Source organism: Myotis daubentonii, chromosome 2, assembly GCF_963259705.1.
Source record: "Myotis daubentonii chromosome 2, mMyoDau2.1, whole genome shotgun sequence".
Lineage (NCBI taxonomy): Eukaryota > Metazoa > Chordata > Mammalia > Chiroptera > Vespertilionidae > Myotis > Myotis daubentonii.
In genome coordinates, this window is record NC_081841.1 from 200,168,831 (window position 1) to 200,457,188 (window position 288,358).

Genomic DNA, 288,358 nt, shown 5'->3' on the forward strand with positions numbered 1-288,358 from the left:
CCTGGGCAGAAAATCTTTAGGAATTTATATCCAGCCACTTTTATCTGTGCGTGTCCCTGCCAAAGGCCTGCATTAGGGCCTGGCACTTTTTCAAAGTAGGATGCACGTGTTTTGAGTATTATTTTTTTTTCAGAAGAGGGAGGAGGCAAAGAGAATGAGACCACAAACTGATGGTGTTCACAGGTGAAGATAAGGCTTGGATCTTTTTCCTGGGCAGTCAGCAGAGAATCTCAAAGCCTTATAAACCCCAGGCTCAATGTCAACCATTCAACTCTTAGAGATTGCCTACATGTTGGTCACAATGCTGGGGGTTTCAGGTGCTCACATTAGCTGGAGGAGAAAGGTTATACTCAAATAACTAGAGTATGCAGATAGCATATACAAAGTAAGGTCTCATCAAAGTCATGTATAGGGTAGGGCAAAAGTCTACAGTTGTTTCTATGAAAAATAATACAATTCTATATAATAAAAGGCTAATATGCAAATCGACCAAACGGTGGAACAACCGATCGCTAGGATGTGCACTGACCACCAGAGGGCAGACGCTCAACACTGGAGTTGCCCCCTGGTGGTCAGTGTACTCCCAGATGGGAAGCATTGCTCAGTCAGAAGCCCTGAGCCAGGCTTACGGCTGGTGAGCGCAGTGGTGGTGGTGGGAACCCCTCCTGCCTCCGTGGCAGCTCTAAGAATGTCTGCCTGATGGCTTAGGCCCTAAGCCATCAGTTGGACACCCCCGAGGGCTCCCGGACTGCAAGAGGGTGCAGGCTGGGCTGAGGAACCTCCCCCGCCCCACCCCGAATGCACAAATTTTGTGCATCAGGCCTCTAGTAATTAATAACAATACAAAAAATAAACTCTGTTGATGTACTCACAACTATAAACCTAAGTTTGCTCCACTCTATATATGTAGCCATTAGTAAGTGTATGTTCTGGAGTGGGAAACATGTAAAATAAACAGAAAAACAAGTCCCCAGTGATAAAGTAAGGCACCTCACCTAACAGAGAATGTGGTTGTCCCTCTTGATCAGTGGCTGGAAGTCTCTGCCTTGGCATCCCTGGAAGCCCCACGAATGGAAGAGGTCATGATGAGGAGGCTCTGGAGAGATGACAAGGAAAGTGGGAGTTCCCAGGTAACTGATTTCATGGGTCTGTGGGAGAGGGGAAGCTGGTTATGATTATCTCACAGTTAGCATTCTACCTTCCCAGGGAAACTTGAGTCAAATTTCCCAGATAGGTCATAGGCCAGCAATTCCAATGAGGGTGTAGATGATATGTCAGAAGTAAGGAAAAAATCAGATTTCAGCAATTTGGAGCAATGAAGTATGGTCTCTGCTAATCCCCAAAAAGGCATCTTGACCAGGTCAGGGCACAGTTATACCCGGATCCCTTGAACAATAGCATCTGGTTTTTGTTATGTGCCAAGATGTCCTGGAACACTAGAAGAACTCCTCTGAAGGAAGCCTAGTCAGTAGGTTAAAGGTGCTGACTTACAGTGTTCCCACCTTCACGGCTTGATGTCATTATTATTTGCCAATCCTACTGTCTATTGCCCACTCCATCATTAATACTCATAGTCTCTTGCTTTTCCCTCTTTCCTTTTATTCCTGTTTTGTACATTTGCTCAGAGCAGTAATTCTCAAGTATGGTTCCCAGACCAGCGGCAGCAGCATCACCTAGGAACTTATTAAAATGTGAATTATCTGGACCCTCTATAGAATGATTGAATAAGAAATACTGGGGCAGGCTCTCAACAATCTGTGATATAATAAGTCCTCCAGGTGACTCCGATGCCTGCTAAAGTTTGAAAACCACTGGTTAGAGTTGGAGTTGTCCTAGGTAGAAGCAGATGGTAGCTCTCAGGAAAGGTAGTAAACCTGAAGGAGAGGTCAGTGAATATTTTTCAATAAAGTCTTCCTGATGCTCCCTGTGGTGGAGATAGCCTGTCACCTTACAAATATTTCTTTTAATTAGACCTTTAACTAGGCACTTTGTCCCCTGACTAAAGACTACATTTCCTGTAGCTACGTGGCAAGCAAGGCTATGTATCTCAATTTTAACCAATGGACTGCAAGTGGATTGGTCATGTGGAAGAGGTTATGCTCTTCTAACGATCTCTGTCCATCCTGCAACTGGGAAATAAATGTGGTGGCCAGAATTATTGCAATTCTCTTGGACCAAGTGGACAAAGACCATATCAAGTTTTATTTCATCTAGATAACTTTGGAATCATTATAGGAGTCTTGGATTTATCTACCTCCAACTCATGTGATAGAGAAATAAACTTCTACGTTATTTGAATTACTCTTTTCCCTCTTACTTACAGACAAATCTAATTCTAAATAATGTCATTTTTAGTGAATTCTTGTATTTCTACATCCTGAATCCTTAAGAAGAGGAGGTGATTGCATATCACTTGGCTAGTTGTTTCATAGGAATTCAGAGCATTTGGCAGAAAATTGCCTAATTCATCCATAGTTTAGATTGAGCTTATTGACTGCTAAATGAAGCAGTGTATAAAAGGTAAAAAATAATTTTCTCATAGGTTACTTTTTATTCTGCAATGCAGCACAAGCTGTCTTGATACTATGGGAATATTTAGTCTCAAAAAAGAGGTGAGAGCACTGGCCTATTTTCCTCAGTGGTTGGAGCACTGGCCCATGAACCTAAGGGTCTTGGGTTTGATTCCTAGTCAAGAGCATTACATTGGTTGCAGGTTCTATCCCCAGTGGGAGGTAATCAGTTGATGTGTCTCTCTCACATTGATGCTTCTCTCTCTCTCTCTCTCTCTCTCTCTCTCTCTCTCTCTCTCTCTCTCTCTCTCTCTTTCCCCTCCCCCCTCTCTCTAAAGATCAATGGAAAAATATCCTCAGGTGAGAATAAAAAAAGAGAGAGATTAAAATTGTTCTATTTTATAAACAAATTGAGCCTTAGGACAGTGAAGTCACTTTCTTTAGATCATGTAATTATACTGTGGGTTCCTTGGGGGTAAGGATTGTGTTTTATGCCTTATATGCCTATAAAAATTGCTTGAGATATAGTAAATCTTCAATAAGTTTTCTTAGATGAGTTAATTAAATGAGATATACCTAAGACCAAATTTAGCTGCCCAGTCCCTCAATGGATCTATTTTAATGAGATAAATCAAGTAGAGATTTTCTGTGATTTGTTTTCTGGACTGAGTTTTAGACTTAATTTAATTTCAATTTGGAGTAAAGGGGAAGGGGAGAAAGGAGTAATAGTGAAGGTAGAATTGCTAAGAGGGAGACATAGTAATTTTCTCATCATGAGAACATAAAGAGTTCTTTACAGCTTTAGTTTTGCCCATAGTAAAGCTCTGGTAATTGAGGTGATTCAAGAAAATTTGGTCTAAATTTTATTTTTTTCAGACAGACTCTACTCTTTGTTTGTTTACTGTGGATCATGTCAAGAAAAAGCATATTTATGTTATTCGTCTCATGTTTAACCCCAAACCTCCCCCATTGTAAAGCTCTGTCATTGGCTTATTCCTTCCACCACCCCTCTCAAAGGTGAATTTTTCTTCACTTATAGACACCATCATGGATATGACACCTTGCCAAGCTTGTGAGCCCAAGTCTTTAGTTCTAATTGTCTTTGGACGGGGCATTTAATCTCCCTAGATTTCATCCTTCTCATCTTTAATGTGTGAATAACACATTCAGAGGGTTGGTAGAAATACAAAATGAAAAATATATTTTTAATTACCAATGGAGAATTTTTAGTTTCCTTAATGTCAGAAAACCCGGAGTTTTCATGTTTAACAAATGTGTGCCCTTCTTCTTAAGGATTCGTCACTAATTTCTACTCCCACTACTACTGCTCACTTTAAATAATGCTTAAGTCTAAACTTATAGGCTGAAACATTTTCAAATAATAAAAAAGAAGAGTTGAGAAAATAAGCATAAAGAGTAAAATGCAATAAACTTGTCCATATATTTTTAGTGATCACTAGCTGGTAGGCATTGTAACGTGTTGGCTGTTGAACCACATGGATATGTAAGTCTTTGCTTTTATGGAGCTTACAGTCTGAGTGTCTCCTTAAACTCATTTCCAACTTGTCCTTTGTGGGAGAGATCATCTTTCCCTTACTTTCTAGAAACAAAATAAAAGTAGAGACTTAAGAGAATAAGGGCCAGGGAAAAGAAATGTTCTTTTAAGTAGTTTCAGACTGGTTTGAGTCTACTTTCCAAAATGTACCTCTTTCATAGATAGTTGGCATTAGGAAAGTCTACTCACTTCATAGAGAGACTCCAGCCTCAACCAAAGGGTTCTGAGCCATTCCCCACTACCTCACCAGCCAATCAGGAGAGCAAATTAACCCAACAAAGATGGCGGTTAATTTGCATATGTAGTGGCGAAGTGGTGGAGCGAAGACTGAAGGCTCTGGACAGAGCGAAGGCCTGGATCCCGGGTGCTGGAGGAAAACCAGTGCCGGCAGCCAGGGGAAGGGAAGGCCTATTGCACGAATTTCTTCATGCAACGGACTTCTAGTATATATATATTTTTATTTTTTTTTACAGAGAGGAAGGGAGAGGGATAGAGAGTTAGAAACATTGGATGAGAGAGAAACATTGATCAGCTGCCTCCTGCACACCCCATACTGGGGATTGAGCCTGCAACCAAAGTACATGCCCTTGACCGGAATCGAACCTGGGACCCTTCAGTCCACAGGCTGGCTCTCTATCCACTGAGCCAAACTGGTCAGGATTCCCCACATTTATAATTGTCATGTCAGAACTTGGCCAAAAGTAGAACTATAGGTTATTTCTATTATATCTTGTCCTGAGCTCACCACATAAATCAGTGTAATGAATTTCAGTACTCTCACTCATAACAGAATGGAATCCATTTCTACTTTGCTGCTTCTTCTCTAGTTTACAACATGGAACTGGGAAAAAATTAATTTACCACATAGCAGTAGGTATTCTATATTCTCATCGAGTATCATGAGTGAGGAAACAAATAAGAATTCAGAGACTTCTCCATCTAATCTTGGAAGGACAAGGTTAATATCTAGGTATTCCACAGAATCCCTGAAAGTCCTCAGTTTATCATGGGGCTTTCATTTAGATTCTAGGAATTTAGGGAGTTTCCATGAAATTAACCTCTTGTGAGGAAAACCAGGATATATAGACTCTGCCCATACTCAACTGTTCCCCAAATCTTAAACTCCTATGTAGTGATACTAGTCCTTGAGAAATGAAGGACTAGTATCATTCCTTGTATTCTTGATCCCTTCAGGTTTTTCCTTCTCCAAAAGCATTATTTTCCCCCACATGATTCTAGGGTACATAATGACTAATATTAAGTGAGTGGGCTGTGAAGGCTCAGAGGGGCTGGATGGGTCCTTAATAGAGATGACTATGGAAGGATATAGCAGAGCTGAAGATGGAAGCCAGGGGATGAGTGGGATCATGGGAGAAAGGAAGCAGAAGTCAAACTCCTCACAAGATGCTGAGCTGTAACACTGGGAAGAATACATGACTTTGCTTAAGCCTTCTTATCATCATTGGGTATTAGACCCAAAGCTCTAATTCTTTGAATATGTGTATTATGACTTCTATTTCCCGTCCCTGTAATGACAGATCTGTCAGCTGCTGTGGATGTTGGCAGGCGGGGTATGCAAGGTGAAGAGACCTTTCATCAGGAGGGTACACCCCTGGGATTCTTACACTCACTTCCCCAAGCATAAAACTTTTCCCATCAGCACACTTGCTTCTCTTCCCCACCTTGTTTACCACGCCCCTCTCCTGTCCAATGGCTCACTTCCACCACCCTGAATGAATGCTTCTTTTCAGCACGGGGATTTTTCCACCTGGTTGACTTGATGAAAGTTTTATGAGTTGACATTATGTGAAAAAGAACAAAGTGAGGTCAGTGTGTGTGTGTGTGTGTGTGTGTGTGTGTGTGTGTGTGTGTTTACAGGGGCAGAGGTTGCAGCAGCTAAAAAGAGCTGCTGAAAACTTTATTACAAACTAAGAGACGTTAGAAGCAATAAATCACTCATGTGTCTGTCATGAGGCAACAGAAAACAGGCTGGCTTTCAGGAAGAATTGGACACACATGCACCTCCTCTGCTAACACTCAAGCTTGGACATTGTTGTGGACCTTTTCCTTTTGCTCTTTCTCTCTTTCCTTAACCCAAACAATAAATAAAATCACTAAAAATGTGTGGGATAAAAGAAAAAGCCACTAGTTGCGTGGGAGGTGGGGCTTTTAGTTTTCCCCTGCCTGCTGTGAGAAGGTTAAGAAATTAGGCATCTGACCCAAGCTTCCTGAATCAATGTATGTTTTTCCATTTGTGTGTGTGCATGCCTGCATGTGTGTGCACACGTGAGCTTGTTGTTCTTGAGTCTTCTTCATTTTTTTCTTAATGGGAAAGTTGAAGATACTTTGCCCTTACATCATTGCAGGTCCCTTCCAAAGAACACCAGGCTTCCTCATCACCTTCACCCAGATCTTGAAACTATCCATAACAATTATAAAGAGAGTACCACACAATTTTTTTATACTCTCTTTCTCACTCCTTGTCACAATCTCATCTATTTGCTTCAGTCTTCAGGAGAAATCAATCCCAAGAAAGATTTACTCAGCTGTCTCACCATAAGGACCATCAGTTATGTTCAACATTCCTCTGTTCTTCATTCTCCACAAAACTTCTAAGCCTTCAAGGGTATTTCTTGGCACCAAGACTCTCATCCCATAGAGCTTTGTACATAGCTAACCCACCTGTTTAACTAAATAAGGAGGACATTAGTCTGAGATGGTGCTAATACTTTAGCAGCCTATGTAAGAAAACCAAAACCTAAGCCTGAAATTCCTCAGGGTTAAGAAATCAAACCCTAAGGACAACCAATCACAAACAGCCAACTAGGCTTTTTCAAATAAGGTAAATGCTTAAGCTAGAGCCAATCAAATAACTTCCTTTCTTTGCTTCCACATCTTCCTTTTGACGTCTTTCCCCTGTAGTGCCTGTCTGTGGAGCACTCTGAACCACTTCTGGTCTGGCGCTGCTCGATTCAAATAGATTTTTGCTTAAATAAATTAAAATTTTTAAATGCTTCAATTTATCTTTTAACACACATTGGGCTTTTTACCCTTCTCAATCCCTTCAAATACTTCCCTAGTGCTGTTCATCTTCCTCAAAACGGTATATGTTCAGATTCTGATTTCTTCATTTTCCTGTTCTAGGTGCAGCCTGCTGCCCACAGGATGCTGACCTCCTGCTGTGCTCCTCTCCAGCGGGGCTTTCTCTCTCAGCACAGCCTTGGGGCAAGTACTGCCACCTTCCCCATCTTCCAAGCCTCCAGGCTTTTGTTTCACTCCTCTTGGAAGCACACACCATCCTCCAGCCAGTTTCAACCTGTGCTTCTGGGGTTCTCATTTTCAATCAGTAAAGACTGAGCACCGTTTCCTCCCTTCCTTTCCCCTACTGTGGCAGGCTCTCCCCTCTCCCAGCCTTTCTTTGTTTTCACCCTTGGTGATCTCAACATTAAGGTAAGAAAATCCTTCGAATCCCCTGGACTCCGAGTTTCTTACCCTTCTTCTCAGTTCATAATGCACTTCTTCATTTCAGCCACGCATTCCTTTGGTCAGAGCATGTCTTTACCATTACCAGTAATAATAGTACCACCCCCCAAATCTTGATTTCTAGCATTGATCACCACTTCCTAACATTTCTGCTCATTTCTTCTAAGCAACTTAACTCCAACAAATCTTTGGGATAACAAGGATTGCCAATTTACCAATGCTAGTTAAGTTTTCGCTATTTTTTACACCACCCACACTAACCTCATTGTATTCTTTACCCAGCTTAGATTCTTTACCAAATCTCCATCACTCTAATTACTTTTTTGCCTACACCTCGAACACCCTGGCCTTCTCTCCCTTCATAATATTAACCTGGCAAAACCCCAGTCCCGAGTCAGTCCCACTTTCTACCTACACTCAGTACTTATAATTATGTAGGTACTGGGTTTTGTTTGTTTGTTTTGACATGAAATAAGCCTCATATTCTTTGGTTAATTATCTGTAAAAGAAGGGGAAATATGAAGCTGTTACAGGTTTAGGAAGCAAAGAGTGGCCTTCTTAATTGGCTTCTCCCAGATATCTTTAAAGGCCTGGACACCTCAGGAAAAGTTCCTCCTTTGATTTAAAGGGCCACTGAAGCTTATTAGTAAAAAAAAAAAAAAAGACATAATTATAATTGAGAGATGAGACTATACTGGGACAAAATGCTGGGCTAATTCAATAATTTTTAGGAACAATTTTAATCTTTTTTATGATTTAAAAGAAAAATGCATGCTTATTAAGGAAAACAGAAAATAAAAAAGAGAGAAAATGCCAAAAATCATCCATAATTTCATCACCCAGAGATACCCATAGTGTTTCTACAATATGTCTTTATATATGAGCATAACACTTATAAATACAATATTTTATACATAAGCTACAAGTGGACCTATTCTGTGGCAGCCTCATGAAGACTGACCAGTTTGTTTCACCCACTTTCTGATGCCCTCCGGAGACATTACAAAAGGTAAATCACTCCTTGGTGGCCCAGGGTGAGTGAGTCCTCGCTGGGCAATTTTACAGGCTGCAGCAGGGTTTGGTTCAGAACTCCGAAGCTTAACAATGCCATTTGAGCTATCATGACCAGCACATATTGACCCAGCCAAATCCATGGAGAGAGCACTTCAAGGAGAAAATCCTTCAGAGTCAGGAATAAAGCTGAAGTTTCTAGAAAATGGTTCCCTTTCCTTTCGAAATCTGATTATTCTTATTACTAATTACCAACCCCAAACTCACCCTGTAATTATTATTACAATTACAAAATGTCTACACTCTTTAAAGTTAGGGGAAGTGTGACTTAAAGAGGGCTGGTTACAAGGTCTGATTGAGTGCCAAGTGCAAAGATCTTGACCAGTTCTTTTGTCTACAGAGCCAGTGCTGCTTCTGCGATAGCCCTGTCTCACTGGCTTATCATATGGAAACTTCCAACTCCCATCTTCCGTTTTATCTCATTTAATTCTTACAGAAGTCTTTTAAATTATGCATTACTTAGCCTGTGTTCTGTCTGATAAACTTGTCTGAGAAGACATGCTTTGCAGGTGTAAGGGTAAGTCAATGACCTTCCATTTCTTAACAAGGAAAGCCTCTCCCTTCCAATATTATACAAAAAAAAATGTGCACAGGAAATGTGCATTACCTCCTAAAATTAGGTAGGTAAGGAAGTTAGTGTGCTCCCTTCAATGTCTATCCTTGGCTCTCTGCCAACTCTTCCATCCTCCAACACAGCCATTTAGAGAGAAACCCCTGGAACAGCTCTCATAACCAAAATCTCCACCATCATTTCACTCCCTGGCCCTGTAATTATCAGCACTGCCAAATTGCAAATCAAAGCTTTTTACAATCCACAAACAGGCCCCTCTCCCCTCCTCTACCTGGTCCGGGTGCTGTGTTCCTCATTAGCTGCGCCTGCATTCGCTCTGTTCCTGGTCTCTGGGGTGCTGCTCTCTGGGATGCATTTTGCAACATAAGCTATTCTCCTGCTCTGCGAAGCAAAGCAAAGAATTAAAGACAAGCCTGAAATTAAAGCTACCACAGCACTGGGGTTCAGAGAATCATAAAATCATAGAATTATTTTAGTTGGAAGGGACCATAAAGATTACTTCAACCTGCTGATTTTACATGATGGGGAAATGGATGGGGGTTGGAAGAAGGAGAGTATGGAGGGGAGCTTAGAACCAGAGATGCCCAGTACTGCCGGTGATGCTAAGTTGAAGACCATGGAGTAGGTGACCGCTGGTAGGAAGAATAAGGATCAACGTACTACATTTTAGGGTTTTCTAGCTAAAGTCTGGGTCAATAATTGTTACTGAAGGTTCTGTAACTGTAAGAGCCAAACATTTTAGAACCAGAACCTAGGCCACTCCCTTCCTTGCCCATCTGAATTTTTGGGGAGGTGGGAGTCACAATTCAGTCCATAACATTTCTTACTTCCTTTTTTCATTATATAGAGGGGAAAACTGAGCCTTGGAAAGGTTCAAGAATTGATGCTGAACATATGGCAAATTCCCATACCTGTCCTCAAAGCTCCTGTGTTTTAAGAGATCACAGTCTAATAAGGGATGATTGATGTATTAACAAACTACTAGTGCTTATGCAAAATGCAATCGTGTGTGTAATGCTGAAATGGGTAATGCCTTCCTACACAGGGACGAGGAGGCTAGAGTAACCATTTCTGCCTAAGAAGGCCACATGTCCAAGGTGCTCCTAAAAGTCATAGCCACTGTGTTCCCTTGCTCCATAGAAAGGCAGTATGTAGTGATGGACAGAAAACTGAACTAGAAAACTAAATATCCATGTCCTGGGTCAAAACAGGCCTATGACAGCACTTTCTAGGGATGGGCTGTTCAAGGTGAGAATGGACATAGTGGCCAAGAGGAAACAAGTGGCCCTCAGTCACCAGCTGCAGGTGGTGCATTCGTACCCGGGCTTGCTGACAGGCCCCTGATTCCACAGGAGCCTGGTTTCAGGAACTTGTTCTCAGCTTTCGCTTTCCTTGTGGTAATGAGCTTCAGCATGGCACTTGCTAACACTAACAAATGAGGCCAATTGCAGCTCCACTGTGGTTCACCTCTCAATAGTGAGTTGACAAGGAGAACAATGCATTTGTTTGGGGCTGTAGAGTCTTCAGGGAGGATCTGTCATCATTGCGGTGAGTGTCAAAGGTGTTTCAGGCTTCCTGTGACTGGCAGAACAGAGGAGAGGAGAAAAGCAAGTTTAAACCTGAAGGCTCTTTGAGCTTCAACAGGAGCAAACTTTGTTCTAGTTAAAGAGGCTTTTCATTTTAACAGTTGCACACTGCCAATTAGTGGTTTTTTTCCTGAAGGGTAGTTACACTATACAACACTATACATTCCTGACGATGAGTTGGAGGAAGGATATCTGCCTTCTATGTATAGAAGTCTGCATTTACTCTAAAATAGAGCAATTGTTCTATTTGCTCTAGAGGTGGCCTTGTGGCTCTTGGAAGATCATTTCGGCTCGCTACAAGGCAATAAGCAGAACATGCTGACTGCCAAGCCTTTGGTGAACCTGCTCTTCTAATAGCGGGTGACCAGGTGGGAGGGCTGGCAGGGGTCTCAATAATTAGGAAATTTACCCAGAAGCCCTGAAAGGAACCCACTGACATTAACAGTTCTCTCCGTTTCTCAAAGGACAGGCTCTTGATGGCATAGGCAGAGCTGTAGAAATCCCCGAGGCAGAGACTTATTCAGGTGAAATTTCAACCTCCAATAGTTTACCTATTGGCCACCCCAGAGGGAGACACAAGGTCCTCTTCTGACAGCGAGCCTTTTGCTCAGAGGCCTCAGTTTCCCGGTGATTCTCTGAGGGGATTGTGATATTATGCATGAGTCCGGTATTATGTCACGGTTCTTGCTTTCAGACACCATTTCTGCCAGGTTCCAATATGACCTACTTTTTTGCAAGGCCATTAATTTGAGTGTCTCACAATTTCTATCCAGTTGGATGTGACGGCGCCTGCTTATAACTCAGGGATGCACTTTTTAAAGGATGAAATTTAGAGAAAACAAAAAGATCCTTTGAAGTCATTTAAATTAACTCCACACTTTTCCTTCCATCTCCTTTATGAGGTCACCATCCAAAATGAGTTTTACTTTTCTTCCAAATTTGTTGGAAAGAAACATCAATATCTAGAGATTCTGCACTATGGAAAAGAGAAAAAAGAAACTCAGTGAAGATCTATGAGAGAGAATGTCTAAAAACTAAAGAGGAAAAAAGTCATGTCTATGATCCAGCTCCTGCATTTGACACAGGATTTTCTTGGGTGACACTTGACCTGCATTGGCTAATTCAATCCAGCGATTATTTATCTGAGAAGCCCTAAAAACGAAGGCTGTTGTGGTTGCATTAGTCCAGGAAAGAGATTGTTTGGCCACATTTTATCTCTTCTGATAAAAGAGCAGATTAAAAGTCCCTCTCATTTTCCTCCGTCCACCTCACCAAAGATCAGGCTACCCAAGAAGCATTTTATGTTTTGAAAACTATAAACCATGAATCTTCCTTCCTCAAGCTATTGAGACACTGGCTAAAGTGTCTTTGTCTACCCCTTACTTTTTTGAGAGTGTTTAATTAGGATGTCAAGAAACTGGCTCTGCCACCAACTATCATGGAGGCATTAAATAACTCTGTTTTTTAAGAACTTTCACCACAAAAATTCCATTAATGCCCTTCTCTGACTAGTGCAATCCAACTCCTCTTTTTTGCTTAATTCCAATTCCACCTCTTCCATGAAGTTGTCCAGGGGCTGTGCTCCCAAAGCCCCTTTGTTTTGTTTGTTCCTTCTCTTTGATGTCTCCTGTCTTTCCCCTGGATTATTTTCTATTATTTTTTAAATTATTTATTTTTTGTTAGTCCTCATCTGAAGATATTTTTCCATTGATTTTTAGGGAGAGTGGAAGAGAGAGGGAAAGACAGAGAGAAATATCAATGTGAGAGAAACATATCGATTGATTGCCTCCTGCATGAGCTCTCATCAGAACTCGGGCCAGGGAGGAACTTGCAACCAAGGTACATGCCCTTGACCAGAATCGAACCCAGGACCCTCTGGTCCTCAGGCCAATGCTCTATCTATCCACCGAGCCAAACTGGCTAGGGCTCCCCTTCATTATTTATGAATGCATGTGTGCACCTGTCCCAAGGGATAATAAGCCCATTGATCACTGGCACCTAATGGCTCTGCAGAACATGTCTAGGACTGAAGGACTTCATGGTTGATCCTATGAGATATGGGTCTGAGGCTCCCAGGCCCGTGTCACTGCAGCTTTTTATCTTTATTCGTTCTGTCTGCCAAACAACAGCACATCATTCTCCATCGCTGCATCACCCCGTTGGCTCTCACTTATAACAATTGATTGGAAAATGACTTTGTAAGCAATCTATGACTCAGAAGGATGTGTATCTTGGACACAACCAAGTTTGAAGGGGGAAGGAAATTCCATAGAACCTTGCAAAAAAGTCCAAGCATAAGAATGAGGCAGGAATTCATGATAACTCAGAGGTGGACACAAGAAGTAGTTATCTGGGCTCTCACTTATCTCAATAAATGAAGGTGAAATGTTGGGGCATCATCTATAAGGGATTCCCAATCAATAGCCTGGGAGACTTCTGGAAAAATAAGGCATTTGCATTGCTTTTGGAACAGCTGCCTTCTCATGTGTCTGAATGGCCATGTGGTCCTCAACTTCAGTGACCTTTTATGGACCCTGGAACTTGCTGCTCTCAGGGTTGGGTGGTCTCCCTGGGAACAGTGGACACATTGACTTCTGTGCTGTGACTCTACAATGAGGCAATATTCTTCTATAGAAACCCATAACGGTATTTGGCTAAATTGTGACTTATGTAAAGTCCTATAAAACAGGGGTTGGCAAACTTTTTCTGTAAATGTCTAGATAATAAATAGCTTAGGCTTATGGGCCTCAGTCTCAATCATAACTACTCAACTCTGCTGGTGGTGCACAAAAGCAACCACAGGTTATATAAAAACAAATGAGTGTGGAAAAGCTTATTTATGAACATTGGCAGATAAACTTCATAAAATTACCATGTGTCATAACATATTCTTCTTTTGAGTTTTTTAAAGCATTTAAAAAAAGAAAAAACATTCTTTGCTAGTTGGCCAGACAAAAAATTAGGCAGCTGACCAGGGTTAGCCACAGGCTATAGTTGGCCGTCTCCTGCTATAGAAGAAAACTATTTACTGTGGAACTCTGTCCTCCAAGCACTGGGTGCCTATAGGAGCACTCACCCTGACAGCCAAATTAGGGAGTCTTTTCAAATCAGTGGGACTAAATGAATGAGGGCAGGCCCCTCTTACTGTCTAGAATGCAGTGTGTGGACACTGGTGTTGTTTCAGGTACCAGCTTCCTGCACGGAAAACACTGTCCTGCCATTAATAATCTCGAAGGAACGGACACCTTGAAACTTGACTTGTGGAGGGCACATTGCAAATGGGCTCTAATGGCTTTTATTTCTCATTCTTGTCACCTCAGATTTAATCAGCTCTTTTGTCATTTTTAATTCCTATTTGGCAGGATCCTCCAACTTCCCTAGCCTTTTAGATAAAGGCTCAGAGGAGAACTAGGCGCGGAGGCTTTTAGGGCTGGGGCGTGGGTCAGTGAGATGAGAACTGAGTAGATCATGACCTGCAATGTTGGCTAATTCAGGAAAACCAGGAAGGGCTCTTAATCCCTGAAGGACCCCCCTTCCCCCCAACCCCTGTCACACACACACACACACACACACTCCCACCCTCCACCTCTCTTCTGGGCTTCACTGATGTCCTGAAATTGCTTTCTCTGGGGGAAGATCTTTCACTCCTCTATTAGGAATGAGGTTCAAAATGTGTATCATTCTGTGTTGTCCAGGAAAGAAGGTGAAGGTCTGAAAGGCCTCTCAAATGTGCAGCTATTTCTTATGTAGAGCAACTGAGCTCTGGTCTAGCTCTCCAAACACGGACCCTGAGCAACTAAAGGGCCACTTTTGGCTATGACTCTACCTTTCTCAGCAGGCAGTAAGGAATTGTAAATAATAAAAAAGAATTCATTCAATAAAAATAGAATTATAATTAAACACACAATAATTAAAAATAGTAAAAACTAAGAAAACTAAGTATTTTTTTGTGTGTGTGCACGATGCTGAACATCATACCTATATTAGCACACTTGATATTTACTATAACTCATGAATATTATCATTTTTGTCTTGTAAGTCAGAAAAGGAAGCTCTGAAGGCAAGTAGTTTAACATAGTTCACTGGTAAGGAAAGAGCAGTTTATAAGTGAAAGATGTCTTGCTCTCAGAATCTGAACTACTCATTAAATGGCTGTGCATCTTGGCCAAATTATTTTACCTTTCTGGGTCTCTCAGCTCTGAAATGAAGTTTAAGATTAAAAATCTATAAGCTCACTTCAATATCAAATTCTGATTCAACTTTTTTCACCCCTCCCTTTACAGGAAGGGGAAAATATAAACACATAAGTATGTATAGTAACTAAGGTAAAAAAATTTCCAGGGAACATCTTTGAGTCAGTATTTATTTAGTACAATCTATTATACGTCCTTTGTTATAAACCTATGATACGATCAAGAAATAATAAATTATTAGTGCTCATATTCTGCTAGACTTGGTAAAGAAACATTCTGAGGATCTGCTCTGATCTTTGCTTTCAAAATACTCCTAAACTATCTTGAAGGCAGATATAAATCAGAGCAAAAAGCTTCGCAATCAAAAATTCAAGATTCTGAATTATTTAAAAAAGCATTCTGCTTATTACATTGTATTAATTAAGACAGAAAAATAGTTGTTAGCAAGATTTTTCAGCAGCAGTTTAGAGCTCTGGGCAGTTTGGAGTTTAGTAGGAACTTGTTTGATTCATCTTTGAAATGAGGGGTATATCTGTCTAATTCTGAAAACTAGAGGAGCCAATTAACTAAAGCTCCCATTCCGGGAGTAGTCCAATATTGAGTGTCAGACAGAGGACAGGACAGGGCTGGGATGATAAAATCCAAAGCCCTTCCCTGAACACTTCCTGTATAAGAGATCAGAGCGATTTCTTTCCAGCCAATTAAACCCTGAAATCTAGGATCTCTCCCAGCAGGAACATGGAGGATATGAGGAAGGTGAGATCTCTAAATCAAACCCAGTGACACTAGCCAATCAGCTCCCAGGGAGGACCCACCACCAATCCTCCCACAGGACAGAAGCTGTAGAATTAAAAACAAAGTCCAGAGGATCTGGCAGAACTTAGATTTCCTTTCCTGTCTTACAGGCTCTAGTAGTGACCTGCTCTCAACTTCATTTATATGCCTCATTTGGGTCTTTCAAATATTGAATTTTTAAAATATTCGTTGGAAGGAAGCCGCTTGGGGACTTTTAAGTTGGGGTTCACAAATGATCCATGCCCAGATGCCTTTATTGCAGGATGGAAATATAGACTTTTTCCCGCTCCTGGTTTCCCTCCACCTAAGTATCTCTTTATTCATTACTTTAATTACCGAATCGTAAATTTCTTTAGGGGGTTACTTAGAAAGAAAATTAGCATCAAAGCTTGGCAGTAAATTCAGGGGCTTTTAGAGACAGTCCAAGCTGTTTCACCTGTGATTAATTAGATGATTTTTCCCCCCTTTAAGTGCCAGAAGGCTGTTGAGGTCTTTAAGCAGTTACATGACTGCTGGCAGTGCTGCGATTATGATTGATGCTTGCGTCTGGAGTCTGAGGCTGCAGACTGGCTTTTGTTGGTGTGTGTGTGTGTGTGTGTGTGTGTGTGTGTGTGAGACAGAGAGAGAGAGAGAGAGAGAGAGAGAGAGAGAGAGAGAGAGAGAGAGAGAGAGAGAGACCTGGTAAGCACACACTTGGAAAAATGCCAAGGGTTTCAGAAACATAATGTGGTGCTTCTTTAATATTCTTGAGAGTAAAAGTCTAGGATCTCCTATCAAAATATCTCGACATTTCAGAAATGTTGGTTCAGCAGGCCTCTTCTTCCCCATTAGTCACTGCAGTCCTTTGTGGAGTCTTTGCCTAAGCTCTTTATGGCATGCACGAAGGAATGCATATTTCAACAATCCTCTTGCCATATGTAAAGCAGAGCATTCACACCTGTTTTACCATTCTGCTCTGGTGAAAATCAGGAGGAAGAGAATGCAGTCTCTTTAGGTGACTCACTGGGTATAAAATTATCCCCAAACTCTGGCATAAAGTCAAACCTCTTGGTATATTTGGAAAAAAGTTAGTACTTCCAGTCACAATAAATATGCTATCAAGGGTGAAACACAGAAATGTGGTGATTGTTTTATTGTGACTGCCAGGTTATCATTGTTTCTTTTTTTGTTTTTTGTTTTTTATGGAGGGTCATAAAAAATTCATTTAAAATGTTATTAGAACTAATCCTATATAATAAAAGCCTAATATGTTAAGTGTTCGGTCATCCGGTCATCTGTTCAACCAATCAAAGCGTAAAATGCTAATGATATGCTAAGGATGCTCAACTGCTCACTATGATGTGCACTGACCACCAGGGGCAGACACTCCAACTGGTAGGTTAGCTTGCTGCTGGGGTCCGGCCAATTGGGACTGAGCGAGATGGGCTGGACACGCCCTGGAGCCCTCCTGTGGTCCTTCCTTGGTTGGCCAACCTCCCGCATCCCTCCCCAGCTCCGATAGTGCACTGGTGGGGTCCCTCAGCTTGGCCTGCGCCCTCCTGCAATCTGGGCTGAGGGACCCCTGCCCCCAAGTGCACGAGTTTTGTGCACCAGGCCTCCAGTCTATATATATAAAAGCCTAGCAACAATCTGACCATTTGACCATCTGACTGGTAGCTATGATGTGCACTGACCACCAGGGGGCAGATGCTCAACACAGGAGCTGCTGAGTGACAGCAACTTTGCAGAGTGCCCTCTCGTACTCTGGGACACCTGGGGGATGTTGAACTGCTGGTTTTGGCCTGATCCCCGCAGTCTAAGGGACCCCACCTGCTGGAGGGATCCCACTCACTCTGCAGATGCCCTTGGGGCCCCAGTGCTGCCCCAGGTGCGGCCAGCTGGGGAGGTACTGCAGGAGCTTGGCTCCAGGGCGTGTCCAGCCCATCTCACCCAGTCCTGTCCCACCGGCCACCTTCTAATTAATTTCCTTTCAATGTGCACGAATCCATGCACAGGGCCTCTAGTATAATATAATTGTAGAAATAATTCTTATTTTACTTTAAAATAGTATAATCCCATATTTATTTTTAATTGAATTTATTAGGGTGCCATCTGTGAATAAAATTATACAGGTTTTAAGTATACAATTCCATAATACCTCATCTGTATATTGTATTGTGTCTTTACCACCCCAAGTCAAGTCTCCTTCCATCACCATTTATCTCCTCTTTCTCTTCTACCTTCCCCTACCCACCTTTTCTCAGACAATCACCATTACCATTGTTTCTTTATTAACCATGAGAATGAGGAAGGGAAGGGATCCTTCAAACCAGTTGACTCAGTCAAGGTGGCAGAGTGTTCAAGGTTTTTGTCAACTTTTTCTAGAGCCTGTATAAACTTAGACATTCCTAACCCTAGAATTGAGATCACTATTATGGAACATATATTGCTCCATCTTTCCACAAGATCCATGATAACATTTAAACAGCAAATTAAAGATCTGGTACTAACCTGCCCTCTGAGGCCTAACAAATGTTAGTCGCATGGGTTCGTTACTGAGATTTCTGTGTAGAGCAGGAGTTGGCCAACTCTCTGCAAAGAGCTGGAGGGTAATAATTTAGGCTTACAGACCATAAGATCTCCATTGCAACTACTCAACCCTGCTATCATAATGTGAAAGCAGAATAATCAAGAGGCAAATGAATGGACACACTGTTCTCATAAAATGTGTTTGCTTAACCCTGGCCTGGAGGGCTGCTTCTCAGACTTTAATGGGCAAGTGGGACACCTGGGGATCTTGGCCAAACGCTAATTTTGATGTAGTGATTCAGAGGTGGGCCTGAGATCTGCATTCCTAACACCATACCAGATGGTGATGGTGCTGCTGGTCCGAGGAGCTCACTTTGAGCAGCAGCCCTACAGTGTCTCCTTGAAATATGTCCTTCCTTTCTATGTCCCAGGAATTCCAAAAACATCAAATCTCAGAGAGCAGGCCCTTAGTTCATTAGAAATTTTGCTGTAGGGCTAGTATTAAGTGTATATCCTTCAAATCTAAAACCTTCAAACATTTCTCCAATGTTTCAGCTCTTGGAAGAGCCCAGATTTCTCTCTCCTGAACATTAGCTTCCTTTTGTCACCTTTAAGATCGGTTCTTTAAGGTCTCACATTCATAAATGGACAGATGGCTTCGGCTGTGGTGCAGCTGCACACACAGTTCATTGCAGTCATTCATACCAGGTCCACTGCCTAACTGCCAGCACCTTCCTGGTCCCAGCGTGGGTGGCTCTAATGGCCAAGCAAAGGGCCCTCTGGCCCCTGCCTAATTGTCTGCAGTGCAAGAGCGAATGTAGGTTGAGAGACCAATTAACTGAGCTTGTTTCTACTAACACTGCATCTGAACATCAATTATGCTAAACAACATGTATTAAGACATTTCCCTGCCACTATCATTTGCTATGGGACACCTCAGAGCAAGGCGGGGAGGAGCTGTCTTTCATTGTCTGCCTGAAGGGTTTCTCTCTGTCTATCAGTACAGAGGACTGGAAATTGGGAGCACAATTTTAGAGGAATGATAATGCAGGGATGCATCTGACACTAACTGGTTACCTGCACTGGATCTTGGTCTTCAGAAAACGGAGGTTACAGTCCAAGAAGCCAGAGAGTAGGCTAGGTGAGGGATACTGGAAATCCTTGTGTATGACATGTCCATTCCAGAAAAAAAAATGGAAAATATTGGGCACTGAGATGATCAAGGGATACTTTGCTTAAAACTGGGGGAGAAATTAATAACTAGAAGCTATTGGAAGGAGGAAGATAGCTGTATTTTCTTATACAAGTTTAGTTAGTTTTGAATTCCATTTCTCCATTACTTCATCACAAGCTTCTTTCTTGAAATCTACTTCTTGATTTTTATGTCAACACTTTGGTCTTAAAGTGACCCAGTTCATTTTATTTTATTTTGATTGTGCAGCTCCTATGCACTGAAAATGCTGAGTAATACAATCAAATGTAAGATACAGTAGAGTTTATAGTTTAGCTGGGAAGATTGGATGAATTAGGGCATCTACTCATTTACTCAATCATTTCCAGCCAAAAATGATTTGGTTATCACTCACTCTACTTTAGACACACTGCTAGGCTAGAAGCTCTCTTCCTACCTTATCTGGGTTTATTGCTAGATGAAAAGAAAGGTAATCAAATGAGCAATAGTAATGCATTGTGAGATGTGCTATTATATCTGTGACTAGAGGCCCGGTGCACAAAATTTATGCACAGAGGGCAGGGGTGTCCCTCAGCCTGGCCTGCACCCTCTCACAATCCGGGACCGCTGGCTCCTAACTGCTCGCCTGCCTGCCTGATCGCCCCTAACCACTCTGCCTGCCTGCTTGATGCCCCTAACCACCTCTGCCTCAGTCCCCACACCAAGAACCTGGGCTTCCCTCCCTCTGGCTGGCAGCAGGCACCCAGGACCTGGGCTGGCTTCACCCAGGCTGGCCACAGGCACCCAGGACCCGGGCCAGCTTCGCCTAGGCCAGCTTTGTCAGGAAGGATGTACAGAATGACATCCAGAAGACATCCTGTCTATCCGGTTAATTAGCATATTACCCTTTTATTAGTATAGATAAGTACAGATAGATGCTAAGGGAAAGGGCATAAAATATTTAAAAAATAACAATAAAATTATGCCTGTGTATAAAAGCATTAAAATTGGTAATGTTGGTTTATAATGGAGTGTTATGCACTCTTCCATTCCCCATGGTTCTTATTTCAAACTTCTAACACTATCCTCAACATTTTGGACCTTCAAGAAAAAAAATCTGAGAACATGAGGTTTAAGCTCTCTCAATTTCTAGCTACTAAAAATCTATTTATATTTGCAGTTGTTCCTACCTCCATCCTTCATATCTTGTAGAAAGAACTATTATTTCTGTTCTTAAGGTCATTCCTTTCACTTGTGCTCTTGACTGACCCTCCTGTCTCACCTAAGACTTGATTGCATCTGTGATTCTCTTTCCCAAATTGGCAACTTCATCTTGATTGGTTCCTTCTGCATAGAATAAAATTTGATCAAGTCTGTTGTCCATTTCATAAATAGAGTCCTCCTTTAACCCTGCATCTCCTTGTGCCTTTTCTTGCTTTCCAAGCTTGGAATTCGTGTTTCTGCAGTTGTTTTCTGTTACTTCCATCTTCTACCCACTTGTCTTCAAATACCTGCAGCCTGGCCCCTTCTTTCCCTGAACTCCCAGAAACTGATCCGGCAAAAGGCCCTAACAACTCTCAGCTAAACATAATGCATACTTTCTTTGATTTCCCCTTTCTTGATCTTGACCTAATATTTCACATTAAAGACTATCCAATCCTCTAACTCTTCTGTTTAACTCTTCTGTTTCTTTGATTCTCTCTTGCTTCTCCACTACTTAACTGACCAACCTTCTCCTGTCCTCTGTGGACTCTTACTTGTTTGCATGTGCCTTAAATATTGTTTTTCATGCCTGTTTATTCCCCAGTCCACTTTTCACTTTATACCACCCCTAAGTAATCCCTTCTTGTCACCTGCTGTCACTTACTGCCATCTGCTGACTTTCAAAATGCATTTTAGTCAACTCTGCTCCTGTGACCTTCAGCCCCATTTACCTGCCTCTCAAACATCTCAGCTTGCTCTAAACATAAATTGTAAAAGTTCCTCCTGAATCTGATAATCCTTCTGTTTTGGTGAAACTTGTATGTTATCACCTAGTATTTTTTTTCACCCTGACACCCAATCAATCAGTAACTCCTGTGATCTGTATTTCTTTAACATGTATCATAACTGTTTTCTCCATTCCCACAGCTCTGAGTGCAGGCCTCATAATTTTTTATTTGGACAAGGGCAATTAGATTACCATCTGATTTCTTCGCCTCTGGTTTTATCTCTTATTTTATACCCTTTAAGTCTATCCAACACATTGTGGGCAGGGTTACCTTTCTAAAACATAAATCTGATTAAAAATAAAAGCACACACAAATCTCTGTGGCTGGCTATGGCCTGCAGTGGCTGCCAACTACAGAGAAGAGGTTCAGCTAAGCCATCTAAGCAGCATCAGGGAAGAGGGTAATTGAGGTCTTTGAGTTTCATATCCCTTCTTTCTTCCCCCCTGCACCTCACCCATATTGTGCTGGTAAATGTTTAACAAAAAGGTCTTAAAAATGAAAAGAAAACAAAAACAAAAACATTATTTGTAGACTTTGCTGGTTTCCATGGTGCAAATATTCCCACTATAGCCAATTTCAAGCTAGCAACATCACTGGAATTTGGAAGAAATATTCATAGTTGACTCTCACAAGACCAGAGCTATTGTCCTCTTTCTTTATACTGGATATTTCTATGGTGGGGGACAGGTGAAAAATGTCTCCTTGGCCATCTCTGGTGCATTGTCAGGAAGGCTTCTGACAAGCCTGACCTGGAATCAGCAGAGCCCCGAATGAGCACGGGCCTTGCTGTAGACTGCGCTGGACTTCAGGGAGAGGCAACGGCAATCATAAGCTGGATACAAATTGATGAGATGCTTTGATCTGTAAAGAAGGTTGAGGTGGAATTGATGCTGATAGCAGCCCTATGGGATTGTGCGTGCAAATACCCACTTTTCCACTCAGAGGCCAGGGAGGCTCAATAAAGGGCTGCCCTTGCTCCTGAGTGACCCACCACCACACTGATACCATTCATCTGGCCTGCCTGGAGGCCACGCTCCCAGATGACACTACTTTGTTCTCCAAAGCAACAGACATAAACCTTTTTCTTAGCTGTGACCAAATAGATTACTCCTTTCTGCACAAGAATGTATGTCATTGTCAACATCAAAAAACATTCCTGCTCAGCTCTGGCAGCACCTGCCTTATTGATCGGGTGCCTTCTGAATATTTCGCCCACACAAAGCATTTAAACTTGTCTGATTTCAAACGTAAGGTAAGCAGAGCCACTGAGCAATACAGCACACACCTAATATGAAGATTTCTCGTCTTCTTGGTAATAACAGAATTATGCAAAAGCAGCCTTGACCCAGTAAGGATTTTCTCTTCAGAATCGAATCTCTGCTCTCTGGAACGCACAGCTCCTCACCCTCAGCCCCACCCCCTGGCTTTCTAGTCTCATTCAGTCCTGCCATACTCCTCTGTGTACCATCTCTCAAATCCAAGAGTTTCTTACCTGTAAAGTATGGCAAACTAATGAAAAATGTGACCAGACTCACCTAGTAGGTAAATGACTAAGGATAAATCACCCATCTTCATCTATTAATTCATTCTGAAATGTTTATTGATTATCTCCAATGTGACTGCAGTCAGCTGAGGTAACTACATTTAATTGAATGAGTGAGACATTACACCTGTCCCAGGATTCTCCCATTTCTCATTGTCCCCAAGTTGTTTGAATCCTGGGAAGAGTTGGGCCCTGCCACTGGCTCTCGTCATAGTAATCAGTAATGGTTGATGGATAGAGACCAAAATGGAGCCCTGGGTGTGAAAGTCCAGAACAAAACAACTTTCCAAAACCAGTATTCTGTCTTGGCGATATGAAATTTCACATATTATCAAAAATATTGGTGATGAGGTTAGTAAACACAGGGGAGATGTAAGGGCTGAAGATAACAATTTTAAAGTCATCAACATATAGAAGATACTTGAAGTTATAAACCTGAATGAAATCAGCAAGGAAGATAATAAACAGAGGGGTTGCTGATCAAGGGCTCTGCTCCCACAGACAGCTTCTGATTTGATTTTTGATGTCTGCAATTTACATGTATTTTAGATAGCACTGCTACTCTGATCTATGATTTCAAATGCCAGTAGTAGTCAACTCAGTGCTGATAATTTTGTAGAGAGACAAGTCTATTTCAGTGTGTGTTAATTTGTGGACTTCCACTGAAGGAGACTTCTATTTCAAACCCTTAACTATAAGGCTCCATAAGGATCAGAGTTACTTCTCCTGTTCTGATCAAACCTCTGGTCCCCTCAGCAAAAGCCCAAGGCTTATTGAGTATGTGTTTTCTAGATTTACTATCAAAGTAAAACTTATTTTAAGGCTATTTGAGGAGCCAGGACAACAGAAACTCTGTCAGCTGAGACTGTAGCTGTCTGCTTTGTATTTTATGAGAATAAAGGTGACTCTCAGGCACCGCAAAGCAACTATTGCCATCTCGCAAATATCTGTGCATTTGTATTCCCGTTTGTCAGGTAGGAGCAGATTTTAATCATTACTTTGTGCACCACTGTGCTAGCTGGATTTCGTTCCTCATCATCTGACACTGAATCAGCTTGTTTGTAGGCTCTCTCCTTAGAGCAGATTCAAACACCGAAAACACAGGTAAAACCCATGTGTAAAATTAACTGACCACTCAGGAGAACTGTTGAACTATTAAGGTGATTGGCCTTTGCTGTTGAAAAATAATGGCCCAGTTCCTGCTGTGATGGAAGGCAGACAGACACAGGGTGACACATGAGCTTAGCCTTTTCCTGGTTGCAATGGCTCTAGTTTAATTCTCCATTCCCAGTCCCACTGAGGTCACTGTGGAGAGCCCCACAACCTGGGAAGACCCTGAGGAGATCTATGTAGTAGGAACAGGAAGTCTAATTTCTTTGGTTCTATAATAGATTATGTTAAGTCGCCTTTTAAGAAAGGTAAAAGAAAGGATACAAGAATGGGAGAGTTATATACATACAGGTCTCTCAAAGCAAATAAACAATGTTATGGGATAGACTGTATGTGCTCCTTCTACACAATGATAGCATCCAATCTGATTTGTTAAGCCACCATGCCACTATCTCTGCCAAAGAAGCTTCCATAAGAATGCCAGTGTACACGCCAAGAGCTCTTTTTCCTTCCTAATTCCCCCAACCTGTCACTCCTCAAAATGCCAGATGGTTTTGAAGTTCAAGAATAATCGAGTTCATTGGCATCCACCTCCACCATCTCTATGACATACTTCCATCTGACCCCTGCGTAGCATTGCTTTTGGCCAGAGTTTATCAAAGTTAGTCATGAAAACATCTCATTTGCTTTCTAGCCAAAATAAGCTAGAACTTTTGTTTCTGCCATTATAGTTGACAGGTGTTCTGGGAGGGCCCTTTCACTGAAAGAAAAATACACCCTGCATTGGAAATGTGTTTTGAGTCACTGCTGGCTACACAAAAAGTGGAGGAATTCTCTATGGATTATACCTGAAAACAGAGAAACAAACAAACAAAAGTCCATATACTATGGCCAGCGACACAGCAGGTTGCCAGGCCCCAGCAGTGGACTGCTTGCAGGGATGCAGTTGACTTAGGGGCTGATGCCTATTATAAAGTTATTACTAGGATGCATTTAATAAATGATTCCACAGACTAAGATCAACAATATGCTTTAAATAAAATATCAGCAAGCCTAGAGCATGCAGGTAATGATAAAAGTCAGCAGAAACAAAACACATAAAAATTAGATTTCTAAGAACAGAAATATTGAAATTGTCAGGCATTTTAGGCATAAAATGCTAACAAAAATGAAAGGACCACAAAGATACCCATTCAAAAAGATGCCCACTCTCACCACTTCTATTCAGCATAGTATTGGAAGTTGTAGGCAGAGCAACTAGGCAAGTAAAAGAAAGAAAAGTCATCCAAGTTAGAAAGGGAGAATAAGGTTATCTTTGTTTGCAGATGACATGATCTTATACATACAAAAGTTTGTTAGAACTAATAGACGAAATTAGTAAAGTTGCAGGATATAAAATCAACATGCAAAAGTCAGATGCATTTCTATATACTGACAATGAATAATCCAAAAACAAAATTGAGAAAACAGTCCCATTTACAATAGCACCAAAAACAATAAAATATTCAGGAATAAATCTAACCAAAGAGGTGAAAGACTTGAAGGCTGAAAATTATAAAACAATGTAAATTTTTGAAAGCTTTTTCTCTAATATCAGGAACAAGACAAGGATGCTCACTCTTTATTCTTATTGAACATAGTATTGGATGTCCAAGCCAGAGCATTTAGATAAGTAAACAAAAGTAGAAGGCATCCAAATAGGAAAAAAAGAGTAAAACTGTTTATGTATGCCAATGACATGATCTTATATGTAGAAATCCCTAAAGACTCCACTGAAAAAACAATTAAAACTAATAACCAAATTCAGTAAATGTATCCATCTTGTCACCCAATTTTTCTTTCTCTAATTTTCATTTCTCTGCAAGAGTTTAGGCTCTTTTATTAAGCATCTGGGTTTCAGAAGCCTTTACACCATGCAGAAATTAGTGAGGAGCAAAACATGAATGAAGACAGAGCCTCTGTCTCCTCCACACACCTTTTAACCACCATGATTACCAATCAACCATGAGGCATTTGACATTAGCATCCTGCCTCACAAAGGATGTGGACAATAAGAATGAGAAAGCCTGAAGAATCACAGCCAGTAGAGTAATTGTCAGTCAAGGATCCGTGTGCTCGGGCACCTCACAAACAACATGCTTAGCCCTTCAAGAGACAGACTCTGGGAACTGAAACATCTAATGTAAACCCTTGAGAGTCACTTTTGCTTTGATATATTTCCGAAGGTTGAGATAAGTGCAGAAAAATGTACACAAAGCTAATAACTAATACGCTACTTGAGAAGCTTTGCCATGTTCAGATTCAGAACTGATTTCCTTGGAGATGGGCACATCATTTGGATTTGCCTGCATCGGACCCTGGTCCAGGCTCAATGATGGTTTGCTTTGTGTTCCAGCTGGCGTTGCCTGGCATGGCCAGCAGCAGGCTGACATGGTCATCCCTAATGTCTGGGGATTTGCTGACCAGAGTCAAGACTTCCAAGTAGGGCACAGAAGGGTCCTTAGTTTAATAACTTCTGAAATGGTGATGATTTTGTCACCGTACCAGTCTGTATCTTTGCCAAATCCAGAAGCCAGCTTCTGGAACAGGGAGAAGGTGCTCAGCCTTCCTGACCCTCTCTCAGCACCGTCCTTCTGTTCCTTTGGAACATAGAATGAGATGTGCTTCTGCATGAGAACCCGCGGGTACTCCACCGCCATTCGCCATCATCCTCTTTTTGTATGGTATTTTGATTTTGGCAAAATCATTGAAATATTCTTCTATGGTGACACAGATAATGTCTATAGCATTTGAGCCTAACAGCCACTTCTTTGGCTTTTGCTCATTGAGATGTTGCTTCAGATCCAAGAGCTCCTCCAGCAGGCTGCTGCAGCCCTCCTTTGCAATGGTGTCTCAAATACCATCCATGTGTGGTTGCTCAGAGATACACCTTCTTGCATTTCATTTTTAATTACTTCCTTTTTTAACTGACTGGATTCTGGCAGTTGCTGATGATTACTTTTATATCCTGTCAGTTTCTCAGGTGTTCTTCTTTACACAACTGAACTTCATCTTTGTATTTTTTAGCTGAAGACACAAACTAGTACCCTTGTTTTCAAATCTTCACATATTTGAGCTGCAACTTGAAGAATCTGTTCAAACATCTGGAGAATGATGACTGTTGAGTGGTGATACTCACGTTGGTCAGCTCCAGGCTCAGTTTCTTCTACCTGGTCTTTCCTGTCTGTTTCTAGTGCCTTCCACAGCCAGGCAATGATGTTTGAAGTGAGAGTTGACATATACATGTGGAGCAGCTCAGAGACCATGTTTGGAGAAAGCAAAATCTCCAGGGCATTCATGTCCACTTCCAGACCCAGCTCCACATTTCCTACCGTTTCTGTGCTCAGTAGGCATTTAAGACCCACAAAAACAGGCTCATAATCTCATTTGCTTCGAGGTCTTCCAACTGGAGTTCCTGTATCCGTGTACTCAGGGCCTTGTGGTACATGTTCAGGTAGTTTCTGAAAACTTCATAATAGGGAGAAAAACACTTAACCATCAGGTTTTTGGCAAAGATGAGATCATCCAGGATGTTCTTACTTATGATTTCCAGGTGGCAGACAAACCACATCTTGTCAGACTCCATGGTGTCTGACTGTGTGTCCTCAATTCTAGTCAAGGTTCTGTCCAAAATGGCGAACATTTTCTCCTTCCAATTCTTGGACCTACTGGAAGTAACAAAGCTAGTTTGCTCTTTTTGGTCAGGTATACTCCTGTCAATCCTCTCCACCCCCTTTTGGTGATCCTAGACCCGTGGTCGGCAAACTGCGGCTCGCAAGTCACATTCGGCTCTTTGGCCCCTTGAGTGTGGCTCTTCCTAAGCCTTAGCAGTACCCTAATTAAGTTAATAACAATGTACCTACCTATATAGTTTAAGTTTAAAAAATTTGGCTCTCAAAAGAAATTTCAATCGTTGTACTGTTGATATTTGGCTCTGTTGACCAATGAGTTTGCCGACCACTGTCTAGACGAGCAAAGTGGAGTCATGGGGGATGGTGACCAGTAACTTCTGCAGCACTACCCACAGCTGCTTGGCCAGCTCATCTGAGAGTCCCTTATGATTCTGAAGAGCCATGGATGAGGTTAAAGTTGTACATGTTCCCACTTCCCATGTAGTTCTTTTTATGTTAGCCCATCTCTGGAGCACTCCAGGTCCACTAACTTCTGGTGAACCTGTAGGAGAGCCCCTTGTTTAATAAGCTCCCAATCTGGACACTGACATATTCTTGAGAATCTCCACAGTTTTACAAGATGGCTGAGCTGTACAACACAAGGCATCCTTCACATGCTTGAGGCTCTCAATGGTATTAATGCTCTGGCTCCAGACTTTGTTGATATCAGTGGACGTCTTTGACATCATTCAGTGCATTGTGGGGCTTTCTCAGGCCCATGTACACCCCATACAACTGGACGGGGGCCTTCAATCTGGCCTCTCTCCTGTGACTCTGCTCTACTTTTTGTAGATGTTTCAGGTGCTGACACATCCTAGCAATCCTTTGTACCACTATAGCAACAGCCTCCTGGTCTGTCTCCTTCATGGTTAAAAAAAAAGGCAGAATCTCTATTGAGCTCATTGAGATGTTGCTCCAGATCCAAGAACTGCTCCAGCAGTATAACCCTAGTTATACTAGGGTGATACCTCCACACTGACACTCCACACCTGCCTGCAAGTGTTTCCAATTTCTTGAGCATGCTAATAATCACAGTTACTTCAAAGTCTTTGCGTTATATCTAGATCATATGTGGGCTATCTCAGTCTTCTAGATGCTTCGTTTTTGTAATTTGAGTCTCTCCGCTGTTATTCATGGTGATTGTTTACTTATTTCTTAAAGAAAAAACTGAGTAAAGGAGACTATCAACATTGCCATATCTCAGAAATTTGAAGAAAACAAGGCTTGCTGGCCTATCTGAAGGCTAATTTAGGTTGCTAGAGAAAAGCATAACTTAAGACAGAGATAAGACTGACTCCAACCATTTTTATTGAATGCTGGATGATGTGTAGGAAAAGTATAGCAATTCTGAATAATACTAATTTCTGGCAGAGAGAATTAATTTTTTACTTATAAGGAATTACAATAGGAATTGATCACCTTGATTAAATCAGAAAATGGGAACATTAAAGTTGATTTCAGGCTTAGTGAGAACTGTTCTAGTTCTAGTTTGAAGTAATCCTAAAGCAGGACCTTTCCCAAAACACTCACTGAACACAAAGCTTGCTTACCTGAGCCCACTCCCCTTGCCAGTGGGGGTGAATGCCAATTTCCACCTCCCTCACACTTGGAGTTTGGCAAAAGCTCTGCTTAGCTTTCTAGCTCCATAGTGAATCCTTTCTCCTTAGCTTCTCAGCCTCTCATGTTGAGAGTATGAGGAATAAACAATTCCCTCAGGGTAAAAAGCAGCACAGAAAGTTATACTCACAGTTTTCAAATTCTCTTTCCTCTGAAACGTAGTCCCCTAGATTCCAAGATGCCTTGATAACCTTCAACTCCATTCCCCTCCTCCCAGCCCCATGAGACTGCTGAAAGCTCTTAGCCTTAAAATCCGACTTGATCTCTTGTTTAGTACCACTTACTACAGTAATTGGCAAATGCCTTGAGGGAAAAACTGTGTAGAATGGTGGACTCACCTCAGTGTTTTTCTTTTCTCTTGGATCATAGCCTTTCAGTTCTTGCCGACTGTGTTGTTCTATGATGACTTCCAACAGGTATTAAAACATTTTTTTTAACACAGTTACAGTTTTTTTTTCCTTGCCACAAGGCTTAGTCTGCTACAACTACTCCATTGTTGCTCTAAACAAAAATGTAAAAGCATAATATTTTTATGTAAAAATCAGAATTTTTAATTTATCTGAAAATTAAAAACAAACAAACATGGCAACACTGGGCCCACATTCTTACATGCACATAATGGCTGGAGGGAAGTAGCCTCTGGCCTTTTAATTTCAGGGAGATGTTCTCCCGTGTTCTTTTGGTATCTGGATCACTCAGGGATCCCCCGACCAAAAATCAAAAAAAAAGAAGGTCCCTAATCAAGCTTTGGGTAATGCTGACAACTAACTGTGCTGTATCAAAGGAGAGCTAAAAGGAACGTGAGAATGCATAGTTGGAAAAGTAACAGGAAGACAAGAGAGTGTTATTTCCTGGAAGTCAAGGAAAGAAGTTGTTTCAGGGTGGAGCTCAACTGGGCTGAATCCTACGGAAATCTCTAGTCAGGCTCTACTGTGTGGCTTCAATGTACCCGTGACCAGAGAAAGAGTATTTTTAGCAGAAATGAGGGCTACAGCCAGGTTGGGATGGCTTAAGTAGTGCATCAGAGATGTGGAAATAAGGCAGTGAATGTAGACAACTAGTTAAAAAGTCTGACTGTGGCAGGAAGGCGGGGGAAGGGATGGTGTCAGGGAAAGAGTGGTTTTGAGTGATAAGTTTAAGATACCTCCTTCTTCTCAGTGCATCCGCTGGCCTTTCCTGGCATACTTGCACGATGAAATACTGCAAAGATATTTTCTTGAGGACAAGAAAGAGTGAAAGACAGCCAGCATTTTCGTATCTCTGAAAAGAAAGTGGCAAGTCCTGCTGGGCTATCTAGAGGCTAATTTGAGTTGCTGGAGAAAAGAGTAAATGAAGGCAGAGAAAGGGCTGACTTCAACCATTCACTGGAGCTGAGGAGTCACCACGTTGCCTGAAGTTCTCCAACAGTCAGAGACAGCAGCACAAACTCTGCCTTATTTTTTCTCTTCAAAAACAAAAGGGATGCTGGGATACCCCCCTCCCCCAACCCTAGCTACAGGGATCTGTTAATTGGCTCCCCAGTAAAATTACAGAAGCAGCCTCCCTGATGATAATTGTAAATGACTGAGACGATCAGGCTTACCTTGTGGCGTCCCCGGGGAACAGCAGTTAGTTTAGTCTGAATTTAGCTTCAGCTGCCCAGGTTCCTTTCTTCTCCTCACGCAGGGGCTGGACTCATTCTATATTCTTTCAAACCCAATTAGTGTGAGGGCCTTTTCCCTCCTTTCTCCCTCCCATCCCCTGCAGCCCTCACAACTCTCCCTGGCTCCCCTCCACCTCACTTTCCAGCACTCCCTGAGCTTGCCAATCCAGATCTGAAGTCAGAATCCAGAGCTGAAGTCAGGTGGCTTTTAAAGGTTGGGCTCTTTTGTTTTCTTGGCCTGGAAGAATCAACTCCTGGCTTCGAGCTGTAAGTTACTGCTCCTCCAGGAAACTCTGCACCTTCACTGAACTCAGGCTCCCTTAACTCCTTTACAGCTTGAAGGTACTTATCCTGATGATTTGATAGTTAATTAGACATGTTCCCATGTATAGGAGGTCTTAAATAGAAGTTAACAGGCCAAAGAGTTAAATGGAGAAGGTTAAAACCAAACCTCTGGCTTTCATTTTCCAGAGCCAGTATGTCGGTGTATATTTATATATGTATGCATATGAATGTATGTATGTATGCTATGTATGTAAATGTGTAATATAATGGTTATATATTATATATATTTCGTGTATACCTAAACAAGCTATCTGATAGAGGGTATTTTTGCTATTTCTCAAAATAACAAAATGGTTAGCTATTGAGTAGAGCTGACTCTGGATTTGTGTTCTGGTTTCCTGTTTCAGATGAGTGCACTGGGATATTTACATTAGTTTACTCTATTACCATTATTTCTTAAATTTGCTAACTTGATTTTTTTAATTAATTTTTATCTATGTCCACATATGCATATCAAGTTTATAAATTAATTACTTTGTACTGATTTTATGTATAGTTCATTTTTTTATTGTGGTCAAAACATAACAAAATTTACTATCTTAATCATTTAGAAGTGTATCATATTATAGTTGTGTTAACTATATGCACATTGTTGTATAACAGATCTCAGGTCTCTAGAATTTTTTTCATCTTGTAACATTGAACAACTTGTAATTTTCATCTTGTAATATTGAACAACTCCCTTTTCCCTCTCCCAGCCCCTGGCAATCACCCTCTCCTTTTTGTTTGTAAGAGTTTGACACTGGAGATATGACTACCTCATCTAAGCGGAATCTCCAGTACGTGTATTTTTGTGCCTGGCTTGTTTCAGTTAGCACAGTGATTTTCAACCAGTTTGCCATAAGAATTTCTAAAACGTGCAATACCTGACTCTAGTCAGGGGCACTGACCTCTTTTCCCTTAGATCAGTGGTTCTCAACTTTCCTAATGCCGCAACCCTTTAATACAGCTCCTCATGTTGTGGCGACCCCCAATTTCATTGTTACAAATTGAACATAATTAAAGCATAGTGATTAATCACAAAACAATATGTAATTATGTATGTGTTTTACGATGGTCTTAGGCGACCCCTGTGAAAGTGTCGTTCGACCCCCAAAGGGGTCGCGACCCACAGGTTGAGAACCACTGCCTTAGATTGTCATAAAAAAATGGCATTTCTAAAAAAAAAAGGCAGTAGCCAACACAACAATAGCCGTCTAGTGTGAATGAATCAAAATTATAGCTATTTTTTGTCAGATTGACAAAAAAAATTCATTTTTTTTGTTGTGCCACAAAATTTTAGCAATTGTTTTATGTGTGCCATGAGATGAAAAAGATTGAAATTGCTGAATTAGCATTATGTCCTTTAGGTTCATCCATGCTGTATCATATAAAAGGATTTCCTTATTTTTTAAGGCTGAATAATAATTCATTGGATGTATATATTTTGATTTTGACTTATATTTTCTTGATGATTGGTGATACTATCTTTTCTTATGCTTTTTAGCCATTTGTAAATTCAAGATCATTTTCTAATTGGATTGTTTGGGTTTCTTTGTTGTTGAGTCATAGAAGTTCCTTATATAACTTCTCCCATTCAGTAGGTTGTCTTTTCACTCTGTTGATTGTTTCCTTTGCTGTGAAGATTTTAAGTTTGATGTAGTCCCACTTACATATTTTTGTTTTTGTTGTCTGTGCTTTTGGTGACATATCCAAGAAATCATTGCCAAATCAAATGCCATGAAATTTTCCCCCTATGTTTTTTCCTAGGAGTTTTATATTTTTAAGACCTACATTTAGGTCTTTAATCTATTTTGAGTTAATTTTTGTATATGATATAAGGTAAAGGTCCCCTTTCATTTTTTGAATGTGTATGTCCAATGTCTTCACCACCAGTTGTTGAAGAAGTATGCCACAAATTTTAATATATATAACCTTTTCATTATCATTTAGATCTCAAAAGTTTGTAATACCCATTTGAAGTTTTAAATTTGACCATGATTGATTAAGGTTTTTTTGTTGTTGTTGCTTTATTTCCAAATGGGTTGGTAAATTTTACTTGTTGAGGTCTGAGTATTTGTTACAAATGTTGACATGTATTGCAATGTGCTTGGTAGCACATCATTGGTTCATAGAGAATGGCCTTGTTGATGACTTCATGGATATTAAAAATGTGTGTGTGCGCTGATAAAGAATGTCCACTTGCTGCCTGTTAGATTATTTACTACCATCTATTTATTAATCTCTATTAGATCAAATTAGTTAAAACTATATGTCCATACTAGACTACATAAGTACCAATGCTTTCTTCTTGATTTTCAGTTTTTTAGAAAAGTATATTGAAATTCTTCCCTATATTGCGGATTTACCAATTTCTTTTTGTAATTTTGTCAGTTTAATTTTATACATTTTAAGGCCTTGTAATAGACATAAAATTTCAGAACTGTTATATTGTTTGCTAGCTAAAGATTAGTGCTATGGTTATAAAATGAAATTATTTTCCTCAGTAATGATTTCTGCTCTAAGGTATACTTTATTAGATACTAATAGTGCCAGTACTTTTGGTCTCTTTTTTTCTGGTATATCTTATTTTCTTTCGATTTCACATTTTCTGAATTAGTATCATTTATGATATAAACAGCACGTGATTGTTTTTAAATATATTCTGAAAATCTTTATTCTTTACTCAACAAAATTGATCCATTTACATGTATTTAATATCTTATATACTTGTACTTATTATTAACTTTTGCTTTCTTTCTATATGCAATTCTTTTAATTTTCTTTTCTAAAAATAATGCTGACTTTTCATAAATTGAGTCATCATTTTTTTAATTTCATTTTTTTGTCCTTTTTGCTATTTAGTTTTTATCAACTGATTTAAAAGTCATGTATTCTTCCTTTTCTCTTTAGAATTTATTCTTCAAAAATTTTTATATGCTACAGTTATCTCTGCTTTTCTCCTGAATACTGCTTTGATTTTACAATAATTTTATTTAATCACACCTCTTTCATAATCCTTATATTTTTTTACCAGTTAGTCCTAACATAGTATTAACCCTTTTAAAATTACTATTACTACTATTATTGCAAATGACACCTATTTATATTTACCTCAATAATCGCCAATTACTTTTTATTTTATTTATTGTCTAAAGTTTTACATATGTTTCATTTTCCCTGCTTGATTCCTACACCCCATCCCCCTGCCCCGCCATTCCCACCCCGGGCAAGCCCCCACTGCCCCAGTGTCTGTGTCCATTGGTTAGCATTATGCTAAGCAAAATAAGCCAGTTGGAGAAAGGTAAATATCACATGATTTCACTCATATGTGGGATATAGTGATCAACATAATCTGATGTACAAGAATAGATCCAGAGACAAATGGCAGGGGAGGGAGGGGGGGAGTTAGAGAGCAACCAAAGGACAGCAATTAGCCAATTACTTTTTATTGCTCCTTATATATTTGTCCATCTTTTGGGGTTCATTCTCTTCTCATTGAAGTATGCCTTTTCTAATTCTTTCAGTAAAAGTCTCTAAGTGTTCTTAGTCAAAACAGCTTTGAATGGTCATTTAGGTAGTACAATACTCATATTTTTACATCTGTTATTTTTCCCTCAGAATTTTTATGTTATTGGTCCATTATCTTCTCCCCCCCCCCACCCCTACACAGTTTCTCAATGGCAATTCCTTTGTAGGAAACCTACTTTTCTGTCTAAGTATGGATATGCCTGCATGTAGATTTAATTTTCCTGATCACAAATCACTGGACTTCTTATATCTCATGATTCTTGTATTTTACCAATTCTAAAAATCTTAAGACTTTTTTTTGGGGGGGGGGGTATCTTCTTATCTCCCCACCTGAAAATAGTTATTATGTATTTGTTGGACTTTTTATTTATTTCTTCCATGTCTCTTAACATCTCTTTTATATTTTCCATGTGTTTATCTCTCCATTTTACATTTTAAGTAAGTTCTGTAGATTTATCTATACCTGATTTACTGTTCAACTTCTACATTACATATAATTTAATAAACCATTTCTAGAAGTGATTCTTTTTCAACTCTGCCTGCTAATTTTTTTTAAAATATATTTTATTGATTTTTTACAGAGAGGAAGGGAGAGAGATAGAGAGTTAGAAACATCAATGAGAGAGAAACATTGATCAGCCGCCTCCTGCACATCTCCTACTGGGGATGTGCCCGCAACCCAGGTACATGCCCTTGACCGGAATCGAACCTGGGACCCTTCAGTCCGCAAGCCGATGCTCCATCCACTGAGCCAAACCGGTTTTGGCAGCCTGCTAATTTTTAACAGTATCCTTTACAGTGGGGCCTTGACTTACGAGTCTCCTGACTAACGAGTTTTTTGAGATACCAGCTGTCTTGCGGCTGATTTTTTGCATTAAGTTGATAGAGTAATTTGAGTTAACAAGCTCCTTAATGAGCTCCTTAGCGAGCTCGGTCTCGGAACGAATTAAACTCGTAAGTCAAGGCCCCACTGTACTTTCATTTTGCCTTCTAATCATATTTTTGAAACTTTTTAACCATTAACCATTTTTTTAATGTATAAATTTTATGGTCTTTTCCAGATTGTTCTACTATCCAAAATCTAGGGTCATGCTAACCCTCTTGTCCAATTTGTCTGCTGCATCTCACTTAAAAAGATAATTTCCTCATTTCATTTCTAAGTTTTTATGGGCTTATTGTCAGTTCTTAAAAAGTATTAAATTCACTGCCTCCCACCCCAGGGAGTCCTCTTTGTCCTAACTGTAGAATTCTTTCCTGCTCTATATTATTAATTTCTTTCCACCAGTTACCTCAAGGGGGTTATTGGTCTGGAACCAGATATTTCTCAGTTTTAAATTTCTGCATGTAGGATATGAATTTGGATATTATAACTGCATATTTATATTAGCTTAGAGCTCATGATAGGTTTTTTTTTTGTTTGTTTGTTTGTTTACATCTGTATCCCTAAGATAAATTTTCGTATTCTTTTCTTGGATCAGTAGGGGGAGTATGTTTATTACCTCTTATAGAGATGGGCTGAACCTTCCCAGGTGATGGTTAAATTGGGTCTCAGTTCTCATCTATATGTCCTGGCTCCACATGGCATTATAATCTCAGCCAATTACTAAATAGTTCTCTATATGAATACTATAGCTCTCACAAATACACTTTTTGAATATGACCTCTCTCTTGCTGCTGGCTGAAAGTTTCCATTTCAAATCCGTTCGAATTCACCTTGTCATCCTGCTGAAATCCTAAGAGCCAGAGTGACCTTTGAAAGTATTAATGACAACACATCATTCCATTGTTTAAAACTATTAGAGAGTTTCTCATTGTGCTTGGAATAAAATGTAATCTGTTTCTCTTGGTCTATAGAATCTTTCTTAATCAGGTCATGACTATGTTTCTACCATTGTCACATGTAACTCTTCCTCTGGCTTATTCACTATGCTGTAACCACATTGGCTTGCTTTCTTTTCTTGAACATTTCAAGTTCCCTTTCCTAAAAGTTTTTTCACAGGATCCCACCGTTCAGTGGTCCCTGACCACCACATTCTCTATCACATCATGTTCATTGTCTTCATAGTACTTGACACAATCTGTTCTTATTTTGTTAATTTATTCATTTATTTTATGCCTCCTCCAAATAGAATGCATGCTCCATGAGGAAAGCTTCATCTTGGTAATTTCTCTATACTCAGCATCTAACACAGTGGCTGATACACAGTATGTAGTGAATACATAAATATATGTTCAATGAGGATGGAAGTAATGTTAAAATCTTCTAGTTCAACTTCTTGCATTTATAACATGTAAAATGAGCTAGTAAAAGAGCTGAGAAAGATTTGAGAATAAGTCCATGATCACAAATGTTTAAAGTGATACCTAAGCCCTAACCGATTTGGCTCAGTGGATAGAGCATCAGCCTGTGGACTGAAGGATCCCAGGTTCGATTCCGGTCAAGGGCATGTACCTTGGTTGTGGGCACATCCCCAGTAGGGGGTGTGCAAGAGGCAGCTGATGGATGTTTCTCTCTCATTGATGTTTCTAACTCTCTATCCCTCTCCCTTCCTCTCTGTAAACAATCAATAAAATATATTAAAAAAACAAAAAAATAAAAAAAATAAAGTGATACCTAAACCAAGTACTCAGGTCTCCCGATTCTCCACTGGGGCTCATATTAGGAATTTGGGGAGACAATGGAGAATACAGGGTGATCCATGACCTCCATCACACTTAAATGATAAATTTTGTGGAATGTACACATATTAATTTTTCTGGAAAGAAATACTATAGCTTTTATCCACTTTTCAAAAGGGTCAAAGGACCAAAAACATCTTAAAAACTGCTGACCCACATATTGTTCACAAACTGCAAGTTGCTTGCATGTTTTCTCTTGTCTTCATATCATTTATTCTATTCATAAGAATTGAACAATTGATATGAATTAAGTATCCACTATATTGTCAAAGGATCTAGTTTTATGACTTGTATCAAAATGTTGCCGACTATAGCTAAAGTATTAGGTTCTGAAGCTATAAAATCATTTGGCACATAATTCTGGGCGTACTCTGCCAATTTTATTTATCCATACTGGCAGTATGAGAGCCCATACATTGGCTATGGTTGCATATACCTCAGTATTTCTTTAGCTATATCTCTAGTACCCATTCCAATACATACTGAAGAATAAATACTTTCTCATTCTAATTACTTTGCTGTGTTGGAAATGAGATCATTTGTAGGATAAAATTTTACTCTGGAGAACTGAGCTGGGATGCTGAACAGATTGGTCAATATGTGTACAGAAGTAGATTTTTGGATTTTGAATACACACAGGGCTCCTCCATACTTTTTAAGAAATATTTTGTTTCTATTAAACCAGCTATGTGTATAAAATGGCCCAGGGAATGGGGAGAAAGAATATTGTCTATGCAGTAGATGTCAGTAGCATATCTTCCCAGGCCATGAACCATCCCTCCTTCCTTTCCTGAAGACAATCCCTCCACTCAGAGGCACCTCACTCCTCAGCCACTGAGAGTGGGAGAGAGTGGCCAAAGCTGAGCCCAGTAAGCACTTTCTTTTAGAAATCAGGATTTGAGGTTCAGAGATAGGACCATTTAATTTCTCAGACACCTATAACTCTACCTATAAATTTGAAAATGCAGAAACATGTATTTTACCATTTCTATGTAAAAAGAGAAAGATGAAGACAGGTAAGCTTAAAAAATAAAAAATAAAAATGTTTCCTTGGTTTCTGACAACTTTCCTTACAATTACTCTTTTCCCCCCACATAGATTAGGCTGATTTCATTATATAATTTTGAAATATAATTTTATATTTTTATAAATATATATTTTTTACTTTTATAAAAAAATAAAAGCTAAATATAATTTTTTATTTCCAGTGAATGATTTTTTGTTTTTGTTTTGTTTCTTTTATTTGTATGCTTGGAGGCATAATGTGTATAAGTGCTGGAGTCAAATAAACCAGTTTTGCATGCTGATTCGATCACTTACCAGTTAATTGCAATAATTTAGAAATACTCATACTAATGTATTGTTTATTTGAAATGCAAATTTAAAAGGGTATACTTTATCTGGCAACTTTATTTGTGACATAGTTTCTTTCTTTGTAAATTCTATAATAATAAAAGTGCAATATGCTAATTAGACTGGACATCCTTTTGGATGTCTTTCTGGACAACCTTCTGGATAAAGCTGGGACTGTGAGGGCCGAGGCAGCCGCTGCGGCTGCAAGACCTGAAGGCAGCCACTGTGGCTGTGAGGACTGAGCCCCTTTCATGAATTTCGTGCATTGGACCTCTAGTCTATATATACAGAAGGCTAATATGCAAAGTATCCCCTTGGGAATTCTACGGAGAGACTGGGAGTTTGATCACTCACTATGACATTCTCTGACCACCTGAGGGGGTGGGGGCGGAACAAAGGAAGGCCCAGCTGGCAGCCAGAAAGCCCCAATTGGCCCTGATCACCAGTCAGGCCTAGGGACCCTACCCATGCACAAATTTTGTGCACTGGGCCTCTAGTAGAGGTAATAATACCTAATCAGCAAAGACTTGTTAAAAAAATGTCAATGATATAATAAACATTAAGTAAAACAATTTATGAGAAACATGGTTTATTTTTTTCTTTCCTCTTCCCTCCCATCCATCTGGTATCTATGGTGCAAGCAGGCATTGCTTACGAAGCTCATCATTACAAGACCACCGATTGGGAGTAAATACTTTCTGGATGTGCTGAACTTTTCTTTCCTATGTTAAATACCTGGATGAAATGACTTAAGTTAAGATGAGCTTTATAGAGCAGTGGATTGATTTCTTTTGGAATGTGTTTGTTATATGTCTTTATTCTTGATTTAGAAAATTTGGAAAGTTATATATTTCATTTTACTTGACCTCACCCAGCCACTCCATCCCAATATATTTTAATATTCATTCTTGTGCTAGGCATATACTAAGGTCTTGGCTTTACACAAATTGGTTTCTAATTCAAAGGAGCATCTCTCCATCTGGTTTTTCTGACCTCCTATAGCAATGAAGAATGAAAAAGTATGAGAAAAAAAGAGAGACGAAAATAAAATACTATTTTACTGTTTGCCAGTTTGAGGAGAAAGAATGTAAGATTTTTTATTTGGGGGCTCTTTATTTCTTGTCTTCTGTGTTTACATCCTTCTCATTTTTATTTTGATTGCTTATATTCTCTGACTGGGGGAACCCAGATGTGCCTGAGGACTTCTTTAACAATGCTCAACCTAACACATTTTCTTCTCAAGGGACACAGAGCAATGAACTTCCTTACAGAGGCATTTTTAAATCATATATATTTTTTTATTTATTGCACCAGATCCAGCAGGATTGGATCAGCCTTTTGCTTCTTCCCAAATAGTGTGGGCTTGCTGGTCAACCATGAAGCAATGGGCATGACAATGGCATGCTTCTATTCTTATTTTTCTTGTTCAAAGTCACCATTTCCAGAGATGCTAGTAGCTTGTGGAGAATATCAGCAGGTCAAGTTTGAATAGGCACAGGTAGCCCCTCAGGGGGTTCCTTCATGGTTTCCTTTCCCAGATGTGCCTGGGGTGAGAGTTCACCACTCTGAGTAAAAATGGATTGCTTAGAATTACCAAGGGGGGTAGTTTTTGGCTCCCATAAATGGACTGGTGTGTTCGATAGCTGTGTTGTCGTCTGGCCAACTGGGTTGGCTGTGGGAGGGTTATTTATGTCTGCAGATGCCTTTGAGGCCTGTGGTACTATATTTATATTTTCACGAGAACCTGGATGTGAAGATTTATCCTTTTCATCACAAGAAATGTTGAAAGGGATGGCACAAAACACAAGATCCGAGGGCAGCAGATTAAACTCATTGTCTGGCCGGGTAATCACAAACCTGTAAGAAAAGTCAAAGATGAGTCAGAGCCTCCACAGATGGAACAGGGTGGCAACAGGCAATGGCCAAAGTGCAACAGTCATCTTGATGGGCCCAAAGAGGGAATGGTGCTGTTTCACTTTACTTCATTGTTGTTTTTTTTTTTTTTTTTTTTTTTTTTTTTGTGTGTGTGTGTGTGTGTGTGTGATTAGTGTGTCTGTACTGGGAGACTAGTGTAGTCAGAGTGGTCCTTGACTAGAAACTGGGAGATTAGTTTTTATCCCCACCTCTGACACTAACCACTCTTATACACACCATTTCCATTCTCTGGGCCTTGCTTTTCTCATTATTTTAACGGGAGAGGGATATGGCTGTGGTTTGGGCTGATAGAGCTCTAAAGACCTTTCTGACTCCAGGCTTCTTTGCTTTCAATATCCACTACACTAAGGACTTCAGCTGGCACAATACTGTGCTTAATCAAAAGTGGACGATTATGTGCACTCCCAATATTTCCATCCTGACTTGGGCCTACCCTAATGCTTATGCCACCAACTTTCACATAGAATGTAGTTTGATCAGTGCGGAAAAGAAACAAAAATTAAAGTTGTATTTGAAACCTTGACTGGTATGTAACTGGTGAGTGTTGATGAGCCTTAAAGAACACCCAGAGCCTGGACCTGCATGGAAAGAATGCAAGGAGGCAGGATGCCTTACACAGTATCAGGCACAGAGCAAATCCTCAATGCAAGTGAGTTACATTAACTAATACACCAGTGCTCATGTCAGAATGCTGAGCCAGGATAACCTTTCATGACTTTCATCCTGTGTGTCTTCATTGTCACCCCAGGTGATCACCTCTCCTTTCCCAAACACCAATCTCAATTCAAGGTTGACTTTCTTTTACTGAATAATCTTCCCACTTTTATCTTTTCCGCTGAATCCCCTGTAACCTCTATAATATCCTAAACAAGGTCAACTATAATCACATACTCCCTATAAAACAGAAATCTCATTTCCTTCCCTGAGGTTCTCTCAGGTATGGATAGCATATTCTCCCAATTACCATGTGCCACAGGTTTGCCAGAGGTGTCAGGGGAGGGGATGGAGTTCAGGCAGAAAGAGGGAGGGCTGGAAGGGAGAGAGAGAGAGAGAGAGAGAGATCCACATTATTCATTCTCCCCAGTGCTGCTTCCAGAACATCACTGCCCCCTCATCATCTTTGTGGTTAGGGCTCTACAGTCCTATCACCCTTCCTCTTGATTCACCGGTGTCATCTATAGCCTTACATGTTTATTTAGGCCTTTGGCACTTGGGACACCTCAAGCTCTAGTGCCTCCATCATCTCACACACCTCTAGTGTCTATGCGGTTTACAAATCCAACATACAGTCATATTTCTTTGACTTCCACTACACAGTGATCTTTATCTCCAAAGCACACTTTCCTGGACACACATTGGATATTATAATATCCTGACATGTCTCACCTCTAAAATCTTATGCTTCAATATATTACTGTCTGACAGTAACTTCCTATCACTCTTTCACTCTCATTCTCATGCTGAGTACATCTACTCTTTAACTTCATCAAGACTTCTAATCCTTTGTCCTTTCACATTACAGTCTACAATTGCTTCTACAGATCCACAGTAAACCTCTCCTACCATTCCTCTCATAGTTAATCTAAACTCTTACCTATTTCTCCACTCCCGGTAATACTTCCTCCTCTATCTTTCCTCTCAGCAATGGCTATCCCTGTACTTTACTGAGAAACCCTAGTGTTACATTAAAAATTCCCTTAAGCACACCCCATCATCTATAGCTAAATTTGCTTGGCATCCATTCTTTTCCTTCTTTTCTCCTATGAACAGAGAGATGATCTTTCCTTCAATACCACTCCATTTTGAGTAATTTGGCTGCTTTCCCCTTCTTCCTGAACGAGTTTCTATCAATCTATTTCCACTCTAATATTTTTAATTTTTCTTCGTCTATGAACTCCTATCCATTCCCACTGTGTGAATCTTAGATCTGACCTACATTACTGTGTTGTTGTATACTGTTGTATACTCTCTTTTCTCCTCCTGTCCTCTATGTACATTTCCTGTATCTTCCCCATTGTTGTCAGATTGATCTTTCCTTAACTTTAAATTTGAATATATAATGTCCATAATTAATATGTACGAAGCACAGTGGCTGGAAATGAGGCACTCAGTAAATATTTACCTAAGGAATCCAGCATAAAATAAGTAAATCTTTCCAATGTGAATAGTGGCATTTAGCTTTAAAAAATTACATAGTCAAGGATGGGTTAAGTTACAAAACAAAACAAAACAAAACAAAACAAAACAAAAACACAGAAAAAATAACTGGATTCAAAATCTGGGTCTACATTTCAGTTTTCACTAGGGACAGAGATGCCATTGTTACATGGCTTATATTAGATCATAATTACCAGGATTTATTCATGTCATTTACATGCATTCTTCCTTATTCCTACACCATCATAATCTACTTCCTTGCACCCTTCTTTGCAACTGTGGTATTCTGAGTTCTGGACCTCTCTTTCATATAGAATAAAGCAGCTTTGGCATTTATGCTTGGATGCGTAGCTAGCACTTTCCAAACTAGCATACTCCCCTTTTGTGCTCCGGATTGTGCTCCCGGTCATCTATCAGGCGGTACAGGCCAAGGCATAGGATTCCAAAACTATTCAACAAGCCACAGAAAACGTGCCCAAAGGTCTTTTTTGGCTGGGGAAAGAAGAGAAAAACATGTCTATTGGCACTTTAATGCAGCAATGACAAGCCCTACTGGAGTGTCATTTGCCTTTACTTGTAGGGTTTGGAAGACCTGGACATCATCTCCTAACATCTATATGGTGGCAGCATCAAGTGGCTTGGAAGTGAGGCTTATGATTAGTTTTGAGCATCTAATCCCAGTGATTGTGTTTATCATTCTGGTCTTTCAAGAGTGTCTGGTGTGATGTGGCAAGTCCTTATGCTCCTCTTTAGTACCACTGTGATTTTGGTAACCGTTAGGAAGTAACAATGAACAACAGGTTGGAACATTCCGTTTTCAGGGCACATAAATAGGGTGTCAAGTGACCTCCAGGGAGTGATCTTCTTATCCCACTCTACAACAGATTATAGCTCCAAGCACTGCTCTTGACACTGCTCTCAGGGTACAGCCAACAAAGGCTCTGCAAGTGCACAGCAGGTTCAAAAGCAGCAGCTAATGGGTTCAGTGAAGTAAAAAGAGAGCAGTCTTTCAGTTCTCCCCAGAGCAAAGGACAAGGTGAGGGCAAGACCTAAGTGGAGAAAGAAAGACATGTGTTGACCAGGCCACTGTCATCTCTGATACTGACGAAACTGCCAGTGCCTGTTGTCCTAGGCATATAATCACTCACAAGCCAACCTTTGGTGAGGAACCCAGGACCACAAGAGGACAAAGGACAGGACTCTATTGAAGGAACTCTGGAATGTTGTTTGCACCTGGAAGTGAGACGCACAGAGCCCATATCTGTTGAGACATACCAGGCACAGAGGCTTGGAAGAGACTGCCTCTTGTGAAGGGGGAAGGGGGTTCTGCTGATGTCCTCTGAACCAACAAAAGATGTTTCTTTATGAAGGCCTGCCCCTACAGTTACATGGCAGAGCTGAATTCAGTGTCAATGCAAACTAAATCCAAAAGCACCGCACTGATCAATAGGTTACTCACTCCCAGGCTGCACTCGACTCTGACCCCCAAATGCCAGGTGTTCCACTGGAGTCTGCCAGAACGGTTATCTGCTCCCAGCCTACTGTTCACCAGGCCAGTGGGCTAACAAAACTCAAGCCTTTCCTGCTGGCTAGCCCAATCAGTTTCCTGATTTCCGCTGACCTGATCAGATTTCTTTAGTGTTTCAGGTACTGGGAGAGGGGGAAGAGCTGGGTCAGGTTGCCTAGAGGCACCCCTGCTTGTCACTGGTAGACAATGTGGTCTCAGGTGAGCATTTGTTCCCCTGGCCCTTAGCTTTTTGATCTATGCAGTTGGACTAGTAACAATGTTTACCATGCAAATCCTCAGACAGATTAAGTTGGGGGGCAAAAGCAGCAGACACAGGAGGAATGCTTAGTAAATATTAGCTGTTACAATTATTATTGATACCCTTGTCAAAATACAAGTTATTGGACCTCTCTGATGCTTCCTGAAGACGTGGATTTTTTTATCTGGGAGATGGGGATAGTAACAACTGCTTTACCCACCTCCCGGTATTGTTGAAACAAATATGACACGGGTGAAAATGCACTGAAAATTGTACAATACTCTTTGAATATGAGTTGTATTAATTTGTTGTTGTTATTGTTATTATTTCTGTGCTATAAGCTATCTACGGACCCAAATAGCCTAGACAACTTTCGTAAATTCAGAGAAAAAAGAAGCAGGAAACTCACTGTAATATCCGACAAAATGGTTTGGTTTAAGGACAGAAGCCCCAGCTTACAGCGCTTCCTTCTGGACAACAATGAAGAGCAGCTGTTAGAAGGCCCGCATACCATTTCCTTATCCAAATGTTGTTCCATCTGGGAGCTTATCCCTCCTGTCACCAGCATGTGAAGGAGCTCCAAGACATGATAATTGTAGAAGGCCTGGAAAGCAAGGACAGGCCATGTGTTAGGTCAGAAGAGCCAGCTCTTAAACAGTGGATTTGTATAGTCTTGAAGAAATGGATCCGATGGTGCAAAGCAGTGCCTCTCATTATCATTATTAAAATTAACTAAAAGCTGGCAGTGTGGATAGGGTGCTGGGTTAGGCAACGTGCAGAGAAAATAACACTGACCTAGTTCCTGCTCTCTTGGGGGTTACACTATAATGAAGAAAGAAATGGATAATTATACTGACACCAAGTATATCTCCTCTCCCAAAAATGGGAGTATGCCAGGCCACAGATACCCTAATAAACATCTACATATATTTAAAACTAGAGGCCCGGTACACGAAATTTGTGCACTGGGGAGTGGGGGGTTCCCTCAGCCTGGCCTGTGCCCTCTCACAGTCTGGGAACCATTGGGGGATGTCCAACTGCCAGCTTAGGCCCACTCCCCAAGCTGTCAGTCAGATATCCTTAGCACTGCCGTGGAGGCAGGAGAAGCTTCTGCCACCACTTCTGCGTTTGTCAGCCACGAGCCCAGCTTCTGGCTGAGCAGTGCTCCCCCTGTGGGAGCGCACTGACCACCAAGGGGAAGCTCCTGTGTTGAGCATCTGTCCCCTGGTGGTCAGTGCACATCAACTGATTGGTTGTTTGCTGTCAGGCTGAAACCAGCTCTCAGACATCCCCTAAGGGGTCCTGGATCATGAGAGGATGCAGGCCAGGCCAAGGGACCCCACCGGTGCACAATCGGGGCTGGGGAGGGATGCCGGAAGTTGACCAGCCAGGTAGGGACCCCGGGAGGACTCCAGGGCGTGTACAGCCCATCTCACTCCGGCCTAATAAGCCAGACCCCAGCAGTAAGCTAACCTACGGGTTGGAGCATCTGCCCTCCTGGTGGTCAGTCCATGGTATAGAGCAGCCGTGGGCAAACTACGGCCCGCGGGCCAAATCCGGCCCGTTTGAAATGAATAAAACTAAAAATATAGACCGTATCCTTTTATGTAATGATGTTTACTTTGAATTTATATGAGTTCACACAAACACTACATCCATGCTTTTGTTCCGGCCCTCCGGTCTAGTTTAAGAACCCATTGTGGCCCTCGAGTCAAAAAGTTTGCCTACCCCTGGTATAGAGACTGGTGGACTGGTTGACTCTTTGGCCCCTGGTGGTCAGTGCATACCATAGTGACTGGTCAACCCGTCGACTGTCTGCCCCCTGGTGGTCAGTGTTTGTCATAGCAAGCAGTTGAGCGGCCTTAGCATATCAGTAGCATATTACACTTTGGTTGAATGGCTGGGGGATGACTGGACACTTAGCATATTAGGCTTTTATTTATAAGATATTTAATAGGCCTTCTATAGATTTTTCTTTAGGGGACTACTGATATTATCATCCATACCTAAATCCTTTGGCTGTGAATTTACTTATATTCCTTTTGATTGTGACCTACTTGAGTATAGGTCTTATCACTATTTAGATCTCCCACAGCTGCCATGGAATACTGTGCAGATTGTAACTACTGAATAAATGAATGGAATTTGAAAATCTTTTGCATCGAAATGAAACCAAAGGAAGACATGTGTGCCAACTTCTTATTCTGAAAGTACCTTGAGGCTGAATAACCCTACCCATTTTCTGAAACTTCTTTTTCAAAGGATTCTTACCTAATTCAGTGTAGATCAGGCATTACCATAAATACAAATAGCAGTATAATATATTACCCATTAGGTTTATAGGTCTATTGAATATACAACATTTTAAATTATCTACCATTTTTTTTTTATCAGAAATGAGAATTTGCATGCTTATATATTACCTATATAAAGTTCAATAATTTTGTTTTTATTATAAATTCTAGGGATGACATCAATTGTTATTATTCTAGAAATTTTACTATTCACTTTATCTACTCCCAAACTCAGGGACTTATCTCCTAAAGCCTGGGTTATAATATAGACCACTTTATTGATTTTCCTTGTTTTTCTTCTCATTTGAAATCTACTGTGCAAAAAGCTTCCAGACAGAGAGGTTTTCTAGAAATAAATCAGATCATGCTATTCATCTCCTCTAAACTTCAGAGTCAGTTCCCTGCTGCAAAATCAAGCTCATCTCCATCACAGACCCTCCAGGGCCAACATCTGAAGGAGCTCCAGGACATGATAATTGTCCATTTGTAGTTGCGCATGCTGTACTTTTACTCCATCATGCTTCTGCTTTGGAACAGCTGGTTCACTTCTCATCAGCTTGGCAGACCCCATGCTGGCCTCCTGACCAGAATGAAGTTACCCTTCCTTTGTGGTCCCATGGCCACTGGCTTTCATTCTATTTCATTCTTCTTTATTTTATATTAGTAGTTTGTCTGAAACACACCTGAGTTTGAATCTTGCACTGGCACGTCCTAGCTGAATACCTTCAGACAATTCATGTGTTCTTTCTCAGCAACAGTCAGATAATCTTTAAAGCTGATAAAATAATACCCACCTTTGAGCACTGTCTGCAGGATTAAATGAGCTATACAGCACACGTTACTAAATCCTGTTGTCTTCAACACTGGTTCTCATGTATCTGGATCAACTGGAGGGATATTCATGAGTGCAGATTTCTGGGATCCCAGCTCTACTGGGTCAGAGTTTATGGACAAGATATGGGAATCAGAATTAAAGGGCACATTTGGTGGTTCTGACACTGGTGGTCCTCCGATACTGGGCAACACTTTCCTAAATTATGTGCCCTTGTAGAGAATGGACTGTATCTCCTTAACATTCACACCCTTAGGAATGCATTGAACCAGACATTGTCCAAAAACTGTAAGAATACTGACTGCAATTGGCAGTTGAATTTTAACAAATATACAAGTATTTTTAGTAAAAATGAAGAGGCTATTGGGACAAGGTGACCTAGGAAATAAAACCTATATAAATTCATCAAGAAAAAACCACTTCATAGTATTTTTCAGATTAAAAGATGACTTTAAATGCCTCCTCCACCCTAACATCCAGACTAAAGGCATCCCTGGAGTGATGGTCTCCTCCTCACATTTCTCCTCTGTTCCATCTGGCTCACACCCAGAAGTCTGCTTGTTAACTGGCTACCTGAGATCCAGAAGGGAGCAGAGGATGTAAATCCAGGTTGAGCCACAATCCGTTTAAGAACAAGTGACCATAGTGTAGAGTAATCAAATAATGCTGTTAGAATAATTCCCCACTGATTAAAGAAAGGAGTAAATTCCAGGGTTATCCTGGTGTCACAGGCTCTAGGACAGTGATGGCGAACCTTTTGAGCTCGGCGCGTCAGCATTTTGAAAAACCCTAACTTAACTCTGGTGCTGTGTCACATATAGAAATTTTTTGATATTTGCAACCATAGTAAAACAAAGACTTATATTTTTGATATTTATTTTATATATTTAAATGCCATTTAACAAAGAAAAATCAACCAAAAAAATGAGTTTGCGTGTCACCACAGACCACCAGTTGGCGACTGCTATGCTAGAGGGAATGATAGACTTTGGTGCCTTAATTGTCATCCTCACTTAAGGGGAGATCCAGATCTTTGCCTTTCTCCCACACTTCTCCGCAAGGAGATGCTCTGATATCTATGGAGAACAAAATGGGGTGTTGGAGAATATATTCTGGAGCTACCACAGTGACCCCAACTGTTTCTAATGCAAGAGCATAAATTTTCTGTTCCTCTTTGAGGCTACCAAGCAGGTATAAAGTCAGGAGTCTGACCAAGATCAAAAGGTCCTCAGAAGAGTAGATATGATGCAATTGGAGGCACAGGCCTGACCTTTGGGTTCTTTCTTTCTATGTGGCTGAATGACAGGAAGTCATCTTAGAAGGCCAAGTTAAGCCAGCAGTACCAGGTCCAGGGGGAAGGAAGGCAAGTATGGACAGGGTTCTCTGAATATTTTCAAAGGTCTAGTTCAGCTCATCATGGCCAGAGACTTGGGGCTGGAGCTCTAAATAGTATTGTGTGCTTGCCTTGCTGAGCCATACTTCATTAAGGATTTATGAGCTCCACACCGGAAGAGACTCTGGCGTGTTTAATTACTGCTGGTCCCCAGAACCTAGAGTAGTGCCCTGCACAGAGTAGCTGTTCAATATGTATTTGCACAATAGAGTCATTCTACTATGGAAATCCTGGAATAGGTGCAACAGATCTGCTCAGTGGCTAAAGAGGTGCTGAGAGCTGAAGAGCAACCATGTAGTCCAAAATCCACTCCAAGGGAAGGATAGTGGAGAGGGAGATCTGACTTAGCTCTGAACAAGACTAACACCACCAAAGGCCAAAGCTTCACCTTGAACTCCGAACCCCTTTATGGATGGTTTCCACATGAGCTTTGGGGATATTTTAAAGAGAAGAGAAAACAGCATCTCTTAAGCTCTGACACCAAAAGGCCGAGGCACTGGAAGCTGAAAGGTAGACGCACTGCAGACCCGCTTGTTCCCCCTGGTATTAAGTGTTCCCGCTCTTACGTTTTTAATCTTGAAAATGTAAAGATTTTGCTGTCTTTGCCACGTAGTTGTGAGAAAAGATGAAATACTGTATGTGAACAAGCATTTTTGAAAAGTCAAAGAGACTTTAGAATTGTGAGACATTATCATCATCTACCCAGGCCCTAAGCATCCACTCTCTCCTGGGCCAGGGACTTGGCCCTGGGGGCTCTTCAGCTTAGCTGCACTTACCGTGGCCAGGAGGGAATCCAAGAAGCTGCCAGAAAAGACTGAGCCCGTGGAAAAGGAGGTGCTGAGATGCAGGCTTGTTCCTGGGAGGTGCCCTTCCATTCCACCAAGCTGTTCAATAAAGTGGATGTTGGAAGGATTTTCTGTAAGGCAAAAGAGGCAAATAGGAAAAGACAGGCAGACAAGTTTAAGAATACAGGGATTGCCTTAAGAATATATGCAGACCAAGGTGTGACCATTTGATGAAAGGGTCTGATGCCTGCTTTGGCATCAATGTGGGACCTGCCCCTACTTCAGGACATGTTTTCTTTCCAAGCATCTTCTTCATCCCTTAAAGATATGAATCCCTCTTGGGCACCTTCATCATCAAGGGTATATCCTTGTACCTCAGGCTCATTTTCTCCAGGCAAGTATCCAGACTGTCACCCTCATATAATTTATCTTTCAAACTAGGACACTTTAGAAGTAAAAGGGGGCAGCCTCACTAGGAATAACTAGGAGCATATGGTCACTCCAGTTGTAGTCCTTGTCATAATTCTATGCCGCAGGTGGCTTGGTGTTTACTTGGGTTCCTAGATTATCTGGGTCCAGAATGAGTTAAAGCAGTACCTGTCAAAATTTAATGCACGTATTAATCACCTGGGGATCTTGTTGCAATACAGATTCTGATTCAGTGGTTCCAGGATGGGGCCTGAGAGTCTACATGTCCAACAAGCTTCTAAATGCTACTGCTGCTATTCCTGCTGATCCATGGATTACACTTTGAGTAGCAAGGGCTCAGAAAAATTATCCTAATTGAGGCTAGTGCAGCAGTAGCCATGTTACCCATTAGCATGTCTTTACTGGCCCGGGGCTGGGACTCAGACCCCAGTGAGCAGCCTCTGAATAGAACGGGTCCTTGCCAGAGTGCCAGCAGAGGCACCGAAGGCCTTTGTTCTAAGTCTACTGCTTTAAAAATATTTGCGCTGAGAATAGTATTGAAAGACAGAGATGAGGTCTCCCACCAGAGTAAAGAGAAGGCATGCTCACTCTCCATTATGAAAGAGTTCACTTCCTCTTTTATAAAGGTGGTACAGGTATCACTTGGCCCTTTTCATGTCACCTGGTGAGAATGGATAACCAGCACAAAATTGTTGAGACTACTGCTGTCATTCTGAGTAACTATTTTGTGTCTCTGACTCAGTGGTTTTGTGTCTTCTGCCAGCATCTATGAAACTGTGGCAGGTTAACTTGTTAGTTTGAAAGTAGCTTAAACTCTCTTAGACCTTTCCCAGCTCTCATCAGTGATAAACAGATCAACAGAAATCTACTGGGCATACCACTCAAAATACATTCCTGAGACTGGATTGTTCCCTAATTCTTTAAGTTACTCCTTAGTAAGTTTGGGAGAAGTGATATACTGCTAATATTAGTGAATCATTTTCTTTGAAGAACGATATCCTATCTAATAAAAGAGAAACGTGGTAATTAGTGTACGACCGCTACCCTTCCCATTGGCTAACCAGGGCGATATGCAAATTAACTGCCAGCCAAGATGGCCGCCGGCAGCCAGGCAGCTTGAAACTAACATGAGGCTTGCTTACTTCAGTGACGGAGGACTCCAACGTTCCCCCCCTGCCTTGCCGGCCTCTGAGCTTGCAGTTTAAGAAACATTGTAACAAATATAGAAGCTAAACAAAACCCCAGAAACCTGCTTTCAGCGAGCCCGGGATCTCAGAGCTGGAGTTATACATTGTTTCGGTTATAGAACACAAACAAACCAGATACCTGTTTTCAGCAGCAGAGGCCTCAGAGCTGGAGCCAGAGCTAAAGCTGGCCCAGAATAAAAATAAAAAAAAAATAAAAAAAGGAGCAGTTGGGAGCTTCAGTCACCCGCCAGCCTGAAAACAGCCCCTCACCCAGACTGGCCAGGCACCCCAGTGGGGACCCCCACCCTGAAGGGTGTGTGACCAGCTGCAAACAGCCATCATCCCTTCACCCAGGCTGGCCAAGCACCCCAGTGGGGACCCCCACCCTGAAGGGTGTGTGACCAGCTGCAAACAGCCATCATCCCCTCACCCAGGCTGGCCAGGCACCCCAATGGGTACCCCCACTCTGATCCAGGACACCCTTCAGGGCAAACCAGCCAGCCCCACCCATGTACCAGGCCTCTATCCTATATAGTAAAAGAGTAATATGCCTCCCAGCACCGGGATCAGCGGAGCCGCGAGGCCTCCTGGCACCGGGATCAGCGTGACAGGGGGCAGCGCCCAAACCCCCTGATCACCCTGCGGCTCTGTGTGTGACAGGGGGCGGGGCCACAACCTCCCTATCCGCCCTGCTCTGTGCCTGATAGGGGGAGCTCCCCAATCCCCTGATCGCCCTGCGGCTCTGTGTGTGACAGGGTGCGGTGCCCCAACCCCGCCCCCCCACGGGCCCTGCTCTGTGTGTGATGGGGTAGAGCCATAACCTCCCCATCGGCCCTGCCCTGAGTGTGACAGTGGCGGCGCCCCAACCCCCTTATAGGCCCTGCTCTGTGGGTGATAGAGGGTGGCGCCCCAACCCCCTGATCTGCCCTGCCCTGAGTGTGACAGGGGGCGGTGCCCCAACTCCCCTATCGGCCCTACTCTGTGAGTGACAGGGGGGAGCTCCTCAACCCCCTGATCGGCCCTGCTCTGTGCATGACAAGGGGTAGCTCCCCAACCCCCTGATTGGCCCTGCTCTGTGCATGACAGGGTACGGAGCCCCAACCCCCCTAATGGGCCCTGCTCTGTGCGTGACAGGGGGTGGTGCCGCAACCTCCCCATCGACCCTGCCTTGAGTGTGACAGGGGGCAGTGCCCCAACACCCCAATCGGCCCTACCCTGAGCGTGACTGAGGGTGGCATCGCAACCTCCCAATCTGCCCTGCTCTGTGCATGACAGGGGAAGGCGCCCCAACTCCCCAATTGGCCCTGCTCTGAGCCTGACCAGGGGCTGCACCTAGGGATTGGGCCTGCCCTCTGCCACCCTGGAGCAGGACTAAGCCACCAGGTCGTTATCTCCCGAGGGGTCCCAGACTGCGAGAGGGCACAGGCCAGGCTGAGGGACCCCCCTTCCCCCCCGAGTGCACAAATTTTTGTGCACCAGGCCTCTAGTAGTTTTATAAAAGAGCAAGGTCTGACTAGTGCCAACCCACAATTCCTAATCCCTCACAATTTCCTCTTCTTGCATTGCCAACCTTCAACACACACATACACACACACACACACACACACACACACACACACACACACACACACACCACATCCCAGGAGCCCTTGTCCAAATCCTGCTGTGTCATGCTAAACCCAGGGCCTCAGCTTTCCCAGGCATTTTCCTGCAGGCCACTGTACATTCTGTATCTAAGTGCTGGCAGTCAGATCTGTGGCTCCCATGTCACTGTGACCCTCTCCAGACGGCCAAAGAACAAAAAACAGTGAGCTGGCAGGTGATTTGTTAAGCTAATCTGACAAGGGCCGCCTGGTGCCAGAAAGTCTTCAGTTGAACTAAGCTGTAAGTCCCTCGGGAGTGACCAGATGCACTTCTGGGCCAGTGAGCACCTGTCGGGTTCCCTCCCAGCCACTCTAATTTACATTGTAGTCTTCTAATCAGAGTCCTTAGTGTGGCTGCACCTCAGGGTTAGAGATGGTTCAAAAGGGAAGAAAAATAAAATTAAGCCCTAGCTGGTTTGGCTCAGTGGATAGAATGTCAGCCTGTAGGTTTGATTCTGGTCAAGGGCACATACCTGAGTTGCAGGCTGGATTCCCAGGCTAAGTTAAGCCCATGCAGGAGGCAACCAATTGATGTATCTCTTTCATGTCAGTGTTTCTCTCTCTCCCTCTGTCCCTGCCTTTCATTCTCTAAAAGTCAATGGAAAAATATCCTTACGTGAGGATTTAAAAAATAAAAATAAAATAAAATAAAAACCTGGAGCTAACAGCTTACCAGTGGTCAGCAAACTGCGGCTCACGAGCCACATGCTGCTCTTTGGCCCTTTGAGTGTGGCTCTTCCACAAAATACCGACTTCTGCACATGGGCCACAAAGTTTCAATCACACTGTACATGAGCACCTGCACGTGGTATTTTGTGGAAGAGCCACACTCAAGGGGCCTAAGAGCCGCATGTGGCTTGAGTGCCTCAGTTTGCTGACCACTGGCTTAAACAAATAGGCTGACTGGTACCAGTCAGGCTCAAGAAAGTTGAGAGCCTGCCTGGCTGGTGTTGCTCAGTGGTTGAGCATAATCCCATGGACCAAGAGGTTCCTGGTTTGATTCCTACTCAGGCACATATCTGGGCTGTAGGCTCAACTCCCAGCAGGTGGCATACAGTAGGCAAGCAATGGATGTTGATCTTTCCCTCTCCTTACCTCTCCCTAAAATCGACAAAAATATAGATTTTTAAAAAGCGAGAGAGCTGAGATCCTCAGAGCTGAATTTGAAGAGCTGCTGCTCCAGGATTCACTGTGATCAGACTATTTTCCTCCTGCTGCACTGTCACTCCCAGGTCACATGGTGGTGTCGCCTATGATTCCTCTCTATGTCCCCTGCTTCCTTCCTGGGACCAAGAGGTTTGTTTATCCAGTTTGGTGTAAGTCTCACTCAGCTTACTCAAAGTCATAAAATGCCCATTAAGGATGTTGCTATACAATAGAATCCAGTCAAATTGCATGCCCAGGACCAGCTAATGGATTGTCTTTGAGTTGGTCTAATATGTGTGGAAGACACTGTTCTCCTCTTTGGCATCTTACCCTTCTCTCATCAGTTATTACCAGTATTAATCCCCTAGTGCAGTGGTTCTCACCCTGTGGGTCATGACCCCTTTGGCAGTCAAACAACCCTTTCACAGGGGTTGCTTAAGACCATCCTGCATATCAGATATTTACATTACGATTCATAACAGTAGCAACATTACAGTTATGAAGTAGCAGCAAAAATAATTTTATGGTTGGGTCACAACATGAGGAACTGTATTTAAAGGGCCAGAAGGTTGAGAACCACTGCCCTAGTGCCTCCCATCCCCTCCTGCCCCAAAGTACAAGGGCACCTTCCCTACCCTGCTTTCTGCTTCCAGGGGTCCTCACATCCAGGAACATTTCCTAATGTGCATTTTCCATAAGGTGTTGGTGAGAGATAACAGCTTATTCTTATATTTCTGCACCTAGTATTCCCTTTTTAGAAGACCACCACTCAGGACTGAAGTTAAGATGACACAAGGGACACAAAATTGAAGGACTCTGAGAGTGAGCGTCACCTTTTAGTCTGCACCTTGGTACCTCCTAGTGCTGGCCCTGGTATCACTATAGTAAAGGAAGGTGACTGACTTAAAGTCCCAGGCAGGTAGATAGGTTGGTATAGAAAGATCCCTTTTGTCAGTCTTCAAGTTCATGTCCCTCCCATGGGAGATTCCCTCTGAATAAGAGTGAGCCAGCTGCTGGTCTCCATCTCCTGGGAACTGGGAATGGGGAACGCAGATGGTATTCCTGCACCCTGATACCCAAATGCAGCAGGCTCTGCTGGGTCATGTCACCAATCCAGTAAAAAAATAAAAATAAAAATAAAAATAAATAAAAGCCAGTGTAATGTCCTATCAAGCACTTAATACTCTTGGGCCCCATTCTGCTTCTTTAGTCCTTGGACTGTGGATTTTAAAAAGAACCCTGGGACATCAATTCTGGATCAAATAGGTTTCTCCCTTGTATTTTCCTTGAAACAGGACTTACTCAATTCAGTGAGGATGGGGATTCTTCGGCACCATGACTTTCCAGATTCACCGAGGCAGTGTGAAACTTCATCTGTAGACACAGAGGACAGAAAACAAAAGAGATTGATAAATGCAAAAAACGAGACAAGGATGGAGAAAGATACTCTGCAACTGAGTGCTTTGCAAAGTCCACTCAGGCCCAAATCCCAAATCCCAAATCCTTTTCTATGTTTAGAGAAATAAAATATTTGGGCATCCTTGGCATTTAGTTTGGGGACACTGTGTGTGTGTGTGTGTGTGTGTGTGTGTGTGTGTGTGTGTGTGTAAGTAAAGCTTCACCAGTATTTGCTTATTGATAACATAAGTAAAATATGATTGTTCTCCACAGTGTGGGTAATGGCTCAGACAGGCTGTACCTTTAACCACATCCATTTGCTTGTAGGACTGCTAGGAAAGTATGAATAAGCAGGCAGTGCTGCTCTGTGCGTGCGCTTGGTAACACTGCAAGTGGTTTTGGCTGCTGGTGCTATCTGCCTCTTTGAGAGCTTCTCTGGGTCCAGACACTATTCACATCTTCTTTCTTTCTTCAGCAGAACTGGCTGCCTCCTGTCTCTGGTTGGCCTCTTGCAGCCTAGAATGCCTTGGGAGTTCCTTAAAGACTGGGGTTGGGTTGCCACTTGTCATCTTTGCCCTTTGTGTTCATGTTCAGTTTACAGACAGATTTCCCTCCTGGATGAGGAGGTGAGTCCCTTCGTTTTCCTCTGTGAGCCCTGACTCTGAAAGAGCTGATGCACAGCACTGGCCCCAAACAGCCTTATCAGGCAGTGGACTATGAAGAGTTTCAACACTAGAGTTTTGGTCCCCAACTTAAACTAAAAAAACAAAAAAAAAGTAAAGAAAGAAAAAGGAAGCTGGGGACCAGTTTAAAAAACAAGCACACAATTATCTCATCAGAAGTGATGTTTTAAAACTGTTGGCTACCTTTTGTAACTTTTCTGAGAATGCAAAAATACTGTGAAAGTTAAAACTCTGATTTTAATTAAAATCCCCTGCTTCCTAGGAAGAAGGTGAAATATTTGGAGGTCCTCTGTTTACTGAGCCAGGGAAGTGACAGGTGGGGAGAGTAAGATGTGAAATGAAGTGAGCGGGTTAGGCAAGACAGCCTGAGGGACAGATAAAAGGAGGGTGGTGGGACAGGGGAGAAGAGAAAACCCAAGGGGAGATTTCTGTCAGAAAAAAAAGCTATATTTTGCAGCATTTACCACCTGTTCTATCTCCCCCAGGAAATACTCAGTAAAATGGCCACTTCTTGTTAATGGAAAGTAGAGGTGAACATGTTTCTAATAGCCACTGAAATTCCGAGTCATGCTTCCAGGAGGATTTGGGGTAAAAACTGAAGCTGCACAGGAAGAGCCCAACACACTTGGGTACAGTCAGCACTGGTGGTGACCTTGGGAATGCAGGTGAGGAAATGGAAGCCCTGAGGGCTAACATGGTTCACACAGCTTTTTAGGAGGAAGGTTGGACCTGGGGATATTTTGCTAAGTGAAATAAGTCAGATGGAAAAGGACACAAATCATATGATTCTACTCATATATAGAATCTAAAACAGAAAAATCTAAAAACAACAACAATGGAGAAACAAATGGACAAATAAAACCAAAATAAACTCTCAGACACAGACAACAGATTGGTGGTCACCAGTAGGGGAAGTGTGAGATGGGTAAAAGGGGTAAAATAGATGGTGAGAAACAGAAACAGACTTGTGGTGGTGAGCATGGATATCAAATGATGTTGTACACCTGAAACTTATGTTATAAAGCTCAAAAAAAAGCAAGGTTAACATCGATAGCTAGAGCTCAGATGTTCTAATTCACCAGTGAATCTTAGTTGTGATGAATCTGAACATCATAAACTGTTTTTCTTAAAAAAATACCTCTAGGATTTCCATGATACAGGAAGTCCTGGGGGAACTGGGATTCTGCCTTATCCTCAGACTGTGCAGATGCATTATTTGCTGGGTGCCCCTTACCCTCCTTTCCATTCTTCCTTCTACAGATTTTAAGAGTATCTATTGCACCTAGGACTGTGGAATCCCTGCCCCAGTTACATGCCACGCGTTGCAAATACAAAATATGTATTTTCAAGTAGTGATACATACTGTGAAAACAAAAACAAAACACAACTGTAGGGGCTAGTGATTGAGTGGCAAAGATGATTTTAGATAGGGTTTGAAGGGAGGCTTCTCTGACTTGGAATGGAGTCCTGAGAGGTGAGAAAAAGCCATTCAGGAAGAGGTAATGGGAAAAGGGACATAAGGCAGGAAAGAGCCAGTACAAACAGAATGAAGTGGAAGAAAATTCAAACTCCCTTTGGGCCTGCAAGACCCTATTTTCCTATAATTGCCATGGGTTATCACTATGGGGTTTTAAGCAGGGAACTGACATGATCTGATAAATACTTGTAAAAGGTCCCTCTGGCTGCTGTGAGCAGTACAAGCTATAAGGAGATAAGAATTATACCAGGCTCACAACAAATCTGTGAATCAATATAGTTAGATCGCATTTGAAGAAACCGACTCAGGGTTTACATAGCTTGCCCAAGGTTAAATGGCCTGTAAATGATGGATGGTTTTTCATACCCCAATCGGCACCAACTTCAAAGCCTAGGCCCTTTTAAGGGCCACTTTGTAGCCCTAATAAAATATTCAGGGTTTGGCTGACACGTCCAGTAAAATATTGAGGCCAGTTTCCCTCAAAGGGGCAGTCTTCCTTTGAACCCCACTTTCTGATTCCAGTTCCCTCTAGAAAAGGGTTTGGATCATCTTGACTTTCGAAGTTAAATGTCCTTATTGGATACAGATGTGTTCATATTGGGTTGGCTGGGTGTCTGCTTTTGACACCATCTGAAGGACAGCAACCACCTTAGCTCCATTTCCTCTTGTGGAGCAATGGTTAATTGGAATATGTGTCAGATCATAGCCTGGGTGCATTGTACCAATGTCAATATTTCCGGGAGCTCATAATACACAGCATTATACCTGAAATCTTCCTGGCTGGCAGGCTACTATTACAAAAGAGTGCTTAATTGTAGATTACTACAGTACATTTAAATTTCAGTAGCATATTAAGTTGTCAGACTTAATTACCGTTATATGTTTAGATTATGCCACAGATTATTTAGTTCAGTACCTAGGTTTGCCAACCTGTTCTTCTTGTGATGTGACAGGGCAGCAATTAGAGCATCACTGGAAAACCTACAGCTTTCCATGGAGATGGCCAGGAGGCCCGGTATTCTTACCCTCCCAAGATTCTGCCCTCTGCTGTCCCCACACCCTCAACGTCCCCGGGAGAATCACTGCATGAAGTAGCACTGTGGTCCTAGATGGGCTTCATGTAAAAGTCTATCATGATTGTGAAGATGGAGAAAGGACCACTGATCCCAGAAAAGGCTCATCAGATATACTAGGGTGAGATTTCTGATCTCATTACTATTGAGATTTTGAGCCAAAAAGGTATTTGTCATGTAGGGTCGTCATGTGCATTGTAGGATGTTTAGCAGCATCTCTGACCTCAACCCACTAGATGCCAATAGCATTCCTCCAAGTTGTGACAAAACAAAACTGTCTATAGACATTGTCAGATGACTGCTGGGGTGCAAAACTGCCCCTTGTTGAGAACCACAGTCCTAGAGAAAGAGAAAGAAAACTGCCCATCAACTCGTCTTATGTTGATGATCAGCTCAGGAGACGTTTTCTGCCTCCTTACAGAATTTCAAAATCCTTTACACCAGTGGTTCTCAACCTTCCTAATGCCATGACCCTTTAATAGTGTTCCACATGTTGTGGTGACCCCCAATTTCACTGTTACAAATTGAACATAATTAAAGCATAGTGATTAATCCAAAAACAATATGTAATTATATATGTGTTTTCTGATGGTCTTAGGCGACCCAAGTGAAAGGGTTGTTCGACCCCCAAAAGGGTAGCAACCCACAGGTTGAGAACCGCTGCTTTACACTGTTGACTCTCAGAGAGGTGGGTGGTCCCATTTCTACCTCTTACGGTGCAAGCAGATATTACCAGGCTTCTCTGTGGATTGGGGATGCCTATATATAAACTTCAGGTAGATTCCTATAATGCTAGAGTAATTGGTGAGGTTTCTGAGTACTGGTCCTTTACTATTTACACATGCTCAGAATGTGACTTGGCTGATGCTATAGCACCAGATAAGCAGATTAGATGACTTCTGTTAGTTAGCCCAGTAGAGCTGCCTGCAGTTATATTTCCCCATCATACAAGTGTGTATGACACCCATTAAAGAAATGGTACTAGGCCTACAGAATAATTTTTCTCTAAACTTTCCCTTTTATCTTTAGGGAAGAACCTATCCATGTTTCATGATGGCACAAGTAAGGGGTAGGCAAAAGTAGGTTGATACTTGTTATACAATGAATACAATAAGTAATAAATAATAATACAGAGACAAACTGTGTTCTGCATACTCACAATTGTAAATCTACTGTTGCCCACCCTTGTGCGTGATGTTCCTTTATTTTCTCTTCCTCCTTTCCAGTCCCTTTTCCCTCTCCTCAACCTCCTTCTACCAATCCAACAAGTTGCTGCTTCAAGGGCAACCTTCTAGACTGTACTAGGTTAGACACATCATACAGAATCAAAATATTTTTGTTGGATGAGTGAGAGGATGAAAAATCACTAGATAAAAAGGAAATCCGACTTGAAATTATAGGCTTATATCTTTCTAGCTTATATAGGATATAAAATTAAAAAAATAATAAGAAGGAAGACAAGTCACCCAGATGATTAATTAGGTGGCTTATGATGTTCAGTTTATCCCATGCTTTCATTGAGTGGGCAGTTTCATTTGTATATTGATGATACTGCCCTTAAAATGAACACTTCTCTGCCCAGTTATATAAAGTTGCAAGATGATGCACACAGGCACCCACACATGCATATACTCACACTTCCTACACATTCACCCTCCACAGCCCTCCCCACACCATACTCACGCCCATACCACACACAAATATTGGGTAAATCTAAGTGACCCTAATGGCTGAGCTAAGGATTTATGGATCACATTTATGGATCACAGCAGCATTTTATGGATCTTCAGATTTGCTCAGCAGAGGTATGGCTCACACTTCCTTAGTCCTGATTTTCAGTGTACTTTGACATTATGAAGTGCTTTGCTTTTCGTTCTTCTTTGCAAAAGAACCCAAAACCCTGAGACCTGAGTGGAGTTTGGTTACTTAGTGAGGGTGTGTCACATAACTAACTTAGTTCACCTACAGAAGATTAGACTAGATTACTTGTTTAGTCCTTTGCCCTAAGTATGGTATATTTTCCCACCTAGCAACAGTGCCTAGGAGTCAGTCAGAGTTCTTTTGGTTTCCCAGTTTGACTCATGAAGATTTTTATTCACATCCGTAATTATGAAAGCCTCATGATGCTTTAGATGTCTGACCTCTCCAAGTTCCATGCAAAGTGGAAGAGCTATAGTTGGCAGCTATGAGTCCAGAGGACGAGTACCCAACCTTGACACAGAGGGTCGACACCCCTAAGGGAAATGCTGGATCCAGAGAACTTCAATCATGATTTACTTGAATTGAAAATCTGCTTTAGATACAGAAAATTTTTCAGTAAGAGGGCTTTCATATTAGGTTCAGTGGCAGTAGTCAATTTTTAGAAGTAGACTAATATATAAGCTTTTTCTGGGGGTAGGGAGGGGGGAACAGGGAGGAAAACCACAATTTTGCAGTGGGAACTTAGGTCAAGCGTATCTTGGGCACAAAAAATGTGTGTAAACTACTCAAGAGTCCAGTTCACTGGCTCATTTGCTTCAATTCAATAAGTGTGTTAAGCATCTCCTAAGTGACCACAACTGTGCTAGGTACTGAGAGGAACACAAAGGAGGAAAAGACCTAATTCCCATCCTGGAGAGATCTCTTCTCACCATCTCATTCCACTTTGAAGTTGGATTGTGACATTTTTATTCTACAGAATTTGGAAGAGATCTCACCTTAGAGATAATATTCTAAAATTCATGTATTGAAAGCATCTCAAAGAGCAAAAGAAAATTATACTTCATTCTCTCCACCGTGAAACTAAAAATAATAACTAGAACATCTACAAGATCCAATGAGAATTTCATTGATGATAATAATTCTTGTTATTCATTGTAATAATATGCCAAGTTCTATCTTCTATGATATTTGATTAGTAATAATGTTAGTACTTGCAATTCTGTGATCTTACTTAAAATGGGAAAAGTGCTACATGCATTCCATGTAGAAGATGGATATCATTTTTCAGTTGACTTAAGATTCCCAAGGACTAAATTGTCCACTCCTCCTCCCCACGGTTAAAGTACTTCAGAGAGAAGTTAATGCTCTTTCCATATTCCATTCTCCCTAACCTCTTCTTGTCAGGGCGTTGTTCTTACCTGCCTCTGAGGGTGTCGGGGCAGAGCAGCTTATCCGCAGTGATCCTATGTTGAGGGTGGCCATGATGATCTGTGAGTCTACTAAAGTCTTGGAAGATGCCATGGGTGGGGAGGATAAGACAGCACACATGGAACATTCCTCTATGTTGACTGCATGGAGGTCTGCAGTATAGAGTGCAGAGCCCTAATGAGAGAAATGGGGCAGAGGAGGAACCGCTCAGATGGACAGATTTTATATCATGGCTCACAGTTGTGGATCTTTCTGGGTGATAAGTTTTGAGCCAACAACTCTTCAGCTTCCAACAACTTGGTTTTAAGACAAGTATCTGATACATTACCTGATATCTGACACATTTAGCCTTACCAATCATTAATATCTTAATAGGGATGAGACAAAGGAGGGTAGAGAGTGGGGAGCCTGAATCCTTTTAAATGACTCAATTGGGAGAAATGAAGAAGGGAAACACTAGTCAAGGGGTTGGGGGGGCGTGGACAGAAAAAGGAGAAGTTATGGATCTAAAGGCAAATTTTCTATCATCACAATTTCACTTGTAGCTGACCCCACTTGCCAGTTCCAGATTAACTAGCAAAGTGGTGGTTGCTTTTTTTCATTGATGAAAAAAATAGGAATAGATCTGACCCCACCTTCAGGTACCTTGGACTCAAATATTGGTAATTTCTAATATTAGTTGGATTGGAAGAATTCTGATCATTGTCCTTTTTCCCCCTTTTTTTGAACTAATCTAAGGGGGTGGTGAGGAGAAACTTATGGTGTCTTTAAAAAAAAAACAAATGAAATTCTTGGGAGAACAATTTTTGACGTTTGAAAAATATTCCTTAAACATCACCAGCATTCTTGCATAAAAATCAAATACTTTGGTGCATTTCATGCAACATATAATGTGTTTTCTTTAAATCCAAAGAAATGGTTGCATATAATAGGATACAGACCTATGAGGGTTTAGAGTAAATACAATTATAACCATAATACCACATGCATAACTGACCTATTTCTCAGAAATGTAAACCTAATTCCTCCTTTTCATATATCTATCAGGGACCATGTGGCATTACATGTTCTAGAAAAGATGTGTCTCCAGAAAGGATGAGAAAGTTAGAGCATAAAGACTGGCCACTATCAGCTTGGATTTAGCCATTAACTCAGAATCAGGCTCAGAAATGCAGAGAAACTCTTATTTATATAAAGACTATAAAACATGGTCATCAACATTAAGCATGGTGGCTCCTGAGCATAATGTCTGAATTTAAATCCTAGTCCTAACACTTGGACAGGTTACTTACTTTCTCCATGTCTAAAGCTCAACATCTTTAAAAAAATCTATCTCAGAGAGATATTTTGAGGGTTAAATGAATTAACATATGTAAAATGCATAGAACAGTTTCTGGTACCACCATATGACTGCAAGCTAGCAGTAGTAGTAGTAGTAGTACTAGTAGTAGTACTATTTATTACCATTCTAAATATTTACTAGCCCTTATATGATACTTACAGGCAAAATGTAAATCTGGGGAAAATTCCGGAGAAATCGCCATTCTCTCTGCAGGTATTCCAGAGACCCGATGAACACAATGTCCTTCAGCTCCTGCCGAGGATAGTTGCTAGCTCTCAAGGGCATGACAAAATTCTGAAGCCCCATCAGTGTTGAGTGGGCATCTCCAAAGATACAAGCCACAATGTGGTTCCGAAACTCAAGTTTTGACTTGTCAGTTCGTTTCTAAGCATAAGCATGTCAGAATGTAGTCATTTTTAGAAACAACAAAGAGGGTTCCATCCCCTCACCCAAAGTCTTTGAGGTCCATCCACAGGAGTAGCTCATAAGAATAACAGAATTTTGCAAACAGCTCATAAAAAATGGTACTTATTCACGGTGGGACAAGTATTCTTTGATCTTTTTGTGGCGTTCCATCTTATTTCCCCCTTTTAAGTTTTCTATTAGCCTAAAGTGCATCAATTAAACTGAGAGCAGCATCATTCCTCAGTTCAATGTGAAATCACTGAACCAAATGGGGAAAATATCTTATTTTCATTATATGTGTTTAGCCTTGTATGTGCTATGATAAGATTCAATGATAAACTAAAACATTCCAAATTCCTTTGCTAAACTTATGTCTTCCACTGAGCCCTGAAAATTACATCAAGTTGCCCAACATCTTTCAGTTTTCAGTGGATTTTCATACATATAAAAATACATATTAGTTGGAACCGTATGAAATTCCCTTTTTATGGGTCAAGAATGGTTGAATATCAGCAATTTTACATGGTTCAACCTAGTATTTAAATGTAATAACAATTTTTCTTAGATTAGAATAAGACTATTGCTAACATGGTGGGTTTCAGCAATCCTAATAGTTTCTAGTTGATGTAGCAGCTCTGACAATCTTGTGCTTTTGATGAAATGATTGATCATGTTTTTATAAAAGTTGAGCTGATTCAATAGACTCTTTGCAGAGTTGAGAAAATTACTCATGGGAAGTGCACAAGAAATTAGGAACTATAAAAATTCCATTTGATCCCAAACATTTGAATATGTCTCATACCATTATTGGCATTAATAGCTCCTATTAATATCTCTCCTATAGCTCTAATTTGAAAATAAAGTAATATACATGATGAAGACTTAGATAAGAGTTTCCTCCCATCCATAGAGACTTTAAAAAGTAATAAGTATAACTTTTTAAAAAAGGAATGGCATTCCTGAAGGAAATTTATTTCAAGCTTTTCTGTGATATCTTTCAGGAAATGAGTCACGGTCTATTCTCACGGAGGTGGGATGAAGTTGAGCATGCCCTGGATCTGGTTTGGTATTTTGGTTTTGCCATTAGTGGTATGAGTATGAACAGAGTACTTAATCTCTCTGACTTTAAGTTTAAGTGGTTTAAAAATAAATAGAAGTTAATCCTGCTGTAGAAACTAAATTATATATTGAAAGTACAGTGTTCGACTCATTAACTGTTGTTCAATAATTATTGATCAAATGTGAATCGTGGGGAATTCCTAGATTTTCAGAGGAAGACTTTTGGAAGATGATGGACAACAAGTTAAATGTATTTAAAAGCATGTCATGTGTTAGTGTGTTTTACATGCCTGAGCACTTGAAGACTCGGAATATTTCAAATAGCTATACCATTCTCCCTCACGCCAGTCCATAGCTGGGTTAAATGACAAGCTTCTATGAAACAGGTGCTGATGAAATCTAACAGGATAAATAAGTAACAACTGACATCTCAACAATTAGAATCTGTCAAATTAGCACACAATAAGACATACTCTCTTTCCAAAAGTAATCCCCCTATGAGGGGAAATCAAGCTACTAGTCTGGAAAGTCTTCCTAAAGAGTGATATCAATCTTAACCAAATCTATTAAATAATCATCTCTAGCTAAACCAATTAGTTTTAACTTGAATAATGAAGCCTCTAACAGTATTTAACGCAACATGTCTACAGTTCAACCATTGCTCTTCTAAGTCAAACTAAACAATTAGAAACAAGATACATGGCAGAGTGCATTAATAGGCACAGCTAGAGAGGCAATTTCCCCAAGAAACTGTGGCACAAAACTGTCTTCTGGTTAAGAAAGTTGGTGGCTTTTGGGGGAAGGAGAGCATGCACTATTTGTTCAAAGTAACTTAAAGCAACCACTTCCACTTGACCCTTCTGTAAACTAAACCTAGCTCAAAGACTCCCTGGATTTTTCAATCTGGACATTTCTCCTATAGGGTTACAAGTTTCAAAACCCTTACAAATTCTTAAAGTAGAAGCCCTTCTATATTTACCAAAGACTCAAGTTGGTGTTCTGACCTATATTCCACACCAAGTGTCACAAAGAAGATAGCTATCATAGAAATAAATCTGTTTGCATGCTTCATAAGTATGTTCTGGTAAAACATCTTCTATTTCCGTTTCTAGGTCTCTTGGATACCTCCATCTGCAAGCAACTTCCCAACCTTTCCAAAAATTTCCCTCCCACTAAAAACATGTTCGGCTGCCTGCTCAAAAGGTGTTTATTTTGTTGGGTTTAGAATAAGACCTAATTGCTAAAATAGTGAGTTTTAGTAACCCTAATAATCTTCTTGCTGATATGACAGCTCTAACAATTTTGTGCTTCTGATCAAATGACTGATCATGCTTTTACAAAAATTGAGATATATTATATCAGGACACTAGGACAAGGAGTGTGTGTGTGTGTGTGTGTGTGTGTGTGTGTGTGTGTGTGTGTAATAGAAAAAAAGCAAACTGAACTACTTTTGGAAAGCAAAAAAATGCATAAATGTCAATTAGTCATAGTTGAAAATATGATATAGGGTTCATACAACATGCAAGCAAATCCCTTTTATTAGTTAAATTTACCAACTACTGAAATTATACTTGAGTTTCTAATTCTGAAAAATGAGAATAGATGGAGATCCAGGAAGCAGGTTTCAGAGCCTGCACTAGGATACAAGGCTTTTTACATTTTAGTTGTTGGCATTTCAGTGAGCAGAGTTCATTAACTGGAGAGGACAGAGACAGGATTCTAATATCTATAAGGATTCACCCAAGTTGTAGGGGGCAGGTACTAGGAGATGCATGCTTGGCTTATGTGTTACATATAAATATAGCCAGCTTTAAGAAAAACTACTATAGAAAATTCAAACTTTAAAACCAATGGATTAGGAAAATGTTTATCCTACATAATAAAAGGCTAATATGCAAACCGACTGAACAGCAAAACGACTGGTTGCTATGACATGCACTGACCACCAAGGGGCATATGCTCAATGCAGGAGCTGCTACCTGGTGGTCAGTGTGTTCCCACAGGGGAGCGCTGCTCAGCCAGAAGCTGGGCTCTTGGCTGGCGAGCACAGCGGCAGTGGCGGGAGCCTCTCCTGCCTCCGTGGCAGCAATAAGGATGTCCGACTGATGGCTTAGGCCCGTGGGTGGGGGCAGCAGGCCTAAGCCATCAGTCGGACATCCCCTGAGGGCTCCCAGACTGCGAGAGGGTGCAGCCTGGGCTGAGGGACCACCCCCCGAGTGCACAAATTTTGTGCACCAGACCTCTAGTTACTTTATAAAAAGGAAAGACTGCAGAGTTCTTGTAAATAAGGAGTTTCCTTGCGCATTTAAATTAATTAGATTTACTAGCAAAACAGTAAAGTTTCAGGAGAACATTATTCTGAATAACTGACTCAGTTAAACTGTTAAAGGGGAGAAGAAGTAGCTGAAGAATCTAATTGTTTTAAATCCGAGGTTTTTTACACATAGTGTTTGTCAAATATCACATCTGTAGCCCTGCAAACCATTCATCTGGCTGGTAAAGTATGTGTTTTTCCTCCAAAATTCATAGTTTACAAAGAGAAAAGGCAGGTACTGATAACTAGTGGAAGGGTATCATTTACCCTAAGAGAAACTATATTTTATTTGAGAATTGGTGCAAGATCACCTACCAGAATCACCTTTTCCAAATGGGTTGCTTTGCACCAGTAAAACATGCCGCTGCTATCAAGATAGTCAGAATCTTCGTTGAGAAGACTCCTAAATAAGAAGAATGGAGAGTTAGCCTGAGGCTACATGGGGCTCTGGTGAAACACGGCCAAGATGTGAAATTAATTAGAACCTTGAGCCCAAAGTGAAGGATAACCTCTGGTCTCTGACACTCCAGAACAGAACACCAGGAGCTGAATGTCCAGACTACATCATAGCTCAAGACCTACTATATACTTTTGGCAAAAGTCACAAGGATTTTGTGGTGTGTGCATGTGTGTGTGCGCGCATCTCTGTGTGTTTAACAGACATATCAGTCCTTTTACCTTAGTTTATATATGCTTTGAAGGTAGTTATTTCTACTCTTAATTTTCCCCTAAGCAATCTACACTAATAAAAGAGAAAAATGGTAATTGGCGTACAACGATACACTTTTCATTGGCTAATCAGGGCTATATGCAAATTAACTGCCAACTAAGATTGGCAGTTAACTGCCAACAAGATGGCGGTTAATTTGCATATGTAGGCACAATGCAGGGAGGCGAAAGGGAAAGCAGGAAGAAGCCCCCTGCCACTGACAGTGATCTGAAACCCAGGGGGGAGCTAAGAGCTGGGGGGCAGGGCAAAGGCGGCCCCGGGGCTGCCTTTGCCCTGCCCTCCAGCCATGATCGGAGAACCAGGCGCCTTTGCAGCCCTGGCCAGTGATAGCAGGAAGTAGGGGTGGAGCCAGCAATGGGAGCTGGACACGGTCGAAGCTGGCAGTCCCGGGAGCTAGGGGTCCCTTGCCTGGGCCTAAAGTGAAGCCCACGATCGCGGGGCCGCTGCCACTGCAGGTCCCCGCTGCCTGGGCCAGACGCCTCAGCCAGAGGCGTTAGGCCTGGGCAGGGGCGGAGCCTGCAACCGTGGGGAGCTGGGGGTCCCCTGCCGAGGCCTGACACCTCTGCCAGAGGCCTCAGGCCTGGTCAAGGGGCCGATCTGGTGATTGGTGATCGGAGGGTGATGAGGGTCAACTCCTCTGGCTGAGGCATCAGGCCTGGGCAGGGGGCGGAGCCGGGGGTTGGGGGGATATGATGGTCCCCTTGCCCAGGCCTGAAGCCTGGGTCAGAGGCGTCAGGCTTGGGCGGGGGGTGGAACAAGCGATCAGAGGGAGATGGGGGTCCCCTGCCCAGGCATGATTCCTGGGCCAGAGGCCTCAGGCCTGGGCAGGGGCCAGAGCCAGTGATCGGGGGGAGATGGGGGTCCCCTGTCCAAGCCTGACACCTCTGGCGGAGGCGTCAGGCCTGGGCAAGGGGCCGATCAGGCGATCAGAGGGTGATGGGGGTCTACGCCTCTGGCCGAGGTGTCAGCCCTGGGCAAGGGGCAGAGCCAGCAATCGGAGGGGTCTAGGGGTCAATGCCTGAGGGCTCCCAGTATGTGAGAAGGGGCAGGCTGGGCTGAGGGACACTCCCCGCCCCCCCCCCACACCCAGTGCACGAATTTCGTGCACCGGGCCCCTAGTCTACATAATAAAAGGCCAATGGCCGTAACAACCAAAATGACCAAACGGTCACCAGGAAGTGCATGGAGCACCTCTTGGTCCCGCCCCTGTGGCCCACAGGCTCCTATCACAGCAAGACTGGCAGCTGGCAGGCAGGCGGGTGGCGGGGGGAGTGGGTGGGGGGACAGGTGAGGGAGGTCGTTATGCCTCCAGCCTGGGGCCCGGCCACAGGTGTAACAACCTCACTGCCGCCAAGGCGGCTGTGGATCAGATCTGGAGAGAGGCCTAGAGAGAGAGGTGGGGCCTGATCCACAGCCACCATGGCTGCTGGCTAGGCCTAGAGAGAGAGAGAGAGGCAGGGCCTGATCTGCAGCCTCAGTGGCGGCTTTGGATCAGGCCCAGAGAGAGAGTCAGGGCCTGATTAGCAGCTTCCATGGAGGTTGCGGATCAGGCCCGAAGATAGGCCTGGAGATAGGCCCAGAGATGCTGACTGGCATAGAAACCGACCAATCAGAACCAAATCTGAGTTACCTGCAAGGAACCAATGGCTGCCTAGGAGGAGCAGCTTTTGACACTGACTGGCATAGAAACCAACCAATCAGAACCTAATCTGGGTGAACTGCAAAGGCAGAACCTAAGGTGGGGACTGAGGAGGGGTTTTAAGGGCAACAGCTGTTTAGTGTAAGATGTAAGAAAGTGGTTCAATTTTTTAATAACTGGTTTGGCAGTATAGTGCATATGGCTGGCTATCAGTCCAGATATAGGGGTTATGTATTTTTGGCTGCCAAGAGCATCTTCTCCTGCTAAAAAAGGCTCCCCACCTCCCCACATTTAAGCAATCCTATGCTATGTAATCTATCTATACTAATAAAAGGGTAATGTGCTAATTAGACCGGGTTGACCGGCCATCTTCCGGATGTCTGACTTCCTATTGGACAAAGCCATGGTGGTGGGGGCCAAGGCAGAGGCAGTTAGGAGCGATCAGGCCAGCAGGGGAGGGCTGTTGGGGGCGACCAGGCCTGCAGGAGAGGGCCATTGGGGGCAACTAGTCGGCAGGGGAGGGCCGTTGGGGGCAAGATCAGGCCAGCAGAGAGGGTCGTTGGGGGCAACCAGGTTGGCAGGGGAGGGCAGTTGGGGGTGATCAGGCTGGCAGGGAGGTCAGTTGGGGGCAATCAGTCCAATAGGGGAGGGCAGTTGCGGGCAATCAGGCCAGCAGGAAAAAGCAGTTGGGGACAAGCAAGCAGGCAGGCAGGGGAGCATTTAGGGGTGATCAGGCAGTCAGGCAGAGATGGTTAGGGGCAATCAGGCAGGCAGGAAGAAGCAGTTAGGGGCAGTCAGGCAGTCAGGCAGAGAGGTTAGGGGTGATCAGGCAGGCAGGAAGAAGGGTTAGGAGCCAGTGATCCCGGATTGTGAGAGGGATGTCCCCCCAAGGGATCCCAGATTGGAGAGGGTGCAGGCTGGGCTGAGGGACACCCTCCCATGCATGAATTTTGTGCACTGGGCCTCTAGTAGTACCATAATGATACTATTCCTTAGGGGAAATCATGAGAGGTGTTTTGGGAACTTGAACATAAAATTGTGAAGTCTGTGAGATCAAGGCATAGGTAGCATCTCTCTCCTTAGTCAGTTTTCAACCCCTCTCCTTTTGACGCCTTTCTTATGGGTCTCTGTTGAGACCTTTCTGATTAAATGCATTTTGCATTATTTACAGCTTCCATCACTACCTGCATTTGACTAGACTCTGCTCTAATCTTGATCTAGATCTTGGCAAAGCCCTCCACGTGATCACCCCATACTGCCATTAGGCACAATGTTTATCATATAAAATATTCAATCACTAAAAAGGGTTAGACAATCTTTTGAAAAATTTCACTCACATCCTAAGGAATGAATAGTTGCTTGTTAGAGAATAAAAGAAACTCTCAAAATCACAGAAAATTTAGTATTCAAAAGAACCCATTTAAGTCAAGAGAATCTAGGAATAGTATGCAGAAACGACATCAAAACACCAGGGGCTTAACACAACACTGGTTATTTCCTACCTATAGTAACTCAGTTGAACAGATGGGTCTGCTCCCCACAACCATTCAGAGTCTTAAGGGGACAGAGGCTCTATCTACCATCTTAAGGCGACACACTTGGCACATATATCCTCCTCAGTCATTAAAGCAAGGGAAGAGAAAGGAACTAGAGAATCAAGCCCAGGTATTTACGCTGTGGCCCAAAGCGGCATACATCACTGCTGCTCATATTTCATTGGCCAGAACTAGTCACATGGCTCCTGCTAACTTTAAGGGGGTTTAGGAATGTGGAAAGCAATTGAAATATTTGATGAGCATTTCCGTCTCTGCCAGAGATTTTAAAGAACACCCTTTATTTTATGGATAAAAGACACAGAGCTAATGAATTATAAAGCTAGCGTTTGAATATAATGCTGAGGTTGAGATTACTGGGGCTCACAATATCCAATTCTTTCCTTCCTTAGGATATAGGCCTTGGGAAGGGGCCACCTGACCTTTTTTGGCCAGTGAAATGTGAGAAGTGATGGCCGACAAAGTGAAAGCCCCCATGCTATTCTCATGCTCTCCCTAACCTGCCATAGAGATGACCAGCCTGAGTACATGAGTGACTATGTGGAAGAGAGTGCCTGGCCGGCTTGACCTGTGTTGGACATGCAACATGAACAAGAAATACACACTTGTTGTGCTAAGCCACTGGGATTTCATTAATTGCTACCACAGCATCATAAGTCCATCCTATCTTAACACAAATGCCTTTTCTAAAAAACATGTTCTGTGGAATATCAGTAACAGGAGAAGCTCTAAGGAACTGTGTTCTGTAGTCCAATAAATTTTGAGTAAAGTATCGCCTCTTTGAGATCCACACTACACTTTAGCGTATGAAGGTTCTGAAAAGCTTTACAAAAGTAAAATCCTTTAAAGTTTGTATAAAAACAGTGTTTCACACACTTATTTCACCAAAAAGAAACTTTTACAGTTACTTATGTACTCACTTATTTCATTATATTTAAAAATATCTTTTACTATCCCTTAAAACCCCTTTTGAGATACACTATACTGTCTTATGCTATAGGTTCTGCCCTGGCAATCAATAGCTTATGACAGAATTCTCCTGTGAGGTTTTACTGTACATCCTGGGAACAATACAACCGATTTCTCTCTGTGCTGAAGGGTTAGGGGTTCTCCCTGTGAATTAATATAGCTTATAATTCAACACCTGGCCCAAAGTCTCAGACTCCAACATAATGACAAGTCATTTATTTTCTCTTTTTACCAGGTTAGTTTCTAAATTGCTATCTTAAGTCATATTTCTTTCAGACAAAATAACTCAGGTAAACTGAGATTGAGGCATCAGACCTAAAGTGATTGGACAGAGAGACGACCCAGATGGAGAAGCTGGAGTGGGAGGATTGGGGCATTGCCAAAGGGTTTGGAAAAGTATAGAGGCTAATTGTTAATGAGACCAGCCAAGGCCTAGGTTCAATTCATATTTTCCCCTCCACTTAAGACCTACTTATAACCTTCTAGTCATTTACTTAGCCAGAAGATGTTGTGATGTAAACCTCAAAGTCAGCTTGACCAGAATGGGTTACCTTGTTTATTTGAATTAACATACCTTTTGATGGGTTTAAATATCCCTAAGTCATGAGCCCCAACCCAGAATCCTAAGAGCCACACAGGCATTCTCTCTCTCTCTCTCTCTCTCTCTCTCTCTCTCTCTCTCTCTCTCTCTCGTTGAAAGTATTACATATGTCCCCCTTTTCTCCCCATTGACCCCCTCCACCTACCCCCTCCCCTCCCCAGGCTTCCCCACACAGGTTCTCTTAATGGTACGAGACAGAACCGTGGTGATGGCTTTATGCCAAGGTTGTTAAAGGCAACACAGCTAGAGCCCAAGTCTGGTTTTGATGCTTATCAGAATTTGGAGAACTGACTATGTTACTACTCATTCATAGAACCTTATTTTCTCTCCATGTGTAGTTTCCTAAACACCTTCCCTCGGATGCTGAAATAATGTACCAAGTTCCCTTTAGGGAGGTGGCTTCCCACACACTGCCCTCAGCACTCAAGTCTAAAACAACTGCCACTACTTTCCTTCTGGTCACTTTCTTCAGCTTTTCCACACTTCTCCTCCTCAAACCTCCCACCCCCCATCCCACCCATAATGAATGAAGAGTCTTTAATCTGAAAATTAAATGCCCTTTTGGCAAATGGAAGATATTCTTCTCCCAAGCATATTTTAACTTGACTCGGAATAGCAAATCATTCACTATACACTTTCCTATCATAATAAAAGCAAGATCCATGTACACAAGCTGTCACAGACAGCTTTCTTCATTCTTCATTCATTTCTTTTTTCCTTCTGATGTTATGGAAAACAGATATGCCTCAGAGGAAACACCTGTTGGAGACCTTCGTAAAAGAAAAGGCTGGAGGAGACCCACTTCATCATAAAGGCATCCATCTGGTGTCCTTGCCAAAGCAAAACCTGATGTAATTTAGTTCACCATGCCTTAACTAAAGCTCCCTTCTGCCATATGTCTTGCAAATGACATGATCCTTGCAGAAATATACCTTCCTAAAGAGACTAATAAATCATCTATGAGAATGTGCAGTATTAGCAGTCTTAGAACTTGGAAACGGATTATAACATAAAGGCTGGCGCTATGGGAGGAAAAGGTAGCCACACAGCACCATTCAGGTCATTCAGAACAAAAGAGAAAAGCCACATCCTGGCCACAGGTAGAAGCTTCCCAGGTGAGGGGGCTTTCCACGTCAGATAGCCCAGCAAGGAACACAGTGGGAACTATCTGAGAAGGCCCTCAGTAGAACATCTGTGGGAGAAAGGTGGGTTGGTTTACTGATTACAAGATAGACTTCTTATTGTAGAAGCAATGCATGGTACTTCCATCTGGCATCGTCCAAGAGGCTTTGAACCTTGCAACTATCCTTAGTCATGTCTCTGACATCCACCTCTGAAAGCTGATAGGTCACGTGTGGTGGGAGAGAACAGCTCCTATAGCCAGGACGCTTGTGGATGTGCAGAGCAGCATGTGAATGAAGCCTGCAGCTGTCTTTGAGGATGACTGCCTTTCTTCAGGGGACCTTCCTGCAGGAAGCCAATGTGCTATGAGCACACATTTGAACACGTCCGAGCAGAGGATGGAAGGCTCTTTCCTTTAAGCTTTGTGGAACTATTTTGAAGAGAATTATTCTGCCATGTCCATAGTAACTTACCTTGTATCAATTCTACCATTTAAAGGGGAATATAAATGAAGGACAATGTGCCTTTGGTTTACAATTGTGGCTTATTCTCTTTCTGATGGGAAAGAGAATAAACCATGCAGAAAAGCCTCTATTAAGAAGGTGGGTAGGTTTCAGTACTGGGTCATTGTTTCCTCCAACTTACAGACTTGACTCTGATTATTCTTGAAAATGATCAGCCAATGGGTGAGATCCTCCACTGCCCACAATTCCTATTAGAAAGTTCAAAAGTTACCTATGTTTTTTATTTTATTTATTTTTTTATTTTACAGGCCTCATTTTTGGATGTGATTGCAAATCCTGGCTTGTGACCATTCCATTTGAAACCTTAAAACCCCATTGGCTGCTTGTAAATTCTTAGCAGAGAGTTTTCTGGCCTGGACACAAAAATATGTATCTTTTGCTCAAGACTTGAGTTAAATAAAATTAACAAGTTTCTCAAAGTCTTAGCATAGAGAAAATGACAAGTCCCTTGGCTGAGGGTTGGGGGGACAGGAGGAATGTGTCCCTGTGCCCAGGAGTTTCTATGGCCTCCTTGGTTCAATCTTTGGGAAAAATCCTTAGACTCAGGATGTCTTTGATGCTACTGAGGATTTTGTATCTTGAAGGCTGCAACTGTACTCTCTCCAATGACTTCGTATTTAGTGACAAGGTTATTCAGTTTGTTCTCAACATGAAAATATTCATTTATCTCAATTCTGGCCACCACCTTTTGTGAATCGAGAAAAAAGAAATCACCTAAAATCTGGAAGTGTGAGGGCAAGTTGTATAATTAGTGCTTCCTACTCCATCCTGATCATTTTCTCTCTTTCCCTCCTGCCCCCTCTCTCTAAATCTTACACACATATACATGTATCCCTACACACATACACACATGCTATAGTCAGATTTCAGAATCTGAACTTTTATGGCCACATTCCTATTTTATATTTCTGGTTTCACCTGGCTGCCATTTACTCATTACACGGCATTATTTTTACCTTGGAGAGAAACTTATGGTTTTAAAAAAGTATAATATTTTATAGTCCATTCCCCCAGGAACCTGTGTATGAGCAAGTGAAAAGGGCTCGTGGGAGCTCTGAGAAACTTTCAGGACCACAGAGAATCTCCGGAAGGCAGAGAGCACGGCCCACCTTCCCCGTTAGCAAGGCCTCTGTGGTCTCTTCCTTTCTCCATTAGAAAGGGAAACTATGCACCAGGCTCAGTGCCTCTCTCCAGCTTGACCAGATATCCATGCTGAGACTCCTTTGCTGGGTAAAATGAGAGATAACCTGCCTTGAAATCTCACGGGACATGACCTACACTGAGGGCAGTGTGGCTGTCTCTATAGCACCATGCCCTTTTGGTTGCCATGTGGGAAAATCTCAGGACGGGGGGTGGGGGATAGGACAACCTTGTGGGGCAGCTGGGGTGACTGACTCTTCTGGTTTGCTCAGGACAGGAGGCTTTCGGTACTCAACTGGCCACTCCACTGCCGGAATGGGGACACTTTTCCCTGCTCATACAAAAAGCTCCTAGGGAAGGAGGAAGAAAGGGGAAGGAAGATTAAAACTTGAAACTCTATGCCCTGAAAACTTTTTATGGTGCTCTCAGAAACCTGTGCACATCTCTATGTATGTAGATGAGTTTGGCTGGTATTCACTGGAAGAAAAAACAGTTGGGTGGCCAGAGCCTGTATATTGTAAGAGAAGCAGGTCCCAGTGAATTATATCTTCCACCCTCCTTCTGGTTCCTCTCTCCTGATTCTTTGCATATGCAAAGACTTTTGAAGAGCCATGATGGAATCACAAACTTCAATAGGAAAGATGGTAGGTGTGATTTTTTAAAAATTATGTTATTTTTAAGATACCAAAATTCAAGGTATCTTTGTATTCAGTGTGATATTATGAATGTCTACACAGGAGAATGTAAACTGTGTTCTCGGGGAAACCAAATCAGCTATGAAGAGTGTTCTGTTTGCCTTTCAGTGCTGCTTTACAGATGGAGTCTATCAAAGCCATGGCCTCTGTTTTCAATGTTTACAATTTAAAATCCCTGCAAAGAATTTTTTCCACTCCTTTGCTTGGAAGTTAGACCCAAGGTCAGAGTGGCTCTAGCCCAGGTAAAGGCAAAAATAGGGTGGTGTTTCTAAGAGATTACATCTGAGCTCCCATTTGAGCATCTCTGCTAAGTTTTGCTTTATTTCTGATGAGTATAAACTGACAATTTTTTTTTGCAGAGTATATTCTGTGAAAACATGCATAGAGGCATCTCTGAACTTAAATTGTTACCAGATGGGAGATCAATGAGAAAGATCACACACACACACACACACACACACACACACACACACACACACACACACACACACAAACTTCCCTCTTCCTCATCCATTCCCCAGATGGATCCTCATTTAAAGCCTTTATATTTTATGGATATTGCATTTTGGATTTCCTACAATGTGAGGACAAATGAGGCATGACCTCAAGCAGCAGGTGCCTTTCATAAAGGCTGGAGTTTGTGCCCTGAGCAGAAGATCCTAGGCCCTAGGGCATAGGGCAAGCCTCACATCTAATTGGGAACAATTCCCTCAGCCAATCTTTACAGCATGAGGTTGCATTTATAGATGCTCTTTCCCACCCACAACTTCTAAATACCAAATGACATAGTGAACATAGAGGTTACTCTATGGACTGGGATCTGAACAATGACATAAGTTACTCTCACACTTTTACCCTAAAAGCACACTCTGGAAACAAATGCAAACTTCAAACAAAAGATTTTCTTTTACTTTTTTTGGTGGAATATGGAGGTGGGAAGCAGAAATTTGAAATATCTGAAAACTAGCTCATATTTTTATTATACTGATATAGTCTCTAAGGTTTTATGGGATTAAGCCTGGGTCAGAGATTAGCATGACAAAAATGCTTTCCTTATGCAGTGGGGTGAAAGGGTTGGCCAGGGCAATTACCAGAAATAGCTCACCAAAAGAAATTAGGACCTGGAAAAACTAGCACCCATCAAAATGTCACTGGTGTGAGTGTGCACATGTGTGTGTCTGCATGTGTGTCAGATAAAGGGAGGGGTGTCAAATGGGAAGGGAATAAATTGTGCAGAGGAAATAAAAATAATTCCAGGGTCCCTGAATATTATTAGATCCTCCCCGCTGTAAAAATAGAAAGTTATTTGTAAAGTTTTCTTAATCACCTTCTTTAATTCTCTGAAATACCTGTGGTTGAATGTCAAAATGGAGACAAATTGTTAGTGTGCTGGTGATTACAGATTTTTCGAAACATTGGAAGGACCTAATGATGTGTTGAGGGCCACAGACTTTTAAAATTTCCTCACATCTGGAAGCCATCACTGGAAGGAAGCCTGTTGAATAAAGGCATCCTGAGTATTATAACATTTTACTTAGCACCAGTGACCTGTCAAGAAGCAATGGAGATAATGGAGATGGAAGCCACTTGGGATCACTCATGACATGGAGCCCTCCTTCTGCTCCATGTGTTACATGATGGCTATTTTTAAAAAGTGGTGTGCCTTAATTAAAGGTGAAAAGTTAGAGTTAAGGGTCTCTGGTGGGAGGGAAAAGATTGTGGTTAGCGTTCTTTAACAAGAAGAAGTGATTAAAATAAGGCTGTTATTAGGGATGAAAGGTAAGAGTCAGGATTTTTAGTGGGAGATAAGAGTCCCAGGGTGAGACAGCCTTAATAAGGCAGGAAGGTCACAAGCACTCTTACTTAGATGTTTCCTGCACCTTAGCTCTTTAAATTAAAGATGAATCAGAACAAAAGAAAATAAGTAGAATGTTCATACTATTCTGGTCACCTCTAATTTGGCATTAACTTTCTGCTGAACATCAAGTCCTTGACTTGTCTTATGTGGGACTATAGAGGTGACATGAATATCTGAATTTCTTGAAGCTGAAGCTGTTCCCATCAAGAAACCATCTAGCCCTAGCTGGTTTGGCTCACTGGATAGAGCATTGGCCTGGGGACTGAAGGGTCCAGGTTCGATTCAGGTCAGGGGCATGTGCCTTGGTTGCGGGCACATCCCCAGTACGGGGTGTGCAGGAGGCAGCTGATCGATGCTTCTCTCTCATAAATGTTTCTAACTCTCTATCCCTCTCCCTTCCTTTCTGTAAAAAATCAATAAAATTTAAAAAAAGTAACCATTGAAATGACTCATCTCTTACCCCGACTAATTCAGCTCCAGAAGGAATTTTCAGAAGTCACTTATTGCCTTTCTAATATTGTTTACTTAGTTTTAGTCATTTGTTGGAGAGAAGGAAAGGGAGAGGGAGAGGGAGAGGGAGAGGGAGAGACAGAGGGAGGGGGAGGGGAGGGGGAAGGGAGAGGGAGAGGAGAGGGGAGGGGTGGGGGAGAGGGAGAGGAGAGGAGAGGAGAGGAGAGGAGAGGAGAGGAGAGGAGAGGAGAGGAGAGGAGAGGAGAGGAGAGGAGAGAGAAGAGAGAGAATATAAGGATATGAGAATATAAATAAGATTCTCCAAACTTTCTGGGGACATTCCAATAATTTGAAAATCACCACCAGCTCTAGCCAGGTGACTTACTAGTAGTTGGTTGGACTGCCATCCTGTACACCAAAAGGTTGCAGGTTTGATTCTTGGTCTGGGCACATACCTAGATTGGGAGTTCAGTCCAGGTCAGGTCAGGGTGTGTATAGGAGGTAACTGATCAGTGTTTCTCACTCTCTCTCTGCCCCTTCCTCTCTCTCTAAAAATAAATAAAAACATATCTTCAGGTGATATTTAAAAAATAAAATAAAAATCACCAACACACACACACACACACACACACACACACACACTCCTTTTGGCAATAAAATTCCTCTGTCATCTAAATATATCCTGTACCATGAACCATTGTGCAGGCTGACAGATTAGTGTTGAGTTTGACCTTTCTTGCTTTGTCTCACACCAGGGACAATATCACCACAAGGTCTACCACTAGTCATCCAGGGGGTAGAAGTTCATGCATCTACCTCTTTACTGCCCTTGTAGATCAAAAGGAAGACAGTGCATTGTCAAGGTTTTCAGTTAAGGTCAGAATACACTGGCATCTGTATGCAATTATACAGATACTTAATACAAATATAAATAATACTTTTCCTTTCTGGTGAGAAGTTTCTTGGCTATTCTGCAAGAATGCAAATGCTTTCCTACCATCTCTTTCTCATCAATATCAAAATCTCCATGGAAACAAATTCCAAGTTCTGTCTCAGCTCTCATCACTCCATGAAAAAGTAAAGAAAGTACATGTTCTGTGAAATCTTCTCCCAGCCTCTTCCATTTGACCACCTGACAGGAACCCATTCTCTTTCACTCAGAATTGTAGGACAAAAGTCTAACAGTAACCACACCAAATTTCAGGTGTTTTAATGATTATTTTATTCTTCTCTTTGATTCCATTGTCACATATACTTTTTTGGTTTCAGTGGAAAATTGAGATTATGTAATTGAAGAATCAATTGCTCTTTCTGTGGGTACTCTATTCACCTTTACTTATCCAAGTTCTTTAAGACCCTTTTAAGCTAAACTCAAAACTTCTCGTAATAGTTTGAATGAGGATTATCACTTTTACAAAATTATCTAAAAATAATCTTTACCTATTTTTATCCATTATTTCCAGACATCTGATGTGATATGGGTCAACATTAACTATATAAAACAGAACTGACAATTTTTTTCTTTGAGGTCTAGATTATAAAAATGTATTAAGCTTTGTAGGCTAAGAGGCAAAACTATTATTATGTAGGTCATTCTATAACTAGAGAGAATACATTTTCACAATTTTTCATTTAGGATACTCAAAATGTATTAATAATAAGTATAATTTTTGTATTACAGAACTACTAATGAAAAGGAAGGAATTTTAAAAGGAATTTTGCTTAATTTGCATTTAAATTTAGTGTTCTCTATCATGAAAATCAATTGCAAAGGTTCATATGTTAATGCTGACCTTAATGTGATTTAACATATATCATCTTTGAAAATGTCTTTTCACACAGATAGGTACTTCCAAATATTGATAATACTCCATGAGCATATGATTGTAATTTAGCTTATTCATCACATAGAAGGCATTTCTAGAATCCTGTTAGACTCTTCTCTTGATAGTTGCTTTCAGCATGTCATTATACAGCAGATTGATCACTTGCAATGTAAGGTGGACAACCCTCGATTGCAGTTATATGAACTTAAAAATATAGAAATTTCCTTTGCACTTGCATCAAGGTCCAAAAACACACACAACGCTGTTGGAACTGAAATCAGAAAATATATCCACTATAAATTTGTGTGGAAATAATGATCTCACTTTAACTTTTGACATAATGGGAAGTGTATAAAAAAACTTGCCATTGCCCTGCCAGTGTGGCTCAGTGGTTGAGTTCCACCTAGGAACTAGGAGGTCACAGTTCGATTCAGGTCAGGGTTGTGGGTTTAATCCCCAGTATGGGGCATACCGATCAATGATTCTCTCTCATCATTGATGTTTCTATCTCTCTCCCTCTCCCTTCCGCTCTGAAATCAATAAAATATATATTTTAAAAAAGGCTTGGCATTACTTGTGATTGAAGAAGAGTAAGTAATTGTCATTCTAGTGACTTTATCATAGAATAAGTTCCACATATAAGCTCTGTTTTGTCTTTCAATTTTGTGTTGATTTCATTAAGAGAAGTTATGAAACCTGCAGTGAATGCTGTTTTGAAGCCATTTAGTATTCAATAATAGTGACTGATAGAAGTTTTCATTCAGAAAAATTTCAGTCTTGTCTCAGAATCCAAAAGATCACAATAAATCTTAACCACTGCTAAAGTCTTAAACTGCTTTGTGGTAGGGCAAGTCAGGATATGCATCTTCTACTTATGACTAAAATTCATAGAACTGACAATGGTGACGTCCACGAGAGCAAATGAAGTTTACCACTGACACTATTAGCTGAATAATTTATGATAAATTTAGTTATTTTCTACAAAAAAATCTGCTAATGAATAATACAATAAATAACCAGTCTTTGCACACCTCACACCTTGCAAGTTTTATAAATTTGTCTAAGTAGACATTATTTTTACTCTGCATGTATTTTACCACTATCATTTGTAATACATCTTAGCAGATTCCACTTCAGATTGTGCTAAATTAGTGTTTTCCCAACTTTTTTGAATATATTTTTACAGGTAGTTGTGTCATGTAGAGTATTCAGGAGGGTAATTTTTCAGTTGCTTCAAACTCAGTACAGGTTCATTTAATAAACAACTAACTAGACATTATCAATTACATTTGTTGTCTCATAAGAAGCCAAGGGAACTACTCAAAATAATTTGTCCTATCTTTTATTGTTAAATTTTAAAGTTAAGCTCTAACCGGTTTGGCTCAGTGGCTAGCGCGTCGGCCTGCGGACTGAAAGGTCCCAGGTTCGATTCCAGCCAAGGGCATGTACCTTGGTTGCGGGCACATCCCCAGTAGGAGGTGTGCAAGAGGCAGCTGATCGATGTTTCTCTCCCATCGATGTTTCTAACTCTCTATCCCTCTCCCTTCCTCTCTGTAAAAAATCAATAAAATATATTTTTTAAAAAAATTTTAAGTTAACATGTTTTATTGATTTCAGAGAGGAAGGGAGAGGGAGTGATAAAAACATCAATGATGACAGAAAATCACTGATCTGCTGTATCCTGCATGTCCCCTACTGGGGATGGAGCCTGCAACTCAGGCATATGCCTTGACTTGGAATTGAGTTCTGACCTCCTGCCCATCTGGCATGGCTCAGTGGTTGAGTGTCAATCTGTGAACTAGGAGGTCTCAGTTCGATTCTCAGTCAAGGCATATGCCCAGGTGGTAGGCTTGATTCCAGTAAGAGTCATGCAAGAGGCAGCCAATCAATGATTCTCTCTCATCATTGATGTTTCTATCTCTCTCTCTCCCTTTCCCTTCCTCTCTGGAATCAATAAAAATATATTTAATTCTGACCTCCTGATTCATGGGCCAATGCTCAACTACTGAGTCACACTGGCAGGCTGTCCTATTTTTAACTGACTATTGATATTGCTTCCAATGTCAACTCTTCAAACAACTGATGTTGCTGAATGGTTAATATTAAACTATATTATTTTCTCTGAACACACTTCTTGGCTGTTGAAATAAAATGCAATTTCATTGACTCACCATTAATAAATGATTTCCTTTTTTGGCTACCAAATGAGCCACTCTTAAGCAAACGTTGGTTGCAAATTCTGCTGTAATTAAATAGACTTTATAATTTTTAAACCAGTGCTTTACTGTGAACTCAGGTAAGTGTCTAATCTGATAATGTGGATGTATATTGCATTCTTTTAGCACAACTATATTGTCATTGTTAATTAAACATATGGTTTTTCCAGTGCAACCAATAAACTCACAAGTGTTGAGCCAGATTTGACCTTCAGGCCATAATTTTCTGAACCCTGATCTACACCAGCCCCTGACATCATTTTAAAATAACATTTGCATAGACAAAGATATCATGTAGTCCTGTGGCATTCATTCATGGTAAATTTCTACATGCATTATCTATAATTATAGCATTTTTTTATTTTCACATTGAAAGTGGCAGTTTATAGTTGAAGAGACCAGTTGAGACAAAGAGATAGATTCATATCAGCATAAGTTATCATTGAAATTTTAATAGATAGAAGAAAAGTTAGAAAAAGCAGTTCCAGATGGGAGTACGGACCTCCAAAAACTCACTCTTTCCTAAAATCAATGAGAATGCTAACAAAAAAGCTCAAAATCAACTTTTTCACAACTGTGAAGTGCTTCTTGGTGAGCCTGGCTAGAGGTTCATCAATCTTGTTTACCCTTTCAAAGAACCAGCTCTTGGTTTTATTGATGTTCTGTATTGTTTTGTTTTTTGTTTGTTTGTTTTTGGGTTTTTTGGTCTCTATGTCATTTATATTTGCTCTGATCTGTATTTCCATCCTTCTGCTCACTCTGGGCTTTTTTTGTTGCTCTCTTACTAATTCTTTAAGTTGTAGAGTTAGATAATTTATTACAAGTTTTTCTTATTTTTTGAGGTAGGCTTGTAATGTCATGAACTTTCCTCTCAGGACTGCTTTCACTGTGTCCCATAGTTTTTTGATTGTTGTGTTTTCATTGTCATTTGTTTCCAGGATTTTTTTATTTCTTCGTTGTTCACTTTGGTAACCCAATCATTGTTTAACAACATGCTATTTAGTCTCCATGTGTTGAGTGTTTTTGAGTGTTTTACCATAGTTGATTTCTAATTTCATTCTATTTTGATGTGAGAAGATGCTTGATATGATTTCAATCTTCTTGAACTTGTAGAAATTTGTTTTGTGTCCTAACATGTGGTCTATCTTTGCGAATGACCCATGTGCACTTGAGCAGAATATGTATTCCGCAGCTTTGGGGTGACATGTTCAATAAATGTCAATTAAATCTCTGTGATCCAGTGTATCCTTTAATCAAAGGCTTAAAGAATCCAAAAAGTGTTTAATTCAAGAAAAATGGAAGAATTTTGGTGAGTTTTGTGGTATCCTACCTTGCCTCATTCCCATCCCACTTTCTCCAGCTCTACAATAGCCTTGAAATCCAACGGACTCATGATCACAGTAGACGAAAAAACTGGAACTCTACCAGCCACTAAAGAGGGAAGTATGGATTTGAACTTTCCAAAAAGCCCAATTTATAGAAAATGTCATTATTTTAACTGAAGACCATTCTCTCTAGAAAACCAAGCAAAAGCCTTATCTTTATTTCTCCTGATGCAGAGTTTTCTCAGTAGGAATAGCTGATTCCCCTGCGGAATTTTCCAAAAATGATGAGCCACAGTTGTTTAAAATTTCAGGCATTTGAAACAGAGGTAAGTGTGGCAATCAAGTGGCAAACCAAAATCTCTAATGGAAAATCTGGAACTCAGGTGGCATGGCTCAGTTGTTGAGCATTGACCTATGAATCAGAGGTAGGTCATGGTTAGATTTCAGTCAGGGCATATGCCCAGGTTGCAGGCTCAACCCCCAGTCAGGCATGTTCAGGAGGCAAGCAATCAATGATTCTCTCTCATCATTGATGTTTCTATCTCTGTTTCCTTCTCCATTTTTCTCTGAAATGAATAATATATATATATATATATATATATATATATATATATATATATATATATATATATCCTATATAATAAAGAGCTAATATGCAAATTGACCATCACACACTTATACAAGATGGTATTACACATAATACTCAAGGACACTTGAGACATCTCTAGTCCCTTCATATACCTCTGGTTGATCTTGAGAATCTACACAAGTAGGAAGTGAAGGCTAAGGCAGAGGTGTAACCTGAAAGAATGTTAAAGACATTCCTCAACATGCACAGGGTTTTTTGGCAAAGTCAGAGAGACATACTGATTCAGGGAAATTTCAATGAAATAACTAGAAAACCATAAGCTTATTGAGTAGAGGCTTCTGTGTCAGTGCACCATGAAGAATACTGACTTTAGAGAATTAGTTCAGAAATGTCACTAAACAAACAATAGCAGAAAAACAACAAACCCATGGGCAAGGGAGGAAAATAATTTTCAAATTGGCACATTATATTATATACTAGAGGCTCGGTGCATGAATTCATGCATGGATGGGGTCCAGCAGGCCCACCCCCATGGAGGCCCATCAGGGGGGAGGCACCACAGGTGTCTGGCTGGCCAGCCCCACCCCTGCACCCCCGATAGGGTTGTTGGGGGCTGATTGGGAGCCAGGCTGACCGGTGGGGGGCGGGGGGCAGTCAATTAGGGCCCAGATCAGGCTGGTTGGCTGCTGCAGTGTGCATCATAGCCACCAGCCATTCTAGTTGTTCTGCCATTATGGTAGCTGGGCTTTTATATATAGAGATTATTAAAAACATGTGGCTCTAAGTAATAAATTATGAGATACAAAGACCAAAGAAGTATGCCCATACACAAGAAATAAAGAGCCAATAGAGATTGTCCCTGAGAAATCCAGACTTTGAACTTTCTAGGAAAATGTTTATAATAGCTATTAAAAATATGGTCAAAGAACTTAAGGAAAGCAAGTCTAAAGAACTAAAGAAAAATATGAGAACAATCTCCAAATATAGAATATCAACGAAGAGAAAGAATATAAGAAATAACCAAACAGAAATTCTGAAGTTAAAAGGAGTAATACCTAAAAAGATTTTCACTAGAGTGTCTCAATAACAGATTTGGGTTGGTGGAAGAAAGAATCAACAAATTCAAATATAGGTCAATGAGAATTATTCAGTCTGAGCAATGAAAGAAAAAAAAAGAATGAAATCTGAACAAACCTTCAGAAAACTGGGACATCATCAATTTTACCAACATGCACATTATAAATTCAAGTTGCACATTAAAAGAGGAGAGAGAGTAAGGAAGTGTCAGAAAAAAATATCTTAATAAATAATGAAAAGATCTTTTCAAATTTGATGAAAGCCTTAATCTGCATGTCCCAAAAGCTCAACATACAAGTTGGAGTAGGAGTTTATAACTTACTACAAATTACATTAATCAAGACATGCTGTTGCTCAAAGAAGGATAGATATATAGTTCAATGGAACAGAATTAAGTGTCCAAATGTGAACTCTTATTTTAATGGTGAATTCATTTTAACAACGGTGACAACATAAGTCAATGAGAAAAAGAAAAGCATTTCCAACAAATACTGTTTGGATTATTGAATATTCACAAAAAAAGGTATAAAGTTGGACCCTTACCTTATACTTTACATAAAAATTAACTCAAAATGAATCAAAGACTTAAATGTAGAACTAACAGTATAAAACTCTTAGAAGAAAAGTGTTCTAAATTTTCCAAACTTTGAATTAGGCAATAGTTTCTTAGATCAAACACCAAAAGCACAGGAAATGAAAGAAAAAAATAAGACAATTTGGATGTTATCAAAATTAAAAACCTTTGTAGTTCAAAGTATTCCATGAAGAAAATGAAAAGATAACTCATGAAATGTGAAAAATACTTGCAGATAATATATCTGATAAAGAATATATAAATAACTCTTACAATTCAATAACAAAAAGACAATGCAATTTAAAAATGGGTAGCCCCACAAATGTGGCTTAGCAGATGAGTAACAATCCAGGAACCAGGAGGTCACCAGTGTGATTCCCTATAAGGGCACATGCCTGGGTTACAGGCTTGATCCCCAGTAAGGGTATGCATAAGGCAGCCAATTAATGTTTCTCCATCATTGCTGTTTCTATCCTTTCCTTCCTCTCTCTCTAAAAAATTCAATAAAAACATTTAAAAAATAAAATAAAAATGGGTAAAATTCTTTATAGACATTTTTTTCCAAAGAAAACAAACAATGACTAATAAGCACATGAAAAGATTCAGGGAAATTCAAATAAAAACCACAATGAAATACTACTTCACACACACTAGCTATAATAAAAAAGACAAACAATAATAAGTATTAGAGAGGATACAGAGAAATTGGAACTCTCACATATTGATGGTGTAATTGCAAAATGAAGCATCCACTTGGCAAAATAATCTAGTACTTTCTCAAAATGGTATCATAGAGTTGTCATAACCTAACATTCCTATGCCTAGGTATATGTCCAAGAAAATAAAAAGCATGTATTCATACAAAAACATGTAAATAAATGTTCATTAAAATACTAGTCATAACAGCCTAGAAAAGAAACTACCCAAATGTTTATCAACTGATGAATGGATAAACAAATCCATTCCAGTACAATGAAATATAATTTAATCATAAAATGGAATAAAGACTAGAATAGCAGCGCAATTCACCATAGCTAAGATTTGGGAACAGCCTAAGTGCCCGTCAATAGATGAGTGGATTAAAAAACTGTGGTACATCTACACAATGGAATACTACACGGCAGTAAAAAAGAAGGAGTTCTTACCATTTGCAACAGCATGGATGGAACTGGAGAGCATTATGCCAAGTGAAATAAGCCAGTCAGATAAAGATAAATATCACATGATCTCACTCATTTGTGGAATATAATGAACAACATAAACTGATGAACAAAAACAGATCCAGAGACAAGAAGCATCAATCAGAGCATCAAACCTCAGAGGGAAAGTAGGGTAGGGGAGGGGTAAGGGGGAGAGATCAACCAAAGGACTTATATGCTAGCATATAGGCCTAACCAATCGACAGACAACAGGGGGGTGAGGGCATGAGTGGGGGGGTAATGTGGGGATAAGGACACATATGTAATAACTTAATTAAAATAAAGAATAGATATGGTACAACCTAGATAAACCTTGAAAACACAATGCTAAGTAAAAGAAGCCAGAGCCAAAAGGCCATGTACTTTTGTTATGATATATTCAGAATAGGAAAATTCATAAAGAAAAAGTAGATTAGTGATTGCCAGATATGGGCAGGGGTGACTGAGAAGTGCTTACTAATGACTATGAAGTTTCCTTTTGAGAGTGATGAACCTGTCCTGAACTTAATCATGATAGTTGCCCAATTCTGTGACTAGACTAAATACCACTGAGTTGTACAGTTTAAAGGGTAAATATTATAGTATGTAAATTATTATATCAATAAAGTTTTCATTAAAAAGTACCACAAGGAGGGACAAAGCACAGTATTCCAATTTTCCTATAGTGTCAAATTTCCCTCTAATTCAATTAAGTACAAATATCATGTGTACCATAATCAACACTAATAAAAGAGAAAAATGGTAATTGGCGTACAACGATACACTTTTCATTGGCTAATCAGGGCTATATGCAAATTAACTGCCAACTAAGATTGGCAGTTAACTGCCAACAAGATGGCGGTTAATTTGCATACGTAGGCACAATGCAGGGAGGCGAAAGGGAAAGCAGGAAGAAGCCCCCTGCCACTGACAGTGATCAGAAACCCAGGGGGCAGCTAAGAGCTGGGGGGCAGGGCAAAGGCGGCCCTGGGGCCGCCTTTGCCCTGCCCCCCAGCCATGATCGGAGAATCAGGCGCCTTTGCCGCCCTGGCCACTGATAGCAGGAAGTAGGGGTGGAGCCAGCGATGGGAGCTGGGCACGGTCGAAGCTGGCAGTCCCGGGAGCTAGGGGTCCCTTGCCTGGGCCTAAAGCGAAGCCCACGATCGCAGGGCCGCTGCAGCTGCGGGTTCCCGCTGCCCAGGGCGGACGCCTAGGCCAGAGGCGTCAGGCCTGGGCAAGGGGCCGATCCTGCGATTGGAGGGTGATGGGGGTCAACGCCTGAGGGCTCCCAGTGTGTGAGAGGGGGTAGGCTGGGCTGAGGGACACTCCCCCCGCCACACACACCCAGTGCATGAATTTCGTGCACCAGGCCCCTAGTATATATATAATTACTAATGGTAATTGCATAATATAGAAGTTTTATAGTCAATACATTTTTTTCATAAGGAATCAGTAAAATATATACAATATTTCTAGGATTATTTCCATCTAAAAATTTAAAAAATAATGATGTTTAGATAAGTCCTAGGTAAAGCTATGCAAAATGATTCATTCCAAGATTCTGACTCACTGAGTTTGAAAATACCTTGCAATTATTAGAGTACAGCATGTCACACTGAGATTTATAGGAGATGAGGGACTACTGAAATTTCTTCCATAAGGCTTACAGAGAACCTCTATATGTTTGATTGAGTTCCATGAGAACAAAGATCCTATATGTGATCTAGCTTCCAGCAGAGTGTCTGGCACATTGACATTACTGGGACATCCAGTGAATTCCCAATAAATATTTGTTGATATACTTATTGAAGACTGGAGCAACTGATGATAGCTATTCATTGAATCTTTAAACTTGGCCAGTTTTGTTGCCACATGCTATTGATTTAAGAGATTTATCAGTCCATACCATCTCTCTTATTACTAAGAAATTCAAGCTCAAAAATAAAATTAAACTTCCTTATAGCTTTCACTTTTATGGAAATTCATATCTACTTGTAAGTATATGGTGATTACAGTGAGATGCACTCTCCTCTAAAAAATAAGAAATAACAGGTGACATTTAGATTAATAAATACACATGATGAGCACCATTGACCATAGATGAGAACAAACTAAGAGATTAGGTAAAGTCCCCAGATTCCAGGGGGATGGACAAATGTTTAGGATAGTAGGTTGAATATGATTGTTATTTGGCAAATGAATTTAATAAATACTATTTTTGAAGAAATGTTCTCTGAATAAACTCCCTTTAACCTAGGAAATGAAAGAGTAGCCAGAGTCAATATCACCTATCTAAACTCTTCCAATAGGAAACATTTCCCTTGTTCCTGGGCTCAAATTAATGCAACAACAGGTTGGAAACATGACTCTGGTTCAGACATGTAGATGCAACAGGCATCTTATTAGCATAAAAATCACTCAACTAACTCATTTTGCTCTAATTGCATGTTCTCCAGGCAAATTTCAAATCATAATCTGTTCTGTAATAGGTCTGAATATTGAGTAAGCAATACATGGAAGGCGCTGTGCAAGGCACTTCACAGTTATTGCTAATGCTTACAGCAAACCTGCAATTACCTCATTTTAGGAAGCTCGGTAAGTTGATCAACATCCGGTTGTCGTTGTTGCTCTGTGGATAAGGAGGGATGCTTTGGTCATGCCAGCCTGAGAGTTTAAGTTCATTTATAGTTTTATTATAAAGTAACATGACCACTTTGTTGGTATACATTATTTCCTGGAAGGGCAAATCAAAGTCTATCAAACTGAAAATCAGACTCTAATGTCAAATAAGCCAATGAATAGATAGCATCCTATAAGGCTTGAAAGCAAGCAAATATTGCCTGCTTTTCCCATTTCAGTGTTGATATCAACATTTACAAAGGCAAAAGTATTGGAAATTCTTTGAAAAAAGTATATGTTCCTGCAGTAAAACAAATTCACTGGAGAACAAATGGGACGTCATGCTATGTTTCAAAACATACACAAATTTCATCTTGTTTATAGGCAACCATTTAGCCTAAGTTTTGATGGGTAGGTAATGACTTGTTTTTACTATCATTATAGTGTGCCTTTTCTAGAATGTCATATGATTTGAATCATACAGTATGTAGCCTTTTCATACAGAATTCTCTTAGCAAAATGCACTTTAAATTCATCCACGCCTTTTTGTGGCTTGATAGCTCATTTTTTAAAATTGCTGAATAGAATTCTATTCTTTGGATACAGCACAGTTTATTATCCATTCACCTATTAAAGGATCGTTTCGCTGCTTGCAGTTTTTGGTGTTTATGAATAAGTTGCTGTAACATTCACATGCAGGTTTTTATGTGAGCATAACTTCTGAAAGAAGTTGGGTAAATACCTAGGAGCACAATTACTCAATTGCATGGTAAGACTGTGTTTAATTTGTAAGAAACCACCAAACTGCCTTTCAGAGTAACTGCCATTTTGCTTTCCCACCATCAATGAATGAGAGTTTTTGTTGTTCTGCATCCTTAGGAGCAATTGGTATGTCAGTTTGTTGAATTTTAGTCATATGAATAGGTAGGTAGTGGTATCTCATTGTTGTTTTAACTTGCAATTCTGTAATGACACATAACGAGATCTTTTCATCTGTGTATTTTCCATCTGTATATCTTCTTTGTTGATGTGTCCTTTCAGTTATTTTGCCCATTTTCATTTGGATTCTTTGTTTCCTTATTGAGTTTTAAGAGATTTTATTTTTGTTACAACCTCTTTATCAAATACATATTTTGCAAGTACTTGTTACCAACTTGTGGCTTGTCTTCACATTTTCTGAACAGTGTCCTTCGAAAAGCAGAAGTTTTCCAGTTTAATCAAGTACAACTTATTAACATTACAACTTTTTTTTATATGCTGTACTTTTGGTGTTTTATCTAAAAACTCATCTACAAACTCAAGTTCACCTAGACATAAACTTTTAGGTTGGGGTTTTTCTTTCAATACTTTATTATGGTTTCTGACAAAAAAGATCACTGTATAGGTGGGGCACAAGTAGGTTTACAGTTGCCCGGCTCAGTGGTTGAGCATTGACCCAGGAACCAAGAGGTTCCCAGTTTGATTCCTGGTCAGGGCACATGCCCAGGATTGTGGGCTTGATCCCCAGTTGGGGCCATGCAGGGGGCAACCAATAGATGACTTCCTCTTTCATTAATGTTTCTATCTTTCTACACCTCTCCCTTCCTCTCTCTAAAAATCAATTAAAATATTTTTTGAAAGTAGATTTACAGTTGTTTGTATATAAAGCAATACATTAATAAATAAGAATACAAGAATAAACTCTGTTCCACTTTACTCACACTGTAAACCTACCTTTGCTTCACCCACCGTGTAATTCTTACCCTTGTTCCTTCATAGGTAGTGTGTTCTCCTCTCCCCCCCCCCCAGCCCGCCCCCACCAGCTTCTTTCACAATTTTCTCTTTGGCTTTTTTTTTTTCAGTTTGAAAATGATTTGCCCAGTTGTAGTTATTTTGTTATTTATCATATTGGAATTCTCTGAGCTTTTTGAATATGTAATTTGCTGTCAATTTTGGAAAATTCTCAGCCAGTATTATTTTCAATATTTTTTCTGCTCCATTCTCTCTTTTTTTCTCCTTAAATACCAATTATACACATGCTACGCATTTTGATAATGTCTCATATTTCTTCAGTATTTTCTTTTTTTCTTTTAATCCTTCCTTTTTCTCTTTCATAGAAGTTTGGGAAATTTCTGATGACATGTCTTCAAGCTCACTTATTCTCTCTTCCACTCTATCCAGTTTACAGTGAGCCTATCCAGGCATTTTTAAATTTGTTACAGTATTTTTTTTATTTCTACCATTTCTTGCTAATTCTTTTGTAGAGTTTTCATCTTTCTGCTTACATTACCCATTTGTTCTTCCATGTTGTCTACCTTTTTCATTAAAACCCTCAGCATATTAATTATACTCCTTTTAAGTTCCATCTAATAATACCCATATCAGAAGGAGAAACCAAGATGGTGGCATAGGTTAACGCCGGAGATTGCTGCCTCGAACAATCAATTCAAGGGTACACCTAAAAGATGAAACGAACATCATCCAGAACCACAGGAAGGCTGGCTGAGTGGAAATTCTACAACTAGGAGGAAAGAGAATATCATACCCAGACTCAGAGGAGGCACAGTGCTGAAGTGAAATACTCAGGTGCAGAGTGCGCGCGCAGAGCGGGCTGGCGGCGGAGGGCGCAGTTGTTGTTTTCAATCGGGAGGGAGTTTCAGATTCTGAGTTCCAGATCCGGGCAAGTCTCTAGGAACCCAGACTCAAACGGGAGAAGCGGGACTGTCTGGCTTCGGTCGGAACTCGAAGGCAGCTTTCTCTCCGAGGTTTGCAGTGGTTGCTGGGACTGTGTGAGGCAGAGCACCTAGGGACGGAACTGAGAGCAGCCATAACTGCTCGCTCCGCCTGCCCTGTTTGATCCAGTGTGACCCGCCCCGCCCAAGCCCTGCACAGAGCCATTTGCCAGATAGCCTCAGGCAAAGGCTAGATTAGCACCTCCCCAGAGGTCAGAAGTTTTCCCACTGCAGACACAGCTGACTCTCATAGCCAGTTGGCCTGGAGGTCAAATCCCCCCAGTATTAACTACAACAATCAAGGCTTAACTACAACAAGACTGTGCACAAAGACCACTAGGGGGTGCACCAAGAAAGCATAAAAAAAAATGCGGAGACAAAGAAACAGGACAAAATTGTCAATGGAAGATATAGAGTTCAGAACCACACTTTTAAGGTCTCTCAAGAACTGTCTAGAAGCTGCTGATAAACTTAATGAGATCTACAAGAAATCTAATGAGACCCTCGATGTTATGATAAAGAACCAACTAGAAATTAAGCATACACTGACTGAAATAAAGAATACTATACAGACTCCCAACAGCAGACCAGAGGAGCGCAAGAATCAAGTCAAAGATTTGAAATGCGAAGAAGCAAAAAACACCCAACTGGAAAAGCAAAATGATAAAAGAATCTGAAAATACGAAGATAGTGTAAGGAGCCTCTGGGACAGCTTCAAGCATACCAACATCAGAATTATAGGGGTGCCAGAAGATGAGAGAGACCAACATATTGAAAACCTATTTGAAGAAATAATGACAGAAAACTTCCCCCACCTGGTGAAAGAAATAGACTTACAGGTCCGGGAAGGACAGAGAACCCCAAACAAAAGGAATCCAAGGAGGACCACACCAAGACACATCATAATTAAAATGCCAAGAGCAAAAGACAAAGAGAAAATCCTAAAAGCAGCAAGAGAAAGAAACTCAGTTACCTACAAGGGAATACCCATACGACTGTCAGCTGATTTCTCAACAGAAACTTTGCAGGCCAGAAGGGAATGGCAAGAAATATTCAAAGTGATGAATACCAAGAACCTACAACCAAGATTACTTTATCCAGCAAAGCTATCATTCAGAACTGAAGGTCAGATAAAGAGCTTCACAGATAAGGAAAAGCTAAAGGAGTTCATCACCACCAAACCAGTATTATATGAAATGCTGAAAGGTATCCTTTAAGAAGAGGAAGAAGAAGAAAAAGGTAAAGATACAAATTATGAACAACAAACATGCATCTATCAACAAGTGAATCTAAGAATCAAGTGAACAAATAATCTGGTGATCATAATAGAATCAGGGACATAGAAAGGGAATGGACTGACTATTCTTGGGGGGGAAAGGGGTGTGGGAGATGCGGGAAGAGACTGGACAAAAATCGTGCACCTATGGATGAGGACAGTGGGTGGGGAGTGAGGGCGGAGGGTGGGGCGGGAACTGGGAGGAGGGGAGTTATGGGGGGGAAAAAAGAGGAACAAATGTAATAATCTGAACAATAAAGATTTAATTAAAAAAAATACCCAAATCATGTCATATCTGAGTCTCATTCTGATACTTGCTTTTTTTCTTCAGGTAGAGTTTTTTCTTGTCTTCTAGGATGCATTGTAATTCTTTTACAATGAGATATGGTGTACTGGATAATAGAAACTAAGGTAAATAGATCTGTAGTGTGAGGTTTTATGTTAATCTGGCTAGCAATTGTACCATATTTAATGTTTTCTGTAGTTGTAGTTTCCATAGGTTTCAAATTGCTCTAGTGCCCTTGATTTGTCTCCTTTATTGACTATGGGTTTCTCTAGGAACTCTTTCTTGATTAGTCTGCATCTTGAGGCTCTTTCAACAATAATTCACTGTTGTTAAACTGGAACTCTGCTAGTAAGGTGGTAAATTGTGGGAGAGAACATTGTGTAATTTTGTGATTAAATCTCAGTTTCTCAGTGGAGTCTATATCTTAGGGCTGTGATCTTCACAAGTGTATCTTAACTGTCACCCCTCAGGTGACACTGGAAGGCCAGAAGGGGGTGGAGTGGGAGGTATGCCACACCTTCACCCAAGGTCAGGCATTGGTAACATCTTTTTCCCTGGAGAGCAGGCTTTTGTTATGGAGATTTCCTTGGGTGTGTTCCATTACCTAGGCCTGAGTTACTGAGGGCATTGTTCTTGGCTCTTCATTAAGACCACTGGGTAGAGTTCCTGGAGGTAAAGCTCCCCAGTGTGGAGGTCCCACTAAGCCTATAGCCCTCAGGAGGTTCGCACTCAGCATCTCATCCACACTCAACCTGAAGTAATTCATCAAAATTACCATGTATGTGTTCCAACTCCAGGGAACCAGAGCTTCCCTGTGACTCTCCTCATTTTAGAGTGATGGTTTGCCCTCAGTTTTTTGATGGGTGAAGAAAAATCTTTAATTTCTGATCTGAACAGGTTATTTGTTGTTGTAAGGGCAGGAGTGATGACTTCAAAGTTTTTTATATGTCAAAGCTAAAACTGGACATTTGACAATGGCCTTATTCTCTATAATGCAAGTTTCAGAGTCTGGTTCTTCCATGTCACAGTATCAGGCAGCTCAGCTTTCAAATGTGGTTCACATCTCAGCACATCCCATCTACCTGTTTAATCTGAGAACTCCCCCTTCTGTAATTAAATATACTTTCTTCAAGGGTCATTATGATGTGATTTATGACATGTGTGTAATTGTCAGAATTACCGTGGGTAATTAAAATATAAAGTGAATGCTGCCAGAGGCTTCAGTCACACTCAATGCCCTCATTAAAAATCAAGAACTGACCAAATTATAAATAGACTGGTTTGTACAAGTTCCCGGCAAAACCTAATTATGAAACGTATCCTTATTCTATCAGAACTTACTCCATTAGTCATGCAAATTCTGAAATGATTAAATTATTTTATGTCCTGGAATTGGGGAATTAATAATAAAGAGGTGAGTTGCAGTAATTAGATATTACTATGAAGCTTTATTATGTCATGCAGTTGGGTCATATTGCATCTCTTCCTGACCCCACATCCGACTGGACACAACACACACACACACACACACACACACACACACACACACACACACACCTTTAAGCTAGTTTAATGAATGGCTTAATGGTTTTAGTAGATTTATGATAACTTTTGTAATGCCAGCTAAGACAAAGAGGAGAAGGATCTGTAAACTCTGAATTAGGTATTATCTTGAAATTGGACAGAGAAAGACACTGGTAATTATCACCAGGGGAATCCTTTCTCTCCAGAAAAGGCAAAGCACAAGGAGAAATCAGTTACTATGAGGATGTTTCCAGCTATGGCAACTGACAGGAGTGAATGATAACTTAAATCTTGAAGGACATTTAGATGATCATATCTCATCTCTTATCTAATTTTACACATAGGGGATTTAGACTAGAGAAATTACGGGGATACCAGTGAATAGGAGAGCCAAACTCCAAGCTTAGTGCCACGCTTCTCTTTGTATAGAAGGCAACAGATTAATGGGGAAATTGGCGAGCATAAGAGTTTTCTCATCATAGGAGCGGGCAAGAGAACATCAAAGGCAGGTCCATGACAGAGTACAGAACGTGTAATTCCCTGACTATTTACGTTAGGGAATCATGGTCTCTTCTGAGACAAGGGAGATCCTTTATATGGAAACACAGACACCATGGTGCCTATTCAAAAGAAGCTAAGAACTTTGAGGACTCAATCAGGACATCTTTGGAGAAGCAAAAGTAAACAGCAATTGAAATAAGGAAGGAAGAAAAGAAGGGAGAAATAGAATAAAGGAGGGAGGGGAGGAAGGAGACGAGGAGACATAAAAAATGAGAACTGAATATCTTTATAGACAGATGTAAGCTTCAAGAGTTACAAATTTGTGTTTGGTTAGACTGTGGAGGCTCAGCATTGCCAACTTGGTTTGGTTGTGAATGGGGCTTATGCAAATGTTCCTTTGTGAGGGGCAATAGTGAAAAGAGAGAGGGGTAATGCTAGATATTTCTTACAGAGATATAGAAATTCAACTCTGTGTAACAGTGACTGCCTTTATCAACTTTTCAACTCTCTGAAATGTATCCTATAGTATTCACTCCCTGGGTTAATGACAGAAAACTTCCTCTCCTGCTAGAGAGTGAGATCTCAAATGAAAGACAGCAAAGCTGTGAACTTTGCCTAAAATGACACAGTGGCTCTTTCAGGTGTGACTGGTGAATGTCAACATCTGTGTGGGTGTATCCAGATGGCATCTTCATGCAAATGAGACAAACTAACACACAGAAACTCATATAAAAAGTCCTAGGGAAGATGACAAAGAAGAGATGGGGGACAAGAGAGTCAGAGGTACAGTGTCAGGGAATGGTCTTGGGTAGGGGCTGCTAAAACTCCAATGATTTGTATATAAATCACTCCTGGTAAGGTAACAACTTAAAGAGATGGTGGAGGGAGGGCTTGACATTAGGGGACCTGGGGATGAGGAGATGAGTAAGAGGAGTAAGAGACAGTGATAAACTCAAGAAAATGCAGACTTTATAGGAGAGAAGGTTAGAGACTGGTTGTACCATAATGATTAAAATACCTATCTTTGAGAGATGGAGCAACCAGTAAACTTTAAGACGTGTGTGTGTGTGGGGGGGGGGGGGGGTGTCTATTGTATGATTTGACATTTCACAGCAATGGTGTGAGTTAAGCAGAAAAAATATATTCTAATCCACATGTCACAATGATGAGAAATCAAGCAACTCACTCAAAGTCCTGAGACAGTAAGCATTGAATGCCAGTCTCTGAGTTTCTGTGCCTATTATGTGCTCCTCTGCAATGTGCTGGTACTTTATAGAATGCTCAGAATGGATATAGTAGTGGATAGGGTAGGTAAGTGAGGAAAATTCACACAAACGCGCCCCCCCCCCCCCCCATCCTCTTAAAAAGTTGGTTGGCTTTTTAGTTTTTTAGTGAGCTTGTTTCCAGTGGTGGCAGAGCCTTAGGACACCGCAGAGGGGCTTGTGGGACAATTAAGCAGCTGCCTGGTCCCATCAGAGGAGGGAGAATAGCTAAAGACTCCCAAGGGCACACCTGGCTTCAATGTGTACAGGCCTTATAGACCTCTGTTCTTGCCTCTTTCATACTGGGCCTCAAAAACTCCATGGGCTTCTTTGATTCCTTGTATGTAGGTTCTAAATCTAAACCATTCAGATTGTTGCACAATTCTGATTGCACAGAATCCTTTGTGCAACCCTAAAGGGTGCTCACACATTTGTCATTCAATCAAAGAATACAAATTCTTTTCCATATGTCTTTCTTCTTGTTGTTCTGCTGTTTTTGTGTGGTTATATTTTTTTTACAAATGTCCCAGCTTTTTAGGAAGACAGTATGACACATTCACCTCCAAATGTGGAAGTGTTTCAACAAGAGGCACTCTGAGAAAATGCATTTGAGAAAGGCATTTGTTGTCTCTCTGGAGCCAAATACAGCCACCTCAGCTCTTGCTTGAAACCCAAACAGGGTGAATGCCAGTCAGGGATTCCAACCAGCTGGTGGAATTGGCCTGAACAATCTGACAAAAGGGATCCCTTTTCCTCAACAGCAGCTTCTCCACCTCGTTCTCTCTCCTTTTTGCTTGAGAACACACAGCTTTGCACTTGTCCTTCATACAAATAACTGGAGGGTGGGAATTATTCAGAAAGCTCATGTTCGACACCCCATCTGTTCATTCCTGACAGCAATATATAATGTAAGGCTATAAAAACTTGAAAAATAATGCAACATAAAAAAGGATTGACTCAGCTCCAAGAGGCCATAAATGGTAACAAATACCACAGGATGATTTATTTCATGCTGTAATCTTTACAGTAAGTCATCTTTCAGACATTTCCTTGTGACAGGTTTTAATAATATTAATGCCCAGAGCAATCCAAATCATCGCCAATAGACGTATTTATCAAGCTGCCAATCCGAGTAAATGAAATTCTATAAGCAATAATGTAACATGTTTAAAGGAAGCTAATAAAACAAGTCAGCAGAGAAATATTACTTCAAAGTATTCTCTCCCTCTAATCCAGCCCGGTATGTTCTACAGCCAAAATGCAAATCTTTGCATCCTTGATTTATTGCTCCAAAAATACCAATGACCTTTTCCCAAGCTTCTGTATATTCACGCTCACGCGTTCATAAAGCCTGCGGTGCATCCTGCCAGCTTCGCTGCACACTGGAGTGCTTAGCATTTACTGTTATGTTTGTCTTGCTTTCACACAGGTACTTGATTGGCAGCTGCAGCAAATAACATATAAGCTTCCAAGTCTTATTAAAATGTTACAAATACCTACGCCATAAGCTAATCTTTACAGTGCCCATTCTAGGCAGGCTTTCAAGAAGACCTGAGAGAGGGACTTGAGGAAAGGCCTGATGGCTTACCAGTTGCCAGGAAAATTTCACGTGAGGGAAAGCCAACCTGCATTTTCTTTCCATCAGGTTTGCTACACCTTGTACTAATTATTTGTTATTCATGCAGGTCTCAGTAGGCCAGTTGTTAAAGCATTTGGCATTTCAAACACAGCTCAAGATTTGCCTCCTGCAGGAAGCCTTCCTTACTAAGTTCATTAATTTTCTGATCTCCAGCACAATACCTGACCCATCCCTCAAAGTGACTTTGTAATTAATAAATTAGTAAAAGCACGATACACATCAAAGGCACTCACCAAATATTAGATGTAAATATGCAGTGAATTGATTTATGCGATCCATTCTCAAGGAACTGATGCTTCATTTTTTCTTGCATATCACATGCATGCTCTTTGAGAATAGATTTACTACTAACTGGGCACCACAAGTGCTCGCTATACCATTGTGTACTCTGTAGGGGACATGATATATATGTTCTCTCATTGAAGTGAGCGCACTGAAATGTATTCAGGTATTAAGACTGTGGTTCTTGTGTTCATTGGAGTAGAACCTTCAAGGTGTTCTACCAGGCCCATTATTTGTATCTCTTTACTTCCTTGAGAACTGCCTTAGCCCCCACATAATGGCCAAGTTTGCTTCAGATGATGCCACTTCCTGGATATGATTGGACCAGTCAGGGAATCTGACGGAGCTGACGCAATCAGATACTTTCCTCCTGAAATGGGAAACTGAGACACTGGGAATCTAGTTACCTAGTTTGTAGAACTGGAGCTGGGATGTGGCTCTAAGACAGGAGTAGCCAAATTCTGCAGATCAGAGTTACTGAGAGCCTTTGTACCGAGGATCCTGCCTACGTGGCAGCTCCCGTGACCCAGTGGCAGTGTGTAGCCGCCTCAGGGCACACAGACTTCCACTGCCTGACCCCAGTGTCACCAGAAGGCATACATCACTTTCTCCCTTATCTATTTTGTGTTCCATGATTTCTTATTTGAAAATTTCTTGTCTTTATTTTAAAAGGATTTCTGCTATTTTCAAGTAATTGGACATTAATCAAAATATATACATTTCATTGATAAATCAGCTTTATAAAGAGACCACATGAGAGATGTATTTTTGTTTGAAAGGAGTTCATTCCTTATTATGAGATGCTGGACTGTTTTTCAATGTTAATGAAATACAAAGACCTTTGCATCTTGGTAATCCAGGGTATTTTGAGTTGAGTTTTAGAGTACCCTTGGAACATAGTAAGAATTTATTAGACAAAGGTGAGAAGGAAAGCAATTCTAGACATATGCATAGGCCCAAGAAAACAAAGTGTGGTGCTCATTTTGGGAAAGTGAGAGAAGATAGTATTATTTGAGTTAAGGGGATTTTTGTGAGAGGTATGGGAGACATGATCAAAGGCAATGTTAACACTTTTGATCTCATTCCTAAGGGCACTGAAAGATCATTGAAGGGAGGCACTATTGTCATATCTTCACTGTTGATACATCATCCCAAGTATAATATAGGAATAGGTAAGAAGGGACAAGAGAGGATGTGGGAAGACCAAGGCAAAAGCCATTTCAATAGTAGTCTAGCAAGAGAAGATGGTGACTTGGATTGGGATGAGAATTAAGTGGAAAGGGTAGAGAGATTCAAGTTATTTTTAGGGGTAAAACATAGAAAACATGAGAAATGCTTCCTTTCAACTTCAGCGCTCCCATCATTAACATCTAGCCTTGTACACTGTGATTTTCAGTGTGAAAAGCCAGCCAGGGGCTGGAACTAGATCATGGGTCAGGATACAATCAGAAGAAGGCTCCTGTTTCCTGAACGTTTGCTATGCATGCCTACATCTACGCACCCATACTCCCGGGAACTGTTGTGTCAGAGCCCCTCTTCTTGGCTTGGGAAAATACACCTGGAGAAATCCTATGACAAGATTCAGCGGATGAAACAGTAAAATGAAAGAGAGTAAAGAGGCAGCAAGAAGGAGAAAGAGCCTGAGGCCACTCCACAGATCTGTAGGTAGAGATGACAAAACGATGCTCACTCAGAAGTTACTTTTATTCCTCCTCCCTTCAAGAATGAAAAGATCCTAGGTGGGAAGGTAGACTTTGAAAGACACTCTGGAGGGAGGAATCTAATCAGGATTTTTAGATATAATCTGCTTATATGGATTATAAGAATTTATTTCTCCTGCATTCTTCCTGGTCCCAAATATCTTTTAAGATTAACAGTCATCTGACATAGGCCTTTGACTTTGAAAAACAGATGAATATAAAGTTACCCAGGATGGTTTCTACATGTTTTACACTTTAATATGTTTACTCTTTTCTCCTAAAAAATAGCTGTTAAAAAACGACACAGAGCCTAAACCGGTTTGGCTCAGTGGATAAAGTGTCGGCCTGAGGACTGAGGGCTCCCAGGTTCGATTCTGGTCAAGGGCATGTGCCTTGGTTGCGGGCACATCCCCAGTGGGAGATGTGCAGGAGGCAGCTGATTGATGTTTCTCTCTCATCGATGTTTCTAACTCTCTATCTCTCTCCCTTCCTCTCTGTAAAAAAATCAATAAAATATATTTTTAAAAAAACACAGAACACATATAGAGAAGTTAGAGCCTTATGTGCTTATGTGCGTGGGTTCATTGATTTCTACACACACACACACCTCACAGCTTATTCCTGGGTGAACTTAAGGGATGCAGATGAAAATCAATTAGTTTGGGTGGTGTGTGGGTGCTGAGAACTGTTTCTGGAAGGCTGAGCTCACAGGCCAGATAGTTGACCTGGCCCTACACATCCTTCCCAGTTGTCTTTTCCCTCCAAGCCATCTCTAAGTCTCTTAAAACTGGTTTCTGAGGCTGATCCACAGAAAGAGGTTCTCAAAGGAATAAAACAGAATTCAAGGGAGAAAAAAGGAGAACACATTACCCATGGTTCTGACAGCTGAATACTTATGCTGAGGGCAAAAGCTGAAACCAGGGATCTTTAGAAAATTCCAACAGTATTCAGATTTACCCCCCAACAGAGCAAAAGCCAGGTACCAGAGTTGGCTGACTGTCAAATTTAGCAGAATATTTCAGCGGAAGCAAATCTAACTAATCAGTACAAAAAGGTTTTCCATGCAATATTATTTTAAGAGCTAGGGATATTAATGTGCTCTTTACTTGTAATAAAATGTAAATATAAAAATATTAATCATAATGACATCAGTAAATAAGTAAAAACTGTGAACATTTTTATGTTGGAAGACCATTCACATTGCTCTCAATTGCTGAGCCATACCAATGGATTAAGATACTCCTTTGGATCAAAGTCTAAGTTTGCCACTCTCCATTTCAGACTCATATATATCTTCCTATAAATATTTACATTTCAATGCATGTATATAAAAGTATGTATAAAGTATAAATGTATAAAATGAATTATATAAATACATATATATGTATACATACTAGAGGCCTGGTATGTATTTCTCACCTTTACAGAAAGGTTCTCCATAGAATTCCATAGAATAACCTACTTGTTTAGAGGATAAAATAGAATAATGTTAAAATATTTAATATCCATGTGTTTTAAGGAATATGACCATTGCTTAAGGGGGGACAGGCTTGTAAATAAAGAAGAACGGTGAGGACTCGGCTTTTCCCTGGGCTTGGAGGAGAGCAAAGCCGGTCTCCAGCGAGCCACGTTATTTAGTTTACTTTTAGCACTATCTGCAGCAATATTTCAGAGTAAAATAAGTAAAATATCTGTTCCTTTTCATTTGGCAGCAGCAAAGATCTCAGGGAAAAATAAATACATAAGAAATATGGAATCCCCACGGTATAATCCCAGGGTAGGGAAACGCACTTCTCTTAAATGCCTCCCTCTGGCATAATTGACTTTTCATGTGCATTTTAATAATGATATTTCAGCAGGTTGCAAGAGAATTTTTTTCTTCTGTTGTTGTTGTTGATGTAAATTATGGTTTGGAAAAAAAGTGTTATAAATCTAATTGCATTTTCACTTATATTAACAAGTCAGCACAATCTCCCAGCATGTTTACCAAGCAATTCCAATATTTACAGCTGACCTAATTGGTTGTGGGGTAGAGGCACTGAGCAATGTTTTACTGTCCTGATAGCTGCGTATGTGCCGAAGACAGCTGCTAAGGTGTAAAGCTACCCAGCGCCTCTGAAGCTCGCCTGCCTCACGTTTGCCTTCTTCAGCCAGTTGTAGAACAGGATAGGACAGAGGGAGGGAAAAGGAAGGGAGTTCTGGGGTAAAGAGGAGAGGATTTTGTTAAAGGTGCCTTTTCCTACTTCTGTCTTTGCAAAAAAGATTTTCCCAATTATGTGGGGGCTGTTACAGATGCAAAGCTAACTTGTTCTTGGCAAGTTTGAAGGAACAGTTATAGATGATTGCATGAAAGCCAATAATATACTGAGTAAACATCCCTGATATTTGATGCTGAGTTCAGGACAATTGTGATCCTTGACTTTCACTATCAAAGCCAGAGTGGTCTTTAGGAGCCAAGCATGGGTCTAACATAGGCTAGAAATTCTTATATTCTCAGGGGCTAATAAAAAGAAATCATTTCTACCAGGAGAAGACCATGCTGCTTCATAGGGGACAGGAGCTGGATCTACCTCTAACATTACTACAGATGAGTTCTGCTGCAGCCTTGCCACCCCTCATATTTAAACTAAAATTACATTTATCTCTAAGTCCTCTCTCTCTCTCTCTCTCTCCTACCCACACTGTTGGTTTAACACCACAAATGTAGAATGCTCATAAAATATTAGCAGAAAGCTACTTTGAGGTGAGTCTCCAGATCATGGGTTTGATTGCTTTGTAGACAGTGCTGTCTTCTGTGTCATGGTAATGGCTGGTATTTATTGAGAGCTTACTCTCTGCTAGGAACTTGGCCAAGAGTTTCGCACTTAATCTTCTCGCTGGCCCTATGAGATTGGTACCTGTTTTTTTTTATAGATGAGAAACCTGAGCCACAGAACAATAAGGGAATTGCTCATGATCACATAGTGTGGATGTCAAAGAGCTGAGATCTGACCTTGACAGTCCACTTCTGGAGCCCCCGCTATAGTCATCGGACTGGGTGGCCTCCTCCTTGACCACTCTTGTGTAACCTAAAAATAAACATGCCATAACATGCACTAGGCTTTGGGGTGTGGTACTGGAACCCAGGAGGCCTTGACTAGATGTCACCTAAAATCATACCTCCCCTTCTGATTGATGCCTGAAATCTCCCAGTTAGGGCTCTATTCTTAGCTGCAGTCCTGGTTCCCTGATAAAAAGAAAAGCTACCCTGGGAAGGGTTAATATTGTAAACTTTTTTTTAATCTTTAAATTCTTTATTAGTTAAGGAATTACAAATGTGTCCTCAACCCCCCCCCCCCCCCCCACCATGTTTTTGCCAATGACGATTCAAATAGATGTTGACAAGGGCAGTAAGTAGCTAGGAATTGTGAGTCCCTGAGAAGGGTGATGATGGGGTGTCAAACAGAGGGCAAAAAATGAGAATGAAAAATCTGTGGCAATTGCATAATTCACATTTTTTTCCCTAGATTAGAAACTATGTAAGTCATGTCCTTATTCCTTGAACAGAGTTTTACTTAAAAAGCAGTGACTAAGCTTCACATGATTTTCACCTTGTCTTGTCCAGTTGGTCTTTTATATATGACCCCAAACCGACAAGGTCGCACCCCTGTCTTTTAGGAGATTACACATAAGAAGGATAACATGTAAAAATGTAGTATTTAATGCAAATTAATATACACACTCAGTAAATGATCGGTTGTCACACTCTGATTTTTATGCCCATGTTATGAAGACTGCTTCCTCATCTGACTATTCAGCTAAATCAATGGAAATTTCCATAACCACAAGTCCTAGGAGAGTTTGACTTCATTTTTCTTCAGACCTGTCCACACAATCACAAAGAGGTTTTAAAAAGGCTTTTGTCTCTCCTTTATTGCAACCTCCGAAGCTAGTCAAACAGACAGGGTGAGGGCGAGGAGAGTAATGGAGGGATATGTTGAATTTTCTATGGTATTCTTCAGACACTTTTATGAAGCCTGAAGCTCTCTCTGTCTTCTATTTTCAAGTAATAGTAATAAGATATTGTTTTTAAATCTAAAATATAACTTATTCAATACATATTTGATAAATTATTCCCACATCCATGGTATTTTGCTAGAGCTGTGGCACATTGCTTCTCAGAAACCCAGCGTTTGCCTAGATGGGAACAAGACAGGAACTAGAAAAGAGGTATTTGGAGAGTCTAAAACCATGGTTTCCAACCTGTTTTTGGCCATGCCCCACCTAAGTGGCTAAAATCCTGATGTCCCCCTGTGACCTGTAATTCTTATTATTCAAAAAGTGAACTAGTCATGTGGAGGAAGCCTAAAGGGCCATAAACTTGTTCTAAACAAGCTTCCAAAGAACATGGCATCCATGAAAGAGAAAAATAAAAGAGCAAAAGGACAGTTGAAATACTGAGGAAGAAATCACTAAGAAATTGTTAAAAAATAATAATAATATGAAGTGGTATGAAAAAATAGCAAATGAAGTTTCAAAACACATACAAAGTACTGAAATGCATAAATATGTCACAATATATATTTATATACTGTATCTGAGGCCTCTAGAACCATAAGAAATGCAAAAATTTCGCTGTTAATAACTCGTTTTCAAATTGCCCCTCTTAAATATCAAATTGCCCCCCTGTGGGGCATGTGCCCCACACTGGGAACCACTGGTCTAAAGGAAAATACCTACTCATTCTTTTGAAATTCTTATTCTTCTACAACCCCTGTCACCCTAACCTATCTTTGGAACTCAGGCTGGTTGTGCTTAAAAATATCATTTTTGTTGTGTCAATCTATCTCTATCCCTACCCTCATACCTATACCTGTAACTGTTTATGGATACATATTGTGTAATTGTTTTCTTTGAACTTTGTAATGAAACTTGAAAAAATGCTTATTAAACTTCATACCAATGGCATGCTTTTGGTTTCCCAGTTATGGACTATATTTTACTCAAATAGAAAAGTGTATGCTTGTTGAGAGGGAAAGCCATTTTAAAAGCTTGATATAAAAGAACGGGAAAAATGTGCCTGTTCAGATCTCATAATATCAATTTCTGTAGAAAGCTCAGATAGATGATCATGAATAGGGAAGGACCACGGGCAGTAATTTCTTTGCAAATATTCTGCCCTTGGAAAGACCCTGGAAATTGGTCCTCAGTAAGAGTTCAGACATCACAGAAGCTAAAAGATGGGGTTTCTCTTGCTGGGATCATCCAGGGCACGGCAATCAATAAAGTGTGCAGAACTGGAAGTAAAAATGGAAGAAGGGTCCTGTTTCATTTCCTAAGAGAAGTGTGTGTGTGTGTGTGTGTGTGTGTGTGTGTGTGTGTGTGTGTTGCGCGTGCGCTGGAGGGGGGCATAGTACCTAAAAGTGAGAGGTCACCAGGATAGATGTCTCAGGAGTCATGGAGTCATGCCTGGGTATAAATAACATAGGGCTGGAAGTGGGTGTCCCAGAAGAGAAACCACTTCTCCCAGTTGGATGGTTTTCTCCAGGCCCTTAGTGTCAGTACATGCCTTGTACTAACATGCTTCTGGCCTGAGAGAGGACATCCTGGCAGTCCTTCTGAGTGGACTGTAATTTTCCCAGAAACTGAAGTCTTCCATGGGATCAGTTGAGCTGGAAGGCACTGGGAAATAGCCAAGGAAGAAGCTGGAATTGCCATAGAAAAGGAATGTTCTGGAGGGAAAATGGCAAGCTCTAGGCAGCCTTGGAGGTGGCAAAGTGAATGAACCAGCATGAGGCACTGCATTATAGATCTTCACAAAAACCTGTTGATATGCTCCATGTAGCTGATGGCCTATGAGTGGTGAGTGGTAGAGATTGAAATTTTGGAAGAACTTAAATTTCAAATCCTCTCCCTCTGAATGTGAAAAAAAAATATTGGTTGCAAAGCATGGAAATATAGGAGCCAATGAAATGTTGGCAGAGGGGAATGAGAGAACAGAATGACATCAATATGAACTATTTTCTACTTGCTCACTTTGTATTGTGTTAGGTGCTACATAAAAACTTTATAAGTTTTATTTCATTAAATCCTCACAACATTTCAATTGCTTAGGTTCTAATATTATTTCTATTTTGCAGATGAGGAAACTGAAGCTTAAGAGCTAAAGAGAAATGCCCAACTGGTGTGGCTCAGTGGTTGAGTGTCGACTTATGAACCAGGAGGTCACAGTTTGATTCTCCATCATGGCAAATGTTTGGGTTGCAGGCTTGATCCATGGTAGTGGGTGTGCAGGAGGCAGCCAATCAATGAGTCTTTCTCATCATTAATGTTTATATCTCTCCTTCTACCTTCCTCTCTGGAATCAATAAAAATATATTTTTATTAAAAAGCACAAAAAAAAAGAACCCTAAAGAGAATGGTTATCTAGGGCTTATGCCTGCTTTCGTGACAATCCTCATGGCTGATGTTTGTGGGCATTTGACCTTTAAAGAGCTCTGACTGACTTGAACATTAGAAAAGAGAGAAAAATAAATAACATCCATGGTCTCTGGTATTTCTGAACGAATACGAAGAGCATAGAGAAGCTGATATTATAAATATGACCTTGGCTATAAGTTTCACAAAGACACGGTGGGAAGGGAAGTTATATGGGAAGATGCATTCAGGTTTCAAAATAGTCTATTGGAGTTGAATTAAGCAGACCCAGAAATGTGAGGGAAGGGCTGATAAGCTCAAAGACAAACCTTTCTCTTAGAAATGGTTTCCTCTCCTGGCTCAGTTCTAACATAGCCTGCTTGGAAATGTCTGCCTCTCCTTGTTTCACTGGTTCAATATCTGCCAATACCTACTTGGGTTTATAAACACCCACTATTAAAAATACTGAATGACTTGATGTGGATATAGTGTTATTGGTCAGTCATACCATGACTTAAATTAGTTGTATCTAATTATTTTCTTTTTAATATCGAGTTAAAATCAATTTTACTAAAGAAGTGAATTTTGATAAAGAAGAGGCAGAGAATAATAAATACTTGTGAAAAGATAAAATAGACAGACCCCCCTCAGCTCACCCAAAGCGGGGTGACCAGAATAAAGAAATTGGAAGCAAACAAAGGGGATCTAGGAATGGTTGAGATGCATTTTTGTTTATCATAAAATGTTTCAAGGTCTGCCCTGGTCAGTGTGACTTAGTTGCTTTGATCATTGTCCTGTACACTGAAGGGTCACGGGTTCTATTCCTGGTCAGGGCACATACTCAGGTTGTATGTCTATCCCCGGTCAGGGAGCATACGGGAAGCAATCGATCAATGTTTCTTTCTCACATGGATGCTTCTCTCTCTCTCTCTCTCTCTCTCTCTCTCTCTCTCTCTCTCTCCCCCTCCCTCCCTCCCTCCCTCCTTCTCCCTCTCTAACCTCAATAAAAACATAAATTTTTTTGCATAGGTCTAATTTTATCACCCTGAAAAGGAAGAGGAAATATTCATCTTCTCTCATTACATAACCCATTGATTTAAAGACACAGGACTCAGGTGAATAGACCTAGTGTTTATTTATTCAACAAATACATATTCAACTACCATCTATTAAATAGAATTGTGTGTGCTAGTCTAAGAACCTAATTGCTATTTATAACATTGCTTATTCTGTGGGAAAGTAGAGACACCAGGCATATAATGAAATGTTGGACTATAACTGTTGTAGAAGTTAGAGCTGTCTGTATGGTTTTAAGTACTAAGAATAGAAAATTGCAGTTTCTGAACTGACCAGAAAACCCACTGCTGGCCTGAAGATAACAACTCTAAAAGCATTAGGTCCATTGTCAGCAAAACTATAAATAATATTATGTTGATTTTTGTATGTGAATGTAATACTATTAAGACATCCAAAAATAGATCACAAATAGCACAGATCATGTATTTGACATTTCCCCCCTAATAATGCCTATTTGTCTCTATGAAGCTATCAAGGCCATTTTATCACTCATTGTTGTTACCCATTACTTATGTTTGCCAATTTGCTGGCTAGAGTTACCTTTACCCTTTAAAAAAATAAAAATGAACAACAAAAGAAAAAGCCACCCTATTTGCCTAGCTGGTGTTGCTCAATGGTTGAGTATAGACCTACAAACCAGGAGGTCAAGATTTGATTCCTTATCAGGGCATATGCCTAGGTTGCAGGCTAGATCCCCAGTAGGGCATGCAGGAGGCAGCCAATGGATGATTCTCTTTCCTCTCTGAAATCAATAAAAATATACATATATTTAAAAATCCACTCTATTCTACAGTGGTTAGCAAACTGTGGCCCTTTGAGTGTGGCTTTTCCACAAAATACCACGTGTGGGCGCGCACGTACAGTGCGATTGAAACTTCATGACCACACTCAAGGGGCTAAAGAGCCACATATGGCTCACGAGCCACAGTTTGCCGACCACTGCTATAGTACAAAGTGGGGGCAGAACCTGCCATTGATCTCATTAACAATGTATTTAAATCAGCTAAGCTAACCAACTCCATTGATGAAGTATCACAGAAATTCACCCACAAATGGTACTTATCTAAGGGTATACCACTGTATAACCAGCAGTATGGCCCTGATTAGTGTTTTTGTTTGTCTGTGTGGGTTTTGTTGTTGTTGTTGTTTTATTTTAGAGAGAGGAAGGGATAGGGAGAGAGAGAGAAACATCAATTGGCTGCCTCCTGTATGCCCCTTACTGGAGATCAAGCCCACATCCCAGGCATGTGTCCTAATCTAACCAGTAATTGAACCGTACATGGGAGGACACTCAACCAACTGAGCCACACCAGCCAGGGTGATTAGAGTTTTTTCTTAAGCCTCTAGTAAATGTGAATCTATCTTGCTTTTAAATTAAGAGGTATAAGCGAATTAAGCATCATCATAAAGGTTATCTGGATGGGTTACTTTCACTATCTCTTACCTTATTTATGGGTTTTTAAAGCATATTCAAGGATCATCCAGCCAGATATAAGGCTGATAGGCCCAGTCTGTGGATAGACTAGGCCGTGTGGATCAATTCTCCTTGTAGATACCTGCTTTAGACTATTTTCTTATTTGTCACAGACAATGCGGGAATTAAAGACAATGGGAAAAATAACAGTAAGTTAAATTATTTTGTTTTTATAGCTGTCTTAATGGATAGTGGGAAAAGTCAGTGAAACTGAATGGCTAAAATTACATTTAAGGATTTTCTATGGCTTTTATTATCCATGAATTGCCAATCCTCTATCATCACAAAAGATATAGCAAAGAATAAATAAAAGTATAAACATGGTTGGAGCACAGATTGTCTTTACACTATCCAAACAATTTTCCAATTGAACTTTGTAACAACTTTGCATTAGCATAGACATAATACGCACACACACACACACACACACATGCACGCACACGCACACACAATATCAATAGCAAAGAATGTATTCTTAAGAAATTTTAGGTATTATTTCTCACAGCACTCTACTTATTACTTCTCATCAGGTCAGCTGGTACATGGAGGGTTCCATGTTTGCCCTGTGCCTCGCCCATGTCATATCCTTCCAGGAGTTGAGATTCCCACTCTCATCTACCTTCCCAAACCCCAACTCCCACAGGAAACTTTCTGGAACAATCATGCAGCCCTCCTAACCTCTTCCTCTTTGACCTTCTGCTAGAATCATCAATACAGCACTTGAAATGCTGTCTTATCTGGCCTCTGGTTGATTTTATATGAATTTGTCTTGTTTACCCACTAGATTGCCTAGGACCGTGGCCAGCATACTGTGGCTCATGAGCCACATGCGGTTCTTTGGCCCCTTGAGTGTGGCTCTTCCACAAAATACCACGTGCGGGCACGCACGTACAGTGCAATTGAAACTTTGTGGTCCATGCGCAGGAGTCGGTTTTCGGCCTGGGTGAGTCTATTTTGAAGAAGTGGTGTTAGAAGAAGTGGGGGGTGTCAGTAGGTCGGGCAATGGGAGACGTGGCGCAGGCGGGCCGCGGAATATGCAGCGTGGGGGAGGCGCCAAGTATCAACAGTGCTTAAACTATATAGGTAGGTTAATAACAATATACCTGCCTATATAGTTTAAGTTAAAAAAATTTGGCTCTCAAAAGAAATTCCAATCGTACTGTTGATATTTGGCTCTGTTGACTAATGAGTTTGCCGACCACTGGCCTAGGAGATTAAACATGGTTTCTATATCTACAAACACATCAAGCAGATGCCTACTTAGCACATAGAGACATTCAATAAATGTCTATTTACCAACCATTTTAAAAGAAAATAGAAAGATCTGTAAGTCCCCTTGTTAGTCTGTAGCTGTCATTAAGAGTGGGGCAAAGTATAAATTCACAAAATTCCACAGTACCTTTCCTCTAAACAGTGCTTAATCCTTTCTCACAGATTATCTCAGTCATAAAATCCTAGAATAAAAGGCAAAGAAAGGTAGAAACTAAAATTCCTAGGACTTTGATATTCCTCCTAGCGCAGACATGAAGTAGTGGCACATTTGATGGCTCAGACATTTAACACCTGCATCCCCTGTAGAAGAGGCACAGTAAAACCTCCGTTAAACTGACCCATCAATCCGGGGTCCTAGTTAAGCAAAAGCACGAGTTTTCTTGTATTCTAAGAAAGAGGTGAATTACAGCAAAAACAAGATTAAGGATTTATCTCAAAATCCACATATTTGAAAAGTTCTGCACTTATTACATATTCAATCCAATTTTATATACCTTCTTAGATACAATAATTGATAACTGCAACAATAAGTAATATTAACTGAGCACTTACCTCAGCCAGGAGTCAAGAAAAGTACTTTAAATACCTAATCTCATTACAAAAAATCCTATAGAGAATTAATTACTATTATACTAATTTAAGATATCAAAACTGAAGCACCTAGATGTTAAGCAACTTGTCCAAGATCATATAGCTTAGAGCCAGCACTTGAACTTACCTTATATAATTCCAGAGCATAATGACTATGCTCTGCTTATAATACAGTATTTAATGGTACACAATCACATTTCTCAAGCATTAAATATTTTCTTGGTATCAGATAGCTACTAAATTACAATGTTGCCAACATATTACAGAGTTATTCATAATAAAGTTTATAGTAATGGAATTTTTAGATCAACTCTCTATTTAAAATCTCTAGACATATCACCCTCCCCCTCCAACTCTGCATTCTAATTAATCAAGGTTTTAATGTATTAAGGAGCTGTAGGAAAAAAGGGGAGCAGAATTTACTGACCCTATTTAGCAGATTCTGAAACAAAGACAATTTTATCATCAATTTGTTGGAAAGGGGGGATATATTAATACTAAAAAAAAAAAGCCATTTGGAAATAGTTGAAATGCCATCCAACCCACACTTCTAGAGTGCTTGAAAGGTAATCTGAAAGAAACTGCATACATAACCTTTGGTTATCATATAAGTTACCTCCGGACTACTGGGGGAGGTATATTTACTTAGTTTAATGATATTGGGAGAAGAAGGGATGAATTCATGTTGGTGAGAAACAATTCCATTGGTCAGCAAATATTCTGGTTTCAGTCAAATTTTTATTGCCCTGGGATTCTCAGAAAGCCATAGGGGACCAGAGTTCTCTGAGGCTCTTACCCGTTGGCACAGATCAAGTAGCTACTCGTACTTGATTCTTCCCTTGAAATAAAACCACGAATTGCTGTCCCAGAGGGTTCCTTCATATTGGTGGTCGACGTTGGCACTATTTTTGGCCCTGCAATAGCATTGCAATCTTAGTAAGTTGGCATAATATCTGTTCATTAGAGATTTTGAAACTTACTAATGGCTGAGATATTTCTAAGCCCCTAACTAGGGAGTAGCTGGGGATCCTTACCTACACACTAGTTCTAAGAGGGTCAATTATAGAAGGCTCTGTAATTTCCTTCTGTAGAATTAAGAGTAGGTGGAAAATGATTGTGAGGATTCAATACCATATAGTATGTTTAAAATAAGCACCTATTGAGTTGCTGCTGTATTTTTCTAATCCATCACTCCTCCCATCTCACCCAAAAACATTGCATCCAAGGAGCCTTCTTACTGCAGACGAGGTGAAGAGCCACTATAGGACTCTAAGAAAAACAACAACACACGATACAATCCCCTTCTCCCTGCTCAGATTGCAATTCATTCTACTAGGACAGTGGTCGGCAAACTGCAGCTCACGAGTCACATGCGGCTCTTTGGCCCCTTGAGTGTGGCTCTTCCACAAAATACCGACTTCTGCTCATGGGTCATGAAGTTTCAATTGCACTGTACATGTGCACCTGCACGTGGTATTTTGTGGAAGAGCCACACTCAAGGGGCCACAGAGCCACATGTGGCTCACCAGCTGCAGTTTGCCGACCAATGTACTAGGACATTGGCTCCTTTTATTTTATTTTCCTTCATGGCTTCTTTATTATTAATTCCTAGAAAATTTGTAAAGTTCAAAATCTGAAAATAATACAAAAGTAAGTATTTTATCTTCAAATGGGGATAATACTGGGGCTTCAGAGGGTGATCGTGAGGATACATGCAAGAATGTTTGCAATTTAATAATAAAATGAGCAACATGAAGCTGCACTGAAGTGGAAAAAGCTGACACATGAGCCATTACTTCATCCTGCATGCACATGTTGATACCCAATCATGCCATTCTTATTTCAGAATCCTTTCAACACACTAGGATAGGAAACCTTTATTGGTCACTTGGCACTCGGTATTATGATAAAAAATAACATTCTAAGGAGAGCTTTGGAAGTTAAATGCTTCTCTTTCACTCTTAAGGGCCCTGCATTATCTGCTTCCCTGAACCTGTCAGAGATGCGAAGATCATCTGAGAAGAAGTTATCTGAGTGAGGATAAAGTCAAAGAGCAGTCATCATTGCTACTCCTCCTCTTCCCTCACCCACACACATAGAGAAGAAAGAGCTGGCCTTGTCTTCTTGTGTCAATTTAAGAATTATCTTGGTACCACTGCTACTTGGAATGGGGAGTTCATGTGGAACAAGGCTTTAAACCACACAGCACCAGGTTTTGGATAACTGCAGACAGAAAAAGCCACACGAAAATCTTGGTATCTCTCTTCTTTTGTGGTGATTCTTTCTGAACTATTGTAATCTATGGAAAATATCAATCGCGTCAAAAACACACTTCTGGAAGAAGAGAGACATCCTTTGTTTAGGTGATTTGTCAGCTTAAATAATCAGTAATTGCATCACACAGGTGTGCTAGGAGCCAGGCTTGGCATAAGATTGCTCCCTAGCTGTAATCCTTAGAAGCCTCCACTTACGTATGGAGGCTTGATGGGGGCTTTCAGGTTGACTGATGTTTCCTTATTTCCTGGTTACCTTTTGCCCTGGGGGAATGGCCCGGGGAGGGAACATCTGAAGAAAGGTCTGAGTGAGAACTAGTGTGTTACCAACTGTCAGTCTTTAAAGGCTAGCGGCTTAGTATTCGGGATAGAAGCTGAGCTGTGGAATGTAAAGAGCAACATGCTCAAACTGGCTTAGGAACAATGGGACTTTCGGGAAGTCTCTGCCTTCTCAAAGCCTAACTCTCCAGCCAACAACATTTGCCAGGTCCTAAAAAAAAGAGTGTGAAATTTTTGCTAAAGCTTTGAATCTTTCCCGGTGCCATGCTTAATAAAATATCTTCTGAAAACACATTATGATCGTATAATGTTGGAAGCTTTCATAATTATCGAAGCACGTGCATGTATGTGGGGATCGGAAAGAACAGCCTGTATGAGGACTGGAGAAGTCTCTGGCTGTGTGTAGGCGGACTGGAGGTAAAAGGTGAAATGCTTCCTTCCAACTCTGAATTCTATGATACAAATGACCTTCAAAAAATTATAAAAGTGTTCTCTCCAGCAGGGTGCAGATAAGCAGCACTATTGTTGCCCTTGCCCCAGCTTCTATGCTGCTTCAAATGCTTAGGAAAAAGCAAAGAATAAAATAAAAACAGGAAGACAAAGCCACCTCTCTCAAGTCATTCTAAAACAGCTTAATCATTTTATTTATTTATATAAATTTTTAAAATATATATTTTTTATTGATTTCAGAGAGGAAGGGAGAGGGAGAGATAGAAACATCAAAGATAAGAGAGAGTCATCAAAGATAAGAGGTAGTCATCAAGGAGGCTACCTCCTGCACATCCCACACTGCGATTAAGCCCACAACCCAAGCATGTGCCCTGACCTAGAATTGAACTGTGACCCCCTGGTTCATAGGTCAATAGTCAACCACTGAGCCATACTGGCTAGGCTTCTTTATTTATATTTTTTATCTATCTATAGCTTACAGTATGCAAATAATTATTTTTGCATGTTTGAGACAAGAAAAAAAATAGAATGGATATTGCCTACCTAGACTAATAATGTCTTGCCACAGCTTACTATGACTTCCCTATGGATATTCTAAAAAATGTTTCTGAATAGACCATTAGACATCAAAAAAGACATGGTAGCTAAGTCCTGCGAATGACTGGAAAAAATGAAAGTCCTATATGTGGCCAATGGTGTAATTATCTCTCTCTTCCCCAAGTAGCGATTTCCTTGAAAGCTATGAGCAAACATTTTCCTTTCCTGGCATACATGGTAAGACCACATGTTAAGACATGCCTCATGCATGATTTCCATGTAGATAGCAATAATTCTACTCCTTTCTATCTCCCTCAAAAAGTCTTATCAGGTGTTCAAATGAGTGAAAATAATTACTGTATTATTTGAATAATTCCGAATCTTTTCCAATTTACTAAATACCTAATTTGTTGCAATTATTTACAAAATGTTATATTTACCAATAATTGTGACACACCTAAAAAGTTATATTATGTATTCTGGATAAGAACCACTGCTCTTAAGGGCTGCAGAGTCAGCAGGACAACAGATCAAGCCAATGTCTTGGCCTTGCAAATGTAAGGATACTGTTTGGATCACCTATTCAAACCATTTCTAACTCTTTTCATACCCTCTTTTCAATTCAATTTTCATAATTCCCCTCTCTTTTTGGTGTGACTCCATCACAAAAATTAGCATTCTAATGAGAACTCTAAAGTAGTTCTCAGGAGGTGGGGATGAGGGGATTTGGCCACAACTTTCCGGAGGTCCATTTTCACATTGTTCACTCCCTCCACTCCTTCACATAGGATGATTTTTATGTGATCATCCTTGCCCTAGTTGAGGACCACTTCTCTAAAACCATAGGCATTAGAGATTTTATTTTATATTATTTTATTTTTTATTTCTTATTTTGATAACACATAAATCTATTATAAAATTTGAAGAGGACAAATCGGAGCAAGAAACAAAGTATGCCCACCTCGCAACTCCTGAGTTCATCACCTCAGACATAACCATTTTCAACTTATCAGCTTTTTCTCTTTGTATTTAATTCTATATTTTTATTTTTTTATATTCCTGTTTATTAATTTTTCTATTTTGGACATTATCTATTTACTTTCTACTGTAGAGCAGAGGGAGTAATTGTCTTTTTGCTTTTCTGTGTAAATTAGATAAGTCATTGGGCAGGAACTTTCCTAGTGCCAACTATAGAGTTCACTTCCTGCTATTTCACCACTGAAATCTCTAATGCCATTTAGAGATTTATTCCTTCTGCTCTAAAGCCTAGCTCTGTTGGTCTTCATGCTCTGCCCAGCCACCATTCACCCCCCAACCACAAAAAAAAATCAAGGAATGGATTAAAATAAGTATAATCTACTAGAACTTTTCTGCCAATTTTTATTTCATCTGTGTTTTCATTGACTAGAAAAAAATAATGATTCATTTTATGTTCCCATAGGTAATATGATAAGGTAATATGATAATTAACTTATGTGCAGTGTTTACCATTTGCCAGACACTGGTCTTAATGCTTTGTATATTAATATACTCAATTTGTATACCTTTATATACTAATATTATCATTTAACCCTCTGAGATGTGTAATATTATTATCAACATTTTACATAAACAAGCATAGGAAGACCTTAAATAATTTGCCCTAAGTCAGACAGCTAAAAAGTAAGTGACCAGTACTGAATTCATCTTCTAACCATGGCAGTCTGTTGCCTCTAAAACTTTAGATTGGGAACTTAAGTGAGAACCTCTAGTGTGGCTCTAGTTTAGAAAAAGGAAAGTAATCAAAGATAATTATGAATCATAGAATATCACAGCGATTTTCAACCTTTCTTTTTAAATCTCATGGCACCCACAAACTAATTACCAAAATTCTGTGGCACACCAAAAAATATATTTTTCCATCATATGATGAAATAAAAAATAGGTACAATTTTGAAGCATTCACACTGGAAGACTATTGTTGTATTGGTTGTTGTCACGTTTTTATTTGACAGTCTAAGGGGAAAGAGGTCAATGCCTCCTCTGTAGTCAGTGCCCCTGACTACATAGTTGGGTATTGCATGTTTTATAATCTTTGAAGCACACAGGTTGAAAATTGCTGGAATAACCAAATGGAAAAGGGCCGTAGCCATGATGAGAAGTTCCCAGTTTGGAAATGATGACATCAAGACCCCAAAAGGTAACATGTTTGTCCTAAACGACAGCTAAGGAGTGGCCAGAATTCAAGTCTTCTGTTTCTCATTCGGTATAGTAGGAAGAAGAAATTGGTGGGACCAAGAAAACTTAATTAGCTCAATAAAGGGGATAGACACCCTTTATCTGGCTCTGAAATGTGACTCAACATAGAATTTGTACTAATCCAAAGTCAGTAAAGTATTTATTTTGGCATCATTTTATGAAAGTTAATTCTCTGGGAGAATTTCCAGATATTATCATAACTTTCAAGTCTATAAGGACAAGCAGTCAGCTTCTATATTGATGTTTTTGGCACATTTGGGCTAAAACTAACTCTTCAGATTCAAATTCATTCTCTAACCACCAGGCCAGTGAGCATTCCCATAGTACTCTGCTGCCATCGTCTGGCAAACTGAAGTTAAGGACAGCAAATCTTAATACCAGATTAATAGAGTCCTGAATCAGTGGGATAGGCTTGGAAGGAGTGGTGACTGAGGATCAGTATGGAGCAGGAAGAAGAAATGATTATGAGAAGAATTAAAAAGTCCTGAGCTTAAACATTAGATTGTAAATTGAAAGTCTTACTGATTTATTCCTTTGATACTATAAAAAGCATGTCATAAACATGGGTAAAAATTGGCGTATATGCAAAATAAAGGCAGGGCCTTTCTCTTTAAATAAAAATATTTTCATATTTATACTAGAGGAATTTTCTGCTTTTAAATATTTATTATTTATAGTAAAACAACACTTAAAAGTCAGTTAAATAAAGGTGTGCTTATGCCTTTTTATAAAACATTTTTGTTTTGCAAAATGATTGATAACAGTGTAAGTTTATGAGTGTGGATAATTTATTTGCAAAAGTTTTATTTTTATACCATATTTATAGGGATATGTCTACTGCACAAAACCATGCTACATTTTCATATAGTATAAAGATATGTACATTGAAAGGATACTTTTGACACATTTTTTCCTTCTTATTCACACCTCCTTTAGTGAGATATTTCTCCTATTTAGTCAAGTCTCATCTATTACCTAAAAAAATCTGTATTGTTATAGAATTTAAAAAGAATTAATGGCCCTAGCCGGTGTTGCTCAGTGGATAGAGCATTGGCCTGCAGACTGAAAGGTCCCAGGTTTGATTCTGGCCAAGGGCACATACTTCCGGGCTTGATCTCCTGTGTGGGGCATGCAGGAGGCAGCTGATCAATGAGTCTCTCTCATCATTGATGTTTCTATCTCTCTCTTCTTCTCCCTTCCTCTCTGAAATTAATAAAAATTTATTTTTTTAAAAAGAATCAATGTTTAATTTTTGAATCCGAAATAGGGTGTTAAAGGCCATCTAATGAACAATATTCTTCAGACTGAAGCATTTCGGGAAATTATATATACAATCTCCCAAACTATCTTAGAGTCTCAAGGGGAAATTGAGAGATTCAGAGAACATGGAGGCAGGGTTGAGACAGAGCCTTTAATTTGGCATCTAGAATGCCACCCTGAGAAGTTCCATGGACCTGCTCCTCAGGGAATCTTTGGTAGAACTCATTTGCCTGGCCTGTGAATGAGTTGGACTAGATAACTAAAAAGGCTGCTTTCAGCCATTAAGGACTGATTCTCAGGTCTTATATGCCTAGTAGGGAAATGTCTGCTACTTCTTGGCCAAGTTCAAATGGGCATTGTCCTTGAAGGGATGGGACCTATCCTCGTTCCTTGGCCACACCCCCAGAAGCTGTGCCGAGGATATGCAGGTGTAAGGTGCAGTTACCTGAGAAGTGTTGATGGTTCCTGCTTTTGCAGCTACATCTTCGAATTAGCTCAGGAGAATGCACATCACTGTGACAGGTGGCACAGTAAAAGAAGGCTCTGGACAATGAAAGCAAATCAAGGATGACTTATGTGAGACTTAACACTAAGGAAGCATGGTGCTGACTCAGTCTGCCTGCCATAAAGTTGTATGTGCGTTAGGATTTTCTCCCCATAAAGTAATAAAAAAAATTACCTTTTGACATGCTTTGCAGATTCAGCAATAAAGAACCCTAATGTGTTCTTTTGCAACATGACCTGTGCAGGTGGATTTAGTATCAGACCACTAGAGACAAAAAACAAACAAACAAAAAACAAGGCATTCTTTTCCCGCCAATATTTGGTGTTTCATTTTGTCATTACCAATGGATTCTATCAGTTCCAGAGTCATTAGTACTCAATCCCCTTTTACTGCTAAACATGGTAGAAAATGTAAATTTGGCATATTTAATACTCTGATTACTGCTAAATATGCTGAGGGGAGGGAGGTCATGACACAACTGCTGAGCTGTTTACACAAGTGAGCTAAGGGTAAGGTCTTCTTTGGACTATGTCCTGAATCTGAGATGGTCAAACAAATTCAGATGTATGAAGCCTTGATGACTTAGGCTATCCATTGACATCTAGGCCAAGGCCACACAGTTGCTAGACTTACTAGTGGTGTTCATTCTTATATTTGAACTTTACAATTAAATTATGTATATTAATCAGTTGGGTTCAAAAGTTCCTTTTATTTGCCTATCCATTTTCTGAACCTGTGTATTTCTTCAGTCCACAGGCCAACGTTTTATACACTGAGCCAAACCAGCTAGGGCAAACCTGTATATTTCTCTCAACTTCATTTTGGTCTCCTGATTGCAAGATTTTTGAGAGTAGGAACCACATGAATTGTTTCTATTTCTACATTACTTGTATATTTTGATTTTCCATTTTCTTATGGTTTGTGTGTTTAAAAATGCTGCCTTATAAATTTCACCCATGATACTCCTTGATGCAATACTCTATTACGACTGTTTGAGTTCCTTATGTTTCTCCCTATGTTTTTCAGATTTCCTGTTGTGTGTTTTTTTTTCAGATCTCCAGTATAAAGAGGCCTTATAACCCCATAACTCCCCTCACTTCATTTGTGCATGATGAAAGTATTCCTTTCCTCCTTTAAAACACACTCTTTTATGTTCACATTGGAAAGAGGTCAAGCCTTAATTCTGGAAAAGGTTATTCTGCTGTTAGGGTACCTCCAAGAAACTTGCAAGTATGAGAGAGAGCCTAACAAAAAATAAAGGAGCTTATACAACAAAAGCTCTTCAGCCCAATACCAAGAGTAGAAAGATGCTGAGGAGCTATGTTCAGGTAGATTAGTACCTGAGACATTGGCTGACAGTTTTTACCAACTGATGTTATTGAGTGGAATGATTGCTTTAACTTTCAAAGAGAAAGAACATGGATTTGTGACCCACACCCCAAATATCACTGTTCAGTAGCTCTCAAGTATGCTTAGTTGCTTCTTCATGTCTCCTTTTTGTTTTGTTTTGTTTTGTTTTGTTTTGAGAGAGTGGAAGGGAGGGGAAGAGACACAGAAAGAGAAACATCAATGTGAGAGAGACACATCAATTGATTGCCTCCTGCACATGCCCCAAATAGAGCCAGGAATCGAGCCTGCAACCAAGGTACCTGACCTTGATGGAAATTGAACCTGGGACCCTTCAGTCCATAGGCCAATGCTCTATCCACTGAGCAAAACTGGCTAAGGCTTTAAAGGGATGTCTTCTGAACTCTTATTAAATATTTAGTTATAAAGATACTGTCATGATTAATATTTGAAAGAAGAGGCGAACTTTTGAAGATTTTTTTGGACTGGCATTATTGCTTAATTCTTCTCCCCATTAATCATGGCCAGTTGTTTTATTAGAGAATGTTTGCTACTGGAACAATCTCAAAATATTATCTAACTGGGTCAGGTCCAACTTTATCTCTTAGCAGGTGACAAATTATTCTCTAAGACAAATTTTTATGATTATCCAGGGGTTTTGCAAGATGTAGAGTATATTCAAGTGTATCAATTAGAAGAGAAAATAAAAGGTCAAAAAAGAGATTTTCCACCAGTGTTTCAATATACAGTACTCGTCTAAAGCCCAACCTTTGAGATGCCCATATTGCTTCCACTTATATATGACTATGGTGGATGCAGTACAGCTTGGTGATCAGAAGCGCAGCCAGAGCCAGATTGGGTTCAAATTATGGCTCTGCCAATGGAAAGCAGTGTGAGTTCAGGGAAATTAGTTACCCCTTCTGGGCCTCAGCTCCCTACTCTGTAAGATGGAACTAATCATTGTGCACACCTCACAACATTGTTGTTAGAATTCAAGAGCTAATGTAAGTAAAGTGCCTACAGCATCATTGGTCATGAACTAGCAATAACTTAGGAGATCGCTATTATCAATATCTTTGCCAAATCAGGACTTTGATTCACCTTTTTTGGTGAGAAATCAAAGTTAAGACTATGTTAGAGCAAGTTCCTCTTTCATTGTGGGTTGGTGTATATTAGATAGGAAACAGCACCAGGAACTCTCAAATATATGTAGAAATTAGTTGCTTAATAGATATTCATGTTTCTGGTCTGTGATGTCCTAATAGTCATTCTAATAATATTTATTAGAAATCTAGGATGTCAGGATTGAAAAGGATCTTAAAGCATTTGGTCCAGTAGTATCCAATGAATAAACTGACTATGTCACGGAGCCTTAAAAAATTCTCATGCCCCACCCACCCTTAGAGATTTTGATTCTGTAAAGTTCAGAAGCTGGGGTTTAGAATCTATATGTCTTTAAAACTTTGTAAATAATTCTGATGTGTAGCCCAGGTTGTTGAAGGCCAAAAACGATGTTTAAACTTGATCAAGTTGGGGGCCGGTCTGAAACCCAAGCTGCCAGGGTTAGGTTTAGATCTTGAGATTTTTCTTGAGCATGGCAGGATTGCTAAATAGAATGTAGCCAGCCAGACAATACTGCTTGTTAAATCTGCTTAATGACTTGCTTTGTACTCTACCCACTGATTTGTTTTGCCCAGATTCCTTCTGCATGATCTCTACTTGCACAGAACTGTTGTTCTTTCCAAACTTTCACATAAAATCATTCCTGTGTAGTTCATGTGCTACCACTCAGAATTACTGAATTTTGTCTATTTCCCTGTAATTTCGTGGTTCCTGGTAATGTTGGTTTTAGACCTGGAAGGGGTCTTAGGTGTTAACGTGACTTCCTAATTTTACAGATGGTGAACACTTTGCCAAGGCCACTGGGGTAGCAAATAATAATAAGAACTAGAATCTAGTGTGTTGATTCTAATTTAAGTTAGTTTTGCACAGAAAACCATACATCAGCCAATGTCTTCCTTGTCCCCCATCTATTTAAGGCCCCATTTTATTTTCATCATCTTTTCTCACTATGTCATTGTAGCTGATTCTCTTTCTATTTGTCCTAAATTTTATTTTTTCTGACATGATAACTTATTTTACTTCTAATATTATCCAATATGGGTTCTCAGGAAATGCTGGTAACATTATCTCTTCCCTTCATCCCCCCTATTAACAGCAGACTTTTTCTAGTAGGCTGAATTCACATTTTGTCATATTTTACAGAATTGTTTTTAAAACTAGAGTTTGTGAGAACATTTTTATCATAAGTAAGTCTATTGTTATGGTATGGCTTCATGGTCAAGATTTGCAAGATCTGGTAATATATGAAGAGGAACAGATGTGAGAGGGTGACCCCTCCTGGAGAGAACTGGGGCAGTGCCTTAGCAGCAAAGGCAAAGCACCTGTCCACCCATTAGGGCAAGCAAATCAAACTCGTGGCCTGCGGGCCGCATGCCTCATTTATTTGGCCTGTGTTAGCCTTTGAGTTTGACATGCTTGCTAGGGTAACCATGCTAGCCACAATCACTAGAAATATATTAAATTCACCACAGCAGCCTGGGCTGCTCTCAACAAATATCAAAAAGCTTAGTTATGGTTGTATATTTAGAAAAGTCTTAATCATAAAAATTCTACTAAAAAAAACAAACGGAAGAGGTTTGAAGCCTCATTGCTACCAGTAACCGGAAGCCGTGGATTTGTGTTTGATGGCTATCAGCATGAGGTGCAGCTTCACAAAGCAGAGCCTGGGAAGGAAGACGAAGCATCATGAGGAAAGGGAGGACAGGAGGCCACTACTTCACAGTACTATGACTAACACTTTATGCTCTGTCCCTGTGGGGACACCAGCACGTCATCAGAGGAAGGGCCTCCCAAATATGGAATTCCCACTTGTAAGTGGATCCATTCTGAAGTAGCTCATAGCCAGCATGCCACTGGGACAGAGATACAACTGTCCCACAACTTCTAAGTTGCAGCTACTCAGACTTATTCTGATCTCATATTCTTATATCTTCAGTGCTTGTCATGGAGCCTGGCCTACAGAAATGCCACCAATGAACACTGTTGAAAGAATGCTACTGTGTGTGGGGAGGGGGGGAGGGGGGGAAGAGAGAGAAAGCTTTTCTTTTAACTTACAGGGAAACTTCAGGAAAAGTCATTCCAGCTAAGTCATCAGAAAGACGTTGAGTCAGGATTTTGTTCTTCAGGCTACTTACAAAGATTTTTTGCCAGGGCTCTTTAGGACAAACCTGTAATATACAATCATGCCACATGAAGCACTTGACCTGGAAGATGGGATGCTATAATTCAAGTTATATATTTTGCTAAGCAGTAAACCAGCACCCATTGCACTTAGGTGATAGGAAGAAGATTTGTCCTAGCGCTTAACTGGAGAAATGTCAAAGGAATAAAAAAACTCTAACATGCAACTCAACTATTTTCACTAAAGAGTTCAGAATGAAGTAGAAGCATCATGACTTGTTTTCCTCCCAGATGGTACCCAAGACTGCTTGCTGGAAATTATATTTCTTCTCCCAATAATTTCAGCAAGTTAGGTTGATTTTTGAGCCAGTAATATCATAGGAAGGATAATATATAATCTAAGTTGTCTCTCCCTAGATATGGCTGTTCAAGATTGGTTTTTTTAAAGCACATTAGTTTTCTACTGACTAGCTATAGGCACACCTCATTTTATTGTGTTTCACTTTATTGCACTTCACATATGTTGTGTTTTTTATAAATTGAAGGTAAGGCCCTCAACCAGAAAAAATATTATGAGACACTTTATTGAGATACTCACTTTATGGCAATGGCCTAGAAGCAAAACCACAATATCGCTGAGGTATGCCTGTAACCACATATCACAAAGAAAAAATATACATGGCTTTCTGCTCAGTATCAGAACCCTTCATGGGTTCAAATGAACTCAGACAGCCATCCTAATTAATGGAAATGCAAATGCAAAAATCAAGGATAGCAGTAGAGAAATGGGAGATATGAAGGGAGAAAAGATATCTCTCAAAAAGGCTAAATGCAACCTGAGGGGACAGAGGCAGCTGGAAAACTCACCTCTGGTATTTGTGTAAGATCCCTCAACATTTTGTTATGCTCTCTTTGCATCCTCCTCATATCTTCCCACCTGCTTCTCCGAGAATCACTACCACACTATTCTGACATGGCACGACAGGCTCATTAAAGCCCAAAAGCTCAGATAAAAGTTTAGAATTCCTATGAATTCTGAAACACTGTAGCCACGGAGAGTAAAGGCCAGTTCAGAAATATTTCTCCAATGGCCATCTTGTGGTTTAGGGAAAAAAATTAAAACAAACACACAAACAAAAATGTCTGCCCTACTTAAAAAAGATTACCACTTCAAGCAATCTAGGCATTCCTCCTACCCTTCCCAAGATTCAGTTGAATCTCCTCCCTTTTCCCACACTCTTAAATTTCTCTGTTTAGAAGGGCTCACTTCACTGCACAGTTCATAACAATATTTAAGTCCCAATTGCTATAGATATTGACTTAGTATGTCTAATCTAAATGATCCACTTTTCAAAAATGGTAAACATGATAACCATAGAAATGGAGAAGATTCCTGAGTTAGTTTTTTAAAGGTCAGAAAGGGCAACGGGAAGACAAGATGAATTTCAGATTTGGATAGTAGAATTGGGGAGCTCAAGTAAATCAGTTTGATCAGATCAAATGTAAGTTTAAGCTTGTAAGGAAATGCTTTGTGCCTAATAACAACCAGAAATGCTCTTTAAACTACAATTTACCATCATATATTTAATATAGCGAAACAAATAAACAGCCAAACAAAAGCATATATTATTGGTTCAAGGCCTTTTCACATGAGTACTACGAAGTTTTACAAATGTTAACTCAATATTTGGAAAAATCTGGTTATGAGATTAATAACTCACATTTATAGATATAAAAACTGTCAGAAAGTTAAGTGTGTAATCAGAGAAAAATGGGACCTAAGACACTGGAGTCCTAGCCATTAAAACCAAGTAAATAGTTAATTACGGAATCTAAAGCACCAGGGCAGTGTGCAGTGTACAGAATTAAAAAATCTTGCTCTCAAATCAATAAACGTGATGCATCACATAAACAAATTGAAAGAAAAAACCACATAGCCACATCAATTGATGCAGAAAAAGCATTTAACAAAATCCAACACCCATTTTTGATAAAAACTCTCAGCAAAGTGGGAATAGAAGGATCATACCTCAACATAATAAAAGCCATATATGACAAACCCACAGCCAACATCATACTCAATGGACAAAAACTAACACCATTTCCCCTAAGAATAGGAACAAGACAGGGATGCCCACTCTCACCACTCCTGTTTGACAAAGTACTGGAAGTATTAGCCATTGCAATTAGACAAGAAGAAGAAATAAAAGGCATCAAAATTGGAAAAATTGTCCTTATTTGCAGATGACATGATATTATACATAAAAAACCCTAAAGATTCCATCAAAAAACTATTAGACTTAATAAATGAATTTGGCAATGTAGCAGGATACAAAATTAACGCCAAAAAATCTATGGCATTTCTATGCACCAATAGTGAACTTACAGAAAGAGAGACTAAAAACAATCCCATTTGCCATCGCACCAAAAAAATTAAGATACCTAGGAATAAACTTAACTAAAGAGGTAAAAGACCTCTACTCAGAAAACTACAGGACCTTGAAAAATGAGATAGAGGAAGACATAAACAGTTGGAAGAACATGCCATGTTCTTGGATTGGTAGAATCAACATCATTAAAATGTCCATACTACCCAAAGCAATCTATAAATTCAACGCACTTCCCATTAAAATACCAATGGCATATTTTAAGACCTAGAACAAACTCTCTAAAAATTCATCTGGAATAAAAAAAGACCCCAAATAGCTGCAGTGATCCTGAGAAAGAACAAAGTAGGTGGGATCTCAATACCAGATATCAAGCTGTGTTACAAAGCCACTGTTCTCAAAACTGCCTGGTATTGGCACAAGAACAGACATATAGATAAATGGAATAGAATAGAGAGCCCAGAAATCGACCTGAAACAATATGCTCAATTAATATTTGACAAAGGAGGCAAGAACATACAATGGAGTCAAGATAGTCTCTTCAATAAATGGTGTTTGGAAAATTGGACAGATACATGCAGGAAAATGGAATAGACCACCTGCCGGGAGCCGGTCCATGCTTGCTGTTTTAAGGGACCTGGCATATATGGCATATGGTTCTTAATATGTTTGCTCGCCTTCTTGGCGCTGTGTTTTAACCAAGGTCACCTCTCTGAGAAAGGTTGAATCCCCAGGTAGGGATTTTCCCCTGAAGTTAGGGAGGGAATAAAACCTCTTAACTAAGTGCCAGGCGGGTAATTAATCATTTTAACTACGAACAATCATGCTTAAGCTACATAATCTTTACTCCCTGGAATGGAGATAAGAAATGCCCTAACCTTTGGAATAGAGATTGATAGGATTGGAATCAACTGGTATAAATACAGATGCAACAAGACAACAAGAGACAGAACTTAGAAGAGAGCCAAGAAGACAGAACCTACACAGAACCCACAGACAGAAGAACTTTGCTGGAGAGAACATGGCAAAAGATCCTGGACTGAACCTGACTACAGAAATTGGCAAGAGAACCTGACTAGAACCTGGTGACTGAACCTGGCTGGAGAACCTGGACAGAACCTGGCTGAAGAACCTAGCAAGGGAACATGGCTACAGAACCTCGCTGGAGATCCGAAGCAGAACCTCTCTGGAGATCCAGACCAGAACTTGGCTGGAGATCCTGGCTGGAGATCCTGGCTAGGCTACTGATCAACTCAACACTGTCTCCGTGTCCTTCCTTCTTTGCCGACTCCGTCCACGCCTTTGGGGACCCCTGGACCCGCTGGGGTTGGACCCCAGCAACCACCAACTTACACCATACACAAAAATAAACTCAAAATGGATAAAGGACTTAAATATATGACAGGAAACCATAAAAATACTAGAAGAATCCAAAGGCAACAAAATCTCAGACATATGCCGAAGCAATTTCTTCACCAATACAGCTCCTAGGGCATTGGAAACTAAGGAGAAAATAAACAAATGGGACTACATCAAAATAAAAAGCTTCTGCACAGCAAAAGAAACCATCAACAAAACAACAAGAAAGCCCACTGCATGGGAGAACATATTTGCCAATGTTATCACCGATAAGGGTTTAATCTCCAACATTTATAGGGAACTCATACAACTTAACAAAAGAAAGATAAACAATCCAATAAAAAAATGGGCAATGGACCTAAGTAGACACTTTTCAAAAGAGGACATTCAGAAAGCCAAGAGACATATGAAAACATGCTCAAAGACACTAATCATCCGAGAAATGCAAATCAAAACAACAATGAGGTACCATCTCACACCTGTCAGAATGGCTATCATCAACAAATCAACAAACAACAAGTGCTGGAAAGGATGTGGAGAAAAAGGAACACTTGTGCACTGCTGGTGGGAATGCAGACTGGTGCAGCCGCTATGGAAGACAGTATGGAGTTTCCTCAAAAAACTAAAAATGGAACTCCCATTTGACCCTGCGATCCCACTTCTAGGAATATATCCCAAGAAAACAGAAACACCAATCAGAAAGGATATATGCACCCCTATGTTCATAGCAGCACAATTCACCATAGCTAAGATCTGGAAACAGCCTGAGTGCCCATCAGTAGATGAATGGATTAGAAAACTGGTATTATCTACACATGGAATACTATGCTGCTGTAAAAAAGAAGGAATTCTTACCATCTGCAACAGCATGGATGGAACTGGAGAGCATTATGCTAAGTGAAATAAGCCAGTCAATGAAGGAAAAATACCACATGATCTCACTCATTTCTGGATAATAAAGACCATTATAAACTTATGAACAAAAATAGATACAGAGGCAGAGCAGCCTCGAACAGACTGTCAAACTACAGCAAGAAGACTGGGAAGGGTTGGGGGGCAGGAGGGGAGGGTAAAAGATCAACCGAAGGACTTGTATGCATGCATATAAGCATAATCAATGGACATAAGACACTGGGGGGTAGGGGAGGTCAGGGGATTGTCAAGGGCGGGGGGAAAAAGGAGACATATGTAATATTCTTTGTAATACCTTAAGCAATAAAACAATTTTAAAAAAAAGATAGTCCTAGTCCTCAAAGAACTTAATCATAGTCTGAAATAAATATGTAAACCAATAAAAAAATCTTGCTTCCTCTGACTCTATCCAGTTGAGGATCTCTGAAAGTGAGTTTCAGATTTTACTTAAAAAAATTATCATGACCATAAATATCTCTAAATTCCAGTATTCCAAAAACCATCTTGTGACGAATATTGACATGTAATGATCCTCAGTGAGGAGGTTACAACTTCAGATGAAAAAAAGAAAAGGAAAAGCATAATAGGGCTGGGTTTACATCTCTACCTTCCATATTTCCATGAAAAAGATGAGGTCTTCAGATAGAGAACCCATTCCTTTTTATTTTCTTCAGTCACAGAGATTAAAACAACAACTATCACAATAGACATTGCAGTTACCTTCCACTCTCTAAGCATTCAACACAGAGAGGATTTCCTGACAAGTCATTTCCTAGGTCATACACAGTGACCACTAATTGAAGGTTAAAGCATGGTCACTGTGGTAGCATCACGCTCATTTCCTGCTGCCTGGTGGCCATTTCTATTTATCTGTATACGATGTCTCCTCACATTCACGGAAGAAGCTACAGAAGAATCCTTTGTTTTCCAGTTAGCATTGTACTGGCCAGAGCATCTTTCACTTCTTTTGCTTTTCCTTAATAGCACCAGAAAAGGAACTGGAGAAGATGTAAAAATTGTTAGAACTCATTGAACAAAGGAAGTAAAGTGTGAAGAGAGACCAGGAGGAAAATTACATGTAAAAAAAGGAAAGTGTGGACTAGCAATTAAATGGAGAGAAGAGTGGACAATAGGATACCAGGCCCAGCTGAGGATTAGAATCTTTCCCAGAGCATTTCATGGGAATGGCATTTGGAAGGCCATACTTAGTGCTATATTAATTCATTCCAATAGCCTCTTTTATCTGCTTATTCTCAAACAAAGGTTTCCTAGGATCTGATGTGCAAGATTCTGAATAAAACCACAGGCTTAGGGCATAGTGGTAAGACCATAGGTCAGACAATTCTAGTTCTGTTACTCACTATATGATCAAGTTAGTTAGCATCATGGACCCATTACTGGGATACTACCTGAAGGGAAACACAATGTATTTAAAATGCATAATACATAGTAGGCAATCAATCTGTGGTATTATTATTACTGTATAGAATGGCCCCAAAGTAAACTGAATATTAGATTTTAATTATTATTTGTATTATTATTGTCATTTGAGGAATATAATTATCATGTTGATCATTTTGTATTTAATTTATATTTAAATATATGACTTCTCCATTAATAACATAACCTTTATATTTCTACTTTCAATAACTCAAAGTGCTTCTACATTTATGAATACATTTACATTCATAATACCATGGAGCAGGTAGGAAGCAGAGTTATGGTCTCTATTTTGCAGATAAATATTCTTTGGCAAGAATAAAATCAATTACTATTTTCAAGGTCAATGCAGTACCTAGGAACTCAATCTAGATCTCTCAATCCCTTACCAGCTCAAGGAGAAGTCAGATCTCATTTCTTAGGGCCTTCTTGCTTTCCTCAATTTTTCACATCTATTTCTGATCCTAATATGTGAGAACACAGGGATAGAGCTAAGATTCAACATCAATTTACAATGTTACCTTACTGTTTTGCTCAAGAAATAAAGATGTTAGAAAGGTGCACAAGCCTGGCACCAAACAGCCTTGGGCGATAAATCCAAGTTTTAATTCAGCAAAACAGATGATGTTGTCTCCATTAGTCCAGTTCCAGCTGGGAATCTTTGGCAGAAAACCCTGTTTCATGATAGAAAGTAGGTCAAACATTAAAAATAAATATAACTTTAAAAAGTTGTTTCTAGATGAATGTCTCTGTTTTACTTTAAAGCATTTATTATGCCCAGGTCAGCAGAAGTGATAAAAACAAATTCAACATTTAGAAGTGGTTAGTGGTCAACTGTTCCACTTTTAAAAAGGAAACTAGCTATAGTTACAAAATCAGGTCAAATGGCTTAGCTAGACCTATGATTCTACACTGAATTTACAATCTTTTTTGTTTATTTGTTTTTTGGAGAGTTTTGTTTTTAGGGTATAATTGACATATAACATTATATTAGTTTCAAGTGTACAATATAATGATTCAATATTTATATACACTGCAAAATGACCACAACAATAAGTCTAGTTAACATTCATTAACATGGTGGTTATTTTTTTCAAATACATTTTATTGATTTTTTTAACAGAGAGGAAGGGAGAAGGATAGAGTAAGAAACATCGATGAGAGAGGAACATTGATCAGCTGCCTCCTGCATACCTCCTACTGGGGATGTGCTTGCAACCAAAGTACATGCCCTTGACCAGAATTGAACCTGGGACCCTTCAGACCACAGTATCCACTGAGCCAAAACAGTCAGGCCATAGTGGTTATTTTTTTTTCTTGTAATGATAACTTTAGAGATTTTTTCTCTCAGTAACTTTCAAATATATAATAAGGTATTATTTTTATTACTTTTTAAATATATTTTTATTGACTTCAGGGAGGAAAGAAGAGGGAGGGAGAGAGAGATAGAAACAGCAATGATGAGAGAGAATCATTGATTGGCTGCCTCCTGCAAGCCCCCCACTGGGGATCTAGCCCACAACCCCGGCAGGTTCCCTTGACCATAATCAAACCTGGGACCTTTTAGTTCACAGGCCGATGCTCTATCCACTGAGACCGGCTAGGGCTATAACAAGGTATTATTAACTATAGCCACTATGCAATATGAGTACACCTCTATGATTTTTTTAATTGAAAGTTTGCACTTTTGACCCCTTTTACCCATTTTGTCCATTTTGTCCAGTCCCATCCCTTGCTTCTGGCAACCACCCATCTATTCTCTGTATCTATGAGTTAAGGTTTTTTTGGTTGTTTATTTATTTATTTTTAGACCTGGTATATAAGTAAGATCATAGCAATAAATATTTACCTCAAGAAACAATAAAAGTCTCAAGTAACCATCTTTTGGTTGTCCTTAACTTTTCACTCTTTAATGTGTCTTGGTGTGGATTTCTTTGGGTTCCTCTTATTTTGAATTTTCAGCTTCCTAAATGTGAATGTCTGTTTCCTTCCCCATGTTAGGAATGTTTTCAGCCATTATTTCTTCAAATAAGTTTTCTGCCTATTTATCTCTTCTCCTTGTGAGATTCATAATGCAAATATTGGTCCACAAGATGTCCCATCAGCTACTTAAACTGTCTTCACTCATTTGCATTCTTTTTTTTTGCTGCTCTAGTTACGTGAGTTCCACTACTCTGTCTTGCAGTTCACTGATCCTTTCTTCTGATTCATAGTCTGGAAAAGCCCCTATAATGCATTTTTCAGTTCAGTTACTATATTCGTCAGCTCTGTGACTTCTATTTGGTACTTTCTCATACTTTCTACCTATTTGCTGATATATTCACTTTTTAAATCTATTCATCTCCCAAGTTCAGTGACATTTTTATGACAGTTATTTTGAACTCTGTCAGGTAAGTCACTTATCTCTCATAAAGGCATTTTTCTGAGATTTTATATTTTTGTTGTTGTTGTTGAAAATACATATTTCTGTTTGTTCATTTTCCTTTACTCTCTGTGTTGGTTTTTCTGCATAAGAAAAAACATCAACCTCTCTTGTTTAGTTGGCCTCTCTTAAAGGAATGTGCTTGTGTAGAAGATGAACCTTATTAATCAACCCTGACCTAGCTCTTGGTTGCCACTCAAACTTTTGTAATTGCCTAATCAGCCTACTTTAGTTTTAGTGGCTCCAGGTAGTTGATAGTGTCCCTGTCAGTGTTCCAAAGCAAAGGATCTCATTTATCACTTAGATTCAAGCTGACTGGAAGTTAGACCATTAGGCAGAAGCTTTAAAAGAATGCAAATACACCTCTTTCTGAATTTACATTCATAAGTGATTAACAGTCTTAATGAGACTCTGAATGTCACCCACAATTGGCAAAAACTTTTCAAGTGCAAACCCATTTGGAAGTATTAAATTAATCTATTATGTAGATGAACTAAATTCATCTAGCTCCACAGACTAGATAGGCTAGAAAGAAACAATACCTTATTATGGGATTGGAGTATCTGTATGATGATTCTGGTATCAGGGTTATAGTTCTTGATAGAGAGTACCCTAAATAAACAACAAATATGTTCATCAGTGATGGGCCACATACAATGGTTTTGTAACATAATTCAATTCAGTGTTAAATTGATATCTGGGAAAGCATAATAAATGGCATATTATAAGTTTCATTGTTATAGTAGTCTCTAAAAATGTTCTGTTTTATAGAATACCCACTGAAGGGGGCAGTTGTTTTAGTGACTTAGTAAAATAAAACTATGGAAAGGTCAGCTCTTGGTATTCAGAGATTATGGTCTTCTGGGGCCAATTTTTGAAAAGGAAATAAATCATTTTGTATATATTTTAGCTTTCAAACTCAAACACATTAATTACAAGAAAAATGTAGAGATTGTATTACTGTTTGTAGCTTGAAATAGCTCATAGACTCTCTTTTCCAATGTTCTTAGTTTACAAATTAAGAAACTAAAGTCTGTGTCATATTTACTCTATTATACATGGTGAAAATTCTCAGCTGTTTCTAACTCTTTGTAGCATCACCTTCAGCTATTTCTATTTATTTTGCCTTGGCCGGGGGGGGGGGGGGGGCAGAAGATTACCTGGGTTAGGAACTAAGCCATTGCTATCACAAGGATTGTTGGAATCTGTTACCACAAGTCAAGTTCCTGCTCATAGATAGTTCGCAATTAAAGATGATAACACTAGTTCTAGACACCTTAACATAATTTCCAATAGTCACAAGCACATCATACTAAACCATGCACAACTTTTCACCAGAACTACTGGCGGGGGGGGGGGGGATAAAACTATAAGTAAAGTCTACTAATTGGGTTCACATATCACCAATAACATCACTATTTTTGAGGAGGAGAGGATGTTAGTTATAATGATGCTATCTGAACAGTTATCACTTATCTGTATGCTTGCTTTTCAAGTTTAGATAGCTATTATCCATATGAAAATTCAGCAAAGTATGTGGACAAGCCCAGAGACATTCAGAATACTCTATTTTAAATTACTTTTTCATATATCTGCACCATTTCTGGGGACAACAAAAAAATATACTGTGACATCTGTTTAGTCCTATGCACCAGGCTTTATTTCAAAAGAGGCAGAAATGTATCAGCATTGGATCACGAAATACCACAGTGCCAGCTTCATACCTCATGATGTTTGAAGTGTCTTCATCATGTGAATCACTGCACAAAGGGTTGGCTATGACCAGGCATGCTTCCGCGGATTCCACCTATTCTCCAAGATTGGACAGCAACCATCGTATTAGTTACGTGGGGAATGCTGTAGTGGGGAAAACTTTTTTCTTATGTTTGTTTGTTGTTGTTGTGTGTGTGTGTTTTTCATAAAACTTCCAATAAGAAGGAGAACACAGTTGGGAAGGAGTTCTGATATGGATGCAATTACATCAGGATCATAGTCCTGCAAATGCTGCAAGGGCTGTGAGGGCTACACTGGATGAGTCGACTAGGGCACAAGGTCTCCAACATGGATGCTAGATTGCTTTAAAATGGGTAAAGTGCATAGTTACTTTTTCCTATCATCCCAACCATCAATTTATGCCTGCTGATAAGTAATATGATCTTTTAAAGCCATTTTCTGTATACTTGTTTGCCTTTCAGGACAGCAAAGAATGGAGGAACTGAAAGTCTGCTTAACTCAAAGTAAGCAGTCATTCAATAACTGTGGAACCTAAATCTTAAGATTCTAGAAAATTACTGATGTGGCTTATAAAACCAAGGTGCAGGGAAGATGAAGATTATTCTGAGTCTATAATTTTCTGCTTTAATTCTTTACATGAACATTATAGATCTCTGCTTTAAAAAACTGAAGTCTTTTGGTTTTTATGATTCTGTGAAACCTATAAAATGAGAGAAAGCTGGCTTTGATCTTAAATGAAAGCTGTCTAGAGGGTTGGCCTTTAATCATTAGTGTTAGTTCCAACCTTAATGGGGTCTCTGCTATTTTCCTTCATGTCTCTCCTATCAGAAGTCACATCAGTGTGCTCAGAAATTGGTAAATCTGTTCTCTAGTAAGAATCGCATTTGAATGGTAAGATCAAACACACTTTTACTATCCATAATTTTTTCAGATCTCTTAGACTGTGAAAATAAAACTGCTCTAGGTAGAGAACTTAGTGAAATAAACAACTTAACTATAAGTTTAAATAAACAGTGAAGTCTGCTTGATATTTGTCAAGGAGAAACTGGAGGACAATGACTACATCTCCTTCATGATTAGTTTTTAAAATTGAGAAAGTTGTATTTTCCCAAATTTAAGGGTCTGGAGTAATGCCTTTGAAAGAGACGAGATCCTATCATCTTCACTGTTGTAGCTGAGGTTAACAACAAAGAAGAAAGAAAAATAGTTCTTACCCCAACTCGCCTCAGATCCTCCCACTTCAGTGCAGATCCAGAAACAAAAGTTGCGTAGGCCATGTAGCACTTAAATATTGTTTGCAATTCCAAAGAAGGAGGATCCCTGGACAACGAACATAGGACCAAAAAATAAAAACGATGATTGACTTTGCTTAGATACTGTTATATTTATTTGCATTTAATAGAACCCTTAATCTCCTCTTGGAACACATCTATAGCCCATTCATTTTTAAGCCACAAGGTTAGGTGATTTTGACACCACTAGCCTAATTCCATGTATCAGGCTGAAGCTCAGGTCTAATTTGCTAAAGGAATAGTCTATGTGTAAACATTTGGGAGAAACTGCTGGTAGCCATCCTTTAAAAACAATCTACCACCATCTTCCCTCTGGCCACAAGAATTCACAACCCTCTCCTGTACAAAATAATCTCATGATCTCCCTCAAAAGTGTCATCTCTTTTTAATAATCAGGTCCAAGCCCTGCATCTTGTTATCTTAAGTCAGGTCTAGATGTGGATGGGGCCCCTCAGGTGTAGCTCATCCTTATCTGAAGACCTGTGAACTAAATAGACAAGTTTTATCATCCCCATCTCCATCCCCAACATGCCATCATAAGGAATAGAAAAACTGCCATAGACATTCCCAATCAAAGGAGGTGAGGGTGGTGCCCTAGCTGGTTTGGCTCAGTGGATAGAGCTTCGGCCCACAGACTGAAGGATCCCGGGTTTGATTCCAGTCAAGGGCACATGCCGAGGTTGTGGGCTCAATCCCCAGTAGAGGGCGTGCAGGAGGCAGCTGATCAATGATTCTCATCATTGATGTTTCTCTCTCTCTCTCTCTCTCTCTCTCTCTCTCTCTCTCTCTCTCTCTCTCTCTCTCCCCCCTCTCTCCCTTCCTCTCTGAAATCAATAAAAAAATTATATATTTCAAAAAAAGAGGTGAGGGTGGTAATGAAGGGCATATATAAATAACCAGAAATTAGCACATAGAAATTCTGAAATCTATCTGAGCACATAACATGAGGACCCCCTACTCCAGTAGCAGAGGATTTTTTTTATTAGAGCCTAGTTTAGACCTTATGAGCTAATCCATTGCTCTTCTTGATTCTTTTCTCTCTCCTCTGACTCTCTGAGCCATCCTTCCTTTTCCCTAACAATTGCCCCGTGTTTGTACTTGAGTAGCTTTCTCGGCTTGATTCCTGCCTGTGCTGCATTGGAGGTCAAGAGGCATCTTTTTTTAACTCTGTCCCTTTACCTCAAGCTGGCAGTACATTTTACCACAGTAAAATTATATTTGAAGCATAGACAAGTCTCTATACATATTAATCAGGTTCACGGCATGCCCACAAAGTCATGTTCATGATTCCTCTCTACTTTCAGAAACTCAGGATCTGGGAACAATGTCCTCAGATTCTTAGAAGCCCTTTGCCTTGAGAGGATCATCAATAAGTCACCACCTTAAATCTTTCGGAGGTCTTAACAAAGGGTCCTCAGCTACATCCTTGACTGGATCTTTATATTTGACCTTGAGGTCATATTTCATAAGTGGCATCTTGGATTTGATTTTTTTTCCTCCTGAGGTCATTTTCCTCTTTGACATTTTTTGGCAAGCTGGAGAAACTGTTATGGGACTCCTATATTCCCTTCAGTTCTGTTTGAAAATTAAAGTGTTTCTTCTTCAGCTCAATTTTCGTGCCTTATCATACATGATTATACAGTGGCAAATGACACTCAACATTCTTTGGGGAAATTTTCTTAGCCAGCTTCACAACTGCACTAGGTACATTTCCTAGCTTCCATATTACTCTGCTCTTCTTCTAGTATCTACTAGAAATTTCCTCATTGTTTTTTCTGGCCTCTACAGATAGTCTCAAGCAACTCTTCTAGCCTCTGATACCACTGGTTCCAAGGAAAAGACTCTGTTTTGGCTTTTGTTATGACAGCACCCCACTTCCACTACCATGTTTTGTTTCTGTAAAACAAACCCTTCTAGAACTTCTTGATCTAAAACAGCAATAATACATTATTTCTCATGATTTTGTGGTTGGCTGGTCTCAGCAATGTAATTCCACATAGTTTTGACTGTGGCCATTCATGTGGGTACATTCATCAGAGCGTTTGGGAGCTCAAATGACCAAAATGACTTTATACACGTGATTGCTGCCTCAGCTACCAGCCTGGAGCAGGTGAGAGCTTCATGGGCCTCCTCCCCAAGCAAGCTATTCTGACTTTTTACATGATGGCTTAGGGCTTAAAACTCTCTTGGAGTGAAAGTTGAAACTGCCAAGTCCTCTAAAAGGCTATAGGTCTGAAACTAACAAAGTGTCCCCTCTGCTGCATTCAATTTATCAAATCAAGTCACTGGCCAGTTCAGATTCAAAGGGATGAGAAAGAGACTCCATCTTTTATTGAGAGGACCAGAATGAAAGAACAGTAAGGGAAGGAAATATTAATAGCTGTATTAAAGGAAAATCTACCACAATTACAGACAGTGATAAGTGCTTTAAAGGAAATATAACAGAGTGAAGCAACAGAAGGATTAGAAGACACTCATTTAGATTGGTTGAATAGAGAAGGTCTCTCTCAGTGCTGAAGGATGAAAATAAACTGGTAACATAAAGGTAGAAGAAATTCTTAGCAAAAAGAATCACTCAATAAAGTGGCCTTTATAGAGATACAGGAGAGATGAGATATTAACTTTGAACAGGATTGTTAATAGTGGAAATAAAATGGTAGAAATAGAATTAGAATTTACTTAAGAGACGAAACAGATGATATTGATGAAAGTATACATAGGATTTGAGGGAGACAGGAGTATCAAAGACAATATTTAGTTTTCTGCTTTAACTACAAAATATGTAAAGGTTGGTGTGAATCTTATATACATTCCTTCATGAGATAAAAATGTCGCTTCAAATCTGTCTGATTTATTTATTGAGTGATGTCTAAATAACTTATTAACCATTTTGGGGAAAAAGAAGCTAACTCCTTTCATATTACACTAAATCAATTCCAGAGAGCTTAAATATAAAAAATTTCCATATGAAAACATGGAAATCCTAGAGAAGCATTTACTAAATACTAAAACACAGAGGCCTAAGGATGTAAGGAAAACAAGAAATAAACAACAACAACAAAAAGAAGTGGATGGATTAAAGTACATATAAATCAAATACTATATTAAAAAGGAAGCACACAAAATTAAAGGGCAAAAAGGGAAAACGTAGTTATAATATATGACATAAAACAGTTAATATTACAATACACTGAGTGCTCAAAATCCAGTAAAATAACAGATGATCAACCTGATAGAAAATAGAGTAAAAATATAAAGAGGAATTTCAAAATGCACAAAAAATGTTCCATTTCACTGGGAACCAAAATTGTAAAATAAGACAATTAGAAATCATTTTGCCTACTTTAAAGTCTTTTTGCATTAAATATGTATTTCCCAGTGTTTTACAAATATTTGACTTGGATTCTGCTTGTGAAAATGTAAACTGCATAGAACGAAAATATCATCTATTTGAACTTTAGATTTCCAATCCTGTTAATTAACAGTTAGAATTATAATTATGAAGTATGCTAGACATGTGGGCAAAATTATGGTCATATATATGAGTAATCAGTATAGAATAACTTAATGATCTGTAATCACATAATAGTACATATACAGAAAAACATCTGGCAAAATATATTCTCATTTTTTTTCAGAAGTTACTTCTGATCATGGGATTGCTTTTCCTTTTCTTTTTGCTTCTTATTATTTTCTAATTTTTCTATGAATATTACAAGGGTCATTTTCTCCCATTAAAAATATCCACACATATTTCAAGTAATAATTTAGAGCCTATGAGCCAAACAGATATACTTACTCTCCCAGAAAAACAATCTCAGTGTGGATCTCCCCTGACTTATGACGAAGAAAATTCCTCAGGAAAGCAGTCACACTGTCGACAGTGATGTTTCCACAAACCACAATGAACCTGGGTAGCAAGAACATATTAGCTGGATCATCTGAGGAACAGAAATATCTTCCTGTCTAGATTTAGAAGTAGAAAATTAGCTTAAACTTAGGATTTTGTCTTATTTTTGTTGATCCTCACCCCAGGATCTTTTTTCCATTGATTTTTAAAGAGAGTGGAAGGGAGGGGGAGAGACACAGAAAGAGAAACATCGATGTGAGAGAGACCAGAATGTTCAATCATTGTTTCAAACATTGATTGGTTGCCTTCCACTCCAGCCCTCACCAGGCCGGGGATTGAGCCTACAACCAAGCTACATGCCCTTGACCAGAATTGAACCTAAGACCTTTCAGTCCACAGGCTGACGGACCAACCACTGAGTTAAACTGGCTAGGGCTTAAACTTAGTTTTAAATACATTTAGTATTTGAATCACCCAGATTTTGAAAATGGAAACACCCAGGACTGCATCTCCATTATAACAAAAGCAGTGTCAGACTTCTGTCATCTCCAGTTCATCTCATACAGGGTATAACTCCACACATTAGAATTACATGTAGCTTTTTAGGAATACATCAATATCTATCATAACTGCTAGGTTTTTATGGTTATTTGTAACTTATAACAGACTTATTTTGATTTAACTTTGCACTCGGTTCCTGATTTGCTGATCAAGATATTTCTTCATTGAGGAATAACTGAGGCTCAGAGTATTTAATTGAGTTTCCCATAGTTAAATGCTGTGGCTGAGACAGCACTAGAATCTAAGTTATTTGTATTTATCTTCTGAATGTAAAATTATCTAGTAGTCACAAAAAGCGACTGCAATGGAGAGACACCTAGGACAGGTGCAAAAATATAAGCATGTAACTTTTATGGTGGAAACTAGCTATCAATTTCCTTAGGATGGATATATATATATATATATATATATATATATATATATATATGCTTTTCCCTCTACTAATCAATTAAGAAAATGAAAAGCATAATTTTAGCACATTTACTTTATATTTTCTAGACTTTACTGGCTGATTTAGCATGGGTTACATATCACTTTCCTGAGATAAACTGGGTCAAACTTTGGCTTAACTAGTTTATTTCATTATTTTCATTCATTGCACTATTTTCTTAGTTCTAGGTCCATCTTGGTTTTCTTCCACTATGTTAAGAGACCAAACCAGGAGAATTTACCTACATTGTGCCTCTTTCCTCTACAGTGGATAGAGACAAGATTAAAAAGAATCACTTTAAATTTAAGATCTCTGTTTGTTTTTTTTCTAAGATGTGAAAAAGCATAATGGAAACTGAGATAACATATATCCACAGAGAGAAAAGGTAAAAACAAGTCTGTTTTCCTCCAGGGAACAAATGACTGTGGCATGAACAAAGGAGATCTATGAAGTTCTGGTGAAAAGGCTGAAATTGCTCCTCACTCCAGCAAACCTCTGCCTATGAATGAGCCCCATATGGTTTAAGGGAGTTTAGGAGTTTAAGACAACTAAATTATGTCAAATTCAAACTGTGGCTTTAATTTGATCTATTATGTAAAATTAGCCTGAGTTAACCACATGCTTAACATGAATAAGAAAATTAGTAATGGAAATAAGAGAATAGATAGTGATAAGGAAGGTCCAAATATTGTCACAATCAATATTTGACAGTGAATGACAACATTATCTGTCATTTCAAGTTGACTTAGGGCCCTTATGGGCATCTATATAGTAGTTTGTATCAAGTAGCAAATATTATCTTCTTGATATTTATTTTAGCACAAACCTCTTTAGTAAATGAATGATCCTGCCAATATGTTCACCTAGGTTGAGCAATAGGTGTTTAGAAAGAGGTCTGTGATTAGTAGAATATCTCAAACTGTAGAAATTATACTTGAAAACTACTTACTTCTTTCCTTTGAGCGCTTCATAGGAACTGGTGTATGTCTTCTTGGTAAGAAAGAGTTCCACAATCTCAGGGATATAGTTCGCAAATAGTATCTAAAATAATCAGCAAATAAAAACCTTAGGTCTCATCATTTTAAAGGATACTGAGATTATAAAGGAGAAAGAAGGTACACAAAATGTTGTCTAATTCATGAGGGGTAACACTGTGAACTATATTTTTAAAGAAAGAACATGTTTCTTTATTACTTCAGCCTTTGCATTTGATTAAAATGGAATAAAATGCTTTCCTGAATTCAAAATGGTGGAAACAATGAAGGAAGGATAAGCAGAAAGGCAACCTTCCTATACATTCTGTCCCCTCATCACTACAAAGTGCCCTTCAACTTGCTATTATTTATGACCTTGGGGAAAAAGCTATATGCGACAGCAAAGTTAAGGGAAAATGAAATGAAGGGATGTAGCAGTGTGGACAATGTAATATCAGGAAGGTGAAGTAGAGAACGTGGTATGGTTTTAAGGAATTAAAATTAGAAACTTGATACACACTGCTGAATCATGCACAGATGTTCCCTCATCTGAAGGAAAATGCTGGTTTGGAGAGCTTACTCATTTGAGCTGGAAGGAATAGAACTTCCTTCAGATCAAATCTCAATTTCCCTTTCCCTTTGGAATAAAGACTTTAATCTGATGGGCAAAAGATGAAGAAAGACAGTGGTGCTCAAGTCAATGGAGAGGCTAATAAGAAAACTCTACTCTCCTTAGCTGACCATCCTCATCTCTGGCAACCAAGCAATTATATCACGTGCTCCAGGGATTGCAGTTTGGAAAAACAGGGGATCCATATATCTTTTCATATTCATTTGACACCTGATAATGTAACATTCACTCTCAAGATTATACTGCTTTTTTCTCACCATTAACCAAATGCCTTTCACTTCTAGCTACAGTCAAAAGATATTGAAAATATTCTTCACCAAACTCCCCAGAGTGAAGAACATGATGAAGGTCCGTCCTAGGGATGTCTTGGCTACCACATCTCCAAAGCCAACAGTTGATGTTGTTGCCATGACCAGGTAAATGGAATCAAAATATGTTAAGTTCTGTGAATTTCTACCCTTGAGCCAGGGATCACCAGAATTTTCCACCTGTCAAAAGAGAAGAGAATTCAGGAAATGGAATCCAAGGGAAAGTTTACAAAAAAATAAGCAAAATCACTTAATTCAATACAAATGAAATAAATGATTCCTAGACAGCTTTGAAGGGTTGGTAAATTGGGGTAGTGATTGTGAAGTCTTGATGGGTTTTTTTTTCACTGTGATCATTGCTGAAATCTAAGGGGGCATGTAGCTTGAGCTCACATTTAGAATGCTCCCTAGTGAAATTTATTGCCCAAATCTCTTTTCATGTGGGCATATCACCACATCCTGGAGCCATCATGGACACCAAAGGATCTAGGTTTAGTAATTACTATTCATTCTCATTTTTCACCAGATCAGGTTTATCTATCATTAAAGAAAGAAGCACTCAAATAAGCACTTCATTTCAGTGAACTTAACTTCATAAAAGCAAGTGTCTAAGGAAAAGTAAACAAACAAGTTTCCCGGGTTACTTCCCCTACTCCCCAAAAATATTTCTTCAGCGATTAAAAAGAACTCTGAAAAAAAATTCATCTGACTTCCCCCCTAAATCTCCATGTTTTAACGGGAACTAAATTTTATCAGGTTACCTTTTTTATATTAAATAAAAAGAGCAACTTAGGCAATGACCCTATACTTTATGTATATATAATATATATAAACTTATTATAAATATATAACATATATTATAAATAACATAACAATGATATAGAATATATACAATTTTCTCTTTTTTACATTTTTAGACATGTTTCCAAATAGCTTACATATTTCCTAGATATTTTCCTTTTCTATTTGACACAAAAATGATAAAATACTAAAGATGTCTGGAGAAAGTAGGTTTTTTGTTTTGCTTTTAAGAACTGGAGTAGAAATTAGAAATAATGTAGTTTTCTCAGGCACATGATCACTTTGTAAAGCTGATATGTATGCCCAATGCTGACCCTTTTTTAAGTTTGATGAGCAGGTTATGAGTGTGGACTCCCACTCTGAAATAAGTAAGAAATTGTATGTATATACTTAGTTCTCATAGCTGGTAGTAGAATCTGTTTCTACTGACTTCTGGAGTCTTCACTCTTTTCTGAGACTATCTCTATATATAAAAGCCTAAGTGACCATTAGACTGATAGCTATAACGTGCACTGACCACCATGGGGCAGACGCTCAATGCATAGGCATGGAAACATGGAACAGACTGATGAATCTCAAAGGGAAGGGGTGAGAGGGGAGGGTGGGAAGAAATTAACCAAAGATCTTATATGCATACTAGAGGCTCAGTGCACAGATTCGTGCACAGGTGGGGTCCCTTGGCCTGGCCTGCGGGGATCAGGCCAAAACCAGCAGTCCAACATACCCTGAGGGGTCCCAGATTGCGAGAGGGTGCAGGCCAGGCCAAGGGACCCCACTGGTGCACGAATCCATGCACCGGGCCTCTAGTTGTACTACAAGAAAAACAGATATATAGTATATTTTACCCAGACATACAAGAGTTACTTGTGACTGTTCCCTTTAAGTAAAACCCTATAGTTTCTTTAAATAACATCTTAGCACATGGTTTTAATCACATCCTTGTAAAACATGTATAAACTAAAACTAAATTTATTTCAACCTGGAAATTGCCTTCACAATAATTTAACCCTTTAATATTTAACTCACAAAGCAACTGAATTTTTATGTTTTTAAATTCTGTGTTTCAATTTTAGATTAATGTGCAATGTAAGTGGAGGATACAGGGACACAATCCCATCTCCTACCTCCACATCATTTGTATTAGTTACATTATTTTTACACTAGAGGCCCAGTTCATAAAATTTGTGCATGGTTAGGGTCCCTAGTCCTGGCCAGTGATCAGGGCCGATCAGGTTCTCCACCTCCCGCCTCCCCAACTCCTCCTTTCCTTGCTCCTTCAGCACCCCACCACCACCACTGGTCATCCTCTATGTTCTGCACCACCCCCTGGTGGTCAGTGCATGTCATAGCGAGCGATTGAACTCTCAAACTCCTGAGGGGACAATTTGCATATTAGTCTTTTATTATACAGGATAGCATATGTGAGTTCTGGTCATAACCACAATTCCCTTAATTATGCCTTAGTTCTATTTTAAAGTCATCCAATAATCACCACCACTAATTTTTATTATGGTTTCTTCATTCTTGAGTTCTTAGTTTTGATTCATCTCCTCTGGTTGGATTTTATCATTAAGACACATTTTTTTAAAGGGGTTCATAGGTGCGATTTTCTCCATCTGCATAAAATGACAGGATAGGTTGCACTTCCTTTCACACAAACTTTGCAGACACTGCTCTATCATCTTCCTGTATTGATTGATGCTTCCAAGAAATCTGAGGCTAGTTTGATTTTTCTCCCCCTTTTATAGACTTTGCTTTGTTCTGCTTGGATTCTCTCCTTATCTTCAAAGGTTGGTAAATTGCTCCAAAATATAGTTGGGATAAATAATTTAGCGTTATTTTTCCTGGATTCAGTATATTCTTTAATCTACAAATTCAAAACTTCAATTTAAATATTTTTTCTGGTGCCATTTTTTTGTGTCCTTTTCTTCTTCAGAAACACTAATTTAATAGTATGCTGAATCCACATTGCCCATCTTCCAGGTTTCTCCTCAAAAATTATTTGAATGTCTTTAGTCTTTTTCATGTCAGTGTTTTTGCCTCAATCCTGCCCACTGTGTCTCTGAACAGTTTTTGCCACATTTATTAAATGCCAAATCTCCCTAATGTGGTTTTTCAGCTCTACAATACTTTTTCCTTGGATACTTTTAGCCCATTTTAACTCCTGTTACTGTTTAATATTCTTTTATTTAAAATCATATATATTTTGTTTGGAATATCATTTTTAGTTTTTAAAGCACTTTGTATTTTTTTAATCAAATATAAATATATTTTTAAAAACCTTTGTTTCCTTGGACAAATTATCCTTTAATTGTTGTTCTTGTAACTGCTATATTATGCAACTGTTGTTACCTTAATGTCTGCTGTCCATCATACCTTCTTGCTACTTCCAGAAGAATTTGAAGATATGCATTATGTTGATTACTTTCTGGTTAATGTTCACCTTTGAATGGCATCGACTCTTAGCTGTGAGTATGGGAAGTTGGTAAAGTGGGGACAATGATAGCTTTTATTTTGGTTTGTCATTTCAAATATCCTCTCAGAAAAATCTGCCATTTTCTTTTCTCTGGGTTTTTAACATTCCAGATGTTAGTGTGATTTACAGTGGATCCCTTTAAGTCAGAAGGATCTGGTTGCTTCTCCTTCTTGCTCTACATGTACCCTTGCTGGAGGTCTCCTTGCCTGGGAGACTGAACACATATTCACATGCTTAGAAGGGTAAAGCAGAAAACTTGAATGGTTCAATAAGCCTGGCAGAAATGGTGTCCAACTCAGGAGCACATGCCACTTACAGGGAACAGCTAGTCTTCGACTAGGACTGTTCGTGGCCTTGGTAGAATGGGTTCCAGAACCTTGTATTTTTTCCAAAAATCCAGAAATCTGGGTTTTAATGTGAGTTCTCCATAAAAGTTAGCAAGCAATAAAAGTAAAATACAAACATAAGTGAGGCAAATGAAATGTTACCATAGGCCACATTCAGCCTGAGAGCCTCTCATTGGAACCGCTATTGAAGGCAAAAAGTCCTGTTGCCATGGTTTCTTCTTAGCATTCTCTTCCTCCTATTCTGTGATGGCCAACGGGTCTCTACAGAGACACTTCTCCCATGGGAATCCCATGCCCCCAGGACCAACCCTCTGGCTCCAGGGACCTGCCTTACTGCTGTGACACTTCTTTCAGGAGAATCTCTCGCCTGCTTGCTTCAGTGCTAAGAAGGGAAATGGCTGGTTTCAGATTTTTTTTTTAATTTTATTGATTTCTTACAGAGAGGAAGGGAGAGGGATAGAGAGTTAGAAACACCGATGAGAGAGAAACATCGATCAGCTGCCTCCTGCACACCTCCTACTGGGGATGTGCCCGCAACCAAGGTACATACCCTTGACTGGAATCGAACCTGGGACCTTTCAGTCCACAGGCCAACACTCTATCCACCGAGCCAAACCGGTTAGGGCTGGTTTCAGATTTTTTGAAGGTTCATATATCACAATTTGCATTTGGAGTTTAACATTTTTCTTGTTATTGCTTTAATTTTGAGAGAAGGACTCATGAGAAAACTCCTACGTTTTTTTTGTTTGTTTGTTTGTTTTTGCTTTGCTTTTCTCAAAGGCCTCTATAGACTTTTAACATCCTGCTTCAATTTCTGCATTTTCTAGGAATTTCTTTCCTATTGCTGAAATCCATTTATTATATTAATGTGGGCTAAAAACTAGCCTTACCATTAGGCAAAGGAGGCAGCTATGTATATAGATTTATTTCAGGATAACAAATCCCCACAACTCCCCTTTGCAACTCAGCAACACTTCCCCCACAATTCTCCAGCTTTTATCCTTAAATTCTTTCAGCGGCTTCACTTACTTGACTTTTTATTCTTTTTAAAAATTCTGGAACCCTTATGCAGATGCAGAAATAAATTTTCCCTATTGCTTATACCTTTGAAGGGTAAGCTTTGTTAGATCCTTTTCTGAGTGTAGGTTTTGAAAGCTGGAAGAAGTAACATAGATACCTTGAGGGTAGGAGATACGGATTTGTCATAAATATGGGAGTGGAAAAAACCCTGAAAAGGGAAGTAGAAAGATAAACTTCACACCAGTTACAGTGATGGAGATAGGAGCTCAGAAGGATTACCCCCATTTTTTAAAGAAAAGACATTTATGATGACCAGCACCATTATAGAGAGTGTGATGAGATGCTTACCAAGTGAATGAATCCTGCAGCCGTGAACCAGGTACTGAAAACTATGGATACCAGTTTGGAAAACTTCAATGCATTGCTAGAGGAAGAAAGACAAAGAGCTTTTGGGTTCTGAAAGTTCCCAGCACAACACAATTGCATCATCCTCTAAAATCTTGCTATTCACAGTAGGGCTCATGGACCTGACACAAGGATACGCTCACCTGGGAGTGTGTTCATGCAGAATCCCAGGCCCCACCCCTGGTCTAGAGATCTGCGGTGTTATAGGGTCCTCTGATTCATATACACATTAGTGTTGAAGATGCACACACCCAGTTACATACACTTGCTGAAAAACCTTAGATTTTGCTATGGTATCCACTGGCCTAATGTTACACTGCGTTTAAAACCTATCATATATGTATCATCATAAAATAAATTTAATAAATTGCTACATTGTCTAGAGGAATTTTACAAATGTCAGTGTCCCAGGCATCCAGAGTGGGCTTGCACAATGATACTGAGTAGGTCACAGAACTGTAGTTCCATATTGCCAGCCTCAGCCCAGGACCTTTGAGTGAAGAGGATCAGATAAGCTCCTGTCTCTTAAATGAAGCCCTAGTATTTAGCTGAAATCTCTGTGGTTTCCAGGTATGTCCACCTATCACACAAGGACAGCCTTTTATCATCTTGAATGCTCCATCATGCATAAACATTTAGAAGTGAAGTCCGCCTGGCCTGTAATATTGATGTTTCTGGTGAGAACATAGAGATGCATGGAAATTTTGAGTGGGTAACATAAGACCATCCTGCTAAAACTTTAGAAGTACTACTATATTGCTGCTCAAAGGTAGTTTGAATTATTTTTTGAGACATTTGTAAGCAATAGTTCCCTGCTGCTATTGGGCAGCTCTCATGCTCTTAGGTCTTAGCCAGGAAAGACATGATTCATAACTGCAAATGTATAGAACCAAAGCTTCTGAATTGTTCTGAGTTTTTATTTGGGTAGTGGTGGTAGGGGAATCACAGCCTAAATGGACTTACACATTGCGGCTCTACAAAACAAAGAAGAAACAAAACCTTCAAAATGATTGCAAACTTTTCAGCTAGTGTGTGATGTTAACACGGTGGGAGGAAATGAGTGAATACTATATTGGCAGCTATGGGATTTTGTGATTTTTGCCCTGAAATACTGATGAGAAATTAGTTGAATTGAAGGTGTAGTTAGCATTTTCATTTCCTAATCCAAAACAGTGAGTAGTATTTGAGGAAGGGCATTTACCTGGTCTTGATGGCTCTCAGCATTTGCAAGATTTGAGGGAGTTCTAGCAGCCGCAATGCTCTTAGGAACCTTAAACCTAGAAAGCAATAGAAAGAAGAATGCTGCCAAAAGAAGAGGGTTACTCCAGAGAGTGAGCTGAATTATAACACAATGGGGAGTAGTTACACTCTTCCTCTCCTTGAAATACTCAAACATAATCCTACATAATAAAAACCCAACAACCAAAATGACAGAACAACCAGAACAACCAGAGAGACCAGAACGACTGCGGCCCCTTGCCCGGCCAGCCCCGTTCCCCAGAGGGAACCCCCTCCTCGATTGGGGGCATGGCCAGCCTGCAAACCGCCCATGGCCCCTTGCCCCGCCCACGGCCAAACCACCACGGTCCCTGCTCCTCCACAGGGACCCCCACCCTGATCCAGGGCCCCCATCAGGGCAGGCCAGCTGGCCCTCACCTGTGCACCAGGCCTCTATCCTATATAATAAAAGGGTAATATGTAAATTGACCCTAACGGCAAACAACCAGAATGACCACTGAACCAGTCACCATGAGGCGCACTGACTACCTCTTGGTCCCTCTCCCTGGCCAGCAGGCGGCTCTGATCGCCTGATGGCGAACGGGAAGCCAGGGGTGGGTGGCAGGGGATGTGGGTGGTGCCAGGCCAAGGCCCCTGCACTGCCAGTCACCTCCCACACAGAGGGCAATCCATGGTGGGGGCGGGCCCGTTGAGCAGGCGGGAACAGCCAACCTCTGGTCCCTTCCCCCCAGCCGTCAGGTTCTGATCACCAGGGGTGGGTGGTGGCAGGGGGCAGGGTCGGCTGAGGGCAGCCAGGGAAGGTGGCCCTGATCGCAGGCCAGGCCTAGGAACCGTACCCATGCACAAATTTTGTGTGCCAGGTCTCTAGTATATTATAACATTGTAGATTTAAGAATATGAGTTCTAGTTCAAACCCTAGCCCCAACCCTTAATAGGTGTTATAATCTAAAGCAATGCCCTCAACTTCTCTAGCTCTTCATCTGTAAAATGGGAATTATAAGTACCTAGGGCTGTTGAGCTAACAGAAAGCATATAAAAGCACTACTCACATTTCACTCTACTTAATTCTTCCTTAGAATAAAAAACAAATGATCTAGAAACCACTTAAACTTCTGAATACAGGATGTCTAGGATATGCTCCTCACATTTATATGATGCTTTACTTTATGTAGTTTGATAATAATGATAGCAAGAAATATTTTATAGATAATAAATAAAATTACACAAAATTAGAAAAAGCCATATAACTCCCATGCAGTGTCCATCTTAAAGACTAAGTAACTATATAAATCTCTAGTATGTTATACCATGTCTAGATATGATGATCTACAGCTTTCACAGACCAAGAGAGGTTTTTTCATCTCTCCTTGTCCATGTGGGATCCCAGCACAAAGGGGCCACAGGGGGATGGGAGGCTGGGGCCTTGCCTCTCAGGTTGTGGATGAGCCAGTCTATTAACAATAACAAACACCGACACCTTCTGTGCATCAGGTACATCACATTTCTAGGTACTGAGGTTTAAAAAAAAAGGAGAAGGTTCTGAAAATATATTACAAAACCATACAAGTACAGTGATGAAATTTTTTAAGATGCATTTGGGCATTACAAAGGAAAATGAAGGATACTTATGAATGATTGTTAAGGGAGTGTTTATGATTCCAACTTTATACTTACCTAGCCAATTACTCTTCAAATAATAAGAAATAAATGTTGGTGGGATGGTAAAGATGTCTACAATTGAGTTCATCTCTAACCAGAACCTGATCTTGTCATCCGCTGCCAAAAACTATGAAATGAAAACAAAAGACCCAAATCCAATTACCCTCAAGAATTTTAAAATGAACACTAGAGTGCCTTTATTCAGCTACATTTCATTCATTAACTGGAGTTTTGATCTAATTCTATTATATACATATACACACACACACATATATGCACATACATATATTTTTACATAGCTGTATGATATATGCTTACATACATTTATATGTAGTACATTTATGTAGACATAAGGATTGTACCTTTAGTAAGTGTTCAATAAGTGAACATGAACCCATTTTGTTTACTGGAACTTAAAGTCTCATGTTCTGACCTTTCTGCTGTTCCCAGAGATTTATAATTATAGAGCTAAAACCCTCTATTTGTGAGCAAAGAGGAAACATGATTTAAGGTAGTCTTCATGGAAAAGGTACAGTTATCTACAAGTATGGCTGGCCAAGACCTGTATTTATGAGCTTCTCTATTTAGATAAGAAAGTGAGCATTTCCAGAAGGGAGAGTTTGCTATAAAAATAATATTTTGATGGTCAATGTGGTCAGAGTCTGTGCTGAAGGACAGTCATAGAAATACACATTATAAGCATATGTATAACATATCTTTGATCTATCTATATAAAAGCCTAGTATACAAATTGTCCCCTTGGGAGCTCGACCAGGAGACAGGGAGTTTGATCACTCCCTATGACGTGCATGGAGCAAAGGCAGGCCCCGGCCAGCAGTCAGGAGGCCCTGATGGGCCCTGATCACCAGCCAGGCCTAGGGACCCCACCCATGCATGAATTATGTGCACTAGGCCTCTAGTATGTATATAAAAACATGGGATGCATAAATACAAAAAAAAGTATTTTATATAGTTAATGGCACATCAGCCATCAGTGAAGCCAATGACATTTTCAGAGGCTTGTTATTCAGGTTCTGCTAGCTTGTGATTATTGCTAAAGCTTTCACAAGGTAGGTGGAAAGCCAATAAGGAGGGCAGTGTTACCGGGTGATGATATTTTTAAAAAAATCATTTTCATTTGTGTCAGAATTTTTGGCCTGGTTGACAGCTTCAGATGCAGATGAGAGAGCTATTTTGTCTCACTATACTTTTAACAACTTAGGACACAGACCCTCTAACTCTAGCGCCTGACAACATAGGCCAATTGTATAACCAAGGCACACACAGATCTATCTCTCTGTGTTGTACCTGTTTTGTTTGTCTATTTACTCCCACTTCCAACAGGTACTTACTCTCAACCCAAAATAGAAAGTAAAGAAAGCATTGAAAGTCAAATCAATGGGGATGGTTTTGTCCTCATATGAAGAACAGCTTCCAACAGGGCTGCAAAGGAAACAAGGACAGTTTATAAAGACATGCATTTTAAAAGCTGTGTCTACATTGAACCAAATTAAAAGGAAGGGTAGGGAATTTTTTATTTATTCACAATGACACTTAAGTTCATATCTCAAGGAAATTTATTGTATCTTGGCAGTAGAGGTATGCATAAATAAAAGCACTAGACTGTGCATGGAGCTGAAAATAAAAGAAAAATTACCTGCTCTTTCTTTCCTAGAGTTTATTGCTTCTATTTCAGTTTTATCAGCGGGAATTCAGAGGCCTAGAGATTACATGGCTCTTCTTAGTTTGCATGACCCTCTGCCCAGCAAGAAGTTTAGGATTCTGTACCCTTCAAACACAGAGCTACTCTAGGTCAAATGAACTGACTTAAGCCAAATTAAAAAAAAATTTCCTAAAAGATCAGTAAGGAATTCGGAAAGCAAAGACTTCTAGTTTCCCTAGGATCTCTAAAGCTGCCCCACTTCTGGGCCCTACAATCCCAATTTTACTTCAGCTGGAAAGCCAAGGAAATTCCCAGAGGATCAGCGGATTCTGTTCAAGAAACTATCTTTGCTTTGTCATAAAAGAAGGAAATGCCTTCTGTGAAGAGCAGACAATAATTTGCTCCTTTATCCCAGGTGAGGTCTAGCATTTTACTTTCTCAAGACTACCCAAAGTTGTTTGAAATCTATAAGCAACATTGAAATGACCACAGAACTTCCACTTCAACATCAAAAGAGTCCAAAGGCATATAAAGAAAGCCCTCCTATGTGGCCCAAAGGAGAAGACAACAGCTGGAGGTTTGCAGTCCTAGAGACTAGGGAGTAGGCACGGGCATGGCACCCCAGCCTCTAGCAATGCAGTTTGGCAGGATGCAGAAACAATTCATGGATTTTTTGTGGAGTTGGTTTTAGTGTTTTCTGGGGGGAATTAAACACTTATCCTTTTTAATGAGCTTGTGTATGTGAATATGTTTGAAAGTATATTAACCATTTTTCCTGAAAGAAAATTCTGAATTCAAGGGTAATCTTATGTTAAAACAAACACAGGTGACTGCGGATTTTACTCACTCAGAAGAATTGATGAAATAGATTATAAGAGACCCAATGCTTAGTACAAAGACAAGGATCACCTGAAAAAAAAATAGAGACAAATGTACATATCCATTTTATTGACATGAATAGAGATGAATAGACAAATCAATAAACCTGTGTTTTCTTTTTATCTTGCCTATACATGTGTAGCCATTTTTCACAATTCATCTGTGTTAGTTTTCATTCATTCGTTCTTTAAAGAAAAATTGATTGGGCCTTTATTGGGTATTCAATAAATGAACATGTAGTCACCCATTTTATTTACCTAATTTTAACTCTCACACACTTAATAATAATTTGCCCCTCCTTCCGTCCCTAAAACTTTCTAATCTCAAGATGTCCTATCACTTATTAATTCATTTACTAATCAACCATGTATTAAGTGTTTAATATAAGTTGTGTACTTTATTACATGCTGGAAAATGAGGGCTGCTGGATATAGACTTGGGAGTTGAATTGCCAATGATGTTACAGTGGTCGGCCAACTCATTAGTCAACAGAGCCAAATATCAACAGTACAACGATTGAAATTTCTTTTGAGAGCCAAATTTTTTAAACTTAAACTATAGAGGTAGGAACATTGTTATTAACTTAATTAGGGTACCCCTAAGGCTTAGGAAGAGCCACACTCAAGGGGCCAAAGAGCTGCATGTGGCTCGTGAGCCGCAGTTTGCCGACCACTGTGAAGAAACAGTCTCAACCATGTCCATGAAAAGATGGCCAGGATTTTGACAGGATGTAAAGTGCTACAGTGAGAGAAAAAAAATGAGTGCTTTTAACCTGCCAATGTTCCTGGTCTATAAAATAAGCAGAGCTTGTAGAATATAATTAGAAGTGTATCCACGCAAAACCCATGATGCATTTGGATGAAATTTTTTGCAGCCCCAGTGACTTTTCAGGTCAAATTTAGGTAACCAAATATTCCTTCAGTTACTGCTAGTTTCCGAACCATTTATTTCTTTAATATGTTCAGTAGTATTAATAATACTAATAATAAAAATTAAGTTTATTTACAATTAAAGCTTTACCTTCTTTCAGCCCAAGTATTCCTGGGGCAGGTTACCTGTACTGAGAAAGAGGTCGGTTTCTTCTCTAGTAACCCTTTTAGGGGTTTTTATTCCTAGTTGCCCACTGATGAGGCTATCTGTGGCCTCTGCAGAATTGTAGGTCAGTGTGGAGGAGTGGACAGAAAGGGAAGGTCAGAGAGGAAATATTGGACTTGACTGGCCTTAGATCACTAGGTTCTCACCCTGGAGCCTGAGCATGGAAAGTCTGCAATTTTTCCTTTCAAGATTTCTTTCATTGCTCTTTGAAGAACCCTTCAAGTCCTTCAACAACTATTTCTTTAGTACATATCATGACCCAAGTATTATTCTGGTGACTGGGATATATCAGCGACCTACACATAGTTCCCTGCGTATATGGAGCATAACTGATATGGTACGTTAGAAGGTACATACTAGGAAAATAAAATAGAGCAAAGTAAAAGGGATCAGAAATGCAAGGGGAGGGGGGCAGAACAGTTGCAGTCTGGAGAATATTTAATTGCTATGTGTCCCATTTGTGGTTGCCATGAATTGAATGAAAACATTCTTTTGCTGGTTGCTCACAAATCTTTCCTCAGTACATTTCACACTCCAATATTCTGCGGGAATCCTCACCCACCAAATGCCTTCTTGATCGGATAAGAAATACTCTCACATGGGACTCACATCTGGCCCATGGACCGGATCAAGCATTCTTTGCCAACAACAAACAGTGGAAGGAGAGATTATCTTCAGTGTGGCAACTTCTCTGGCATAGAGCAGCTAGCCAGGTAGTCCTTATCAGAAATGAACTAGATACCAGTTCACCGTGTCCCCAAAATGCCAAGAGATGCACATTTCTGAGTGGTCTCTCCTAAGCCTTTCTTCGGGCTTGACATGAGAGGATATACTCCCATGCTTCTGCCACAACAGAACTCCTTCCAAAAATCCTTTTCTATTCCCAACCTACCCTAATATACATGTGATTGGGTAATGTGCTAAGAGCTTCAACTGGGTTTCTTCTAATTGCTTAGTAAGTGGCAGTTTGCAGCTTACTTAAAACATGAGAGTTACTGGCATCTCTTTTAACATCTGAATTAAGTGATGCTGAGATAATGCTAAGAACAGGAAAAATGCTGGCGCATATATGGAAATACATATGTTTGCATATTAATAATTATTAATACATCGTTTTCATGAATTTTTAAATTTTCTTTACATAGGAACATATTTGTTTCCTCTCTTAACTAAATTTGATAAATAATTCAAGTATAAATCATACATTGATAGACTTCCAGAAAGATAGTGGCAAGCCATATGGTTACAAACCTCCAAAATTATAGAGATTAACCAAAAAAAGAAGAAATTGTTAGTTTTATTGAAACTGAGAACATTACAAACCTCATGTCACAAACCTAAAGAACATTATCAAGAAATAATATATAACAAACAACAAAATGTATAGCAGACCAAAAGAAGGCGCTGGGACCTAAAGGCTTGCAAACACTGTTCAGTGAGTCAGGTGACAGTGAGAGAATTCTGAGAAGACCTCCTGAGTTGAAGGGGCAAAATCTGAAAGGCTAGCTATTTGGCAGGGGTATAAAGCTATTCACCTGAGGCACAGATCAAAGGAGACACAAAGCCAGAGGGCCTAGGGGAGGCACCCTCAAGCCATGCAGTTGCTTAGGACAGTGATGGTGAACCTATGACACGTGTGTCAGAGGTGACACGCGAACTCATTTTTTTGGTTGATTTTTCTTTGTTAAATGGCATTTAAATATATAAAATAAATATCAAAAATATAAGTCTTTGTTTTACTTTGGCTGAAAAGATCAAAAAATTTCTATATGTGACATGGCACCAAAGTTAGGGTTTTTCAAAATGCTGACACGCTGAGCTCAAAAGGTTCGCCTTCACTGGATTAGGAGAAACCTCTGAGCTAGGAGCAACACCATGGAAAACTATCATAGAACAAAAAAACTGAAGAATTTGAGACGTCATCCATAGAGGCCCATGTGTAGAGCTGCTGGCCACAGCATTATCCCTCAGGTGTGTCTGTGTGGGAAAATGCACAGTAAATTGAGGCTTTGATTTCCACAGTGGGGCTTAAATCCCCCTGTTTAGTTGGTGGGTAATTATGGGTATCTTCAGAATACAAACAGCAATCAACGAGGATAATGAGGGATCTTCACTTAAGAATATTAGCAGACAATAGAAAATTGACAGTTACATGGGAAGTGTAGGAAAACAGAAGGATCAGGCAGAAAAAAAAAATAGATGAAATGAACTCCAAGGAAAGAGTGAGCATAGACTATGTAATTAAGATTTTTTAAATTACAATTACTGTTCTTAGTGAGATTCTAAAATTCTGTTAAATAGTACTGGAGGATTTAGAAGGCAAAAAGAGAACATGAGGGTCACACAAATATGAGGTTAACACAAATGTCATATCTGCAAGAAGCTGCACCCCAATATTGGCTGAGAGACCAACACAAAGAGATCAGGATTTTCAACATTTAGCATCTTACAAAAAGTGCTCTTGGGAGTGAGATTCAGACCTGGGAGGAGGGGTCCTGGCTTGGCTGGTAATGACACCTCTGGGGAGATGCTATGAACCTGGTTCTGTCAGTGTTGGGGGGAAAAAACAAAAAACTAGAAATAATTTTTTGTATAGTTTTCAAGTACTAACTGCTACAGGAGTGAAAAGCCATTGAATAGGTGAGGCTGAAAAATATAGATGCAAAACACAGAAGGAGCAGTTACCTTCCCCTCCTATAGGCTCCCTGTTCCCTTGTACCTGGTTTCAGCAGAGCCTAACTAGGAGCATAAGGGAGTTCACAAAAAAGACATGTAATCGCTTCAGTTCAGCATAACCAATGGACACAAGACACTGGGGGGTAGGGGAGGCTGGGGGAATATCAAGGAGGGGAAAAAGGAGTCATATGTAATACTCTTTGTAATACTTTAAGCAATAAAACAAATTTTTTTTAAAAAAAAAAGACATGTAATTGTTAAGTCCTGAGCTCACATCACAAAGCAGAGGATAGAGGGTGGATATGAGATAAGATATAAGAGCTTAGTATCTAGCAGGTAGCCTTAAGTGCTAGAAGACACTGAAGCAGTACTTACAGAGATTTTAGAGAGAAAAAAAGAATTGCAAGCCAAGAATTCTACATCCAACCAAATTGTTTTTCACTTGTGAGAACAAGATATAAAAACCATTTTGCAAATAAATATGGGACGTACTCAAGAAAAAAAAAAAACACCAAAAAGATTAAAAAAAAAAATAGTGCCTAATGAAAGGTACAAATAACTCATTTTTTTACCCTAAAGCAAATATTAAGAAAAAAATCTTAACAGGTGTATAATGCTAAAAACAAAATGGTAATCTAGAACTGAACGTCACATTAGTTCAATTTCTGGAAGAAAAGAAGGGTGGTGTGACAAAGATCTCCTGCAAGAGGAGGATATGGATATAAAATGTGCAGAGATACAAAGAGAAATACAGAATGGTAAGCTATCCTGAATCTCATTTACCTAATACACCTAAGCTATTGTATTAAGAATGGAATTATCCAAGTCAACGATGCAAGAAAATAAAAGTAATAAAAAGTAAACAAGTCAGAAATACAAATATGAGCTAATGGTCAGTGCTTATACTAGTATAACCTGGTTTACATGTATTATCATATAATTTTCCCTACAATATTTTGAAAGATGTTATTCACATTATAAGAATAAAATCCAATAAAAAAAACTAACTTGCCCAAGATTACACAATAGGAAATGGAGGAGCCAACATTGTGTCCATATATCCCAAAACTTACAACCACCTTGTAATTCTGCCCCTGGAACCTAGACTGGATGAGCTTAGTTGTGTATCCAATAACCATTCTCCCCTTTTTTTTTTCTTACTAACAAACATCTCATTTGTTTGTTAAGCCACTGATATTAAATATTCAGTTGTGCAGCAAATTCAATATCTAAATGTTATAAAGACCAATAAAATTGATCACCATAAGAAGAATTCCCCTGGTAAAACAACAAATAAATGTATTCTTAAGTCAATAAATGGACAAAAATCCAGGTACATGATATTTATGAGACACTTAAAAGAAAATAAGACAGAAAGACTGAAAGATAGCTGGGATAAAGCACCCTAATGAAGTATGAATAAAATGGAAGCAATGTTACATACTAATATTGTATTCTAAAATGTTCCAGCCAAAAACTAACAAACAAAAACCCCACAAAAAAAATAAAACACACACATACACACACACAGAACACTAAATGTGACAAAAATAGATAGTTCATATTGATAAAAGGCACAATAAGTCAAGAAGATATACTAGGTTATTTTACACAGTAATTGCTGTTATTTAAAATATATAATTCAAAATCTATTAGAATGCAAGCTATTTGATAAAACTGTAAATGAAAATTTTTGACATCCTCCTTTCAATCAGTCACCAAATAATTAAGGGTGTGGAAACATAAATAACATAATTAGTAGTGCTTATATAGCAAACAGATACTACGCATATTCTTTCAAAAGTCCATTAAGTAGTAATAAAAATTGATCATATAGCGGTCAACAAACAATTTCCCCATAAATTCTATAAACTAGATACCATAAAAGCAGTGATATCCATAAATTTTACCAAAGTAGAAAAGACAGCCACTCTATCCCACAGAAAATAAAAGCAAACCACATTCCTCTCAATAGACCATGAATCAAACAAGGAAAATTAAAATTTAAAACAATGTAAAGATGAATTAGACATTAATAAAAATAAGAACATTACTTGCCAAAGTCTGTGACATATGGCCAAAGAAGTACCTAAGGAAAAAAAATTTGTAAATCAAATTCAACTGAAGAAGCCGAAAGACCAGGCCAGCCCAGACCACCTATACAAAATATACCTGAGAATGTTGCTAAGAATCTACAAGTTTGAAGGAATAAACTCATGAAAGTGGATGGAGATAGAGGTAAGGAAGAAACTAATTTTTTAGTATGTACCCTGTGATACTTTTTGAATATTTTACCATGTGCATACAAAGACAAACAATGGAATCATCCAGAAATAATCAAGTGTGAATACTGTATTTGCTACCAGTGTTTTCTTTATTCATATGATTAAGATTTCTAAACTAAAGCATAATGTCATACTGTTTTCATAAGAAAATGAGTTCCTGGTGCTTGATAGTATAATAAATATAAAATGTGAAATAAGGAAGGAAATGGAAAAAAATAGAAGAAGATACATTTCAAGGTGGTAGCAAAGGTTTTTAAATTTAATTTAATTTTTAACATAAACAATGGATTTAAAGTGTGAGAAGATTGATCATTTCTAGTATGTTTTATACTTTTCTTTTCCTAGAAGTAGCATTACATCATTAAAAAAATGAACAAAACCCAGGAAAATAAATTATTTAATCAATTTTCCAGTATCATTTTTGAAATATTCTTTCTCATTCCCAGACGAATTGTGATGCTGTCTTTTCTCATTTAGTTGTTCTGTATGCTGAGAATGACAACTGTTGCTCTAGCCAAGGGCGTATTTACTTAACTACAGAAAGGATTGTACATTCACAGAAAAGATCGCACTTCTCTATAGGAAGGAGTTAAGGCAGAGTACCCCCAAAACATAGAAGTCAGAGAAGATAGAAAAGCAGAATGTGGACATAAAGTAGTGCCTAGAATCAGGCTGAAAATATACACTTCTTAAAGAGATGAGCGTAATTTGGGTTCTAAATGATCTAGAGATCAGAGAAACAAAGAAACATAGTAAATTACACAATTAACAGCATCCTCCCTCCACCCCCAGCAAAGGAACAGCTTGTTTAGGACTAGGATTATATTTAGAACTAAATTAAACAGAAAGTATCCCCAACCTGGAGAGGCAAGTGATACTTTGCCAGTTCTAATTTCTAGAAGGAACTTTAAGAAGGTATCCTGTTTTGAAGATAAGATTTTTTTCCCTTTGATTATTGGAATTGGAACTTTCTACCTCCTCCTTTCTATTTGTTTCTTTTCCTCCTTCTTTTTCTTCTTATATTTTTTCATCAGCTTTTCCTCCTGTTCCCCTCTCCCCCTTCTTTTCTTCTTCTTCCACTGTGTGGTTAGCCATGAATCCTCCTCCAACATATTAAGGACATTAGTCTGTAGAGATTTTTGATTTGCTATCTTTGGAAGTTTTGATGTAGAGACTATGTTTTCATTGTAAAAGAAAAGTGGGTGTTTGCTTTCTTTTATTTTCTACTAGAGGCCCGGTGCACAAAATTTATGCGAAGGGGTGGGGGGTGTCCTTCAGCCCAGCCTGTACCCTCTCCAATCTGGGACCCCTCGAGGGATGTCCGACTGCCCATTTAGGCCCGATCCCTCTCACAATCCAGGACTGCTGGCTCCCAACCACTCACCTGCCTGCCAGCCTGATCAATGCCTAACTGCTCCCCTGACAGCCTGATTGCCTCCAACTGCCCTCCCCTGCAGGTCTTGTCCCACCCGCCCCCAACTTCCCTCCCCTGCAGGCCTGGTCTTTCCCAACTTCCCTCCCCTGCTGGCCTGATCGCCCACAATTGCCCTCCCCTGCCAGCCATCTTGTGGCAATCATCTTGTGTCCACATGTGGGTGGCCATCTTGTGTGTTGGAGAGATGGCCAATTTGCATATTGCCTCTTTATTATATAGGATGTCCTGGCACTGTTAAATTATCATTAGAGAAATCCAATCATTGAATATTTTTTTACTAGGCCTTGAAATCATCAAGCTCTCCCATAGGAGGGTGGTGAGGAGGGGTGGTGGTGGTGATGTTAACGTAGGTCTTTGACAACATCTTTATTTCTTCCAAATATTTGATCTAAGTTACTTTCTTTTATGGTCATTTTGGTAATTTATATTGTCCTAAGGAATCATCCAGTTTTCAAATTTAATTACAAACATAACTTTCAAAGTCCTTTATATCTGTACTTATTTTCTTATTTTAATGTCTTATTTCATATGTATTTTTGTACTTCTCTGTTTTCCTTGTTTAGACTAGCTATTGATTTCCCTATTTTGTTGTGTTTCAAATAATCAGCTGTTTTATAAGTCATTAATTTCTGACTCTCTTTTTATATTTGTTATGCTTTTATTTAGTGTGTTTTATTTCTCTACCTTTTTGAAATTGAAACTTAATTTGTTAATTTTTTATTTATCAAAATGAATTTTTATTGTTATGCACTTAACCCAGAACCACTCTCATCTCATACCTTAGGTGCAAGTGATATGTGGTGCTTTCATTATTTTTATGCTCTAAATATACCAAAATTATTATTTTTATTTCTCTGAGTCAAGAATCATTAAAGAGAGATTTTTAAAAGTTTAGCTGTAAGGTCTTTGTTTTTGGTTCTTTATTTTTTCTGGTTTTATTTAGTATTTTCTTATCTATTTATTGTACTTTGTTCAGTTATAGTTGTCTGTCTATACTTTGTATGTTTTATAGTTAGGATTTTTTGTGGCCTAATATATGCTGAATTTTTATAAATAGTCAATAGACACTGGTAAGTTTAATTTCTGTTTTCCGCATGTGGAGTTTGACCATTTCAATCAGCTCTCTCTTATTAATTAAGCTACTGTGATCTTCTTTATGTTGATGATGATTATTATTCTATTTCCTGATATGAGATAACAGAAGTAAAAGTTCCTACTACCTTTGTGTTTTAATATTTCTTCTTTATTTCTTGTATTTCTCATTTATTCATTATCTTGAAGTTATATCTTTGGTGAGTGGTATTCGTGATGTCATATCTTGGTTTAGGTTTGTTACATTTATCATTATAATGGTTATGTGTTGAATGATGTTCTCCCAAAAATATTTGTTGAAGTCCTTTAGAAATAGGGTCTTTACAAATGTATTCAAGTTAAGCAAAGGCCATAGGATAGACTCATTCAATATCACTGGTGGTCTTATAAAAAGGAGAAATTGTTAGATTATATAAGGTCTCTTACCTCAGTGACCTTTCATACATTATGTCCAATATTATCATCTTACCATCAAACATGATTAGAACATTTGAAGAGATCCTAACCAAGAAATCCCTATTATGATCTGAAAGAATTACAAAATCCTTCTCTAATAGATCACACTGACAGGGATTTGAGGAGGTGGGGGGGGGGGGGGGGCGGTACGGAGAGACCAAAACTTGAGAAAGAAAAGAAAGGAGAGACATTTTCCCAGATGATCCTACATTCCTTTCAGATTTTATCAAAGCAATTTTATTTTTGTACTTCCAAATAAGTTTTAAAAGTTAATTATATCTGAATTAGACATTAATTAGAAAAGAGCAATCTTTTTACCAATTATAAAAAAGCAGCAGAAACTCTAGCTTACTTATGTCTACTACTATCAAACCACCATCTGATGGCAGTATACCCTCAAATTACAGATCCCAGTTTTTAATATTTCAGATCAAACTATACTACTGAAATGATGATCAGCACAATATTCATTTATAGAGCCTGGTATTTCAAGACAATGGGATATAAATAGTTCCATGGCATAATCTTTTCTCTCAAGGAGCTCACAGTGTACTGGGGATAGAGACACACGCACAGATAATTTTAATAACAGTGTTCAATGCATATTATAGAGCCTTAGAGACAAATTCTTAGCCTAATCTGGAGATAAGGTATGATTTTGCAAGGAGATGGCACCTGGACTGAGTTTCAACATGTCCAAATTACTAATATTAAAACACAAAGTAAGATGATAACTATTATGGAAGGGCAAAAAATGACTAGTTTGTATAAGGAAGAAACGAGGCTATTGGATTCAAAGGATGAGAAAATAGTTGTACATTTTAGGCCAGATAATCCACTAAATATCCATATTTCTTGAACATTTGCTATATGCCAGGCATCCATAGAAGGACAAAATGTGCACAACCTTTGCCCTAATAAAGCTTTTCTTCTGGCGGACAAGCTGACAATAAATCCAAAATGTAATGCCAAGTAATGATATTCACACCAAAGAAGAGATAAGCAAAACAAAGGCTAAAGAGGAGAGGCCCAGAGATGCTTTGAGAGGTAGTGATGTTTTAGATAAGGCCATCAGGGAACACTATATGCTTACTGGAGTGATAAAATTGCATATACCAGCTGTAGTCATGCTTGTGGCTAAAGTCTGTTAGCAAACAATGGAAATGTACTTACCAACACTTGCCCCACGATGGTCTGTGCTGAAAGTAACATTTCTATACGATCACGAAATACTCCATGGAGGTAGAGACTTTTTAAATGTTTATTACGGCTGCTCCTTGTCAAGATAAATTTCTGTAAGTGACAAAAAGGAATTGAGTGTGACCTGGATCTTGGAGAAATAATCTGTTTATAGATTCTCCCGTGCTGTGGTATCAGCCAGAAATTACCCCACCTATTCCAAACCAGGGAATCCTGAAGTCACTCATTCAGTATTTCAAGAGATGAACTTTATTGAGTTTGCATTATACTGATCTTCTGCACAGGTTTTTATCTCTGAATTGCACATCTTCATCATGCTTTTCTCACACACTCCTAGTCCCGACCTTTCAAAATGACATTATTGTAATGATCAGGTTTAGGAGCGCCATGTTCTTTCTGCTCTGGGAAAAAGTATCTATCCTTTTCCATCAAGATACATGGACAAAGGAAAAACACTTACAAATTCATTTTTAGGTGATTACTTAAGTACCTGCTTTTTTGAGAGAAAAAGAAGAAGGAAGTTTTTAACAATTTGATGCTACTTTTAGTATATCTAGTATATCTTGCTGAAAATATAATCCTTTCTCTCATTTGCATATTGCCTGTATTTATTATATTAGGCATTTATAATTATCCTATGATGTAGACAAAGTGTGATTAAACCCATTGTATATTGGCAAGGAAGTGGAGGTATAGAGAAATTCAATGACTTCCCCACAAGCAGGCCATCAGGAAAGGGTGGGGTCTAAACTAGCCTCTGTGTCTGCTGATGGTTTTGAATTACCACTGAGAAAGAGAAAGCATGCTGGCCGGACCCTCTGACTTTTAGAAAAGTTCACTTCAGGTAGGGCCAGGGTTTTGAAATGACTTAATTGTTCTACTCATATTTTCTGAGTGGTAGAAGAGAGTCTCAGTAAATGACTATTGGATAGAGTTCATATCTCGATCAATGATTTGCCCTCTAATACTTATGAGTCATCATGAGCATTCCTGAGATTTTTGATAATTGATTTAAAAAATATTCAATATAACATGAATATAGAACACTCATCTTAATTTCATTATAAAATTGGAGGTGCCTTCTGTGGGAAAACAAATTGCCCTAAGATGTAATAAAATCATACTTACTAATATAGTAAAACCTTTTAAAATGCACACTTGAGGAGAAAAATTATGACTCTCCAAATAATTTTAAAAGAACTTTTGTCAGTACCCATATTTGTGGCATTTTTTACAATAGGCCAACTTTCCCAAAAGCTTAGAGTAAAAATACTGCACTCTTCAATTTATATTAACATAACAAATTATTGAGAAGTCACTCAACTTTTATCAAAGTCCTCAAGATTTAAGAGCAGTATTCTGGTTCCTTGGACTTTATTTCTTACCTTTTTGTAACATTTACTTTCTATTTTAAATTAAAAGATACCTCTGCACCAAAGGGTAGAGAGGAATTATTTCCAAAGAAAGAAGCAACAAATACAGCAAATATTTACAGACAAATGAGTTCTCACATTTTTGTAACCACATGTAAATGAATATAATGAGGAAGAAGATATATTTACTAGAGCAGAAGGAGTCTAAGAAGATTAAATAATTCTGCCAATTGAATTGTGCATTGAAAATAGGAAAGAAGGCTGATTCACCATACCCATTCATGTACTCTGTCAGTATTGTTAAGAAGTCAGTACCCCAGAACTATTTCCCCAATTTTTATGTTACTGCCTAAAGTCTTTAATCTAGAAATAATTAGTAATAGAATGAACTTATTTAACAACAGAATCTATGAACTTCAATATTGGGTACTTCTCCAATGCAGAAACCTGAATTCCATAATATGAGATTGCCAATGACTTTAAGTACCAAGTTATAAATTCTGTTATTTTGTGTCAATGTTTAGCATTAAAGAGAAATGTTTTAAGCAACCTTTCAATATTAATTATATTGCACAGATGAAATGTGTTCTGTTAGGGAAATTACTATAATCAGAGAAACAAAGTGTTTGTTTCCAAACAAGCCACACATGGCATAGTAAAACTCTTTGCTTTGGACCACTGGTAATAGAATAGCCATTGCGTAGCATATAAGCAATGTCTTATATGGGTAATACATCATTATTCTCATCATCATCATTTAACAGGTGTCATTCAATAGCACCTATTCTTGCAAAACTTGTTCAGCATGAAAAGGTCTCTGCATTTGAGGCTGGATGTCATGTGCATGTATATGTGGATGTCCATGTGTAGTTCTGTGAAAATGAGTGTGTTTGTGGAATACAAAAGGCAGTGTACATATGTGAATGCTGGATGAATGATGGATCTATGAAAGTGAGGTTGACTTTGGTTTTCCTTTTTTCCTCCCTCATAGGACATAGCTCAATTGTCATTTTTAAATTCATAACAGAGGAATAAACAATGTTTGTGGGTGTATTTTTTTCTGTCAGAAAAGCAATCTCTGTTTCAAGAGCTAACATGCATCATCAGCCATATAGCCATACAACACATTTCTTCTCTAAGTGGTGAGATAGGAGGCTGGCTCTATACCTGAGACCCTTGGAATAGCGGCCAGGGGATCAGCCCCTTTCTAAGGCACCAGTTCAGAGCTGGCTCTCTTAGCCTGTGAAAACTCAGTGAAGCTTTAATTATTTCCTAAACACAAACACATGTCAAACCTGTCTCTGATCTTCATACAGTGGGATCCCAAATAAGGAAACTGACCAAGAGAATTCCTGTTCCCTTGATGTTTTTCCATTTCTTTATGCCCCTCCATAGTAGCCGGGAAAGGAATAAGATGAGGAGTCCACTTATGAAGGTCACTAAGGAGGAAAGAATAAACGCAGCTTGGATCTCGGTTGTACAGGACAATTTTCCCGTTTCTTCCCCATTATTATTTCGTTGCTTGGTTTGAAACATCGGGAAGCTGAATGTCAGAATTCTATGATGTCATGATCACATGATAATGATTCCAGGAATTAGAATTCAGTGTGTTACAGAGTCTTAACACTGGGTGCCATGCAATGAGTGGTTCTAAGGACATGGGTTGGCTAATCACTGAGATCATGACTCGTAGGATGCTAGTGAATGAACAGAGGGAGAAAGCTGGGGTCAACAACATGGGTTTTCAGATGATATGAATTCTAGATCTGATTTTATTATTCACTTTCTCAATGACCTTGAGGAAGTTACATGCTTTGTCGCTATGGCCAATGGGCTATCTATTTGGTTTGTGCAGTCAAGCAATTTCAGGATAACTTTTTTTTTTGCATGAAATGACATCCAACCACATGTGTGTCAGTGAGTTGGTTCTTCATCTTAACGAATGCCACATTCTCAGTAATCTTGGAAGGACAGATGATAGGACCGCTTAGGATTTTAGCATATCTTTTCAATAAGAAAGGCATGGTGTAGAGTGCAGGTATTGTAGTGGGCAATTTTACCAGTGTGAACATTGGTCAATTGCTATTTGAACCCAGGGCTCTGTTCCTTTTATCTCTTCTTCTTGGGACCTTCCACTTTCTTGTTTTTATCCCTGTCCTGTCAACAAAACCTTTGGTCCAGCAGAGGCAAAGTTCAGGATGAGAGCAACTTCTTGTTTTCTCTGATGTTTTAAAAGGTGTAAGAAATATCATGCCTTTCATTGCGCATGAGTGGCTGGCAGAATGTCAGAGTGGAAGGTCCCCCCAGTTATTGTGAAGGCGACCTGACATGAGGTGATGAGACCCAGAAGAAATGTTATTGTCCTTTGCCGTCCACCATGACTCCGTTCTGTGGAGAAGACTATTTCTATAGGAGAAATACATTTCCTAGAACTGCTGCCACAGTTATTTTGTCACAGGGGATGTAGATGACTAGGGAAAAACTGCTGTTTGTGACTTGGTAGCAATTCAGTGTTCAGAACATGGGAGATAGATAACTTAGAAGCAACTTTACCCTTCACTATACTCTCCTTGTACTCAAGAGTTTAAATACACCACAATAATATATACTCTTTGGGGTGCCTACTATAAGCAGAATCTTTGTCGTGTGTGTGTTTGTGTGTGTGTGTGTGTGTGTGTGTGTGTGTGTGTGTGTGTGTTAGTGTGTTGAATAACTACTATGTGCCAGGCACTGGAGGCACAATGGACAATGGTCAACAAAACAAACACAGTTCATCCCTTGATGGGCAATACAATTAACCCAGGGAGACATTTACAATTAGAAATTGGGGCAAGTGTTTTGGGGGAAATGTAGTGGAAGGAGGAACCTGACCTACGTGAAGAGTCCAGAGGCTGTGTCATGTCTGAAGCTGAGGTCTGAGGCACGTGAAGGAACCGGGGGCAGGACCCTTGGTGGGCTGGAGAAACTGGGGACATATTGTTAGACAGAGGGACTACCGTGGGCAAAGGTGGGAAAGAGATGGCACTCTGAAGAGGGTGGTTGATGGAAAGCAGTGATCCAGGAGAAGGCTGGCTGTGTATCAAGGGAACCAGATCATGCAAGGCATTGTGTTCCAGTTTAAGATGAAAAAAATACAAACACCCACTATCATTTGAAGGATTTTAAAGAAGGGAGTTAAATGATTGGATGCCAATCAGAGGAATCCCTGGTCCAGAGTGAGAGGAGGCTAATCCAGTGAGTGTGCTGGTGGGTGGGGCAAGCAGGTGGCCAGGACGGAAGCTCTCTGCACATCTGTACATGGAGATGAGCGTGAGGACGTGTCACCGCTGACCCTACATTCCTGGCCGGTACTTCTGGGTGGTGGTTTTGGCCTTTCACTGCTACCCTTTTAAAACTAGATCTAAGAAATAAACAACACTATACTACTGAAAATTTCTTTTTTTCCAGATGAATGTTTTAACATGGCCATGGTTTGGTTAGAAAAATAGCTTTACTTTGTACACATCTCCATAACTTACATCTGGGCACTCAAATATTCTGGGAAATTATACTTTATAATGAGATTGAACATATGTTTCATTTTTAAAATTTACTTTCTTCAGGAAATGTGCCATACCTGAAGAAGGAAAGCACTTCAATCTTTAAGTGTATATAGCAGCACTCATGAATGTGTGTGTATATGTTTGTGTATATTTAATGCTTCTGAAAGTAATAAATCATATTGTAAAGTTCTCTTTTAAGGGCCTATATCCATCTGTCACAAGTAATGCTATAACCCTACCTTCTTCTGTTTCTATTACCAGACCTTTAATTCTTACTCCCAAGGAACATCCACCCATCAGGCAAACACTGGTGAGGACATACAGGGCCCCAGTTCATGCAGCTAGTCAGTGACACACCAGGTCTAAGGTCAAGGATGAAGATGGTTTTACCTCCACGGAGCACTCACATCATAGCGAAAGCACATCGCAGTAAGTGGTTTCTGGGGTAAACATCTTCTTATTGACTTAATGTACCTATCACTTTGGGAATGTTACTTAAAGTGCATTGCCTGAGTTGCTCTAGGGGTTTACATGAAGCTATTTTAGTCACCAAGTCTTTTATCTTTCACCTTCTTAGTGTTTCATTTTTGGTTTAACTCCTCAAGTTTCATGAAATAGGATAGATAGTCTACTAACCACTTTTAGAGAAAGCTTACTTTTGAAAGAAGATCATTTAATCCATATTCTATTTAGATCCATAATCTATAGAAATAGAAAAGGCATTGTACTTTTTTCTTCTGTTTATTCTAAATGGATAAACCATAGCAAGCCACTGTGGTGGGCCCTTTAATCCATTAGACTGTCTGTACTATTTTGGTGATTTTATTTTTAGAAACTATCATTTCTTGAGAGGCTGATATTATAAACTATGTAATCATATTTAAAATCCATACAGAAATTTTGAGTTTTGTTTTTATCTTTTTTTTTCTTCAAATGTGTTGGTTTACTTCTGAAGTATATAAGCCTTTGGCTGAGCTTTGTATGCTCCCCAATCTTCATTTTCTCATCAGTAAAATGAGGAGGCTGGACTGGTATTTGAGATTCTGACCCGCTTACACACACCAAGAATCTTTGATTGTTTAATCCCAGATTATGTCTCTAACAGATTATAATTATTTTTTAATATTCCAGTGTCTGATCTCATTCCCCAGATGAATTATTTTGGAAAAAAAGAATGAGGAAGCATCAATTCTGAGTTTGTTTTTTTTTAAAGGGTTGTCCCATTTGATAAATTAACTTGGATTTCTTCTCAGGTCTCATGGAACTACTTTCTTCAGAGGAATATGCTGAACTTGGCCACAGTCTCTGATTCCATCTCAGAATCCAGACCCTCTTTACTCTGTGATCTGATTAGAAACGTACTAACTGGTGTGCTAGAGAGATTATTCCTTCCCCTCCCTCTCTCCAGTCTCCCATTACTTTTTCTCACTGATTTGCTTTCTTTGGTAATTCAGTTATGGATCATTTTGGCTACTTGCAAAGTGCATATGTGTGTCCATATGTATATCAGATACATGAGGGTTTTACTTGGTGAATTGCTAAATGCAATGTGGAGAATTGCATCAATCTCTTTAATTTTCTAATTCGTAATTCATAATTAGTCTACTAAATATTTGGAGGGTGGTCTTAAAAAATCATGGTACAGATATAACAAAAAAAGTTAAGAGGTGAACCTCCTCCATTTGGCCAGTAGATGGAAGTATTTCATAGGTAATTAACAAGCAGTAGGGTTTTGTTTGGTTTTGGTTCTGGGTTTTGTTTTGTTTTTAAGAAGATGGAGGACTCATCAGGAAAAGTAGACAGGAGAAATGAAAAACAGAAACCAAGCAATAAAGACCGGGACATCCAATTCTACAAAATCCAGGGCTTCCAAACTCAGTCTCACTAAAAACCCATTTTCTGTTCAGGTCCTGTTTATTCTCTGCAATTGCCCCTTTTGAAAATATAGATGAATAAATTAAACTCTTGATAACTGGAGTTTTTTGGTTGTTGTTGTTTCTCTATGGATCCTTGAGAGTCCTAAAAATCTTGTGATGAGAAATGAATAATGCAATCAATCTCTTCAGCAATCAGGCCAGCTGAACATCAAGTTGGTGATTTCACTGGCAAAAAAGTGGTGTGTTGCTGCTCCAACCTGCCATTCTGGCCATGGTTCCAATGCAGTAGTCATCATGCCCTCCTTTGCCCATCCTCTCTACTGCTCCTGTTTGGAATTATTTCTGATTACAGTCGAATCACCAAGCGTTGTCCCAGCAGCTGGTTGCATTATTCCTCTGGGTGCTGTGTGAGTATATGTTTCCCAAATCCCAATTTCAACGAACTGTGTGTGTTTGAGTCTCTGGGTGTCATATCCAACTAGAAGATTCCGTTGAAAAGCTGAGTTGTCACTAACAGCGTGAGAAATGAAAGCCATCATCTCTGCATCAGCTTCTCCTAGATTGGTCCCTTCATCCAAACATGCCTCTCCAAAGACCCCTGTCTCCTTACAAGTTTTAGGGATGAAAAGACTGGGTCTATCTTTGGTTTGGAAATAATCCAGCAGGTTTTATTTATCTCAAGAGAAAAACTATGACTCTATAGATACAACATAACTTTCTAAAAATCAAATTTATTTTAATCTACATATTTTAAAGAAAATCCCAACAAATGACATAGAGTATAAGCATGAGGCAAATAAAATGCTCTGAAATGGCTTAATGTCTTCTAAGATAGAGCCTTGCTTCCTCTAATTGTTTTTCCCATCAAAGAGCAATGTTGCCCTTTTTATAAAATTTCTGACATTCTTCATCAGTGTTGTGATTATAATTGCATTTCTCTAAAAACTGCCTCTATAAGCAATGCCCTTAATAGAGGGTTTGAATGTAATTGTTGCATTAATATTTTCATTTTCTTTTTTTCAGGATATCCTTGAAGTAAGAACCTTTTGGAATATAATATGCAAAAACTATGTAGATTAGCATTGAGGTAGAAGAATTATTGAGCATTACGTCTATTTATCCCTGAGCCCCACGTTTTTTAAAACACAAGGAAACCCAGACCAAGGCAGAGGAATAATATACTTTTAAGTTTGTGAATGCAGAACTACCTCAACCCCTCCAAATCCATACCATTTGAGAGAGAAAAAAAGGTTATCTATGATGGTGAGTAGTCATGAAAGATTAATGGTGAGCTTATTTAGAAAAATATTTGGAACTCCTGAGCATTTTAAAATATATTTTTACCTCGCTTCTAACAAGCCTTAAACTGATGGTAGGAAGAAAAACATACACTGAAGAGGATAAAATCCTTTCTAGCCAGGAGAGATAATGAAAGGAGATAGTATAACATTTTGGTGGCGAAATTTTATTTGTTCATTGAGAAGACCAAACTCCATGGGATGGCCATCACTGAGCTAGTAACCCCCTTCCTTTCCTCATTTACACTGTTTGTAATCAGTAAAGACAAGAGTCAGGTTACCCCTAGTAAGTGTCATTGCAGTTACTCACCATAGCAAAGATTGCTCTTTGAAAACCTTGCCACAAGAGAGCAACATTGACTAACTTTTGCCCTGAAAACTTTTTTTTTTAAGGGAAAGAGATATTTTTGCCCTGAGTACATTCCAAAGTACATCCCAAATAAAACCTTCAAAAAAAAAATCATATGTTTGCAGGTCCTGCTCAGAATAGAGGGGAAAAAATGGAATCCTGGGTAACTGATATACATTGGCTCTCCTTTTGTCTACCAATACCTTGGCTTACCTCAGTGAAGTTAAAAGGACAGATGTTTGGCCTGTGCACATGAATCTCATTCGTTTGGGAGAAGTTAGTCAGGGAACCTTTCCTCTCTGGATTTCCACACGTCAGAGAACTGTGACATGTTTGCAAAGTTAATCCTTGCCCTGATCATTAGTAAACTTAATGAAAGAACTAAAAGGATTAACCATTTTAGTGCATCTCCACTTAAAATGTCTTCTTCATCATGGGGCCTTGTTGCTGCAAAGACCCCTTAAAGCAGCGGTTCTTAACCTGTGGGTCGCGACCATTGGAAAACACATATAGCATATCAGATGTTTACATTATGATTCATAACAGTAGCAAAATTACATTTATGAAGTAACAACAAAAATAATTTTATGGTTGGGGGTCACCACAACATGTGGAACTGTATTAAAGGGTCGCGGCATTAGGAAGGTTGAGAACCACTGCCTTAAAAAGTAATCTCAATCACAGACAATCAAGATCTACCCCATAAATCAATAAATAGGCAAGAGAATCTTTAAAATGTCCCCATTCAATGTGACAATGAAAAACAAAGCACAGAAAGCTAAGAGAAATTTAATAGTTTCCTCCAGAAAGATAGTGATGCTATAAGGAAGATGGTTTAGGACTCTCTTCCATGGCTTTGTGCATCCTCCCAACAGGAAATAAGCTTCTGGGACCCCTTTTGATTTCTAGACTCTTCTTTCTAAACCTCTTCCACACATTTGTCATTCTCCCTCATCCTACCTGTCCTATATGCTTCTCACTTCTGGAGTGAGGCAACAGTTGGTAGCAGAGATGTTTAGAGTCTAGTACCCCTACCTGGCCAACACCCACATAATCAGATCATTAACCTTTCTATTGGGGGTGAGGTTGGGGATCAAACAGCTCTACTTCCCTGTTTGCTGAGGGTTCCTAGTTTCACTAACATGCATTTCTATCAAATGGGCACTTTGTCACTTGTACTCTAATAGAAATCACCTCTGCTAGAATAATTGACAGTACACAATAGCTGGATTTCTCAGTTGACACAGCCTGGCTGAATCAAGTAGATGGAATGAAATCAACCCAACATACCACTCACATTGTTTACAAACTCATTACTTACAGGGGAGTCATGGCCTCTGTAGATGGTAGCTCCTCCCCCTGGAGAGTCAAGTGGTCCTTTGTTACCAGGAGAATGTGTCCTGGGTCTTCAAGTGATAGCTTTGAGTCTCGGCCTTACTACTTACAAGATCTGAAAACAACAACAAAAACTCCTGAGAGGTAAAACACCTATGCTATTTGCCTCATAGATTGCATGAAGGTCCAGTTAGGTACTATGAGGAAAACATTCTGTAAATTTAAGCCCTCAGTGGGATAGTACTTTGGACACTCAATAATAATGGCTGTCATTTATTGAGCATAGAGTTCCATATTAAACACTTTATGCAAATTGTCTCACTAAATCATCACAACTGTGCATGAGAGATATACATTTCCCTACTTTAGAGATTAAAAGTTTGAGGTCTAGAGAAATTCAGCAATTTGTCAAAGGTCTCTTAGTTAAAAAGGGTGATTTTAATTCAAAGCCCGGTCTGGAGTGTAGTCAACTCCAGAATCAGTGTTCTCATTGATGGGGTTCAGGACATGTTACCCCAAAGTGTGGCATGTTGGCATCTTAAATATTTTAAGCAATTTTTTTAAATGGCAGAAATAAAAAATGTCACTTTGACCTTCCTCCTTCCCCTCCTTGTTTTCCCCTGAAATAGGTCATAAAACTCCCAGATGAAAGGCACCCATCCTATGCTGGGTGGAAAGAAGCATTTTTATCACCTGAGACAGGGAATTTAGGGCCAAGAAGGTTGTATATGTATTTTTTAAAAGTGCTAAACTAACTTTTATTTTTCTAGTTATTCCTTTACCATTAACTACCCCTACTCTGAACCCCCTTGTCTTGTCAATTTTTCACAAATGTACTTTTTCTTTCTCTGAAAGTTATAAAAGCTTCCTTCTGTGGTCACTTCTTCAGGTCTTCATTCTCTTGTGAAGGCTTCCCTGTACATGTAAAAATTCAGTGAAATTTATATGCTTTTTTTGTGTGTTCATCTGTCCTTGTCAGTTTAATTTTCAGACCCAACCAGGTACACTAAGAGTTTTGAGGAAAACATTTTCCTTCTCTACATGACCATTAGCCAGCATTGCTTTAGGGTCTGGTCTGCTTCTTGGGCAGTAAAATCTTCAGCATCTGAGGCTGTCTTCCCTGCAGAGAGGTCAAGCCTCCTCCCTCCTTCCACACAGGGTTCATTACCAAGGGGCACTAGATGCTAATGAAGGATCTTTAATGGCCGTATATTACTATCAGGATTGCCTCCCCCGCTCTGATTTGGAAATCCCATGTCTAAGGGCAGCTCTTCCGTCTAAGGAGGAAAGAAAGGATGGGGGAAGGAGAAAAGAGAAGGCAGAGCACACTGAAAGGATGAGGCCAATCACCACACCTAATTAGTACTATTTTGCAGCCTGCACAGAGGAGAGCTCTCCTGAAAAGTCAGACTAGGAAGTTGTGGTGCTTTGAAGGCAATGTGGTCTCCTGGGAGACAGGAGAGAAAGGACTCTGGGCGGTGGGCCCAGGCCATCTGGAAGTACTACAAATTGAAGTCTCAATTTTTGGAGATTGTTCAGAACAGGAAAATAGCCCCAAAGCTCCCAAGTGTACTGGGAAAGAGGGACAACCTATTGATACTTGGTGCCTGTAGATGGAACTTGATTAATCCATCCAGGTGCAAGTTCCCTGGTTAGCATAGGGCTGGCAGTAGGGGTTAACTTTTTGTACGTTTACCTTATTTTGATAAATAATTGAGAAAAAAATCAGTCAGCTGAGATCTGTAAGATCTTCTTTAGACTACTCTACAGCATCTTGCAGAATGTCTTCACATTTTAATTGATGAATTTAGTGGAGAAGATGGTTGTGCAGAGAAGGCAAACACACAAAAAGCAGTGAAAACCTATAAAGAGGAATTTAGTACTGAATTATAACCTAATGGGGGTGTCCCTAAGGAGGGACATGTGGTCAAAATATTTTTAAAGAGGAGATAGTAATAAAGACTAGGTAGAATTTAGAGGATAAGAACTCAAAAAAAAATCATTACAGATGAGAATATGTCATGGAATGAAAGAATGGATATATATGCAAAGGGGAGAGAAAGCAGAAATATTATCTTTGGGATCCAGCTATTTTACAACATCTCCTTTATAACAGTTGGATGGATGGTAGACTTGATGATTCCCATTTTACTCAAAGATGTGAGTTAACTTGTCTAAGATCATAGACCTAATCAGTGGTAGAAGCTCCAACCCTTTGATCCCAAAGTATGTGTTCTTTCCTTTAAACCACATCTCTCTTCTTAATTTCAGAGGTTGGTTCTATAAAGGAGAGATGAGATTTACAGATAAATGTCAATAAAATATAAAGATAGGTAGAGAGAGAGAGAGAGAGAAGAAGAAAAAATTAAAACCAGAAGAAAATACAGTTGCTATTTAAATGATCTGGCAAAGGAAAAAATGTTCTAAGCATAATGAGAAAGAAAAAAATAACAAAAGGAATTGAATTTCTTTGGTAATATGTAAATTAATTTTTCATAGTTCATAAACATCATAAAATTAAAACTAAGCAATATATTAGTATAATTAATTTCCCCAATTTGATACCTGTTATTAATAATTTATAACATTTACAAGAAATATATTACTGGAAAAAATAAAAGGAACATAAATATTCAGTGATTAAGTATTTGAAAACAATCTGAAAATTCCAATAGAAGGAAGTTTTCCTTTCATAACGGTAGTCAGACATGTTGCCTCAAATACTGCTGTTGAAAATGTAAATGTCCCAAAAGCATCAAAACATTCATTTCCTCTGATTCAATTAATTTATGGTATCTTTTCTTAGAAAGCAATCAGAACTTAAAAAAAAATTAAAAGATAATTTATTTTTTTAATGAAAAAATAAAGGAAAAGATTAAATGGAAAAGGAAAAAGAAGAAAGACATCCATGGTAGAGTATTATCCTGCCACTCACAGTATGGAAAATTAATATAAAATAACATTTTAAGAGACCATAATATTAAATGTATACTATTATCCTAATAATATTTCATAATATGCTTGGGACAATATGCCTGAATGAAATATAGTACAGGAATACCTGTTATCTTTTAGTGGTGAGATTATAGGATTTTTCAATTATATATTTTTTCTGGCCTCTGTGGATCATGGGATTTATATCCTCTGTATTTGATTATTACCTTAATAGCACTGGGAAACCTTTGAAGTATTTTGAGCCAAGACTTGACAACACATTTGTTTCAAAATCTCTGTAATGGGGAGGAGAGATTGGTTAGGGAACCCTAATAGAAAATGATTGTCAAAGTCCAAGTGGGAATATGGCAGTGTGGTATTGGATAACGCTGGTAGGAACAGAGAAGAGTGGCGAATGTGAAAGATCTTTGGGAGGTAAAATTGAGAGGATGTAGTCATGATTGTCCATGGGAACAGTGATAAAGCACACTAGTATTGATCATGTAAATCTCATTGAAATTTACTAGACTCAAAAAATTAACAGCCAGTATTATTATAATACTAGAGGCCCGGTGCACGAAATTCGTGCATGGGGGAGAGGGGTGCTCCTTCAGCCCTGCTTGCACCCTCTCATAATCCGGGATGCTTGCCTGCCAGCTTTCCTGATTGCCCCTAACCACTCCGCCTGCCTGATCTTCCCTAACTGCCTCTGCCTCGGCCCCACCACCACAGCTTCATTGGGAAGGACGTCTGGAATGATGTTTAGAAGGTCGTTTGGCTATCCGGTCTAATTAGCATATTACATTTTTATTAGTATAGATTGAAAAAAATCTTTAAAATCTCCCCTTCACCAAAGTAAATTTATTCCAGAAAAATATTCAAGAGTAAGTCCAAGTCAAAATAAACGACTTGTTCAAAGTCCTGAACACACATATAACAGGGAACAGGTTTCATCTCTATGTCACCATTTAGAACTCCGGCTTTCCGGCTCATTGGACCATATGTTAAATCCTTTCCTAGTCCTCAGCAAGACAAAGTTAAACTATGTTTTGACATACTTATCTAATAGTTCTGTGAACTGGTATTTGCTGAGGAATAAAGGAAGAACGTGACTATTTCAGTGTTCTTTATTTTCTGCAAGGAGAGTATATAGTGGCATTTGCAAATGGTATATATAGTGGAATTTGATTCCTGCACTATACATTTACAATGCAATTTTCCTCTTTCCCATAGCATTCACTTTGGGATAATGTAGGAAATCAAAGATTTAATTGCATAAAGTAGGGGTGTCCTAAGAACATGCATTTTAGTCTTTCCTCTCTTTGTCCCACTACAAGCTGAGCCTACTATGGTTGCAGAGCTTTTGTCAGACAAACAGGTAAGTACTGAGAAACTGTTTAAAATTGTGCTGTGGATGGGGTTAGGAACAGTGAAGTATCTACCTAAGCTAATTGGAATGGAGATGAGATAGGCATAGGATAATTTTTTTAAAAATAGACTGCAGATAATGTGTCTTACTGAAAATAAAAAAGCCATAAGAAAAAGCAATAGAGTAGATTCTTGGCATTTATGGATAACACTTAAAATCTCAATTATTTGGGACCATGTAATAGTAATTTTGCAGGGCTTATAAATTTGAACTTAATGTTCCAGAATGGGCTATGATGGTCTCCTAGTGAGCAAAGTCAGTTGGCTCCCCAATATCTAAGTCTTGACTCTGCTCTCTACTTATCTATTCACTATTGCTCATGATTAAATTAAAGACAAAAAACACATTTCTATTTTTTGAAAAATGATCTTGAAAAAAAGAACAACTAAATTTGGAAAGAAAGTTAAATGGCTACGTCAGAAAATAATTTTAAGGACTCAAATGTTGAGTAAAACTAAAAACTATGAGGTACTCTACAGAGAAACAAGAGTAAGCAATCTATGAAACTATTCAGCAATTGCCTGCACCAGAATTTATTTTAATAGCTACATAAAAAATTTTAGTACTCAATTTATAGAATCATTAATTGTCTAAGGGGGTCACTTAAAATTTTAAGTTATACTTTATAGCATTTTATGGAGGAAGTGACATGTAATGGTATTTTCAAATTTGAGTATTTGAGAAGGCCTAGGGACATTTCCCTCAGGAATGCATATTTCTTAAAGTGTTAACAACACGGTATAGAAAAGAACAAAATAATTTAGAGAAGATGCAGAGTTATTAAAAAAAAAAAAAAAGAATTCCCCTTACCCAGTCAGGTATGGACCTGGAGATAAGGTAGCTAGCTAGAGTCCTAACTGGTTGAATAAGGATAAAGCTAATAAAAAAAGAGGGATGTGGTGATGTAGGTGGGAAGTTGGGAACCCCTAAAAGTGCATAATGTGAGTAAGCAAATTCCAGGAACTATGAATGAGGAGTTGAGGGACTAGAATTCTGGCCCTGGTCTGCTCCTCATTAATTCTGTGACTTTGGGGAAATCATTTATCCTCTCCCATCCGTCATTTCTTTTTGAACCTTAATTTCTTCCTTCATAAAATGATTGCAGGGGACTGGGTGATGCCTGAGCTATGGTTCAGCGATCCGTGGCTTGTAAATAGTCATACTATACAGTTTCCCATCTTTTTATTCTCCTTCTATTGTGCATTAGATATTGAATATTTTTTCACGTCACTAAAATTAAGGCATTGTTTCAATGACTATGCAATACTTATTATGTTACCTTAATTATTTAGCTATTTCCTAGGTATTTAGGTTTTCAATATTTTTATTACAAAAATGTTGTCTTTAATATAAAAATAAGTATCTTTGTAAATATTTGTCCTCATCTCTACTGACTTCTTTGGATTGAGTCCTAAAAGTGAAATCACTATGTCAAAAAACATGAGCATTTTTAAGTGTTTGATATTTATTGTCAGATCTCTCCTTGGAAAGCTCATAACGTTTTTATTCCCACAGAAGCTCCTGGGTCTCTTCTCTTCCACTCATATGGTCATGTTTAGCTTTTTTAAAATATTAGTTCAGTTGGTAATTTAATATATTTTATCATTTTAAATTTTATTTCCCTTACATTTTCAAATAAAATGTTGGTACATGTGCATTTGTAAGTCACAGTTCGTTGTTTAGGGCAGAAACAATAGACCAACACTTAATTAAATTTTAAATGCACATGGAAACCTTCATAAGAGAATAAAGACCCAAAGAAGCAACCTGAGCAGGAAGCTTTTATACTTTTTAGACAAAAACACAACAACAACACACAATATATTTGTTGAGGGATGACAAGACAAGGGGTTTGTGCTAAGGGTGGTAAATGGTGACTAAGTAACTAGGAAGATAGAGTTAGTTTAACAAAGGTTTGTTTGCAGGTTCCTCTTGTGCCATCTCTGGGTTGATAAGAGTCTGTCAGCAGTAAAAGGAGAATTTATGTCCTGTCTTTAGGCAGAAAAAGAAGAGCTTTTTCTGCATTTACTAATTCTTAATTACCTTCAGCTCAAAAAATTTTTGTGTCAAAGAGGCATATTTTGGGGTAACATTTACTGGTTTCCTTCATTCACTAGTTAACTACCTGTTGATATCCTTTGACTTTTTTTTCTTCCAATTAGAAAAGCCATTCTTTCTTTGTTTCAGTGTTAAGCATATCTTATTAGGGAAAATATTAACATTTTGGATTATTTATTTGTAATCCACAGGTATCCTAGATTCCTACCAGACATTACAAATTTTCTGTAATTCCACAAATAATATTCAGAGCCTTATTGATTAAGCACTTCTGCCCCCCTCCCCACTGTATTATTCTTTAGGATTTGGTTAGGGAAGGGGAGGAACTCACATAAAGATTCAATTTCTCATATAAATGAGATCATATGGTTCTTGTCTTTCTTTGATTGATTATTTCACTTAGCATAATAATTTCCACTCCATCCATGCTGTTGCAAAGGATAAGATTGCCTTCTTTTTTATGGCTGAGTAGTATTCCATTGTAAATATGCACCACTGACAACTGTGAGAGGGAAGCAGGAGAGGAGACTGGATGAAAGAATGTGAAGAGATTAGCCAAAACACACATATACATAACACATAAACACCAACAACAAGTGTGGTGATAGCCAGAGGGATGGGAGCTAGGTGGAGGTGGACAAAGGGAGTTTTTTTTTTCTTGGGGTGATGGGTGCATGATGAAATGTGCAGATTATATTTTATTGAGTTGCACACTGGAAACCTGTATAGTTTTGTGAACCAATGTTACCCCAATAGACGAAATTAAAAAAAATTATTTTTAAAGATCAGATATGCTTACTTTTCCATGATGGCTGCTCCTTATGTCTCAGGATGGGTGGCAGGTAGGTTCCTCTCTCTTTTTTTTTTTTTTAACCGGCTCTTTGAAAGGGGTTTTCTACACCTGAATAGTCGAGTTCCTCCACTCAGACAGCACAGGTGATCCAAGGGAAGAGGTGGTGCTGTGGCAGGCAATGGCCAGGCCAGCTTTTCACCTTTCTTAGAACCAGTCTTCCCACTGATCTCAACGTTCTGGTACATTTTTCCAGACATAGTCCTTAATATTCTCCTTTCTGTCCAGTCCATTGGTCAGATCTGAGGACACATTTGAAGGAGTTCAAGGTTCATGTTCTCTCTTTCAGACCAGCTCATAGCACCTTTCAAGTAAAAATGGTTTGAGCATCCCTACCCTCTCCTGAGCATTCCATGGCAGTTGGACAGCTTGTTAGCAGGTAGGGGCTGGTCCTTCCAGAGAAGTGGAGGGCTCCCGGGGCTGGTATGACCTGTGTCATGAGGACTCACAGTATCTGTCTAACTCCTACCCAAATACTGCTACATGATGTTTTCCAATGTATAGAAGTCCATATTTTTATAATCAAATTTAAATTGTGCACCTGAATTCTATATAATTTTATTAACCAATGGCACTCCAATAAATTCAATAAAAAAGAAAAAAATTGATATTTTCTTTTATGATTTCTTCTACTGTCATTCGCATTGAAAGTGCCAAATAATCTGAAGTCTCATGTTTATCTGGAAAAGACTTCCTATGAAAAGCTGAAGAGTGAAAAAGTAATAATTTTCCCTATTACAAAGTTTATAAGTCCTTAGAAATTAAAATAGATTGGCTTTGGCAAAACAATCAAACATATGCATCTAAGAGTAGATAACCATAAAATAGACCTTATGTAAGCATGTAATATATAATAGAGAAAACACTGTATGTTAGTGAGGAGGAAGACTATTATTCCATGAATAATATCTGGAAAATTGGCTATTATAGGTAAAATATCAAAGCATAACTTCATAGAATTATGAAATACATGTAGAGTTATTTTAACCCAATTTCAGACGAGATCGGGCGTGTTCAGGGTGGTATGGCCGTAGACTATTTTAACCCAATTTCAGACAGGCAATTTTTCTTAAAATGTCAGGTACTGAGTATACAACTGTGAAATAGACAAGGACTCTGACTTATTCAGGCAAGAGGAACATACACTAAATGAATGAAAAATAAATTAATAAAAAGTTTTATAATATGCATGCTATAAAGGAAATTAACATGATGATGAGTTAGAAAAGAAATTGGGAGGACGTAGAATGCCTACAGATGGGTGATCATAGAAAGCTCCTCTAAAAAGCTCCTCTAATTGATGTAACTCTGTTTACATCAATTCATCTGAGCAGAGGCTGCATGAATTGCCACCTCAGTAGATGATTGAGAAAGAGTAATATCTTGATGGCCTATTAGAGGAGCTTGGATATTTCAGGAAGAAGTGGTGTGGAAGGTGCAATAGGAACAAGGAGAACACTCATACTACCTACCTCATGGCCCTGCACTGTTGGGAAATCACATAGGGAAATAAGGGCCTTCAACTGAGAAAACTTGGAAGAAATGGAGAGAGCCTTAGAGAGAGCCGGCTTTCAGCGAAGACAGTGTCATGAGTTAGAGGAGGATATACTCTTTCCAAGGTACACAATGGAGGCTTTGCAAATGCAGAAAGCTGTGGGGAATGTACTGGACTATGAGACATCCCAAATAGGAAGAGGGTAAGAGTGTAGGTAACAGTAAAAAAATAAGAAGGGAAGCAGGGCATTGTGGAATCACCTCTGATGATCTCCTAGAGCAGTGGTCGGCAAACTCATTAGTCAACAGAGCCAAATATCAACAGTACAACGATTGAAATTTCTTTTGAGAGCCAAATTTCTTAAACTTAAACTATATAGGTAGGTACATTGTTATTAACTTAATTAGAGTATTCCTAAACTGGCCTTTGCTAAAAATGTCCTCAATCTGAGGGGTCGACCTCAGCGAACGTATCCCCACTTCTTCTAAGGCCATTTCTTCAAAATAGACTCGCCCAGGCCGAAGACCAACTTCTGTGCATGGGCCACGAAGTTACAATCACAATGTACGTGTGTGCCTGCACATGGTATTTTGTGGAAGAGCCACACTCAAGGGGCCAAAGAGCCGCATGTGGCTCGTGAGCCGCGGTTTGCCGACCATTGTCCTAGAGGAAGGGGAGCAATTAGTTCCAGCTCTGGTCCCAAGAAATTAACCTAATGATCTTGAGTGATTGTTCTTTGAAATTCCAGATGAATCATAATCTCGACTGGAGACAGGACTGAAGGAGGGGGCATAGGTGGGAAGTTTTTCAATTGTGAGTGAGACACAAGCAGTTGGTCTTTGGGTTTGTATTTTCTATCATTTTTTATTATAATGGGCAGTGAGTAATACAGGAATTATTTCATATGACAGTTATAGACACTGATACCACAAGTCTTGAGTAAAAGTGTCTCAATGAAGAAAAGATGTAAGCTGTCATTTCTACTGAAGAGTTGTATAGAAGATATTTGTAAGCCAGTCTATGAACTGTAATTATTTGTAAAAGGATATTAAGTCCCAAGAAATTTCATCTAATACTTGTCAAGAGTGCTGAAAATCATGTGTATATTTATCAGTTAGAGTTTTAGTTGTAAGAAACAGAAACTGACCCTGATAAGAAGGAAAGGAGTTAACAAAAGAATATTAATAACTCACAGTAGCTTAAGCAGGTGAGAGTTTTGCTGGACAACCAAGCTTGTAAACCATATAGCCAAAGCAAGAGTCAAAATAGTGTGACAATTCTGGTCTGTTGGGTTATCAATGTCATTGCTAATTGTGGCAGGCAGCCCAAAGATGTCCACAGCCTAATCCCCAGCCTAATCCCCAGAACCTGTAGTATGTTACTTTACATGGCAAGAGGGGCTTTGCGATGTAGTTAGGGTGATGGACCCTAAAACATCCTTTTTTATCTAGTTGGGCCCAAACTCATCCTATGAGCCCCATAATAGAGAACTCTTCCTGACTGGAGGCAGAGAGATGTGGTAGGTAGAAGTCAGAGTGGTGTGAAGGATGAGTAGCACTATGCCCATTGCTGGTTTGAAGATGGAGATAGCACTGATGAGGAGTGTAGGTGGCCTTAAGGAACTGAGAAAAGTTCCCAGATGACAGCTATACAAAACATGGGGACCTCAACCTACTACTACAAGGAACCAAATTCTTCCAACAACCTGAATGAGCTTGGAAGTAGGTCATCAAGCACACCTAAGGCAAAGCAAGGCCAACACCACTTTTAGATTCAGACAGTTTATTTACATAAACAGCAAAAGAAAAATTAGCCAAAGGCTCTGGCTCTCTATGGTCCTTGACCCAAACACCAGAAAGGATGCACCTATGCAAAAGGAATCAGATGACTATAATGCAAATTGTGGAATACACCAGATCCTTGAATAACATCATTTCATTCAATGTTATTTGGTTACTAGAGGCCCAGTGCACAAAAATTTGTGCACTCAGGGGGGTCCTTCAGCCCGACCTGTGCCCTCTCGCAGTCTCGGACCCCTTGGAGGATGTCTACCTGCTGGCTTAGGCCCCCTCCCTGGGGGATTGGGCCTAAGATGGCAGTCAGATATCCCTCTGGTAGCCCGGGAGCCCTCGGGGGATGTCCACTTGCCAGCGGGGAACAGGCCTAAGCTGCAGTCAGACATCCTTAGCACTGCTGAGGAGGCAGGAGAGGCTCCCGCCACCACTGCTATACTGGCAGCCGTCAGCCTGGCTTGTGGCTGAGCAGAGCTCCTTCTGTGGGAGTGCACTGACCACCAGGGTGTTATTGGAAAGTAAATGTGCGTGTGCGCACGCGCATGCGCGCACACACACACACACACACACACACACACACACACACCTCCATCTACTTTCAGAGAAGTTCTTTCCTTATCTTGCTTCATTGCTTTACCACTTTTTTATTCAAGTTCCAGAATGAGTGCTTGGTTTTGGCTATGCAATCATGTGTCCATGTGGTAACTGTAAATGGGGCTTAGGAAGGGAGTACTTGAGTTTCTACAGTGGAAGGTAGACTCTGCCTCTCATCAACTCATAATGGGAGGAATTCCCAAATATTAAAAGGAGACTCAAGTAAAACTCAAAAAACATGTTATTACTACTACATATCACTTATCATTGTCCAATTCCAAGACAGACACTGGGCTCTTTTGGTTTTAAAATTTTAATATTTCAGGAGTATGGTGTTCCCACTAAAAGTGGTTCCAATAAATCTGAAGCTGTAACATACACCTGGCTAATGTGGGCATCTCTAGCTTCCAATTAAACAGAAAGGAAGAAGGTGATTTGGGGATATTGGACAAGGAAAGTGATATTGACTATCCAGAGGGAATATGTTACTGCTGCACAAGATGAAATTTTTTGAGAGGGTCATTATGTGAGTAAAACTAAGAAGGGATCCTTTTACTCCCGCACCTGTGCATTCAAGGATAAAGGGCTCTATTGCCATGTGCTGATGTAGAGGTCATACTAAATCTGTGCACAACATCCTACTTTGTCTGGTGTTTCCTCCTAGTTAACAGTGTGTCTTAATAAGTCATTCCACTGTTTTACAGAGCTACTTGCTTCTGGATGATGGATTAGATGGTAAGATCAGTGAATCCCATGGGCTTGGATTATTTCACTGTAAAGTGAGTTCACCAAAAAGCAAGTTCCTCGGCCAAATACAACGTTCTGTGAAATATTACTCTATTTTCTAAAATTTATTTGAAGCACTTCAGTTTGACAGTGTGGGGTGTATGTATATGTCTAAATTAACATTAATCCATACTGCAGGGATGGTCACATGACATGTGAAGTATGCTACTCGATAATTTACACTTCAGAACATTTCAGAGGAGGTTGGTTAGAATTTGAAAACCTTATTCTGTAGTTCACACTCCCCAGAGGGGGCTACAGAAAGTGCTTCACATATCACAGTCTGATTCAGTGCCAGAGGGTTTATTAATTAACATAAAAGAATATTAAATTATGTCATGGAAAAATGAATAGTATCAATATATATCAGCCAGAAACATTTGTGCAGAAAAGTCTACTCTTGCATGATGAATTCTCTGACAATCCCAGCAGGCTAATATTTTTTGAGTAGTACCCTCGGTCTAGAACTCCACTTATTCCCTAGTTCCCCACTTTATAGAGAATTCTTTGCTCTAATCAAACTGGAAAAATAGCTGTTTCTGCTATCAGAATATTTGGTATGGCGAGATGAGCCTTTAATGCCAGTGGCTGTGGCATGCCTAGATAGGACAGAATGTAAAGGATGGAGAGTGGAGAATTCATCACATTTGTAGGACTTCATCATTTGCATGTTTTGATGCCTGTTTCCTAATAAATGTTGGCAGAATTAGGGGTGGTTTGCTTTTTTTTTAAAAACATAGTATCTGTCAATGAGGATGCAAGGTAACAACTGGCTTCAACCATCTCTAATCATTGGAGACAACTAATATTTACCAAAAAACCCTAATGAGTCTGTATCGCTAAGTTAGCTTAAGTCAGCCTTAAGACATTGTTAGGGTGAATAATGCACTCAACGGGGCCACAGGTGGTGGAGGTGGCAGATAGACGGTGGGCAGGTTCAATTTTCTGGTTGTTCCTTGGCTGGTTTCATTGACATACAGGAATGAGCTGGCTTATGTGAACTCTGTTCTTCTTGTGAGTGGTGGATGTGGCTACTGATAATTGACACTAAATAGGTCATTTGTCACTGCAGTGCCATTCTCAAGAAGGCAGTGAATCCTGACCCCAACCCACTGAGCTACAACATCCTACAAGTGCCAAATAAAGCTGTGTTGTCTTTGAGTCCTCTGGGTACCGGAGTCATATGGTCATCTGAAGAGAGAGAGAATGCCCATCTCCCTGGTTCTGTGCTAACTCTCTGGGCACTCTTTGGGCTCAGTCTTCCAAGATCTCTCAAGGAAAGAGCTGTTTCATTTTGTGGTTTTAACACTGTTCTCCACAAGGACTGAAAAGCCACAGGAAACATTGTCGAAAATGTTTCCCTCCATGTCCCGCGTGGTTCAGGGTTCAGGATCTGGAAGAGGAGCCGCACACAAATGAAAGAGACAAGAGATAATTTGGAAATACTGGGGGGCCAGGCAGGTAAGTCCAACTCAAGGGGAAGGACTTCCCTGGTGCTCAGGCCTTGCCAACCTTTTATTGGTTTGGGATACACCCATAGCCCTTAGACAGGCAATTTCCAGTAATAGGCAGACTAGCCCATCAGCAAGGATTTACATAATAGTAAATGGGGAAGTTGCTTCAGCTACCATTGTCTGGACTAACAGTGGGTGCACAGCCCTGACCTTTGCAAGGGCTTCAAGGATCACCAGCCTTCCGGGTTCCTTGTCCACACCTCTCTGCTAGTGAAGACAATAGGCAGCTTCCCACAAAACATGAAGAGTGGTAGCCATTGTTCCTTTACCTCATTACACCCAGTATCCCTGAATAATGTGCTCTCCTCCAGCCAAGAAACGAACACCCCATGCACATAAACTCACACAAAAAGATGTTGAAAGAGAAATGCGTGTGCATGTTTGAGTTTATGTGTGGTCAGAGAGGTGTTGCTGAGCTCCATATAACTCTGTCTTTGGAATGAGGTCATAGTTACACTAATGTACATGTAGGTGAAAAATAATGTTTTAAAAAGATGACTCATTATTAAATCTTAGGTAATTTCCTTGCTGTGCTTAGTCTTTTGATACTTGGATACTTCAGAATATTTATTACAAAGTGGAATTACCCAAAGGCAATGTCACATCTGCAGATACCCTATGGTAGCTTATAAAGCGGTCACATTCCAGCCCAGAGAAACATTCAGTTGGGCCCAGGAAGGACAGTGTTTTTAGTTTTTAAAAATAAGTTGTTAACATTTTAAAATTAAGGAATTTCAATTTAAGATATCTGGATTTCTGGATGGATTTGAAAAATCAAACTGCACCCTCATTTCACATGGCAGTAATAGGCTATGACTTCTAGAGAAGGTACATTTGCCTGCTTCATTCTGTAGGTATTTGTGTTTGTATTCTCTGCTTTAGAGCCTCATTAAAATGGTGTATTTGTGGAAGTGCTAAATCTATAGAAATCAATTTATCCTACCAAAAGCTCTACAAATACCCTATCCTTGAACCTTAATTTCATCTTGTCCAGTGCTTTCAAAAAAATCTGGCCATGAACCAGAATTCAAATGGCTGCAAGAAAATTAACTGGGGGAGTTTTCTTAATTTGGATGATCAGGCCCCAACTCTCAAAGATGTCTAGCTTGTTTATTAAAATATCTAAGGCATGCCCGGCTGGTGTGAGTCAGTAGTTGAGTGTTGACCTGTGAACCAGAAAGTCATGATATGATTCCTGATCAGGGCACATGCCCTGGTTGCTGGCTCAATCCCCAGTGGGGGTCATACAGGAGGCAACTGATCAATGATTCTCTCTCATCATTGATGTTCCCTCTCCCTTCCTCTCTGAAATAAATAAAAATATACTTTAAAAATATCTAGGGCAATTCTTTTGCACAAATTTGTTGGAAATAATGAGTGTCCTTCATCCCTTCTAATCCAGGAGTGAGGCAGGATTGGAGGGGCCTGGAAATCCATTGACTACTGCCACTTGACTATTTAACCGGTACAGGAATGTTGATAAGTAGAATTATGTTTATTTGCATTAATAATTCATTAATAATTTTATTTTGAACTGCCAGAGCAATCCACTGAATAAAAGACCAAGAATGGTAGCTAATGAAAGTGTCAGATGCCTATATCCCATGTTTCCTCTATTTTTCTCCAAGCTGTTCTCTGATAATATCAGCATTAGTGTCTTGCATATCCACTTGGTTCCACAGGCTTCTTCCAATTTTTCAAAACCGTTAACAGGGGGGTAAGCAACTGAATGACTGTAGGGTTTTATATTTCTCCAAATTTACCCCTTGTACTTCTTCCTTTAATTTCCTCTGTCCACAGATATTCTCTTTGGTCCTTGTACAGTATGAAGATAGAACACTGACATTTCAATGGTGGATTAAATTATCTCGTATGTAAACTTTGATACTGATCTTGTTTTTCAGGTCTTTGCAAGTATTTTTCACTGGTTTTTAAAAATATTTCCTGATTTAAAAAATATATATTCAGAGGAGGTATACAAAGGGGAAAAAGAAAAAATAGGAGCTTTATACTGGAGTCCAGAATTACGGTGGCTTCAGGAATCTGATCAATGTCTCTATAAAAAAATTACCTCACTCAATGCTCTATCAACAGCCTTACAAAGGTAAATCACTACTATCCTAATAGACACAGAAAAGCAATAATGTTCTGATATGTGAGTTTAATCAAAGGGAAAATTGCTAAGCGAGACTAAGTAGCTACCCATTGCTAGAAGACAGATGCTACTCCTGTACATATGAACTAATGGCAAATGAAGACATTTCTCCTGAATTTTAATGAGTTCTTTTATCTGCATGAATATTTCAAGCCTCAAGTTTGATCAAATAGAAGAAGGAATGTAACATAACTTTTGCGGCTTTGCTGAATGCTACCAAATGTGACAGCAACCCTTATTAAATAAAATACAGGATTTACTAGTAGAACTTCCATGAAAAAGTCATTCATATATTTAGGCCCTCTCTTCTTTCTTCCTACCTCCTTCTGCCTCTTCTTCTCCTTGTTCTTCCCCTTCATCCCATGCATTACTTATTGTTCTCTGCAAAACACCACCACAAGCAGAGTGGCTTAGAACAACAAACATTCATTCAACTCACAGGTATATGAGTCAGCATTTATGCTTTCAGCTTGCTTCAGTAACGCCTCTGTGGCCAGCTTCTGGTCACTCCAGAGGCCCTGCTCCTGAGGGTTAGCTATTTATTAGCTGAGGTATTGAGAGCAGTAGCTCAAGCATCTTTTAATACACAGCAGGGTAGACTGTGTCAGTTCACATGGTGTCTGGGAGGTTCTGCCAGGGAATGAGGCTTGCAAAGCCTCTTGAGCAGAAGTTTCAGAACTGGTGCGGCGTCATTTCTGCCACATTCCATAGTCAAAGCAAGCACAGGCCAGATGCACAGGATTAAGAAATAGATTCTTTTTTTGCCTGAGAAGTCCTGTAAAGTCACATTGCACAGAGGCATGGATAAAGGTCATAGTGGAGAATTATGGCATGTTTTAAAATCTATCACCTCCCTCTTGCAATTTTCATGAGTCTCTTGGTGACTTATAATCATTGCAGTATTTATATGTGTAGATGTTATAAGGAGTGACAAAAGGAACAAAAATGCAATTGCTATATTTGAGTTGCTTATAATCTACTAGGAAATAAACCATTACCCTCATCTAAGGTCGACAGGTACAAGTCTCCCCCATTTATAAGTCAAATATTATATATTATATATAATGGGGAAACATGAATAAAAGATTACATTGGAAGAAGGGAGTACTTGAACCATAACAAACTGTGTTCAGCTACTTCAGCTCCCTGATTATTTCTACCACAAGTCCAAGCACTTCTTAGTTGTTTTAAAAGCCCCCTTTAATCTTGTTCCACCCAATTTAGATAACCTCTTGAGATTTTTTCCAATTTGTACTTCTTAATCCCTTTTTTATCCATTCCTCCAAAGCTCTCTCCCTTCCAGCAATATCAAAAGGTTCTCTGTATCTATTCTGCTTATTTACTTTGTTTTTTAAAGTTCCACATATAAGTGAGATCACATGGAGTTTGTCTTTCTCTCTCTGACTTATTTGACCCTCTAGACCAGTGATGGCGAACTTTTTTAGCTCGGTGTGTCAGCATTTTGAAAAACCCTAACTTGAGAGAAACCAAGATGGTGGCATAGGTAAAAACCGGAGTTTGCTGCCTCGAACAACCACTTAAAAAATACAACTAAAAGATGGAACAGACATCATCCAGAACCACAGGAAGGCTGATTGTGTGGAAGTTCTACAACTAGGAGGAAGGAGAAAAGCATACCGAGACTCAGAGGAGACTCGGTGCTGAAGTAAAATACTAAAGTGCGGAGTATGTGCAGAGTGCATGCGGAGTGGGCTGGTGGCTGAGGGCGTGGTTGTCATTTTCAATTGGGAGGGAGTCTCAGGCTCTGAGCTCCAGTTCTGGGTGAGTCTCTAGGGACCCAGACTCATATGGGAGAAGCGGGACTGTCTGGCATCGTTCAGAATCCTAGGGTAGCTTTCTCTCTGTGGGGCTTGCAGCGATTACTGGGACACTGAGAAGCAGAGCCTCTGAGGGCAAGACTGAGAGCAGCCATAACTGCTCGCTCTGCCCGCCCTGTTGATCCCCTGAAACCGGCCCCGCCCAAGCCCTGCAGGGAGACTTTTGCTGGATAGCCTCAGGCAAGGCTAGATTAGCACCTCCCTAGAGATCCAGGAGCCAGGAAGCCCAGAGGTCAGAGTGGGACCATCCAGTTTGCAGCTCCGTGGAACCATAAAAGACACACTCAGGGGGCAGACTCAGTGAGCACCAAAGCCCCATCGAAGCAAGTCTAGCCCCAGAGGGATATCTCCAGCACAGAAGTTCTCCCACTGCAGACACAGCGGATTCTCACAGCCAATTGGCCTGGAGGTCAATTCCTCATAGTGATAACTACAACAATCAAGGCTTAATTACAACAAGATTGTGCACAAAGCCCACAAGGGGGTGCACCAAGAGTGTCTACCTCAGGTAATTGGGACACTTAGCACAGAAAGGCACTCTATTGACACAGAGAAGCATAAAAAATGCTGAGACAAAGAAACAGGACACAAACGACAGAATTGGAGGAAAGCAAACTGCTGGATATAGAGTTCAAAACCACACTTTTAAGGTCTTTAAAGAACTGTCTAGAAGCCACCGATAAATTTAATAAGGCCCTCGAAAAGACTGGTGAGACTGCCGATAAATGCAGTGAGATCTTCAAGAAGACTGGGGAGACCGCTGATAAATGTAGTGAGATCCTCAAGAAGACTGGTGAAACCCTCGATGTTGTGATAAAGAACCAACTAGAAATTAAGCATACACTGACTGAAATAAAGAATATTATACAGACTCCCAACAGCAGACCAGAGGAGCACAAGAATCAAGTCAAAGATCTGAAATACGAAGAAGCAAAAAACACCCAACCGGAAAAGCAAAATGAAAAAAGAATCCAAAAATACGAAGATAGTGTAAGGAGCCTCTGGGACAGCTTCAAGCATACCAACATACAAATTATAGGGGTGCCAGAAGAAGAGAGAGAGCAAGATATTGAAAACCTATTTGAAGAAATCATGACAGAAAACTTCCCCTACCTGGTGAAAGAAATAGACTTACAAGTCCAGGAAGCGCAGAGAACCCCAAACAAAAGGAATCCAAAGAGGACCACACCAAGAAACATCATAATTAAAATGCCAAGAGCAAAAGACAAAGAGAGAATCCTAAAAGCAGCAAGAGAAAGAAAATCAGTTACCTACAAGGGAGTACCCATACGACTGTCAGCTGATTTCTCAACAGAAATTTTGCAGGCCAGCAGGGAGTGGCAAGAAATATTCAAAGTGATGAATACCAAGAACCTACAACCAAGACTACTTTATCCAGCAAAGCTATCATTCAGAAGTGAAGGCCAGATAAAGAGCTTCACAGATAAGAAAAAGCTAAAGGAGTTCATCACCACCAAACCAGTATTATATGAAATGCTGAAAGGTATCCTTTAAGAAGAGGAAGAAGAAGAAAAAGGTAAAGATACAAATTATGAACAACAAATACACATCTATCAACAAGTGAATCTAAAAATCAAGTGAATAAATAACCTGATGAACAGTATGAACTGGTGATTGTAATAGAATCAGGGACATAGAAAGGGAATGGACTGAGTATTCTTGGGCGGGGGGAGGAAAGGGGTGTGGGGGTGAGGGAAGAGATTGTTCAATAATCATGCACCTATGGAGGAGGACAGTGGGTGGGGAGTGAGGGTGGAGGGTGGGGTGGGAACTGGGTGGAGGGGAATTATGGTGGGAAAAAAGAGTAACTAATGTAATAATCTGAACAATAAAGATTTAATTAAAAAAAAAACAAACAAAAAACCCTAACTTAACTCTGGTGCTGTGTCACATATAGAAATTGTTTGATATTTGCAACCACAGTAAAACAAAGACTTATATTTTTGATATTTATTTTATATATTTAAATGCCATTTAACAAAGAAAAATCAACCAAAAAAATGAGTTCGCGTGTCACCTCTGACACGCATGTCATAGGTTCGCCATCACTGCTCTAGACCCATCCATGTTGTTGCAGATGGCAAGATATCATCTTTATTATGGCTGAGTCATATTCCATTGTGTATATATGTACCACTTCTTTTTCATCCATTCATCTACTGATGGACACTTATGTTGCTTCCATATATAGGCTATTGTAAATAATTTTGCAGTGAATATATGGATGCATATATCTTTTCAATTTAATGTTTTATTTTGTTTTTCAAATAAATACTCCGAAGTAGAATTGCTCAGTCCTTCTCTGGCTCTTGTTACAGACTTTGTTTTAAGTTGATTTTTTCTGGTATAAGTTTTGCTACTCCAGCTTTATTTTTATTTCCATTTTCATAAAATATATTTTCCCATTCCTTTGCTTTTAGTCTGTATGTGTCTTTCCATCTGAACTGAGTCTCTTGTAGACAGCATATATGAGTCTTGTTTTGTTATCCATTCAGCAACCCTATGACTGTAGAGAACGCCTGGGAAGGCACATGAGCATTTCTTTCATTGTTGTCAGCTGAATCCAGTGGTATTGGCAGAGCCACGTCCTGGAAACACACCTTGCCAGAGGCAGGTATGTTGTTAGCCTGACCTTCAGCTCAGGCGCCAGGGGGTGGGTTTCATTATCTAAATCCAGCCAAGCACCAAGAACAAACATGATTATCTGGGCCAACACAGAAGTGACAATTACAAAGAACCCACAAGAATGCACATAATCTCTTTTGTCTTGGGCTTTAGTAAAACTTCCTTGTTTTTGCTGTATAAAATAAATGCACTGTATTGGCTCTGGGTCCCTGTCTCTCCATCAGAGGATAGTAGTCTCTCCTAGTCCCAGCTTTCCCTACTGTATTTGTGTCTGTCTCTTTCATTTTCTCAGTCCCCCATTGCCCCTACTCAGGAACCAGACCACTCTCTAGCTGTGCTGGATGTGGAGAAGAGAGAAATATTTATATATGATTTTGATTGGAGCAATTAATCCACTTGCATTTTAAGTAATTGTTGATATATATGTATTTACTAGAGTCCCAATGCACAAATTCGTGCATGGGTGGGTTCCAGCCAGCCCAGCCCCAATTGCTGCAGATCAAGGCAGGGCCTGTCAAGAGGAGGAGACAGCGGGAGGTTGGCCAGCCGGCCCACCCTGATCGGGGCCCTATCAGGGCCAGGCTGGCTGGGGGTGGGGGGGCAAGGGTAAATGGCCAGCAGGCCCCACCCCCGATTGGTATGGGAGGGCCAACTGGGGGCAGGGATGGCCATGGGGAGAGGCTGTGGGCAGTGGGCTGTCTGGCCCTGCCCCCAAATGGAGTGAGGGGGGGACCAATCAGGGGCCAGCATCCTGGGGAAGGGGCCACAGGAAGTTGGCCCGCTGGACCTGCCTCTGATTGGGGTGATGGGGGACCATCTGGGGTGGGCCAGCCAGAGGGAGGGGCTGCAGTAGGTTAGCTGGATGGTTCTGCCCCCTATTGGGGTGGGGGGGGGCAATCAAGGGTGGGGCTGGCTGGGGGAAGGGGCTGTGGGCTGATCGGGGTGGTGGGGGCCCATGGGGATGGGGCCAGAGGGGCTGCAGGAGGTTGGCCGGCTGGCCCATTGGGGGCGGAGCCAGCTGGGGGGAAGGGCTGCAGGCCGATTGGGTGGGGCAGGCCAGCCAGGGGAAGGGCCGCAGGAAGGGGTTGGCCAACCACCTCACCCTCCAATCAGGGTGGGAGAGGCCATTCATGGGTGGGGCTGGCTGGGGGAAGGGGCCATGGAAGGTTGGCCAGCCGGCCTCACCCCCCGATTGGGCTGGTTCACTGGCCCCAGTGGGCATCACAGTGACTGATTGTTCCAGTCATTCCGGGTTTCTGGTCGCTGGCTATATATATATATATATATATATATATATATATATATATATATATATATATATAGCTATTCCATTGTTAATATTTTTATCTTTTTCTTTTCTTCTTAAAGAAGACCCTTTAACATTTTTTTATAATATTGCTTTTGTGGTAATGAAGTCCTTGAACTTTTTCTTATCTGGGAAGCTCTTTATCTGTCCTTTGATTCTAAATGATAGGTTTGCTGGGTAGAATAATCTTGGTTGTAAGTCCTTACTTTTCATCACTTTGAATATTTCTTGCTGCTCCCTTCTGGCCTGGAATGTTTCTGCTGAGAAATCAGTTGGCGGTCTTTTAGGAGCTCCACTGTAGGTAAATAACTGCTTTTTTCTCCTGCTTTTAAGATTCTCTTTGTCTTTTGCCTTTGGCATTTTAATTATGATGTCTTAGTGTGGGTCTCTTTGGGTTCATCTTGTTTGGGACTCTCTGTGCTTCCTGGACTTGTGTCCTTCATCAGGTTAAGAACGTTTTTAGCCATTATTTTTTCAAGTGGGTTCTCAATCCCTTGCTTTCTCTCTTCTCCTTAGGATACCCCTATATTTCAGATGTTGCTATGCTTGATGTTGTCTCAGAGGTCCCTTAATACTAGTTACTGTCTTATTTGTTCTTACAAAAGAATGTGACATTTTACCCTCTTACTACTGATGGATGTGCTGCTGCTTCTGCTTCTTCTTCTTCTTCTTCTTCTTCTTCTTCTTCTTCTTCTTCTTCTTCTTCTTCTATCAGGTTGGAGATTGGTGATAAAAATGTTCAAGTTTAGGACACTGAATAACAGCTGAAATACAAATAGTCTGAATTGTGGGCTGAAAGGAGATTTATTCAACTCAAATAACCAGGCAGGATGGTGGCAAAATTGACTATTTTGAAAACAAAAGATGTAGCTACTATTTCTTACTGATGTAAGCTGATGTAGAGTTTCCCATCTTTGCCCTTAAAGAATGCCCTGATAAATAATTCTTCTGTAGTCACATTTTAATTCAGAAGCTATACAAATTCCTGGGTTAAAGCCCACAGAAATATCTAAACAAAAACAAACAAAAAAAGAGGAAATAACATTAAGTGAGCAGTTTTGAGGATGGAAGTGACTATATCCATCTCTAGCACAATTTAGCTTCCATGGACAATTTGACTTAGAGAAGTACCATGTCTCAATGCTCTATATGGATAAAATGCAGCCCCATACCCACATGACTGAGTGAATTGGCCCACTGAGGGTTTATGGTCTATCACAAGCATGTCAAACTCTAAAGCTAATGTGGGCCAAATAAACAAGGTTTAAGTTTATGTTGCCGCAAAAAAACACACAAAAGCTTCAATTTTCATAGAAACATAGGTTTATTTTGATACAGACATGCTGAATATAAAGTGTTGAAATAAATGAGTAATTGTTAACATAAAATAGAACATTTTAATAAAAATTAATATTTTTTCTTGAGCATTACTTACCAGACACTAAATAACTGCACAAATTAATAAATGTAATGCAAATAAACCTTTTTTGTTTGTTGTTCTCCGAAAGCAAAATATTTCTTGTTGCACATACCAAATAAGTCAGTCCAAGACTAATGAGGTGGCAATTGGCTGCTAAAACAATTGCTACTAGTATTAGTGGAGAGAAATGGTGCACCTCGACGTAAGGCATGTAAGGGAAATGAATGCAACACGATTATAGTAATCAGTTATTAGCAAACATTGTAGTTTGTAATTAAATAATTAAGTATAACAGGATATTGTAAAACTTAAGTTACAAAATTTTTATTTTAAAATGTTTCTTACATACTGTTATATTGGCTGGGCTACAAAATAATTCATTGTGGGTCACACGTGGCCCATGGGCCATGAGTTTGACATGCTTGATTTATCATTATTGTCTTTCTAGATGCTTTATTAATATTTTTTATTTATATGAACTGATATAAAAAGTATTGTGTGGAAAGTTGTTTTTCCATATAGTTTTTCACTAGATTGGTTTGGCAAATATATATCTTACACCTCTCATCTGCAAGGTATGAAACTAGGTATGAATAAATACTGCATTATAAGGCATATTTCTTACCTTCCAGAAGTTCACACAAATGTGGTTGTCAAAAGAAAAGTCATACTTCAATTGGTGGTGATTTTATGTGATCTAAATGAAACAAATAGAAATATTTAGAGTTAAAAAAAACACTATTTATTAAGAGATCCTGTTATGGTTCTATATGTAACAACACCATTGTTTGTGTGTGTGTTTGGGGGGGGGGTACCTTTTGTGTCTGTGTGTGGCAGTATATATTCCAGGCCAAAAGTAGAAAAGAGTTCTTTAAGATATATAAAAAAATTATCCAAGTAAATTAAAATCTAGAAGAAAATAAATAAATAAACCTTTGTCTCCATGGTTTATGAACTTTATATTTAATATATTTTGTGTACTTGGTTAAGAATTATGACCTTCTCCTGAATAAGTCATTAAAGCCTTTGAAATAATGTCCTGGGAGCAAGGTACAGAAGTCTATTTGTTCAAAGATTCAGTTTTATACAGATTGCTTGAATCAGACACCAAACTATCTTCCTGGTCTCTGGACTCTGGCCTAAGGATAACAAAATTGTGAATGCAACCAAGCCAGCAATTTTATTTGCATGATGATCAGTATGAACTTCCCTAAGGACAATTCCAGTCACTTTATGTCAATTATTAGGAACAAGAAATGTGTGTCAAGTAAAAAAATAAAACAAAAAACACCTCATTGACACTGATAACAGTATGGTGATGGCGGGGGTGAAGGGAGGGGAGAGGAGGGCTAGGTAGAAAAGGGTACAGGGGTGATAAATGGTGATGGAAGAATAAGTAAGTAAATACATAAATAAAACACAAACAAACAAAAATAATTATTGGCTTTGTAAGCCTTAAATTAAATTAAAGCTAAGCATATTTAACTAGTCCTTCAGACATTTGTTGAGACAGATTTTAAACATATTGCATTTTAGAATCCTTGAGTGATCCTTCATAGGGGGATCAGAAAGTTAGTGCAAGGGATAACAGTGGAATTGAACGCTTCTCTCTTGATTTCCAGCTGAGGTTTCTAGAGAAAACTTGCTTTTCTGAAATCTGAGACAGGCCCTCATTATCCCACATCTCCTCCTATTTTCTCTGATTTGTATTGAATGCTCCTCTTTTATAGAAATCTCCTCAATGAAATATCCAAGTTCATCACCTACAAGTTACACTTTCTGCAAAACATTAGAACACAATTCAGTCAAGTTCTTCGCCACTTTGGAAAAGGATCACTTTCCCCAGTTTCTCCTTTCTCTCTGAAACCATACCAGAAACACGTTTAATGTTTAGTTTTTACCAACAGTCTTTCCAAGGCAATCTATGCTTTTGTAACACGCACCTCAAACCCTTCCAGCCTCTACCCATTAGTCAGTTCCAGTCCCCTCCCACAACTTTTAGTATTTGTCATAGTAGTACCCCACTTCCTAGGACCAAAACCTATTAGTTTGCTAGGGCTGCTGTAACAAAATACTACAGACTTTGTAGCTTAAACAACAGAAATGTATTTTCTCACAATTCTGGAGGTTAAAAGTCCAAAATCAGGGTCTCAGTGAAGTTAGTTTCTTCTGTGGTCTCTCTCTCTCTCTGGCTTGTAGATAAATATCTTCACATTATCCTTCCTCTGTGTGTGGCTGGGTCCTAGTCATGCCCTTTCTTACAAACAAACTAATCACATTGGATTAACTCCCCAACCTCCCTATGCAACCTCATTTTACCTTAATTACCTATTTAAGGGTACTGTATCCACATAGAGTAATATTCTGAGGAACTGGGGGTTATGACTTAAAGGTATGACCTTGAGGGGAACCACAATGTAGACACAGCCCCGTATATAATATTTATTAAAATTGATATATTTAGTTCTCCTCATTCTCCAAATTCTCTTCAGAGATAATAAACAATCAAAGATATGGCTTTGGGAATCAATTTAAAAATCAAATAATGAAGGCCCTGGCAGATAGCTCAGTTGGTTAGAGCATTGTCCTGATATGGCAAGGTTGCCAGTTTGATCCCTGGTTAGGGCACATACAAGTATCAGCCAATGAATGAATAAGTGGAATAACAAATTGATATTTCTCTCTCAAAAAAAATCAATTAATGAGCAAATATTACTCAATAAAAATGTCATATACAATTTTATTAAGTGTTTACTATAAGCTAGACAATGCATACATACTAACTATTTAAAATGAATTAAATGACCCTTTATAAAGGACATTTTCCACTTGAAGTAGCACTTTTCAAGGAGCTATCAAAATTCAGTGTTGTGTTTCATAATAACAGATGCTAAACAGCTGACACAGATAGAAAACATAAACTTTGGATGATCCCAGTATTCTAGATTCTTACTGGACCTAACTGAAGATATTGTCCTGACCAATGAACAATGGGCCTTATTTCAACTTATTGTACTGGACCCATGGACTCCTTCTGTTTTGTCTGTAATGTTAGCTTCAATGATTAACTGGTATAGCCACTATCTAACTCCTCCTTTCCAGCACTTAATATCCCTTGATTTTTTTTTTCTACCCAGTGAACAACTAAGTGAATTTCTTCAGTGCTGCATGTTCCCTTGTTGGTAAGTTAATAGACTTAGAGTTTCAATTTAAAAATAAAATGCAGTAGCTTTTTTTTATTCTTTGGGACCTGAATAAAACAAGATCTGTCAGATTTGAAACCAGATCTGAATCAAGGTCTGTCCGTTGCTAAGCACAAAGCTCTCACATTTATCCCATACTGACATCATGTGCCCACTACCTGATGCTATAAATAATGTGCACAATAATAAAACATGGCCCTAATCCCTCAAGAGGCCATTTATCCATTGAGGTAAACAGAGATGAAAATAATAACATGAATTATATGGTATTTCAAGAAAACAAAATATTTAATCGCTGAAAATTGGAGGAGTCCAAAAGTACTGGGGCTCTTTAGGTGGGAGAAACAGGATGATAGAAGAAACTTCAGGCATTGATATAGAAAGTATGAGAATAACACTTATCAGAGGTTGATAAAGCAGAACAGGAAGTTGTGGAGTCAGAAATGGCTGCAGTTACTGTAAGGGATTTGTATATTTTTCTCCATCTTAATAAACCTGGAGAATGTGTTCCACAGCAGTGATCCTCAAAAGTGAGATGGGAGATGAGATTAAAAAATGACCACAGCTTCATTGTGAAAAGCAACAGGGACTTATTAGAGATTTTTGAACAGAGAGTGACATGTAATGACAGTGTTTTAAAGAGATTAATAAAGAAGATAAATGGAAGAGAAACAATAGAAAGGAAGATGTAAAAAATGATTACATATTTTAATCAAACCCAAAAATTCATTGTGAGTTATTTGTGTTGTTTAAGGAACTAAAGGGTGAAATTAGAAGTGCTGAAGTGAACTGAAAGAAACAAGTTCCTGATTGAATATGATCTCCATGAGTGCAGAAATGGTTTGTCTTATTCACTGCAGTATCCTCAGAACCTAGTTCAGTGCCTGACACATGGTCAATATGCATTACATATTTTTTAAATAAATGAACATTAAAATGATGGAATTAAAACAATGCTTGAGAACTGAGTTGGGGGTTGTAATATGAGGATTTGGTAAATTCAGGGAGCTTGAGAATGTCCTACATTGTGCTTTTTTTTAATACCACTGTCTTTAGATATTCGAGCGGGAGATAGATTTGAGAGAATAATCTTTTAATTTTAAGTTGAGCATTTTTTTTTTACCCTGATTCTCATGCTTGCTTTATTACAAAGAATAGAAAGTGTTTTAACAGCTAAAACTCAAAGTTTGAGCAAAAACTAAGTTCTTTAATTATCAGATAAATTTATTATCTTCACCTTTCACATTTTGCGCTTTTGTGTCATTCCTCATGGTGTCCCTTGTCACTCCTACTTCATCCAGTGAATACATATCCATTGACCCAGATCAAATCCATTCCCTTCATGACATCTACTCTTTTTGTATGGTCAACTCTGGCAAAATCCATTCTTCTCTATTTGATATTTCCATTGTTCTCAGCTACCTTGTTTACCATTGTTCGTTTAATTTCCTGTTCACTGGATTGCTGAAGGCAAGAAACACCAAATTTTCTTTTAGTATCCTGATTGCTTGTCACATGGTAAACAATTAATAAATGTGTATTTGGTGAAACCAAAATTATTTGAGAATACAATAAAAAGTAATCTCCATGTTATGTTGAAGTCCCATCTAAAGTTATTTGAAAAAGCATCCTTTATATGTGTTTTATGTATCAGGACACAGAACTCAGAATGAAAATCCTATTTTCTCATCTGGACAGACCTCTGATTTCCTTGAGCTTAATTTCCTCATATTTGAAATGAGAGAGTTATGCGAGATGGTTTCTATGTTCCAATTGATTTTGAAAGCAATTCATAATTCATAGACTATAGAATTGTTAAACAGCTTAATGGGGTGGTAAGAAGACATTCAACCACCTTCTGAATGCCTATTTTCACAGACTGGAACCTTCTTTGAAGCACAGAAAATCAAGAAATTTGCTGACCTGCCAAACCCTCGCTAAGCATCAATCATTTAATGAATGTCTACCAAATGTCAGAAAATTCACAACTGGGATGGTATTGTAGGTGTCTACCTCACTTATTGATCATTTATCATTAAGTTCTAATAGCATTAACATATGCTACATTCATGCTAATAGAGTTTGCTTGACAAGCAACAATGATTTGCCCTTCATTACTTTAAAAAGATGAGTGTTTTGTGAACTGAAACTAATGTCAGAGGACCACATTATTTATTCTAAGCCAACACATGAATCCTTACTCTTAGAAAAGAAAATTCCCAATTGGGGAAAAATATTACATAGTACTTATTGTATGCCTTTCATTCTACTTTATTTGGTACCTCATATGTACAATTTTATACTCATTTACATGTCAACGTAGATATATTTTACATTTTATTAATTTTATTATATTTTAAAACTTTATGAAAAAGTTTAAATATATAGAAAAGTGCACCTCACAGTGCAATGAACACCCATACATACCTATGTATGAATCTATGTATATGATGTAGATGAACATCTATGTATATATTACCCAGATTTCATAATAGTTAACATTTTGACATTTTTTGCCTAATTTATTCTAGGGGGTTAACAGTAAATTATAAATATCATAGCACTTTAAAATAAATTTTTCAATATGCTTTCAAAAAATAAGCATAATTCCTAAAAATATCATTAACAATACTATTATAACACCACAATATAGTAATGTCTTTAATATTACCTAATATCAAGTACATATTAAAATGTTTCCAATTGTACTCAAAATGTGCAATGTTAAAAAATATATATTGTCCATGATAGAGGAAGTCAAGAAAAATCACTCGCCAACTGAATTCTAGAGAGTTCAAAGATACTATAGTTACCAAAGCAATAAGGCACATGCTGGAGAATTAGGCAAACATATCTTTGGAAAGCTGAATGGCACTCCACCTTCTGTAGACCAAGGAAGAAACAAGGAGTTGTTAATACACACCTGGGCTCCTTGATAGCATCTGTTATCAAGAGTCAAGGTGGTTGCACTTACATCGTGAAGTCAAGTAGGCAGAATTATTATAATGAGTGTCAAGGTCTGAGCAGTAGTTTAGAGGCCTGGCCTGCAGAGAGCTATGCAAATGGTTACTAGGACAGTGTTCTTAGAGGCAAAATAGTTGAGCAGCCACCAAGAATAATATTATACAACAAATAAATGAAGAGTAGATGAGCAAGAGGCTGAAGAAAGTTACTCCACATGATACTAAATAGTCAACATCCTTACTCAGTTTGTAGATGTGAGCCAGTCCTCAGACCCAGAAGCTATTACATGGAGGAGTAGTGGGTCACCACGAAGAAGAATCCTGCAACACCCTGGCAAGAACATACAGTAGTGATTATACCAGTCCTCTCCAGAGGGACCCACCACAATTCACTTGGTAAATGTATTTTGGGGAAAGAGAAATACTTAGGCCTTTCAAGAAGTATTTGATATTAGGCACTTGATGACATTGCATCTCTGGAATGAAAATTTATCATGCCCCCATTATAGTGGGGTACATGGGGTTCAGATAATACATGGAATCTTGACCTGCACCAGACTCATAGTGAGTCCTCTGGGTCTTCCCCCTGGTTAAGAGAGGTATTCCCCAGTAAATATCCTTCTTTCAAAATCTAAAAGAGACCCCACAGCCCCTGTGTTTCCTTCTGAGTGATGAAGGGCTCCAGATGCAATGCATCCTTTTCTCTGGAGAAGATTCCTAGTGCACCCAGACAACCACACCTCCAGTATGGTATGGTAGGCCTCAGAGCGCTTATTGGGAGTATGTTCCACCCTCTGAAGCACATTCTTATTAAGGACTTCAATGTAATTGACATTTTTGCTCACTTTGATTAATTAGTATTATATTAATAGAATGAGCCAATGTAATATTCTGTGGAGAGGCCAGGCAGTCCAGAGCTGATGGTAGATGTATCCTGTTGTCAGTCAGTCCCAGATGAGTGAGAACTGCTTCTGCACTTCTTTTCTGATAGACTGGAAACAGAATGCATTTTCCACATCGATAGCATGAATGCTACATCCTGGAAGGAGGCAAAAATCTTAAGTGTGGCAGTTCCCTGAGGCCAAGAGCAACTTCTCCAGAGAAAGGTGGTGTGAGCAGTCAGAGCTAACCTTCCCCTGCAGCTGCTGGATGGGGCATGACAGGGAGACATACATGGAGGTCCCAGTAGATATTACAGTAACTAATGCCCATAGTCTTATTGAGAATTAAGTTATATAAGATATGTGAAAACCAGAAATCATTATTCAGATTTTAATATTAAATTTAGTTACTGGAATGGAAGGGAAGGAAATCTAAATTTATTAAGCAATATATATTTTGGAAAGTTCTGCTATACCTGTCAGAGTCTTTTTCCTTAGCGAAGTGGATCAGGGGCTCAAATGGGTTAGCAAGATCATCTCCATATTTTTCCAGTTACTATACTCTGTGTGTTGTAAGTTAACTTGACTTTGTCACTTTAAGAGGGTTCTCACTTGGCTCCTACAATCAATTTATAGATGTAAATAGCCTTGTCTGTATACAGAATACTGACACTTTCCAACAGGGGGAAAGGCTATTACCAATAAGGATTCAACACACTTTAGGATCCAATAAGGATCCAGCAAACTTTTGCAGCCACAAGGAGCAGAAACCAGAATTAAAGCTTGTCCATGATAGTGTTTCAGCCAGGACTAAATGCAATAACATGTATTGATTGACCTCACTCCTTTAGCCTTGCAGTTTGTGGGCTGAAGGCTAGAAACAATTTGATTTCTTTGCTTCTGCCTCCAAAAGGCAGACAAGTTCCCCTGGCCCTTGGACAGCATTCTTCTTGAGGGGGGAAACAACTATATAAATCAATATATATATATATATATATATATATACACTAGAGGTCTGGTGCACGAGATTTGTGCACTGGGAGGGGGGGGGGGGCGTCCCTCAGCCCAGCCTGTACCCTCTCACAGTCCAGGAGCCCTCAGAGGATGTCCACCTGCCAGCTTAGGCGTAGTCTGGGGTTCTTGCAGTCCAGGGCTCTCACAGTCCAGGATCCCTCGCTCCTTACCACCCGCCTGCAGTGGAGGCAGGAGAGGCTCCTGCCACCACCGCTGGGCTCACCAGCCATGAGCCTGGCTTCTGGCTGAGTGGAACTCCCCCTGTGGGAGTGCACTGACCACCAGGGGGCAAGCTCCTGCATTGAGTGTCTGCCCCCTGGTGGTCAGTGCCTGTCACAGAGACCAATTGTTCTACCATTCGGTCAATTTGCATATTACACTTCTATTATATAGGATTGATTTCAGAGAGGGAGGGAGAGGGAAAGAGAGATAGAAACATCAATAATGAGAGGGAATCATTTATTGGCTGCCTCCTACACACTCCCCACTGGGGATTGAGCCCACAACCTGGGCATGTGCCCTGACTGGGAATCAAACCAGGACTTCCTGGTTCATAGGTTGATGTCCAACCACTGTGCAACACCAGTCTGGCAAAAGAGCTCATCTTTAAAAGAGTTATCCCAGGCTTTGTCTTGGTGAAAGAATGAAATCACTAACCTCTCTTTCCCACCTGGTTGGGGTCTAAATGTCGGGAAAGCAACTCACAGCTTCTCTGGGACTGGGTTCTACTGTCATCAAATGGAAAGGTTCCAGCTCTATGATTGTTCCCCAGCACCTAAGATCACCACTCTGTACTTAGATGATTCTAAAATTGATTTTCACAACCATTAGTCAATGCATCCCACATCCAGTGGTGTTTAAAACAAAATTACATTATCCTATATAATAAAAGGGTAATATGCAAATTGACCCTAACAGCAGAACAACCAGTCGTTATGATGCGCACTGACCACCAGGGGGCAGATGCTCAATGCAGGAGCTGCCCCTTGGTGGTCAGTGTGCTTCCGTAGGGGGAGTGCCACTCAGCCAGAAGCTGGCTCATAGCTGGCCAGTGCAGCAGCTGAGGCGGGAACATCTCTCACCTCTGCGGCAGTGCTGAGGATGTCCGACTAACAGTTTAGGCCCACTTCCTGTGGGGGGTGGGCCTAAGCCGTTAGTCAGACATCCCCCGAGGGCTCTCTGGCTGCCAGAGGGATGTCTGACTGCCAGCTTAGGCCCAATCCCCCAGGGAGTGAGCCTACGCTGTCATTTGGACATCCCCTGAGGGGTCCTGGACTGCGAGAATTCACAGGCTGGGCTGAGGGACCCCCCCCCAAGTTAACAAATTTTTGTGCACCAGGCCTCTAGTTTTTTTTATAACAGTAATGTTGTCAGAAGCTAATTCCAGCATGTCAGCAGGGCTGAATCACTTGGAGATGGCTGAGGGCATTTCCCCAAACCTGAAAAGGATGCATAAAAATTGATTTCTTGCTGCCAGACAGCTAAGGGCATTTCAATCTACATGTTATTGCCTCCTGCTGGCCAAACACCTGAACAGCCATAGGCAATTTTCCCCAATCTGACAATGGATTGTGTATATGAAACCCTACCCTTTGATGTATATATCTCCACCTTGCCTTAGGACAATATTTGTGTTAATAAATAGCAAGGGGTCCTGAGACAAGGAGAACTTGGTTTCTTTAGCCAAGCTCCTCTGGCTCCCAAATGCCTTACAAAATTATGTTTCATCTCTGGACTCTTATTTAATTTATGCACAGTGCGTTCTCCAGGTTCCTGAACCCTTCTTGATGCCGGATCAAGACCACCGGTGTTATGATGTACTAGTATGTTTTTTAGAAATAAGTTTTTCTGTGGATCCAAACACTTAAAAGTGATAGGCAATACACAAAATGACAAATTGAAACTAGAATCTAGGAGAGTGGTGTCCCTTTCCCTCAACTGATTTGGAAGAAGAAGCTAAAAACTCTACTGCTGGTAGCTACAAGAATTGGGGGCTCCCAGGAGGCTGCACCAGTAGGGAGGGGATTCTGGATGTAGATTTAAGGCCAAATGGGGCCAACTACCCACAGGCTCAGTAACTAGGGTGAGACTGTCTTTACATCATTAACTTAAGTCTAAGTTCTGGCTGGGAGCCTGGAACAGACTTGAGTAAGGACAGATACTACAACTAGATAGTAGGTAGGAATGAAAAGAGAGGAAAAAAAGAAGAAATTTCCTTCTTCATAGGTAGCTGCAAACCAAAATTCTAAAACACAAGGAGACAACTCAGCTAAGAAAGGCTACAAAATGTCAACAACAGAACATCAATTCTCTCTAGATGGTATGAAATTAATAAAACATTTTGAGCCCTAGCTGGTTTGGCTCACTGGATAGAGCATTGGCCTGGGGACTGAAGGGTCCCAGGTTTGATTCCAGTCAAGGGCATGTACCTTGGTTGCAGGCACATCCCCAGTAGGGGGTGTGCAGGAGGCAACTGATCGAAGCTTCTCTCTCATCGATGTTTCTAATTCTCTATCTCTTTCCCTTCCTTTCTGTAAAAAAATCAATAAAACATATTTTAAAAAAACATTTTGAAAAACTTTTATGAAATGTTCATATAATCAAGAAGATAAACATTTAGAAACTACTAATAGAAAAGAAAATACAGAGACAAAATAAGAACAGGTAGAAAGTGAAAAAGAGCCCATTAGAAATCTTAGAAATAAACATGTAATTACTAAAATAAATATTTAAAAAACTATGTAAAGTCAATGAGTGTAAATTGAAAGGTAGTTCTTAGGAAATTGATGTAATTTTCTTAATCTAAATGTAGCATTGAGTAAACATGTCCATTTCTTAAAAGCAGTTAGCTCTATGATAAAAATGAGCCATTCTCTGAGAGTCAGGCCATATACCCGAGGAAACCATATATATAAAGAATAAAAAGGTAATAAAATTTCCTATGTGCACTTGTAGTGCTAGAGTCCACCTCATGTAGGAGTTCTTTTATCATTTCATAAGTCCTAAAAGTCCCCAGTTTATTGTCAATGCACGGTCTTCAAACTCACCTAACTCAGGTGCTATACTAAGTTTATAAGAAATACGAGTCCTGTCTCTGTGCAGCTTAATATAAAGGATACATTTGAAGTAGATTTATCCAGAACCTTACAACTAGTATGTCTATTGCTAGGGAGGGGAAAAGGGGGACATAAAATAGTTTTTATGAGCCTGTGACCAATATTTCATTTTATATTTTATCCAAAAGAAAGAATAAACAACCTAGTCAACAAGTTAGTACAAAGCACTTCAGAAACTTTATGTAAAATCCAAGTATATGATGTTGGCAAAGCTTACAAAATGTATTTATTCCAACCAGCATTTGGCTTATTACTAATAAACAGATTGGCTTCCCAATAGAGGTGATAAATACTAGAGTTGACTAACTGCTGTCTGCTTTTGTTCACTCCTAAACTCTATCTCGCCGCGCCCCCCCCCCCCCCCCCCCCGCCGCCACCCCCGCGCCCCAGGCACACACACACACACCCACATAGTCAGATTGCCTTGGAAGTTGTAATAAAATTTATATCTTGTGCTTCATTCCCATTTTAATATTTTGTTACTATTCAAGCCAGTGAAGAGAAAACAAATTTACATCATGATAAGAGCGCAGGCAGATGCTATCCATAATGTTAACTACATGTCACACGTGGAGATGTGTTTTTTTCTCCCTTGAGAATGGGATTTCTCATTTCTCCTCACTGTAGAGCAGTAACATTTATTGTCTCTCAGCAAAAGCTACCAGGCATTCACTGGATGGTGTGTTTTCTGAGAATAGAGTTTTACAGTTTACGGTTTCTTGTCTCTGCCGTTAGCAGATGTGACAGAGATTCTCTCTGGCAAGGAGTATGGATAGTGAAAAGAGGTTAAATCATGCAGCTACAATCTCCTTTCCTGTCACAGCCCACAGGGACCCCATATCAAAGCCTAGGGTACCCTTAACAGAATTCCCTGGTGGGCAAGAGGTTCAACTACTAAAAGTGCCAGAGGCCAAGAGATGGGAAAAAACTGGCAGGTGAAGCTTTATCAGTTAAGCCAAATAGAATCCACATATCTGAACGCTGTTCCCTGAAGTCAAATTTAAACCCAGAAAACAGTTTTTGGCACTTTCAGAAAATACTCTTGCTGACAACCTGAGAATTCTCATTCTCTACTCTCCACATTAATTCCCCCCAGTGACTACCAATGAGAGAAAAAAAAACTTTTAGGGAAGTTATTAAAATATTTTTAAGGAGTGAATTGGCACCAATATCAGTGTTCTGTATGCTTTTATAGGAATACTGACAAACTAGCTCTTTTTTTTTAGTTTTATAAAGAGGTGAATTGAGTGGTTATATAAGTACTGTTGATGGTGGCATTACTGCCTGCTCCTGAAAGGTAAACTGTGAAGCAATTCAGACTGGCAAAAAGATCATTGTTCTAGAAATTAGGACACCTTACATTTGGTTCTGGCTCAACCATTTGCTAGCAAAATGGCCTTAGATGAGCCATACGGCTTTTCTGGAATATAGTTTTCTTACCTGCAAAATATAAGGAAGGGTCTAAGATACTTTCTTCATTGTAACTGTAATTCTTAGATTCCACTGCTTCGTAGTATACCAGTATATGTAGAAGTAGCGTGGAGTGGGAGAGAATGAAAGAAAAGGAACACAGATTTTAGAGCTAGAGAAGTTTATCATGTTCATCTCCAAATCCTGGTTTCAGTAGATATTAGTTAAATGGACACAATCCCTTAATCTGTTTGTACATATTTCTTGAGTTGTAGAGAGGAGATAATAATTCATACCCCTAAGATTGTTGTATTAAATATAAAAGCATAAAGAAAGGAAGAAAAGGGTTGACCATTTACTGGCATAGAATATACAAACTAAAAATGGCAATTTTATTCCCTTTGGTATCTAAGTATTTTCACATAAAAGTTTGAATACCATTTATTTATGGATGACAAATAAATGAAAGACTAATGTGCTTTAGCTGAAAGAATTCTTGATTAGAATTAGAAACTCTGGAATTAAATCCTGTTGTGTGGATGACAATATGTAAGAAAATCATAGACAATGCACATAGGTCAGAAAATAAAATAAAAATTGTAAGAATTTAAAAGGATGAATTAAATTGTCATTATTTACTCAAGGCCTTAGTGTATGAATAGGAAGCACACAAAATTTACTGAAAAACTAAAAGAAGTAATAATTTAATGAGGAGACTGGATTCTAAGTCAATATAAAAAAATCAGTTGCATTTCTGTATATCGTATGAAATAAATTGTTTGAAACTTATAAAAATACCATTTATAATAGCATAAATAACATCAATTATTTAGAAATAAACCTAATAAAATATGGAAAGGATTTCTACACTGAAATATACTTGTTGGGATAAATTTTTAAAGACCCAAATAAGTGGAAGGAATTATTATGTCCATGAATTAGAAGACTCAATATTTCAAAATGTCAATTCTCCCACAGATCAATTGTTTAAATTCAAAGCTCTCTTAGTCAAAATTTCAGAAATATTTTTGTTTTGTTTTTGGAAACCAAAAGGTTGATTCTAAAATTTATAGAGATTTTTTTCTTGCCAAGAAAAGGCATGAAAAATTTTAAAAGAAAAAAGTTAGAGGACGTTCTTCAATAGTAAGTCTTGGCATAAAGCTACACAATTAAAATAGTGCCGTATTAGTGCAAGGAAGGATAATCAGGCTGATAGAACAAATTAGAGTACAAAAAGCAACCCATGCATAACATACTTAGTTGATTTATGAGAACATTGCCCCTATAAAGAAAGCAAGGGAAAGTCATTCTTTGGTTATTTACTCAATAAATAATATAAGGTCAACTAAATATTTATATAATCAATGATTCTCTCTCATCACTGATGTTTCTCTCTCTCTCCCTTTCCCTTCCTCTCTGAAATCAATAATTTTTTTTAAAGAGCTCTAGCTGGTTTGGCTAAGTGGATAGAGTGTCAGCCTGTAGACTGAAGGGTCCAGGTTCAATTCTGATCAAGGTCATGTACCTCGGTTGCAGGCTCAGTCTCTGGCACATTCAGGAGTGTCTCTCTCACATTGATGTTTCTCTCTGTGTCTCTCTCCCTCCCTTCCACTCTCTCTAAAAAAAGTCAATGGAAAAATATCCTTGGTTAAGGATTAACAACAACAACAAAAAAAAATTTAAAGAAAAAAAATCAATTTTATTTGTCAAATATATATTTGAAAATAAAAAGACAAGCCACAGAGTGGGGAAGGTATTTGCAATACATATTTTCATCAAAAGATTCACATCTAGAATATGCAAATATTCTAGACAAATTAATGAAAAAAATTCAATAGAAAAGAAAGGGCAGCAGTCATGACGAGGCAATTTATAAAAGGGTTACTCATATGGCCAAATCTAAAAGTGCTCAACTTCATTACACAAATATGCAAATTAAAACTACAATGCAGTACCATGACATACCCACCATATTGCCCAAATGAAAATTTCAAGTGTTGTCAAGAATGTGGAGTAACTGGAACTCTCATACCCTGCTGGTGGGAGTGTAAATTGGAACAATCATTGTAACCTCTACTAAAGCTGAAATACACATACACGGGACCTAGCATTTCCATTACTTGTGATATACACACATTCATGAGTATTGACAGTAGTGTTATTTGTATCATCTTCAAACTGAAAAAAAAATCTAAATACCATTAGAAAAATAAATGGTGCAATATTTATAATGTGATACAATGAAAAGAGTTAAACTATTGCACATAGACATCTGTGAGTTTGACAACAAGATGCTGAGTAAAAGAAGCCAGTTGCCAAGAAGAACAGGAATTTTTCTGTTTCTCTTTTAGGAACAGTGTGGTCTTTTGGTCAATATGTTCTAGGTGTTGTCAGATAGTTTCCTGCCTTCAATGAAGTTGCATTTTATTGATCATTCACTTGTAATTATGATGACAAGGATCATATTTTATTCAACCTGAGTTCAACCTTCTCTTTTAATCTTCATAGAGAGTGTTTCCAAGAAAGTGGAAAAAAGTGCTACATTTATACTAGATGAAGATAAAGATGACACAAAGTTCACCTTTTCCCCCTTCTATACCTTCCTAGTGGTCAGTAAAATGGAGAGAGTATCTATAAGGTAGCCAGGACAATGTTGAGAGCAAAAGATCTTGTCCTTACATATTAAAGATAAAGTTTCAGGGTTATATACTTAAAAAGCTTACAAAAGTTAGTAGCACTGGTGTTCTTCAAGCCTAATCTTTGCAGTTTTAGTTTATCCCTCCTTCTTTCTTTCACTGTTCACCTGGACCTCTCCCTAGTCACTTGTACATTTCCACCTAAGATGCAGTTTACAGCCACTTTGCTGGTGACTTTCCTGGCCAGTCCCCAAGGCTCTTAATACACATCCTTTCCTGCCTGTGGCTCCAATCAAAGGAGAAACTCATAAATTGTTACATTTCCAAGGTCACTTCCTACAGGGTCTTTCTGTATCAACGGGAATCTGTACACCATAAAGGTGAACTACCTGGCAATGATATTAGAGCACAAGTAAAGGAGTGAAAATAATTTTTTTCTTTACTACCTGAGAAATCAGTACAGCTGCCAGAACATGTGGATTCTGATTAACCTTGGAGCTGGGCTAGCTGACTCCCCGGTTCCTCAATAAACAGTGAAACATTCAGAAACTTTTGAGTCCCATTCAGCAATCAGGGTGGGTGAAAAGGGAAAATGACTGGGGGAGAACTTAACCTCTTGAGCTCAGTAATGTTAAATTATTGTGGTTCATTAAGGATTATAAAAAGTTATCCTAGTAAAAACAGTGTGATTTCACACAGAATGGATTTGTTTTCCTAATATACTTCTCACATTGTAAATGCACACATGACAAAGAGTTCTTCCATCAGGCTCAGACACAAGGCTTTGCCCTAGATTTGGTCAACTCTGTCATGGTTGAGCAGTGACATAGGACGGCAATTGCTTCAGAAAGGGGAAAGTAGATCTTTGCAGATTCTACTCCACAGCAGCAAGGACTCTGCAACATCCCTCTCAATAACAATAAAAACAACAGCAGTAAGACCATAGCATGTATTAAATGCTTACATTGTGTCAGACATGGTTCTACATTTTTATGGCAAAAATCACTCACTGATTCTTCACAATATGCCTATATGATGTACTTTTAAAAAAAGCTTTATTGTAGTATAATTGACACACAATACACTGCACATGCTTTAAGGGTACAATTTAACAAGTTTGACATAGGTATATACCCATAAAATCATCACCATAATCAAAATAGAAAACACTCAACACTTCCAAAAGTATCCTCACACTCTTTGTAATTCTTCCTTCCTGTGTCTCTCTACCTCCCATCCTTATCCAGGCCAGCCACTGAACTGCTTTCTGTCACTATATAGATCAATTTGCATTTTCTAGGATGGTGCATAAACTGAATCATATAGCTTTTGGGGGAGGTCTGGCTTATTTAACTTAGCACAGAGATCCAACCATGTGGTTGTGTATATCTAGTTCATTGTGTGTGGATACACCACACTATATTTATGAATGCACCTATTAATGGATATTTTGATTGCTACAAATCAGGTTTCTATGAATATTTGTGTAGAAAGATTATCATATACATATATTATTATTATTTTTATTGGGCAAATATTTAGTCAAATAGTTGGGTCATATGGTTTGTTTGGCATTTTTTGAAAAAACTGCCAAACAGTTTTATCAAGTGGTTGTACATGACTGGCTATAAAATTTTACTTTTCATCAGTATACAAGAGTTCCAGTTACTCTACAACATTGTCAAAGCTTGTCATTGTCTTTTCTTTTACTTTAGCCACTCTAATAGCTGTGCTATAGTATCTCATTGTGGTTTTACTCTGCATTTTCCTATTGATGCTGAGTATCTTTTCACATGTTTATTTACTATGTATTTATCCCTCTTTGGTGAATTGTCTGCTCAGATCGGTTTCCCACTTTTGAGGGCGTCATTTGTTATGTACTTGTAGAGTGTAAGGTACATAGAGGGCTCTGGAAAACTGAGCAAATAAATGCTAGCTGCAAACAATTTATGCCAGAGATACCAAACATCAGCTTTGTTTACTCAGGTTAACATAGTCTTATTTTACTGCTTTCTTCACTAAATACAGGTAACATTTGGTAGATTTCATAACATGTATAGCAGGAATTCCTCATGGGCCTTTCTTTCCTTGGGACAAAGTCAAGTCTGGGAAATTCCTTGTGGAAAAATATTGAGTAGAGAAAAAAGCGTTTGTTGTGCAGGACTAAGTGCAAATGGTGGTTCTATTACATGCTAGTTGTCACTGTGGGAAAATTACTTGTCTCTGAATCTGTTTCCTCATCTGAACTACTGGAGGTGTGCGTGGGGGTGATGGTATCCCCTTACAGAGCTGTCTTGAGATCAAAAGAGCTAAGGAAAGGACAGCACCCAGGACTATGCTGGACTTGTCTTACATTTTTTGTCTTTTTTTCTTTCTTTCTTTTTTCTTTTTCTTTTTCTTTTTTTTTTTTACTGAGTGACTTGAGTGGTAGGCACATTATATGAAATACTAGGAAACAGAGGACATCCTCTGACCTATGCTGAATTATGTTAATGTTTTATTAAAAAAAAAAAAAAAGGACGTGATACTATTTGCTACAGCTGGGTGGGGAATAGACTTGAAGTTGGGATTTGAGGATCCTCAATAGTTCTCAGTATGTTTAATGCATTTAAATATGTTCCAAAGTATCTTGTGGTTGATTGTATTATTTGTTCCTACGTATTTATTCATTCCTTAAGCTTGGACTCCCTAGATTAGAATACCATTATATGTGGTGTTTTCCAACACCAAATGTGTTATTTCAAGTCTCCAATCCTTCACAAATGACTGGGTATCCAATAATTCAATTCTGACACTAATCACCCATGGTTAGTGCAGACCCCACAGGTTAAGGTCTCAGTCCCACAAAACTACCCCCACTCCAGATGTTGCAAGTGGGGTCCGCAGGCTACCCACACTTCTGTCTACTGATGTATCCCTCTTCCCCACTTCCACTCAGGTTCAATAATTTTCTAGAATCACTCACAGAACCCAGGAAAGCACTTCACTTATGCTATCGGTTTATTATAAAGGATACAACTCAGGAACAGCTAAATGGAAGACATTCACACAGGATGGAAGTGGGAAGACACAAAGCTTCCATGCCTTCTCCAGGCTTGCTACCCCCAGCACATCAATAAATTCACCAACCCTGTAGGTCCTGAACCACATGATAGGAGATTTCATGGAGGTTTTATCATGTAGGCACAACTGGGCACATCATTAGACATTGGTATTTCAACTCAGTCCCCAGCATCTTGTCCCTATCTGGGGCATAGAGCTGAAAGTTCTAGCCCTGTATTCACATGGTTGGTTTTTCTGGTAACCAATCCCCATCCTAAAGCTACCAAGGACTCTCTCCCTTTGGGTTACCTCACTGACATACAAAGGACAGTACAATTCCAAATGTTTTAGGAGCTCAATGCATAGAACTAAAAAAAAAAAAACCCAAATAATTACTTTTTATTATACCATATATTTCATGCTCCACTGACTTTGGGCTTGGTCATGTGACTTGCTTGGAACAATAAAATGTGGGCAGCAGTGACATTGTGCCAGGTCCAAGTGAAGGATTTAGGAGGAATTCCACATTTCTGCTCATACTCTTGAACTTTTGTCCTTGATCACCCAGACAGCAACCCCCAGACAGCAGCTGCTCTTTGAGCCTTGGTCCCAAAATGAAGGCTAGCAGAGCAGATCTGACCCTAACTGCAACCTGGAGCCAAGTCAGCCAAGCCTAGCAGAGCACTGCCCAATCCACAGTCCCATGATTAAAAAATAAATATAACTATTGAGATTTTGAGTTTGCTATGTGCCACAGTAAAGCTGGCAAACATATACATCAACATGCATTAGTTCATGTTTATCCTTTGCTTATTGCTGGATTTTAAACACAGTCGTACTACATGTTGGAAAAAAACCATTGTTCTCTAAATTCAGAGTCACCATTCATTTAGATTTTTCTTCACATCTTGAGTTTTAAGCTAAACTTTAAAAGTCTTCATTATAATTTTCTCCTATGGCTCATAAAGTCCTGGAAATTAAAGGAATAAATAAGTAGTATATCTGTGGGGGAAAAACCAATGAGGATGTTACAGAATCCAATATGTCTGAAAAAATGTTTCTTGCGCTACTCAGTCCAAATGCCACTGGCTGCCTCCATCCCTGGTTGATAATGCATTGTGTTCAGCACTTATCAAAAATGCAGCCAACCTGCAACTCAAACCTGCTCGCACGCATGGATGCAAGGTTCCCAGTGGGAGAAGCCTCACAGAACTGAGTCATCTATTGACTAAGAACAGCTAGTTAGGGATGGCAGCTCTAAAAAGGAAAATGGGGTTGGTGGTGAAGTGCCTGCTGAAAAAAATGTATTTGAGAAAGAAGAAGACAACAGGGGGTGGGGGAGAAAAAAATCCTGAAAAAGAAACAACTGAAGTTTGCCCTGTAGAAATTCAATCTGGGGTGCGTGTATGTATGTATGTACTTCAAAGTCCAGAGAATCAAAGCAAAGAAGGTGTTAGCCTACAGTAACAGGAGCACATGGCTCTGTGTCTGCCTGGTGCTGGGCAGATGCTGGCTTGGGCTAATGAAGCGGAGAGAATACACTAGAGCTGCTTCTGAAAGCTTTCCTTGGATCCTTGAGTTGCCTGTTTGGGCTTTTGTTGTTTGTTTCCCCTTGCTCTTGTTTTCCTTTTGGCTGCCAGGCCACTGCAAACTTCAGGCTTGAAAGCAAAGCCGACTCTGTCAAGTCTGCGGGAAAATGAACGCCGCAATGTCTATCCCTTTGGTTTGTGTGCTCTCATTGCCATTGACCTTTTCTCCCCCCACAACCCCAGGAGTCATAACGATTAATGAACAGCCCATAACATCAAGAACATGAAATAAATTTCCCTTCTGAATCATCCTTAATTATGGCTTTATTAACTCTTTTGTGGCTCAGGCCTTTGAGTTGCGTGTGGAGCTGTAAATGCAAAGTGATCGACAAACTTCAGTCTATAAATAGCCCAAATTCAATACACCCACTCTATAGTCTTCTCTCTGAAACCATTTATGTCTTTTGATGTAACACAACACTTCTGTCTGCCTTAGTCTTAGTAATCTCTGTGGTTGTTTGACAAATTTAATTTTCAAACAGTTTCAACCTGAGCCATCAACATTATTTTTTTTTTTCAATTTTGGAGACTGGGTCACTGAAATAATTACCGAAGCTTAATATATTAGGATAGATTAATTTCACAATCTACTATATGTCTACCACAAAGTAAATGACTACAGTTGGGATGGAGAAACATCCTGATTTTACCATTGTTTGCCTTTTTAGAAAGTTTTGTTTTTTTAAATGATGTAGGAAAGTAGATTGTACTTATCAATGGCATTGTATCTATGCATTAGAGAAAAATCTTTATTTACTGGGGCTTAATTAAAGGAGTTTTCTTCCCAAAGCTGGAGACGCTCAATGTAGATAGTTTGTCATTATAATACTGGGCTCTTGCTTGCACTTGAGTTTCAAGCTCCTTCCTCTAGAAAATGGGTTTCAGTGGAAAAAAGAAGCAAGGCCCAGGAAAGTGTGGATCCTGTTTAAAACACATGAGTCTTAAAACGGTGCCTCTCTGTGGACAACTGAAAAGAGCCTGCATCCTGTAAAACAGCCTTCCATTTACACACACACTCACACTCACACACCTCTTGAAAGCTAATTCCCCTGACATTCCTAAATTGAATGCACGCATGGGGGTAAACAGCAGGTACCTGCAGGCCTGTCTGCTGAGGCATAGAATATGTAAGAGATTTTCATATCCTCTGACATTTCCCAAACGTGAGAGAGGGATGGCTGTGGAAAAGCGACACTTGTCATGATCCATGGGGCCAGAAGAAAAGAAATGGAGGGAACATGAAAGCTTTCCCTGGGCACCACCAAACTCTGCTGCCAGCCTCCTCCTCCCCTGTGAGCACAGATCATTAACATTGGTAATGTCCTCACTAAATCTGCTTGGAGGAAGTGACAAGTCTAATTTGTTACTGACAGACTGAAGGCTGGGAGTGTGTTTAAAATGCATCGCTCTTGCTCCTGGACCCTCTGAATTGCTGTGTGGTTTCTGTCAGGTGGGCTTGGTATTTGGTTAAAGACTATCTGTGATTTCATCAATCTCCTCAGCGGCCTCCCAGAGGAAAGGCCTAGCGCCTCAGCTCCCTCCCGCTCGCTTCAGTCCCAGTAATGGCCTCTGCCAGCAAGCCTGGAGGTGCTGTGATTTGAAATTCAGGACCTGGGGAGGGATTTCTTAAGCAAGTAATTACCATTAATAATCAATAGCTTCAGCCTGACAAATAATTGTGACAGATCTGGATAAGATTAAACTTGTTCCTTGAGACATATGGATGTGGCAATAATGCCATTTTCATTAACTGAAAGACATATTCAAGGCCTCATTTTGATATGCTTTAGAGTGATTTTAAATGAAATGAGGTAGACTTTAAAAACACAATGCAAATGAGGTCTGTGTGGAAGACCTCATGATACTGTGTGATCATCAATTTCCAGATAAGCAGAGATGAGTCAGCTTCCTGAAGGAAAATCTTAAGTCATGACCTATGACCTGAAATTACAATAAAGTGAATTTTATGTGGAAGAGGGTGATAGTCTAATTCCAAAGCCAACTGAATTCAGATCAATGATTATGGATTTCAAGTACCATCTGAAATAACCATGTAGACTATACACTGGGCAGGCTTCCTCTATAATGCAGATATTTAGCATATGCGAGAAGCCACAATGAGAATAGATCAAGAGTAACACAGCTATTTACCCTACACCATATGTCTCACTTCTAGTTAGAATTAAGGGCACTGTGTCTTTGAAATCCATTCATGAATTTTGGAGATTTTAGAACTGGAAGTGAGTTCCCCAAAATATCAAAGAAATGACTATATGCTGTGACAGATGTGGGAGTCACAATTTAAAGAAAAATTCATATTCTTTCTTAATTTTACATTTTTTAAGTTTATTACCAGTGGTTTTCTCACTTAGTTATAGAAATTTAGTCTTTTACTACCTAGTGAATTTCCCTTCAGTCACAACCAAAAGCATATCCAGCATGAGAAGGGAAAATAAGCCAATAATAATGAAGTTCCTGTTAAATTAGGCACTTTGCTAAGCATTGTACATACACTATCACATTTAATCCTCTGAGCCTATGAGATATTTACATCATTGGCTCAACTTTAAATAAGGAAGCTAAAGTTTTAAAGATAATAGGAATTTGGAATTTCAAGAATTTGGGAATAAAACAAGGGGAGAAAGTGAAGAAAAATTACAGCCATATAAAAGCAAAGTCCAGTGAAGGAGTGTTTCAGACACCTCTGATTTAGAGATAGATACAACAAGAAATGTATTTATTCTTCCTGAATATCAAGGACACAAGTAAGAAATGGTCCCCATCTTTGAGACCTGAGTGTTAGGGAAACAGGTTGGGGAAGGGTATGTTCCCAAAGGAGATAACCATTGAGTTGAGTCAGAAGTTGGAATGGGAGCATGGTAGGTCAATTCCAGGAGAGAAGCTAGGCTATTCCTAGGGAACAGCTTAGCTCAGAGGGATAGAGGGCCAAAGAGCCTGATGTTTGTGCAATGACGAAAAGTGCAGTGTGACTGAGGCATAGATGGTGTCAGTTGCTGAAGGGGAATGGTGAGTAAAGGAAGGGAATGTCCACATGGAAGAAAATGTGGCTGGGAAGTTAGGTTGGAGCTAGATACTCAAAGGGTCTGGTATGTTGCTATATTGGGAGACCCTCCAGAATAGTGGGCCTTTAGCAGTACATACTTTTTTTAAAAAAAATATGTATATTTGTTTAGCCCTAGCCGTTTGGCTCCATGGATAAAGCGTCAGCTTGCAGACTGAGGGGTCCTGGGTTTGATTCGGTCAAGGGTAGGTACCTCAGTTGCAGGCTCCTCCCCAGCCTGGGCCCTAGTCAGGGCTCCTGCAGGAGGCAACCAATCGATGTGTTTCTCTCACATTGATATTTCTCTCTGTCTTTCCCTCTCCCACTCTCTCTAAAAATCAAAATATCCTCAGGTGAGGTTTTAAAAAAAATTTATATATATAAATATGTTTTTATTGATTTCAGAGAGGAAGGGAAAGGGACAAAGGGATAGAAACATCAATGATGAGAGAATCATTGATCGGCTGCCTCCTGCACATCCCACACTGGGGATCAAGTCCGCAACCCGGGCATGTGCCCTTGACTGGGAATCAAACTGTGACCTCCTGGTTCATAGGTCAATGTTCAACCACTGAGTCAAGCCAGCTGTGGCTAGCAGTACATTCATTACTTTAACCTTTGAAGTTGTCCACCCAGAGTCCCCATGTACTGCTTCTTTTCATCTCTAAAGGGGTCCCGAACTGCAGCTTTTGTTGAGTGAAAAGGCTCACTGGTGATACACTACCAAAGGACTGGTTTATCTACTTACCATACTGGAGACATCACTTCTGGGCATCAGTACCCAGCTCAGGACATTTCTCTTGCATCTCTTCCTTCTCAGTTCTCTCTTGATGTCTGAAAACATTGCACATGTTGCCACCAGGGCCACCACTAGCTAATATGGTATCTGTGTACTTTTGAAAAAGCTGGACTTCCCCTCCTTCCTTCCCCCAACCTGCTGACAACCCCACTGATGCCTGGCTTAGGGGACACAGGTGCTTTTGTACAAAGAATGCCCCCTTTTTCAGGTGGACACAATCACTTGCAGGGCACAGGGCTACTATACTTGAGTTGCCATTCTCTCTGCTTGGCCAGACATTGCACAGATTTCAAATGCTTATGTGACCACACTTTACCGTCCCGATCATCAATTTCCAGATAAGAGCACAATGGGATAGATCACACTCGGAATACAGCAAGCTTCTGCCGCTGGAATATCCAAAGCAAAGGCTGAATCATCATCACCTATTAGTGATATTACAGGGAAGATTTCCATGATGTGGGGCAGTAATAGAAGAACTCTCAGATCCTTCCTCCCCAGGACATTTCTCCTGCCTCATGACTTCTCAGAGCACAGTGGCAACTAAGTGGCCTGTTACCACTGAATGAAGGCCTGTAAGCATGTGAAGTTGGGTGCAAACAACTCTTGGAGCAGATGGAAAGGACAGGGTTCTTAACGATAACTGGTCCCTTGGATATCAGTGCTCACTTTCTACCTCATTTTTTGGGAGGTCGGTCAGTTTATCAGAATAAAAAAAGAAGGATTTTTCAGACACAAATTATTACATATTCATAAAATACAGAATATAGCCTCATGTATTTACTATAAGTTGATTATCGTTAACTCCTCCCCATCTCTAAATACCAAACATATGGAGGCAGGGAATTAAGAGATTTGATAAGGTCCTGAACTGTTAACTACTGTGTGATCCCCAGTAAGTTACACTGCTTTTCTGGCTCTCAAATGGCACAGCTCTAAAATAAAGATAATGAAGAAGTTGCCTCAAGTTTGCAGTTCATATTCCCTACCACACTATTAGAATAAGCATGCGTCCCGCTTCTCCATTTACCATAAGTATCATCTTACAGAAGACTGGACCCCAAGGGCACTAAAACATCCTCCTCCTTCCTCCTTTCTTGCTAGGAGAGGCAGCATGCTGACCATGTGGCCCTTTCCCAGCAAGTGACACATCCAGCTGCAAAAAGCAAGCTCTGCCTTAGAAGATTACTGAAATTGTTATTACTTTGCTCTTATTTAAAACAAAAACTAAAAATCAGTTATAGCCCTCTGGAGGTTTGACTCGACACTCATTCAAATCATTTGCTTCTACAACTGTTATACACTGGGTTTCCCATATTGCCCTGCAGAAAAACACAGCAAGATGTTCCCCACTCAGAGGACTTTAGTACAGAGAACTGCCACCAGTCATATTGCTACATGCTTAATAATGGCTCCATTGCATATGCATCATTTCTTAGTACATTATGCATGCTCAGGATTCTGCTACAGATTGTACACGTCAGTCCACTTAAGTCAATTGATGTTTATTTTAGAGGATAAATATAAAGGTAGGTACACTAAGTGGAGAGTGTGTTTGTATTCATGGGGAAAATTTGTGTGGCTGTGCATATTAATTACAACATTATTCAAGTGGTTCCTGTAGGGATAGGGACATACATTGTATACAAGTCATTTAAAATTCATTCGAGTGGAAAATATCTAGATAAACCAAAGGCAGAATTCTAGTAAATGCAACATTGGTTCTTAAATGATTTTAGTATTTATCTTACTTTTTGAGTTTTGTAGCATTCAACACAAAAAGTATACTATAAATTGTTAAACAAGGGAAGTTGAACAAAAGACACCTTCAATTTATAAGGACAAGATCAACATTAGACTCTTAATTCTGGGCTTTTGAAGTGAAATAATGATTTTAAGGGTAGGGCAAATGGTCACAAGTGGGCCTCGTACTGACTTCCCTCTGTCCAGAAACACAAGCATGGAGTCCATGTCTGACTATAGGGCATGAAGTATTCTGAGCTCTAAACCAGATTCTTAGACTATTCTTTTTAATTTTTGTTTTTGAACAATTCTTGGGTGCCTAAATACCATTTGAAAATTCCTGGTTTAATTCAATGTCATTTTGTGTGTGTGTGTGTGTGTGTGTGTGTGTGTGTGTGTGTGTGTAAAGCAGGAAGCAAACTTTTGATGGTGGGTAGGGGTTGTTTAGAAGAAATAGAGCTGAGATTTAAAAAAACACACAAAATACGCAAATTAGAGCTCTGACTTTAAGATGTGGGGTTTTGGGAAACTCACTGACTTTTAGTTTCTTCACTAGTAAAACTGATAGAAGATACTTAGAGAAGATGGGAACAGTATCTGCCACAAGTCCTTTCCAGTGTTGTGTTTAGGATAAACGAGCTCCTGTTGGTGAAGAGACATTGTACTGTGGGAGGCGAAAGTAAGTTCTTTGGTAAGAACAGGAGAAAAGCTACAGTCCCAGAGGGACTGGGAGGCTGGCAGTTTACCAGTATTGAGACTCAGTTACTGGACTCGAGACCAGGGAGGGCATAGAGGCTAATTGAATCCTGTCTTTTTTTAACCTAGAGTTCTTTAAATTCTCCCTAATGGGAAGAGGATATGTCCTAGTGTCTACATGGAACTGAGGCCTGCAGTTGGGGTCAGGCCAAGGAATGAGCTGAAAGTCTAGGGCTTTACTGCTTATGGAGTCATCCTAGCAATTCATATTGGATTGGTTCCCATGAACGAAATACTTAGAGGCATCAGTGGGTAAGACTTTAAAGGAGTTTGGAAAATGTAGGTACGATTCACAATGAAATAAAAATGCTACAAGCTCAGAACCAGTGAATATTCTAAATCATGCCTTTTATCAATGCCTCAAACTCAGTACCTTTAAAAAAATGTACCATTTACCAGTAGTTAAAATACTCATTTGTATTTAAGCTTCTTAAACTAAAGAATTAATTATTTCTAATTGCACTTTAAATATAAAGCCGAGTGGACTAAAACAATGAGAAGAGCGGCACTGAAAATCTTATGCTGTGCCCACTGCTGCAGGACATGTAATTAAAAGTTACAAAATAATAATATTAAGATGTAAAATAAAACCTAGAAATTCCAATGAAGACCTAATTTCTCCCCCTCCCCCCAAAGTTGGCTCATTGAATGTGTTTCATGGGAAATATCATTATTAAAAATAAAGCTCTTTCAAACATCTTTTTGGTACTTCTGCTTTGCTGAATACCCTAAGCATATGCTTTCTCTGCCTGTTGGGAAACTCAGAACCAACTGAACACAGCACGGGATGTCTCCAGGGCAGTAGCAGATCTTTTGTACTGTGGCCTAGGGAAACAATGGAGGCTCAGATTCAAACACTTGGAGCAAGAGAATGGAGGTGAGAAAGCCGAAAGCAGAAGGGGTCAGTCAGGGAGGGACTGTTGGTCTCCCCACACCTCTGAGTAAGAAAGTCACAGAAGCTCCTCTGAAATGCTGTGGGCTGCACAATCACTGAGTAGTATTTCAGCAAGCGATTGATAGGATTACTAGCTCTTCCTTCTGTAAAAATGGTGGAAATGAAAGAAGAACAGATGTATTTCTGTTCAGTTATTATGTGAAGAGTCAGCAGGAAGTTTAAAATGAAACAAACTGATAACATGCTTTTAATCTCCCAGGGAAACAAATACAAAGATAAAGTCTGGCAGCCTGTCCTTTCACCTCCCTGCTTGTTTTGGGCTGTGGTTTTATGTTGGCTGGAAAAGATCTCCCAGCATCTGCCTAGTAGTGGAACAGACATACAAGATCACCTTCACACCTTATCTTCTAACAACTCTCTTTAGACTCAAGACCAAAACCTACAAGGGTTTGTTGTGGCTGTGATTCTTGGGGGTGAGAGGTCCTGGAGAGTAGTGGTGATAAGATTTTGCCCGAGGCATGGAAGGGTATGGATCTAAAGAATAGAGATCAGACTAAAAATATGTTCTAAAAATAAAACAGAAAAGCATGGAATAATAGTAGGTAATAACCCAAGAAAAAGAAAAAGGAAGAAACCAGTTATGGACTGAATTGTCCCCCCACCTCCTAAATTTATGTTGAAAGCCCTACTTGCTAGTACCTCAGAATGTGATTGTTTTTGGAGATGGGGCCTTTAAAGTGGTGATTAAGATAAAATGAGGTTATAAAGATAAGCCCTAATCCAATGTAACTGGTGTCCTTGTAAGAATTAAAGATTAGGACAAAGACACACATAGAGAGAAAGGCCCTATGAAGATATAGCAAGAAGACAGCCATCTACAAGCAAGGAGAGAGCTTTCAGAAGACATTAACCCTGCTGACATCTCGATTTCAAATTTCTAGCCTCCAGAATAGTGAGAAAATAAATTTCTGTTGTTTAAGCCAGCAGTGCGTCTGAATCATAAAATAAAGTCTTCCAAGGATAAATAGAAATAAGAGAAAAGTAGCAGTTAGCTAGAAATCTACAAGAAAATAAGATAAAATAAAGAAATAATAGAATGGCCCTGACCGGTTTGGCTTAGTGGATATAGAGCGACGGTCTCTGGACTAAAGGGTACCAGGTTCGATTCTGGTCAAGGGCATGTACCTTGGTTGCAGGCACATCCCCGGTGGGGGATGTGCAGGAGGCAGCTGATTGATGTTTCTTTCTCATTGATGTTTCCAGCTCTCTATCCTTCTCCCTTCCTCTCTGTAAAAAAATCAAATATATATGTGTATATATATATGAAAGTAAACATTAGTGTGCTTGATGAAAATAAAATTTGAGTGTTCAGTTGAACTTTTTCACTTTTTGAAGCTCCAAGAAACAAAGTATCTGGGAAAATAAATATATGAGTGAAATGACTTTGATTGTATGTAAGAAGCAATTTCAAAAGAAGAATAACAGTGGGGAAAATGCCACTAGGTTGTATTTCTAAAATAACAGATTTATCCATAGGTGAGCTGGCAGTTAAGAATTCTGTTAATGATGATGTTAATCTGGCTCATTTTCTGTTCATATTGACACTCTCCAAAACAGAAGCATTGCTGATAATTTGCCCAACAATATGTGACAGAAACTGTGGAAAAATGTATTATAAGTGAGGCTTGAAGTCAAATGCTGAGAAGGGAAGAAAATGTGTTCCAGATTTTTTGCAGATGTTCTCTGATCAAATTATGGTATTGAAAAATTGTATAGTCTGTTCAATGGAGCATCCAGACGAAAAGACAGTTCAGTGCCTTTGTAATCTGGATAAAAAAAGAATTGCGAAGCTGTGCTTATATAGGGTATAATTCACAAGTTCAGAGCTGTCAATGTTAGAGGCAACAGCAAGAAGACATTTGACTTTTCAAATAATTTTTGAATAATTTACATAAATTTACATATAAAAACCTGGATAATAGATCTTCCTGATTTCTTATGTTCTATCCCTATTGCGTAAGCACTGAGGTCTTCCTTTTATCTATATCTTTTTTTTAATCAACCAGTACATGTTCTATATACATGAAATGCTTAAAACATCAAATGGATGGAAGAAAATATTCTATGAGTTGTAGAATTTCAGTGTCTAGAAGAAGACCACGCACCATTTAGTGATTGTTCTTTAATTTACATTTCCATAAAACTGACATTCCAATGTTCTAAGTGGTTTGAACAAGGTCACACTGCTGAAGACAATGGTAGATCAAGACTAGGACCCAAATCTAGCAACTTCTAGGTTCCCAGACTCGTAAAATCTTTGAAAAAATGCTGGATGCTTCCACTAACATTTTTGTCACTGTTTTGAAAAAAAAAAAAAAAAAGAAACCACTTAGTAGACAGCATCCCTGATAAGATAAAAATCTGTATTTAGATATACATCTGAGACATTATAGCATATACCAAAAATGTTACAAATCTATATTTGGAGGCCCTAATGCTTTCACTTATTCAACAAATATTTACTGAGCAACTATGAGGGGCCAGGCACTGCTTTAGGCACTGGGGATACAACAGCAAGCAAAGCAGTCAAAATTCTCTGCCATCCTGGCATTTATATTGTAGTGCAGGGGGACATTAAAAACAAGAAAAATATATGGACAGTCAGAGGTAATAGTGCTACTGAAAAAAAAATGGTTTTTTAAGTAGGGAGATAGATAGGGAGTGCATTGGTAGGTTAAAATGAGCTGATCAGAGGGAGCCTCACAGATAAAGTGTGTTTATGCAAAGGTGTGAAACCGAAAGGGGCGTGAGCTGTAGAGGTAACGGGGAGAGGAGCATTCCAGACAGAAGGAGCAGTTCTGTGGAGCTGTTGAGGCATCCCCAGATTTTCATCCTTTTGGAGGATCAATATTCATGATTGGTTGCCAATATTCATTAAATTAAGAGGGTAATAAGGGCAAATGCCACTGTCTTCGTCACTGTGTGAGGTGAAAATAGTGTTAGGGGCCAAATTCGGTCTTTCACGCTACCTTGACATCTACAAACTGGCTTGGGGAAGTGGATCAATTTAATGAACTGATTGTTTGAAGATGGTAAAAGGGGAACCTTTACTGAATTCAGTCAATAGCTAGTTGTTTTCTTTCATGTCAGTTTTTATCTGTGGACACAGTATGAATGGTTAGGTTAAGGAATCAAATTTGTGCTATTACTTTCTGACAAATAATGATGGATGTATTCAGTATGTCACAGCCAGAAGCATAACCCTTCTGAGGAAATGAACAATTTAGCATTTCTAGGTCCCAGGGGACTATGAATTCTACCCCCTGAAGATGATACTTTAGGCATGTTTAGTGTAAATGCAAATTTTACCAGAGTGATATGTCAGCAGGGTTTGCAAGGACTCTTTTCCTTAAAAAGCAAACTAATAATTGGTCTTTCCCAAACATTCAATTTTTCTGCTATGCTGACCTTTAGGACAACTTGATATATGAAAAATCGAAATCCAATGCAGATACATTTGAACAGAAAACAAAGAATCTCTGATATATATATACTTTTTCATCCTTTCAGAGGCTAAATGAGCATATATATATGCTTCTTGGTTCCAGTACATTAAAATTCATTAAAGTATGATTCATTTTACACATATGCAATTTACATATCACTTAACTACTCAGCTGTGGATAATACTGAAGCACAGCTTCACTATTACCTTGGTCCATATCAACCCATGGGAGTTATCAGGCACCCCTCACAGTTAAATATGGCATAGGAACAGGTTAGAGCTGAGCACTGAAGTTAAAAGGGGTAGCAGGGCAGGGGGAGGAGCAGCAGGACCTGATGGCTCCTGGAAATGTTTTGGAGCACTCTGAAGTAGGAGAGAGCTGCAATTTGGTCAAATACTCCATTTTTGGATATGCTGGAAATAGAACCCACTATGAGACACACACCAAAAATTGTTTTCCTTCAGATAACAATGCAGTGGCCCAGCTTTGTAAGCATTTTCTCTATTTGCTTAAGAAAGAACTTCAGTTTCAAATCGGAGATGTTTTGTGAAGAGAGAGTATGGGATAGCAAGCTCTGTCATAAGATAACAGGGATTAAAATCTTACCTCTCCTACTACTTCCCTTTTAGAGGACTGTTGTGAAGTTAAATGAAATAATACACATAAAGTGCTTAGAACAGTGTCTGGCACAGCAGAAAGGCCCATCTGTGTTAGGTGTCACTATTATGTTCCAGTGACTCCTGGAATATAAAAAATAACAATTCTAAATAAGGTGCAGACTCTAACTTGTCGCTTGAAGTTCCTTCTGGTATGATGTAAAGAGCATGGGCTTTGCGGTCAGGCCTGAGTTATAACTCCAGCTCCACCTCTGGTAAGCAAGTTCTCTTCCTTCAGCTTTAGTTTCCTCATCTATAAAGTGAGGGCAACCTGCCAGGCTGAGGCAAAGGGACAAAGAAAGTTTAATGCTAAAATTCAGTAAAGAATGCCATTCCTCCTGTGTACCTTCTGGATGCTTAATGTCATAATAGATTTTTATTGTACATAGTTATGGTACTAAGAGTCAAGTTATACTCTATATTACATCAAGGTCTACAAAATGTATTTTTGAAAGCATAAAAATTTTAAAGCATGAAACTTATTATCAGCAAAGACCCTGGAAATAATCTAGTTCGATCTTTTTATTTTGTAAGAAAATGAACTAAAACCAAGAAAAGGCATGCATGTTGTTTCTGAAGGTTACATGGTTAGTTAATGACAGATTGGAAGCCACGGGTCTGTGACTAGCAGTCCAGAGCCATCCCAGGTTTCTTCCATAGCTACCTGTACAAGGCCTCTCACACAGGTAAGGTCTATTGTGATTGCCTACCATTTAATCTGAATAGTGAAGATCCCTGGTACTTTCTATTGCAAGTATTTCGCCCTTCATTTCTTTATCTCCAGGGGCTATAGATTTAAGACTAGTAGGTCTCTGTTATGACAAATATTTTAGCAAATACTTTAGTGATACCTCTCCGTGTGTCCCCTGTGTGGCTGGGGATGTAGTATAGGGAAAATGAGAAAGGGTGTGGTAAATTGAGAGCATTTGGAAAAGGAAAGACAACACTGTGCCCATTTTCCCTTTGGGAAGAAAATTAAGGATCAATGTCTCATTTATTATATGGGAAATAGATGAGATTTTTTAAAAATCTTAGAGTTAAGTATAATTACCACTCTATTTCCAGAGCCAAAATGAGATAATGTTTATAAATGGTAGCCTAAGGTTTTTGCATTGACAACATAGATCTTGGCATTGAAATAATGGCAAGATGTAGTAATATATTCAGGTCAAGTGGTTATATAGTTTTTATAGCACCTGTATGTTTATTTAAACAATAAGTCTATATCTAAGACCAATGCTTCTCAGTTCTATCAATTTAGAGAACAATTTAAAAAAAGAGGTTAGCTTGAGGGTTCCCACCACTCTTCTTCCCAGTGACCTGATTTTAATTTCTTTTATTTTAAAACTTCTCACTCAGTAGACAATGGCATACTTTAGACAAAACAATTTTTGAATGATTATCAAAAATCCTGGTGTGAATGTTCATTAACTTGAATTTTCTATGGTATGGGAATCTATTTATCTTAGGAGGTGTACTAAAGAACTATGTTATTCAATCAGTGAATTTTTTGAAAGCATGGTGAATGTTCAAAGTACTGGTATCCCCGTTATACTTAGTCTAACAATACAAAGATGAGCTAGGCATACCTTATTCATGTATTATTGGAAAATATTGTCTTTATTACATATACACATAACAAAAATGTATTGAGTGCTTACCATGTGCCAAGCATGGTGTAATGTGTTGCACTAAGTAATAAGCATATTTACAGATGTGTATTTATCAAAAGAGGAAGAGAAAGAGCAGAGAGATATTCAACTACTTAATTATTACAAAATATGTAAACAATGTTGACTGAGAATTTATTTTCCTCCGTCTTCAAGATAGAAAAGGAATTTGGGTGGAACTTGGAAAGAAGTTACTCTTAGTGTTCATATTCTGTAAGTTTCTTTGGCTCCTGATTTTTAATTGGCATATAGTGAATTAAGCTTCTCTTAAAATGAGTATATAAGCTAGATATCAGAAACAACTTCTCATCAGAAAACTTTATCAAGCCATAGAACAGTTGTTTGTGGGAAACCTTACAGTGGTTCTCAACCTTCCTAATGCTGTGACCCTTTAATACAGTTCCTCATGTTGTGGTGACCCCCAACCATAAAATTATTTTCGTTGCTACTTCATAACTGTAATATTGCTTCTGTAATGAATCGTAATGTAAATATCTGATATGCAGGATGTACTTTCATTGTTCGCGACCCACAGGTTGAGAACCACTGCTTAGACGCTCCATGTCTGGAGTTCTTTAGAGAGAACAACGGGCAGGGTGATGGTGCAATCCTGTAAATAACTTAGGCTCCGACTTTGTCTACCTCTTTGTTCTGTAAGGAGCCTAATGCATTTTGGGGGCTTAATAAATGTTAAATTACAAGTAACATTCTAGATAGCCTCTGGGGATAGGCTCTCAGTCCTAACAAGACTTTTCCAACTTTAATTTTCATGATTTGCTGCTGTGTAGGTAATAGTCATAAATTCAACAAGATCTATAAATGCTAAGTATTTTGTAGCCTCAATATGTCAAAGATAAGATTTCATTGAAAGTAGCATAATAATGAGTACCTCTAATGGATGGATCTGAGGACGATCTATAGAATTTCATATAGGGCAAGCATCATATGAAGTGCTAACCCAGGTTAATTTTAAGGCTAGATTGATTGGGAAATGAGATGAAATAGAAATAAGAAAAAGATCATTATCCTCCAAAGTGAAAGCTGCTGGAGGATTTATGGTGGAACAAAAGCAGAAAGGACCAGAACTAGTTAATTAGGTAAAAGTTCAGTATATATCAAACTGCTCATTTTGGTACTAATACACTTCTGAAGTAATCCTGTTTTAGACAATATATGAAAGGGCATATGGTGGTGAGATGTAATGCGTGTGTGTGTGTGCGTGTGTGTGTGTGTGTGTGTGTGTATGTGCGTGCACAGTTGACAGTGAGAATTCAAAGAAATTAGAGGTGAGGTTAATGTATCTTTTGGATTAATGTAGTCATAATATAACTGATGCAAAGAGAGAATAGGTCATAAATTGCTTCAAGGGAATCATAGTGCAATAGGGGGCCCAGGCAGACTCTCTGAATAATAGTTTCAGAGCATCTGCTGTTCAATATGGTTAGAACCTTTTAAAGCCCCATTGTATAACTCACTTGTCATTTGGCTTCAGGAAGAGATGACAGATCTGCCAGGAACATGCAGAAAGACATTTTTATTTTTTTAGGGATGGGAACAAGACAGCTGTTATTATTATATTGATGTTTTAACAAAAATGCATTGATCTTTGGATTCTGAATATACCTGGGATTTTAAAATTTCATGTATATGTTGAGGAAAAATACTGCCCTAGCATTGAAGAAAAAAAAAATGAAACCTGGCAGATGGATTTGCTTAGATAGCATGACGTCCTTTTAAAAAATAGGAAATACCCTGTTATATTTTCTGTGATATGCCTCATTATTTCAGGAATCTAACCTTTTCAAACCATGTGGAGGAATAAGACTACTAAAGCACCCCTTGTTAGACATGCAGATTTGGAGAAGTACAGACTGTACCTCATCTGCTCTCCTTCAATGTCTCACCCATCTCACACCAGCCACCTCCCACGATGGCACACACATTCCATCAACTCTGTGAATGAGCTGTTGATGTTTAAATTTACCCAAAGTTCCCTGGATTAGCACTCAACTAAGTTCTGCCTCTTCCAGTCCCTCTACCTACCAATCACTTGAGGAGATTTTCTAAAAGTTAATTCTGACTATGTTACCAATATCCACCAAAAAACTTGTCTATTCAATGCCTTTAGTCACTTTAGCAGGGGGTTTACGGAATGAGTTCCACTGGCATTTCAGCCTCATCATCCTCTATAACCCTACATGAACTTTATGATTGGTTTCATGGATCAGCTTGCCATTCCTCAATGTGTCATGATTTTCCTTATGATTCTTGCTTTGTGATTGCTCCTTTCTCTGCCCAGAAATTCCTAGTTTCCCTACCTCTCTCTGTCAGAATAAATCTTAATCATCTGTTTCTAATGGCTTAGTAAAATTGCCATCATTTCTAGGAAGTCTGAACATAGAGTTAGTGATCCCCTTCTGCATGCAATTATAGTATTTTCTTCATTCTTAGCTGTTGTGCTTACAAATTCAGTGCCATTATTTCTTGTTGTTGGAGGTGGCAGTTTTCTCTTGATGTTGTGAACTTGTTAAACCAAGAAACATGGCTTACTCATTTCTGAATTACTTAGGACCTAGTGTACCCTTGATTATGGGAGGCATTTATTGATTGAGCAGGGTCCCCAACAAAAGCTTAGGACTTATATTTGGGAGTCTCTGTTACTTTTTAGGCTTTCCCTCTCCAACATTTATTCTATGTCAGTCCCAGATGTCCAGTTATAAAAATCTAGCCTAGTTTCACATCTTTGTGGTCAATTCCTGAACTTCTTAAATCCTGCATATTTTGACTTACAGAACTCATACTTCAAATCATGTTAGTGACCCCTTTCATACTGCAACCAAATTTTAACTGTCTTATTTTCAGTTCCTTATTTTTATATACCTCAAATATCATCAATCTTGAGTTTCTAATCTAAGGCATTTTCTCTTTTGTTCTCTTGAGGCCATTCATTTTTCATTCATTGTGAGTTCTTCACTGAATGCCAAATATACTGCTAAGTGCTAGGGATATAACAGGTGTCTGTCACCTTCAAGCTTAGAGTCCAGATGGAAGATAGAAAAAGTTAACAGACTATGGCAAAAACAATGGGATAAGTGCTCATATACAAAGGAAAGGATGCTATAGGAGCCCATGGGGTGAAAATTTATCAAGATTCAGGTAATTAGTAAACACTTCCTGCAGGAAGTAATGTGTACACTGAGATTTGAAGACAAAGTCATGGTTAGGTAAGTAAAAATATAGGACAAAACCATTCAAGCTAAAGACAAGAGTAGCATATGGAAATGCTATAGAATAAGGAATATGCATAAATTCAGATTTTTAAGAATACCAAGAGATGACACTTTGGAGCCAAGATGAAATAATCTTATACACTGTTTCATGAGCCAATTTAAAGTAGTTTAAAATTATTGAGGAAAAGTGAGAAACAATTGAAGGGTATAAAGCATTGGTCTACCTAAATTTTCATGCTCAAAAGATCAATTTGCCTGAAATATGAAGAATTTGTTGAAGAAGGCTAGGAAACCAGCTAGGAGATCATTGCTATTATTCTGAAAAATAATTTGAAAAATACTTATGAATCAAAATGGTGTCCCCATGAGGAGGAGGAGAGTAAAGGGAAAGTTAAGGATTCTGGAGTCAAGGTGATGCTCAGGCCCAGCTGGCATGGCTCAGTGGTTGAGCTTCGACCTATGAACCAGGAGGTCAGGATTTGATTCCAAGTCAGGACATATCCTCAGGTTGCGGGCTCAATCCCCAGTATGGGGCATGCAAGAGGCAGCCGATCAATGGTTCTCTGTCATCATTGATGTTTCTCTCTCTCTCTCCCTCTCTGAAATCAATCAAAAATATTTTTCAAAAAGAATGATGCTCAGGCCCTAGCCAGTTTGTTTCAGTTGACAGACCATCAGCCCTCAGACTTAAGGATACCAGATTCAATTCTGATCAAGGGCACATACCTCAACTGTAGGCTCAATCCTCGGCCCCTGGTCAGGGCACATGAGGGAGGCAACCAATTGATGTGTCTTTCTCACATCGATGTTTCTCTCTCTCTCTGTCTCTCAAACTCCCTTCCACTCTGTTCAAAAAAATAAATGGAAAAAATATCCTCAGGTGAGGATTTAAAAAAAAAAAAGGAATGATGCTCAGGTTTCTGGCTTGGGCAACTACGCGGATGATGGTTGTGATGATTGTACTAAGACATGTAGGACCGGGTAATAGGAAAGATTATGAGTAGACTTTGGACAATTCGAAATTAAGGTGCCTTTGGGAAATACTAATGAAGATTTGTGGGTCTGTAGCTCAGAGTTAGAAGAAACATTTAAAAGTCATTAGCAGTTAGATGTAAGTGAAATCATAGGAGTGAGTTCACTAAAGAAGACAGAACACTGAGATAAGAGAACCTAGGAGAGAATTGATGGGATGGGAGAAGAAAAAAGAATCCTCAAGAAAGACAGATGCAGGGCAGAGAACAACCAGAACCATTTAAGGCCATGAAGTCTAATGGATCTGCATGGTTTCAAGAAGGAGTGGCCATCAGTATCAAATGCGGCTGAGATATCAAGTGCGATAAGAGCCTAGGGATGTTCATTTCATTTAATTACAAGGAATACTTTGTTTTTAGTAGAGCAATGAGGATGGAAGTCAGGTAAATTGTGGATTAAACTGTGAATGAGAGGGAAGAAAGTGAAGATAGTAAGAAATGCAATGTTTTTGAGAAGTTGCATTTGTGTAAAAAGACAAAGCAATTGCTGGTTTTCACAAGTTTCCTGGTTCAGGAGCACTTGCAAGTTCTGACCACTTTCATTTTTCCTCCCGAACATCCTTTGCATTATTGTATCTATTTAAGCCATTGGTTTAAAAAACAAACAAATGGAAATTTATCTAGTCTAGGGTTTGGAGGTTTCCAGACAAAACCCCAAAGGCACCACTTCAAATGTGTTCAAATGTCTTTTCAGTAATATAACTGTTTTCTAAAAAAAAAAAAAAATCATGAATGATTTTAATATATTAAAATAGATTAACTCTGAACTGTTCTAAGTAGGAATGGAGGGCTTGGAGCCTCTAACTCAGGTCCTTTTCCTAGTGTTCTGAGGTTGCCCCTCTTAGGCACTTCTAAAGAAAAGAACTCCAGGGAGCTCATGTTTAAAATCATCCCCTAACTCATGGGTTATTTGAAAGAGGCTATCAGCTTTCTTGTTCTGAATTTTTCCCACATCTCTCTCCCGGATAATTACTAAGAAATTCTACTTATTGTCAGTACATATCCTAGGACAGAAAAAAATCACAGATTTTAAAGATAATGGCTATCCCCGTGAAATTCAGTTGAACACCACGTAAATGGCATCTTAGTCTCAAAAATATCATCTTGGTAATTAATTAATTTTCTTACTATATTTGCCTACTTTGTTCTATCTATCTGGCTGTTACTCTATAGAACCTTGGACAGTCAGGCAGAAAATGAAAGAATGAAGATGAGGGGCTGTGGAGTCCTTTGTGGAAGGCTCAGTCCAGTGCCTCCCAGCTTCTCTGAGGATGCCAAGGCATGTCAGCAGATGAAATTTGAAAGGCATTCCTGTTTTGACCAAGTATAAGTTATGTGGAATTTTTATAGAAATTACAGCAGCATAAATAATAGAAAATAACAGGTATTTATGCAGCAGAGAGTGCATGAAAGAGCTGCCCAAAGTGAATAGAGCCGAATATTCAGGACTTCTTTGTGTATGTAACTGCTGGCTGGCAGCAAGAAAATCAATCTACTGGGGGAATGAATGCAGCCACAAATAAACAGAAAGAGAGAGAAATCACCTTGTACTGGAATAATAGCACATATTATGCCCTTAAATAGTTTACACCCTTTCTGGCAAGCATGGGGAACTCAGAAGGAAAAGGAGGACAAGATGAATCACATTACCCATCAGCAACTCTTCAAATAGGTATTGTTATCCTCATCTTGAAGAAGAGAAAACAGGTTCAAAGAAATTGAGCGACAATGTCCCAAGTAACAGAGATGGTAAGTGGAGAAGCCACATCATTTTCAAAATGTCCTCATTACAACAGTGAGTTTCAACAACAACATTCTTTAAAAATGTGACTAAGAACTTAACATGAGAATACAGGGCTGCCTTTCCTCATACTTACTTTTCATAGCAAGTTATACATAGAGTGCTATTCATGGTTCCCTTGTGTTGGTTGATTGAAACTTGGGTCAGTTTAAGGGTTACATTTTAATAATGAAATCTCATCTAGTAAATGGGAAGACCTGAATGATGGCACAAGGTAAAATATGAGGTGCCAGTAAGAGTGCCCTCAACACACCCAACTCCAAGCAAAGAATTCTAAAACCACTGCTTGTGTTTATACCATAAGAGATTTAAAAAAATATTGAATTTTCTACTTTGTTCCTTTTAAATATATTTTATTGATTTTTTACAGAGAGGAAGGGAGAGGGATAGAGAGTTAGAAACATCGATGAGAGAGAAACATCGATCAGCTGCCTCCTGCACATCTCCTACTGGGGATGTGCCCGCAACCCAGGTACATGCCCTTGACCGGAATCGAACCCGGGACCTTTCAGTCTGCAGGCATACGCTCTATCCACTGAGCCAAACTGGTTTTGGCCTTTGTTCCTTTTAAAAATGCAAAGATCCCTCATCAAATTCAGTTAATTTGTCCTTTGTTCAGACTTTAGCTAGTTGTAATCTTTTATTGGATACTGTAGCAGAATTATCCAAACCCAAGAACTATGCCTTCATTCCTTCCAATGATGGTTGGCAAAAGGTTTGTAAGAGAGCTCCCCTACTACTAATTTTCAAAAAAAATGAAATTCACATGTGAGCAATTCATTAAAATACCTGGCTCTGTCACCGTGGAAAATTTGAGGTGGACTCCCTCCTTTTCCTCATATTTCCAGTCCAAGTGCTCCTTTCTAGCTATTCCTCTGAAAGAGCCCTCTCAATGACAATTTTCACTGGATTTTATTAGGGTGAAAATATTGGAAGTTGGCTCCACATAGTCAAAATGTCCTAGGAATGCCTGTGGTCCTCAGTTATCTCTTTTTAATATATATATATACTATCTAATAATAGACAAACATGGTAATTAACTGTACCTCTGACACGCTTCCCATTGGCTAATCAGGGCGATGTGCAAATTAACTGCCAGCCAAGATGGCGGCCGGCAGCCAGGCAGCTGAAGCGAACAGGAGGCTTGCTTGCTCCAGTGAAGGAGGAAGCCAAGGTTCCCCGCCTGCGCTGCTGGGCTCTGAGCTTGCACTCTAAGAAACAATGTTGCAATTATAGAAGCTAAACCATCCCCATGCTTTCAGCCAGCCGGCCGAGCTGGAGTTGCAACAGTGTTTCAATTATAGAAGCCAAACAAACGCAGATTCTTGCTTCAGCAGCCGAGGTCTCAGAGCTGGAGCTAAGCCTCAGAGCTAAAGCCAGCTCTCAGTTCCAGTGACAGTCATAGAAGGTAAATAAATCCAAGAATAAAAAAAGAAAAAAAGGAGAGGTTGGGAGCTTCAGTCACCCACCAGCCTGAAAACGGCCCTCAGCCCCTCACCCAGACTGGCCAGGCACCCCAGTGAAGACCCCCACCCTGAAGGGGGTGTGACCAGCTGCAAACAGCCATCATCCCCTCATCCAGGCTTGCCAGGCACCCAAGCGGGACCCCCACCCTGATCCAGGGCAAACCAGCCGGCCCCCACCCGTGCACCAGGCCTCTATCCTATATAGTAAAAGGGTAATATGCCTCCCAGCACCGGGATCAGCGGAGCTGTGAGGCCTCCCAAACCCAGGATCAGCGGAGCCACGAGACCTCCCGGCCTGGGATCAGCGGAGCCGCAAGGCCTCCTGGCACCGGGATCAGCTGAGCAGTCAGGCCTCACTGCCTCGGTGTCAAGCGGAGCCACGAGGCCTCCCAGCACTGGGATCAGCGGAGCCGCGAGGCCTCCTGGCCCCTGGAGCAGCATGACAGGGGGCAGCGCCCAAACCCCTTGATCGCCCTGCGGCTCTGTGTGTGACAGGGTGTGGCGCCTCCCCCCCCCCCCCCCCGCCATGGGCCCTGCTCTGTGTGTGACAGGGTGGAGCTGCAACCTCCCCATTGGCCCTGCCCTGAGTGTGACAGGGGGGAGTGCCCCAACCCCCTGATGGGCCCTGCTCTGTGGGCGACAGGGGGTGGTGCCGCAACCCCCCAATCAGCCTTACCCTGAGCGTGACTGGGGGTGGCATCGCAACCTCCCGATCCGCCCTGCTCTGTGCATGACAGGGGGCGGTGCCCCAACTCCCCAATCAGACCTGCTCTGAGCCCGACCAGGGGCTGTACCTAGGGATTGGGTCTGCCCTCTGCCACCCGGGAGCAGGCCTAAGCCAGCAGGTCATTATCTCCTGAGGGGTCCCAGACTGCGAGAGGGCACAGGCCAGGCTGAGGGACCCCCCGAGTGTACAAATTTTTGTGCACCGGGCCTCTAGCATATATATATATATAATATTATTAGATATCTCCTTAGTATTACAGATATCTCCTGAGTTATCTCTCCAGGGAAGATTTATGGTACTGCCTCATGTGTCCTAACTGCTGTCCAAGGTTCTGAAACACTTTGCTTGGAAGTTCGTGAATGTTAAAACACCTTAGGAAATTATGCTCTTATGACCACCTTGTTGAGATTGACTATTCTAGTTTAAGTTCCACCTCTTGCACTGCACTATTATTCTATACTAGGGGCCCAGTGCATGAATTCATGCACCTTGAAAGGAACTGCATATTAGCTTTTTATTATATAGGATAGCATTTTTCTTGAATTGTGATTGGGACATGCTATCCTAACAAGGTGGCTTTTTCTTCCTTTAAATCAAGTGATTGTCAGCAAGGATGATTTGAAAATGTCTGAAAACATTTTGGTTGCCAAAAATGGGGGTAGGGGTATATGCAGGAGTATTCCTGATATATAGCAAATAGAAACTAAAATGCTGCAAAAATATCCTTTAATGCACAAGACAGACTCCCACCCCAAAAAAGAACTATGCAGCCAAAAAATGTCAATCGTGCTACAGTTGAGAAACTTTGCTTTTAATAAATCTCTAGAGAATGGGACATTACCCTTCTTCTACCATAAGTTAAATGAATTCTTATGTCACACAGAAAAGCTTCTAACAGAAAGGAGCATCATGGGTAAGGGTTTGCACTCTAGTCAGATAGAAGTGAGTTTTACTCCTGGATCTGCCACTTAGCTCTATAATCTTAGATAAGTTACATGACCTCTCCACAAGTCACTTTTCTCCAGTGTAAAATTAGTAATGATATTGCTTTATTAGGTTGCTATGAATGATCAGCACATGCACACAAAATGCTTGGCACAGACCCTAGTAAACAGTGTATATAGCTATGATGATTGTCCTTCTCCAGTAAGCATTTTATCAACTCCCAGTTCAACATATTCAGATCAGACAGAACTATGTCTTTATATAAACTATACCCAGAAGCATTAAGTCAAATAACATTCTTCATCAATTTTCTAGTATTAGTATTTCTTAGTCCACTGTTGCTGTCACGAACCCTCCCTTTTGCAAGGGGGAATTATGAGGATGACAGTGGTATGATCAACACGGTTAGACACTAACATTTACTCATTCATTCATCACACCTGGCTATGCTTGCAGCAGGAGAAAAGTAAAGATGAGTATATTTGATATGAAGGTGAAAGAAAGATGAGTAAGAGTTGATTTCTGATAAAATACTCATAGGACTGATTTCGAATAGGGGAACAAAGACATACAGAGAAGCTTGATATGAAACAGAGTATGATAAAGTGACAGGGAAATGAAGCCAAAGCTCAGAGAATTTTATGTCAGTTCCAAGAAGAGACCATGTTTGGGTGGCAAAAGTTTTGAGGAGGTGGTGATAATAGGGCTGGGCCTTAAAATGTAGGAATGGTTTTGGTGGTAGAAGTTGGGGGGGTGGTCTATCCAGATAGAAGTAATGGCTGGACCAATTAATTACACAGAAGCAGTAAGTCATGAGGCATATGGAGGATGTGATTTGGTAGAATATGACAGTTACGTGTGGTGAGATAAATCTATAAATACAGGTGGGGACTGATTGTAGGGGCCCTGGATGTTACATAATCACTGGCCTCCACTAAGACAATCGTCATTCAAGAGGTTAATCACTGTTCTTGGGGTAGGCATATCAACTATGAGAAAATAGGAAGAAAGGGCCTGCCTCACTTGGTGGGGCCAGGAATAATATTACAATGGAGGTGACCATTCAAAGTGAGATCTGAAATATGGTTAAGAGTTTTTCTAGGAAGAGAAAAATCTGGAAATGGGTGATAGGAAGATATTCTAAGCAGAAGGAACAGAACAATGATAGAAGAAGAACTGTTTGATATAGCTGATCTAGGAGTGGCTGTGGGGATATGAAAGAGGATGAGGTGAAAAGAATAGACCAAAGCAATATCACAGAAGGGTCTGTATGCCACATTAAAGCTATATGCTACATTAAAGAATTTTACTAGAGAGGATTGACAAGATGGCGGCGATATAGGCAGACGTGTCCCAGGTCGTGTCCCGGAGCAAATGGAGCGAGCAGCTGAAGCTAGTAACACTCACACCGAATTGGCGAAATTGCTCAGCTGGTGAGAGGGTTTGCAGCCGGGAAGAGCAGAACTCCCCTGGAAAGGTAAAAAAAAAACCAGGGATTTGGGCAGGAAAGTTTGCCAGACCTCTGAGCCCAGAGAGTCGGAGGGAGACCGCGTGGCAGACAGCCGCGTCCCTTGGGACAGGCACAGCCCCTGACGGGGGAAAGGAGAACCGCGGGATTCCTGGCGCCGCCAGGGAAATTGAGAGCTGGGTTCTGTGATCACGGAGGACTGAGCCTAAAGGGGGCAGCCTGAAGAGCTGACCTGACCATGCAGTCCCGGTAAGAGAAGAAGCTTACAGAAACCAAGCCTTCCCCGTTTCCGCGGCCGGCATTTGTTTGTTTGTTTTCACTGAATCCTGTTCATGGGACATTTCGGATACAGACACTCACCTGTGCTGAAGAGAGGGAGAGTGTGCTGAGGAGTGGAATCTGGGGAGAGACTGGGGAAAGAGGGGGAGCCGGGAGAGGTGGTAGTGAATTGAGTGCTGAGACACCTCAGAGCCCAGGACTGGGGCAGCCACCCGCTCCTGAGAGGGAGTATCCTCCCCCCAGCCCCCAGGCAAGGAGCACAGCCACACCCAGATTCCACCCTGTATGAGATCAAGGATTAAGATAACCTGATCAGTCCCTGGGAGTTAACAGGGTCTGGCCTATAGGGGGATTTTCAATCCCAGCAACAACATAGCACCGGTAACTAACTATTACGCAGTCAGCTCTGGGCAGTGAACTTCCACTGGACAGAGAGGCCCTATAGCCTCAGAGGCCAACCCCAGAACACTGCCACCCAGAGGCTGACCCACAAACTGACTCTTTGCTAAACACAAAATAAGGCAGTCTGGGAAATAAATGCGGCATGCTTTAAAATAAGGACTGTGGTTTACAACACAGAGGAACAGTATATCGCAGGGAAACTCAACACTCTCCTGAATACCTGGAAGGTCTAAGGCGAGCCACACTGAAGAATAGAAGAAACGAAGGACCTCCACTACTCCAATTTTTTTTCTTTTTTCACTTTTTAACTAAGAAACCAATTTTTTTTCATTCTTTTCTTTCTGTTCTTTTTTTTTCTTTTTTTTCTTTCTTTTCTTCTTTTTCCATCACCTGATTTTACCCTTTTAATTACTACCTTCTTATTTTTAACCAGTATTATTACTGCTACCATTTTACCATTTTTTAAAGTGCCATTTTATTTTTTCTTTTGGGATTAGTGTTCACCATTCTATTTTCATCGTTATATTATTGGTTGTTTCTAGTTTGCATTCATATCCAGGGAGCTGTTGCTGGAATTTGTTGGGATTAATGGCTGTTCTATAGGAGTATTCTCCTCATATAAAAAGTCTCTTCCCTCTTCCACTTCATTCTCTCTTTTCGCTCTTTTTTTTTTCTTTTCTTTTCTCGCTTTTATTTTCCCCCTTCCTTTTTCCCAATCTCATTTTTGCACTCCCTTTTTTTGGTCCCTACTTTTCTTTTCCTTTTTCTCTTTTATCTTTTTCTCTTCCTTCTTCCTTATCCCCTAATTCTCTTAATTCAGGTGGTCACCATTAATTGGGGTTATTAATATCGTGAATATATTTGTGTATAGTGCCTGGTACGTGGTGCCTTGTTGTGTTGTATTTTGTGCCTTTAAATCAACGCAGCAGATCCAAGCAACAGCAACCTCCTGAGCACCTCATCCTCTGCTGAGGAACAGCAGCTGTACGTGAAACCTCGCCCCACCAGCCAGAAGAGCCACCACAGCTGTGAACAGCACCCACCAGAGGAGCTGCTGACAACTGAAGAGCAGCTGCTACCGCAACCGCCCGAAGAGCAACCACAGACCAAGGAGTCACTGCCACCAAGGGAGCAACCACTGAACAACTCAACGTCTAGATATGTCAGTGAGATCAAACATGGGTAGACAAAGAAACTCCCAAAGGAGAGAGAAGGAGGACTCTCCAGAAAAGCAGCTAAGTAATACAGAGGCATGCAACATGACAGATAAAGAATTCAGAATAAGGATCCTAGAGTGCATAAACCGGATGGAGGAAAAAATCGACAACCTCTGCAAGAAGCAAGAAGAAACAGATGAAAAAATCGATAACATATGGAAGAAGCTAGAAGAAACAGATGAAAAAATCGATAACATATGGAAGAAGCTAGAAGAAACAGATGAAAAAATCAACAACCTAAGTAAGACCCAAGAAGAAATGAAGAGTGATATAGCTGCAATGAAAAACTCCATTGAAAGTATCAACAGTAGACTAGGAGAAGCGGAGGACCGAATAAGTGAATTAGAAGACAAGGAAGCAAAACACACCCAAAATGTACTGCAATTGGAGAAAAAAATTAAAAGACAGGAGGAGAGCCTAAGGGAGCTTTGGGACAACATGAAACGAAACAACATACGAATAATAGGAGTACCAGAACAACAGAAGGATGAACAAGGATTAGAAAACCTACTCGAAGAAATAATATCAGAAAACTTTCCTGAGGTGGGGAAGAAAAAAGTCACACAAGCCCAGAGAGTCCCAAACAAGGTGAACCCGAAAAGACCCACACCAAGACACATCATAATCACCATGGCAAATGTTCAGGACAAAGAGAGAATCTTACAGGCTGCAAGAGAGAGACGGAAAGTTACATACAAGGGATCTCCCATTAGATTGTCAAATGACTTCTCAACAGAAACACATCAGGCCAGAAAAGAATGGACTGAAATTTACAAAGTGATGCAAAGCAAAGGACTGAATCCAAGAATACTCTATCCAGCAAGGCTATCATTCAAACTTGAAGGGGAAATAAGAAGCTTCACAGACAAAAAAAGACTAAGGGAGTTTGTCACCACCAAGCCAGCAATGCAAGGAATGCTAAAGGGACTGGTATAAAAATAAGAAATAAAAAGCTCAGAAAGAAAACAGCCACACAAAAAAAGAAATGGCTACAAACAAGTACCTTTCAATAATAACTTTAAACGTAAACGGACTAAATGCTCCAACCAAAAGACATCGAGTGGCTGAATGGATAAAAAAACATGACCCATACATCTGCTGTCTACAAGAAACCCACCTCATTAGAAGGGACTCACACAGACTGAAAGTGAAAGGATGGAAAAATATCTTTCAGGCAAATGGAAAGGAAAAGAAAGCTGGGGTAGCAATACTTATATCGGACAAAATAGACCTCAAAGTGAAGGCCTTAACAAGAGATAAGGAAGGCCACTTCATAATACTAAAGGGATCAATACAACAAGAAGATATAACCCTGGTAAACATATATGCACCCAATGTAGGAGCACCCAAATTCATAAAAAAAACTCCTGGAAAATATCAAAGGAGAGATCGACAACAATACAATCATAGTAGGGGACTTTAATACACCATTGACAGCACTGGATAAGTCCTATAGACAAACAACCAGCAAAGATACAGCAATCCTAAATGACTCACTAGATCAGATGGACTTAATAGACATCTTCAGAACACTTTACCCAAAGCCAGAGAATATACGTTCTTCTCAGGTGCTCATGGGACATATTCAAAAATTGACCACATATTGGGTCACAAGCAAAGTATCCCCAAATTCAAGAAGATTGAAATCATAAAAAGCGTCTTCGCAGACCACGATGGCATAATATTAGAAATAAACTACAATAAAAACAACCCAAAATACTCAAACACCTGGAAGCTGAATAGCATGTTATTAAATATTGATTGGGTTACCAATGAGATCAAAGAAGAAATTAAAAACATCCTGGAAACTAATGACAATGAAAACACAACAATCCAAAACCTATGGGACACATTGAAAGCAGTCCTGAGAGGGAAGTTTATAGCTCTACAGGCCTATCTCAAAAAACAAGAAAAAATGGTAGTAAATCATCTAACTCTACAACTCAAAGAATTAGAAAGAGAGCAACAAGAAAACCCCAAAGTGAGCAGAAGGAAGGAGATAATAAAGATTAGAGCAGAAATAAATGACATAGAGACCAAAAAAACAATACAGAAAATCAATGAAACCAAGAGCTGGTTCTTTGAAAGGATAAACAAGATTGACAAACCTCTAGCCAGACTCACCAAGAAGCAGAGAGAGAGGACCCAAATAAATAAAATCAGAAACGATAGAGGCGAAATAACAACAGACCCCACAGAAATACAAATGATTGTTAAAAAATACTATGGACAGCTTTACTCCAACAAACTAGACAACCTGGAGGAAATGGACAAATTCCTAGAAAAATACAGCATTCCAAAACTCAATCAGGAAGAATCTAAAAATCTCAACAGGCCAATAACTATGGAAGAAATTGAAGCAGTCATCAAAAAGCTTCCATCAAACAAAAGCCCAGGACCAGACGGCTTCACAGGGGAGTTTTACCAAACATTCAAGGAAGAACTAAAACCTATCCTCCTCAGACTACTACAAAAAATTCAAGAGGAAGGAACACTTCCAAGCTCATTCTATGAAGCCAGCATCACCCTAATACCAAAACCAGGTAAAGACAACACAATGAAAGAGAATTACAGGCCAATATCCCTCATGAACATAGATGCCAAAATCCTCAACAAAATCTTAGCAAATCGGATCCAGCAGTACATCAGAAAGATCATACACCATGACCAAGTAGGATTTATCCCAGGGATGCAAGGATGGTACAATATCCGCAAATCAATAAACGTGATACATCACATAAACAAATTGAAAGAAAAAAACCACATGGTCATATCAATTGATGCAGAAAAAGCATTTGACAAAATTCAACACCCATTTTTGATAAAAACTCTCAGCAAGGTGGGAGTAGAAGGATCATACCTCAACATAATAAAAGCCATATATGACAGGCCCACAGCCAACATCATACTCAACGGACAAAAACTAACACCATTTCCCCTAAGAACAGGAACAAGACAGGGATGCCCCCTCTCACCACTCCTGTTCAACATAGTACTGGAAGTGTTAGCCATTGCAATTCGGCAAGAAGAAGAAATAAAAGGCATCCAAATTGGAAAAGAGGAAGTAAAACTGTCCTTATTTGCAGACGACATGATATTATACATACAAAACCCTAGAGATTCCATCAAAAAGCTACTAGACTTAATACATGAATTTGGCAATGTAGCAGGATACAAAATTAACCCCAAGAAATCTGAGGCATTTCTATACACCAATAGTGAACTTTCAGAAAGAGAGATTATAAAAACAATCCCGTTTACCATTGCACCAAAAAAACTAAGCTACCTAGGAATAAACTTAACTAAAGAGGTAAAAGACCTCTACTCAGAAAACTACAGGACGTTGAAAAAAGACATAGAGGAAGACATAAACAGATGGAAGAACATACCGTGTTCATGGATTGGTAGAATCAACATCATTAAAATGTCCATACTACCCAAAGCAATCTATAAATTCAACGCACTTCCCATTAAAATACCAACAGCATACTTCAGAGATCTAGAACGAACTTTCCAAAAATTCATCTGGAATAAAAAAAGACCCCGAATAGCTGCAGCAATCCTGAAAAAGAACAAAGTAGGTGGGATCTCAATACCAGATATCAAGTTGTATTACAAAGCCACTGTTCTCAAAACTGCCTGGTACTGGCACAAGAATAGGCATATAGATCAATGGAATAGAATAGAGAGCCCAGAAATCGGCCCGAACCAATATGCTCAATTAATATTTGACAAAGGAGGCAAGAACATACAATGGAGCCAAGATAGTCTCTTCAATAAATGGTGTTGGGAAAATTGGACAGATATATGCAAGAAAATGAAACTATACCACCAACTTACACCATACACAAAAATAAACTCAAAATGGATAAAGGACTTAAATGTACGACAGGATACCATAAAAATTCTAGAAGAATCCAAAGGCCACAAAATCTCAGACATATGCCGAAGCAATTTCTTCACTGATACAGCTCCTAGGGCACTTGAAACTAAAGAAAAAATGAACAAATGGGACTACATCAAAATAAAAAGCTTCTGCACAGCAAAAGAAACCATCAACAAAACAACGAGAAAACCCACTGTGTGGGAAAACATATTTGCCAATGACATATCTGATAAGGGCCTAATCTCCAAAATTTATAGGGAACTCATACAACTTAACAAAAGGAAGATAAACAATCCAATCAAAAAATGGGCAAAGGACCTAAATAGACACCTTTCAAAAGAGGACATTCAGAAAGCCAAGAGACATATGAAAACATGCTCAAAGTCACTAATCATCCGAGAGATGCAAATCAAAACAGCAATGAGGTACCATCTCACACCTGTCAGACTGGCTATCATCAACAAATCCACAAATGACAAGTGCTGGAGAGGATGTGGAGAAAAAGGAACACTTGTGCACTGCTGGTGGGAATGCAGACTGGTGCAGCCACTATGGAAGACAGTATGGAGTTTCCTTAAAAAACTGAAAATGGAACTCCCATTTGACCCTGTGATCCCACTTCTAGGAATATATCCCAAGAAACCAGAAACACCAATCAGAAAGGATATATGCACCCCTATGTTCATAGCAGCACAATTCACCATAGCTAAGATCTGGAAACAGCCTAAGTGCCCATCAGTAGATGAATGGATTAGAAAACGGTGGTACATCTACACGATGGAATACTATGCTGCTGTAAAAAGGAAGGAACTCTTACCATTTGCAACGGCATGGATGGAACTGGAGAGCATTATGCTAAGTGAAATAAGCCAGTCAATGAAGGAAAAATACCACATGATCTCACTCATTCATGGACAATAGAGACCATTATAAACTTTTGAACAATAATAGATACAGAGGCAGAGCTGCCTCAAACAGATTGTCAAACTGCAGCGGGAAGGCTGGGGAGGGTTGGGGGGCAGGAGGTAGGGGGGTAAGAGATCAACTAAAGGACTTGTATGCATGCATATAAGCATAACCAATGGACATAAGACACTGGGTGATAGGGGAGGCTAGGGAACTGTCTAGGGCGGGGGGATAAAATGGATACATATGTAATACCCTTTGTAATACTTTAAGCAATAAAAAAAACAAAAACAAAAAAAAAGAATTTTACTATATTTCTGCAGTGATGGGGACTTGCAGAGCAGGTTTAACATGGGGAGTAATGAAGAGAGATTTTTTTCCATTAATATCACTCTGACAGCACTGGGAAGAATGGATTGAAGAGATGAAGACTAGAAAAAGAAGAGAAGTTAGTTAGGCAGACTGGGAAAGACTAGGAGGAAAAAGTTAGTTAGGCAGACATCAATTGTTAAAAACCAAGTGAAAGACTGAATTTAGCAGTGCTAGTGGGGATGCAGCAGGAGCAATTGAGTTTCAGAAGGCAGAATTTTCATGACTTGATAGCTGTCAGAAACTAAGGTGGTGGGAGGAACGGGTGGAGAGGAGAGAATTAGAGATGACTCAGATACATGCTGTGATAATTGTTAAGTGCACAGGCTCTAGCATCAGACTGCCTGGGTTTAAATATTGGCTATATCACATACTAGCTCAGGGAAGTTTCCTCATTTTTAAATTGGGGTGATAAAAACTGTACCTACTCCATATGGTTGTTGTAGGATCTCCTACAATCCAAGAACAATTAGCATACTGCTTGGCTTATGATAAGTGTTCTATAAACATTAGATTATTAACTCCTCATTCCCCTTGCCTCACTCTCCTCTTACCCATCTCTCTCCTCTTGCTCTTTCTTTTTTTCTTCTCTTCCTCCTCCTCATCCTCTTTCTTTCTCTTCTCATTCTTCATCTTCTTTTTCATCCTATTATTAATTGTTTTTCATCAGCTTCTTCAATTTATGATCATCATTATTTCTAAATGATTCTGGCTCAAATGGTAAGATGGTGAAACTGTTCTCTAATTTAGTAGAAGGCACAGGAGCAAACCCTTACTTAATATTTCCAATATAATCTGTTCATTTGCCAAATCCAGGCTTTAGTGAGCCACCAGTCAGTTTCATGCTTGTGTAGGCAGGAATAAATAAGGTAAAGTGAACTTACTTTATATGCACTTTGAAAAAATAGCCTCTATTTTTTCGAGCAGTTTTGGTTCACAGCAAAATTGAGCAAAAGCCACAGAATTTCCTATATGGCTCTTGTCCCAATTCACGCATAGCCTTTCCCATTATCAACATTTCTCACTAGAGTGATGCATTTGTTAAAAATGATAAACCTACAACAACACATCATGATCACCTTAAGTCCATAGTTTGCATTAGGATTCACTCTTGGCATTGCACACTGTAGGTTTGGACAAGATATAATTACATGTACTCATAACTGTAGTGCCATACTGAGTAGTTTCAGTGTTCTAAAAATTCTCCCTGTGCCTCCTAGTCATCTCACCCACCTCCAAACCATCTCTTGCATTACAGTCTCCAGGTTTTGCCTTTTCTAGAATAGTTGGAATCACACAATATGTAGCCTTTGCAGACTGACTTCTTTTTAATATGCACTTTTAATAGGTTCCTGCATGACTTTTCATGCCCTGATAGCTCATTTTTTTGTTAGTGATGAATAAGATCCCGTTATCCAGAAGAAGTACCCCAGTTTCTTTATTCATTCACCCACTGAAGGAGATCCTGGTTGCTTCTAAGTTTTGACAATTACGAATAAAGCCACTATAAACATACATGTGCAAGTTTTTGTGTAGACATAAGTTCTCAACTCCTTTGGAAAAATACCAAGGAGTACAAATGCTAGCCTGCATTTTTAGTTTTGTAAGAGGATGTTTAGTTTTGTAAGAAACTGCCAAACTGACTTCCAAAGTGTAAATAGCATTTTGCGTCCAACCAGCAATAAATGAGTGTTCCTTTTGCTCCACACTCTCACCAGCATTTAGTGTTGTCAGTGTTTTGGATTTTGGTCATTCTAACAGGTGTGCAGTGGCTGTTTCATGGTTGTTTTAATTTTAATTTACCTAATGACATATGATGTGGAGCACCTTTTCATGTGCTAATTTGCCATCTGTATGTCTTCTTTGGTGAAGTATCTCATAAAATCTTTGGCCCATTTTTAATTGTGTTGTCATATGAACTTTTAATTTTAATGAATTCAATTAAACATACTTGGCAAAGAGAGATAGAAAGCTAAGAAAAAAAGAGAAGGCATGGAAATGACAGGAGAAAAGAGAATTTAAGTAGTCAAGCTAAAATAACCTGATAAGCATTTGCTTCAGGGTTAAGGACAGGAAATGAGTGTTTAGTCACATTCAGTGGCATTCGAGTGTTTAGAGGTATACACTTCTTAGGCAAGACAGTTCCAAGCTTAGGCCAACTACTCCATCTGTGCTCTAATGAAGAAAGAGCCGTCTTATCAAATGATGGGGTACTGAACTTGTGAGATGGCATAATTTCCAATATGCCATTGTTCTAAGAGTTTTTTACATGTAGTTTTAAACGTATGTGATTTTTGCTTTATGGGCTGACATTAGAAACAAACCTATATATAAAATGCTCTTCTCCTTTGAATTCACTTCTGTTTCAGCTTAGAAATATTCTGTAATCCTGAATGTTTTGCTTAAGGACTTCCACCACAAAATAATGCTCATTCATAGTCTTCATGCTGAAAGTATTTATGTTCCTTTCATAGTTTGATAACCTGAATGATATCTGCAGTGAGGTGGTGGGCCAGATTTTCATTCTGGAATGTGAAACTCTAAAGATGTTTCCTTAGCAAATATGGATTGATGATTTTAGTTTTTGATGGAAGACTTAGGAAAAGGGAGGTTTGCATTAATGATACTAGTGTCAATGTTGTATATTAGGGGACCTCATGAAAGGAATGTTAGGGATAAAATAGGCAGGTTTAAAGAGTCTTAGGAATAAAGAGGGTCTATGGGGGAGGAATGCATAGGTAAGGGCTTGGAGCTGCCAGAAGGCATACATTTACAGAGAATAGAAAAGTGCCACAGGATAAGGGGAAAGTAAGACATACATTCACAGAGGATAAGGAAAAATCAGAGTATGGAGAAAAAGGAAACATTTTCACAGATAGAGAAATGTTGACAGATGCTGGAAGAAGGGAAACATGTTCACAGGAGATAAAGGAATGTTGCAAGATAATGGGAGAGGGGGGGCACCATGTGGGTTTTGGACTTTGAAGCTGATATGCTGCAAAAAGAGTGACCAATTAGAAAAGCACAGAGTCATAAAATGGGGAAGGGGTCCAATTAGAGGAGAGCATGAAGGGACAAAGAACTACAGCCTTTATAAACCTTAGCAAAAAAGAGCCTAATGGGTTACTCCCTTGGGAACCCCCTCTCTACATAGGAGTCTGTATTTGCTTCCAATAAATTTCCACCCTTTTACTAACAAGTCCTTTTAGTCCAAGAATTTTATTCTTCAAACTTCGTGAGGCACGAACCCTGAAGGGGGAGATCCACTCCCGCACTCCAGGTTTCACTCAGATAAGAGAGATAATGACCCACCCTTGATTGTAAATGTTATCAATTATATTTCTTTTTATATTTATACAGTGGGGCCTTGACTTACGAGTGTCCCGACTAACGAGTTTTTCAAGATACGAGCGCCTCTCGGCCGATTTTTTGCTTTGAGTTGCGAGCTGAAATTCGGGTTACGAGCCAGCTTCAGATACCCCACCGCTAGTTGGCGCAGCAACATCACAGTAAACGCCACAACATCAGTCCAGCATCATGTGTCTCACTCGTTCACTTTAAGATTTGACATACGAGTAATTTGAGTTACGAGTTCCTTCACGGAACGAATTAAACTCGTAAGTGACTGCCATATCATAAATGGCTCTATAAAATAAAGATTTCTTTTTTCTTTCAGTGATTTTGTCTAGCGTCAGGTAAGCCTGATTTCAAATTCTGACCCTACCCACTCCTAGCTGTAATCAAAAAGTCAAATGGGATAATACATGAAGACACCACGATCATTGGAAATCTGTAATCAATCACTAGTTACTGCTGCAGTGGTGCCCAGTGATGGTATTCTTTCCCGGGCACAAGGTCAGGGGGCTTCGCTGGGAGGGCATGTAGGGCAGTGCATGGGGCAGCCTGTGCTCTGTTTGGCTGGAGCTATGCCCATCCAGCTTTCCATGCCAGGGCTCTCACTTTGATTCAATCCACTTTAGAGACATAAAAGCTGCCTCAAATATGTCATCATTTCTCTAATAAACTTGAAGTTAACCTCTTGGGTCATTTCTACCACCTCATGGTAAAGAAGAGAGTTTTTTTTCAATTGGCTGGTTAGGGTGCCAGCTGAGTGAGTGGATCATTCAAACTGAAACATGCAGCTTGGGGTTGGTTATGTCCATTGATCAAATGCACTGCATAAATACAAAATTCTATCTTTACCCACAGTCTAGATGCAGCGTGTCTCTGCAACAAGAGGGCCAGCACGCACACACCCTGGAAGTTGCACACAATAGAAATGAGATAGCCACCTCTTTGTAAAGCCTATTTGAAAACCCCAGGCTGCATTGCTATCTACTTTACCAGAAACAGAGGAACTATGTCAATTTTGTTTACTTTTTAAAAATAAAGCAAAATCAAAGCAAATGAGCATACAAAGATTCCTGAGCTGTTCTCCGGATTAAGAGCTTGTGTCAGTTTCCTGAATAGCAAACACCATTTATTCTCTGTCAATTCTTTCTTACCAAGTGTAGAGGGATTTTATTAATTCTAAACCTAGTGATTAATTAAACTGATTTCTGGAGTCCTCCTTTTCTCCCTTCAGCTTTAGTGGTAATTAATCATGGCTTTTCATGGCTTGTAATAGCATTAAAGTTGTGCTTTACTATATTATTTTGGTTGTCTCTTAGAAACTCAGTTGTGTCAGCACACACAAAGCAGAGAATAGGTTCAGAAATGTAAATTAACCTCAATTCACCCCATCCCTGGAAGGGAGTTCCTGAGTCTTTCAGGAGAATGCTTCCCTGTCATGAAATGTGAAGTTATCCACTAGGACCCAGGTGTCTGGAGCTTTTCACAGTGTTTTCTATAGGAGGCCAGATTATTTGAGGCAGGAAAAGCATGTCTTTGAGCAATGGTTTACCATTTTCTTATTTTAAATAGGATTTAAGAGCTGCAGTCCAAGAGACAAGAACATCAAATAGGGAACGTCATAAGTCTTAAAATTTATAGTTTATGTTTAAAAATATCATCGATTTTATGCCCCCTTTCAAAATAAAGTGTTAAATTTCTTAACTCCCTCAAAATTCTTATGAAAATTAGGAGAGAATAAAAAGGTAAGTTATGACATACATACATGTATGAGCACAAACCAGTATGTGCACACACCAAATCAACTACTGTAACAATATGCAATTCCCAATGTTTGAGTGGTCTAGGGTGACAAAAAGAGATTTATGATTGGTGACAGATGCTGATACCATGAAGGAGAGCACTCTTTCTTTCCTACAGAGCTTTAAGGCAGCACCTTGTTCCTCATCCACTTTTTGAACAAGAGACCAAGGTCTGCAACAACAGAAAATTTTGAGGCAAACCCAGCATATTTTCTAGAATAAGAAGACACAGATTAGAAGGAGCTGTTGGTAGAGTGCTGAGTTTGGGAGTTATAATTTCAGCACGTAAACTATGGGGTGGAGTGGAGACAGGAGGAGCCCTGGTGCAGACTGGAGCCTCTAGTTGCTCATGTATTTCATTCATCTCCCTGTACATCAAAGAAGAGGAATGAAGATAGAAGGCAGCTGAATTTAATCCTGCTGTGCCTGCAGAGAAGAATACTTGGGGTCATGAGCTATAAGCTAGTAGGCAGGCATGTTAATTTGTCCTACAGTTGTCTTCCTGAAAAGGGAATTGCACTCACATAAGAGGGCAAACTTACTAGCTGTTCTGTTTAATATCCTCATCTATTATTTGAATGGCATAAAATGAATCGTAGGCCTTTGGATTGGTTGAATTTTCCCTTCTGTCCACAAAGGGCCTTTCTTCCAGTGAGTAAGTGGATTCCTTATAACCAGGGAAAGGGGCCAGCAAAGCACACTAAAGTTTAAAAATTAACAACAGTGATAACATAAAGCAACCTTAAGTCTGTTATAAGGAATGCCTCCTTTATCTATGCTAAAACCTTTCTCCCCTCTCTATTTCACTATCTCTTGAGATGTTTTCCAGCCCAACCGAGAGAATATTAACTTTTCTTCCCTAGTTCTGTTATTTTTCTCCCTAGTTGAGAAACTGACAACCAACAATGAGCTTAATGTACCCTCAGCTGTAAAATAGGAGTAATAGTAGGGTTATGTCAAAGGATAGATTTTAGAATTGAATGTGATAATGCATACAAGATACTTACTACAGTGTCCCAAACATAAAAAACACCTCATAACATAAAAACCTAGAATATTTTATGACCCAGAATTCTAATTTGGTCCCACACATTGTGCTGCCAAAAGAGGCCTTCCTTGCATTCAGTGAGAAACAGAAAAATCTGAGTACAAAGCCAACTCGATAGCAGGGGTGGAAAAAAGCATGCAAGAAGTCGGAGCATCACTTTGAATACAACTTGCAGGTGTTACGTCTAGTTTCACTGTATCCTTTTTGTTTGGCTATCAAATACCCCTGCTTTTTTCTTATTAAAAGAAATTGGGCTTGCTTCTCTTTCTTTCAGAAACCTAAGTAGAAACTAGTCTGCATGGTCCACAGGAACCTTAGTTACCTGATCAGTGGGAGCTAGGAATTAATTGTATGGCAGTCTGTGCTTGTGGACAAGTTGAGCAAGATCTTTCTGGACACTCTTTGATGGTGTAATTGAGAATTTCTGTATTTGCTACTATGGCACATTGCTGCCGTCATGTGAGAATACATAGTCTCTATCTTATTGCATGACTATAGAACTGTATCAGAAAAACAAACTGCTCTAAAGATAACTTCCAAACCCCAATGGTTCGACATAACAGAAGGATGTTTCTCACATGCCTCAAGTCCAAATAAGATGTCCCTAATCAGTGGGCAATTCTCTCTAAGCAATGATTCAGGATCCCAGACTCCTTTCATCTTGAGCAAGTGACTTAGTCACATGACCAGACCTGATAAGGTAGTCTGGGAAATGTAGTCTAGTTGTGTGACCATGATAGAGTAGAAAGAGTTTTAATGATTAGCCATAAGACCCAGGACAAGCTAGTCTACAAAGTTCACGGACAAACACATGGTCTAGATACAGCTCTCCTTAATCCTGAATGAGCATACAGGATACACACATTCCTCCAATGAAGCTTATAGAAAATATCCAGGTAAATCTATAACCATACTTAAAACTGGGTCATCCCACCTATAAATATTATTTAATCCAGGAAACAGAAAAATATGATTAACAATGCCATCCTCAATGATCTAGAAGGCATATCTTTCAAGCAACTGTGGAAGCTGTAAGAAAAAAAAAGGGGACAAGAATGAGGAGGTATTGCAAATAGACAATTACTGTCAAAAATAGTACCTCATAGAAAATATTGCATTTAATTTTTCCCATAAATGTGTATGATAAATATTTCCCCAAATCATTCAATACATTTTCACAGCTTTTGATGGTTTATATTATACATCCAAATATTCATGATTGAGGCTTCTCCTCAGACTCCTTCATTTTTCCCTCCGCAAACCTTTAGCTATCCTCCCTTATTTATTCTTTTTAATAACCTTCAGAATTTAACATATTTATGTATATTGGGAAACTGATATCTTATGATATTAAATCTTCCCATCTAGAGATATATTACTCAATTTATTCAGGCTTTTTTAAAGTTCACTCAGTAAAGTTTTAAGTTTATCTTCATATTTCTGTACATTTACTTACTAGTAAAGTAAAATTAAGCAAGTCAAGTTTCTTAACATGTAAGTTTTCTTAACATGTAAGTTTTCTTAATTTAATTAATAACATCACCTACCTTACAAGAGAATATTGAGTATTAAATGAGGTATATGTAAAAGCACTTATCATAGTGTCAGACATAATAATAGCTGTTCAATAAATGACAGCAATTATTATAATTACTGCTAGACTTATTATAATATTTATTTGTTTATTTATATAAATTTTATGAATGTGGTCATTTCCCATTATTTCATAATTGGCTTTGCAGATATATAAGGAAGACTTTGTTGTATATTTACTAGATTCTAATTTATTAAGTTCTGAAAATTTCTAAAGGTTTTCCAGTTGATTATCTTAGTTTTTCATATAGGCATTAGAAAATGTTATTATAATAGTATAAGTTTTAAAACTTTGTTTCTAATACCTAAAGTTTATTTTAGTCTTTTTATTATCATATTGGTTAAAACTTTCAGAACAATGCAAATTAATGGTAGTAATAGATACCCCTGTCTTGTTCCTTGGTCATAAAATATGAGTATTTCTGTTATGGTAGAGTACATGGTCCTACTTGAAATAAATAATATTTACATTGTTAAGAAAATAAGCTTTTTCTCCTATTTTTTTGATGTAGGAGGTAGTTGTTTTTAAATTTAAAAATAAAAAACAACATATGAAATAGTGTTGCTTTAATTAAATATCTTCCAGAAGTTTATTGTTTGATGTTATGTTTTTATAAGTCTGATCTACTACTGTTTTGAATTAAATTAATAAATGCTGTTGAACCACTTTTATATTACTAAAATGAATCTTACTTTGTTTTGATATATTCTTCAATAAATGTCTAGGCTGGATTTCATATTTATCAAGGATAACTTGATTTAACTACATGATAAGATTGGATTTTAATATTTTTAAAGTTCATTGTCAGATTTTTTAATTGACATTATGTTACATTTATTAATGAATCAGAACGTCAATCTGTCTATGTTCTAAAATTGTTCATATAATATATATTTTAAAAGAACCAGGTGGGAGATGATATTTGTAAACATTAGCTCCGACAAAGGTTTAATTTCCAAAATATATAAAGAACTCATAAAACTCAACACCAAACAAAAAAATAACCCAATCAAAAAGTGGGCAGAGGACCTGAAAATACACCTCTCCCAGGAAGACATATGAACAGCCAATATATATATATATATATGAAAAGATGTTCAACCTCATTGGCAATTAGGTAAATGCAAATCAAAACTACAATGAGATACCACCTCTCACCTGTTAGAGTGACCATTATCAATAAGACAAGCAATAATAAGCGTTGGAAACAAGACTGGTACAACTATGGAAAGCAGTCTGGCAATTCCCCTCCCCCCGCCCAAATTAAAAATAGATCTACCATATGACCCAGCAATCCCTCTACCATATATCCACAAACCTCAAAATCATATATTCTCAAAGATATATGCACCCCTATGATCACTACAGCATTATTCACGATGGCCAAGACATGGAAACAATAAATAGAGGACTGAATAAAGAAGATGTGGTACATACACACAATACTACTCAGCCATAAAAGAGGATGAAATAGCAACAACATGGATGGACCTTGAGAATATTTTTCTAAGTGAAATAAGTCAGTCAGAAAAAGCTAAGAACCATATGATTTTACTCATATGTGGGAAATTGCCGGGGTCCAACCCCAGCAGGTCCAGGGGTCCCCAAAGGCGTGGATGGAGTCGGCGAAGAAGGAAGGACACGGAGACAGTGTTCAGTTGATTAGCAGCCTAGCCAGGATCTCTAGCCCGGATCTCCAGCCAAGTTCTGGTCTGGATCTCCAGAGAGGTTCTGCTTCGGATCTCCAGCCAGGTTCTGTGGCCATGTTCCCTCGCTAGGTTCTCCAGCCAGGTTCTGTCTGAGATCTCCAGCCAGGTTCGGTCACCAGGTTCTAGTCAGGTTCTCTTGCCAATTTCTGTAGTCAGGTTCAGTCCAGGATCTTTTGCCATGTTCTCTCCAGCGAAGTTCTTCTGTCTGTAGGTTCTGTCTTCTTGGCTCTCTTCTTAAGTTCTGTCTCTTTCTGTCTTGTTACATCTGTATTTATACCAGTTGATTCAATCCTATCAATCTCTATTACAAAGGTTAGGGCATTTCTTATCTCCATTCCAGGGAGTAAAGATTATGTAGCTTAAGCATGATTGTTCATAGTTAAAGTGATTAATTACCCGCCTGGCACTTAGTTGAGGGGTTTTATTCCCTCCCTAACTTCAGGGGAAAATCCCTACCTGGGGATTCAACCTTTCTCGGAGAGGTGACCTTGGTTAAAACACAGCGCCAAGAAGGTGAGCAAACATATTAAGAACTGTATGCCATATATGCCAGGTCCCTTGAAACAGCAAGCATGGACCGGCTCCCGGCAGGAAATAAAACTGAAACTCATGAACACAAACAGCAGTGTAGTGGTTGCCAGAGGGTAGGGGGTGGGGGAGGAGGTGGTCCTAATATAAGGTGACAGGAGAAGATTTGACTTTGGGTGGTGGGCACAGAGTACAATATGCAGATCTTTTATGTAGAAACCCACACCTGAAACCTGTATGTTCATATTGACCAATACATTAAAAGAAAACCAACAAAAGATGCTTTACCTATAAAAAACAAACAAAAAACCTCCCACTACTTGATATAATTTACCCATAAAGCCACCTGGAATTAACACCTTTCTGAAACTAATTATCTGGCATAATTTTAAGTCTCTTCTAAGTTTATTGTTTAGTCATATTTACTTTGATCTTCAGCCCATTTTTCAGTTATATTTTCCTAGAAAACTATTTCCCCAAGATTTTCTTCTAAGAGCTAAGTAAAAATACAGTGTATTTTCGTTAAAATGATTTCTTAGTATGAATCTCAATTTCTTTATCTGTAAAATGATAGAATGAATGGGGAAAATTTTAAAGACAATTATAATTCTAACATTCTATGACTATGATTCATGTCTGTGACTAATTTCAATGAAAAAAACAACAAACTTCCTTGTCATGTAGTCATCTCCACTTTGCCACCTCGGCACCCTAGGCTCACTACCTTCCTTGTGAAATGCTCCCAGTTGATTTCATTTTACATAGTTTCACCTCCTGAAATCTATGCTCAGTATAAAGACCAGATTAACCTTCCTAAAACCAGTTTGTATACAATTTCTATTTGAATTCAGCCCATTCCCACCTATCAACACTTGTTTTTGTGCTATTCCTAAGTCCCAAGATGCATCTCCTCTGTCACGTGTTGTAAGGTGCACTAATGATCATTTCCTGCAATTATGTTCTAGATCAAACTTATGGTCTGTTCCACTACATTTGCAGACTGTGTGACTTTATATGGCTATCTTCCGATGTGTATGCCATGTTCACCTGGATAGATGATTTGATAGTAGGTGGTGTGGTGAGCCTCTAGCATCGGGTTTATACTTGAGAGTCATCATGTAGACTTGGCTGACTGTAAACTTTATTGAAGGCCAGGAAAGAGGTATGAGAGATGGAATAAAATGTGGGATGTGGGAGCCTCAGAGACCAGAGAAATTGTCTCTAATATGATATGACAGTTCCCTCAGCTTTTTCTACTATTAACCAACTAACCATCTCCATAAATGTTTTCTACTAGAGGCCTGGTGCACGAAATTTGTGCACTCAGGAGGGTCCCTCAGCGCAGTCCGGGAGCCCTCGGGGGATGTCCCTGCAGGGAGCAGGCCTAAGCCAACAGTCGGACAGCCTTAGCGCTGCCATGGAGGCAGGAGAGGCCATGGGGGCAGGAGAGGCTCCCGCCACCACCGCTGTGCTTGCTAGCCGTGAGCCCAGCTTCTGGCTGAGTGGTGCGCCCCCTGTGGGAGTGCACTCACCACCAGGGGGCAGCTTCTGCATTGAGCGTCTGCCCCCTGGTGGTCAGTGTGCACCATAGCGACCAGTCGTTTCCCCATTATGTTGATTTGCATATTAGCCTTTTATTATATAGGCTGTAGCAATCAGTTCCTAACTGATTAAGAAAGAGATACATTACTTTTATTATATAGGCTGTAGCAATCAGTTCCTAACTGATTAAGAAATAGATACATTACTAAAACATTACTATTTTCCCCATTCATTCTATCATTTTCCAGATAAAGAAATTGAGATACATTTCTATAGTATAGCAATTACTATACTATATTATACTATACTATACTATACTATACTATACTATACTATACTATGCTATGCTATGCTATGCTATGCTATGCTATGCTATGCTATACATAACATAACATAACATAACATAACATAACATAACATAACATAACATCATAACATAACATAACATATAACATAACATAATACAGGAAAAATACCTGTAAGGAAAGAAGTGATTCAATAATCCATGCAGGAGTCAGAAGATCACTTGGTCACTATTTTGTAAAGCACTGGCATTGTTCAGAGCAATGAATGGTTAAAGTAGCTGTGACTTTTCTGATGCTGGGTTTCTTATATATTCTGATTATTTGACTCTTCTCATAAAGAAATCTGAGGCTTCCTGCATAAACTCTGGTCATGAATTTTCAAGGCTGGCAGTGGAGAAAAGATTTCTACATGGTGGGCACCCTGAACTTCAATGTTTTTATTCCATTTTTCTTTCTATTAATCTTTTACCTTCTTGGTTGCCTACTAATGTCTACTGATACCACAGTGAGCTCAAATGAGTTCCAAATTCTTCCTTACTTTCTTCATGGAGCAGCAGAAAATAGGTTGTAGCTTTAAAAATAAGACTATTCCACAATGAGATATCACCTCACACCTGTCAGAACAGCTATCATCAATAAATCACCTTATGACGTAGCAATTCCACTTCTGGGAATATATCCAAAGAAACCAGATACACTAATTTGAAATAATATATGCATACATCTGCTCATTGCAGCATTATTTACAATAGCCAAGACTTGAAAGCAGTCCAAGTATCCATCAATGAGTGGATAAAAATGCTGTGGTACATTCACACAATGGAATACTATTCAGCCATAAATAAGAAGTAAATCTTACCTTTTGCAACAGCATGGATGGACCTGGAGGGCATTATGCTAACTGAAATAAGCCAGTCAGAGAAAGACAAGTACCGTATGATTTCAATTATATGTGGAATCTAATGAACAAATAAACTAACAAACAAAATAGAAAGGGACTCAAAGATACAGAGAACAGACTGACAGCTGTCAGAGGGAAGGAGGTTAGGGGGGCTGGTAGAAAAGGTAATGGATTAAGAAAAAAAAAAAACACTTCATAATCACAGAAGAAAAAACAACAGATAATTCTAAAGACAGATAACAAAATGGAAACTAATACCAAAAGTAACAACTGACTAAACGTGCTTAGTGATCATAAGCCTCATGGAATGCCTCCATATGACTAAAGTCTCTTCTCGCAATCATGAGAGCGAGGGATGAGTGTTAAGGAGAAGGCAGGAACAGTACTCTGATTATCAACCAGGTAGTGATTCCCGAATGCCTACTCACTCAGAATAAGCTTACAATTATTGTGGTTTCCCTTCCCTGCATACCTAGCTTCTTCTACTCTTTCCAGCCAAAAGAGCAGGTGTGGGACCTGAGAATCTTTACTTTGCAAAGTGTTCTGGATGGTTATGATGTAATTGGCATTTCAGCACCACTAAACTAGACACTTTGAAATCCAGGCTCAAGGTAAGAGTCCAGAGAAATACAGACACTTCCTCACCTGCAAAAAAACTAGCCTCCCAGCTCCACTTCACACCCAAGCACAGGTGTCTTCTTGAGATGACTGATAATGTAAATGTTAACCCCCTTTAGGGGGTAACATCCCCTGAGCATAATGGGTGACACTCCATTGTGTCAATGGATTAAACAAACAAGAGAACACTAAAATAATCTAAATTATTCACTGGGGAGTCAAACATAGACTACCAGAGAGAGTTGTGTTAATATCTACCTTGCTTTCAATGGCTTGGAAACTGAGAGAGAAAACACTCACGGCAAATAATTCTGGAGTGTGGAGGAAATCCAAACACCCTCATCAGTTTTTCAGGAAAATCTAAATTCCTTACTGTGGCTTAAAAGCCATACAAGACTTGAACCTCTTTTCCTTTCACACCTCATTTCCTGTTTCCTCCTGTGCTGCTCACTTCATTCTAGCCACCTTGGCTGCCTTGCTCTTTTTCCAAAAGTGCAAATAGTTTTCTGCCTCAAAGGCTTTCACTTTAACTAGTCTTTGTTCAAAATTCACCTCTGCACAGTATTCATCCCTGGTCTTCACTGCATGTAACATCAACCCTCATCACACTTCATTCTTTTACCTTCTTTTATTTATTACTAGAGACCCGGTGTATGAATTTGTGCATGGATGGGGTCCCTCAGCCTGGCCGGCGATCCGAGCTGATAAGGGCTGGTCGGCCGGGGGGAAGGACTGTGGGAGGCTGGCTATCTGTGGGAAGTTGGCTGTGGGAGCACACTGACCACCAGGAGGCAGTACTTGTGTTGAGCATCTGCCCCTTGGTGGTCAGTGCGTGTCATAGCTACCAGCTGGCCATCTGCTCATCAGGTCGTAACAGTTGCTTAGGCTTTTATATAGAGAAACTAAAGGCCTGGTGCACAGATTTGTGCACTGGTGGGTTCCCTCAGCCTGGCCTGCAAGGATCAGTGGACCTTTGTGCCACCACAACCTGGCCTTACCCGCCAGTTTGTCAGGCTCCAGCCTGCTGTCCTGCACAGCACGAATGAGTGGAATTAGTGTGTGAAGCGGCAGGCAGCCAGGGAGGAGCCCTAGCCTGGGCCGGCGCTGCGCCGCTCCCGCTCATCCTGACCGATCCTGCTCATCCTGGCCCACTGCGCCCGTCCTAGGGCAATACTGGTGCGCCCATGATCGCGCAGCTGCAGCTCATCATCGCAATCTCATTCCTCGCCTGGCACTGGAGAAGAGGCTGTGGGCTCGTCCCCAGTCAGTCTGGATGCTGGTGCTGATCCCGGTCCCATTCAGGATTGGGGAGGCATGTGCAGAGGGAGTGCCTGCTGAAGAGGCTCGCACTGCCGTAGCTATGCTCGCCAGCCAGCCGTGAGCCCAGCATCTGGCACCCGTTGGTCAGCTGAGTGGTGCTCCTCCTGCGGGAGCACACTGATCACCAGGGGGCAGCTCATGCATTGAGAGTCTGCCCCCTGGTGGTCAGTGTGCCTTATAGCTACTGGCTGGTCATCCGGTTGTCTGGTTGCTTAGGCTTTTATATATATAGATGACCTGACAGTATTAGCACTGATTTATTTGTTTATTTATATTTTATATATCTGCTCCAAAAAACTGTAAGCTTTGCAAAGGCAGAATGTTGCTGGTTATCTTCTGGAGACTTCTATAATAATATTGCCTGCAGTACCCCTACTGGTATTACCAGTTTCTTCTTTCTAATTCACATGTACATAAACCTTGGCTAAATTAATATTCTTAAAGCCAAGTTGTAATCATATGACTACCTTGCTCAGAACATTAACATGTTGCTTATTACTGACAGAATTAAGTCAAAATTCCTCACTATGGTGATTTGATGCAGTCCTAGCCTAGCTCTTACTAGTATATCATTCTTTCTTACCATTTCTCTATTTAAACCAAACTGTACTTTGCAATGGGCTCAAAATATGTATGCTAACTTTCTACCTTCCTACTGTCAAAATTTCTAATTTTGTTTGATTGACTGTGACTTTATTTTACTAAGAATCCCTCGAGAACTTGGCCTTACCTCTTCTGTTGTACTTACCTTGTCATATTTTTCTCCTCCATTCCTTTACAAGACCATGTTTTCCTCTTCTCCACATGACCACAGCAGAGAAGCCTGACAGCTGGTGGACATTCATTTACTGAGCACCTGTTGATTGTAGACAGCCCAGGTGAGTGCCAGACCAGACATAAAATGCTACCTGAGATAGAAACTATTATTAATTACACTGTACAGATGAGGTTTGGTAACTTATCCAAGGTCACAGTAGTTGGAGCTAGAATTCTAGCCCAGTCATTCTATCTCCAGGGCAGATGCTATGTGGCAAGGACATACACAAGGCACTTGATTTGAAAGATCACAGTGAGCTTTATTCATAATGAAAACACAGAATCTAGGAACTATAACATCTGGTTACTTTGGGTATGAATTTTAGAATTTCTATTATTCTTCTCTCATACTGGTAGCAAGAGTTTATCTCTAAGCCTGACACAACTCTGTTTTATCTTTATTTTTATTTTTTTTGAAATGACGTACTATCCAAATTTACTAGACTATTCTGAAAAATATTCATTCTATATTGCTGCTTAATCGAGTCACCTGATATTTTTAGCCAGTCAACATTATTTATTCAAGACAACTAAGGGACTGGAGAACAATTAGACAGGAGGCCTAGACAGCCAAAGAGTAAATTACATTTATGAGCATGCTCTAGAGCCAACACAGAAAGCTCTTTAATGAGAACAAGGGCCATTTGTTCTCATCCATTAAACAATATCGACATGGATGTTTACACAACACCCAGCTTTTGTTTTTACAGGTCACCATGGAGATTCCTCATACATATTGTTGTCTGGACCATTTGCCAGGGTGGTTGAAATGTATCAACCTTTCAGGAACTTGGATTCCACACTAATCTTTTGAAGGCACTTTAGCACATTTTTATTAGCTATTTGACCATATGGTGTGATAGAACATATATTATTAGTAAATTTGAACTTAGGAGTCTAGATCCTCCTCTTAGTAGTTTATGATCTGAGTAAGTATAAAATAGAGGATGACAGATTAGAGAAAGTTTCCCCCGGTTAACAATTTTGATTGTATGCTGCCTACAAATTGATGTAAAGATGCAAGACTCTAAAGTATAAAAAAATCTAATATAACTTGGTCCTTTCTTATAGTTTTCTAAGTTTCACAACTGCTGGTGGGAATGCAGACTGGTGCATTCAGTCTGCACCAGTGGAGAACAGTATGGAGTTTCCTCAAAAAACTAAAAATGGAACTCCCATTTGACCAAGTGATCCCACTTCTAGGAATATATCCCAAGAAATCAGAAACACCAATCAGAAAGGATATATGGACCCCTATGTTCATAGCAGCACAATTTACAATAGCAAAGATTTGGAAACAGTCTACCTACCCATCAGCAGATGAGTGGATTAAAAAACTATGGTACATCTACACAATGGAATACTATGCTGCTGTAAAAAAGAAGAAACTCTTACCATTTGCAACAGCATGGATGGACCTGGAGAGCATTATGCTAAGCGAAATAAGTTAGTCAGAGAAAGATAAATATCACATGATCTCACTCATTTGTGAGATATAATGAACAACATAAACTGATGAACAAAAATAGAACCAGAGACAGACAAGCATCGATCAGACCATCAAACCTCAGAGGGAAGGTAGGGGAGGGTGGGGGTAAGGGGGAGAGATCAACCAAAGGATTTGTATGCATGCATATAAGCATAACCAATGGACACAGACAACAAGGGTTGAAGGCATGAGCAGGAGGTGGGGGGCACAATGGGGGGATAAGGACACATATGTAATACCTTAATCAATAAAGAAAAACAAGAAAGAGATATTAAAATATATAAACAATGTCTTGTATCTTACATTTAGGAAAGAAAATGGATCAGAGTCCATTTAATAGGGTGAATTAAGATAAAACCATGTGCTTCTGTTCCTGGATGGTGCCGTTCTAGTACAAACAGATATGCTAGTACTTCTGGACATAGAGAAATAGAGAGTAACGTGTCTCCTCATTTACCCTAAAGCATTCATTCTTACAGAGCTTATCGTTAGAATGTGTTCAATTGGAAGTAAAAGAAAATTCAACCTAAGCTGCTATAAAAATAAAGGAATTTATTAAAAATGTGTACCTTCTTCCTGAACTATTTTTTAAAATATGTATTTAGATATATGCAGACCTATAGATTTGCATACTCCATGCACAATTATATAATTTATCTATGTCATATAATTTAATACATATGTAGCATAATATATAAATGGTTTTTAACCTTTTTCTCACTTAATACATTTTGCAGAATAACTTATTTGGATAAATAAAACTATTTCAGTCATTTTAACCATTGTATAATAGTTGTCCATTTTTTTAAGTGTTTTTTTTTATTGATTTCAGAGTTAAAAAGAGGGAGAGAAAGATAGAAACAATGATGAGAGGAATCATCAGTTGGCTGCCTCCTGCACACTCCCTACTGGAGATTGAACCCACAACCTGGGCATATGCACTGACCTGGAATCTAACAGTGACCTCTTAATTCATGGGTCAATGCTCAACCCCTGAGCCACACTGGCCAGGCAGTAGTTTTCCATTTTTAACTAGTCCCTGTACATATAGGCATTTAAGTTGTTTCTGGTTGTTTGTTTAAAGACAACATGTCCAATGAATTACTTGCCCAGTAGGGCCAAGAAGCTTCCTAATGTAGGCCTCTTATTGTGGCAGGGTCCTTCTTGCTGATTCAGCCTGGCCAGGTTTTTGTGTGAACATAAGTTTTCATTTTTCTGGAGGAAATGCCCAGAAATGTAATTGTTGGGTCATTGGGAAGTTGCATATTTACTATTTTAAGAAACTGCTAAACTGTTTTCTGGGGTGACTATACCACTTGACTTTCCCACTAGCAATATATGAGTGATTCAGTTTCTCTGTATTTAGAATTATCAGTATTAGTCATTATAGTCATTTTTTTAAGTGTGTAGTGATATCTCATTGTGGTTTTAATTTTTATTAACATTCACTATTACTTTAATTTGCATTTATGTATTTACATGGTTATGGTGTTAAATATCGTTTCATGTGCTAATTTGTTATCTGTAAGATCTCTTAGGTGAAATGACTCTTTATATATTTTGTCCATTTCCTGACTTAATTGATTGGTCTAGATACTGATCCTTTGTCAGATATGTGGTTTACAAATATTTTCTCCCAGTTTGTGAATTGTCTTTTTCTCTATAGAAATTTAGAATAAGTTTGTCTATGTCTACAAAAAAAAAAAGTTGCTAGTATTTTGATAGTAATTACACTAAACCTATAAGTCAATTTGGGTGAATTTTATATACTGAATCTTTCAAAGCATAAAAATGATATGCCTTTCTATATTTTAAAGAGTATTCTTTAATTTCTTTTATCACAATTTTATACTTTCCAGCATACAGATCCTATACCTATTTTATTCTGTATATACCAAGTGGTTTTATTTTCTTTGGCATGATTATAAATGATATTATGGTTTAATTTTGTTTTCCACATGTGAGTTGATAGTATATAGATATGATTACTGTATATTGATCTTGTATCCTGTGATCTTGTTAAATCTATTATTTCTGTTGTCTAACCTTTCTCTGCCTAAGTATACTTGTAATTACATTTAGGATCGACACAGCTAATTTCAACATCTTTAATTTAATTACAAGGTTACACCTTGTATCTGCCAAAGATTCTTTTTCAAGTAAGGTCACATTTATGGGTCCAGGAATTAGGACCAAATCAAGACCTGATAACTTTAGGGTCACTTTTAGCCTACCACACTATGAAAGGCCCATTTCTAAAATCCCTCTAGTTGACGTATCAACCATAGCATTCCACATGCTCTTCAGGCTGGCACCCATCTGTCTACATCTATAAATGGGCCTCGCAAAGGTTTCCAACTAAAAGCGCTGCTGGTTTTAATAGAGACATATAGCATTACATGAGCTAAAATGGAAAAAGAAACTTTAGAAACAACAAACAATCTTTCTCCTGCGACCTTTGTCCATTAAGATTTAGCTCTTATGTGGGCTGCTTTATGGGATAGTAGAAACAAACACAAACAAGCTGATCCATCAAAAGCATATCTGTGGGATACTTGCTGAAAGTCCTCTGAAGTCAATGTCCTGAGTTTAGGAGACAAACTGCTATAACCAGCGAAAGCAATTAGGCAGTTGAAAGGATTATTTCTTACAATAAGGCAGTTCCCTCTGTCTTCTAAATTTTATTAAAGTTCAAATTAAGACAGCAGAAAGTATAAAACACAATGCAACTGGTCCAGTGACTCAGATGAATGAGACAAATATATCTTATGCTGAAAATTACAACTGAACCAATACAATTAACTCATTGAACGTGAGCAAGATGTAACTGAACGGAAGCTTTCCCTTTCTAAGGAGTCAAGAAGGAGCATATTGTAGGTGGAGGAGGACTGAGATGAGAGATAATAGATAAGTTTTCACTAACTAAATAGATACTAGTCTGTGACTTCACTTCACTTATCTAGCACGACATGAATTAAGATGAAGCAGTTAAAAATACGATTTCTGCCTGGCTGGTGTGGCTCAGTGGTTGAGTGTCAACCTACAAACCAGGAGGTTATGGTTGGATTCCTGGTCAGGACACATGCTCAGGTTTCAGGCTTGATACCCAGTAGGGGGCGTGCAAGAAGCAATCAATGATTCTCTCTCATCATTGCTATTTCTACCTCTCTCTCCCTCTTCCTTCCTCTCTGAAATCAATAAAAATATATTTATAAACATAATATGATTTCCTTCAATCACTCAAGTTGTAATAGTGATAATAATGGGATATCATGCCTTCCAATATAACTTGCCCAAGAGCATGAACTTTTGGGTTTCAGAAGATAAATATAGATAGAATATTGCAACTGGGAATAATCAAAGAGAGGACAATGGGATTAATTGCAGCTTTAATTTCTGCAGTTGGTTAATGTTTGGTGCTAATTGAGGTCAATGATGTGGATTCAATTCCTCTAAGGGACAGATGGCTTTGCTTAGTTTTGGGGCAAAAGATTGCTACACTGGCCTTCCACCAGCCACCTCACTAATGTGTATCATTGGTCCTAAAGGAGAAGAAAAACAAATCAGGCTCCATGTCATGTGAACAGGTCAACATCATTATAGAACCCAACATTTACAGAATCTCAGGGTTGAATGAACTAGTGTGACTTTCACAAAGGAGAAATGAGTAACCCTTTTATTATAATATTTAAAAACATAATACTTTCCATTGTTAATCCTTGGATTTCCTTTCTCAAAATGGGACATTTCTTAGGTTGGGAAGATACCGAAGTTTGATCAGAAAGGCAGAATCACTGTGACCAGTGCAGAATGGGAGATGATTATAAGAGTTTGACCTTGTGAAATTCTGGGAGCTGGTTAAAGAGTCTCTAAGGCAGTTACATCTACAGCTGGGCTTGAAGTCAGCAGGGCTGGCAGTCAGGAGGGAAAGATGATGAAAGTGGGAAGGACAAACAGAAACTCTCAAGGTGACCTGCAACCTTAAGGACTGACTGGAACCTCCATCTGCCTCTCACTGCCTCCAGGCCCCTAGGTTCACTGATGTGAGGGAAGGGCTGTAGAAGAAGCAGGTGTCATGCTCCAGAGAGTTGCACATGAACCTGGCCAGGACTTGGAGAAATTTAAGGAGGAGGTCTGGCAGGATCTAGAGGAGCCGAGGGCTCAGCTACTGGTTCACACCAACATGGAGCCAGCAGATGAGAAGCAACATATGTGGGTTGCAATAGCACCTGGTCCCTGCACCAACCTCGAGAGTGTAAAACAGTGGTTGTTGTTCCCAGCTTGCTTTATTCCAAATCTCATGCAAAATGTCAATGGAAATATAAAAGGACAGGAATTCTGGGAAACATATTTCTGGCTCAGCTAAATTGACAGCATAAATCTACCACAGATTAAAATATTATAATTTACAAAGAGTGTTATAAAGTTTTATAATTTCTGTATGTATACCGTAAATTTGTGTATATGAGAGTACAGAAATATGCATATATATTTATATAACTGCCTTACACATACCCATACATACAAACACACAAAGTCTCTTCTTCCTAAAATAATTATTTTTTTGTTTTCTTCCAAGTGTCTGGATGTTGGATCCCACCTGGGGCAGATGGGTAATTGGTATCTTCCTTTGAGGAATGTTAAGCTGAGGTTAGCAAAGTGCGGGTTGAGGGCCAAATCGTGACCACTGCCTATTGATGTAAAGCAGGTTTTCTTGGAACACAGTCACTTCTACTTACGCGTTGTCTATGACTCAGTCCCACTACAACAGCAGAGTTGGGTAGTTACAACAGAGACCAGATGGCCTGCAAAGCCGAAAATGTTACTATCTGTCTGTTTGCAGGAAAAGTTTGCTGACTCCTGGTATAAAACCCCTACTTCAGGCTGTCCATTTGTCTGGTACAATTCTGAACCAGCCTCAGGCAGCCCCCAGGCCCCCTTCTCATGATCAGAGGTAAGAAACAAAACAAGGCCTCTTACCCCAAATATCTCACCCCATTAAACTGATCATTTTGACACAATTTTGAAAACTCCATGTTGAGATTAAGGTAAGTTTCCAGAAATTGTATAACAAAATAGCCAGGATGCCACCAGGTTTTACATATCCACATTGAATGAGGTTAATATGATTCCATTAAAACAATTAATTACGTTCACTTAGTGAACATAGGCAGGAAGAAACAGAAGGCAGAGAGGAAGTTAGTGTTGGAGGTTCAGGACCCTGAGCCAGTCAGTTCAAACTTCAGTCAGTTCAGTCTGGGTTGGAAAGACTTACCTGGACCCTTAAAGAAAGAGATGGTGGCCAACTTATGAGAAAAGTGAAGATGAAATACAAGCTCAGTCTCCCCAGTTCATAACTTTGCTAAGGACCAGACTTGTTCAGAAGAGAGACTGCTTTGTCTCTCGGAGTGTACCAGCTATGACAATCAGTCCATGAAGTCTCAGAATTTTTGAAAGGACACTTCCAGCTTAAATCAGAGCAGTTCCTTCAGGATGTCTGCACCCAGTCTATAGCTGTTTTCCCAAGTATTTGATAGGTGAAACTGGGCTCCATCAAGTTCATGCTGTAATTAAGGCTCTAACTCTCCTGTGAGTCTGCCTACTTCAGACAGGAAGACAGTAGGCCCCCATTCCTTTTTCTTATGAATTTTTGCCACTGGCATCTCCCCAGCCTTCTCCTTTCCATCTCTAATTGTGTATGCAGCATGGTTTCTTATTTAGATGCCCGAGTTTCTTTCTGTAAATGGAAACTTTATTAATCAGACACAGGTGAAATCTCAGGAGTGTTTCCTCCTGGGAGGTGACTTTCAACTCAAGTCTGAAGCTAACAACATGGTAAATAAAGGTTATTTCTCAAGGTCTCGTGGGCTGGAAACAGGCAAGAATGAGAGTAAAAGAAAGGCCTTGAGTTAACTGTTGCAGGTGCTGTTCAGTGTGGCTGTACAGCTTATTAAATTCTCAAAGTCACCTTATGAACATGAATGACTGTTCTTGCTGCTTTATCTGTGGGCTCAGTGAGTATACTTTGAGGCTGCAATAATGATGCAGCTTGCCCAGACTTTCCAAGTCAGCCAGAACTTTGACCTTAATCCTTGCTCTTATGAATGTCCTATTTTCAAATGCTGTGATTCCCAGTCTGAAACAAAAAAAGCATGAGAAAAAAAATCCCAAAGCATATGAAAGAATCTGCTTAACCTATAACAGTGGAAACTTGCGGTTTCCAAGGAAATGAAATGCCAGGAAGTCACTAAAGCTTTCAAGAATGCAACACTTAATCCAAATAATCCAAAAGCAATCTACTTGGCAATCTAATTATATTTCCTTAGGAGGAAACTGCGATAGTGTTTGTTTGCATTTAATTGCCTCCCTTTAGTATGTTTGTGTTGTACTCATTTCTAACTCTGTTCCCAATTTAAAGGTCCCTTGTAATATTTGATTTTGCTTTCCAGACTAACCCAGAGGATTACACTTGGAGTCATACATAATAGGACAAGCAATTTTCTTATTTTGTGTATGTCAGAGTTGATGTCAGTTTCTCGAAACAATCAGTTTTCTTGGACAGATAGGAAGGAAAACTATAGATTTAAACCGACTGATCTGCTTGTTCTTATGTATGGAAGCACTGGCACTCAGAGAGGGAAAATTCGTTGCCTTTCTTTCTCCCATTATGTGTTTAATGGTGAGGACAGAGAATACTAAGAGAACAACTCATCCTCTGCCATATGCAACAGAACAGTACCTGGTTAATGGTTAGATTCTAATGTGAGTCCCCACTCCTTGACAGCAGAGACAGTGCTGTTTATACTTAGTTGGAAACACCACATTTGCATATTGTTTCCGAGGCTTTTTTCAGAGATCTCTGAGTAGCCATTAAGGCCAAGAGTTACTTCAAATTTTTGGGACAATCACACCGCACCCTTGAATTCAAGTAATCTTGCTGATATTGAGAAATACAGACATTGCTTTCAGTCCCAGGCAAGTGTTTCTCTTCTATCTATTGCTCCAGCAATGTGATGAGATTTCAGTCTTTACCCCAAATATTTATCTTTTCACTTGTTCTTCTTTTGCCTGAAATGTCCTGCCCAAGGACATTTAAAAACATTTTTTAAATTTTTTGTTTGTTAATCTTCACCTGAGGATATTTTTCCCATTGATTTTTTTTCTTTATTTTTTTTAAGTGAGAGTGACACGAGGGAGGTGGGGGGGCAGGGGGACGAGGGTGGAAAGAGAAACATTTCTCACATTGATTGCCTCCTACAAGTTCTGGGGCAGGGATGAAACCTGCAACCCAGGTAGGTGCCCTTGACCCGGAATTGAACCTGAGACCCATTGGTGCATGGGCCAATGCTCTAACAACTGAGCACTTTTCTTTCCCTCTATTGTCCACTACAGTGATGCCACTACCTCAGACAGACAGAAGGCAGACTTCCCTTATTGCTAAAATCTTACTTACCTGACAAAATATTGCTAAAATATCACCTCCTCTCTGACTTTGATCCAAATATCACTCCTGACCCTGGAACCATGACATTTGGACATCAACTAGTTTTAATATAATAAATGCTGCAGGACAATAGCCCTAGTAACACTGTGGGCTCTTCCTGAGCAGGGTCATATTTGTCTTTGTATCTCCAATTTCTTTTCTTTTTTTTTGTTAATTCTCACCCAAGAATATTTTTCCATTGATTTTTAGAAAGAGTGGAAGGAAGGGAGAGAGACAGAGTGAAACATCGATGGGAGAGAGACACACTGATGGGTTGCCTCCCACACAAACCCTGACCTGGGGCCTGGATTGAGCCTGCAACCAAGGTATGTGCCTTTGACCGGAATCAAACCTGGGACCTTTCAGTCTGTGGGCTAACACTAAAACCACTGAGCCAAATTGGCTAGGGCTGTATCTCCAATTTCTAACACAATGTTGAACACATTTCAAATGCTTGATAATATTTGTTAAATGAGTAAATGAATATCAATATTCTGGAATGTAGTAAAGAGACATATTCTGCCACAGTCAGAAGAAATGCATGTTGCACAGAGTTTATTCCTTTCCTTTCTAGATTCCATGGCTTGGAAAAATAAAAGATATTTAACAATAGTTTCTCTTGACTCAACTAGGCATATTGATAAAATCTAGAGCTCCTGATAGCAATTAGGGTACCTTGGGTGCACCAAGCCAAACCAATCTTTTTTGTAAGAGGGCTCATTTGGGTTGAAATTATCTGTTAGCTTTAAAATTTTTCTCTCTAGTGAACCATCTTTGGACTCCTGTAAAAAATAAATGAGAAAGTAAGTCAACAAATGAATGAATAAATAAAACAAACAAACAAAAAGAGAGCACTAATTAAAATGCATAAAACTAAAATGGTAGTGGCTAAAGAGTACAGGCAATAATATAAAATGTCAGCCCTTGCAAGGGAAATTAAAGCTGAGCTTTTCACTGTGCCCTTGGGGTCAGCCAAATGAGCTTCTGCCACACATAAAATCAATAATTCTGGGAAAAAGGGCTCCTGGTAAAATTCTTGGCCTCCTGTTTTGGCGAATTTGAAAGCCATGACTTGGGGATATTAGATATAAATATGGGAATTCTTAAAGGAGCTACTTTGAATTTAGGAATTTTTTTCCCTCTTAACAGAAGAAGAATCAATACATCAAACCAAAATAAATTTTTGACAGCAATTATTTTTCAGTGTATGGTTGAAATAGGAGATATACTCACCATCACCACTTAACAGCTATTTCAGCAGGGGAATAATGGTTGAGATTGCAAAGATTTGGCCACAGTGGTTCTCAACCTGTGGGTTGCGAACAATGAAAATACATCCTGCATATCAGGTATTTACATTACGATTCATAACAGTAGCAAAATTACAATTATGAAGTAGCAACGAAAATAATTTTATGGTTAAAGGTCACCACAACATGAGGAACTGTATTAAAGGGTTGCAGCATTAGGAAGGTTGAGAACCACTGCAAGAGTATGTTTTCCAAGATATGCTTTTATTATTTCCAAGCATATATTCATTAATTTATTTATTCAACAGATGTTTATTGAACATCTACTAAATATTTCAGGAATGGGATAAAACAGTTTCTGCTTTCATAGAACTTATATTCTAATAGGCAGTAGTGAATTGGCAATAAACAAACAAATTAGTCTTTAGTATGTCAGATGGTAAGAAGTGTTATGAGCCCGGCCAGTGTGGTTCAGTGGTTGAGTATCAATCTATGATCCAGAAGGTCACAGCTGAATTTTCAAAGTTGATCCCCGGCATGCAGGAGGTAACAGATCAATGTGTCTCTCTCTTCATTGATGATTCTATCTTTCTTTCTCTCCCTTTTTCTCTGAAATCAATAAAAATATATTTTAAAGTTTATTTTTGTGCATGGTGTAAGTTGGTGGTCTAGTTTCATTTTTTTGCATGTATCTGTCCAATTTTAAATGTAAGACGGGAAACTATAAAAATCTTAGAAGAATCAATAGGCAGCAAAATATCAGACATATGGTGTAGCAATATCTTTACCGATACAGCTCCTAGGACAATGGAAACTCAGGAGAAAATAAACAATAGGACTACATCACAATAAAAATCTTCTACACAGCAAAAGAAACCATCAACAAAACAAGAAAGCCCACTGCATGGGGAGAACATATTTACCAATGTTATTTCCAATAAGGCTTTAATCTCCAAAATTTACAGGGAATTCATACAGCTTAACAAAAGGAAGATAAATAATCCAATCAAAAAATGGGCAGCCCAAGCCAGTTTGGCTCAGTGGATAAAGCGTTGGCCTGCGAACTGAAGGGTCCCGGGTTCCATTCCGGTCAAGGGCACATGCCTGGGATGTGGGCTCAATCCCAAGTGGGGAACTTGCAGGAGGCAGCCGATCCATGATTCTCTCTCATCATGGATGCTTCTGTCTCTCTCTCCCTCTTCCTTCCTCACTAAAATCAATAAAAATATATTTTAAAAAATGGGCAAAGGACCTAAATAGACACTTTTCTAAAGAGGACATAAAGAAGGCCAAGAGACATATGAAAACGTGCTCAAAGTCACTAATCATCCAAGAGATGCAAATAAAAATGACAGTGAGGTACCATCTCACACTTGTCAGAATGGCTATCATCAACAAATTAACAACAAGTGCTGGAGAGGATATGGAGAAAAAGGAACCCTCCTGCACTGCTGGTGGGAATGCAGACTGGTACAGCCACTGTAGAAAACAGTATGGGTTTCCTCAAAAAATTCAATATGAAACTCCCATTTGACCTAGTAATCCCACTTCTAGGAATATATCCCAAGAAATCAGAAACACCAGTCAGAAAGGATATATGCACCCTTATGTTCATAGCAACACAATTTACAACAGCTAAGATTTGGAAACAGCCTAAGTGCCCATCAGCAGATGAGTGGATTAAAAAAGTGTGGTACATCTACACAGTGGAATACTATGCTGCTATAAAAAAGGAACTCTGACCATTTGCAACAGCATGGATGGACCTGGAGAGCATTATGCTAAGCGAAATTAGTCAGAGAAAGATAAATATCACATGATTTCAATCATTTGTGGAATATAATGAACAATATAAACTAATAAACAAAAATAGAGCCAGAGTCATATAAGCACTGAACAGACCGTCCAACATAAGAGGGAAGGCAGGTGGGGGTAGAGGGGTAAGAAGTCAACCAAAGGACTTGTATGGTGCAAATGAGCATAACCAATGGACACAGACTGTGAGGGCAGGCGGTGAGGGCATGTGCTGGGTGGTGCGAGCATCTGGGGAGAGGTCAACTTATGTAATACTTTAAACAGTAAAGAATTTAAATTAAAAAATAATTTTAAGAAGTATTATGGTTCTATAAAACAAAGGAAATAGATATAGACTGTTGGGAGGATTGCTTTTAAGCTGGTTAATTATGGAACATCTGATTGACAAGGTGACTAAAATCCTCTGCTTAGCGGTACAGAAAGAGAAGATCAGATATCTCAATGCTGCATCCTTGACATTCCAACATTTGGAGATCATGAAAATAAGCAGGATAAATTGAGGGAAATAAGAATGAGTTGTGCCAGTCAGGGAGGGATGTTCTGTATGCTGAACTAACAAAGGCTGAATTAGCCTGACTACACATTGGGATAAGACTGATTTGTACTGGCACAATGACTGGGTCTTGCATGTGACCATCCCAACAGGATGTCTATGGTCCAGCAGGGCTGTTGGGGTCTTATTAATGCAGCCTACATTTTCTGGAATCTTGACAGTTGCATTAGTTAATACTAAAAACTTTTCATATTCTTCTTAGTCATACCTGAATAGGCTCTTTCAATTTGGCTCTTGAAATAGATTTTAAAAAATGACTCATAATGTCCGAATTTGAAGCATAGAATATACTGTGTAATTTAAAAAACAGACTAGTAATTTAAATATAAAGTGTCTCCTAGTGTTAATTCCTAGCCTTCTTCTGTCATCCAACATCATGAGGGTGGGGAAATGACTCCATCTTGACTCTTTTGTTTGGTCATCTTTTTCCTGCTTAGATCGATGCTCTTTCTGTGCATCCTTTTATTGTTTCATTTTCCCACAATGGCCTCTCCAAACTTAGTAGGACTTGACATACCACTTGATCATGGGGAGGCATCTAGCTGGTGCTGGCCAAGTTGTTCCTGCAGGTGTTCCTGCAAAGTGAGTGCCAGGGGGAGCTCTACAAGGAGCTGGTCAGGAACTACAATTCCTTAGAGCGACCTATGGCCAGTGACTTGCAGCTGCTCACCATCTACTTCTCCCTGAGCCTCTTGCAGATCATGGACTTTCTGACTCTCTTGGAGTGGTCCTTGTGCTGGCTGGCTGGAGTATGGTTTTCAATCCACTGTGACAATCTCTGCCTTTTAACTGATGCACTAAGACCAATGACATTTAAAATTATATCAATATTCACTACTGTTTTCTATTTGTTGCTCCTGCTCTTTGTTCCTATATTTGTCTTCCACTTATCTCTGCCTTTTGTGGTTTAATTGAGCATTTTTGTATGATTCCATTTTCTCTTCTTTCTTAGAATATGTTATAATTTTTTTTTTCCTTTTTAAGGAATTGCCCTAGAGTTTGCATTACACATTTACAACTAATACAAGTCTGCTTTCAATAACATTATGGCCATTTCATGGAGAGTGTATGTTATAATAAAACTAGAGGCCTGGTGCACAAAAATTTGTGCACTCGGCGGGGCGGGGGGTCCCTCAGCCCGGCCTGTGCCCTCTCGCAGTCTGGGACCCCTCGGGAGATAATGACCTGCTGGCTTAGACCTGCTCCCGGGTGGCAGAGGGCAGGCCCAATCCCTAGGTGCAGCCCCTGGTCAGGCTCAGAGCAGGGCCGATTGGGGAGTTGGTGCGCTGCCCCCTGTCATGCACAGAGCAGGGCAATCCGGAGGTTGTGATGCCACCCTCAGTCACGCTCAGGGTAGGGCCAATTGGGGGGTTGGGGCACCATCCCCTGTCACACTCAAGGCAGGATCGATGGGGAGGTTATGGCGCCACCCCCTGTCACTCACAGAGCAGGGCCAATCAGGGGGTTGGGGCACTGCCCCCTGTCACTCACAGAGCAGGGCCCATCAGGGGGTTTGGGGCTCTGTACCCTGTCACACACAGAGCAGGGCCAATCAGGGGGTTGGGGCGCGGCCCTCTATCACCCACAGAGCAGGGCCGATGAGGGGGTTGGGGTGCCGCCACTCTCACACTCAAGGCAGGGCCAATGGGGAGGTTATGGCTCTACCCCATCACACACAGAGCAGGGCCCGTGGTGGGGGGGTGCTTGGGGCACCGCACCCTGTCACACACAGAGCCGCAGGGCGATCAGGGGGTTGGGGAGCTCCCCCCTATCAGGCACAGAGCAGGGCTGATCAGGGGGTTGGGGCGCCTTCCCCTGTCAGGAACAGAGCAGGGTGGATAGGGAGGTTGTGGCCCCGCCCCCTGTCATAAACAGAGCCACAGGGCGATCAGGGGGTTTGGGTGCTGCCCCCTGTCACGCTGATCCCGGTGACGGGAGGCCTCGCGGCTCCGCTGATCCCGGTGCTGGGAGGCATATTACCCTTTTACTATATAGGGTAGAGGCCTGGTGCACGCATGGGTGCTGGCTGGTTTGCCCTGAAAGGTGTCCTGGATCAGGGTGGGAGTCCCCACTGGGGTGCCTGGCCAGCCTGGGTGAGGGGATGATGGCTGTTTGCAGCTGGTCACACATCCTTCAGGGTGGGGGTCCCCAGTGGGGTGCCTGGCCAGTCTGGGTGAGGGGCTGAGGGCTGTTTTCAGGCTGGGGGTGACTGAAGCTCCCAACCGCTCCTTTTTTTCTTTTTTCTTTTTTTTTTTAATTCTGGGCCAGCTTTAGCTTTGAAGCTTGGCTCCAGTTCTTAGGCCTCCACTGCTGAAAGTAGGTTTCTGGCCTTTGCTTACAATGTTGCGATCCTGCTGGCTGAAGCCCGGAGGACTAAAGCAGGTTTCTGGGGTTTTGTTTAGCTTCTATATTTGTTACATAGTTGCTTAGAGTTGCAGCTCAGAGGCCCGCAGAGGCAGGCGGGGAACGCTGGAGTCATCCGTCACTGAAGCAAGCAAGCCTCATGTTAGTTTCAAGCTGCCTGGCTGCCGGCCGCCATCTTGGCTGGCAGTTAATTTGCATATTGCCCTGATTAACCAATGGGAAGGGTAGCGGGCATATGCCAATTACCATGTTTCTCTTTTATTAGATAGGATAATTAATATTAACCTCCAGATCTCTGTATCATTACTGCCATTCATTTCAGTTACATACAAACATAAGCATATATATCAGTAGATACTACATAAGATATACACATTATTGCTATTATTTTGAACAAACTTGTATGTTAGATCAATTAAGAATAAGAAAAATAAAAGTTTTATTTTACCTTAATTTATTCATTCTTTATTGTTCTTCCTTTCTTCATGTAAATTTGAGTTTTTCACCTATATTATTTTCCTTTTTCTCTGAAGAACTTTTTTTTTAATATTGCATGCAAGGAAGGTCTACTGGCAAGAAATTCCCTCAAATTTTTTTTCTCAGAAAGTCTGTATTCTGCTTCATTTTCAAAGGATAACTTCACGGGATACAGAATTCCAGGTTGATGCTTTTTTTCTCTTGACATTTTAAATATTTGATTCTAGCTTCTTCTTGCTTCCATGATTTGCACGGACTAGTTGAATTTAATTCTTATATTTTTTCTCTGTAGGTAAGGTTTTTCTCCCCTCAGGCTCCATTTGGGAGTCTTTTTAATCTTTTATTTTCTGTAATCTGAAAAGAATATGCCTAGTTATTGTATTCTTGACATTTATCCTGCTTGGTGTTCTCTGAGCTACTTGGATCCATGGTTTTGTGTGTGACTAAATTTCAGTCAATATTGTTTCAAATATTTCTTCTGTTCCTGTCATTCTTTCTTCTCCTCTGGTAATCCCATTATGCATATGTTATATCTCTTGTAGTTGTCTCATAGTCCTTGGATATTATGCTCTGCTTTTATCATTCTTTACTTACTTTGCTTTTTGGCTTCTGAGAATTTTATTGATATACCCTCTTGCCCTGAGATTCTTTTCTCAGTCATCTTCAGTTTAACAATAAGCCCATCAAAGGCATTCCTTGTTTCTTTTACAGTGTTTTGTATCGATACCATTTCTCCTTAGTATATTCTTTCTTACGAATTCTAGCTCTCTGCTTACATTGCCCATCTGTTCTTTTACACTGCCTGCTTTACCCATGAGAGCTTCAGTGTATTGATCATAGTTGTTTTAAATTCCCACTCTCATAATTTCAACAATTCTGCCATGCCTGGTTCTCATGCTTGTTTAAACTGGGAAACTTGTCATTTGGTATGCCTTGTAATTATTTTTGATGGCTTGGCATGATAGACATTGTAAAGGGAGTGGCTGTAAATGGACATTTAGTAATGTGGTGGGATGTGGCAGGGAGAGGAGTATTCTCTAATACTATGGTTAGGACTCAGTCTTTCAGTGAGCCTATGCCTCTAAACTTCATACAAGTGTTCCTCAGCTTTTGTTTTTGTTTCCCTTTATGTGGGACAGGAGGGTTAGAATAGCCTGGCTTTGGGTATTTGCCTTCCCCAGATCAGTTAGGATCAGATAATGCCCCAGTACATTTGTCTCTGGTTAGCTAGTTTCTCCTGAGCGAAGGCCTTGTTAAGAAGAACCAAGTAGCTCGGCCAGCCTGGCTCAGTGGTTGAGCATTGACTTATGAACCAGGAGGTCATGGTTCAATTCCCAATCAGGGCACATGCTGGAGTTGTGGGCTAGATCCCCAGTGTGGGGTGTGCAGGAGGCAGCTGATCAATGATTCTCTCTCATCAATGATGTTTCTATCTCTCTCTTCCTCTTCCTTCCTCTCTGAAATCAATAAAAATGTATTTAAAAAAAGAAGAACCAAGTACTTGGGCATATTTCAAAATTCTTTCTTTTCTCCTTCCCCTGCTGGGAAACATGAGGAGATTTTTCTCTTGTATTTACTGTAGGAATCTGGCAGTGTTCTGAAAGGTAAATCTTATAATATTCTGGAGGTCCCTCCCCTAACAACTGGCTTCCCTGGAATTTTTAGTCCTCAGAGTTTTCCACAATGAGCCTCCTGGAAGTTGTCAATTAGTTTAGGTTTTCCTACCCTGGCACTGGCTCCTGCATTGTTTTTCCCCTGGTGAGTGAATCTGTCTCAGTAAGACACAAATCTTTGTATTTGCTTGTCTCTCTCTCCAATCTTGGGGGCCGCCTTTTGCTCTGTGTTCTCTCTCGTGAGTCCAAGAAGATGTGTTAATTTTTTAGTATGTTTAGCTTTTTACTTTTTAGGACAGAGTGATAACTTCCAAGCTCCTTACATTTGGAACCGGAAACCACAAGTCCTTTCTTCTCATTTTTGCTATTTTTGAAGCATAATTTTCTTATTAATGTGAAGAACCATTTTCAAAAATGTGAGTTGAGTTCTTCTACTCTGCTCTGTGGAATGTACAACTACTCCGCAGGGAGATTGTAGGTGTCTGAGGCCAAAACAACTAAATCATTGCTACAGTTCACAACTGACATTCGATGCTGATGTGACCTGCCTGAAGGCTGGGGAGCTGTCACTGCTCAGATGTTCAGCATGAGTTAAATGGAAAATAGGCACTGAGAACACAGATAGGCTTTTGATTTCTTCCATATTAACTGCTGGATTTGCCAACTTAGATCCTTCTCATTGAAGGTTATTAAAATAAATTCCAGGCGGTCATTTTCTGTGTTAAAGATTCACATCTGTTTATACTGGGAATCTACCTTATTTGTGGGGCCTCTTTCTTATTTTGTCTGAATATTTGCACATAAGTATTGGGAAGTCCTGAACATGTGAGGAGACCTCAAGCTGTCAGAGTCATGGAAGTTCCAAAGAGTTTATCTGGAATTGCCTGACAGAGGCAGTGTTGAGATAATTACATGAGGGCAGTGGGACTGGAAACCGCTCAACCCTCTGGCATTATCTTTGTGCCTTTAAAAAAAAAGCCAGTGAAGTCACCTAGCATTTGCTCAGCTGATCAGTGTTGTCCATAAAACACCATCTTCCCCACTTAGAGACAAAAGGTGTCTGCCTTTATAGCTTTTTCTGACAACTTCCTGTCAGATGTTTGCAAAGCTAGTCAGACACGCAGACAGAAGCCATTGACAGAACAAGGGTGACATTTCAAAGAAAGAATGATGATAGGATGCCTAACAGTACACTCCGGAAATAAGCACCTTTGAAAGGTAAGAGTGAAAATTTCAGAGCATGAGCTTGGTATTTCACTGTGTAGTGCTATTCATTGAGTCCTTTCAATGTAACTCAACATGAGTTCAATTATGTAGAAGTCGTAAATGCCAAATCACAGAAAGGTGAGTTTAAAATTCTTATTTTACAGTTCCAAATTAGTGTGGATACTTTTCATCAAAAAAGACATTTGTTTCACTGAGCTCTTGGCACAAATATTGCTCTTTTATGAACAAATTGCAGCTAGAAAAAAAGATGTTCCCCACAGGAAGAAGGGAGGTATTACTTTTATATCCTCAATAGCAAAATGAATATGTATTCTTGATAGCCACTTTAGAAATGTCTTCCTTGCAGTGTGTTAAAAACTATAGTTACCACTATTTGAAACTGGGTCCTAAGTACCGAGAAATAGCTTACCATCTCTATAATACAGCATTAATTAGGAAAGTAAGATACCGTTGGCAGCTAGATTGCCAGTTTGGGAGGTATGCAATAGTGTGATTGAACTTGATGAGGGAAGAGGCAACCTTTTGGGCTGTTTTCATCACAACTAGACTATAATTCTCATAGATGGGGTCTCATATAATGTTGGCACAGCCATTCTGAAGGGTCTTGGTTGCAATATTGTTTACCTATCTCCTGCCTTAACTGAACTCACATACAATGAACTGATGTAACTTTGTTCATTCCCTCATCCATGAGGCTTGAAAATTTGTTTCTATCATAGGTTAAATCAAAGAAATACTCTTTGGAAATTTCTTTCTTTCCTGAGACTCACTTATTTAACCAGCAAAATTCAGAAAAGTGAATTAATCCATGCATCCCATCCATGTACTTACTCTATTTCCATATCTGCCCTTTCAGAGTTAGAGCTAAAGATCTGATAATTGCCCACAAGCCTGCAAATTCATGTTTCATGTTGCTACTCTTCCACACATCTCCTACTAGACTCTCCTTCAGTGCCATTCCTCCAAACACATGCACTTCCTTGCTGTGCTTCAAATGTGCCTGGCACATTCACCCCACAAGAATTTTGCTCTTTCTGCTTCTTGTTTTGGCAGGCTCTTGTCCCAACTGTTTTTTTTTTCTTTTTTCTTAGAGCCCCTGCCTTTTCATTCTAATTAAAATTGCAGATCCTCTCTATCTCTAGCACACTCTCTCTTTGTATTTTTTGCTTTATCTTCTCTGTGGTACATCTGACATACATTTTGCTGCGCACACACATGCACACACAAATATGAAGAAAATTATGAAAACAAAGGTTTTTACTTTATTATTAAAGGCTGTGTCCTAGGCCAAGAATAATGCTTGGAATTCTTACTTAATTCTTACTCTTTAAGAAAAAATTATTTTAATTCCTATTTTACAGATGAAGAAAATTGGATTTTAAAACTTTCAGATATTTGGGGCCTAAATCCCACAGGTGTGTGGTCAGCAAGGACATTACCTCAGGCTCTTTTGAATCCAGATTCATTTTATATTTATTACACTATTTTGCCTCTGTCCACCTTAAGAGGTTGCTATGAAAATTCAATTCTAAATTATTTGAAATCTTCAAAAACTGTGATGTTCTATTTTTGTGAAAGGCATACTAAACATTATTTTTGTATCTTTTTTATGAGTACAAGTGGCAGGTTGTTCATTAAAATCAACTTAAGTTTCCTCCATGTTGATTTCTAAAGAGCATCAACTCAATTCCAATCCCATGTCCACTGACTAATTTGGAAAAACACATCCAAAATGCTATGAAATAAGAGAAGGGAGAAGAGTATGATATATGGGAAGAGAAGATGAGGAGCCATCTATAATAATAAAAGCATAATATGTTAATTAGACTGGACGTCCTTCTGGACGACATTCTGGACGAAGCCGGGGCTGTGAGGGCTGAGGCAAGTCGCTTGCATTGGGCCTCTGGTATAACAATAAAAGTGGTGTTTTCTGACTTTTTTTGGTTTTGTTTTGTTTGTTTAAGAAGTACCAGTCATTATTCTCAGTAGCTGCCAGCATCAGCCATTGGGTTTGTTATGTATCACTGAGTCTCAGTGACAGCATTTCCATGACACTCAACATTGCCCATGGAGGGAATTAAGCCTACCTTCTCTTAGCTTCAGTAAAAGCATGTGTTCTGATTCACAATTATGTCTCAGGTCAGCAACTCTGGGGATATGCTCTGGTACTTCTCAGGTAGGAAACAGAGAAATATTCAATAACCAATTACTTTTTGTGTCAATGGAGTATTCATTAATTACCTACCGGATGAGGGTGAGGGCCAGACACCATGCCACATACCTGGAATTGCAAATAAAATAGCACACCTTGCCATTAAGGAGCAGAATATATTTGGAGAGATAGTTCAAAATCTGCAACTAAGTCTGTGTCCAGCCAATGCCAGCCTTGGACAAAAAATTGTCACTTCTTTGGTTTTCTCCAAATAAATTTCACTTAAATTTCTGAGTGATAAATGATTACTCAAGATTTCATAGAGAAAGTGGATGAAGGGTTTACATTAGACAGCATTCAGCAAACAGTGTGAAAACCCACCATAGACAATGCTGTTGTTTTCCATATTCCCTTTCTGGTACTATCACTCCTGGTATGCAGGCAGGTTGTCTCCTGTACCCAACTCCCATGCCTGACTGACTCCATGTCTAGTGTATAGTAGTTGTTCAACAGTGTTTACTGAATGGGTAAATTATTTTTGTAGTAAAATACACATAACATAAAATTTACTATCTTAATCACTTTTAGACATAGAGTTTAATGGTATTGTTTATTTATATTGTTATGCAACCATCACCACCATCCATCTACAGAAGTTTTTCTTCTTGCAAAACTGAACTCTGTACCCATTAAACAATAACTCTCCTCTCCCCAGCTCCTAACAACCACCATTCTTTCTTTTTCCCTATTCCCCCCCATCTCAGCCACTGTCAGTATTCTATTCTTTGTTAGTATGAATTCAGCTTTTTAAAATTCTATGTATAAGTGAGATCATGCAATTTTTATCTGTGTTTGGCTTATTTCACTTAACATAATGTCCTCCAAGTTCATTCATGTTGTCACAATGGTAGGTTCCTTTTTTTGTAAGACTAAACAGTAGTCATTTTTTTTCTTTATTTATTCATATGCTGATGGATACTGAGGTAGTTTCTATGTTTTGGCTAATGTGAATCATGCTACCATGAACATAGGAGTCCAGATATCTCTTCAAAATAGTGATTTTATTTCCTTTGGACATATATTTAAAAATGAGATTATTGAATATGGTAATTCTATTTTTAATTTTTGGAGGAACCTACACACTGTTTTCCATAATGATTGTACCAATTTACAAGTAAATAATTGAATAAGTAAGTGAATAAGTGATTTAAATATGAAAGCAAAGTTTTAAGCAAATTAACTTTTCTAAATTTCTTAAACTCTATGACTCATTGAAAAGACTTTTCTATATGCAAAATCTGAATCCTTGAAAAACTGTAAGTAAAGCATTTTTAAATGACTGCCAGAATCCTATACTAAATTATTAAAAAATGAAAAACTAAGAATACTTTTGTAAATAAATCAATAAATAATTAACACAGTTGGGGCACCTTAATCAGCTTTTGTATATTTGGATTTCTCTAAATTGGGTTTATTCAAAGTTAATATGCATATGATTCAATATCTCACATCTTTTTTTCTTAGTTTGGAAGTTCAGGTTGACAAAGCAAGAATATATTTCCCTGTAAACACCCAGGAAGTGAAAGCTGCCAATATCTATCTAAAATATTCAGGAGGGAAAACTGCCAAAATGTCACATGGGTAAGGAACAACTTTCAATGTCCTATCAAAGGAGCACTTCAAGTTATGTATTGATCCCCATGCAAGGAAAATATGCCGAGAAATTGAATTTGACATTTACAGCCAATAGCACTCAGATGTCAGTGGAGCAGAGGGTGGAAAAAAAGATGACTTTAAAATTATAGTCATGCATTCGTAATTACAATAATTAATAGAAGTAATTTATTGAATTAATGTTTTCAGAATCTAAAGAAAATTAGCTTGCTACAGCATATTGCTGAAAGGAATGCAGAGACAGGATCTTGGTTTTTTTTTAGACTAGTCTCTGTTAACTCATCTATGTTTCCCTCCTTTTCCTATAACTTGTGCCTTTTGCTTCACTTTTGGAGGTGGTCATTTCTGCCTATGGGCTAATTACTACACAAGAAGCTAATACAAAGATTGAGCTATTATGTAACTCAACTATGATAAAAATGAAACTTTGCCTATGTTTATTATCTTACTGATGTCCAAAAGTCTTAGAGAAAATACACTTTGTGTTTTGATGGAGGAATGCTTTGGTGGAAGAATAAAAGCACTGCACATCATAGATACTTAAGGATCTGTACTGAATCAGCCAGGCGTCATTGGCATCAGTAGTATCTACATGAGAAGTTAAAGGACACACAAACTGGAAATAGCAAATATGTTCTTAAAACACAGAGACTATGGAGAGAAACTAAGATGGCGGCATAGGTAAACACAGGGAAATTGCTGCCTCCCACAACAACTTCAAAAACACAACGAAAAGACAAAACGGACATCATCCAGAACTACAGGAAGGCTGGCTGAGTGGAAATTCTACAACTAGAAGGAAAGAAAAGCACACTGAGAGCCAGAGCTGCTGCGGAAGTAAAGTGCAGAGGTATGGAGGCTCGTGCACGCGGAAAGGGGCTGGTACCTGAGGACTCGGCGGTCTTTTTGAATCAGGAGGGAGTCACAAGATCCCGACTGCTCTGAACTCGGGTTCTGGGAAGTCTCTGGGGACCCAGGACTCATACGGGGAGAAACTGGACTGTCTGGCAGCAGGCAGAACTCTGAACTTGAGGGCGGCTTTCCCTCAGAGGTGCTTGCAGCAATTAAGGGACACCTAGATGCGCTGCCCCTTAGGGCAGGGCTGAGGATCCACCATAGCTGCTTGCTCCACCCTTTGATTCCCTGAGACCCCGCCCCACCCAGGCTGTGGCAGAGGCTTTTGCATATGAATGCCCCAGCCCTTTGCAGCCTGAAAATAACCTAACAAATTGCAGCTGGGCCAGACAGACCCAGAACTTCCAAGAGAAGGCCCAAGGCCCCACAACAGCTTGCATTGCTTCACAGCTGGGCCTCATCAGGGCACCTCCAAACTCCAAAAAAGGAAGGGGAATCTGCAGTTCTCTTCATAGTTCCTGCCGGGTAACCTCAGGCAGAGGCTAAATTAGCACCTCCTTAGATCCAAGAGCCAGTGTACCCAGTTGTCTGAGGGGGACCATCCGGATTACAACTCCTCAGATCCATAAGGGACACACTCAGGGCGCAGACTCAGTGAGCACCAAAGCCCCACTGAAGCAAGTCTTGCCCCAGAAGGGTGTCTTCAGCACAGAAGTTCTCCCACTGCAGACACAGCTGATTCTCACTGCCAATTGGCCTGGAGGTCAATTCCTCCCAGTGATCCTACAACAATCAAGGCATAACTACAACAAGACTGTGCACAAAGCCCACAAGGGGGTGCACCAAGAGTGTCTACCTCAGGTAACTGGGGAGGCTGAGCCACTGGGCCCTACAGGACACCTAGCACACAAAACCACTCTACCAACACGGAAGCATAAAAAATGTGGAGACAAAGAAACAGGTCACAAATGACAGAAATGGAGGAAAGCAAACAACTGGATATAGAGTTCAAAACCATGTTTATAAGACTTTTCAAGAATTTTATGGAAACCGCCGATAAATTTAGTGAGACCCTAGAGGATATGAAAAAAGACCAACTAGAAATTAAGCATACACTGACTGAAATAAAGAATAATATACAGAGATCCAACAGCAGACAAGAGGATCCCAAGAATCAAGTCAAAGATTTGAAATACAAAGAAAAAAAAATACCCAACCGAAAAAGAAAAAAGAAAAAAGATTCCAAAAATATGAAGATAGTGTAAGGAGCCTCTGGGACAACTTCAAGCGTACCAACATCAGAATTATAGGGGTACCAGAAGAAGAGAGAGAGCAAGATAGTGAAAACCTATTTGAAGAAATAATGACAGAAAACTTCCCCTACCTGGTCAAAGAAATAGACTTACAAGTCCCAGAAGCGCAGAGAACCCCAAACAAAAGGAATCCAAAGAGGACCACACCAAGACACATCATAATTAAAATGCCACGAGCAAAAGACAAAGAGAGAATCCTAAAAGCAGCAAGAGAAAGAAAATCAGTTACCTACAAGGGAGTACCCATACGACTATCAGCTGATTTCCCAACAGAAACCATGCAGGCCAGAAGAGAGTGGCAAGAAATATTCAAAGTGAAGAATAGCAAGAACCTACAACCAAGATTACTTTATCCAGCAAAACTATCATTCAGAATAGAAGGTCAGATAAAGAGCTTCACAGATAAGAAAAAGCTAAAGGAGTTCATCACCACCAAACCAGCATTATATGAAATGCTGAAAGGTATTCTTTAAGAAGAGGAAGAAGAAAAAGGAACTCTTACCATTTGCCACAGCATGGATGGAACTGGAGAGCGGATAAATACCACATGATCTCACTCATTTGTGGAATATAATGAACAACATAAACTGATGAACAACGACTGATCCAGAGATGGAGAGGCATTGATTGGACTGTCGTGCCTTGGAGGGAAGGTAGGAAGGGTGGGGGTAAGGGGGAAAGATCAACCAAAGGACTTATATGCAAGCATATAGGCCTAACCAATGGACACGGACAACGGGGGGGGGGGGGGTGAGGGCATGAGCGGGGGGAGGGGTAGGGGGCAACGTGGGGATAAGAGCACATATGTAATATCTTAATCAATAAAAAATATAAAGAAACACCAAAAAAAACCCCACAGAGACTATGTTTGCATAGTTAATACTGTGATTATATATACTTTGAGGCTTCTTTCTCAACTTGGTGAGTTCCTTCTTTTCTCCCTGGCACACTTCTTCTACACCATTGCCTTGTGACTTATCTGGTCTCAGAGCTTAAAATGCTGGACCCTTGCTAATGTGCAGTTACATCTCCAGCCATGAACTCTTCTCCAACTTTAAATGCTCTTTCCTAACACATATATTTTGATATTTAATAGGTACCTCATACTTGACAAGCCTCAAGTCAAAGTTTGTGATTTCCCCTTCTCCAGAGATGTTCTTTTCCCAGTCTTCTTTATCTCAGCAAATGGAAATTCCATCATTAAGACAGAACCATCCTTAACTCTTCTCTTTTATTACAACTCATATGCAACTTACAACAAATCCTTGTCATCAAAATACACAGAGTCTGGCTAATTCTTACCATTTCCTCCCTAGCTCCCTTCCTCAAATCATCATCTTTCACTTGGCTTTTTATAATTACTTCTTTACTGGTCTCTCTGATTCTGCCCTCCCCAATATCCAAAACCTCATCCATAGTCTATTCTCAACACAGGAGGCAGAGTTGTCCTTTCAAAATACAGGCAAGGTCACATTCCTCCTTTACTCTAATTTCTGTGGCATTCCCCCACCTCACTCCAAGTAAAAGCCAAACCTGTACAATGGCCTACCGGGGTCCAGATGAGCTGACTTACCTGCATCCTCATTCATGACACCACCTTCAACTCTCCCTTTTTCATTCTAATTTTGGCCACACTACGGTCCTTGATGTTTCTTGCACATGTCAAGGATATTCTCACCTTGGAATATTTTATTGTGCTACTTCCTCTGCCAGTGATTCTTTCCCTACACATAGTATTTGGCTTCGTTTCTCAGTTTATCCAGCTTTCTGGCTGTGTGTCATTTAATCAGGAATTCCTGGCTTGACAACCCTACAGAATTTGGCAAATACTATATTCCCCCTTCCCCCTTGCCTCTTCCTCTTCCCACAGTCTTTATCTTATTGGTTTGCTTTCTGTTTCTTCATAGCTTTGATCACTATCTGATCTACTGTTTATTGGCCTGTTTATTTATTGTTTATATCGTCCCATTGAAATGTAAGGTTTATGAGAAAAGAAACATTTTTGCTATTTGTTTTTGAAGCTCTATTCCCAGTGTGTGAGACAATGCTTCAATAAATATTTTGGGTGAATTAA

The 288,358-nt window shown here is 39.5% G+C and overlaps 1 protein-coding gene and 1 pseudogene across 1 annotated transcript; both read right to left on the reverse strand.

Annotated features, from left to right (window-relative positions):
* Nucleotides 1–26,359: 26,359 nt before the first annotated feature.
* Nucleotides 26,360–28,664, reverse strand: LOC132226444 (exocyst complex component 3-like; annotated as a pseudogene).
* Nucleotides 28,665–40,306: 11,642 nt separating this feature from the next.
* KCNU1 (potassium calcium-activated channel subfamily U member 1) lies at nt 40,307–166,135 on the reverse strand. The gene is given in 27 exon segments (XM_059681223.1): nt 40,307–40,800; nt 43,403–43,527; nt 45,211–45,405; nt 50,097–50,236; nt 55,813–55,884; nt 62,261–62,444; nt 63,772–63,996; nt 67,706–67,793; nt 112,863–112,980; nt 119,549–119,646; nt 119,783–119,872; nt 123,673–123,741; nt 124,133–124,245; nt 130,818–130,970; nt 133,261–133,330; nt 134,443–134,525; nt 135,667–135,772; nt 139,544–139,654; nt 141,535–141,626; nt 142,508–142,678; nt 147,491–147,566; nt 148,749–148,824; nt 150,461–150,572; nt 151,798–151,888; nt 152,956–153,017; nt 163,200–163,319; nt 165,941–166,135. Coding segments are annotated over 27 exon segments (3,414 nt in total). The 3' UTR covers nt 40,307–40,421.
* Nucleotides 166,136–288,358: the final 122,223 nt, after the last annotated feature.